This window comes from Myxine glutinosa, chromosome 7 (assembly GCF_964187855.1).
Source record: "Myxine glutinosa chromosome 7, kmMyxGlut1.1, whole genome shotgun sequence".
NCBI classification, from domain to species: Eukaryota; Metazoa; Chordata; class Myxini; order Myxiniformes; family Myxinidae; genus Myxine; species Myxine glutinosa.
The window spans coordinates 77,123,456-77,411,813 of record NC_136267.1 but is presented as its reverse complement, the minus strand read 5'-3'; the positions used below and the strand labels follow the sequence as shown (position 1 = coordinate 77,411,813).

The 288,358-nt window shown below is 44.7% G+C and overlaps 3 protein-coding genes across 8 annotated transcripts in view; all 3 read right to left on the bottom strand.

Moving 5' to 3' along the window:
* UPF1 (UPF1 RNA helicase and ATPase) overlaps positions 1–12,956 on the bottom strand; it is an 86,950-nt gene extending 73,994 nt beyond the window's left edge. The window contains exons 1-4 of the mRNA XM_068122568.2: positions 12,619–12,956; positions 12,369–12,508; positions 8,979–9,068; positions 8,635–8,802 (exon numbers count right to left, since the gene is read on the bottom strand). Coding sequence (XP_067978669.1) covers positions 8,635–8,802; positions 8,979–9,068; positions 12,369–12,508; positions 12,619–12,810 — 590 coding nt within the window. The 5' untranslated portion in view covers positions 12,811–12,956. The remainder of the gene's footprint in view (positions 1–8,634; positions 8,803–8,978; positions 9,069–12,368; positions 12,509–12,618) is intronic.
* Positions 12,957–68,025: 55,069 nt separating this feature from the next.
* On the bottom strand, positions 68,026–185,597 carry SKIC3 (SKI3 subunit of superkiller complex). Its single transcript, XM_068122557.2, has 41 exons — positions 185,549–185,597; positions 177,237–177,378; positions 176,923–177,066; positions 176,725–176,819; positions 176,507–176,582; positions 176,218–176,361; positions 175,979–176,077; positions 174,575–174,683; positions 172,705–172,845; positions 171,876–171,983; positions 164,675–164,817; positions 164,206–164,295; positions 151,451–151,554; positions 151,173–151,299; positions 144,424–144,603; positions 141,698–141,822; positions 139,717–139,973; positions 139,397–139,499; positions 137,818–138,006; positions 137,359–137,530; positions 135,100–135,178; positions 134,680–134,741; positions 132,599–132,655; positions 127,079–127,147; positions 126,795–126,869; positions 122,866–123,007; positions 122,523–122,616; positions 93,679–93,759; positions 92,048–92,175; positions 87,930–88,053; positions 84,058–84,333; positions 83,308–83,380; positions 80,447–80,500; positions 78,370–78,466; positions 76,090–76,224; positions 75,850–75,974; positions 74,822–74,971; positions 74,448–74,600; positions 73,650–73,783; positions 73,419–73,539; positions 68,026–72,751 (listed from the first exon to the last, which is right to left on the bottom strand). Exons 2-41 carry the CDS (start codon positions 177,324–177,326, stop codon positions 72,674–72,676), a joined length of 4,803 nt encoding a protein of 1,600 aa, XP_067978658.2. The 5' UTR covers positions 177,327–177,378; positions 185,549–185,597; the 3' UTR covers positions 68,026–72,673.
* Positions 185,598–245,901: 60,304 nt separating this feature from the next.
* The window catches only part of LOC137431336 (uncharacterized), a 47,170-nt gene continuing 4,713 nt past the window's right edge, over positions 245,902–288,358 (bottom strand). Inside the window, exons 2-11 of one of the 6 annotated variants that reach the window (XM_068122558.2) lie at positions 271,373–271,664; positions 270,527–270,721; positions 266,035–266,321; positions 258,388–258,526; positions 256,507–256,590; positions 255,694–255,941; positions 255,298–255,537; positions 251,339–251,392; positions 248,883–249,008; positions 245,902–247,649 (exon numbers count right to left, since the gene is read on the bottom strand). In XM_068122558.2, the coding sequence (XP_067978659.1) occupies positions 247,341–247,649; positions 248,883–249,008; positions 251,339–251,392; positions 255,298–255,537; positions 255,694–255,941; positions 256,507–256,590; positions 258,388–258,526; positions 266,035–266,321; positions 270,527–270,721; positions 271,373–271,643 (1,953 nt within the window). In that variant the 5' untranslated portion in view covers positions 271,644–271,664 and the 3' untranslated portion in view covers positions 245,902–247,340. The remainder of the gene's footprint in view (positions 247,650–248,882; positions 249,009–251,338; positions 251,393–255,297; positions 255,538–255,693; positions 255,942–256,506; positions 256,591–258,387; positions 258,527–266,034; positions 266,322–270,526; positions 270,722–271,372; positions 271,665–288,358) is intronic. The other 5 variants (XM_078781884.1, XM_078781885.1, XM_078781887.1 and 2 more) reach the window with 5 other exon arrangements.

Genomic DNA, 288,358 nt, shown 5'->3' with positions numbered 1-288,358 from the left:
CAATTTTTGTAGGTTCGACTCGGGGACGAGTCTGATGAGGGACGAGTCTGATGAGTCAGTATAATAAAGGTTAAAATTTCGCCCTCATAGTTAGTCACACAAGCAACATGTAGCCTCGCGATAGTGTAGTTATCTCTTAGGATTTGTGAGCTTAGTCCTTTTCCTATGTTAGTTCTGCGTTGAGTAGAGTAAGGAGAATAGGTCCTACCTCTACTGACTATCCCACCTCCCTAGCCTCATGCTCCTTTGCGCTGACTTTGGTTCAGTTTGGGCGAATTAACACGAGGCAGGCCTAGGAGGGTCGGGGCGGTGCCGAATGAGCAGCGGCAGAGGAGCTGACTGTAAGCACGAGCCGCCAACCAGGGCTCAGAGGTTGTGGCGGCAGCACTGCGTCACAGGGCGTGGTTGGAAGGTTCGGAAAGGTTCAAGAAGGTTTGGGGCGTATCTATATAACCCGTCGCGCAAAGCCCCCGAGAGGACTGACGAGAGGACTGAGCACCAGTGGTTGAGAGTTGAGTTCCAGAAGCGCGGTGAGCCGAAGAGGACTTTGAGATATACGCGATCGCATTGAACCAGGATACGCGCTGATATATAAAGCGACGCTCGGTTGAGCTTAAAGCCGAGCTGCGTACAGTGCATTAAGTTACGCGAGGGACTACAGCTGTGTAACCGCCAGCCGCGCTGAGAGACGCGCATTTTCCATCCTACCTCATCGGCTGCCTTTTGTTCAGGAGACGCGCTACGAGGTTCCTTCCACCACCTGCTTGCCATCTTCGCGGGACGTGCTGGGACCGTGGAGAGCCGGACGGGGCCGTTCCGGGACGACCACGTCGACGCGGTTGGCCTGAACATCAACCTACCTGCAATTCCCTGTGAGTGTGACGGGCCCGAGTCTGGGGTTAAGACTAAGACTGACTACGTGCTGCTCTGTGTCTCTGCGTCCACCGATCATTGTATATACGTGTGGGAATAATAATTAAACCTGTGTTCTTCTTTTTTCCATTCGATTGTTCTCGTGATTTCCTCATTGACTAAGCGTGGTACGAGTAGAATCGCTCGAATCGGGTTCCACTATTAGAAAACTGCACGGACCACGTGGTACTCATTCCGCTCGGTGTACCCAAATCACACGTGGCTCCTGCGAGGCTTGCTTCCCCGCTTCCGTGGCGGCGCAGGGATTTAGGTACGAGCGAGACTTGGTCCTGAAACCCGACCTTGCGTTTTGCCCGGAAGAGGCGTTTCAAGTCTCTCGGTTCCGCCAAGCCCAGAAAGAACAAGGGGTTTAATCCCCCCTTGGCAAGGGTAAGAAGGGCGGCAGAGAACCGTAACAATATATATATTTAAATATATATATAAAAAAAACAAAAAAAAAAACACCTTTGGAGGCCATTTTTCCCCGCAAGCAGGGGTTGGCCTTTTTCGGGAACTGTGGTTGTTGTTGTTTTTCGGTCCCCTTTTTGAAGCAATGTTTTACGGCCGGACACCCTTCCTGACGCCAACCCTTTTTGCCGCCTTTAACGACAAGCAGGGAATTACCAGTGAACTGGTACTCAATTTGCCGACCTCGGAAGGATGACAGGCTGAGTCAACCCCCCTGGCGTTAATTCAGCGATTGACCGGGATTCGAACCCAGGATCCTAGGATCCTAAACCGGCACCCTAGCCGCCAGCCCAACACCAGGGAATTTTTAAATATATATATATAAAACAATATTTTAATATAGTAGGATACAACAATGTACAGACTTGGCATTTAATATGGAATATTTTTCTTGTGGGGGTGAACTTACTTTTCAACTTGACTTAGAACCAAAAGTTCATTGGAATTATGTTGAAATTATTCTAGATTTTGTTAATGTGACCTTTAAAAGAAACAAAAACCACATTTGACATTTCGAAGCAAATAAATTGATCCTTGAAAGTGATGCAAACTGATATTGAACTCAATTCACAGACAGTACTGTGTTAAACTTTTGTACGTTTTCCAGAAGTATTTCTTTATTTTGCACATTAGCCAAATTTTTTTTCAACAAAAACAAAAGTTAAATTACAACTGGGATTACAGACAGTAAAATTACAGTTCAGTACCGTGTAACCCCCACGAGCATTCAGGAGAGCACGTACACGTTGAGGCATGCTGTTCACGAGATTTGCCAAGGTTTGGACAGGAATCGCTTGCCATGCAGTGACAATAGCCTGCTGCAATTCACACACAGAGGTCGGCTGCTGGTCCAAGTGGTCGATTTGACGCGTTAATTCTGCCCACAAGTTCTCTATCGGATTCATATGCGGGGACATGGCAGGCCACTCCATATGCTCTACACCACGGTCAGCAAGAAAGTGTTGGATCATGCGAGCACGATGAGGCCATGCATTGTCATCTTGGAAGACAAAGTTTCCTCGAAAGGCTACATGAGCAAATGGAAGCAATGTTTATTCCAGAATGGCCCTGTACTTGAACTGGTTCAGGTTTCCATTCAGAACAACCAGGTTAGTTTTGCCCCCTGCATGAAAAGCAGCCCAAACGGTCCCCCCCCTCCACCTCCAGCTTGGACTCTTGGCACTATACAATCGTCGTTGTAGGCTTCATGCACTTGTCTGCGCACTCGGACATGGCCATCTTGACGATCGACCAGAAATCAAGACTCGTCACTGAAGAGCACGTGATTACAGTGTCCTGGCTGCCATTAACGGTCCTCTCTGGCCCACTGCAATCGGCGCTGGCAGTGTTGTCTTGTCAGGCGTGGCTTTCTCAGGGGACGCCTGGCACGATAGCCTGCTTGAACCAGTCGTTGGTTGACTAGCCTTCTGGATACAGGCACATTTGTCAGTTGCTGCCACTCAGCCCTAAGCCGATTAGCTGACTTGGTACGGCCATTGCGGACTAACCGGTGCAGCTGGCGATCATCCCTCCTTGTGGTTCTGTGGGGACGTCCTGGCCTCGATATTGGAGGAGGGACACCCCTCTGAGCATTTCGTTTCGGGATCTTTGACACCTGACCTTGAGTGATGCCATACTGCCGAGCAATAGCACACTGTTTCATGCCGGAATTTCGTAAAGCCACCACTCCATGACAAACAGCATTGTCGAGTTGACGGACCATCTCCAGAGGAAGAGGCAATAACTTTTGTAGACGTGCAGCAGTTGTTTTCCACTAATACAGAATGCAACAACCCTTATACACCCGATTGTGAAGCCAATCGTCAAATGTACCTGCCCGTACATTTTGTCATGCCACCTGTGATATAATCCTGTTATTGACTTCTTGCTGTGACAGACAATCAGTGACATGGTTCTTTTAACAAAGAAATCACCGAAGCATAAAAGAAACTCACCAGATTGATATTCTGAGTTCAGAAAGGAAACCCAAGTCAAGAAAATATATATATTCCATATTACATGCCAGATGTGTGTGTGTGTGTGTGTGTGTGTGTGTGTGTGTGTGTGTGTGTGTGTGTGTGTGTGTGTGTGTGTGTGTGTGTGTGTGTGTGTATGTATGTATATATATATATATATATATATATATATATATATATATATATATAAAAAATATATATATCTATCTATAATTCCAGTAATCTCTGTGTGTGTGTGTGTCTGTGTGTTTGTTTGTCTGTGACCGCTGTTTCTCGACAACCACGGGTCCGATATACTTGAAACTTGCCAGGTATATTGCTGGGGACCTGAGGATGTGCCTTTTCAAGGTTTCATATTAATCGGAGAAGTAGTTACCGAGCTATGGCGATTTATTTACCAACCGTTCGCTTTGGCTTTGCGAATGGACCAAACCATTTCATGTAAATAGAGGGGGGGGGGTTCTACCGTACTCGCAAGCCGTTCGCTTTGGCTTTGCGAATGGACCACACCATTTCATGTAAATAGAGGGGGGGGGTTCTGTGGTCGTTACTGCCACGTGGTTTCAAAGTTGTTTTTGTTGTTGTTGTTGTTTGCACGCATGTTTTTTTGCACCCACGTACGGGCACGCCCTAGTATATATAAATGTATATACGTATATATATATATATATATATGTATATATATATACATATATATATATATATATATATATATATATATATATATATATATATATTGTTGCGGATATGAGATTGGCCTCCATCCATATCCGCTTGTAAATATTCCCCTATTTCCCCAATACTTCCCAACTATCCCCAATCCCCCATTCCCTAGTCCCATTTTCTGTAAACAACACTCTGTAGACCCGACCTCCCCCTATTTCCCCCATTAAATGTCGCATCCAGGTCCACCGCATCTCACGTAGACAACTATAGGACATCTTGCTAGTTATTCTTAGTCTATGTCAGTTAAGGACTCGTTTCCATTAATTCTGACTCTTCGTTGCACCAGAATGTGATTGTATGGCACCGTTAGGAAGTTTAGGACCTCCCAATACCTCCCCGCAGCTCTTCCTCACGGTTCAACAACAACAACAACAACAACAGCGGCGGCGGCGCGGGGAGTGCGCGTCCTCACTCCGGCTTGGTTAGCCGCCATCGAACATGTGCTCGACGGGGTTACCACGTAGGGGCTCGCTGTCAGCTCCTCGTCAAGGGCGGAGCCCGGTAACCCCCCGCACCCAATAGAAGCGGCGGACCGATTCCATCTGGGGCGGAGCCAACGAGCCGAGGGCGTGTCACTCCCCGCTGAGCATGCGCAGGAAGAGGGAGGTGACGTCAGATACGCGCTGGACTTGAAGGAAGAGAGACGCCACCTCCGAGCGCTGCAATACCTCCCCGCATCTCTGGACCGGACCGTGTTTGATTCTGCCCCTGAGCCAAGGTGCACCTTGTGCTATCGACTGCCTGTCCTTCCCTGCCATCAATCCCTGTGTAAGTCAGTCTTGTTCCGTTTGTCTGTGGTCTGTCAGGGATAAGATAAGACTGTAACTAAGTGCCCATCTTTTCTGTGCTTTACCTCTTACCTTGTAATCTACCCCTTTTCTGCACCACCAATTATATCCTCCTCCGGAGGTCTTGAGAACTGTACCCCCTTGTGTCGTTTCATTCATCCCAGCCGTTGTGTCCTTTCCTTCATTGATTTAGCATAGCGCGATTTGGTCAACGCCGGGTGGAATCGGGTAAACTGTGCGAACACGGCGGCCATTCCGATCGGCCCATCATAACATCTAAGTCGTGTCCGTAACAATATATATATACACACACACATACATACATACATATACAGTGCATTCAGAAAGTATTCAGACCCCTTCACATTTTTCACATTTTGTTATGTTGCAGCCTTCTGCTGAAATCGTTTAAATTTTTTTTTTTTTTTTGTATACAAGATCGAGGCTCGTGAAAGAGCGAACATTAATCACACAGAAAGACAAACAGACACACAAAACAAATAACATCGGGAGCGGTAGACAAGATGGGGAGAGAGGGGGAAGGACACAAACACAACATTTGAGAGCAGGGACCGAGAGACATGGAGACATCGAGAGAACTGTGGGAGGGAGAGGGCTTTGGGGAGGAGGCATGGGAAGGGGGGGGGGGGGGGGGTGGGAGAGGTATAAAACATATGGACACTGCAAAGACTTCCAGGAAAGAAGTTGGAATTTCAAACAAGGTGGATCTGGGGTGAATTAGTGGGGGTAGAAAAGATCAAGGTTTTGGATGGGGGAAGATAAGAGATGGTGGTGAACAGCTGTTTTGAAGACCTGGAGGGAGGAGTGTGATTGAAGTGAGTGTGGGAGTTTGTTCCAGAGGCGGGAGAAAAGAGGAATGAAAGAGTGAAGGTGAGCAGAGAGCCGAGATTTCGGCAGTTTAACCATCAGAGGGTGGCTGGCAGATCTTGTGCGACCTGTAGGAATATTTGGGGGACAGAGCACAGAGAGAGCTGGGGGAGCAAGGCCGGAGAGGAGTCGGTAGAAGACAGAAAGACCACCTACCTGCCTGCGGTGAGTGAGTGAAAGGCCCTCAGAGATAGGCCCTCAGAGATAAATTCATTTTTTCCCTCATCAATCCACACTAGGGTGGTCCAAAAAACATCGATCTCTCTGATTTTGATGCTCTACTGGATTATTGTTAGAAATGGTCTAAAACATTCACCCACCAAATATTTTCGCTCAATTCCTTCTCGAAACTCATACACTCTTCAATTGAAATATGGCGTTTTTCACCAAATTTGGCTAAATGAGAACAATCCATTAGCAACCTAGGTGGAAAAAGTACATGCACTATTGTACTAAGCCATTTTGTGGTTCATGACTTTTTGCATGCGCTTACGCCTGTGAGTGTGAAATCATCATGGTCGAAACATGTTTGACAATGCTTGAAACATGTTTGAAACATGTTCATACATGTCTGACTCATGTTTCGACCATGAGGACTTCACAGGGGTATGTACCATCAATGACATTATTTAGGAAAAAAATATTTCTAAAGTCTTTGTAAGTCATTAAAATTGACCAAAATGACAAATTTATATGTTGAGTGTGTATGAGTTTATAGATGACTCAGATGCAAAATATTTTTTGGGTGAATGATTTAGACCATTTCTAACAATAATCCAATAGAGCACCAAAATCCAGATAAAAAAGTGGTTTTTTTGCATTTTTGGACCACCCTAATCCACACTCAATACCCCATAATGACAAAGAGAAAACAGGATTTTAGAAAGTTTTGCAAATTTTGCCTACAAAAAAATTTCTGCTGCATTGAAGGTTCCCAAGAGCACAGTGGCCTCCAAAATTCTTAAATGGAAGAAGTTTGGAACAACCAGGACTCTTCTGAGAGCTGGCCGCCTGGCCAAACTGAGCAATCGGGGGAGAAGGGCCTTGGCAAGATAGGTGACCAAGAACCCGATGGTCACTCTGGCTGAGCTCCAGAGATCCTGTGTGGAGATGGGAGAAACTTCCAGAAGGACAACCATCACTGCAACACTCCACCGATCTGGGCTTTATGGCAGAGTGGCCAGACGGAAGCCAAACAGTTAAATCTTGGTTTCATCAGACCACAGAATCTTGTTTCTCACAGTCTGAGAGTCCTTAGGTGCTTTTTTGCAAACTCCAAGCGGGCTTTCATGTGTCTTTCACCGAGGAGAGGCTTCCATTAGGGCCACTACTCGTACTCGAAGGGGGATATTTTTGATCGCTTTTCCCGTCACTTGGGACGGGTACGCTTCCTTGTTCCTCAAGTTCCTCAAGTTCCTCAGATCCAGAAGTGAACAAGATGACGATTCGCTGGTTTGACAATATCTTAACACAATCATGATTTAACATAATATTTTGTTATATTAATGCTATCGTATTAATTTTTGATTAAATTATGCTGTTTGGAATGAAAACATAGAGATTGAATTTAAAACAAAATGAGGATATGAATTGAGGGTTTCCACTCATGACATTCACGGATTCACCATTTGCACTTTCGCCATTGACTGGGAAGAGAAACATTCAAATTGGGTTCGTTTTTTGCCCACTCAATCACGAACCTGCAGTCTGCCTGATGTTCGACTGAAGATGGCACAGGAATGTGGAATTTATTGGTTCATGTTTTAGCATTGGCCGTTTCCGCATTGTTCGTTTGCTTTTGGTTTCCCACCCGTGCATAGCAGGGGTGCCTCGCAAGTAGCATACAATAAAAAGAATGGCCATTTCGATTTTTCGAACGTCTTCGCATCCCAAGCAAATATTTTTTTCCATATGGTATATGACTTGAATATCTTTATCAGAAGTTAGCTTCTTTTGTCGTTTGTTTCCTCAAAAGAATCCAGAAACTCGATTGACATATCACATAAAGCATGTGAGTACAAGAAAAAAAAGGGTTAATTTCAGGGAGACTTCAAGTTTCCTTTTAACTCATCGCAAATAAATGCAAGACTTCATTATTAGCAATTTAAAATCAATAATCACAATAGCCGACCTAGTACGACTAGTTTTTGCATTTTCTGTCTTCTTACAAGAAGACAGAGCCTGGTGTTGGCTTAGCGGTTAAGGTGCCGGCTTGGGATCCTAGGATCCTGGGTTCGAATCCCGGTGGATCGCTGAATTAACACCAGGGGGGTTGACTCAGCCTGTCATCCTTCCGAGGTCGGCAAATTGAGTACCAGTTCACTGGTAATTCCCTGTGTGTCGCAAGAGGCGACTAACAGGGTTGGTGGCAGGAAGGGCATCCGGCCATAAAACATTGCTTCGAAAAGGGGACCACAGTGCCCAAAAAAGGCCAACCCCTGCTCTGCGGGGAAAAATGGCCTCTAAAGGTGGTTCTGAAGGTGGTTCTTACAAGAATACCAGTTGTAAAAGCCAAAGCATTAAATATGACATCAAAGAATATGGATGAATGAGAATCGATCCCACCTGATCACATGACTAATCATGTTAGCATCCAAAGTTCAAATCGCAGGCTTCAATGTTTGTTTGTCCACCGTCTATCATCCTCATCGTACATATGTTAAATGTACAAGCTCCAGCATGAACACAAGTTGACATTTTAAATAGGTTGCACTGGACAATTGTCGACGAACACAGATACGACACGGGTCCACAATACACGCCTTCGAGGCAACAGACAATAAAAGGTCGCACCACCAACATCAAGGAAACGGAAAAAGTCGGACAACAATGTGAACAATAACAATAACAGCAATGCAAAAAATATCAGACCAGACCTGCAGAGCAGAACGACCACCGAGTCGGCCTTGGCTGGGATAAAGCCGAGGAGGAACACATTCCGGCTCCCGCAGTTGTAGCATTCGAGCACCGTCTCACCCAGATTCCCATCCTTGTGCAGCGTAACTTCCTTGCACTTGGCACGCACAAGGTGATTGACGATGTGACTGCACAGGTAACAGCAGGAAACATAAGGTTCGTCAAAATATATCGCAACCTCATAACGACTCACTAATTATCAGCAAATGTCCACCTTTTTGTATTTCACGAGATGGCAACAGAAGTGACATGTCACAAGATGCTGTTTAAAACGAATCTCAATGGCACCCAGCTTTTTTTTTACCTGCCAGAGGTATTCCCACGACCATTGCAAAACCACTTCTTGCTGGTGTTGCAGTACACCACACAATTGGGATCGTGAATACCACAGTAGCTGCAATGGAAAGTTGTTAAACATGTAGGCCCAGGTAATAAAAGTTTGAACAGCGCAGAAACCACAGCCAAGTAATATCTGTAATCAGTTATTTACACATTTCCATCCGAAGATTATAGTGTACACCGAGAGCAGAGTGAAGGGGGATACTTTAAGCCTCTGCCGCTACACCTGTGTTAAATTTAAATGGTTCAAGCCTGGTGTTGGCTTAGCGGTTAGGGTGCCGGCTTGAGATCCTAGGATCCTGGGTTCGAATCCCGGTCGATCGCTGAATTAACGCCAGGGGGGTTGACTCAGCCTGTCATCCTTCCGAGGTCGGCAAATTGAGTACCAGCTTGCTGGGATGAATGATCACGGTGTGTACCCCGATTTAGAATAGGTACACCGTATCCCTGCGCATCGTAAGAGGCGACCAAGGGTTGGCGTCAGGAAGGGCACCCGGCCATAAAACATTGCCTCAAACAGGGAACCATGATTGTCATGGGGCCCGCAAGGCTAACCCCCGCTCTAGCGGGGAAAATGGCCTTAAAACGATCATTCATTCATTCATTCATTTTTCTTCATCGCATGCAAGCTTCTCAATTATTAAACTAAACTATTCTGATAAATCTGTTGATAAGTCTGGCTTACGCAACTCAGTAAAGCTATCCTTTTCCAGTTTGCCGACGCAATCCTCCAAAAACAAAAGTTTATCTTTTGGAACATTTCCATGATTGTTCAGTGCGATTCACCCCATGGACTTCTCGCCATTGCTGGAGATGTTTTTTTCTGTCCAATGAACAAGAACTGCGCACAACCATATTCTACATTAGTGTCATCCTCAAAAGGAAACTTTCCATCCGAGGTATGTGTAGCTGTCATTGAGACCGATAGGAGTATTCGTCTTCAAAGTAGCCGCATGACGTTTTGTTTGAGAAAAATCAATCCACACCTTGCAAAACTAACAAACACGAATATGGATGCGGATGGATTGATGAACTCACTCTCTCTCTGTCTGTCACTCACTCACTCACTCACTCACTCACTCACTCACTCACTCACTCACTCACTCACTCACTCACACACACACACACACACACACACACACACACACACACACACACACACACACACACACACACACACACACACACACACACACACACACACACACACACACACACACACACACACACACACACACACACACACACACACACACACACACACACACACACACACACACACAATTAATTGTACAGTATTGGTTGGTTGTTCCTAAACTTAAATAATTTAAAGGATTGTTGTAAATTATGTTAATTTCACAACATCCCATATTCAACTTTATTTAAATTGTAAACCTCAAACATAGTTTCTCCACCTAAAGCAAGAACGTCAACCCGTAAGCAACTGACTAGTTTCCCGACTGCATGGATCATCAGCTGGGGGCGTGCACGCGCGCACACACGCACACACACACACACACACACACACACACACACACACACACACACACACACACACACACACACACACACACACACACACACACACACACACACACACACACACACACACACACACTTCATCAGCTGGGCACCGTTCTTCTTCGAGGTTTCGATCCTTTCAGCCCAGGACCTCTCCAAATGGCGGATCCACAACCTCGATCATGGATCCACATCAATAGATGGTACATCAGTAGATCCACAACCTCAGTTGCGTCCAGGCAGTCAGTCAACCCATCAATGCACCAACATATTGCATCGCACATTTGCTACAGGTCAATAGGTAAACTATATTTGAGGTTTTACATGTAATTAATTCTTTAGTTTCTTTTAACTTGTAACATCTAGCCGTTACTGTACAATTGATTATATTGTTTGTGGTTTTCATGCTTTGAAATGTAGTTGAACAAACATAAAATATCATATAAATGTAGTTCAACAAACACATTAAAATCACATCAACAAAGAATCAACATATAAATATATGAGAAACAGTATAGTGGATTTTCCACCAAAAGATAATGACAAATCAGCAGAAGTAGCCTCACCAAAAGAAATGTCAATCATCACACACACACGCACACGTAATACACACACACACACACGTAATACACACACACACACTCACACGTGAGGACACACACGTAATACACACACACACACACACACACATGTGAGGACACACACGTAATACACACACACACACACACACGTGAGGACACACACGTGAGGACACACACACGCAGACACGTGAGGGCACAGACACGTGAGGACACACAGACGCAGACACGTGAGGACACAGACACGTGAGGACACACACACACACACAGACACGTGATGACACACACACACACGCAGACACGTGAGGGCACAGACACGTGAGGACACACACACGCAGACACGTGAGGACACACACACGCAGACACGTGAGGACACACACACGCAGACACGTGAGGGCACAGACACGTGAGGGCACAGACACGTGAGGACACACACACACACAGACACGTGAGGACACACACACGCAGACACGTGAGGACACACACACGTAGACACAGACGCACACACGCAGACACGTGAGGACACACACACGCAGACACGTGAGGGGACACACACGCAGACACGTGAGGACACACACACGCAGACACGTGAGGACACACACACGCAGACACGTGAGGACACACACACGCAGACACGTGAGGGCACAGACACGCAGACACGTGAGGGCACAGACACGTGAGGACACACACACACACAGACACGTGAGGACACACACACGCAGACACGTGAGGACACACACACGTAGACACAGACGCACACACGCAGACACGTGAGGACACACACACGCAGACACGTGAGGACACACACACGCAGACACGTGAGGACACACACGCAGACACGTGAGGGGACACACACGCAGACACGTGAGGACACACACACGCAGACACGTGAGGACACACACACGCAGACACGTGAGGACACACACACGCAGACACGTGAGGACACACACACGTAGACACAGACGCACACACGCAGACACGTGACGACACACACGCACGCGGACGCAAGCACGCGCGAGGACAAACACTCATGCAGACAAACACGCACGTACACAGACACGCACACGGACACACGCGCACAGACACAGACAAGCACGCGGATAAACATGAAAGCAGACAAACGCACACGGACACAGACACGCGCACATACTGATACACGCACGCACGCGGATAAACACGAACGCAGACAAACACGCACACGGACACATGCACTACTCTGCTGGAAAAATATATAAAGTACGGCTGGATTCGAGTACCTGCAGGCGTGCGGGGGAAGATCCTTCGAATAATAAGCATCTTCTTCGTCCTCCTCGAAGTTCAGCTCAGCAAGGGACTGCGTCACTTTGGCAGCCGGGTCGTCCAAGCCATTGGGCAGAGATCCTTGCGAACCGTTTAACTGCAATGGAAACCCACGGGATAATTAGTCGAAGAGCAACAAGAGAAAGCACTCGGGACGAAGCACCGGCAGGTATCGGCAAATCGGGACAAAACGAGAGGAGAACGCACCTGGCTGTACGCGGGGGTCTCGACCTGACTTCCCTGACTCGGTAACTGGCTCTGACTCTGGCTTTGTGAGGGCAGAGTGAAGTCCGTGTAATCGAAGTCCGTCGCTTGCGTGTCCGCGCCTAACAGCTCGCCTTCTTCGCTGTCAAGGAAAGTCAGCGACTGCGAGCTGGGCCCGTACGCGTCCACACTCATGTCTGCGAGCGGCGGTGTAAACGAACGAAGGAAAGGACAAAGATAAAGACGACCAAACGACGATACTTTACAAGCCTCGGGGATTAGGCCTCAGTGAGCGCGCGCTCGACGGTTCGTTCTTCCTTCTCCGCCAAACCGGTGACGTCACACGAAAAACCTTCGGCGTCAGAAAAAAAAAAAAAAGGACGGAGTGAATTTTGAACATCGCGACAAATAATCCGGTTCACACGAGGAAGACGAATTTTTAATGAGGCAAATTAAACATCCTGAAAGAGCTACCCACCACCCAAAAAAAACCTGTATAACTAACTGGTTCGTTGGTTGGTCGGCTTGGCGGGCGGGCTGCTCGGAGTCGGTTAACGATGGCTTTGCTGGTTTTTTGGGAGAGGATTCATCGATATTTTATCAAATTTCCAATGTGAAATTATCGATACGTACTATTCTTGAAACATAAGTCATAATTATTAAATAATCGTGAAAGTGGTTTCCAGCCCAATTAGAGGGTTAAAAAAACCACGTCACTACCCGTAAAACTTGATCTTTTATCAGAAACTGGTTTAATTTTTCACCTTATATCACAACCAAACAATAATATGAAGATTTAAAACAAACTCCCATGAATATAAATTTGGGGAATAAAACAGCCATGTCGGTGATATTAAAATATTAAAATAAGAACGATCCCGAGAGGCGACTGTGATGCAGGACGTTGGAGACGGTGGTTACAGAAGCGGTGTGTGTGAGATGGTCGAAGTCACGCAGGAATGTGTTGTGTTTATTGCTGAACTAGTGGAGGCATTTTATAATGGTTCTTCAGAAAAAGGACGGTCGCTGAGGATAGAGAATCATAACTTCCGGGTGGTGGGGCATGGTCATGAGGGACGGGGTGGGTTGGTGTGGTTCGGTGTGGTTGCAAATTAGCAGAGTACCCACACCCCCCGGGGTGGGTTGGTGTGGTTCGGTGTGGTTGCAAATTAGCAGAGTACCCACACCCCCTGGGTGCATCGAGTTTGCGCATTACTTGCCGAAAAAGTATTGTCTGTGTTTTGCAAGAAGGCGATGGATGTTTCATGTTTGCTGTGTTGTGCGCTTAAAAGGTTGTAGATGGTCTAAAGTAAAAGTAAAAGGTACGTTCCAACAGCAGTTAGCCTGCGGTGTAAGGGGTTGAAAGGCTATAATCTCAAGCATGTAAAAAGGGTTTTAAAAAGGTCGAAGTGGTCTGAAGCTCAAAATGGTCCAGGGTCCAAGCTGTCTAACATGTCTGAAGGGTGTAAGGGGTCGAAATGGTGTCTAAAGGGGGCCAAGGCATTTAAAGGGGTCGGTGGGGTCTAAAGGCTGAAGGGGTCTAACGGTCAAGAAAGGGTCTTTAAAGTAAAGGGGTCTTAACGGCATTGAGGGTTCTCAAGGGTCTTAAGGGGTCTTGGACAATGAAAAAAATGTTAGAGGTGGACAATGAAAATGAAAAAACCTTTTCTGTAAGGTAATAAGGCAAAAAAGAGAGGAAAGTGAAGAAGTGAAAGTGGACAAGGGAGGGGGACTTGTAAAACAGCTGAGTGACTGCAGTAAAAATGCTGATGGTTTTTCAGTCATTTTGTGGACATTAACATGGCTCGTCTGATCAAGATGATCTTTGCTATTATGATCAAGATAATCTTGGCTATTATGATCAAGACAAAATTGGCTGATATGATAAGATAAACATGGCAAGCATGATAAAAATAAACACAGTTAGTATGATAAATATAAACACAGTTAGTATAATAAATATAAACACGGCTGGTATGATAAATACAAACACGGCTGGTATGATCAATATAAACACAGTTAGTATGATACATATAAACACGGCTGGTATAATAAATATAAACACGGCTGGTATGATAAATATAAACACGGCTGGTATGATAAATATAAACATGGCTGGTATGATAAATATAAACACGGCTGGTATGATAAATATAAACACGGCTGGTATGATAAATATAAACACAGTTAGTATGATAAATATAAACACGGCTGGTATGATAAATATAAACACGGCTGGTATGATAAATATAAACACGGCTGGTATGATAAATATAAACACGGCTGGTATGATAAATATAAACACGGCTGGTATGATAAATATAAACACGGCTGGTATGATAAACATAAACACGGCTGGTATGATAAATATAAACACGGCTGGTATGATAAATATAAACACGGCTGGTATGATAAATATAAACACGGCTGGTATGATAAATATAAACACGGCTGGTATGATAAATATAAACACGGCTGGTATGATAAATATAAACACAGTTAGTATAATAAATATAAACACGGCTGGTATGATAAATACAAACACGGCTGGTATGATAAATATAAACACAGTTAGTATGATACATATAAACACGGCTGGTATAATAAATATAAACACGGCTGGTATGATAAATATAAACACGGCTGGTATGATAAATATAAACACGGCTGGTATGATAAATATAAACACAGTTAGTATGATAAATATAAACACGGCTGGTATGATAAATATAAACACGGCTGGTATGATAAATATAAACACGGCTGGTATGATAAATATAAACACGGCTGGTATGATAAATATAAACACGGCTGGTATGATAAATATAAACACGGCTGGTATGATAAACATAAACACGGCTGGTATGATAAACATAAACACGGCTGGTATGATAAATATAAACACGGCTGGTATGATAAATATAAACACGGCTGGTATGATAAATATAAACACGGCTGGTATGATAAATATAAACACAGTTAGTATAACAAATATAAACACGGCTGGTATGATAAATACAAACACGGCTGGTATGATAAATATAAACACAGTTAGTATGATACATATAAACACGGCTGGTATAATAAATATAAACATGGCTGGTATGATAAATATAAACACGGCTGGTATGATAAATATAAACACGGCTGGTATGATAAATATAAACACGGCTGGTATGATAAATATAAACACAGTTAGTATGATAAATATAAACACGGCTGGTATGATCAATATAAACACGGCTGGTATGATAAATATAAACACGGCTGGTATGATAAATATAAACACGGCTGGTATGATAAATATAAACACGGCTGGTATGATAAATATAAACACGGCTGGTATGATAAACATAAACACGGCTGGTATGATAAATATAAACACGGCTGGTATGATAAATATAAACACAGTTAGTATGACACATATAAACACGGCTGGTATGATAAATATAAACACAGTTAGTATGATACATATAAACACGGCTGGTATGATAAATATAAACACGGCTGGTATGATAAATATAAACACGGCTGGTATGATAAATAAAAACACGGCTGGTATGATAAATATAAACACAGTTAGTATGATAAATATAAACACGGCTGGTATAATAAATACAAACACGGCTGGTATGATAAATATAAACACAGTTAGTATGATACATATAAACACGGCTGGTATGATAAATATAAACACGGCTGGTATGATAAATATAAACACGGCTGGTATGATAAATATAAACACGGCTGGTATGATAAATATAAACACAGTTAGTATGATAAATATAAACACGGCTGGTATGATAAATATAAACACGGCTGGTATGATAAATATAAACACGGCTGGTATGATAAATATAAACACGGCTGGTATGATAAATATAAACACGGCTGGTATGATAAATATAAACACGGCTGGTATGATAAATATAAACACGGCTGGTATGATAAATATAAACACGGCTGGTATGATAAAGTTAAACACAAGTAGTATGATAAATATAAACACAAGTAGTATGATAAATATAAACACAGTTAGTATGATGAATATAAACACGGCTGGTATGATAAATATAAACACGGCTGGTATGATAAATATAAACACGGCTGGTATGATAAATATAAACACGGCTGGTATGATAAATATAAACACGGCTGGTATGATAAATATAAACACGGCTGGTATGATAAATATAAACACGGCTGGTATGATAAATATAAACACGGCTGGTACGATAAATATAAACACGGCTGGTATGATAAAGTTAAACACAAGTAGTATGTAAATATAAACACAAGTAGTATGATAAATATAAACACAGTTAGTATGACAAATATAAACACAGTTAGTATGATAAATATAAACACGGCTGGTATGATAAATATAAACACGGCTGGTATGATAAATATAAACACAAGTAGTATGATAAATATAAACACAAGTAGTATGATAAATATAAACACAGTTAGTATGATACATATAAACACAGTTAGTATGATAAATATAAACATGGCTGGTATGATAAATATAAACACAAGTAGTATGATAAATATAAACACAGTTGGTATGATAAATATAAACACAGTTAGTATGATAAATATAAACACAGTTAGTATGATCAATATAAACACAGTTAGTATAATAAAGATAAACACAGTTAGTATGATAAATATAAACACGGTTGGTATGATAAATATAAACACAGTTAGTATGATAAATATAAACACGGCTGGTATGATAAATATAAACACAGTTAGTATGATAAATATAAACACGGCTGGTATGATCAATATAAACACGGCTGGTATGATAAATATAAACACAGTTGGTATGATAAATATAAACACAGTTCGTATGACAAATATAGCCTGGTGTTGGCTTATCGGTTTGGGTGCCGGCTTGGGATCCGAGGATCCTGGGTTCGAATCCCGGTCGATCGTTGAATTAACGTCAGGGGAGTTGACTCAGCCTGTCATCCTTCCGAGGTCGGCAAATTGAGGACCAGCTTGCTGGGATGAATGATCACGGTGTGTACCCCAATTTAGAATAGGTACACCGTATCCCCGCACATCATAAGAGCGTGACCAAGGGTTGGCATCAGGAAGGGCATCCAGCCAAAAAAACATTGCCTCAAACAGGGAACCATGATTGTTATGGGGCCCGCAAGGCTAACCCCCGCTTTAGCGAGGAAAAAATGGTCTTAAAACGATCATTCATATGACAAATATAAACACAGTTAGTATGGTAAATATAAACACAGTTAGTATGATAAATATAAACATGGCTGGTATGATAAATATAAACACAGTTAGTATGATAAATATAAACACAGTTAGTATGATAAATATAAACACAGTTAGTATGATAAATATAAACACAGTTAGTATGATAAATATAAACACAGTTAGTATGATAAATATAAACAGTTAGTATGATAAATATAAACAGTTAGTATGGTAAATATAAACACAGCTGGTATGATAAATATAAACACAGTTAGTATGATAAATATAAACACAGTTAGTATGATAAATATAAACACGGCTGGTGTGATCAATATAAACACAGTTAATATGATAAATATAAACACAGTTAGTATGATAAATATAAACACAGTTAGTATGATAAATATAAACACAGTTAGTATGATAAATATAAACACAGTTACTATGATAAATATAAACACAGTTAGTATGATAAATATAAACACAGTTAGTATGATAAATATAAACACGGCTGGTATGATAAATATAAACACAGTTAGTATGATAAATATAAACACAGTTAGTATGATAAATATAAACACGGCTGGTGTGATCAATATAAACACAGTTAGTATGATAAATATAAACACAGTTAGTATGATAAATATAAACACAGTTCGTATGATAAATATTGTTGCGGTTTTAGAACCCTCACTTGTGTAAATACTTGTAAATAATTCTCATCGTTAAAAGATCAAAGGTAGCACCCATAGTTAGGCCACAGCAACACGTAGGTCACCTGAGAAATCCCAGTTATTTCATTATTATGTGTTTCAGATAAGGCCGTGTTCCCAATGGTTGAATCTGCGTTGCATCAATTAAATAAGAATAGGACCCAATCCATTCCGGCCATTTTGCCAACCTCTCTCTCACCAATTCTGTTACGCGCCTTGGTTAGCGTTCGCCCAGGCGCCGCCATTAACCACGTGGTCAAGCTCGAGGAAGAAGGGGGCGGAGCGCCAAGGACAAGATGTGGCCCTGTCAACCAGCCATCAAAGGCGGAGCCGGTAAGCCCTTACCAGCCAACCAGGGCTGAGGTGAGCTCGCTGGCGGGCGTGGTTTCCAAGCGCGCAGATTGATCTGAAAGCGCGTTATATAAGCGCGAGCACCAAGCCCTTTCACGGACTGCGCTGGGTGACTCCTTTTTGCACGAACTGCGCGGAAACGTCTGATCGTGGCAAAGCCTTTTGATACGGACTGCGCCACGAACTGCCTTTTGCCTACGAACATTGATCGAGAGAGAGAGAGCGTTTGGCACGATATACGTTTATTAAGTACACCGCATCCCAGTCCCCCCGATATATGTAAGGTCCGCTCGCAGTCAACGACACGCGGCGCGCTGCCGGCCTGCTGCCTTTTTCCATCACCACCATGGCACGAGTCGGGACCGGACGAGGAGCCTGGACATCTACCTGGATCTTCCACCCTACCCGCTACAATCCCGTGTGAGTGTGTACGTTTGTCTGGGGTCGTTAAGTCAAGATTGTATAGTTAAGCCTGCCCTGTGTCCTGCTTCTTCTTCTTCTTCCATGTAAATTCCTTTCGTTTCCTCTTCTTCTTGATTGTAAATAAATCACCTTGTTATTTCTTGGTTTTTCCCTAATCCGATCGCCTCCGTCCTTTCTTTCCATTGAGTACCTGTGGCACGATTTCGGAACCGCTATAATCGGGTGTAGTCATTGTTAATGGCTCGGGCCGCGGATTGTTAACCGTTCCGCATTTTCCATCTTATCCGTGGTTCGAGCGGGAGTTATTTCCCTGCTCGCGGTCGGTGTTGGTAATTCGGTATTTGGGACCCAAGTTGACCAATCACCCTACCCAAGAGCGACCGGGAGGAGCGTTGTAGCTTCCAGGACTCGGGACGGCCAGCTCAAAAGGACGAGGGGATTACCCCACCCCCCTTGATAAGGGGAGAGCCGACCCCCGAATCTGTAACAATTGGTGTCAGGAGTGGGATTTGAAGCCCGATCCAAATTTTTTAACATCTGAAAAATTTGGTCAAAATTTCGAGCGGCCAAAATTTAGTATTAATAACCAAATTAAAATCGTGCCATGGATAATCAAGGCGATCGGATGCCAGTGGGGGTAAATGAGGAGGTAGAATAAGAGGGAGAATCAACCCAGGACCCCAGGGAGGAAGTGGGAGTAATGGAAGAGGGGATTGAAGAAGGTGCGGTAGCGGGGGTTGCAGGCGCACAAAATGGCGGCGCCTCGCACATGGCGACGAGGGCCGCACCCGCGGCGCAAGTGGGAGGGATGGATATGCAGGCCCTCATGGCGCATTCAGGCAGCCATACAAATGGCGGGGGACAGGACACAGGAACAAATTGGGGGATTAAGTAGGGAGATGGGAGAAATGAGGGCCGATAGTAAGCAATTGGGAAGCCAAATTGGCGGATTGAGGAATGAATTGGGAGATCAAATTGGGGGATTAGACTAAATTTGGGGGATTAGAAAATAAATTGGGAGTAGAAAACAAATTAGGAGGCCAATTGGAGGACATGGGTGGCCGGGCCCGAGAAATTAATAAGGGGTTGGCGAGGGACAAGGCCACATATGAGGTAAAAGCATTGGATAGGGAAAGAGACCGCGAGTTGCGCGGGAGGGGCACAATGGTACGCGACGAGGTAACGCGGCTTGAGAAGCGCGGGGAAAGCGAAGTTGAGCAAGGCAAAGTCACGTGGCCCGGGGTAGAGATCGCGACCAGGGGTATGGGGAAGCCGGCGACCGCCGCAGTAGAAGAGAAAATTTTATTAGCGCCAGTGGTCGTCAAAAATAAAGAAATTAAAATCAATTATAATGGAAATTGGGGCGGAAGAGACATCGGACTTAGAAAAGCACTCGTTGAAGGAAGAAATGGAATGCATGCAAAGTCCGTGCTCGCATCGTGATGTCGTGCTGCATAACCAAAATGAAAGTTTGCAGGTGGTGGAGCGAAGAAGAGGAAGCGCCAAGGTGAGTCGGGCAGTATATGGCGCGAAAAGATTTTGCGGGAAGGTGTTTGGCGCGAAAGGATCTTTCGCGCGCTTGGGATCCAGGCGTAACTCCGGCACTTGTGGAAGGTCCGTGGTGCGCTGTGCGAGTGGAAATGGCGCGCGTGTGCGAATGGCGCCGGAGCGTGAGTATGAAACCGAGTGCGAGAGCGAATGCACATCGGAGTGTATGTGTGATGAATGTGATACAGAGAGTGAGTTGGTTGTGGTGAGTGTGCGAGAATGCACACCTGAGTTGGTTGTGGCGAGTGTGCGGGACAGCACACCAGAGCACGTTATTGGGTGTGCAAAAGAGTGCACACCCGTGGGTAGGTGTGCGCTGAGTGGGTGGATGCAAAAGTGCACAACCGGGAGTGTTATGAAGTGTGTAACAGAGTGTGCGAATGGTAGAATGGATGCGCAAGAATGTGCGTGAGAGGAATGCATGGAGTGTGTGGAGACGCCTGGATGTGCGAGTGAGAAAAGGAATGCGTGGTGTGAGCATGTGAGGGGAGCATCGACGTTGACCGGGGCAGCGGTTAGGCCGACGTATAGCCGACGCGACCTCTCGGGGCGCGGTGTTCTTTGTGTGCTGCGGGTGCCGGCGGCGTCGGTGCCACGTCACTCCTGCACGGAGCGTCGTGCACGATTCGGGCCGGGCCCCGCCCTGCACGGTCGGTGCCGCGTTTTGCCAGGCAAGGCGACCGGCCCGGTTCGAGGGGAGGTAGGAGGGTTCGGAGCGCGCCCCCTTGTGGTGGCGGCGCTCCGGCCGGGCAAGGCTGGGCAATCACGCTTGGGAGCGCAAGGCCTTGCGTCAGGATGGTGCTTGGAGCCTTGGCCCGACAAAACCTCCTCCCCAGAATCGAAAATGCCGGATGGACCCAACCAACAGTAGACCAAACCACCCTAATTAATTGTTCGGCTTTGCGAAGCCGAGCTTTGATGATGTAATGACGCACCGAGAGGCTCAGAATAGTGGACTGATTGTAGTAGTAGTAGTGATAGTGATATTGATGGCGAATGGTATATGGTGTAGAGGGATGGTGGCTCTACCATCCCTCACATCCATTTTTTGGGCACATGAGCTATAGATTATGGTGTGGCAGTGCAAACTAGCCCGGGAGGGTTAGGATAATGGATAGGAATCTAGAAAGATGACCATAGGTGACTTGAGAGTTAAGTAGTGACTTTGTACATGTAGTGGGGACGTAGTCAGATTAGTTGGATGATAATGACGTGGGATGTGCATAGTTAAATGGGATGACTGGGAAGCACGAGTCTTAGAAGGGCAATAGTTCGTCAGATGATGCTGTGTGTATGAGCTTGAATTGTGTATGAGCTTGTGTATTGAGCAGAGTATTGAGGATGTGTGTGATTGTGCATTGAGTGATTGACTTGCAAGGTGTTCAAGTGAGGTACAGGTGTATGGAGAATGGTTGGATGGAATAGATGGTCCGGAGTAAATGGAGTATGGAATGAATGGTGTAGAGTGAGGAGTGTCGAATACGTGGAGTGGAGTGTATGGTGCGAAGGAGTGGATGGGGGAAGGATGGACCCCTTCACGAGTACCTGGGGAGGGCAGTTTAAAAGTAGGTAGAGGGAGTAGGTAAATTGTGGTTGGATATTGACATCTGTGGTGCGTGTAGAAGCAATGGAGTGTTTTGTTGGGTGCATGAGTGTATGAAATAGCTGGGCGTGTGGCCTGTTAGTGAGTGTGGTTGGTTTAGCACTCCGCCACTGGTAGTCTGTCGGCCAGGTGAGGTCGCAGGCAGGCTCTGGGAGCCAGTTAGAGTTCAATGGGGCCCGTGGATCCCGAGACAGGACCCGGGTAGCCCGATGCCAGAGGGGGCATTAGTGGGGTGAGGGAGCCAGATGGCCTTCCCAGGTTAGGGTGAGGAGCAGGTAAGCTCGGGTGGCGACGTTCAGTGGCGGAGGTGTGCAGGTGAGCGGACCTGCTGGTGAGCCACACGACCCAGCCCTGAAATTGTGCGAGGGCACAGGTTGAAAAATCAGGGGAGTGAGACCCCAAATTGGAGGCACCACAGTTTGGTCAATGGGAATTGGTTTTTAGAACCGCATCGAGTAAAGTGGCCAATGGATTTGCAGGGCAAGACCCTGGGTAGAGTAACTGAGTTAATGTCATGTAGGAAGATAGATAGGATGAAAGTCTCTTCGCACCATCCGCATCCATTCACCGAGGTGATAAGACTCCACACCAGTTTTGTGCAAATGTTTGGAAGGTAAAGACGCATCATGACGTGATGAGACATTGTTGGTTATTCCATCTCTTCCTCCTTAGGAGGGATTGATGATGAATTTGGCATTAGGGGAGATATGGGGGACAAGACGATAGCGACGTATTTGTAATTTGTAAATTGTGTAAATACGGGGTAGGGGCAAGGGTAGAGTAGGTGACATGGGGGGTGATGAACGGATAAGGACGAGCTTTCTTAGCTCGCTCTCCAGCGCCCTTCATGTCTGCAATGCCTGGTTTTGATGTGTACCCTTGCGCCCCTGCCCGCTGATCTGCTTGTCCTTCCTTCCCCACTCACGGACCATTGCTCTTTTGTGCCCGAGGGAAAGTGTGCAGGTGCTGCAGTTGTGCGCCCGCACCCTTGCTGCCTGCCTGCCTGCACTGGTACATCACTTATGGACCACACGTTCTGTGGCCTGGCACCACATATGGACCACACGTTCTGTGGCCTGGCCTTTGGCTGGAGCGGACCATTGTTGCCAGCAGCATCTTGTTTGCGGACCACGGTTTTAAGTGGCACCTATGTCCAGCGGTGGACCACCTGAGTTGGCCCTGCTGGCCATGAATAAAAGACGGACACGGTTGGTGCAATCCTTTTTATTAAATAGACAGCAAGCAAGAAGACAGCCAGAAACATCGGCCCAGCAGCCAGCCCAGCAGAAAAGAAGAAGACACCATTTATTATTTTTTGAAATGTGTTTTGTGCATTTTCATTTTTTGGTGCGTTTTCATGCTTGGTGCTTTTCCTGCATTTTTTGTATTGTGGTGTTTGTATGGTGCTTTTCGTGCCTTTTGTTTATTGGTGCATGTGGGTATGGTGTATCGGTGCAGTGCAGTGCAGTGATTTTCCTCTTTTGAAAAGTTCTGCTTGTTCCCGCAAAAGACAGGTCCTGGGTTGCAGTGTAAATAATTAGCAGTGTTTTTTGTAAATAATGCTCCCCACCGGTTTAAATGTGTAGTTTCAAAATAATCCCGAAATTCGGTTAGTCTGTGGGCATGAGTCAGTTAGGTAGGATGCAATGCAGCAGGTAGGACATATTTAGTGTTAAAACTGTCGCACTCAGGGTGAGGTTAAAAGTAGAGGGTAACCATACCTGCGTGCCACACTAATTGTTAAAAGATAATTCCCTTGTGTGTCGGCCCGGGACGGGCCTGGAAAAAGGGAGGGTGCAGTGTTGCGGTTTTAGAACCCTCACGTGTGTAAATACTTGTAAATAATTCTCATCGTTAAAAGGTCAAAGGTAGCACCCATAGTTAGGCCACAGCAACACGTAGGTCACCTTAGAAATCCCAGTTATTTCATTATTATGTGTTTCAGATAAGGCCGTGTTCCCAATAGTTGAATCTGCATTGCATCAATTAAATAAGAATAGGTCCCAATCCATTCCGGCCATTTTGCCAACCTCTCTCTCCCAATTCTGTTACGCGCCTTGGTTAGCGTTCGCTCAGGCGCCGCCATTAACCACGCTGTCAAGCTCGAGGAAGAAGGGGGCGGAGCGCCAAGGACAAGGTGTGGCCCTGTCAACCAGCTATCAAAGGCGGAGCCGGTAAGCCCTTACCAGCCAACCAGGGCTGAGGTGAGCTCGCTGGCGGGCGTGGTTTCCAAGCGTGCGGATTGATCTGAAAGCACGTTATATAAGCGCGAGCGCCAAGCCCTTTCACGGACTGCGCTGGGGGACTCCTTTTTGCACGGACTGTGCGGAAACGTCTGATCGTGGCAAAGCCTTTTGATACGGACTGCGCCACGAACTGCCTTTTGCCTACGAACATTGATCGAGAGAGAGAGAGCGTTTGGCACGATATACGTTTATTACGTACGCCACATCCCAGTCCCCCCGATATATGTAAGGTTCGCTCGCGGTCAACGACACGCGGCGCGCTGCCGGCCTGCTGCCTTTTTCTATCACCACCACGGCACGAGTCGGGACCGGACGAGGAGCCTGGACATCCACCTGGACCTTCCACCCTACCCGCTACAATCCCGTGAGTGTGTGCGTTTGGGGTCGTTAAGTTAAGACTGGAGAGTTAAGCCTGCCCTGTGTCCTGCTTCTTCTTCTTCTTCCTTGTATATTACTTTCATTTCCTCTTCTTATTGATTGTAAATAAATCACCTTGTTATTTCTTGGTTTTTCCCTAATCCGATCGCCTTCGTCCTTTCTTTCCATTGAGTACCTGTGGCACGATTTCGGAACCGCTATAATTGGGTGTAGTCATTGTTAATGGCTCGGGGCCGCGGATTGCTAACCGCTCGGCATTTTTCATCTTATCCGTGGTTCGATCGGGAGTTATTTCCCTGCTCGCGGTTGGTGTTGGTAATTAGGTATTTGGGACCCAAATTGACCAATCACCCTACCCAAGACCGACCGGGAGGAGCGTTGTAGCTTCCAGGACTCGGGACGGCCAGCTTAAAAGGACAAGGGGATTAACCCCCCCTTGATAAGGGGAGAGCCGACCCCCGAATCCGTAACAATATAAACACAGTTAGTATGATAAATATGAACACAGTTAGTATGATAAATATAAACACGGCTGGTATGACAAATTTAAACACAGTTAGTATGATAAATATTGTTGCGGTTTTGAGAACCCACACTCTTGTAAATATGACATCATTAAAGGTTAAAGGTAACACCCCATAGATAGGCCACAAGCAACACGTAGGTCACCATAGGACTTCAGTTATTTCATTAGTATGTGTATAGATAAGGCCATGTTTCCAATAGTTGAATCTGCGTTGTGTCAATCAAATAAGGAGTAGGCCCCATTCCGTCCATTTTGCCAGCCTCCCTCTCCAAGCGACGCCATTACGCGCCCTCCTGTCTGTGCTCCATGGCCCTTTCCAATTTGGTGCGCTCCTTGACCAGCAGCAGCAGCCTTAGCTGCCCGTAAGCTCGCTCAACGCCGCCATAAGCCACGAGGTGAAGCCCAAGAAAGGAGGCGGAGCACAAGAATGGAGGTGTGGCCACGTCAACCCACCATCAGGGCAGGGCCGGTAAGCGATGACCAGCCAACCAGGGCTGAAGTAAGATCGCCTGATAGGCGTGGCTTTTGGGCTGGCGGAGCGATCGCTGGTTGACTTATAAAAGCGCGAACGCAAAGCCCTTTAGGAGGACTGTGTCGTACGATTGGCATTGTAAAGGACTCTCGCGAAGCACTCGAGTGAAAGATTGGTGTGAACAGGACGTATTGGGAGAGCGCACATTACAACAAACTCGTGGGTGCATGCGCTTGATCAGAGAGCATTGGTGTTTGGTGTTTCGCTGGTTGGTTGGCATTGGTTGGCATTGGTTGGTTGGCATCGCTGGTTGGCATTGGTGTTTCAAAGGAGGACATTGGAGAGGGGGCATTTGGCACGAGTGTGCAACTATTACGAACGCCGCCAGGACACCAGCCTTCCCCCCCGTGATATAATTGTCCGTTCGCATTACACTACACGCGGAGCTGCCTGCCCGGTTTCGTCCGCTGGACCGGAGCCTGGACCGGAACCGGATTGGAGCCTGGACGCACTGGTGACCATCAACCCGTTCCACCCTACCATCTACAATCCCCGTGTGAGTGTCTGAGACGGGCCCGTTTGTCCAGGGAATAAGATAAGACTGTTTAAGGCTGCCCTGTATGCTTCTTCTTCCTCTTTCTATCCTGTACATTTCTTTCGTTTCCTCTTCTTTCTGTAAATTGTTAATAAATTGCTTTGTTCTTCCTATTTTCTTGGTTTCCTCTCCATCCGATCGCATCAGTCTTTTCTCCCATTGGGTAAGCGTGGCACGATCGCAACCGCTATAATCGGGTCTAGTCACCTGTTAACAGCTCGGATCGCGGATTGCTATCCGCTCGGCATATTCCATCATATCCGTGGTTCGAGCGGGAGTTATTCCCTCGTTTCCGGTCGGCGTTAGTAATTAGGTAGTAGTGAACCCCTAGGCCTAACAAACCCTACCTAACGCCGCGCCGGGAAGGACGTTATAACTTCCAGGACTCGCGTCGGCAAGATAAAAGGACAAGGGGATTAACCCCCCCTTGATAAGGGGAGAGCCCACGTCCGAGATCCACAACAATTGGAGTCGGGGAGTGGGATTTGGAACCCGAACCAAATTTTCTATCTTTTGGACAATTTGGTCAAAATTACGAGCGGCTGAAATTTGATTAGAAAACCAAATTAAATCGTGCCATGGATAGCCAAGGCGATCGGATGCCGGTGGGGGAAATAGAAGAAGAATTAGAGTTAACCCAGGACCCCTGGGAAGAAGTGGAACAATTGGTAGACATGGGAGAGGAAATTAATGGGGGTGCGGCAGTGGGGGTTGCAGGCGCACAAAATGGCGGCGCCTCGCACATGGCGACGAGGGCCGCGCCCGCTGCGCAACTGGGAGGGATGGATCTGCAGGACCTCATTGCACAGCTGCAGGCAGCCATACAATTGGGGGTGGACAAAACGCAGGAGCAAATTGGGGGATTGAGAAATGATATGGGAAACCAAATTGGGGGATTGAGTAAGGAGATGGGAGAAATGAGGGCCGATAGTAAGCAATTGGGAAGCCAAATTGGGGGATTGAGGAAGGAGATGGGAGAAATGAGGGCCGATAGTGAGGGAATGGAAAGCAGAATGGGGGAGCAATTGGGAAGTCAAATTGGGGGATTAGAAAGCAAATTGGGGGGATTAGAAAGCAAATTGGGGGGATTAGAAAACAAATTAGGGGGCCAATTGGAGGACATGGGTGGCCAAATGAAGGAAATGAAGGACGGGTTAACGGGATTGGAAAACAGAATGGCCGCCCAGGAGAACCAAATGGAAGGAGTGAAGAACGGGTTAACAGGGTTAGAAGACAAGATGGGGGGCCAGTTGAGGGAAATGGGGGATCAATCCACCCGGGAAATCAAACAAATGGGGGATCAGATAGAGGAGGTAAAGAACGGGCTGGAAGGCAAAATGGATGCCCAAAAGAATGAGTTGGAACAAATGAGGGCGGCATCTAAGAGATAAATGGGGGAGGATATAAGGTGCGGGGTGAGCGAAGAGGTCGGAGGGGTAGGCGACGAGGTAAAGCAGTGTGAGGAGCGCGTGGAGAAAGAGGTGAGAAAGAGTACAGCTAGGTTTCAGGGGGGTATAGAGGAGTTGACGCGGGAAGTAGAGAAGCTGATGGTGGGACAAAAGGAGTTAGGGGAGCAAGTAGGTAAGAACACAGCCGTGATAGGGGGGCTGAAATCAGCACAGAAAGAAATAAAAAAAGGAGCTTATAGCAACAAAAAAGGAATGTCAGATGGTACACGAGGGGCTGACGAAGAGGTTGGATGAGGTGGTAGAGACGTTAGGGGCGAAAGAACGAGAGATCAGAAACCATATAAAGACGACCAAGGTGGCCTTAGAAGAAGAACTTGTGGGGGCGCACCGGGAAATAGAGGGGGTAAAACAAAAGTTGGAGGAGGTGGAAGAAGGGGTGAGTGAAATTAAAAAGAGACGAAGGGAGACTAAGAATGAAATAAAGGAGGAGGTGATGGAATTGGTACAAGGTCTGTGCTCACATCGTGATGATGTACTTGCTAACCAAATAAAGAGTTTGCAGGTGGCGGAGGAGGAGCAAAGAAGAAGAGGCGCCGAGGTGAGTGGCGATATGGTCGGAAATGTATATGGTGTGAGGGGAGGTTCAGCGAGCTTGGGGGTTGGTATAGACCCGGGTGTTCATGAGAGGCCAATGGTAAGGTGTGCGACTGGTCCGGAGTGTGTGGAGAGGGAGTGTGCGCAGGGATGTCCGACCATGGGGAGTGTGAGGTGTTGGTGAGCCGGAGTTTGCGAGTATGGAGTGGGTAGCGGGTTGCGATGAGGCAACCCAAGCATCGACACCGACAGGGGTAGTCTTTAGAGGGACGGGGGACGCACGCGAGCCCCCCGGGAATAGTGTATTGTGGGGGCCCGAACGGTTCGTCCCTGCGCTAACTCCGCAAGGAGCGACGCACGGGGTCCGGCCTTCGGGCAGCCATAAGGTTCCACTCGCGCCGTATGACGGCAAGAGTGACTTGAGGGCGTACCTGGCGCAATTCGACCAAGTGTGTAGGGGGAATGGTTGGAATTTGGATGAAGGTGGAGTACACCTCTTGGGGGCACTGCGCGGCGTGGCGGCGGAGGTGCTGACAGCTTTACCACTGGGTGCTATCACCCTGCCAGCCCTCCGTGCGGCCTTAATTAATCATTTTGGAATTGAACAGCAGAGCGAGCTTGTTAAAGCTCAGCTCGCGGTGCAAAAGAGAAAGCCCCAGGAGACCATCAGGGAGCTGGCCTATGACATTCGCCGCGCGGTAGGGATCGCACACGCAGACATGGCGGCGGCCTCCCAGCAAAGCCTGGCGCTGGACCATTTCATCCAGGCCTTCCCGGCCCCCGAGCTTCGGCAACAACTCGCCATGTGGCGCCCGCGGACTTTGAGCCAGGCGGCCGACGCTGCGGCCCGTTGAAAAGCAGCGAGGCCCCTGGCCTGGGGAAGCAAGCGCCATGCAGTGGCGGTGTGCCAGGTAGGGCCCATGACAGGTGGCGGCCCCCTGAGGGGGCCCGCCCCCGAAAGGGGCCCTGACCTGGAGAGCATGGTCCGAAGGCTGGTGGACCAGCGCCTGGCGGGACCCGGACCATGGCAGGCGGCCCCGGAGGTGGCCCCCGGTAGACCATGGACAAGTGCCCCAACTCGGACTTTTAGGGGGGGAAATTTGGAATTTAGGAGGCAAGCACCTTACCAGGTGCGGTGCTTTAATTGTAGCCGGCTGGGTCATTGTGCATGGGAGTGTCGAGCTCCGCGCCGGGATGGACCCCGGCAGCCGAGACCATCAACTCCACCTCAAACGGGTCGGACTAGCCGACCCCAGACACCCCCCCACCAGGGCCCGGTAAACTAGAAGGTGCCGGACATACAGGGCCGTGTTCGGTAGTAGGGGATGGTGAAGCGCCCTCATCGACGTGACAGGTCATCTATTGTGGCCAAATTGGTACTGGTAGTTTGACAATTCGGTGCAAAATTGCCGGCGTGGGGGTAGACGCCGTAGTGGACACAGGAGCAAGCGCCACGATCATCAGCCCTGTGATCCTCAATTTGAGTGCAGACGGCTGGGATAAAATCCAGCGTCTGGAAAATCATAGTTTGCAGCTAGCTACCGGGGTAACGGCCCCGATCATAGGGCGTGGTTTTGTAACCCTCAAGTTAGGGTCGGTAAAGAGGGAGATAGAAGTTTGGGTGGCAGAGGTGTGCGACCCATGCTTAATAGGGTTGGATTTGTTGACTGCCAGCGGTTGTAAAATCGATTTGTGCCGGGGGACCCTGCAAGTGGGAGTAGAAGAGCTAGCATTGGAGGGGGTGAGCACGTCCGAGAGGACGGAGCTGGAGGCTTCTGAGGCCGTGACCATTCCTCCAAAGGCCGAGGCCATAGTGCCGGACCGATGGTTAGCTCGCCCAACATGGCAGGAGTCCTGCGGCCTGGTCGAACCGGTGGCAGCGCAGTCCATCCCGGGTTTAATCGTGGGCCGCACCCTCGTAAAAACGGACGGGCCGGTGGCGGCCGTCCGAGTAATTAATATTAGTGCAGAACCACGCACTATAGTAAGGGGCACGAAGATAGCTGGCTGCACCCCAGTTAACAAAGTCGCGCCAGTGAGGGACGAGAACGTCCAGCCGAGCCGGCCCCAGAGGGAGTCTTCAAAAAGTACGAGGAATTGCCCCGAGCCCATTTGTTAGATGGTAAATCGTAGTAGCATAGAGTTGGAGGGTACCTAGAGGGAGGCCTTACACAAATTGATTGAATCCCATTTGGATATCTTCTCCTTGTCCTCCGAGGATATTGGATGTACGGGCCTGGTGAAACATCAGATCCACACCGGTGAGGCCCGGCCTATTCGTCAGCCTGCCCGACGGTTCCCTTGGAGCAAGAGGGAGGAAGCTGACAAGCAGGTAGAAAAAATGCTCGATGCAGGTATCATCGAGCCCTCGGGAAGTCCTTGGATGTCACCTGTTGTGCTGGTCAAAAAGAAAGATGGGACCACGCGTTTCTGCGTGGACTATCGCCAGCTGAACAACGTGATGCTCAAAGACTCATATCCCCTGCCAAGAATTGATGACACCCTCGATGCCGTTGCGGGCTCAAATTGGTTCTCAACTTTGGACCTCAAGAGTGGGTATTGGCAGGTGGAGATGGATGGGGCAGGTGTAGAAGTAGGACTTCGACATGGATTAATGAATTAATACTATCTTTAATTAATTGTAGTTCTTGCAGGAAAATCACAGAACGTTTGTATAAAATGTCTGAACCATTTCATCTCTTTATACATATGGAAAATGTATTCCTTGAGCTGTATAATGAGTAATGCTGTATTGGGAATTGTGAGGTGGAAAGAACATGTGGTCGAACCGAATTCTTTTTTAGCAATGCTTGTATGAAATCAGATGTACATTCGTCAGGCTGACAGAGATCCAAAGGGAGTACTGCAGTGAGCATCATGTTAAGAAGTAATGTCTGCTCAGGGAGACCCGAAAGGAACTTTTTTCTACAATACATCTGTTTGCTTATTTCTCAAAGCATACCTACGAGTTCTCATGGTTTGCAGGAGCAAAGCCAGATGGAACCATAATGTGTGCAAACCCCCATCTTTCCCTTGAGAGGGACTTCCAAGGACTTTTACATGCATAAAAGGGAAGTTGGAAAGCTGGGAAGAGAAGGATAAGGACGACGGACGTGCTCTACCGTTATGCTGCGCAATTCTATGTTGTAACCAAGTGAACTCTGTGACATTTTGTATGTAATCTGTGTTGATTCAACCGAGATTTCTTCTTCCTAATGATACTTCATAAATTCTCCTAAAACCAACCGATTGGTGGACATTGATGAGGCCAGCACACCTTCTTCTTCCGCACTTCATCTCTCTCCAAATAATCCTTCTTTGACACAGGGAAGGAGAAAACGGCATTTTCCACAGGTAAGGAGCTGTATCAGTTCACTGTGATGCCGTTTGGTTTGTGTAACGCCCCTGCCACCTTTTAAAGATTGATGGAGCATGTAAGCAGGTGCATGGTACATGCTAAAACATTCCCCCAGGCCATAGCTAATTTGGACCAGGTGTTTGGGTGCCTCAGACAGGCAGGGTTGAAATTGAGTCCAAGCAAATGCACTTTGTTTGCTAGAGAGGTGGCCTATTTAGGTCACGTTATCGGTCGCGAGAGGGTAAAAACAGACCCAGGCAAAATTACAGCGGTAGAGGAGTGGCCCGCACCACGTACCGTCAAGGAGGTGCGGGGATTTTTGGGACTCTGCTCCTACTACCGGCGTTTTGTGGCAAAATTTGCGGAGTTGGCCCGGCCCCTTCACCGGCTTACGGAGAAGGGGACGAGATTTAATTGGACAAGGGAGTGCCAAGAGGCCTTCCTAGCATTGAAGGGGTGTTTGACATCCACACCCGTTCTAGCATACCCCACTAGTGACGGGACATTTGCCCTGGACACGGATGCAAGCCAGGAAGGATTGGGCGCAGTTTTGTCTCAGACACAGGAGGGCGTGGAGAGAGTGATCGCGTATTATAGTCGGGCCATGAGTAGGCCCGAGAGAAATTATTGCGTCACTCATAAAGTTATTGGCCATGCTGGCTGCCATGAGCCATTTCCACCCGTACTTGTACGGGCGGAAATTTCTGGTTCGAACTGACCATTCCTCCTTGCAATGGCTCCTTCGGTTCGAGGAACCGGAGGGCCAAATTGCAAGGTGGTTGGAAAAGTGGCAGCAGTACGATTTCAGTGTGACCCATAGGGCCGGGAAGGCCCATGGGAATGCCGATGCACTCTCTCGGCGTCCTTGTTTGGAGGAAAACTGTAAATTTTGTGCGAGACACGAGGAGAGGGAACAATTGGCCGATTCCACCCCTACCCTCGTACAATTGCAACCCGGGTGAGAGGGCCAATTTTGCCACTAACCACAGATAATAATAATAATAATAATACATTTATTTTATATAGCGCTTTTCAAGAAGCCCAAAGACGCTTTGACAGAGTACAAAAAGCAAGTGCAAAAAGACAAAAATCAATAGGTAAATAAACAAGATGAAGAATTTGGCACTTTGGCTTGGAGCACGGCCCAGCGGGAGGATCCCGTCCTGGGACCGGTGTACGAATGGGTTTGATTGGGACAAAGACCTAATGGGGAAGAGGTCACCCCCCTCGGGGTGCCAACAAAGGCATATTGGGCTCAGTGGCAAACCCTGGAATTGAAAGACAACATCTTATATCGCAAGTGGGTGGAGGTTCCCTCTGAGAGAACTTCCTGGCTGGTGATAGTCCCTGATAAATTTAAGAATATCATATTACAGCAGGTGCATGGTACCCGCTCCGGCGGCCATTTGGGCAGGACAAAGACAACATCTCGGGTCCGCCGGAGGTTCTATTGGGTAAATATTGAGCGCGACATACAGGACTGGTGTCGGAGATGCGACGCCTGTACTGCCAAAAAGGGACCAGCACGGAGATGAGGGCCCCCGTTCAATTACACCAGGTTGGGGCCCCCCTTGAGTGGGTGGCTATGGATATTCTAGGACCACTACCCTGCACCCGCCAAGGTAATAAGTACATCCTCGTTGTAATGGACTATTTCACCAAGTGGCTGGAGGCCTATGCCCTCCCCAACTAAGAAGCCGGGATGGTGGCACAGGCCTTCGTGGAGGGATTTGTATGTCGGCATGGGATTCCAGAGGAGCTGCACACCGATCAGGGCCGAAATTTTGAAAGCCAATTACTAAAAGATGTGTGCAGACTCCTGTCAATTCGAAAAACAAGACCAACGCCTTTAAGACCACATTCTGACGGGATGGTGGAACGGTTCAACCGAACATTGATCCAACAATTGGCATTGTTCACCACCACCCATCAGGATGACTGGAACGAACATCTCCCGTACTTGTTAATGGCCTACCGAACCAGCCAGCATGGAGCCACCGCATACAGTCTGGCGCTGCTTATGTACGGGTGGGAGTTGCGGGCTCCCGCCGACTTGCTATGGGGTCCCGTGCCAGACACCACCGATATCCCGCCGAGGGAGGGCTATGCACATCACCTGGAGGAAGGCATGGAGAGGGTCCATGCCTTCGCCCGCCGCCAGCTCTAGCTGGCGGGGGCCAAGATGAAGCGCAGGTACGACCACCGGAGCCGGGGGAGTCAGTACGCTCCGGGGATGAAGATTTGGTTCTTTAATCCCCGGAGGCGGAAGGGAAGGTGCCCAAAGCTCACCTCCCCCTGGCAAGGCCCAGGAGTCGTCCTGTCGCAAGTCCGTGACGTGGTCGTTAAGATCAAAATGGGGCCACGAGCCCTCCCTCGGATTGTCCACACCGACCGGTTAAGACCCGACACCGGCGAGCAGGCGCCCTCATGGATCGCCTCGGCTTTAGATGCCAAGGCAGGACCCAGTACCTCACAATGACGGGGGCTCATAGTGCAAGAGGACTGGGGTGGGGGGGTGATTGTGGGAGATAATGCCCGATGTAGAGGGATGGTGGCTCTACCATCCCTCACATCTTTTGGGGGCGAAGGAGCAATCGATTTATGGGGTTTGGCGGTATGAACTAGCCAGGGCGGGTTAGGATAATGTTAGGAATTTCAGAAAGATGACTCTCGGTGACTTGAGGTTTAAGTAGGGACATTGTACAAGTAGTGGGGACATAGTCAGATTAGATGGATGACAATGACGAGGGAGTGCTTAGTATAAGGGATGACAGGGGAGCACAAGTATTGGAGGGGCAGTAGTTAGTTAGATGATGCAGTGTGTTTGTGGTGTAGTTTATTAAATGTGGAATTGAATGAGAGTCTTGCTGGTGAGCATGTTGAAATGAGGAATTGGAGCGTGGGAAAATCTGAGCGAATGAGGCAATGGTTTGGAGAAGTTATGTATTGTGAAGGTATTGTGGATGAGTGTAATGATGTTGAGTGAATGACTTGCATAGGATGCAAGTGGAGATTTGGGGTGTATGGAAACAGGTGTGTGGAATAAATGGTGTGGAGTGAGTAGTGTGGAATGAGTAGTGTGGAGTGCATGGTGCGAAGGAGTGAATGGGGGAAGGATGGACCCCTTCACGAATACCCGGGGAGGGTAGTTTAAAAGTAGCTAGAGGGTATAGGTAAATTTGGTTGGATATTGGCATCTGTGGTGCGGATAGTAGCAGAGTACTGCTTAGAGGGGTGCATGAGACTGTGGAATGGCTGGGCGTGTGAGCCTGTTAGTGAGTATGGTTATTGAGCAGTGAGCACTCCGCCACTGGTAGTCTGTCGGCCAGGTGAGGCCGCATGTAGGCTCTGGGAGCCAGTTAGTGTTCAGTTCGGTAGTGTTCTGCGGGGCCCGAGGATCCTAAAGAGAGGACCCGGGTAGCCCAATGCCAGAGGGGGCATAGAGGGGTCCCCAGGTTAGGGTAGAGTGAAGGAGCTGGGCAAGCTCGGGTGGCGATGTTTAGTGGCGGAGATGCGCAGGTAAGTAGGACCTGCTAGGAGAGCCACACAACCCAGCCCCGAAATTGTGCGAGGGCACAGTATAGAAAAATCGGGGGAGTGAGACCCCAAATTGGTGAGCACCACAGGGATGGTCAATGGGAATTGGTTTCTAGAACCGCATAGTGTAAAGATGGCCAATGGATTGGCAGGGCAAGACCCCGGGTAGAGTTAAAGTGTTAATGTCATTTACTACTGTGTTCAAAAAGTATCCGACCTTTATTTTTCGTGCGTAAAAAAAAAGAAGCTAGGGAGGCGTTGATTGGTGCACGTATGTAGGCGATCCTAATGTGCACGCGTGAATTTTTTCCCACCTGCAGAAGCTGTCATTCGACGGCAGACCGCCGATGAGTGAGGATATGTAAGTGAGCGCCGTCGGATTTTCGTTTTTGACAAAATGACGGAAAATCTTGAACAACGCTACTGCATTGTTCAGTAGCGTTGTTCAGTAGCGTTCAGTAGCGCCAAGTTCAAAGCCCTTTAGAACTTGGCGATTCCCAAGTGGAAACGATCCGCAAGATTCAACACCGTTCATTCCATTATGAAGGAGGATTTGGGCTTCAGGAGAATCTCAGCGAAGTTCGTACCAAAGCTGCTAACGATTGAGCAGAAGCAACTCCGTTTGGAGATCGCACAGGACATGCTGGAGACTGTGAACAGCGATCCCAGCTTCCTCAACACAGTGATCACTGGTGATGAGTCCTGGGTTTATGGGTACGACCCAGAAACCAAGTTGCAGTCATCACAATGGAAGCATCCAACATCCCCGAGGCCAAAAAAAGCAAGGCAGGTCCGCAGCAATGTCAAAGTCATGCTGACCGTCTTCTTCGACTCCAGAGAAGACATCATGCGGAATGCGATGGACCAGCTGGGCGCCATCCCAAAAGAGGCGTTCCAGCGCTGCTTCCGACAGTGGCAGAACCGTTGGGAGAAGTGTGTGGCAGCCCAAGGGGACTACTTTGAACGAGGAAAATTTTTTTTTATCTGGATGCGAGTATCTTTTATGAACAACGGTCGGATACTTTTTGAACACACTACGTAGAAGGATAAAAATTAAAAAAACACCTTTAGAGGCCATTTTTCCCCGCAAAGCGGGGGTTGGCCATTTTCGGGCACCGTGGTTGTTGTTTTTTGGTCCCCTTTTTGAAGCAATGTTTTACGGCCGGATGCCCTTCCTGCCACCAACCCTGTTTGTCGCCTTTTACGACAAACAGGGAATTACCAGTGAACTGGTACTCAATTAGCCGACCTCGGAAGGATGACAGGCTGAGTCAACCCCCTGGCGTTAATTCAGCGATCGACCGGGATTCGAACCCAGGATCCTAGGATCCTAAGCCTGCACCCTCGCCGCTAGCCCAACACCAGGTGTTTAGAAGGATTTAGAAGGATAGTTAGGGGAAAATCTCTTTGCACCATCCGCATCCACTCACCGAGGTGATGGGACTCCACACCAGATTTTGCGAACTATTTGGAATGAAAGACGCATCTTGACGTGGGTGAGACATTGTGTGAGATTCCATCCCTTCCTTCTTGGGAGGGATTGGGAACGAATTTGGGTTAGGGGAGATATGGGGGACAAGACGGGTAGAGACGGATTTGTAAATTGGGTAAATATGGGGAAAGGCAAGGGTAGTGTAGATTTACATGGGGGGTGACGTACAAGTAGGGACGAGCTTTCTTAGCTCGCTCTCCCGCGCCCTTCATGTCGCATTGCCTTGTGATTACGTGTACCCTTGCCCCCGCTAACCTCTGCTTTGTCGTCCTTCCCCACTCATGGACCATTGCCTTTTGTCCGAGGGGAGTGTGCAGGTGTCCTGAATCTTGCTGCCTGCACCCTTGCTGCCTGCACGCCTGTCTGCACTGATACACCATATGGACCACACGTTCTGTGGCCTGGCACCTTTGGACCACACGTTCTGTGGCCTGGCACCTCTGCTGGGACAGACCATTGCTGCCAGCGGTGTCTTACTTGCGGACGACTGTTTTAAGTGGCATCAATGCCCAGCAGTCGGACCACCACCTGAGTTGGCCCTGCTGGCCATAAATAAAAAAGCGGACGCGGTGTGTGCCGTTTTTATTAATTAATTCACATCAAGCAAGAAGACAGCCAAGATAAATCGGCCCAGCAGAGAAGCACCAGAAGACATCATTTATTATTTTAAAATGTTTGTTTTGTGCATTTTTGGTGCTTTTCGTGCATTTTTTTTTTGGATTATGGTGCATTTATTTGGTGCATATGGGTGTATGGTGTATCGGTGCAGTGCATTGCAATGGCATTTCCTCTTTTCAAAAAGTCTGCTTTTTCCCACAAAAGACAGGTCCTGGGTTGCAGTGTAAATAATTATTAGTGTATTGTAAATAACATGCTCCCCACCAGCTTAAATGTTTAGTTTGGAAACCATTCCGTAATTCGGTTAATTGTGGGCGTGAGTCAGTTAGGTATGACGCAACGCAGCAGGGGGGACATATCTAGTGTTAAAACTGTCGCACTCAGCATAGTAGGTTAAATGTAGAGGGAAACTACACCTAAGTGTCACATGTAGAGGTAAAAGATAGTCCTGATGTTTCGGCTCGGGACGAGCCTGGCAAAAGGAGGGGTGCAGGGTTGCTGTTTTGAGAACCCACACTCTTGTAAATATGACATCATTAAAGGTTAAAGGTAGCACCCCATAGATAGGCCACAAGCAACACGTAGGTCACCATAGGACTTCAGTTATTTAATTAGTATGTGTATAGATAAGGCCATGTTTCCAATAGTTGAATCTGTGCTGTGTCAATCAAATAAGGAGTAGGCCCCATTCCGTCCATTTTGCCAGCCTCCCTCTCCAAGCGATGCCATTACACGCCCTCCTGTCTGTGCCCCATGGCCCTTTCCAATTTGGTGTGCTCCTTGGCCAGCAGCAGCAGCCTTAACTGCCCGTAAGCTCGCTCAACGCCGCCATAAGCCACGAGGTGAAGCCCGAGAAAGGAGGCGGAGCACAAGAATGGAGGTGTGGCCACGTCAACCCACTATCAGGGCGGGGCCGGTAAGCGATGACCAGCCAACCAGGGCTGAAGTAAGATCGCCTGATAGGCGTGGCTTTTGGGCTTGCGGAGCGATCGCTGGTTGACTTATAAAAGCACGAACGCAAAGCCCTTTAGGAGGACTGCGTCATACGATTGGCGTTGTAAAGGACTCTCGCGAAGCACTCGAGTGAAAGATTGGTGTGAACAGGACGTATTGGGAGAGCGCACATTACAACGAACTCGTGGGTGCATGCGCTTGATCAGAGAGGACTCGTTGGCATTGGCGTTTCAAAGGAGGACATTGGAGAGGGGGCATTTGGCACGAGTGTGCAACTATTATGAACGCCGCCAGGACACCAGCCTTCCCCCCCCCCCCCCCCCGTGATATAATTATCCTTTGCGTTACACTACACGCGGAGCTGCCTGCCGGGTTTCGTCCGCTGGACCGGAACCGGATTGGAGGCTGGACGCGCTGGTGACCATCAACCCGTTCCACCATACCATCTACAATCCCCGTGTGAGTGTCTGAGACGGGCCCGTTTGTCCAGAGAATAAGATAAGACTGTTTAAGTCTGCCCTGTATGCTTCTTCTTCCTCTTTCTATCCTGTACATTTCTTTCGTTTCCTCTTCTTTCTGTAAATTGTTAATAAATTGCTTTGTTCTTCCTATTTTCTTGGTTTCCTCTCCATCCGATCGCATCAGTCTTTTCTCCCATTGGGTAAGCGTGGCACGATCGCAACCGCTATAATCGGGTCGAGTCACCTGTTAACAGCTCGGATCGTGGATTGCTATCCGCTCGGCAAATTCCATCAGATCCGTGGTTCGAGCGGGAGTTATTCCCTCATTTCCGGTCGGCGTTAGTAATTAGGGAGTAGTGAACCCCTAGGCCGAACAAACCCTACCTAACGCCGCGCCGGGAAGGACGTTGTAACTTCCAGGACTCGCGTCGGCAAGATAAAAGGACAAGGGGATTAACCCCCCCTTGATAAGGGGAGAGCCGACATCCGAGATCCGCAACAATATAAACACAGTTAGTATGATAAATATAAACACAGTTAGTATGACAAATATAAACACAGTTAGTATGATAAATATAAACACAGTTAGTATGACAAATATAAACACAGTTAGTATGATAAATATAAACACAGTTAGTATAATAAATATAAACACAGTTAGTATGATAAATATAAACACGGCTGGTATGATAAATATAAACACAGTTAGTCTGATAAATATAAACACAGTTAGTATGATAAATATAAACACGGCTGGTATGATAAATATAAACACAGTTAGTATGATAAATATAAACATGGCTGGTATGACAAATATAAACACAGTTAGTATGACAAATATAAACACAGTTAGTATGATCAATATAAACACGGCTGGTATGACAAATATAAACACAGTTAGTATGATAAATATAAACACAGTTAGTATGATAAATATAAACACAGTTAGTATGATAAATATAAACACAGTTAGTATGATAAATATAAACAGTTAGTATGACAAATATAAACACAGTTAGTATGATAAATATAAACACAGTTAGTATGATAAATATCAACACAGTTAGTATGATAAATATAAACACGGCTGGTATGATAAATATAAACACAGTTAGTATAATAAATATAAACACAGTTACTATGATAAATATAAACACAGTTAGTATGATAAATATAAACACAGTTAGTATGATAAATATAAACACGGCTGGTATGATAAATATAAACACAGTTAGTATGATAAATATAAACACGGCCACAACCAGAGTTCGTATGATAAATATAAACACGGCCACAACCAGAGTTCGTATGATAAATATAAACACGGCTGGTATGATAAATATAAACACAGTTAGTATGTATGATTAATATAAACACAGTTAGTATGATAAATATAAACACAGTTAGTATTGTCGTGTGTAGCCTCCGGTTAATACCAGAGGCTCGCGGATGGACCTTAAACGGCTTTAATTGAGGCTACGGTCAAACACGGACTCAACTATGGACGCGGGAGGAAGAAGGAAAGTGGGAGCTGCGGTAAAGGCTTACCTGGAGCGCACCGACCTGCGGGGAATTGATGATCTCAAGTGAACACAGGTTTAACAGGGAATGGAAAATAATATAAGGGTTTATTACAAATAAAAGGCAGGGACAGGAAAAGCACGCGCCGATAACAAAATGTACTAAATCCTAGATTGGGATCCCATACACCGACTTCGAATACAGACGAGGGAAAAGTTTAACCAAATTAACACATCCGTTATGTAATTGTGAAATGTGGAGCTCGGTCTTATCTGATCTTGTCGTCTTCAATCTCCGCTGCACACCAGGAGGTCCCTCGGTCCAGCACCACAGCACCGCGAAGGCCCGGCCCAGCGCCCACTCCAGGCTCCTCGTCGACCCCCCCCCCCCCCCACACCCCATGAGGTCCGTGCACCGAAGGTCCAACGCAGGGTTGCACGAAGCAAACAAACTCCACTCGGGCTCGGACTCAACTTAACTCGGAATCGGACTCAACTCGGGGTCGGACTCAACTCGGGCTGCCGTCCGGGACTAAAGCTGCTGAAGCTGTAACTTTCCACTCGACCAGGGACAGGACTGCGAATAAAGCTCCTCACTCAACCAGGAACAGGACTTCGCTCAACTCAGGATCGCACTGGTACTGCCAGGGCCAGGAATCTGCGCGGAGTTCGGCGCACTCTTTTTATAACCTCTGGCGGTGACGTCAGCCTCGGCATGGCACCCAACCAGAGCCTCACAGCTTCCCGCCGTTTGCCCACCCTCCTCGCGCCTTCCGCACCAACCAATCACAGTCCTCCTGCACGTGGTTATAGCACGTCGCGTGTAGCATGGTCATAACTCGTGCGTGTAGCATGCCACGCGGGGCCCAGCAGAGATGAAGCTGGCCGCGGTCCACGCGGCGGCTCCCCGAGCGGGCCCCCCTTGCCTGTTCGTCTTCCAAAGTCGTGTCAGGGAAGGGAATTATTTAGTGTTGCAATAATGAGCATAACTAAGTGTTTAAATGGGTGCATTGCCAAAAGGGACAAAGGTTTGGCTACCAGGTGTGACATACAGGGGCTTTATCTTTTAATCCCTATACTACCTATCACTCGAACATCCTGGTATGTTCACAGGTATATATCTTAACCCGACAAACCGGACTAAACATGAAACTTATTACAGGTCAGATTCCTTACCGCGATAGACGAAACACGTTACCTATTCAGATCTATCTGGCTCTACATATTGCTACACTCCCAACATAACACAGCCCCCCCACCCCCCCCCCCCCCCCGGAAATATAGCTCCTGCAAGGTTCACTGCAGGGTGCAGGCACTACCATTCCAGTCTTAACACTTACTGTCACACACTTAATTAACCTATGAAATAAATCAGGAGGGCTGTGGGAAGTGTGTCGGACTTCCTACCTTTACTTCTTCCATGCTAATCCCCTTAACAATGATGCAATCAAATATTTACAATCATTTCGTTGTTCCTGCGGAGGGAGGAAACAAACAACACGCCAAAATCTAACTTAACCACAAAACTTAACTAACTTACAAAATTCACAACTCCACTAAACATTTGTACAACCCCGGTCTACAGACCGCGTCCCCCGGTGGATGCCACAAGACACAACCTTACCTGCGGGGCCATCCCCAATGCGCCCCTAAATTTCCACGGGCCCTGTCCAGATGTTACAGGTGAGTGACATGGCTCGGTGGATTTCGCCCTCATTCATGCAACACAAACCCCTTATACACTCATACTCATTCCATAAGTCATCACACACAAAAATCATTTCCAGCACGTATTTATCACACCTCCCTGCAGGACCATGGCATTGATGTCATTCGTGTGTGCATGTCATTTCTCAATTGGGCAGCGGGGAGGTACCGCACAACAAGATGGTGGGGGCGCTTCAGGCTGTGGTGCCCGCAGTCCCAAAACAAGTCAACCGACTTACAAGTTCATTCCCCCCCCCCCCCCCCCCCTTTACCTCTTGGCCCCGTGACAGCCCAACAGCCCCTTTCCGCCGTTACCTCGCCGGCAAGGGTCTCCACACACCAGGCTCCTCCGTGGCCTCCTGCTTCCGTGCAGCTACACGGGTCACCAGGGATCTCCATTACCCCACGACGCCCAACCAGACCCTCCACCGACGAGCTCCAATTTCCAGATACCACTGGCTGCCAGGGGTAATTGCCGCAGAGGGTGGTCGCAGGCATCGCTCCTCCGAGCTTGATCTGTACCTGCGGGCACACACACCTTCCCCACCCACAATATCCCAAAACACATTTCCTCCCCCGCTGCCATTCAATTCTCAACACAATTCAGCACAATTCCAAGCAGATGGTGTTACAAAAGATGTGCCATGGCCTGCCCTCATGTGAAATCCCATTCACAGTTAACCAATACATTTCCACAAGCACATTTCAAAACTCACAATAATCATCACTCATTCTCAGTTTCCACTCTCACGACCACATAGAAACACATCACCTCTACACCAAAACAAACGCCACCCACAAGACTCTGTGGCACACATTCCATCCCCCCTCACCGGCCATGTCATCACTCTCACCCGCCTCCCAACTCCAAATTACATGTCCCCAATTTACATAAGCAAGTCCTGAAGCCTGGGACAGTAACCATCAGTCCCCCTCACCCTTCCAATCCACCGCGGAGCCTCCCGACCCATGTAGGAGCTCAATCTATCCCCGTGAACTATCTGTGGAAGGGTATGCGTTGCCCATCTGAATTTTGAACACCACATCAGTCACCTGCCGAAGCACCACCCCGGGGCCCTTCCAGGGTGAGGTGAGTTTTGGGCACACCCCCTTCATTCTCCGGGGCCAGTAGAGCCAAATAAGGTCTCCGGGAAGGAACCGAGGTGTGTGTGCCCGAGCGTCGTACCACGTTTTCATATGCGAGGAAGCCAAGCCAATTTGCTTCCTCGCAAACTCGTGAGCCTTTTCTATGCTCATTTTCAAATTAGTTGCATAGCTTTCCACAGATGCTTCACCCGGTTCCTCTGGTGACGGTCCCATCAACAAATCTGTGGGGACTCGCATCTCCCTACCGAACATCAACAAGGCGGGGGTGCACCGAGTGGTCGCATGCTGTGCAGTCCGGTATGCCATCAATATAAAGGGGAGGTGCTCGTCCCAATCCTGTTGGTTTTCGGATGTAAAGAGGGCCAACTGGGTCAACAATGTGTGGTTGAACCTCTCTACCATCCCATCCGATTGAGGCCTAAGGGGGGTCGTCCTGGTCTTGTGAATTTGGAGGAGCTCGCACACCGACCGCAGGAAGGGGGATTCAAAGTTCCGGCCCTTGTCGGTGTGTAGCTCCCTTGGAACACCAAATCGGGAGAAGAATCCCTCAACTAAAACTTGAGCTACCAGCCGGGCTTCCTGGTTGGGCAATGGGTAGGCTTCTGGCTACTTGGTGAAGTAGTCCATTGCCACCATAATGTACCGGTTCCCTCGGCGGGTGGCTGGCAGGGGCCCCACCAGATCTACTGCCACCCACTCAAGTGGTGCTCCTACATTGTACACCTGGAGCGGAGCCTTCCGCGCACGTGGGGGTCCCTTCTTACCGCGGCAGAGGTCGCAGGATCTCACCAAATTTTGAATGTCCCTGCCCGAATTCACCCAGTAGAACCTCTGCTGCAATTTGGACAAAGTTTTGGCCACGCCCAAATGTCCCATTGTCCTAGTCCCATGCACGTGCCCCATAACCACTTCCTTCAATTTGTTGGGTCCAATTTATCAACCAGGAAGCTACATCGCCCGTTGGTGTTACCCATTTTCGAAACAAATAGCCATCTTTCAACGCCAACATCTGCCACTGTGCCCAATAGGCCTTTACCTGGGCCCGGTGTGGAGCAATCTCCTCCAAAGAAGGTCTTTTGTCCTCCTCTAGCCAATGAAAAAGGGGCCCCAAAACAGGATCCTCCTCCCTTTGACTTTCTCGCCACTTCACATCACCCAATTCTGGTGGGGGTTGTGGCAAAGTTCGCCTGGTCACTCTCGCTGCATATAGGCATGCATCAATTTGGTCCTGCCCAATTGGATCCTTGGCTTCTTGTCTATCACAAAATTTGCACTGTGCCTCCCAACAGGGGCGCCGAGAGAGAGCATTGCATTGGCATGCATTGCCAAAGCATTGCCAATGCCAATGCCAATGCATTGCCAATGCATTGCCAAGAGCACACATTGGCATGTGCTTTGCCGGGCTGATGTTGCACAGTGAAATTATACTGCTGCAGCCTCTCAAGCCACCTTGCAAATTGTCCCTCTGGCTCTTTGAACCGAATAAGCCATTGCAAGGAGGCATGATCCACTCGGATCACAAACTCCCTCCCATATAGGTAAGGGTGAAAGCGTCCAACTGCAGACAGTAGGGCCAATAGTTCTTTGCGGGTAACGCAATAATTTCGTTCGGGCCTCGAAAGTGCCCGACTGTAATACGCAATAACCCTCTCGACTCCCTGTTGCATTTGTGACAACACAGCTCCCAATCCTTCCTGGCTTGCATCTGTGTCCAGGATGTAATTGCCATCATCCGTCGGGTATGCCAAAACTGGGGCCTCCACCAGACGTTGTTTTAAGTGACTGAATGCCTCGATGCAGCTCTCTGACCATATAAATTTGGCTCCTTTCTCTGTCAATTTGTGCAAGGGTCTTGCAATTTCTGTGAAATTTGCTACAAATCTCCTGTAGTAAGAGCAGAGGCCCAAAAATCCTCTGACCTCCCTTACATTTTTGGGGGCGGGCCACTCTTTTACAGCCTTTAATTTTCCAGGGTCAGTGGCCACACCACTCTCACTAATCACGTGACCCAGGTAAGTCACCTCTCTCCTGAAAATTTCACACTTGCTCTGATTCAATTTCAACCCAGCACCCCTTAATCTCCCAAATACCTCTGACAAATTTTTAGCAGCCTGTTCAAATGTGGGAGCGTGGACAAATACGTCATCCAAATAGACAAGGCAAGTCTGCCATGGCAAACCAATTAAAACACGTTCCATCAGACGCTCAAACGTGGCAGGGGCATTGCACAATCCAAAAGGCATGACAATAAACTGCCAAAGACCTTTTCCTGTGGTGAACGCTGTTTTCTCTCTCGCCTCTTTATCCATCTCCACCTGCCAATAACCACTCTTTAAATCCAATGTAGAAAACCATTTTGAGCCTGAAACGGCATCGAGGGTGTCATCAATCCTTGGCAGGGGATACGAGTCTTTGAGTGTCACGTGATTGAGCTGGCAGTAGTCCACACAGAACCGAGTGGTCCCATCCTTCTTTTTCACCAGCACAATGGGTGACACCCAAGGACTCACCGAGGGCTCGATAAATCCGGCTCTTTCCATTTTGCTCACCTGTTCTTCTGCCTCCTCTTTCTTAGCGAAAGGGAGCTGCCTTGGCGGTTGGCGAACAGGCCGAGCCGAGCCAGTACTAATTTGGTGCCTGACGAGACTCATGTGTCCAACATCCTCAGGGGAGAGAGAAAAAACATCCAAGGTCTTACCAACTAAATTGTGCAATGTCTCTACCTGCTCCGATGTTAGGCCCTCTTCAGAGCGTGTCAGCATGTCCCATTGTCCCGCACTCCCTCCGGCCAATCACATTTCCCCAAATTTTCCCTTCTTTCTGGCTGTACTGGCAAGCATGTGGATCCACTTCCTCCGCTGACCTCTACTACACTACTGCATTTGGCTACGATGGCTCTGCCCCTTACAGTGCGGGGGCTATCGGACAAGTTGAGCAGCCTAACTGCCAACATAGGCCCACGGGTGTCCACGAGGGTGCGACCCACCATCAATCCCTCCGTCCCCTGCGAGGACCACGACTCCACTAGCCCCAGCTGGCCAATGGGTTGAGCACCTGCTGCTAACTCCGCCATCACCACTCTCTCAGACCTGGGAGGCACGGTCACAGTGCGTGGCACCTCCAGCCACGTCCCCTGCACCTCCTCGTCATCCCAAAGTCCCACCAACTACAGCCTCTCAGTGCCCAACCACATATGACCACGCCCAAAGTCTAGTTGGCAGTCATGTTCCACCAGGAAACTCAGTCCCAACAGACAATGATCGCACACCTCCACCACCCATGCAACCACGCTGACCTCCAGACCACCCAACTCCATCCTCACCACTCCGCATCCCAATATTGGCGCCATTGCCCCCGTAGCCAGTTGAAGGCTGTGTCCTTCTACCCTATCAATTTTGTCCCAGCCTCCAACACTCTGGTCTAGCACACTCAGATTGATAATGGTGTCACTGGCTCCAGTGTCCACCACAGCCTCACAAAATTCTCCCTAAATTTTGCATCTATCCCTTAGATTACCCGTGCCAATTTTTCCGCAATTTACTATCTTCACCAATTTACTATCTTAGCCTGGTGTTGGGCTAGCGGCTAGGGTGCCAGCTTAGGATCCGAGGATCCTGGGTTCGAATCCCGGTCGATCGCTGAATTAACGCCAGGGGGGTTAACTCAGCCTGTCATCCTTCCGAGGTCGGCTAATTGAGTACCAGTTCACTGGTAATTCCCTGCTTGTCGTAAAAGGCGACAAAAAGGGTTGGCGGCAGGAAGGGCATCCGGCCGTAAAACATTGTTTCAAAAAGGGGACCAACAAAAACAACAACCACGGTGCCCGAAAAAGGCCAACCCCCGCTTTGCAGGGAAAATGGCCTCTAAAAGGTGGGTTTTTTTTTTTTTTTTTTTTACTATTTTCACCAAAGGAGGGTGCTTCTCCACACACTTGCCAGCCGAGCATGGCCCCGTATGTTCGGCTCGTTCTAGTTTCCCGCACACTCTATTGCTACAGGCCCAGTCCGAGGTGGTGGTCCTCTATCTGGCGCCTGCGGACATACTGGGGGCCCCCTCCTTTCTGGACTGCGAAGCCTGTTAGGAGGTGGTGGCCCATATGGTTGCCGACAATTCCTCTGACTGTGCCCTCTTCTCCCACATCTAAAACAAGTCCCCATGAACGGACCCCTCTGATACCCAGGCGGAGCACCCCTTTCTCCTGGCCCAACCCGATGAAAATCAGGCCGTCCTGATGGCAAACCTGGACCAAACTGCCGTGACTCACTCCCTGCGAATTTGCCCCCAGTCAAATTTGTCAGCTGGCGACTGATTGCCCTTGACATTCGGCCTATGTCATCCTCTGGCTTCTCCTGATCCCGCACCTCTGCCTGCCGTACCGTCACAGGTGCCCTCGCTGATGCGCGGTTCGACCTCCTCAAAAAGGTCAGTCTCGCCGCACATTCCGCCACCCGGTGCACTGTGGGCGGGTCCTGCAACTCCACCAACGTCCGGACCTCGGGATCAGGAAGAGCAGCCATAAATTTTTCTATCGCCAGCTTGTCCCCCCACGCCTGTGCTGGTAGGTCTCTCTATGCTATCCTCACAGATTGGTAAATGTCCTGGGCCAGCTCCTGCAGTCTCATTAGGCTTTTGCCTGCGATGCAGCAGCTGTGCCCTGGCCAGGTCGCACCTTGCACCTGTCCCATACCTGTGATTCAAGGCCTCACAGATGGCCTTGCTGGTCAATATTCCCTCTGGGCCAACGTTTAACACATCTGCGGCTGACCCCCGCAGTGTCGCCACCAGATTCCCCATGCGCTCCCGCTCTCCCCCAACCATTGAGCTGAGACACGCACTCAAATTGTGTCAGGAAAGCCTCGAGGCTCCTTGATCCATCAAAATGCACTCGGGGGATTGTTTTTCCAGAGACTCTATTCCCCGATTCCTCTCTGTCCAAATCCAGCCCGGGGCAAAAACACCCCCCCCCCCCCACCCAAACTGGGTATTCAGTTTCGGAGCCTCTGGTGTCCAAAATGTGGCTCGTGGTGAGGGTCTCCTGGGTCACCTTAATCTGATCCTGGAGATGTTTAACAGACCGACTCACCTCTTCCCTAAGGCTTTCTTGGACCCAAACAACCTCCGCTTTGATGGTATTGTCCCAGGTCTCCAGTCACTCCTGCATCAAATCACTCACCCTTTCATTATCCAATTGCAGCCCCCACAGGCCTTTCTCAATTAACCCCCGCTCCTGCTCTGTTATGCGGGTTTCCAACCCTTTTACCTCCTCGGCCATTTCGCCCCCCTGTTGTTTGAGCAGTCCCCATTCCTCACTCTGTTGTCGCATTCTGGCATCCACCCGGCCCCGATAGCCTTCCAGGTCTCCGTTTGCTTTGTCAATTCGGGCATTTGTGGCCCCAATTCTATCTTCCAACTTTTCCCCCATTCGGACAGCCTGGGTCATGCCCTCTTCTATTTTTAACACTAATTCTTCCCGTTTGAGTTCAATTTCCACCCCCATGGATTTTTCCATCTCCCCCATTTTAGTTTCTACGTTAACCTCAAATTCCCCCACTCTGTCCGTAATTTGGTTTTGCACTCTCCCTTCTATGCCATCAATTCGTTCCCCCAGCTGCTGTGCCATCTCCCCAATTTGTACTTCCAATTGTTCATTCCTTTCCGTCATTTCATTCCCTTGTTCATTCATTTGCTCATTCATCACCTCCATTTTTCCCTCCAATCCATCTATTTTGCTGTCCATCCCTTCAATTTGTTCTTTCAATCCCTCCTTTAATCCTTCAATTTGCCTCTCCAATTCTTCCTTTAGTCCCTCAATTTTATCACTCTGGGCATTCAATTCCCCCTTTAACCCATCAATTTTATTTCCCATTCCTTCAATGTGTCCCTCCAATCGATCACTCATTCCCTTCATTCCTTCCCTAAATTCATTCCCCTGGGACTCCATTTTTCCCTCCAAATTTCTACTCATTCCCCTCATCTCTCCCTTCAATTCCGCACTGGTTCGCTCACTTTGCTCCCTCTGAGCATTCATTATGCTATCTCTCATTTCCCTCATCATTTGTATCCAGTCCTGGCCGGGTATCAGGGCCGTCCCTATGGCGGGGGAAGTTCCACCACTACTCTCTACCCCCACTACTTCCGACTCACTCCCAATGCTATCCCCATCTTCCATCCTTCCCTCCTCCATATCGCTCACCTTCTCCTCCGTCGAGAGAAGATCGCTACCCCGCGCGGATTCTATCTCAAAACCCGAATTAAAATTTCCCGAAGACGCGATATCGCGCTTCGTATGCCCAATCGACTATATCAAATTTTCGCATCGGACTAAAAAATTTTGCGTTCAAATTCTCCACACTCTGACACCAATTTTATTTTTTTTATTTTTAGGGTTCAATCCCACTACTGACTACCAGTTGTCGTGCGTAGCCTCCGGTTAATACCAGAGGCGCACGGATGGACCGAAAATGGCTTTAATTGAGGCGACGGCCAAACACGGACTCAACTATGGACGCGGGAGGCAGAAGGAAACTGGGAGCTGCGGTAAAAGCTTACCTGGAGTGCGCCGACCGCGGCTTCGATCCTGCGAGGATTTAATGATCTCAAGCGAACACAGGTTTAACAGGGAATGGAAAATAATATAAGGGTTTATTACAAATAAAAGACAGGGACAGGAAAAGCATGCGCCGATAACAAAATGTACTAAATCCTAGATTGGGATCCCACACACAGACTTTGAATACAGACGAGGGAAAAGTTTAACCAAAATAACACGTCCGTTATGTAATTGTGAAATGTAGAGCTCGGTCTTATCTGGTCTTGTCATCTTCATTCTCCGCTGCACACCAAGAGGCCCCTCGCTCCAGCACCACAGCACCGCGAAGGCCCGGCCCAGCGCCCACTCCAGGCTCCTGGTCGACCCCCTCCATGAGGTCCGTGCACAGAAGGTCCAACACAGGGTTGCACGAAGCAAGCGAACTCCACTCGGGCTCGGACTCAACTCAACTCGGGATCGGACTCAACTCGGGGTCGGACTCAACTCGGACTGCCGGCCGGGACTAAAGCTGCTGAAGCTGTAACTCTCCACTCGAACAGGGACAGGACTGCGAATAAAGCTCCTCACTCAACCAGGGACAGGACTTTGCTCAACTCGGGATCGCACCGGGACTGCCAGGGCCAGGAATCTGCGCGCAGAGTTCGGCGCGCTCTTTTTATAACCTCTGGCGGTGACGTCAGCCTCGGCGCGGCACCCAACCAGAGCCTCGCAGCTTCCCGCCGTTTGCCGACCCTCCTCGCGCCTTCCGCGTTGATTCGCGCCTTCCGCACCAACCAACCATAGTCCTCCTGCACGTGGTTATAGCACGTAGCGTGTAGCATGGTCATAACTCGTGCGTGTAGCATGCCACGCGGGGCCCAGCAGAGATGAAGCTGGCCGCGGTCCACGCGGCGGCACCCCGAGCGGGCCCCCCTTGCCTGTTCGTCTTCCAAAGTCATGTCAGGGAAGGGAATTATTTAGTGTTGCAATAAAGAGACGAACTAAGTGTCTAAATGGGTGCATTGCCAAAAGGGACAAAGGTTTGGCTACCAGGTGTGACATACAGGGGCTTTATCTTTTAATCCCTATACTACCTATCACTCGAACATCCTGGTATGTTCACAGGTATACATCTTAACCCGACAAACCGGACTAAACATGAAACTTATTACAGGTCAGATTCCTTACCGCGACAGACGAAGCACGTTACCTATTCAGATCTATCTGGCTCTATATATTGCTACCCTCCCGACATAACAGTATGATAAATATAAACACGGTTGGTATGATAAATATAAACACAGTTAGTATGATAAATATAAACACGGCTGGTATAATAAATATAAACACAGTTAGTATGATAAATATAAACACAGACAGTATGATAAATATAAACACGGCTGGTATGAATATGAATATGAATGATCGTTTTAAGGCCATTTTCCCCGCTGGAGCGGGGGATAGCCTTGCGGGCCCCATGACAATCATGGTTCCCTGTTTGAGGCAATGTTTTTATGTCCGGATGCCCTTCCCGACGCCAACCCTCAGTCGCCTCTTACGACATGCAGGGATACGGTGTAGCTATTCTAAATCGGGCTGGTATGATAAATATAAACAGTTAGTATGATAAATATAAACACAGTTAGTATGATAAATATAAACACAGTTAGTATGATAAATATAAACACGGCTGGTATGATAAATATAAACAGGGCTGGTATGATAAATATAAACACAGTTAGTATGATAAATATAAACACGGCTAAAATGACAGATAAACACAGTTAGTATGATAAAGATAAACACAGTTATTATGATAAAGACAACCACAGTTAGTATGATAAAGATAAACACAGTTAGTATAATAAAGATAAACACAGTTAGTATGATAAAGAAAAACACAGTTAGTATAATAAAGATAAACACAGTTAGTATGATAAAGATAAACACAGTTAGTATGATGAAGATAAACACAGTTAGTATGATAAAGATAAACACATTTAGTATAATAAAAATAAACACAGTTATTATGATAAAGATAAACACAGTTAGTATGATAAAGATACGGTAAACACAATTAGTATGATAAACATAAACACGGCTGGTATGATAAATATAAACACGGTTAGTATGATAAATATAAACACGGCTGGTATGATAAATATAAACACAATTAGTATGATAAATATAAACACGGCTGGTATGATAAATATAACCACGGCTGGTATGATAAATATTGTTGCGGATATGGGACTTGGCCTCAATATCCGCTTGTAAATACTCCCCTATTTCCCCAATACTCCCCAACTATCCCCAATCCCCCATTCCCTAGTCCCATTGCCTGTAAATAACACTCTGTAGAACCGACCTTCCCCTTTTTCCCCCATTAAATGTCGTGCCCAGGTTCACCGCATCTCACGTAGACAACTATAGGACATCTTGCTAGTTATTCTTAGTCTATGTCAGTTAAGGACTCGTTTCCATTAATTCTGACTCTTCGTTGCACCAGAATGTGATCGTATGGCACCAGTAGTGAGTTTAGGACCTCCCCTTACCTCCTCCCATCTTCCCCATGAAACAACAACAACAACAACTACAACTACAACGACAACAACAGAGGAGAATGGGGGCGGCGCGGCGCGGGGGAGTGTGCGTCCTCACACCGGCTCGGTTAGCCGCCATTGACCATGCGCTCCGACGGGGTTACCACGAAGGGGCTCCCTGTCAGCCCCTCGTCAAGGGCGGAGCCGGTAACCCCCCCGCACGCACCCAATGAGAAGCAACGGGCCGATTCCATCTGGGGCGGAGCTAACGAGCCGAGGGCGTGTCACTCCCCGCCGGATATACGCGGCGACTTACCGGACGTGACGAGAGATGCGCCCCCAGCTTGAAGAAGAGCCAGTCACCACCTCCGAGCGTTGAGTGAGACCTCCCGCATCTTTGGACTGGACCGGGTCGATTTTGCCCCTGAGCCAAGGTGCACCTTGAGCCATCGAAGACCTGCCCCTCCTTGCCATCAATCCCCGTGTGAGTCAGTTTTGTCCCGTTTATCTGTCGTCTGTCGGGGCTAATATAAGAGTGTGTCTAAGTGCCTGCCTTTCTATGCTGTCCCTCTCATTCCTGTAATCTGACCTTCCGCAATATTATAACCTCCTCCGGAGGTCTTGAGAACTGAACCCTTGGTGTCGTGTCATTTTAATCCCAGCCGTTGTGTCTTTTCCATCATTGATTTAGCATAGCGCGACTTAGTCAACGTTCGAGCATAATCGGGTAAACTGTGCAGACGCGGTCATACCAAACCGCTCGGTAAACTAACATCCACAACCGCGTCTGTAACATTTGGTGTCAGGAGTGTCGGATTCGGACCTGGGACTAAATTTATTAGGCCCAAATTTTGGAACACCAATTGTACCACTAGGGTAACAATTGGTGTTGGGAGGTAGAATTCGATCCGGAGCGCGTTTCCCGCGCTCGAAATTATAACGGCGAAATTTGATTGTGTTTTACAAAAAAAATAAAAACCCGAATTTTGAAAGTCGCGCTATGGCGGATCAAGACAGCTGGGGTCCGGTAGAGGAGAGTGAGGCAGGGTCGGTCCAGGACCAAATTGAGGGACGCGAGGAGAGCGAAGCAGCGAGGGTAGCAGACGCACAAAATAGCGTCGTTGCGCCCGACATTGCGGGTGCGCAAAATGGCGCCTCGCTGGTCGCGGCGCCCGCGACCGTGGCAGCGCCCCTGGTGGATTTGAACCTTTTTTTTCTACAAATGAAGGCCCTTATGGACAAGAATAGCGAAGAAATGGAAAGCAGAATGATGGGGGTAATGGGGAACCGGATGGATGCTCAGAGTGAGCGATTGGAGGGCCAAATGGGGGTAATGGGAAACCAATTGGGGGTAATGGGAAACCAAATGGGGGTAATGAGGGACGAAGCGAGGGGTACCGGTGAGGGATTAGACAAGAAATTAGAGGGGTTAGACAATGGGATAGAAGGGGTGAAACATGGGTTAGGAAGTAGAATAGAGGGATTAGACAATAGATTAGGGGAAATACAGGAGGGGTTAATGGGGGTAGAAAACAGAATGGCCGCTCAAGAGAATCAAATGGAAGGGATGCAAAAGGGGTTAGAGGGGTTAGAAAACAGTATGGAAGGCAAATTGAGGGACATGAGGGACCAAGCGGAAAGGGAAGTTAAACAAATGGGGCAGCAGATAGAGGGGGTCAGAATGGGGGTAGAAACCAAACTGGATGCTCACAGGGAGGAAATGGAGCAGATGAGGGTGGCATCTGGGCAGGAGATGCAAGTGATGGGAGAGGAGATCAGAAGAGGAGTGAGTGAGGAGGTCGGAGGAGTGCGCGAGGAGGTGAGGCACTGTAAGGAGCGCATGGAGAAGGAGGTGAGAAAGGGGACTGTAAAACTGCAAGGGGGTATAGAGGAGTTGACGCTGGGAGTAGAACAACTGACAGTGGGACAAAAGGAGTTGGGGGACCAGGTAAAGAAGAACACAGCGGTAATAGAGGGTTTAAAATCGACACAGAAGGAGATGAAAAAGGACGTAGGGGTAATTAAAAAAGAGTGTCAGACGGTACATGAGGACCTGACGAGGAAAATGGACAAGGTGGTAGAGGTGATGGAGGTTAAAGAACGGGAGGTGCGGGAGCACATAGAAAAAAATAAAGTGGAGTTAGAGGAAGAACTTAAAGGGGCGCACGAAGAGATGAAGGAGGTGAAGCAGAAATTAGAAGAAGTGGAAGAAGGGATGAGCGAAATTAAGAAGCGACGGAGAGAGGATAAGAAAGAGATAAAGGAGGAAGTAAAAGAATTGGTCCAAAGTCTGTGTTCGGATCGTGATGATGTGCTCATTAACCGGATGAGGGATTCGCAGGTGATGGAGGAGAAGCGAAGAGAAAGAGGACCCGGTGTAAGTGGTGACCAATATGGTCGTGCGTATGATGCGCCAGGTGATTTAATAAGCTTGGGGGTCGAGATAGACCCGGATGTTCGTGAGAGGCCACGAGTGAGGTGTATGGCTGGTCCGGAGGGTATGGAACGAGAGGTGCGAGGTGTGGGTGAGCAAGGTTGTGGTGGTATGGAATGGGTAGCGGGTTGCGGAGGTGTGACCCATGCATCGACACCAACAGGGGTAGTTGTTGGAGGGACCGGGGAGGCACGAGAGCCCCTTGGGGGTAATGTACTGTGGGGGCCCGGCCGGTTCGGCCCCGCGCTGACCCCGCAAGGGGTGACGCACGGGGTCCGGCAGGCGGGCAACGACTCGCATACGAGGTGGTCCCACAAGGTCCCACTCGCGCCGTATGACGGCAAGAGTGATCTACGCGCGTACCTGGCGCAGTTCGACTGTGTGTGTAAGGGCAACGGTTGGGGTGAGGACGAAGGTGGAGTACACCTGGTGGCCGCATTGCACGGCGCGGCGGCGGAGGTGCTGACGGCATTACCAGCGGGTGCTCTCACCCTGCCAGCCCTCCGCGACGCCCTAATTAATCGATTCGGCATAGAACAGCAGAGCGAGCTTGTTAAAGCTCAGCTCGCGCTGCGAAAGCGCAAGCCCCAGGAAGCCATCGGGGAACTTGCCCACGACATTCGCCGCACAGTGGGGATCGCACATGCTAGCATGGCAGCGGATTCCCGGGAAAGCCTGGCGCTGGACCATTTTATCCAGGCCCTCCCGGACATTGAGCTCCGGCAACAGCTCGCCATGTGGCGCCCGCAGACCCTGAGCCAGGCGGCTGACGCTGCGGCCCGTTGGGAAGCAGCGAGGCCCCTGGCCCGGGGGGGCGAGCGTCTCGCAATGGCGGTCCGCCAGGTGGGACCCCCGATGGAGGGCGGACCCCTTAGGGGGCCCGCCCCCGACGTGGGTCCTGACCTGGCGGGCATGGTCCGGAGGCTGGTGGACCAGCGCCTGGCGGGACCTGGACCATGGCAGGCGGCCCCGGAGGTGGCCCGCGGTGGACCACGAGCGGGTAATCCAATTCGGACCTACAGGGGGGGAAATTTGGAATTCCGGAGACAAGCACCTTACCAGGTGAGGTGCTACACTTGCAACCGTCTGGGTCACCTGGCGCGGCACTGTCGAGCCACGCGCCGGGATGATCCCCGGCGGTTGAGGTCCTCAACTCCGCCCAGGGGGGAGCGGGTTAGCCGACCCCAAACACCCCCCCGCCAGACCCCGGGAAACTAGAAGGTGTCGGGCACGTAGGGCGGTGTTCGGCAGAAGAGGATGGAGGAGAGCCCTCATTGACGCGACAGGTCATTTATTGTGGCCAAATTGGAACCGGTAGCCTGACAATTAGATGCAAAATTGCCGGCGTGGGGGTAGACGCCGTAGTGGACACAGGAGCTAGCGCCACGATCATCAGCCCTGTGGTCCTTGATTCGAGCGCAGGGGGCTGGGATAAGATCCAGCGCCTGCAAAATTATAGTTTGCAGCTTGCTACCGGGGTAACGGCCCCGATCATAGGGCATGGTTCTGTGACCCTCAAGTTAGGGTCGGTAAGGAGGGAGATAGATGTTTGGGTGGCGGAGGTGTGCGACCCATGTTTAATAGGGCTGGACCTGTTGACTGCCAGCGGCTGTAAAATCGACTTGTGCCGGGGGATCCTGCAGGTGGGAGTAGAAGAGCTGCCGTTAGGGGGAGTGAGCACGGCCGAGAGAGCGGAGCTGGAGGCTTCCGAGGCCGTGACCATCCCCCCAAGGGCCGAGGCGATAGTGCCGGCCTGGTGGGCAGCTCGCCCAACATGGCAGGAGTCCTGCGGCCTGGTCGAACCGGTGGCAGCGCAGTCCATACCGGGTTTAATCGTGGGCCGCACCCTTGTAAAAACGGACGGACCGGTAGTGGCCGTCCGAGTAATAAATATGAGTACAGAACCACGCACTATAGTAAGGGGCACGAGGGTAGCTGGCTGCACCCCAGTTGAGGAAGTCGCGACAGTGAGGGGCGAGAACGTCCAGCCGAGCCGACCCCGGGGGGAGCCTTCAATAACAAGTAGGAATTGGCCCGATCCCATTTGCGAGATGGTAAATCGTAGTAGCGTAGAGTTGGGAGGTACCCAGAGGGAGGCCTTACACAAACTGGTTGGGTCCCATTTGGACCTCTTCTCCCTGTCCACCGAGGATATTGGACGTACGGGCCTGGTGAAACATCAGATCCACACCGGTGAGGCCCGGCCTATTCGTCAGGCCGCCCGACGGCTCCCTTGGAGCAAGAGGGCGGAAGCTGACGAGCAGGTTGAAAAAATGCTCAACGCAGGCGTGATCGAGCCCTCGGGAAGTCCTTGGATGTCACCTGTTGTGCTGGTCAAAAAGAAGGATGGGACCACGCGGTTCTGCGTGGACTATCGCCAGCTAAACAACGTGACACTCAAGGACTCATATCCCCTGCCAAGGATTGATGACACCCTCGATGCCGTTGCGGGCTCAAATTGGTTCACAACTTTGGACCTCAAGAGTGGGTATTGGCAGGTGGAGATGGATAGGGCAGGGAAGGAGAAAACGGCATTTTCCACAGGTAAGGGACTGTATCAGTTTACTGTGATGCCGTTTGGTTTGTGTAACGCCCCCGCCACCTTTGAAAGATTGATGGAGCATGTACTAGGCGGCATGCCATGGCAATCATGCCTGGTGTACCTGGATGACGTCCTAGTACATGCCCAAACGTTCCCCCAGGCAGTAGCTAATTTGGACCAGGTGTTCGGGTGCCTCAGACAGGCAGGGTTGAAGCTGAACCCGAGTAAGTGCACTTTGTTTGCAAGAGAGGTGGCCTATCTAGGTCACGTGATCGGCCGCGAGGGGGTAAAAACGGACCCAGACAAAATTAAAGCGGTAGAGGAGTGGCCCGCACCACGTACCATCAAAGAGGTGCGGGGATTTTTGGGACTCTGCTCCTACTACCGGCGCTTTGTGGCGAAATTTGCGGAGTTGGCCCGTCCCCTCCACCGGCTTACGGAGAAGGGGACGCGATTTAATTGGACACGGGAGTGCCACGAGGCCTTCCAAAAATTGAAGGGGTGTCTAACATCCGCACCCCTTCTAGCGTACCCCACTAGCAACGGGGCATTTACCCTGGACACGGATGCGAGCCAGGAAGGATTGGGCGCAGTTTTGTCTCAGACACAGGAGGGCGTGGAGAGAGTGATTGGTTATTATAGTCGGGCCTTAAGTAGGCCCGAGTGAAATTATTGCGTCACTCGCAAAGAGTTATTGGCCATGCTGGCTGCCATGAACCATTTTCACCCGTACCTGTACGGGCGGAAATTTTTGGTTAGAACTGACCATTCCTCCTTGCAATGGCTCCTTCGGTTCAAGGAACCGGAGGGCCAAATTGCAAGGTGGTTGGAAAAGTTGCAGCAGTACGATTTTGATGCGGCCCATAGGGCCGGGAAGGCCCATGGTAATGCGGACGCACTCTCTCGGCGTCCTTGTCTGGGGGAAAACTGCAAATTTTGTGCGAGACACGAGGAGAGGGAACAATTGGGCGATTCGGACCCGACCCTCGTTGTCCGGGCAACCCGGGTGAGAGGGCCAATTCTGCCACTAACCGCAGATGAGGAATTCGGAACTTTGGCATGGAGCACGGCCCAGCAGGAGGATCCTGTCCTGGGGCCAGTGTTCAATTGGGTCAAATTGGGGCAAAGACCTAAGGGGGAAGAGGTCACCCCCCTCGGGGCGCAAACAAAGGCATATTGGGCTCAGTGGAAAACTCTGGAATTGAAGGATAACATCTTGTATCGCAAGTGGGTGGAGGTTCCCTCTGATAGAACTTCCTGGCTGGTGGTAGTCCCAAACAAATTTAAGACCGAAATATTGCAACAGGTGCACGGTACCCGCCCCGGCGGCCATTTGGGCAGGACAAAGACAACATCGCGGGTACGCCGGAGGTTTTATTGGGTGAATATGGGGCGCGACATACAGGACTGGTGTCGGAGATGCGACGCCTGTACTGCCAAAAAGGGACCAGCACGGAGGATGAGGGCCCCCCTTCAATTACACCAGGTGGGGGCCCCCCTAGAGCGGGTGGCCATGGATATACTAGGCCCACTACCCCGCACCCGCCTAGGTAATAAGTACATCCTCGTTGTGATGGACTACTTCACCAAGTGGCCAGAGGCCTACGCCCTCCCCAACCAAGAAGCAGGGGTGGTAGTGCAGGCCTTCGTGGAAGGATTTGTGTGCCGGCATGGGATTCCACAGGAGTTGCACACCGACCAGGGACGAAATTTTGAGAGCAAATTGCTAAAAGATGTGTGCAGTCTCCTGTCAATTCGGAAAACAAGAACCACGCCCTTGCGGCCACAATCTGACGGGATGGTGGAACGGTTCAACAGAACATTGATACAACAACTGGCACTGTTCACCGCCACCCGTCAGGATGACTGGGACGAACATCTCCCTTATTTGCTTATGGCCTACCGAACCAGCCAGCACGGGGCCACCGCATGCAGTCCAGCGTTGCTTATGTATGGGCGGGAGTTACGGGCTCCCGCCGACTTGCTATGCGGTCCCGTGCCAGACACAGTGGTTAACCCGCCGAGGGAGGGGTACGCACGTCACCTAGAGGAAGGCATGGAGCTAGTCCATGCCTTCGCCCGCCGCCAACTCCATCTGGCGGGGGAAAAGATGAAGCGCAGGTACGACGACCGGAGCCAGGGGAGTCAATACGCTCCGGGGATGAAGATTTGGTTCTTTAATCCCCGGAGGCGGAAGGGAAGGTGCCCAAAGCTCACCTCCCCCTGGCAAGGCCCAGGAGTCGTCCTGTCGCAAATCTGTGACGTGGTCATTAAGATCAAAATGGGGCCACGAGCCCTCCCTCGGATCGTCCACGCCGACCGGATAAGACCTTACACCGGCGAGCAGGCGCCCCCGTGGATTGCCTCGGCTTTAGATGCCGAGGCGGGACCCAGTACCTCTGAATAAGGGGGGCTTATTAGTGCCAGAGGACTGGGGGATTGAGGAGCGATAGGCCCGGTGGGTAAGGGTGGCATCCCTGCCACCCTTCCCATGTGGGGTGAAGGAGCAATAGTTTATGGGGTGTATGGCAGTGAAAACTAGCCCGGGTGGGTTAGGTTATATTGTAGGGATCTAGAAGAGATTGACATTAGGTGACGTTAAGTTTAGTTAGTGACTGATACCTGTAGTGGGGACGCAGGTAGTTTAGTGTGGATGATAATGACGTGGGAGCGCAATAGTTTAAAGGGACGACTGGGAAGCGCAAGTTTCAGAGGGGAGTAGTTAGATGAGATGATGCCGTGTGGTTGAGAATTGAACAGGTGTGATTGCACAGGTGTGCAACTGGACGGGTGTGTGGAGCAGTGTGTGAGTAATGAGTGTTGTGGATCAGCGCGAATGCGCTTGGGGAGAGAAGGGTGCAGGTGGCACCAGGTGTGAGAGCACAGGTGTGCAAGTACAGGTGTGTGGAGAGAGTTGGAGTAAGTGGTACGGAGTGGTGTGCATGGTGCGAAGGTGTGAATGGGGGAAGAGTGGACCCCCATCACGGATACCCGGGGCGGGTAGTGTAAGTGTTAGGTAGAGGGTATAGGTAAATTGTGGTTGGAAATTGGCATTTGTGGTGCGGTTGCAGAATGGTATTGTGGATGGGTGCATTAGTGTTGTGGAAATGGCTGGGTGTGTAGCCTGTTAGTGTGTGTAGTTGGTTGGGCACTCCACCACTGTGAGGATGTCGGCCAGGTGAGGCCGCAGGTGGGCTCTGGGAGCCGGTAGTTGTGAGTGGGTGCCTGAGGATCCCGGGTGTGGATCGGGCAGCCCAGTGCCAGAGAGGGCACCGAGTGGGGAGAGCGCCAGAGGGCCTTCCCCAGGTAGTTAGGTTAGGGTAAGGAGCAGGTAAGCTCGGAGGCAACTGCAGTGGTGGAGGTGTGCAGGTGGGTAGACCCGCTGGGAGAGGTACACGCCACAGCCCAGAAATTGTGCGAGGGCACCGGGAGATGAATCGGGGGAGTGAGACCCCAAATTGAAGAGCACCACAGTTTGGCCAATGGGAATTGGTTTTTAGAACCCATAGTGTAAGAGGGCCAATGGTTTGGCAGGAGAAAGACCCCGGGTAGTGTAAAGTTGTTAAAGTCATTTAGGAAATAGTTAGGATTGATGAACCTGTCGCACCATACGCAGCCACTTACCTGTGGTGATGATGATGACTCCACACCTGTGTTTTCTTTGTTTTGTTGCAGGAAATGAGATTGCTGTGGATTTGTGAGACGCATCACGACGTGGATGAGACATTGGGGTGATTCCATCTCTCCCTCCCTAGGAGGGACTGATGATGAATTGGAGATGGCAAATTTTGATGAGAGTTGAAAATGGCAAATTTGATTGGTTAGGAGGGAGAGAAGACGAATTTGGTATATGGGAGGAACGGGGAAGACAGTAGGGATGTTTGTTGATTTGTTAAGTAGATGTTTATGGGTAGTGTTGTGTTTTGTGGATACAGTAAGGGGTAAGGGAGGGGCCATGTAGGTTACCTGGTGGGGGGGGGGGGCGTACGGTAGGAACGTACCTGTCTCACCTGGTTCCCATGTGCCCCCAGTGTGCATCATCTTATATTGCGTGCACTTTTGCGCCCTTACCACCTTACTCACTTGTCTTCTTCTTTTGTCTCCCACCTCCGAGGATCTGGCTTTGGGGTAGAGAGAGAGGAGAGAGAGGTGCTGGCTACGCAGTTGTGGGCCTGCACTTTCGCTGCTTGCTGCCTGGATCGATACACCATATGGACCGCAATGTTGGTGGCCACCCACAATGGACCGCAGTTCTCTTGCGGCCAAGCACCACCCGTGGATGGACCTATGGGTCAACGTGGCACCTATGCCATACAGGTGAACCACTTTTAGTTGACACCACTGAAGGCCACAATACAGAAATGGACGCGGTTGGCGCCTTTCTTTATTTTTGAAAGAAGCCAGAAGGCCAAGTGCACCACACGAAGAGCAAGAGACACCTGCAGGGTTAGGGGTTGTTGAATTTATTTTTATTCATTGAACAATGGTGACTGCACCGGATGGTGCTGACTGTGTTATGGGGTGGTGCTTTTGATGCTTGGAAGGGGTGCTCTGCACATTATTAAAGGCCATAAGGCCACAGAGCACTCGTGGGTTGGTGTATCGATGCTGGCATGCGTGCTCTCTCTATGCATAACATCTGCATGTGTTCCTCCAAAAACAGGTCCTGGATCGTAGTGTAAATATCAGCGTAGTCTTGTAAATAATGCTCCCTACCGGCTGTATGTTTAGTTTGCGAATTCTTTCCGCAATTCGGTTATCCTGTGGGTGTGTTTCTGTGAGGAGAAGGGTGCAACGTCGCAGGGGGACATATTTACTCGTTTGTGAATATCTGTAAAACTGTCGCACTCAGGGTAGAGTTAATAGTAGAGGGAACTACATCTGAGTGCCACACTAAAATAGGTAAAAATTTATCGGGTCGGGACGCCCCGAGGGTAGAGAAGGGTGCAATGTTGCGGATATGCGACTTGGCCTCAATATCCGCTTGTAAATACTCCCCTATTTCCCCAATACTCCCCAACTATCCCCAATCCCCCATTCCCTAGTCCCATTGCCTGTAAATAACACTCTGTAGAACCGACCTTCCCCTTTTTCCCCCATTAAATGTCGTGCCCAGGTTCACCGCATCTCACGTAGACAACTATAGGACATCTTGCTAGTTATTCTTAGTCTATGTCAGTTAAGGACTCGTTTCCATTAATTCTGACTCTTCGTTGCACCAGAATGTGATCGTATGGCACCAGTAGTGAGTTTAGGACCTCCCCTTACCTCCTCCCATCTTCCCCATGAAACAACAACAACAACAACTACAACTACAACAACAGAGGAGAATGGGGGCGGCGCGGCGCGGGGGAGTGTGCGTCCTCACACCGGCTCGGTTAGCCGCCATTGACCATGCGCTCCGACGGGGTTACCACGAAGGGGCTCCCTGTCAGCCCCTCGTCAAGGGCGGAGCCGGTAACCCCCCCGCACGCACCCAATGAGAAGCAACGGGCCGATTCCATCTGGGGCGGAGCTAACGAGCCGAGGGCGTGTCACTCCCCGCCGGATATACGCGGCGACTTACTGGACGTGACGAGAGATGCGCCCCCAGCTTGAAGAAGAGCCAGTCACCACCTCCGAGCGTTGAGTGAGACCTCCCGCATCTTTGGACTGGACCGGGTCGATTTTGCCCCTGAGCCAAGGTGCACCTTGAGCCATCGAAGACCTGCCCCTCCTTGCCATCAATCCCCGTGTGAGTCCGTTTTGTCCCGTTTATCTGTCGTCTGTCGGGGCTAATATAAGAGTGTGTCTAAGTGCCTGCCTTTCTATGCTGTCCCTCTCATTCCTGTAATCTGACCTTCCGCAATATTATAACCTCCTCCGGAGGTCTTGAGAACTGAACCCTTGGTGTCGTGTCATTTTAATCCCAGCCGTTGTGTCTTTTCCATCATTGATTTAGCATCGCGCGACTTAGTCAACGTTCGAGCATAATCGGGTAAACTGTGCAGACGCGGTCATACCAAACCGCTCGGTAAACTAACATCCACAACCGCGTCTGTAACAATATAAACACAGTTAGTATGATAAATATAAGCACAGTTAGTATGATAAATATAAACACAGTTAGTATGATAAATATAAACACAGTTAGTATGATAAATATAAACACAGTTAGTAAGATAAATATAAACACAGTTAGTATGATAAATATAAACACAGTTAGTATGATAAATATAAACACAGTTAGTATGATAAAGATAAACACAGTTATTATGATAAAGACAACCACAGTTAGTATGATAAAGATAAACACAGTTAGTATAATAAAGATAAACACAGTTAGTATAATAAAGATAAACACAGTTAGTATAATAAAGATAAACACAGTTATTATGATAAAGATAAACACAGTTAGTATGATAAAGATAGACACAGTTATTATGATAAAGACAATCACAGTTAGTATGATAAAGATAAACACAGTTAGTATGATAAAGATAAACAGTTAGTATGATAAATATAAACACAGTTAGTATGATAAAGATAAACGCAGTTTTTTATTTTTTTTATTTTTTTTTGTATACAAGATCGAGGCTCGTGAAAGAGCGAACATTTATCACACAGAAAGACAAACCGACAAACCGACACATAACCGACAAACCGACACATAAAACAAATAACATCGGGAGCGGTAGACAAGATGGGGAGAGAGGGGGAAGGACACAAACACAACATTTGAGAGCAGGAACCGAGAGACATGGAGACATCGAGAGATCTGTGGGAGGGAGAGGGCTTTGGGGGGGAGGCATGGGAAAGGGGGTGGGAGAGGCATAAAACATATGGACACTGCCAGGACTACCAGGAAAGAAGTTGGAATTACAAACAAGGTGGATCTGGGGTGAATTAGTGGGGGTAGAAAAGATCAAGGTTTTGGATGGGGGAAGATAAGAGATGGTGGTGAACAGCTGTTTTAAAGACCTGGAGGGAGGAGTGGGATTTAAGGGAGTGTGGGAGTTTGTTCCAGAGGTGGGAGAAAAGAGGAATGAAGGAGTGAAGGTGAGCAGAGAGCCGAGATTTCGGCAGTTTAACCATCAGAGGGTTGCTGGCAGATCTTGTGCGACCTGTAGGAATATTTGGGGGACAGAGCACAGAGAGAGCTGGGGGAGCAAGGCCGGAGAGGAGTCGGTAGAAGACAGAAAGACCACCTACCTGCCTGCGGTGAGTGAGTGATAAACTCACTCAGTTAGTATCATAGTATGATAAAGATAAACGCAGTTAGTATAATAAATATAAACACAGTTATTATGATAGAGATAAACACAGTATAATAAAGATAAACACAGTTAGTATAATAAAGATAAACGCAGTTAGTATGATAAAGACAAACGCAGTTAGTAAAATAAATATAAACACAGTTATTATGATAAAGATAAACACAGTTAGTATAATAAAGATAAACACAGTTAGTATAATAAAGATAAACACAGTTATTATGATAAAGATAAACACAGTTAGTATGATAAAGATAAACACAGTTAGTATAATAAAGATAAACACAGTTATTATGATAAAGATAAACACAGTTAGTATAATAAAGATAAACACAGTTATAATGATAAAGAAAACCACAGTTAGTATGATAAAGATAAACACGGCGAGTATGATAGATATAAACACGGCTGGTATGATAAATATAAACACGGCTGGTATGATAAAGATAAACACATGGGTGTGTGCGTGGGGGAGGGGGGGGGGGGGGAGTTTGTGTGTGTGTGTGTGTGTGTGTGTGTCTGTGTGGGGGGAGTGTGTGTGTCTATGGGTGTGTGTTTGTGTGAGAGTGAGAGAGAAAAAATAAAGGTTTGTTGTATAAAATATAAATAAAGCGGGGTTGTATGAAAGCGGGAAGGTGGAGGAAACCGGTCATCACTGCCAGTAGTTGTAAAGTGGCAGTTCTATTTATGTTGTAAAAAATTGTCAAGAGAAAAAAAGAATGCACCTTGCCATTGCGGGGTTTTACATGTAGATTAGTGACGAAAAAAATCTCAATGTAAACCATTTTAAATTCAGGCTGTAACACAACAAAATGTGAAAAAGTCAAGGGGTGTGAATACTTTCTGAAGGCACTGTAGGTATCTCGGGATATGTTCTATTTGTGATGGACTTGCGATATGTTTTGTTCATGATTGATCCAGTGAAGATCTTGTGAATTACCTAGTTGTAAGGACACTCACCAATATTTTATGAAAAGAAGTGGGTGGAACTGTCGTTGTTAGGTTTGGTTGTGGAAAAGTTTGGTTCATTCTTTGGAAGGATTGAGAGGGATGGAGCAGTTTGGTAATATTTTCAATGTTTGCTGGTTGGAGCATGCTTTTTTGTTGGGGGGGGGAAAGGGTATTAAGTTGTGATGAAATGACACAAAGTTAGTGCTGGGTGCTCTTGCTGGGTTCCTGCTCTCTCTGATGCGCACGCTGGTCTCCTGCTATACTCTCCCTCGCTCGCTTGGCTCCTGCATACTGCACACGCTCCTCTGGTTCCTGCTACGTGCACGTCCTTGATCGTCGTCCCTGCCGCGATCATCTCCGGCTGTGGTGTCCTAGGTTGGAGCGATTATTGGGACTTCCGTCCAACGAGCCCATTCGCACGAGCTGCACGACCTAGCCCATTCGGGTGAGCTGCACGAAGCGGCCGCGCTTCTTGCGCATTCCCTTCTTCCTCTCCCTTCCCCGAACGAATGAGGGCCCTTGTCTGAGAACATAGGTAAGGCCGTTAAGATTATTTACTGTGTCTGTTTCTGTAAATATTGTGAATAAATCCTGTGTTTGGTTTCCAACCTGGCCGTCATTGTCCTTTCCCATATTGACCAAGCATCGTCCCGAATTAAAACCGCTCGATTGGGTTCGATAGTGTTAACGGCACGAGTTACGCGACGCACAACCACTCGGCGTCAAGAATCCGCGTGACTCGTGCGGGGTTCAGCCCCCGTTCTCACGGCTGCGTGTGTCCGAAGGTATTCGGGTTGTAACCGTTAACCCTTCCACGTGCAGCTGCGGGCTCGGCGGTTGGAGTTGCCTAGCAACCCGTCCACCACGAGTACAGTAGTTGTGGTTGGCGGCCTCGTGGACCCGGAGTTCGAGGGGGAGCAGGGCTTAAACCCCCCTTAGTACATCGACGAGTTACGGGACCTTCCACTTAATACCAGGGACCGCGGATGAGCAGAACGGATTTACTTGAGGCGATGACCAAACACGGATTCTACTTAGGCCTATGTAGCACGGGAAGAAGAAGGGAAGTGGAAGCTGTGGTAAAAGCGCTTACCTTCAGCGAACCAACGGCAGCTTCGATCCTGCAGGGAATTAATGACTCATGAACGCCGAATTAGAATGTACAAAAATAAAGATTTATTCACGGCACCCGATAACAAGGAATGTGACGGTAATCCAATAATGGGCCTAAATTGGGATCCCACACACCTCACTTCAGAAACGAGCCATAGGAATGGATGAAAGGAAAAGAATCGTCGTGTGGTGGAATGTGGTGCGTCTTAACTGTCCGTCGTCTTGTATTGTCTGCCGTCGAAACACGGCTCCGTTCGGCCACGCTCGCGCACCACCAGGCCTCGCTCCAGCTCCCTCTCCATTCGCACACGAGATCCCGCCCGTTCACAGCACTGAGCCCCGCTCCTGCACAAGCACCGAGCACCGCTCCAAGCACAAGCACCAAGCACCGCTCCAAGCAAACGCACCGCTCCAAGCACCACGCAGATGGCGAGCCAACGACCACCAGGACCTCTCAAGACCAAGAAGCCCAAGAGCTTCAAGCACGTCGAGACAGCCAGAGAGCACAAGGGCTAGAGTTTATTTATCAAATTTGATAGTTTATTAATTTTCCATCCTCTCATGTATAGGTCATCATTTCAGTACAGGAAACCCTTCCAAGCAAAGAGTCTGATCAACATGTCAATTTGGTAATCAATTACCCAAAGAGCAGTTAGAATATGGCTATATCAATTAAGAAGTTAATTAAATTGTAGAATTCCATAGTTCATGACCATGTTTGTCTTGACCTGTACACCAAGGCAGAGGAACCTCACTTTTGAGGACCCCTTGGAAACCTTTCAAGCTCATTATCAAAAGGCAGACTTTGATTTTTGAGGTTTGTGATCTTACACGTAAATGTAATTTACAGCACATTTTAAACGAATAAAAATTCAGTTTCTGATTACAGGCTAAAAATAAAAGAGGGTCAGTCACGATTGTTTTTTTGTTATCGTGATAGATACACAACATTTCGATGGCAATGTTGGACACGCTTCCAGCAGTCTTCATGAGGTAAAGCAGGGGAAGTTTTAAAATCCACCAAAGAAAGGTTATTGGCACCACTTAACAAAACAAGTGGCACCTACAGATACTAGAAAAAAACCCATTTCCACTCAACATGCCATGCTATGCGAGGGGTCTGAGGGGTACTTGGGTATACATATCAGGAGGGTGCAGCATGCAGACGTACTGTTCACAAAGCAAAGTGAATGCAAAAACACAGGGGTACATACTATTATATTTTATTGTACACAAATTCAACAAATTTTAAGGAGCAAAAAAAGATAATTGTTACATTTACTCTTGTAATTTACTCTTTCATTTACTGTAAAGTAAAACTCTCAAAGATCTATATCTTTGGCAGTTTAAAAGCTGTAGCAATGCGTCAATGTCCAGGTGAGCGGTCTATATGCAGGCAATGTACGAGCCTTGTATCGTCAGACATCGTATGAGCGGTGCATCGGCAGAAATGTAATTTGGATATATTTCCTTTGCCTCTCTTTCCAAACCACATTAGTGGTGGTCAAGTGATAAATATTAATCGGTAGCAAAAGCAATGGGAATCTTGTCTTTTGATACCTACTTACAGAAATGCAAAGTAAATACATAAAAAAGAACAAATATCACATTATATTGATTTGCATACCGTAGCATCAATTGTTGACCTTTGAGCTGCCTAGCCTGAGTTTGAATCGAGACCAAGATACAAACTGTTATCCCGGTATTTCGCATGTCGATCAATGAATTAAAGTGTGCACCGTCCATCGGTTGGATGTTAGGCCGGAGGATACATCTGCCAGCACTGTTTGGATATCTCAAAAAGTTATGGATTGATTCGGACGAAATTTGGTGGGCAGGTTGGGTGTGCGACATGAACGAATGGATTCGATTTTGGTGAAGATCCGGATGCAGATCTGGCCTGGCAGTGGGATACAAAACGTAAACTGTTCAGCCCGGTGGTGATATGTGCTCTAAAGAGTGCTGTTCTAGTTGAATTTGAATTAATCCCAGAGCTGCCATACCTCTCAGGATGGAGCTGAAAATGGTTTCTGGATGAGAACAAAACAAAGCTTATTCACAGAATTGCAAGCCTTAGCGTTTGTCAAATCCATGTTATGGCCCACAGCGGAGGTGAAAAGAGAAAATACAAACACCCTGTGAGATGAAGCAAAGCAATCTGTGGTAGAAAAATTGTGTATATTGGACTCGTTTATCATCCAAATGTTCACAGTGGTGGAACAGTCGCCAATGCCTGATAATCAACCAAAATGGGCTGGCATGATAGCCTAGAAGCTTCCGCACACTCGTCAGCTCTCTAACCTGTGTTCGAATTTTGACCCAGCTATAAACTCTCACCCTGGTGTTTCATAGACAGGGTGAGTCAACAATGTGGATGTTAAACTTGGTGCCCTGTCTGCCAGCATTAATTGATGGATTTTAAAGATACCACGGCCTTTGTGAAAAGTAGGCGAGCTATCGCCAGGCACCATGACCAAATTACAAATTCCTTAGACTTATAGAGTGCATTGCATCACTGGTACAACCTTCCTCCTCCCTCCGAACCCTCCAGCAAATGATGCCACCCAAAGGCTTGAATACCAAGCACGTTTTGAAGTGATGCTGAAGGAGACGGGATGCTATACATTATAGAAAGGAAGCGATTATGAGGGTATTTGACGGAGATGTGAAAATGAAGGGTCTATAATAAACAAAATAGGTGCAAGAGTTCTTATGTAGAATTAACAGTGATAGGACCAGAGGCCACAACTTGAGAGTAAAGAAGAGGAGAGTTCAGATGACATCAAGGCAGCAGTACTTCACTCTGGCTGAAGATCGCAAGGTCCTGAGTTCAAGCCCCTGTCATGCTGTTGAATTAACACCAGGTGGGATTGACTCAGCCTGTCATCCTTCTGAGGTTGGCAAAATGAGTGCCAGCTTTCTGGGATGAATGAGCCATTCGAGTATCCTGCGTTGGAGTGGCGGCCCATCCAAGATTGTGGTCAATAGCCAAGAAACTGCTTCGGCAGCCATATGTATCTGAAGATGCAAAAATGAGTGGTCATCATGGTCATTTCACTCCGAGTAGTTAATGCATGGTCTCCCTGGAAAGGTCGTAGCAGAAGAGACAGTGGTTGGGTTTAAACTAGAATTGGATAGGTACCTATAGGCAGTGAGGATAGAGAGGTACATACAGTCACGTGAAAAAGTAAGTACACCCCTTGTAAAGTTTTGACTTTTTCAACATATTTCAACATACAGCTATTTGATCTTCATTTCAACAATATTGATAGATAAAGGTGATATAACATAACAAATACCATGAAACATTTATATTTTGTAGTCCATTGTATAATTTAAATAAACATAAATGCAAATGTTGCATGTGGAAAAAGTAAGTACACCCTTGGCTCTAATAGGTGGTATTGCCCCCTTTGGCAGAAACAACCTCAAGTAGGCGTTTCTTATAACTGTCTACCAGTCTCTGACATTGACTGGGAGAAATTTTTGCCCACTGCTCCATGCAGAATTATATCAGCTGTGTGATGTTTGAGGGGTTTCTTGCATGCACAGCTCGTTTCAAATCCCCCCCACAACATCTCGATGAGATTTAGATCCGGGCTTTGACTTGGCCATTCCAGAACCCTCCATTTCTTTCTTTTCAGCCATTCCTTGGTGGATTTACTGGTATGTTTAGGGTCATTGTCATGTTGCAAGGTCCACCTTCGGTTGAGCTTCAACTTTCCGACAGATGGCCTCACATTATCCTCAAGCACCCTCTGGAACAATGAAGAATTCATAGTGGATTATATGATGGTGAGCTGCCCAGGCCCTGATGCAGCAAAGCTGCCCCAAACCATAATATTTCCACCACCATGCTTTACAGTTGGTATCAGGTTCTTGTGGTCAAATGCTGTCTTTGGTTTTCGCCAAACATGTCTTCTGGTACTGTGGCCAAATAGCTCTACATTTGACTCATCTGTCCAGAGCACATTGTTCCAGAAGTGCTGGTCTTTGCCGAGGTGTTCATTGGCAAACTTTAGTCTTGCCCTGATGTTCTTTCTGGACAGCAAAGGTTTCCTCCTGGCACACCTCCCATGTAGATCAAATTTGTGCAGCCTCTTTCTAATGGTAGACTCGTGCACTTTGACATCAACAGTGGCAAGAGCTACCTGTGAGTCCCGTGATGACATTCTGGGGTTCGTAGAGACTTCTTTCAGCATCTTGCGGTCTGCTCTCGGGCTGAACTTGCTGGGGTGGCCTGGCCTGAACAAGTTGGCAGTTGTTTGGAATCTTCTCCACTTGTAGATGATCTTCCAGACAGTCGAATGATTGATTTCAAATTGTTTGGATATCTTTTAAAATCCCTTCACAGACTCGTAGGCATCTATAACCTTCTTTCTGAAGGCCTCAGAGAGCTCTTTTGATCTAGGCATGGTGACGCCGCACACTTCAACAACAAAGAGCAAACCAAACGAAATGTCTGAGGTTTAAATAAGACAGGTTCCTCCAAGATCCTCTCTAACGATGTTCTAATCATTTGCACCTGAGCTGGTGCACCTGATTCTAATTTTAGGTATTTGAAGTAGTGATAAATGTCGGGGTGTACTTACTTTTTCCACATGCGAAATTTGCATTTATGTTTATTTAAATTATACGATGGACTACAAAATGGAAATACAACAACAACATACAACATGCATTTTAAAGGCCATTTTCCCTGCAAGAGCGGGGGTTAGCCTTGCAGTCCCCATGACAATCTTCTCCATTTTGCCCTATTTTCTGCATCTCTCCTTGTTAACCGCCTTGCCCGCATTTCTTCTTCCACCATCTTTAGCCAAGTCTTTCTCGGTCTTCCCCGTCCTCTACTTCCTTCTACATTCATTTCCATCACTCTTCTCAACCAGTCACTTTCGTCCTTCCTCAACACATGACCAAACCATCTCAACCTGTTCCTCTTCACAGCATCCATCACAGGCTTTATTCCCATCATCTTTCGCAATTCATCATTTGTCTTCCTCTCTCTCAACGATACTCCACACATCCACCGAACCATTCGCATTTCCACCCTTTCCAGCCTTCGTTGCTGCTCTACGTTCATTACCCATGTCTCGCTCCCATAAATCATAACACTTCTCACACATGCAGCATACACCTTTCCCTTCAGCTTCAACGACACTCCCCTCATCATCAGCACGCCACTCAGTTCCCGAAACTTCTTCCATGCACATGGAATGCACATCTTCATTCCAACTTCACTACAAAATGTAAATGTTTCATGATAGTTGTTATATTATATCACCTTTATCTATCAATATTGTTGAAATGAAGATCAAATAGCTGTATGTTGAAATATGTTGAAAAAGTCAAAACTTTACATGGGGTGTACTTTCTTTTTCACGTGACTGTAGATACTGGCAGGATTGCACAGGCAATTGATGGGCCAAATGGCCTCCTGTGTTGGAATTCCTTGTGTGATTCTTTGTATGACGTGCAACGTTTGAAATGAAATACACCTGGCAGATATACGTCTTCCATGATCACTATATTCAGCATTAAATCACAATTTGTAACATCTATTCGACAATCTCTGACCATTGTTAGGGAGCTGCTTTGCCTCGTTTAATTCTACCTCCACTAGCGCAGAACGTACTAAACTTCTGTTGATAAAAGTTTTCCATGAAAGGCTTTATATAACGTGTGTACTTGTCATAGCGGCTTTAATTCATATAGAAGTTTCCGAAAGCATGACGTAATCCTGGAAGGAAAATGTGTAAGATACAGATGTGGGTGGTGGCTTGGGTTCCACAATAATTGAAATAAAATAAGACTTGTTGATAAGTAAATCATACAATCTTGGCTGGATTGTGCTTTTATCAGATCTCAGGAACTAGTCGTCGATACAAATCTTCCATCCTCTCGTCTCCACTGTCACAAATATTCCGCCACAGTACCTGTCGGGAGATATATTCATTACTTGCAAAAAAAAAAGGAAAAGAAAAGATTGTACAAGAAATCCAAACATACATCGCTGAAGGAAAGGATCTGATATACACGTGGTCACAATAATTAACAACCTCCATATGGGAAAAAGATGGGATTGAGAGTTCGCAGTCTCAACACAAGGATCATTATATAGTATGTGTGGCCATTTCCAGAAGTTATGAGTTTGAAAGGAAAAGAACATTCCCAAAGACTAGAACGCCACTCAGTAGAGCGCATACTCCTGCCGTGGGTCAAGTTGGAATAATACGTTTTGTTTAACATCCCCTCTCCCCAAAAAAATAAATGAAAAAGAAAGTAGGCCCTAACTGTCAGAGAATTAATTTTGATATATCCCGGAATTAGAGGAGAAAAGCATCATTTAAGAATAAGAATAAAAGCTTTAATGCAGTAAAACGGAAAAAAACATTAACCAAAAAAATTCCTGGATCCGGAATAATATCCTGAACTTCACCAAAAACTAATCAATTCTTTCTTATCCCAAGGGCAATCATCCCACCAACTTTCATCCAAATCCGTTCAGAACCTTTCCAGATATCTTGTTCACAAACACACGAACATACGAACACACACACACACACGATCGAATGCATTACTCCCTAGTGGGAGTAATAATACCTTCAGGAGTTGTTCATCGTCTTTCAGAACCAGATGTCGAAGCAGGTAGCCTCGGCCTATAGAAGCCATTGTGCCTTTTGCGGAACGATAAACTACCCGCTCGAGTGCAACGCGGGTCTGCCTGTGGATTGAACATTCCATGACTTGATGACCTCGGTGGTGGAAGAGCACAAGAAGCTGGGAGGAATGAGAGGGGGGTACTACTATATGACAGCAGATTGCCGTTCCTACCTGGCACTTCTGTTTGTAGAAAATAGCAGCAGACTCTGGAGGAGGAGAGCAAGTGGGCATTCTGGGACAACACGCAGAGCTTCTGTTAAGGCCTCTCGAGCCAAGGGAGGCCAGCGTTTATCAGAATTATCTGCCTGCCAAGAGAAGGGAAAGTATTGACACAGCATATGTAATTTGGATACATTAATATTACGCATGTAAAAATGGTGTAGTGTTTAACCACTCCTCGATAAGGGAGAGGGAGGGGTCAAAATGTTTTTCCTCTAATCATGAAGGAATTGGCTTGCACCAACAACACTCATCACAGAAGTTTAAAACCTGTCATCATAATCTTTTCAGCCAATGTCACATTCAACCAATGAAATACCAGCATTATCCCCAGTGATGGTTTCTGATGCATTTGGAACAGAATTCGTGTTTTTTGTTCAAACTTTTTGAAAAGGGGCAATGATTTTTGGACTCTTCATACAAGAAAATACTTTGTACAAGATATGCATATGTCCCTATGTTCTCCTACTGTTTTATCTTACCAATCTGCTTTTCTTTGCCTCTTCCTCCTGATTCTACTTTCACAACCTTCTCTTTCCCCTTTTCTTCCATTTTTGCAAATTACATTTTCACAATTCAACCCCTCACCTCCACCCAACCTGGTCTGATGTGAGCAAAGGCAATGCTGCTAAGGCAAAGGCCCCAATGTGTTCCACAAATACAGGGTGGCCTGAAAGTCACTTTACCCCTGTAACATTTTTCACACCTCCCTCTCTGATGTTGTGTCGATGCATCGCGATGCCATTTAACCTGCAAGAGCGAAATAGCAAGGTGAGCAAGCCGAAGTAGGATGCCGATCTTGCTGTGTTTGTCTCCGTTTTGTGAGGCCTTCTGCAGGGCTTGCCTGTAGCAGAACTCTGTGGCAAGCACTTGGCCTTCACATCGATATATCTCTGCCAATGCCTGCACACAAAGTCAAAATGCGATAAAAGAGAACGAGCAATTTTATTCCACATTTCAGTGTATGATTTGCAGTTTGGACATTTACAACAGTGCGGATCGTCGGTGTTAAAAAAATGATTGAGCAGATTTTAGTGAAAAGTCTGAACACCTGAACTACATGTTGACAGAAACATTGGTTGTTATCGAATGAAGATAAAACTTTAACAATTTTCGGCTCCCACCTGCCAAGCATACACAAAGCCAGGTTCTTGGCTAAGAGCTTTCTTCATGCCAGTCAGTGACCCATGTGAGGCTGTGGCATCCTGCTTGGCAACCCAATATTTCGTCATTGCACCGAGAAAGGACGTCTCTGCTCCTCGGGAGATTGCCATCTGTCCCAAAGATAACGCAGCAACGATAGCAATATAGCATGGTCTGCAAGCTATAATAACAACAAAAATTTCCCAAAAGACAATAAAATGAATCAGCGAGAACAGCATTCAGTAGAGTGCATACCTATGCCAGGCTAAACAGTTTATGTTTTGCATCCCACTGATAGGTCGGATCTGGATCTGGACCTGAAACAAAATCTAATCGACTTTTTCTTGTCACCAAACCAATTCAACCACCTGGTTTTGTCACAACCTGTCCACAACTTTTTGAGATATTGTGCTGTGTATAGTTTTTGGCCCCCAACTCTCAATGGTGAAGAATCACTTTACAATTCTAGTATCCGGATCCGGATCTTCACCAATATCGAATCAATTTGTCATTGTCACATACCCAACTTCTCCACCAAATTTTGACTGAATCCACCCACAACTTTTTGAGATATCCTGTTCTCAAACAAACAAACAGAGAGAGGTGAAAACATAACCTCTGTCCACCTTCGGTGGCAGAGATAACGACAATAATATAATTTCATGGGGGATGCAACAAGTTATTGATGTAAGATATTCACAATAGTCCAATAAATGGCAACTTTTTGTCTCTACAAGTATATAGAATTAGTAAGCAAAAATATTTCCTTACTAACAATACGTACGTACATACTTGTACAGTATATTGAAGAAAAAAAAGGTTAGCGTTTTCCACCTCCACCCCCTTGAGTGAGGCTCATTGTTAAATTGACACGAGTAGTACGGCAACAATTTATTGGACTATTATGAGCACACCATTCCTGGAATATTTTGAACATCCCATGTAATATGGACTAGCTAGCTTGTAGTGAATGGAGCAAATTCATGACTGATTAAAGGCTTGGTGAGACCTCTTCCTTGCAAAGCTTCGCCGCACGACTGGTCTTGCACCTCTGCAACATGGTGGCCACAGCCTGTCCAAGGCCCCATTTCGGGAGAGCACTCAGCCATTGCGTCTTTCCATCTTGCTGAGTCACTATTTTGCAGGACAAGCAATAATAAACTATTACAAACATCACGACAAATGAAAAACAGATATAAATGAACTCAATATTATGTATAACAATCAGTTGTCCATATAGTTGACCCACCAGCTGTTTTCATGACCTTATACAGTGAAGCACTACAGTCATGCGTTGCCTTGCTCCCAATGCCACCTTCGGCCTGGTCCCAGATATCAGCACCGTGACAAGAGGCCAACAGACAGGCCCAAGATGCTGGGTCATCTGTGCAAAGAAAATAAAACATAAGATGAAAATAAACACAGGAAGTAACATAAAAAGCAGGTATGTTGGCATCATTGGCTGTTTCATTGAGGTCAATCTACTTCATCACACTTTTATTTTTATATTCCTTTCTGTTGTTTCTACTTGAGTACCTGTTTTTCAACAGGATTAAACACGATGGGCTGAATTTCCTAAAGGCATTCAGTGAGTGTCTTGCTAATACACGCCTAACCCTTAAATGCTGACAAAAACACTGTTTTGCACACACAGCTAATCGCCCGTCTAAATAGCAATTTACGAAGGGAGATAAACAGCCGTTTAGTTGTGTGCGTCTAAACAGCTGATTAGCCTGTGAAACACTGAACATATCTCCAACATCCAATTGAGATGCTGCACTTGCATAGAATCGCAGCGCCACAGACAATTGTTGGAGGGGATTCAGCACACTGCCCCTTATCGTAGGTTGATCCAGGCCATCTTGCAAACCGATATATAGCACGATATCTCAAAAAGTTATGGACAGATTTGGACGAAACTCGGTGGACAGGTTGTGCATGTAACAAGGACGATCGATTCGATTTTGGCGAAGATATGAATATGGATTCGGATAAGAGAATTATTTAATTTCAAGTGATTCTTCACCATTGAGAGATCGGGGGAAAAGTGATATATAACATGATGCTTAAAAAAGTTATGGACGAGTTATGACTAAACAAGGTGGATGAGTTTGTTTGGTGACAAGAACAAGCCGATTCGATTTTGGTTCAGGTCCGATTCCAGATCCGGCCTATCAGTGGGATACAAAACATAAATTGTTCAGCCTGGCGGAGGTATGCGCTCTACCGAGTGCTGTTCGAGTTGCTTCAGTTATGGCGATCCTTACTGCATTACATAAACCACAATATTGTAACATATAGTGATTCTAAAGTTAACTTAAACTGCTAAGAAGTATATCACAGTACAACTGTAGTTCTAGATATACCACTTTTGCCTAATTCTTGCTTCAAGGCCTCAAAAGCACTCTTAAACATTCCCACACCGATGTGTAAAAGTTTCTTTATTTTTTAAACATTTGCGATTCGGTTTTTATTGCGCATTATATAATCACTCTTCGGCGATTGGTGGTAACTTTGAACGGGTGATCATCGCACGATTCGCGATTCTACATGCATCTAACTCTGAGACGCCTTTCGTAAATTCGGCCCTATATATTTTGAGTCAACATCGAAAGGGTTCAATCAATTTTGGTTACAATGGTATCAAATACTGGATTAGCATCTAAATTAGCATCTACTGGATTAGCATATAAAATCCTGCACATTCAAATATGACCGAAAGCTGCAGTATTTAAGGTCTCAATACCAAACTTCCCTCTTCTTTCCTGAAAGTCCTTGTTGTGTCCATCTTTTTTATCCCGTGTACCCCGCCCCAGCCCTCCCCCTTCCACAGATCTCCCGATGTCCCTGTTCTCGACTGTTATTGTGCTTCCCTCTCTCTCCCACTTATGTCTCCCGCTCCCTTTATTCTATGTTCTTTATGTTAGCTCTTACACTAGACTCGACTTCGTATACATTTTAAAAAACACTAGATTAGCATCCAAAATCCTGCACGTTCAAATATGCACCGATAGCTGCAGTATTTAAGGTCTCGATTCCAAACTTCTGGAAGCTATGGCATTATCAGAATTATCAGGTCATGATCAGATTCAGAGTAGAAAACCCAACTGGCTCATTCATGACTTTCAGGAAGGAGGTAATCTGCCTGACCTACCTAGTACAATGCATGTGTCATGCCACATGCACACTTTGTGGTCGACTCTTAATGCCCCCAAGGAACCTTGTGATTGGTAATAAAATGCTCAACATAAAAAGGCATTTCCACTCAAAATCTCCATAGAAAAGATAAAAACGTAGAGAGATAAATAAATACAGTTATATAAAAGCTTCTGGAACGAATACCACATGGGTCAGTGGGCAACACTTACTTATCTATGCTTGCAGTGTACAGTATTAAACTCATTTCAACCTGTCCATAATCCAAGACAATTTTTACTTTCTTGAGGTCATGAGTCACAATTATCAGTACAGAAGATTTGGGTAAGGTGGTCCAGGTCGGCACAAATCAAACTAATAACAGCGGACATACCTGGGTATAAATGGACTGCTTGTTGTGATAGACGCAGCCAGCCGGCATTGCGCGTCCCTTGGGCTAGTGAGTTGACCGCGGCAAGCATGGGTGCAGCCTGTGAAGAGGAAGCACGTACTTTGTTTGTGACGAGCTAACATATGGAAATAGCAAATGTTAAATAGTACGACCTTTCATTTAAAAACATCTCACACCATTTTTTGGTAATCCATAAATATTAGTAATTAAAAAACAATGACCATCTATATATAAAAGAAACCATGTGTGCGAGTTCAAAGACCCCTCTATACCTTTAGACCCCTTGACACTCTTTGAGATCCCAAGACCATTTAGAACCTAATGACCTAATTTAATAAAGTCCATGAAGACCCCCAAGATCCTTAAGATCCCATGATACGTAAGGCCTCCAAAAACCTTAAGACCACCGACGACCCTCTAAAACCCCCAAGACCCCTAAGACCTTACAAGATCCTTAAGACCCTTTAAGACAGCTAGAACCCCAAAGGCCCTTTCGACCCCAAACACCCTTAAGACCACCAACCCCCCGAGACCCTTAATATCTCCAAGGCCCTTAAGACCACCAAAACGTTTAAGACCCCTAGACCCCCAAGACTGTAAGCAGCCCTCTCTCTTCAGGACTGGTCTCCCATATCTATTGCACATGATGTCAACTCAGCCTGGGAATTCCACAGAAACCTGTTCTCTCTCATGCACAGATTCATCCCATCTCGTCTTTAATGATCCTACCCTTCCTCCCGCCCATGGTACACTGAATCCTGTGGTAAGATAGTTGTTCTGAAAACAACTTGCCTTCTCTTCCTGGAAGGCAAATCCAACTGAAGGAAATCTCAGTGCATTCCAAAAAGTCTGAAACAAGTGTGTGTCCACTCTTAGCAAGCCAGGAAACAACATCTGTCCAACCTCAACAATGAATTTTCTAACTTGTCTTGTCTCCCTCCTCTAAAACTTGGCGCCTTGCGAAGTCTGTCTCTGGTGTATGCTCCCCTTCCATCCCTTCCCTCTCTTCAAATGGCATCACAACCAACTCCGATCGTGAAAAGGCCAAATATCTAAATTCTGTGTTTGCTTCCAAATATTGTGTCCCCATCCCCTCACTCTCATACCCACCCTTCCCTGTTATTCCTAACTGCTGCTGGACACTGTGTCTTTTGCACCTGAGAGAGAAGGTTCTTTCAACTCTCGACTCTGACTCTGCTACTGGACCAGATGGCATCAGCTCATGTGTCCTAAAAACCTGCTCTGCTGCTCTTGCACACCCTCTCTCTGCCCTTTTCACCCTATAATTTGCACTTGATCATCTTCCATCTGCTTGGAAATCCATCAACATCTGTATTACATAAAAGGTCCAAAACTGATCTGCTTAATAGACTGCAAAACTATCAGCTTACTTCGAATCATCAGCAAGGTCATGGAATTCATTATCACAGTAAATATTAAATCATTCCTTTTCTCCAACAACCTCATCTCACATCACCGATTTGGTTTCAGACCAGGTCATTCTACATTGGACATGGTCCTTCTACTCACCCAACAATGGATGTAAGTCCGCAATATCAGACATGAGATCTGGACCGTCTCTCTGGACATATCTCGAGGTTTGATACAGTCTGGCATCCTGCCTTGCTCTCCAAACTCTTTGCCTATGGAATCCAAGGCCAACTGCACACATGGCTTACTGACTACCTCTATTGAGTAGCCAAAGTGTGGCACTCAATGATACCCTCACAGATCTTTTGTGACAGACCTTTTGAGATGACCATCGTATGTGATTTTGATGACCATTGATCAGGTTGTAAATTTTGCATTTAAAATACTTATTCAAGATTATAAAAACGTGTTTTTAATAGCAGTGGCTTGTTGTGTCAAAAATGCCAAATACCCCGGAAAAGCTCTGCCTTGTTAAATGCTTCATCTTGTTCCGATTGGAACTTGATCTGACTCGAAAAAAAATACTGGTTCCGGCTTCATCTAGGGGCATTGCATTGTGGAGAAAGCTGTTCTTTGAAAAGGACACATTAAACTGATAAGATCAGATCATACAGCCACGAACCTTTACCTTTGCTCTGCCAGCATCGAGTGCCATCGCAACCTTTGCAGCCACAATTCCACCCTGCGGATACAACGGTCACGCTAATTCCAAATGTTTACTGAGGGCAACCTTAAATTACGTTTCCTCTTGTTTCAGACATGCAATAAATAACAAGGCAGTACGTAATCTCTACAACACATAACAGGTTCAGGTTCAATTCACAAGAAGGAAATAATCCGTGAGTAACGCATGCTTGAGACTGCATCTTGTACAGAATGTGCATTTTTCTAATTCTCAGTATATTGCATTCTTAAGTTCTCAAAACATTGCTGCAAATTAACAGACGTTTTGGTTACACAAGTTCTGACGTTTCGCCTGCCTGACATATCCTTTATGTGTTGAATGAAATAAATAAATAAACAATAAACAATAAGATGTCGTGCAAAGCATTGACCTCAAGATGACCTTTGACCTTTGACCTCAAAATCTATAGGCTTTTGTCCTTATGACCAACTCTACCATCTGGTGAAGCTTCATGAAGATCGGTTTTAAATTGTGACCTGTAGGCGATTGACAGACAGATAAACAAACAGACAGACAAATGAAAAATCACTCATAGAGCGACACTTGCCAAAAGAGAACAAAGTAGAACAGCACTCAGTAGAACATCCTTTTCACCCCAAAGATAATTGGTGGTTGAATTCAGTGACCTGATATGCAAACGTCTTCAAATTTTGAGTTACTAGGATGAGAATTGACAATTTTAGAAATCTGGCCTATGTTGACCTTTTGGCCTATGTTGACCTCAAAATAGTTGGTGGTTAGTTTCAGTAAGCTGATGTGAAAATCCTTTTCAAATTTCAAGTCAATCGGATGAAAATTGAGGATTTTAGAAATTTGATAATTGTGGTTGACCTTAGGCCAATGTTGACCTTTTGGTCTATGTTTATCTCAAAAATAGTAGGTGGTTGAATTCAGTTCACTGATATGTTAATCCTATTCAAATTTCAAGTCAATCGGATGAAAATTGAGGATTTTAGAAAATTTGAAAAAAGTGGTTGACCTTAGGCCTATGCTGACCTTTTGGTCTATGTTGATCTCAAAAATAGTTCGTGGTTGAATTCAGTTAGCCGATATGAAAATCCCATGCAAATTTCAAGTCAATCGGATGAAAATTGAGGATTTTAGAAATTTGAAAACAGTGGTTGACCTTTGGCCTATGCTGACATTGTCACATATGTTGATCTCAAAAATAGTTGGTGGTTGAATTGAGTTAGCTGATAGGTTAATCCGATTAAAATTTCAAGTCAATCGGATGGAAATTGAGGATTTTAGGACTTTATAAAAGTTTGTTGACCTTCTGGCCTATGTTGACCTTTTGGCCTATGTTGATCTCCAAAATAGTTGGTGGTTGAATTCAGTTAGCCGATATGTAAATCCTATTAAAATTTCAAGTCAGTCGGATGAAAACTGAGGATTTAAGAAATTTTTAAAAAGTGGTTGACCGTTGACCTATGTTGACCTTTTGACCTCAAAAAATATATAGGATTTTGTCGGACCACAAACTCTACCATTTGGTGAAGTTTCGTGAAGATCGGTTTAAAATAGTGACCTGTAGGCAAGTATAACTGAGCGGACAGACAGACAGACAAACACACACAAACAGGAGCGATCAACAACATACTTGTGAATTTTTTTTTTTTTTTTTGGCCAAGTAACAAAGAGACAGACAGACAGAGAATAATGCACAAGACCAACCAATATATTTGAAAAATCTTAGATTTTGCAAGTAATTAATAAAAACACAAAATAAACACCATTCATTCAATTTATGGCTCCACCCATTTTTTGTTAAACAAATAAAACGTAATTTTGGTGTGTCTACTAGGTGCTTCTGCAAGTTCCTTCAGTCAAGCTATAACTTTGTCATGATTAAAACGGCTAACAAGGCACAAGGAAAGGCCATTGGAAAGGCCATTGGAAATCCAAGATGAAAGATTTTGCGAAAAATGATCTGTTCCGTAATCTGAAGGAGCCCTTACAAAGCTGTTTGTAGCAACTCCTAGAATAGTGAGCAAACTCTGCTGCCTCCCGAGTTATGAAAGATGTCTCGGCAATTTAGAACAGGACAAGGCCTGCCTTTTGTTAACTGCAGTGCAGCCTCTCAGCTCAGCAACAACTAAATCTAACATAAACTGGTGGGTCGGTAGGCTTTAGGTACTTGTTGGGTCATTGTGTGCTTTTTGTAAAAATTGGTTTTACCAATTAAAACTGCCTCTGGTAGTGCAGCTGGGAGGCTGCGTTGCTGTCCAAAAGGCAGGTCTTGAACTGCTCCATACTTGTATCATGATCATGTACCATTGTACCATGCTCTCTACTCTATAGAGAACACTGCTTCTGCCGGAGCAGTTTCCTGGCTCGGGATACAACCTCGACTGGTTGTCACTCCAACACAGGAAATTAGGACAGGAATTTGGAATGTGACCGCAATGCTGGCGATAGCTCACCTCCTCTTCATGAAGGACAACATGGGATCTTTAAAATCCACCAACTAATGTCAGCAGATGGGATGCCGAGTTTGACTCGGCGTTGAATACTTATGTAAAATAGATATTTCTGTATTTCATTTTTAATTATTTAGCAAAAAGTTCTATTAAAAAAAAATCCCACTTTGTCATTATGGGGTATTATGTGTAGATCATAGATATAAGACATGAGAAAATGTAGATATAAGATATAATATGTGTAGATACAAGAAAATGTGCAAACAAGAACCATTTGGGACAGTATTTTGGCCAACGTGTAGATCTCAGCACATTGCCATTTTAAGTACAAGTACTTCATCAATCTCCTTAACCAATCAAATGACAATGTTTTATTTTTATTACCTGAGCTTTCGATGGTGAGAATATTGGAATGACTCTTGCAAGAAGCTCCCACAAGCTTGCTAATCCTGGATCTCTGTTACAAGAATGAAAGTAAAAAAACGTTGTGAGTATCATCCAGCCAAAAGCTGATGAGTAATAACAGATAATTTAAGAAGAAAAGAGATGGAGAAAAATAACTTGAAATGAAACCAAAATATAGTTTTGTAAAGACGATGGACTGTTGTCAAGATGGCTTTCCTGAAACCAAGCAGGAAATTTTTCCAAACTATTTTTCTGTGGAGTTGAATGATTTAATTGAAAAATAGAACGGCACTCGGTGGAGCGCATACCTCCACCAGGCTGAGCAGTTTTAAGTTTTGTATTTTGCCAATAGGTTGGATCTGTATCTGGACCATTCGTCCTTGTCACATGCCAAAATCTAATGGGCTTGTTCTTGTCACCGACCAAACTCATCTACCAAGTTTTGTCATAGTCCGCCCACAGCTTTTTGAAATATCCTGCTATCTATCGTTTTTGACCCTATTTCTGAATGCTGAAGAATCACTTGGAGTATTAAAAAATTCTCATATCCAGATCCAGATTTTTACCAAAAATCGAACAAATTCGTCCTCGTCACATATCTGGCCAACCTATCCACCAAGTTTCATCCGAATCCATCTCTAGCTTTTTGAGATATCCTGCTATATATCTCTCCATGGTGAAAAATCCCTTAAAAATTTAACCTTTTGAGTGCCTCAAAATAAAACCTACCTGTGAATGGATTTCACCACCTGGCGCAACGGATCCTTTCCTTGGTTGTCAAGTGCAGCGAGTGCCACTACCAGCAGAGCAATTGCTTCTGGAGCACCGCCTTTGCTGTCCACGTGACCTCCTTTAGGACGACTGCTTCCCCTAATGGACTGACTGCGACTCTGTAACTTCAGGAGCTCAGAAAGAGCGGCCGAGGCAAGTGTCAAGTCAGCCGTGGTGAGTCCAAGTGCACAAAGGGCATAAAGAGCATCGGCACATGGCTCTGTAAGCAGGGAACTAGAGTAGGCACATGGAAAAGATGAAGGGAAATTCATTTGTAAATTTGAGTTTTTTCAATGGGAAAGGGGATACAAATAAGAAGAAAACGAGAAGAGCACTCGGTAGAGCGCATACCTCCGCCAGGCTGAATAGTTTATAGTTTCTATCCCACCGATAGGCCGAATCTGGATTCGGATCTTAACCAAAATCGAATCGGCTTGTTTTTGTCACTGAACCAACTCATCCACCAAGTTTATTCATAACTCGTCCATAACTTCTTCAAATATGCTATGTATTACTTTTCACCCGATCTTTCAATAGTGAAGAATCACTTCAAAAATTAAATAATTCTCATATCCGAATCCATATTCATATCTTCACCAAATTCGAATCGATTCGGTCTTGTCTCACACCCAATCGGTCAACCAAGTTTCGTCCAAATCCGTCCACAACTTTTTGAGATATCGTGCTTTGTATCGGTTTTAGCCTTATCACTTAATGGTGAAGAATCACTTCTAAAATTAAATAATTCTCACATCCGAATCCATACTCAGATCTTCACCAAAATCGAAATGATTCGGTCTTTAACACACCCAACCTGTTCACAAAGTTTCGCACAAATCCGTTCACAACTTTTTGAGATATCCATATATATATAGTTTTTGGCCCTATCTCCCAATGGTGAAGAATCACTTTTAAAAATTCTACCAGCCAGATCCAAATCTGGATCTTCACCAAAATAGACTCTTTTCGTCCTTGTCATATACATACAGTCACGTGAAAAAGTAAGTACACCCCATGTAAAGTTTGGACTTTTTCAACAAATTTCAACATACAGCTATTTGATCTTCATTTCAACAATATTGATAGATAAAGGTGATAATATATAACAAATATCATGAAACATTTACATTTTGTAGTCCATTGTATAATTTAAATAAACATAAATGCAAATTTCGCATGTGGAAAAAGTAAGTACACCTTGACATTTATCACTACTTCAAATACCTAAAATTAGAATCAGGTGCACCAGCTCAGGTGCAAATGATTAGAACATCGTTAGAGAGGATCTTGGAGGAACCTGTCTTATTTGAACCTCAGACATTTAGTTTGGTTTGCTCTGTATTGTTGAAGTGTGCGGCGTCACCATGCCTAGATCAAAAGAGTTCTCTGAGGCCTTTAGAAAAAAGGTTATATATGCCTACGAGTCTGGGAAGGGATTTAAAAAGATCTCCAAACAATTTGAAATAAATCATTCGACTGTCCGGAAGATCATCTGCAAGTGGAGAAGATTCCAAACAACTGCCAACTTGTTCAGGCCAGGCCGCCCCAGCAAGTTCAGCCCGAGAGCAGACAGCAAGATGCTGGAAGAAGTCTCTAAGAACCCCAGAATGTCATCACAGGACCTACAGGTAGCTCTTGCCACTGTTGATGTCAAAGTGCACGAGTCTACCATGAAAAAGAGGCTGCACAAGTTTGATCTACATGGGAGGTGTGCCAGGAGGAAACCTTTGCTGTCCAGAAAGAACATCAGGGCAAGACTAAAGTTTGCCAATGAACACCTAGGCAAAGACCAGCACTTCTGGAACAATGTGCTCTGGACAGATGAGTCAAAGGTGGAGCTATTTGGCCACAGTACCAGAAGACATGTTTGGCGAAAACCAAAGACAGCATTTGACCACAATAACCTGATACCAAGTGAAAAGCATGGTGGTGGAAATATTATGGTTTGGGGCAGCTTTGCTGCATCAATGCCTGGGCAGCTCACCATCATATAATCCACTATGAATTCTTCATTGTACCAGACGGTGCTTGAGGATAATGTGAGGCCATCTGTCGGAAGTTGAAGCTCAACCGAGGGTGGACCTTGCAACATGACAATGACCCTAAACATACCAGTAAATCCACCAAGGAATGGCTGAAAAGAAAGAAATGGAGGGTTCTGCAATGGCCAAGTCAAAGCCCGGATCTAAATCCCATCGTGATGTTGTGAGGGGATTTGAAACGAGCTGTGCATGCAAGAAAAACCTCAAACATCGCACAGCTGAAATAATTCTGCATGGAGGAGTGGGCAAAAATTTCTCCCAGTCAATTTCAGAGACTGCTAGACAGTTATAAGAAACACCTACTTGAAGTTGTTTCTGCCAAAGGGGGAAATACCACCTATTAGAGCCAAGGGTGTACTTACTTTTTCCACATGCGAAATTTGCATTTATGTTTATTTAAATTATACAATGGACTACAACATGTAAATGTTTCATGATATTTGTTATATTATATCACATTTATCTATCAATATTGTTGAAATTAAGATCAAATAGCTGTATGTAGAAATATGTTGAAAAAGTCAAACACCTTTACATGGGGTGTACTTACTTTTTCCCGTGACTGTATATCAATTTCATCGGAATCTGTCCACAATTTTTTGAGATATCTTGTTCACAAACAAACAGACAAACAAACAAGAAGACATCATGCAGAGCACGATACTTGCAAAATCCACCCCCCCAACCCCCCTCCCAAAAAAGGTTGCCATTCATCCATCAAATTGTCCATTTCATAAAGATTCAAATTGACGATCCTGATCAAAGCTCGGGTCAATAGGATGAAATGTGACGATTTTTCAGATGAAAATTGATGATTTTAGAAGTTTGACCAAAGTAGACCTTTGACCTTTTTACCTCAAAAATAATTGGCTTCCCAATTCAGCGATGCGCTATGTAATTGCTGTTTAATTCTTCAAGTTAAGATGAAAAGTGATGATTTTTCAGATGAAAATGGATAATTTTGGAAGTTTGATCTCGAGTTGATCTTTGACCTTAAAAAATAGTTAGTTTACCAATTTAGTGGGGCACTATGCAAATGTAAAATTTTAAGTCAATCCGATGAAAATTGACGATTTTAGAAGTTTGGCCCTGAGATGGCCTTTGACCTTTTGATCTTAAAATAGTTGGTTTCCCAATTCAGTGAGGCACTGTACAATTGCTATATAATTTTCAAGTCAATCGGATGAAAAGTGATGGTTTTTTCAGATGAAAATAGATGATTTTGTAAATTTGACCTTGAGTTGACATTTTGACCTCAAAAATAGTTGGTTTCCCTATTTAGTGACTAATATACAAATGCTATTAAAATTTCAATTCATTCGGATGGAAAATTGCGATTTTAGAAATTTGACCTCCAGATCACCTTTGACCTTTGACCTTGGAATTGTGACCTGTAGGCGAGTGACAAACAAACAAACAGAATAACAAATGCAACCGACCAATACAGTATACTTGAAAATCTTCGATTTTGCAAGTAACAAACAGACAAACAGACAGACGAGGGTGAAAACATAACCTCCATCCACCTTTGGTGGTGGAGGTGATAAGGATGAGCAAGATTATAGTTGAAAGGGACAAATAATACAAAATAAATGAAACATCAAAGTTTTCTAGTATAATTGCATAGACATTTAAAGGGCACAGATAATGAATTCGACAAATTGGATTCCTTTGAAAGGTTCGGGCAATAATATTTTACAAATTTGAAAAATGATGTGAAAACAACAAATAAAAATCTGAGCAAATTGCAATAGAAATGTCTTAAAATATTTTGCAAGGCAATATTACCATTTGAAAAGCAGGGTTTTCGCATCGTCGTGATTTCCTCTGCGATACTCAACAAGGGCTAAAGCTATTAGCACAAGAGCCCGGTCTTGCTCTGTAGTTGCTAATGTGAGGGCACGTTCAAATGCTGCAGGGTACATGTCCAACAATCAACCAAACAAAAACAAAATAAGGTATACATTTCATGAAAAAGCTTCCAATCATTGTACAAAGACATATTACAATGTTAACAATTAAATTGTCGTGTCCCCGGGGTTTAGACCCCTGGCTGACGGATGGCCCACCATGCTTTAACTCCGAGACATCGAAGCCGAATTGCTGGCGGTGTTATCTCTTTAGCACACGCAGGGTGTAGGGTAGCAAGGGCTTACCTGCACCGAGTTCACTGGGCGTCCTCGAACCCACCATGGATAAACAAGACAGAACACAAGGGATTGAAAATGCAACAAATAATGAATTTAATGAAAATAATGCCAACAAAAATGAAAGGTAAGGTAAAATCTAATTCCTAATTGGGGCGCCCACACTCAAACACAATTACATGACACAGGGAGAAATAAACGAAATAAAGAAAAGGTTGTGTGAGTTGGCCGATATCAAGCTCTGAGTTCAATGCAGAAGCTTGGGGTGTTTGAATGGCTCCGGTCGGTTGGAAAAACGACCACGCGTTGGCGCGAACAAGATGGCGCCTCGTCGCCAAGCGAGCACAACGAGCCACGAAGCGGTGGCGAAACGTCCTTCTCTCTCAGCCTCCGACTGTTCCATGCTCCACAAAGGTCTGATACTTCTCAGGCGTACACGGCACGAAGCACCCCCGTCCTTTTTCCCAGCCGGAACAAGCGAGAGAGAGAGAATCAAAGTGTGGAATTATAAAGGATATACGAGGGAAGTTATTGCCAAAACAGTTCAATTATATTTCGATTTAAGACTTTATGTGTGCAGTCTGAGCAAGGGAATGAAGATGGAACCAAGACGGCAATTGACCATCTGTGGAATAACCTTGTGACCTCTAAGGATGTGAACAGAGGTAGAATGTTGACTTAGCTCGGGGTTGGTATGCAGCACTCAATTAGAGAGGCTGAACAGGTCAAAAAGGATTGACCTCAGATGGATAGAAACAATGGGTTTTCTCTCCATTCCATGTGATTGTCATCTTGGGCAAACTTCTGAGCCGTTTCATGATGACAAATAAATGCTCTTGGCACCAGGAATATTGACCGACCAAGCCTTTGTAAATGACCCTGAAATTCCAACTGAATACGATTAACGGAGACGGGGCTTATATAACGAACATCATGCCAAGCTTGAATCAGAGATTGCCTGCGAGTGAACAACGCGTCGTTTTCTGTCTGTATTTCTGTGTAAAGTATAAGTGTGTAATAGTGTTGGTTTCTCTCCATACAATGACTGAATAAATCTCAGTGGAACTGTCGTGACGTCTTCTTGATTCTCGTCTTGAGAAATCTCTTCATAAGAAGTTCACCCATTTTACAACAAAAGCCTGACCGCTCCAAGTGCAGCCGCCTCCGTCGAGGGCACAATGAGAGAGAGAGAGAGAGAGAGAGAGAGAGAGAGAGAGAGAGAGAGAGAGAGGCGTCTGCCTTCCAAAGACCCAGGACAGAGAGAGAGCAAAATGGCGGTCGCTTCACCTTTTTCCTCCAGCGCTAGAATGTTCGATGATGATGTCACACTCTAACCAATCGTGCAACACTGTCGCATCGCCCCATCGTTCCTCAACCAATCGTCCTTCGGGGCGTGGCCTGACGGCCATTCTTGACGCCCATCGAGAATATTCGGCTGGGCGAGGTTGTAGTGTTTGGGTACCGTCGGTGATTATGTTGTTTTAACTATGTGCCGAGGTCAAGGCTGGCTAAGTAAATGTTTTATAAGAACAAAGGGAAAAATCACAGAGGCAGTTGCACACTGGGAATTTATTCTTATGCCCTATGCCCTCTCCCCCCCCCCCCCCTTCCCACACCTCCTCCCCCCAAGCCCTCTCCATCCCACACATCTCCCTGCTCTCAAATGTTGTGGTCGTGTGCTTCCCCTTCTCTCCCCATCTTGTCTTCCGCTCCCTCTTTTTGTATATTTTGTTTGTCTGGTTGATTTGTTTGTGAAATAAATGTTAGCTCTTTCACGAGCCTCGATTCAGTATACAAAAACAAACAAACAAAAAAAAACTAATTAGCATAGCTCCACCCTTCGCATGGAGACACATATACGCTTACACGGACATCCAGCCCTAACTTAAATACATGAAGGTTTCTTCTTCACGACATTCAGAGCACGCTACTCTATACAATTATATCTGGACTAAGGTATTTCATCACCTACCCCCACACACGTAACAATATTATTAACAAGAGGGAGAATTGCTTTGCAATACATGTCCCCTCCCGGTCCCAATGAATGTTCTTGTTCCAAGCAAAAAGGGCATAACTCCGTGAAAAATTGGCTAAACGCCCCGAAACTCGAACCTGTTCTTTCTGTAACTTATTCAACTGAAACTTGGTGCAAGGATTTATTATGATATGTTAAAGGGTATGGAAAATGTTCAGAAAAACACACGTGGGACGGACAGATGGAGGGACGGACCGACAGATGGAGGGACGGACGGACAGATGGAGGGATGAATGGACAGACAGATGGAGAGCAAACCTATAGTCCCCTCCGGGTAGGGATCTAATAACGAGCAGGTACCCGTGGAAATAGCACGAAATGTAAAATGTAAATTCAACAATATTATGCAATGAGCAGTTCAATATCAAGGGAATTTAATATATTATCTACCTATGTGCTCTCTAAAGTTGTTGCTTGATTAAATCAACCCCCTTTCCACCCCCAAGTTCTCAACTCCACTCCCTAAACCCAAGTCCTCAACCCCCCTCCTATTCTCCCTTCTGCCTCCCACCCCCAAATCCCTGTCCTCCACTCCCCCTTTCTTCCTGTTCTTCCAAGCAAGAGGGGATTCTTACATCATTATACCATTAAAATGGTACCAGGTGTGAAGTGACAGTCGAAAGAACGTCCAATTCGCAATCTTGAGATCTCAATGAAGTTATTATGAGTAGTTTAATTGTGCTAACAAATGATCCTATATTAACTTTAGTCATCTCACATACACACACACACACACACACACACACACACACACACACACACACACACACACACACACACACACACACACACACACACATACACACACACACCAAATGTTTAAAATATTAAATAATGATGAACCATTTAATTAATGATGTCGCGAGACGGCAGAATCTCACGATATGTGACAGACAGATAGACAGACAAACAAACTGACAAACATTAACTAGATAACTGAAGAGTTCATGGAACACGATACCCCACACAGTTACTTCAATTTTGGTAAAAAAATAAATAATGATTTTAACAATCATTAAAGAAATCTGAAAGTTTAGTGCTATTGAAGTAGTCCAGAAGCATTCCCGACCAACACCCGTATGCACCACCCTGTTGAGCCTTTATTTGTTATATTGAACTACAGTACTGTAAAACTGGAGGTTCTTGGAAGCATTATGAAGGTGATTTGTGTTCTACAGTGTTCAAATATATAATTATATTTGAAAAAAGGTTGAAAGAAATTTAAAGGTGCAGAAACAAAACAAAATCCAGGTTTTACCGCCATTTTCCCAGCACCTTTTACACCACATTATTTAACACGTTACATTAGTTATTCGTGCCTGTCGTATTATGTGTCCATTATGACATTCTTCATGACTACGTTTTCTGTTTGGAGTGGTTTTCAATTTTGTTTAATTGCTTGACAGACAGAGAGTAAAATATTATCTCACTCCTAGCCTTCTGGACATGTACGATCGGGACAAATTTTGAGCCAAAGTACTGTAAAACGAAAGACTTGTCTTCCTATTCATGTTCCGATTTGTGTTCAAAATATAACGTCAAATTTAAATAAGTTATTCCTCTATCATAAACTAATAAAACAGACAGGCAAACACGAGCAGATTGCTTAACCCTGATGTTCGCTTCGCGTGTGTGGGGTCATAACTGCAACAGCACCACAAATTCTTCACAACATAAACTACCAAAATCCAAGAAACCAAGACCTAACACAATGTACTAACCTTCATAACCTTCCTGCTGGCGATCCAGAAGTGTTAGTGTTAAGGCAAGACCTGTGATTTCATCAAAACGCTCCAAAGGTAATATCAAGCGAAAAGCCTTCTCGGACTCTTCATATCGGCCAACAGCACTGGCAGAAAATAAATAATGCTGTGTTAAAATAGTTGAAGGCAAGGGATGAGGGAACATGAACTAATTGATAAAACAAGCTCACACATCCTATCTGAAAGTTTCCACAACTGAATTGTAACCACCTTCTCCAAAATGGTCTTTTCCGAAGGCTCTCTGTGCAAACTTTAGAACGTGTTTAATTTTGTTTGCCATTATGGGGAAATACTTTTGGTACAATTTTGCTTTTCAACCACACTGAAAGTATTTGTTTGTACAACAACAACAACAATAGGCATTTTAAGGCCATTTTCCCTGCAAGAGCGGGGGTTAGCCTTGCGGTCCACATGACAATCTTGTCCACTTTCCCTCACATGTTCCCTCACATATTCATATCTGTTTGTGAGGGAACAAAAACCACCTTACACAAGACAAGGACTGTCTTTTACAAAAGAATGCATTTCTGCAGAAATTGTCTCATCATTGTCTCATAAACCAATGGCGTGAATGGTTACAGTGGAGAACGTGAAAAAGGGTGTTTTGTCCCATTTCTGGGCTCATCATTTTGGAAGACGTAAAAGTCAGTGATCTGAGTGGGCAAGTTAATCAGGATAGAAAATCAGTGTTGGGTGCACAAATCTGAGAAAAGAAACATCAAATGATTGAGTCCTACCATCTCGCTGCAAAATTGACATGTAACATGCAACAAACAAATAAAAGGTTGTTGTTCTTATTATTCCTTCAGATGTTTGACCCATGTTAAGCAAGTTTAGATCAGATGCTTGAAAGCAATAAGTAAGTGGGAAAATAATTGCCAGGAGGGTCATTTACAGCAGTCTACCCGCAAATGATTAGTGGTAGGGTCTTCTCGCCCGAAATTTTAGATCCCACACTATCCATGTGTTTTAAGGCATCAATTTAACACGAGAAACATATCCTTCTTCGATAATTTTCGGAACAACTTCCCCGTTTGTTAGTATCTCCATTTTCGGGTTTCAGAAGATGGGAGGAAGTTCTCTCAGAACTCAACATCTCCACCTCCTTTTTCGGTAAAGGATCATTATTCATGAACCAGATTGTGAACATTCATTCTCACAGCTTCGGTCCAAGGGATCTTTTCAAATTCCTCACTGAATTTCTGACAGCCTCCACTTGCGGATCGTTTGTACTGATATTCCGCGGATTGCTTTATCATTCCTGTTGCTCCGACCATCACTGGTACAATTTCAGCTTTCTTGAATTTCCAAGTCCTCTTGACCTCATTTTTCAGATCCTGGTATTTGGTCATTTTCCTGATTTCTGCAGCATTTACTCCAAAGTCATTGGGAACTGAAACCTCAAACAATACTGATTTTTCCTTTTTTGAGGATCATCTTGTCATGCGTGAGCACTATGTGTTCATTATCACATATACTCCCCCCTTATGAGAACCCATATGCATGGCTATCGGATGAGATTTTACCAAAATATTTACAACGTGGTTCTTTGTGGAATATTTGTACTATCGCCACATGAATGTACCTACCGGAGTGTCCGTCCATGATGCTGTAAAGAGGCGTTGAGTTTTTTCCGATCAGTTCCAACTTGTTGAAAGATTTCCACCACCCTGCAGACATAATGGATGCATAGATCACTCACAAGTGATGACGATTTTTGTGTTCTGGAAATTTTCATTATGACTACCAATGTCAAACAATTCATAAAGTTGTATTCCTTTTCCGATAAAGTTACTTCTTGTTTTCTGAACCTCATATCTCACTTTGTTCAACCCTGTCCATACTTCTACGCTTTCAAGGTGCCTGTGAATCAGCGTCGACCTGTGACTTATTTTAAGTTACAAATTGTGCTTGCTTTACCGCATGGCTTGTTAGCACAAACCGGAAATGCTTATAAAATGAACTAAATTTGCAATTAAAATCACCGAAATCATTTTCCTTCTGTAACTAGAGATGGTAGTTAATCTAAAACTCAACTAAACGGTTTCTTCTTCAGTCCAACCCAACCGTTTCTTTTTTTCTGACGGTTTCAGAAAACGGTTTCTTCTTTCTGTTTCTCTTTTGTAATTGGATATCAGAGCTGGTGGGATAGCCGAGAACAGAGGTTCTCAACCAATTTACCACAGTGACCCACACTTTGAGCTCTCAATGTGTGATGTGGGTGGCACCCACACAACTTACTTCAGGTGTATGCACATACAGTCACGTGAAAAAGTAAGTACACCCCATGTAAAGTTTTGACTTTTTCAACATATTTCAACATACAGCTATTTGATCTTCATTTCAACAATATTGAGAGATAAAGGTGATATAATATAACAAATATCAAGAAACATTTACATTTTGTAGTCCATTGTATAATTTAAATAACCATAAATGCAAATTTCGCATGTGGAAAAAGTAAGTACACCCCTACATTTATCACTACTCCAAATACCTAAAATTAGAATCAGGTGCACCAGCTCAGGTGTCAATGATTAGAACATCATTAGAGAGGATCATGGAGGAACCTGTCTTACTTAAACCTCAGACATTTTGTTTGGTTTGCTCTTTGTTGTTGAAGTGTGCGGCGTCACCATGCCTAGATCAAAAGAGATCTCTGAGGCCTTCAGAAAGAAGGTTTTAGATGCCTACGAGTCTGGGAAGGGATTTACAAAAATCTCCAAACAATTTGAAATCAATCATTCGACTGTCCGGAAGATCATCTAAAAGTGGAGAAGATTCCAAACAACTGCCAACTTGTTCAGGCCAGGCCGCCCCAGCAAGTTCAGCCCGAGAGCAGACCGCAAGATGCTGAAAGAAGTCTCTAAGAACCCCAGAATGTCATCACGGGACCTACAGGTAGCTCTTGCCATTGTTGATGTCAAAGTGCACGAGTCTACCATTAGAAAGAGGCTGCACAAATTTGATCTACATGGGAGGTGTGCCAGGAGGAAACCTTTGCTGTCCAGAAAGAACATCAGGGCAAGACTAAAGTTTGCCAATGAACACCTAGGCAATGACCAGCACTTCTGGAACAATGTGCCCTGGACAGACGAGTCAACGGTCGAGCTATTTGGCCACAGAACCAGAAGACATGTTTGCCGAAAACCAAAGACAGCATTTGACCACAAGAACCTGATACCAACTGTAAAGCATGGTGGTGGAAATATTATGGTTTGGGGCAGCTTTGCTGCATCAGGGCCTGGGCAGCTCACCATCATAGAATCCACTATGAATTCTTCATTGTACCAGAGGGTGCTTGAGGATAATGTGAGGCCATCTGTCGGAAAGTTGAAGCTCAACCGAAGGTGGACCTTGCAACATGACAATGACCCTAAACATACCAGAGTAGTGTATATATGTTGCTTCTGGGACACTCTCATTTTCCCATTGACTTACATGTTAATTTTTCCCCTCCCTCATTGTCCCTAAACACCTCTATTTCTCTCACCCTGTTCTTTACGAACCTTCTAACCTTTTGACATGTTATCCTTATTCATTAGACCACTTAAACAATGGTCCTTCTGTGTGAACCTGTGATCCTTCTGACCTTATGGACCTTTTAACCTTTTACTCTTAATATCATCTGGTGAATAATCTTTGACCCACTCAAACAACGACCCTACAAATATTTGTTTATGCGTGGGAAATAATTTAATTCTCTTGCCACTCCCTTCACCATCTAATATATTAACAAAAAAGATGTTTGAGTTTGGTTCTTTATTAAGATATTTTAACTGAGCTAAGATAAAATGGTAAACCACCCTCAATGTTCTTGTTTGAGCGCCTCCAGTGCCACATACCATTTTTAAATTAAAGTATATATTTTCCTGGCAACCATCAAAGTTTTCCGTCCACTCAAAAATATTTCCATCTTTTTTACCCAATTCACCGGTATTTAAATTAATTCTCTTATTTGTTTTGTAAATTTTTTTACCAGTTGTCTTTTCAATTATACCTATTTGATATTTTTCACATTCGTTATGTTTACCATTTATATACCAAGATTGATTACACCTCCACTCTTTAGTCTGGTTGGTACTTGGTTCTATCATTTATATAACTAGGGCATGCCCGTACTATATATATATCTAAAATTATATCCCCCCCCTCTATTTACATGAAATGGTTTGGTCCAAAGCGAACGGCTTGCGGGTACGGTGACAATCCCCCCCCCCCCCCCCCCCTCTATTTACATGAAATGGTTTGGTCCAAAGCGAACGGCTTGCGGAGTTTGGTAAAGAAATCGCCATAGCGTGCACAAACGCGCAGGAAAGCGAAAGAATCGCAAATTAGTTTTAATTAGTTTTAAAACATAGTTTAACGCCAACATAGTTTGCCAACGTGAAATAAATGAATACGCTCTCAAATGTGCCGTCCGAGGCAGAGTCTGTTCGGCACGTTCGGCACACGTGATAGCTCGCTGCTCTCTGATTGGTTGAATCGTTTTTTGGACATAGCTCGGTAACTACTTGTCCGATTAATATGAAACCTTGAAAAGGCACATCCTCGGGTCCCCAGCAATATACCTGGCAAGTTTCAAGTATATCGGACCCGTGGTTGTCGAGAAACAGCGGTCACAGACATACAGACATACATACATACATACACACAGAGATTACTGGAATTATAGATAGATAGTAAAAAGGCGGCGGTAGCCCGTTAAAATCCCTAACCCCCTCCATAAGGGAGACTATCAATTCCATTTTCTAAAATAAACCTCTTATCATCAAAAGCCCCCAATGCTTTCTTATTCACCTCTTCTGAATATAATTTATGTTTATAACTTCTTATTCCATTAATCTTTCTAAACTCTTCTTTCTTTGTTGTTAAACAGTTATAATAATCCTTAAAGTTTATTGTTTCTTTAATGACATTTTTCTTTATGCCTTTTAACTTCTTATCAGTTTTTTCAACGTTATTCACAATGTATTTATAAGCACAAGCCTTAGACCTCAATCCCACAAATTCACTCATGACATTTCCTCCTAATTCATCCTTAAACTTTCCAATCACCTTTTTATTTTTAGAAGAGAACAACTCACTCTCTGGACTGTAATTACTAGTGTCATAGATATTAATGTCCTTTTTCATGTCTGAATAAACATCATCAGTATTAATTTGCAAAATAAAACTATCTGTATCCATATAAAGTAGATGAACATCATTTTGATATTTCTTCCTCAAGTTATTATAAAAGTAATCATACATTAATGACTTTGATAAATCAAGAATTGATGTTCCAATATAAATAGGTTTGTCCATTTCAATACTCTCTTTAATCAAATGGATCGCACAAAAGTTCTCAGTAAAGACCTCAGCTCTAGTAAAACTCGGTCTATTAATTAATTTTGATGCTTGTTTCCAAGATGTTGATAGTCTGATATTTTGTCTTTTTCTCACATTTTCCATGGTCTTACCAAAGACCGCATTATTCATCAATTTATAAAAGTCTTTCTCAAAATCTGTTTTTGACTCTGTTCTTCTTTGTGTATTAAAATCAATGTACCCCTTCAACCAATGACTTTGATTGAACTTTAGAACCCTATGGATCTTCTCTACTCTTAGACCTTTTGATAAATATTGTCGCAAATTTCTTTGGTGTAGAACATAATTTTTCTTGTTATATAATGTAGTAAGTAATTTTTCTGTTGATTCACCTATATTAAATGATTGTTGATAATCACTTAACCACTCCTTCTTTGGACTTTCCTTTTCACAAGCAAATGGGAGATCTTTGTGTAGGTTATGAAGTTCCTCTGGATATTTCAAATCGACCTCAAAATAATAACCAACCTTTGAATCATCCAATTCTTTTTGTGTAGAGATACATACATCTTGTAAAACCTTTTTGTAATCTTTTTCCTTTACCCATCTAAGTTTTCCATAAGGAAGAGCCTGAGACATTGCCCAGCCATACAGGTTGTTCGCATCATAATACATCAAGTAGGAGCTCTCTACCGATGGATCATAATTTGGAATGTACTTGTTATTTGCTTTAGCATATCTCTTTGAACAGACTTGTGAAATTCCTCCTCTCTTTGCCTTTTCAATCATCAAAAGCATATCAACATCGGTTATCAAATCCAAAGCTTGTTTTGTAATTTTTAACATCGCGCTCCAAGCCAATCCAGGAGCAGTGTAATAGTGAGCAGGATCCAATCCATATCCAGAATGACAGATTGTTCTGAAAGCCTCAAACACATCAGCCAACAAAAGCACATCAGTTTTGAGGTACAAATCGTGATACTCACCAAGATTCTTAATGTTATATTTTTTCCAAACATTTTGTGCGTGTACATAATCTTTATCAGATATATGACTATTATTTAATTTGTTATAGAAATTTTCTTTTAAAGGAAGTTGTGTTTCATTGAATCTCTCAAATGAGTCCATATAGTCATAGGGGTAAATTCCCTTTTGTGTTAGAAAATCTTTATCTAAAAAATACTCTGAAAGACATGGAAACTCTTTTAGATTTTGAACCAAGTTAGCCAATGGACTTGCCATGAATTTAAATGTATCAAGAAATCTGATATGAGTAATAGGAGATGTGTGAATTGTTTTTGTGAATGAAATGTATTTCTGATCCGTGTTTGGAATTGCTGAGATACTTCCAGAAGTCTTTGAGAGTTCCTTGATAAATAGATGTGTATCATAATGAGCGTTGTTATGAAGAAAGACAGGAATGAAAGAGGGGAGTTGATAATTAATATTACAACTTTGATGAGCCGGACCTCTATATTTACCAGTGAGATGACAATGGTCTCTAACCTTTAGACCTTTACCAATTTTCTCCTCACAAATATGACAGACATTGTTTTTTATAAATTCCCTTTTTTCTTTACTTGTTGAGGACATTGGTTTATTGGTTTCTCTCATTATCTTGGTTAATCGAACACAGTCTTTTTCTAGTCGTTTCACAAACTCCTCTGGGGGTATTTGAGCCTCTATACATCTCTAACTTGTTATAATTATCACCAACGGATGATTTGATATAATAACAAAAACCACAAGGAGTATGTTTTTGACATTTATTTGTGTATGATTCTTTTGGATCTGGAGAAGCAGTATCAATTTTTTCTAAAATACTTTCAAAATCAGCATATATAACAAATGGATGTTTTATTGTTTTCTTTTCATCTTTGAATGTGATCTTTGAGTCTTTTTTAGGCATGTTGATTACCGTTGATTTATGTTCACCACAATAATTTGAATGTTTATCTAATCTTTCTTGTGTATGGAAGAAGTTAAGACAACGCATACAAATATATATTTTATTTGTTCTTTTACATACTTGTGGTTTTATTAATTTTGTAATATCTTTGATGTATGTATAATGTGAATTTTCATCTGAATTAAAATATAGAAGATTAATATGAGTTTGTTTACAATTGTCAGAAAGCTTTAAAACCTGAATGTTGTTTGTTTCTGTTAGACCATAAACATTAACTGATAAATTATTCAACTTTTCAAATTTAGGAATATCATTTAAAGTCATCGGAAACTTTAGATCTTTCGTATTTAATGTATTCTCATATTTTTTATAATGAGATACTCTTTCATCATGAAAATGTGGAGGATGTAAGTGTGCTAGAATAGACCAGAGAAAACATTTATTGTCTTTATTTTTGATATTGATAACTGCTTTTCTATTTTTGATAACACTGGGTAAATCAATGTAAGAAGAAGCCTTTAGAGGATCTGATTTAAGAATATGAATGTCTATGTAAATAATTTTTCCTATATTGAATCCACTTCCTACGATTGAATTATCCACATCTTGCTCTTGTTTAATAAGTTCATCATAGACTCCTGATGTTTTAAAATCTTGATATGAAGATATAAAGTGTGGCTCAGTTCTCATGTATGGTATATCTATAACTCCTTCGTCCTTTGTCATTTCTAATTTTACTCCCATATAAAATTTAAGTGGTTTCATTTCTTTTAGTGTTTTTTCAATCAACGTTTGAACAGCAGGTTTAACTATTTCTACAGCATCAACTATAGACTCTGGTTCAGGAGGTTTGAAGTTAAAGACTCTTATTTTAATATGTCCTTTGAATGCACCATCAGAGTTTTTAATAGTAAACAATTTTGACAAGTGTTTGTTAGTTTTAAGATGGGCTTTAAACCCCTTCTTGAGGGTGGTTGTTTTACAGACCTTACAATGTTTTGTTTTAGGTGGAAGAGGGGAAAGTTTGTTAAGAATGTTGTATGTATGTTTTGCGGTGAGAATATGTTGTTTATAATATTTTACTTCCTTCTTGCAAGTATCACAATAAACCATATTTATAGCGTGAGAAAACGTGGTGTTTTATATATATCACTGTGCTTAAAATAAAACACTTTTGAGCTTTACAGCTCCGTTTTATATATATCGCTGTGCTTAAACTAAAACACTTTTTCACTCAGAATCATCTAAGTCATAACTATCACATGAATACTCAGAATCATACTCAGAGTCATCAATAAAGCTACTCTCATAACTATCATTTGAGCACAAACTATTAGTATCATAACTATCATCTGTGTTCAATGAAATACTATCATCACCATCGTCCGAGTTCAATGAAATACTATCATCACTATCGTCCGAGTTCAATGAAATAGTAAAATCTTCACTGCTGTAATGACTCATATTTAATTAGCAGAAAAAACCTTTCCATCTATACCAATATACTTTCTTTCATTAACGGATTCAATCTCTACATTTTTAATATCAAAAGTTATCTTTAAATAATCTCTAACTATCATAGAACGAAATGACATTTCACCAGAAATATTAACATCATTCATTTTACTTAGATCTACACCCTTTGGATTATTAAAGTAAATACAAATTTCTCCACGAGTATTGTTGATGGTCTTATCATTCTTTTTCAAAGTATCGTGGTCAATCACTTTTTCAAGCTTTGAATAAATTGCCAGGAGTAGAGGAGAAACTTTTGTTAGATTTACTTTAATGGATGTCTTTCCAGGTATAGTTAGAGCTCTTCCTTTAAATGAAATAGAGGGGCTCATGTTATTTTCCATAACTGGTTTTACCCAAAAATTTCCATATTTATCTTTGTTCAATTTAACATCTTTGACATATTTTTCTATATCTTTCACCGAAGTAGAGATTGATTGAAATTTGTCTTTTGTGCTTTGAAACATTGTATTTATTAATGAATAAACTTGCATTTAGTTTAAGTAAAAATTTACCACATAAATATGATAAGTTCTGAAGGATATTTAGAATTTCCAGACTCTCCATATGATAAATTAGAGAATTGTCCGGCTTGTGATAGAGTGGGGCTTAATGATGAGGATTCATATACACAATGTTTATTCTGTGATTATATTCTAATTAATGATAATAAGAAATTTAAAAAAACATATAACTCTTTTAAATTAGAACCAAAAATGAATTACTTTACAAGATTAATAAGAGAGATGAATGTTAAGCATTATGGTGATAATACACCATTTCTTACAAGGAAAGAGACTCTTTGTATTGAGGAAATGTATAAGGGTTTAATGATATTTATTATTCAAAATAATTTTAATGGAAATGTTAATACAAGATACTACATAAATAAAATAATGAATTATTTTGAAATTAAACCCAAACTCAGGATAAAATATAGAGTTTCTAAAATAGCTCAAAAAAAGTTGGATGACTTGTTTTCCAAATATATAAATGAATGATTTTTTACCCGTTTGGGAAAATAAGATAAAATTTAATAACCATAAAAACATTCCAAATTCATTGAGATGTCTAATAGTTGGTTCAAGCGGATGTGGAAAAACCTGTTTGCTTTTAAAGATGCTCCTTACCCCCAACTTTTTAGATTATGATAATTTAATAATTTTTACGAAGTCAAGTTTTCAACCCGAGTATCAACTACTCTCACAGGGTTTTAATGCAGGTCTTAAAAAGGAAGACATTATCGGTTTATTTAAACTTCAAAACAAACTAAATGATTATAACATTGAGGATATAATACAACTATTTTGTGATACACAGAAACCTAAACCAAAACCCATAACTTGTATTCTCAGTGATAATACGGATGATATACCTTCACCTCAAGATTTAGATAAATCAAAAAAGAACCTCGTCATCTTTGATGATTGTGTTAATGAGAGAAACCAAACAGTAATGGATAGCTACTATACAAGAGGGAGACATTCTTCTTGTAATTGTATTTATCTTAGTCAGTCATATTTTCAACTCCCTCGACGCTCAATAAGAAACAATGCTAATACTTTTATTTTATTGAAGTTAAATTCAATAGATGTAAATAATTTTTGGAGAGATAATTGCTCTACGTTATGTAGTAAAAAATAATTTGAAAATTATATGAAACACACGATTGGAAAATATAAATATATTGTTGTGAAACAAGATGAGATATTAAAGGATGTATTTTTATTTTAAACATAATTACATATAGTCAGGTTTGTTATGTAATTTCGTTCTTTTTTTGTGGAGATTAGCAAAACTATACATTTTTGGAAAGCTGATAGCACCAGGAATCCGAAAAACCATGTTTCCATTTGCGCAAATTTTTCTTTGGCGGCCATATTGGATTTTCAAAATGGCCACCATCGGAAACCTATTTTTCGCGATATCTCAACATCCGAACCACCTAGAGTGCTGATTCCAACACCTATACCCACATTTTTGGGGATGAGGAATCACATGAAGCCATCTAAAATAATCTACACCTACCCTGGGATACCAGGTGGCAGCCTACAGCGGATTTTCAAGATGGCCACTTTCAGGAAACGTGTTTTTTTCTGAATATGTATACCACATTGAGTGATGTTTCGCTACATTGTGGCACACGGATCATAATTATGAAACCACATCCCTCATATATCCTAAACAGGTGATTTATGTATTCAAGAGGTAAGTATATAGAGATGAGGCTATACAATCCATAATTATACATGTAATAATTACTTTTATTTGAACATAGAATATTTCCCATAGATGAAATTTTATCTTTGTCAACATTCATCAACATTTTGTCCTCATAGGTTTTCAAATGTCCTCATCACTGTCGTCAGAGCAGAGAACAGGTTGACAGTCATCGTCGTTTTCACATTCGGAGCTGCACAAACACAAGTCTGTGCATGCCAAGTCATTGGCACGGCACGAACACCGTCTCGATGAGCAGTCTCCTTTGCACTGACATCTGACCATCTCAAGTATTGCTTTCGGTACTGGTGGTACATCTGTCATTAGTGGTTTCAATTCCCCATCGTTGTCCTTGAAGTAGCCATGTTGCTGTGGATCCAGGAACACTTGATGTGCGATAGTAGCCTGAGCCCATACCCTTGCCTGAAGATGTACACGATCAACATGCTGATTTAGAGCCCCTAGCGTTGGAGGTAACTTGTGACTTTCAGTCATGTGTTTACAGAAGAGGTACCAGCGCAACTCCGGAATGCTGTCGATACATATTCCCTTTGGTACGTACACTGCACATACAAATCTTGCCAAGTTGGACATCTGATCTGCGGTCACATCTGCAGCATCACCGAGCATTCTCATGGCCTGTATCACGTCACTATCGGCTCTGACGAAAGCTTCAAACCATGTTGTTTTGCCTATTCGCGAAAACCGTCCAGTATTGTCTGCTCCTGTGAATGTGTGGAATGCTGGCAATGCCTTGGCCTTTTCGACGCCAAGATTGTTCCAGATTGGTTGTACTTGCACAAGGCCCGACACAAGGGAGACAGCAGTGTTTTTGAGCAGAACATCATAGTTAGCTATGACCAAGACCAGGACATCCGTATCAGGAGAGAAGAAGGTAAGCTGTTCTGCGTTGGGATTGCGGCGAGTTGCCAGCACTGCTTGGTGAATCATCAGAGTGTCTGCCTCCTCATGATTATTGTCTTCAAAATGCACGCCTTTGTTACTCTTGGCCTTTCCTGCTGCACATATAATTATCAGCTTGGAGGCATCTCTGTTGTACTCCAACGTTTTCTCAGCCAGATATTCTGCCAAATCTGACTTTGTCTGATCGTGTGACAAGAACCGCTTCATGGTGATGTGTTGGATCTTGGTATTGTCCTTCACTTGGTACTGGACTGGATTGTGCCCCCCTCGTCTTTTTTGTCTTGTGCTTTGCTTCAACGAATCGGCCTTGTAAGTATCAAACAAGATAACTTCGTCAAAATGTCTTGTCAGTGACATCAATCTGGTATTAAAGCTGACACTGAGATCTTCAACGGTTACTGTTGCAGCTGGTTTTGTCGACAATTTCTGTACAAGAACCATGGCGTCGACTACTGCTATTTTCATAGCTGCAGAGTTATGGACTTGAGCTTGAGGACTTGAGGTCGGAGCTAAGTCACCCGGAGCTAAGTCTCCATGTTTCACAAGGAGATGGATTAACTTTGACTTGTCAAGGCAAGGAAGCAGGTCACCGTTTGGTGCGAACAAGGCGTGAGGTGTAAGGGTGAATTCGTAGTTGCCTATTGCGTCTTTCTGGTCAACATCACGGCTTGATTTTGTCAATATCATCAGCCTTCCATACAAGTCTTTTGTTTCCTTCAAGTCGACTGACTTGTCCCTGAGCATGATCTTGGTCTTCTTCACACCAGACAAGTACATCGTGTTGTTTTCTTTTTTCACGGGTGCAAATAAGCTGACTGTTCCGTTGATTCTTTCGTCAACATACTCTTCGTACAAGTGTTGACCAATGTTGTCGATATTCAGGATTTGTGACGTGTGCTCCTCTGGGACATAGGCATGTGTGATCAAGTTGTATATGCTATTTCCTTCTGTGGTAAATGGATTGCCATGACTCATGATAGCAGCCTTGATCTTTTCAACCGCTGTATTGTTCAGATTCACTGCCCTCGGACTAAGTTTGTGGTGTTCTGTCACTTTGTCTGTTTTGGTGTCGAACTGATCTTTGAATTCTCTGGTCAGCCGTGACAATTCTGGAGAGGCCATAAAGAATCTCTGCCTTGCATTGGCATTATTGGAGATGCCTGGAAGTCCAGAATGAACCTTCATTGCTCTGTTTTCCTGTTCACAAGCGTGGTCTGCACCGATTGATACAAAGGGGATGCTAGATTTCGTTACTGAGATATTTCCATTCTCGAGTTCCCTGTATGTGGCCGGATGCGTCTTCCTCAGGTCATACATATCTGCTATGTATCGCGGCCAAAGACGTTTGTATTTGATACGATCCATGGAGAAAAATAGCTTGCTGAGTGCCTCACCAGATTCGAGGTGGAGTTTGAGATCTGTGTCCCGAGAAGCTTCCACAAAGAACAGAATTGTCTCCACTCGATGCAGGTAATTCATCAAGGACTTGAACATGGCTTTTTTGGATTGTTCTGTTTCCCAAGTCTTGAATATGTTCACAACATCAGCTGTAGTGATGACATTCAACAGTTTTGTGTTGGCTTCTTTCACACTTGTGGCTTTGGTGAACTTGTCCTTTTCTGAACATGCCTCGTCTATTTCTTCTGACATATCTGAGCAAACGGCTTTCAACTGTGGATAATCTTTGAAGAACAGGTCCAGCGCCATTTCATAAAGTGCTATATATGAATAAATATGAGCACGGAGAATGCGTTTGTAATGCGAACATCTCAGGATCTGCCTTGTTGTTGAAGGTCCGTAGAGGTCGGCCTCTATCCACGCGTCATCAATACCTGAGTTCTCAATGGAAGTACCCAGGGCTCTCAAAGCAGCCATGACCACATGCAGCTCGCCAAGCCGAGGTACAACGGTACCTTTCAGGTCTGGCCTTGCATCCAGCAGCCTTATCACCTTTTCATAGAGGGCCATATCCCAGGAAATGACTGTAGGGTGGCTTGTACCAACAACTAAGTTCTTTAGCTGAGTTGTCTGAGAGATGACGGTCAGAAGAGTCGACCACTCGTGTGCTACTTCAGGTAGAAGGGGTAAGACTCCGACTTGTGTCAAACTGTGACTACCCGACAGCAATGAGTGGTATCCTGCCCAACCAGGTATATATGTGCTGTTTGATTTCTGCATTCTGGTGATCATAGAAGCAACCAACCATCCTAGATGTGTAAGGTGATACGCTGGTGATATACCATCCTTGCTGATGTGGAATGTGTCTGTTCTCTTTATGGTTTTCGGCACCGGCTTGTCACAATGAAGCATAGGAACCTGGTACGGGGTCACTGACAAACTGGTAGTGTCAGCTATGCTCAGTTGTGGCGCCAATGTTTCTCCTTGAGTGTCACGTTTTTGATAAACAGCAATGATTGTTCCATGGGTTGTCCCTTTGCCATCCACGCTGTCTTCAGCAAAGTCTGTGTTATCAGCTGCAAAAAACACAAAAGTTCCCTTCTTCAAAAATGGAGGAACATAAAGTCCTTGGAACTTCAGGGTGTTTTCCACAATGGCATTTGCTAGGGCTGTTTCGAGGTGCATAACACGACTGTACGAGACACAGTAACCTTGAGAGCAGAGACTTTCCAGGAGTTTCTTGTTTCTTGTGTCATGGTGAACTGCCAAGGCTAATCCTAGAGACTGTGGAGTTTCTTGTGATTTGGTTGATCGGAAGGTCGCAGAATCAGTTTTGGGCCTATAGTTCACTTGCTTGTCAGATTTGAATCCACCCAATAGCATCTGACTAACAGTGAGTACTTCTCTGTTAACGTGAGTGGTTCGTTTTTCAGTTTCTAGTGTTTCTGTTGGCCCCACCATAACCCATCTGATCATTGCGTGGAGTGCTGCTGGAACATCATCTGTGCTGCTAGTGACCTGTATAGCATCGGATGAGTTTTCCTGTTGGTGGAAGTTCTTGATAATTCTGCGCAATGCCTTTGCTGCTTTATAGATAATATTCAGATCGTCTACTTCACTTTCTATCATGGCAGACTGAACCATATCGGATTCGCATGCATCTGGGGAGTAAAGAACAGAAGGTTTTCTCCTGTCCTTTTGCCTAACAGACGTTACGTGTGGTAGTTCTAGAAGAATTCTCTCCTTGAGCCAGTGTCTACTATATGCAGGGAAGTGGTGCGCCAATGCATCTGTGCCACCAAGCAAGTTGATGTATGTTGTTTCAATATGTGCCATGGATAAGTATTGTTTATTCTGAGTTTGACAGTCGACAAGGCTAATCAACTCAATCAAACATGATGTTTGAAACGGATGACCTCTCTCTGTTGTTCCCTTGTTATCCTTGGTACGTAACACATGGAATACATTTGTTGTCCAACATGACTTGTGGTATTGAACATCGATTGCATGTGCATCAGTGGGTGAGATGGATGTGTTTAACCTAGTTTGCAGGGTGAGATTTCCAGACAGCTCCACAGCATCGTGTAATGCTTTCCCACCGTTTTCTGTTCTCAATGTGTACAATTTTTGCTCGTTATCTTCCTGGCAGAAAAAGCAATGTTCCTTAATGAATGGAGCTGTTGCAGAACGTGTAAACGGACTGGTGGTGGAAGTTGATGGTTCGTCCAGTTCTGTGCTTTTTCGCTTTTGTCCACGTTTTTTCTCTGTGTAGGAGCCGGCTGAAATGTGATATTGATGGCGGTCTTTGGCACGTTGTACCTTCTCTTTGTTGGTTGCATTTGAATAACAGATACGATGCCAAACTGCATTATTGAATTGCAGACTTTCACTTGTTTCATCCTTTAAGCGACTGTGAATTTTAACATATTTTCCATCATGGTAGGCTGCTCTATCATTAAGGGTTTGTAGCAAGTGTTCAAACGAGTCCGGTTTGGGCTGCTGGACAAGCGTTCCATATTTTGCTGAAGCGGTTTGACAAATTATGCAGTGCTGCCACTGTGTGGGCTGAGTCGTAACTTCACTCATCTTCTCTCAAGACCTGCAAATATATAAAACGACAACAGGTAAGTAATTGTGAGCTTCATGAGGTTTATTTTAAATGAACTATTAGGTCTGATATAATGACTTTCCATGTACATGAACTGAACATGTTGAAATGATTATTTTCATGTACATGAATTATGAAATGAAATGAAATGAGTAGATTATTTTAGATGGCTTCATGTGATTCCTCATCCACAAAAATGTGGGTATAGGTGTTGGAATCAGCACTCTAGGTGGTTCGGATGTTGAGATATCGCGAAAAATAGGTTTCCGATGGTGGCCATTTTGAAAATCCAATATGGCCGCCAAAGAAAAATTTGCGCAAATGGAAACATGGTTTTTCGGATTCCTGGTGCTATAAGCTTTCCAAAAATGTATAGGTTTGCTAATCTCCACAAAAAAAGAACGAAATTATAAATCTGAACATAATGAACCTGACTAATATATAAATGACAACAATTATTATTAACCTTGTGGGTAAATCTGCTTCTGGAAAGAACTTTCATAAATCTAAACTCTTGAATAGTAAAAATGAAAAGATTGTAAGTTTTTTTTAAAAACACCCTCTGATTCGTTTTGTGAGTACTACAACCAGAGCAAAGCGACCAGGAGAAGTAGAAGGGAAAGATTATTACTACATTTCAATGGAGGAACATATGCGATTGAGGAACGAAGGTCAAATATTTGAGGAGGTCTCTCTTGGTTCTACAAAATATTCACATTGTAAGAGTGAGTTAAATAAAGTAAAATCTAATGGTCTTGGGATTTTAGAAACTAATCCTGAAGGAATGAGACAAATTATTAAACAATTGTGTGGTGATGGAGTTTAGATTTTATCATTCGGTTTTGATATCGATGAGGAGACTCAACGCAAACGTATGAAAAGCAGAGATACAAGTATTAGTGAAGAAGAAATAACAACTCGTATTAATACCAATAAAGAATTTGATGAAATATTTAAAGAAAAAGATTTATTTCAACACATTTACTATAATGATGAAGAAAAGGAAAATTTTCCCATTGACCTTTACAATTCATTAAATGATATTTTTCAATACTAAATGAATGCCGAAGAAAGAGCAAGAAAGTTTAAGGAACATCAAGAGTTGGTTTCAAAAGTTGTAAAGCAACAGGAAGAGATAAAGAAGAAACGGAGACAGAAACTAACTGGTGAAGAAGCCTTTGAAAGAAAACAAGAGAAATTTTTTAAACCGCTTTTAAAAACTCAACACCCTACAGTTCCCACGGTAGAATTTACTCCGAAAAAACTTCAAATGCTCAAAGATTTTAGTCAGATAACAAAACAAGAACTTGGAAAATTACAATATGATGATGAAGGATTATTTCGGAAACTTGAGGAGGTAAATCAACCACCTAATTATGTTGTGGAAGCTCTTCAAAACAATGAATATTTGGCGGGTTCAAAAACCAGAGCAGGTCTCATTCCAACAGAAGAACCAGCAGTGTTTCATCTTGTGGAAGAAAAGGTATTGATATTTAATGATGAATTGATGTTCTTGAGTTCTACTCAACCAAATGTTAAATTAACTCCAAGATTAATGTTTCTTCTAACAAACCCCGGATTCAGCGGTTCAAAATATTTTGAGGAACCACTTGATATGGAAAGAGAGGAAGATAGGGTATATATTGAGTTGCTAAATGCACTTGATTATGGAGTTTCTGTTGCTGGTAAAAGTAAGAAGAATGAGAAGGAGAAACATATTATTGATGCTTTAAGTAAGCTTGGTTCGGGTGTTAGTTTTCTTCCAAATGACCCATCACAATTAGTTAATAGGCTATTATTGTTGTTACGTAGTAAGAAGGCTGGAAACAACAATTGTTTTAATGAATCCTCAGCCATTTTAGATCAGTTGATGAACATGAAAATAATTAATAAATGTCAATACAAAGATATTTTATTAGATATTAAATAAGATGAGAAGCACAATTCTTAGTTTTAATTTCACAACGAGCGATTACACAGCTTCATTCCCTTACCCACTACAACTTGACACCCTTACCTCATATGAGGCATCTTTGTTGTCAATGGAAACTTACAATACCCTTTTTAATATCACAGAGAAAAACAACAAGTTTAGTTATAATCCAGGAAGTGGATATAAAACTATAACCGTTTCACCTGGAGCTTACGAGATTTCTCAAATATCTTCAGAAGTCTCTCGCCTTATGAAAGAAAAAGGTGATGAACCAAAAAATATTGTAATAGATATTCAAAAACACACTTCAAAATCAACGATTAAACTTAAAAATAATTATAAAGTTGATTTCACGATTGAAAATTCGTTTAGAGAGCTATTGGGTTTCTCTTCAAAAAAGATTGAAAATAACGGGACGTTTTACAGTGATAATGTTATCCAAATATCCTCCGGTATAAATTCAGTATTAATTCATTGTGATTTGATTGATGGTGCTTATAACGATGGAATAAGAACAAATACAATATTTTCATTCAGTGCATACTCAACCCCGATTGGTTATAAATTTAATATGGAACCAAAAAATCTTGTCTATTTACCTGTGTCAGGAAAAACCATATACAGAGTAAATTTTAGGATAACCGACCAAGATAATCGTATGATATCCTTTAATGATGAAATTATATCCATCAGAATTCACCTACGTGAAGTTTTTCAATAAATAAATAATGGTTATTGTGAGAAAACATGAGTTGGGAAAATATAAAATAATAACAGGGAAGGGCATGTACCTTTCACCATACTATACAAGGTATGTGGGTAAAGGATACTATAAACCTAAGAGACAACGAGGTGTAGGTCATCAATTTCGAAATAAAGGAGATGGGATAATTGATACTCTAATGGGTATTGGTTCAACCATCCTTAAACATAAAGACCTAATTGGTTCAACTGCTTCTGCCGTGGGCTCCGTTGCGGGTGCTATAAAGAGTATAAAAGATGCTCAAAAGGAGTCTCATAAATTACAAGCAATCAAAGAAATAAAAAAAGGTAAAACTCAACTATCTTCACAAGAACGACAAAAAATCATTAAAATACTTGGGTCAGGGTTTCAACGATTTTAATACTATATAAATACAAGTATGGAAGCGATTGATAGTATCTATGATTTGGATGATACAATTATCATTTCAAACTCCACAAAAAAGGAAGACTATTTTAAGGTAAATGCTATAACAGGAACAGACTGGAATTCAAACGGAACAAAAAGTTTTGAAATAAATAATCAACAAACTTACTTGAATATAGCTGATAGTTTCTTGCTGTGTAAATTTAAATTCACTAAGGCTGCGAATAATACTAATGCTACACTCGTAAATGATTTCTTCTGGAAAATGTTTGATAGTGTTCGCCTGTATATTGGAACACAAGAGGTTGAAGCGGTTGATTATGTCTCTGCTGCATCTGAAATGATGAAATTTACACTATATTCGTTTGGTGATAGAATGGGTAAGGGAGCTGTTGAAGGTTTTATTCCTGATATGTCAACGGGTACAAACACAGACCCTGGTTATAGTCAAAGGAAGGCAATGTATAATGATGACACAAAACCAGAGAATAGTTTTACCGTAGCAGTACCTCTGAAAGGTATATTTGGATTTTGTGATTATGACAAAGTTTTGTATGGTCTTAAAATTAGATTTCAACTACAAAGGAATGATAATGTAAATAGGTTGCTTTTTGGGGTTGAAAATGCTTTTGGAGACAACAATAAATTTGTTCTTAATGATTTGTGTTGGTATATCAGTGAATATACTCCTAATCTTAAAACGGAAGAGATGTTAAATAGAAGACTTAACCCAAAGAAACCGCTAAATGTATCATACCTTAAAAGAAGATGTCAACACGTTAAACTGGAACACACTACCTACACTTGGAATTTGGGTGTTCTTCAAGGAAAGCCACGATACCTCTGGCTCATTTTTAAAAAACCAGATGGAGAGGACGGTACTAATAAGAATAATGCGCTGAGTGATAATGCTAAGGTGAAACAACTTCGGGTTTCTCTTGATGGCACATTTTATCCGCGAGATAGATTGAAAATTGATTGGGAAAAAAATGATTATGCGGAAGCCTACAAGTCCTACCAAAAGGTGTGTGAAAGTAATGGTAATAATGATCCTATTTTGGATATGGTTGCGTTTCAAAAACTTTATACAATCTACGCAATTGACCTGAGTTCTCAAAAGGAAACTATAAAGTCTAATCGAGTGGATACTTCTCTATACATTGAAAGAGGGGAGAGTGAAGAGGTTAATGCATATTGTTTGCTTTTGGAGGAAACAGAATTACAGATTAATACAGATAATGGTGTTATGATTAATATCACATAGGTTTTTTCTCATAAATAAATGGTTGGGGTATATGTTAATCAAATCAATCTTAATAAATTAACATCTTGTATTCAAAATCAAAAGCCTTGTATTATTAATGTTAATACAATTCAAAGAAAAGGAGCTGTAAGAATTGATGTTTTACTCACACACACACACAAGTAAAAACACTAAATGATACTGGTTCACTTAAAATTAAAATGACGAAACCTATGTTAAAGAAATATTCAATAGACGAGTCAAGAGGAGGATTTCTCCCGTTTCTAATTCCTTTATTTGCTGGTTTAAGTGCGGCGGGAGCATTGACTGGTGGTATTTCAGCAGCGGTAAAAACTGCTAACGAAAGGAAGGCACAACTAAAAGCTCAAAAAGAATTGGAAAGACATAACAAGGAGTTGGAGAAACAAATTAGTGGAAGTGGTGTAATTGTAGATTTTGCTCAAAAACTTGAAAGTCTACCTGATAAAGCTAGATTGTTGGTTAGAGATATGCTTTCCTCTATCGCTCAAGCGGGTGTTAAACTAACTAAACGGGGTAATGGATTGTATCTTTCTCATAAATAAATGGATAAATGGTTTAAACAATTTGGAAAGAATACAACATCAAATATAGAACTTACTAAGTATTGTAAAACACTAAAAATTGATAATGTGGTTATTTGTATGAGAGATGAATTAATACATATAAATAAGAATACAAAGAATATTATTATGAATTTAGACACACAGAATGGTTCTCATTGGGTTTGTATTCATAATAGTCAGGATAAATATTATTTTGATAGTTATGGTATGCCACCACCTGTTGAAGTAATACAATTCTTACAGAATGGTGTTTATCAAACATTTCAAGTTCAAGAAATTAATTCTAAATGTTGTGGTCAATTATGTTTATATGTATTATTTCAACTCAACAATAATGAAAATTTTTATGATATCATTTTTAATCTAATATAAATGACTTATGTTGGAAAAGATGGTTCTATCTTTGGAAAATCCTCTCAGGATATTGATTTATCAAATTATTATACAAAGGCACAGGCTGAACGACAAAAATATAGTGTAAGTAAAAATATTAATATGAAGAATACTTATAAATTAATCAATTATCCAAACCCTACAGATGCAAATGACTTAATTAGATTTAGTGATTTATCACAATATATATTTTTAAAGAAAACAGCACGTTTTGTTAAACAAGTAAAATTTACAACCACAACACCTGGTTATACTGACCATACACCTTTCCTCATTTAATTTAACTACCTGCTTACAATTGAATTTTATAAAGAAGGACATATAGTTAATATGCGAATTAATAAATGGGGGTACGATATGCCTGATTTAGGGTATAATTGGTCTTTTTCAATAAACATAGAAGACCTACATGATTTGAATCAGTCTCGTAAAGAAGAATATTATCCACTTGGTGAGGATATGGATTTATGTGGAAGTACAATTAATAAACAACAAATACATGGTTTTAAGAAAAGAAAAATATATGATAGTATAGCGATGGTTAGCATGACAAAGAAGGAAGGTCATGAGATAAGGATAGAAAGCCGAGGAATACAAACCGATTTGGTAGTGGGAAGATGGGGTGGTATTACCTGTCATAATATTAATCTCACATATATTTCTGATACATAAATGGCAGGAAGAAGACTACAAGAGAATTATAATTTTTGTATTCAAGGATACCTACAAGAAAAGGGTGCTCGGTATTACATACCTTATGATTTGGAGCATATACATGGGAATTTTGTCATTAAAAACTGGCCTTATACTGATATTGTTAAACCCACAAATAGAGACTTGTTTAAAATATTAAATAAAAATGAACTTCTCAAAGTTATGAAATATAAAACTCTTTTAGAAATCGTCAACAAATCTTATTGGTATCCTATTATGAGAAAAATAATTATAGATACAAGAATATCTCAAAATCCAGATGAGTATATGTATAATATTCTTTGGGGTTCAAACTCAAGGGTAGCAAGGGATGAGGAAGGAGTTGAAGAAGAGAAGGAGGAAAGAGAGAAAAAGGAGAAGGAGGAAAGGGAGAGGGAGGAGAAGGAGGAGAGGGAGAAAAAGGAGAAGGAGGAGAGGGAGGAAAGGGAGCAAAGAGAGAGGGAGGAAAAATATAAAAAGATGGAAATCAGTGAGATTCGTAAAAGATTGAGTGTATTACAGCAAATAAATCAATCTCAACGCACCGAAGAGGAAATTAAAGAATTAACAACTCTTATGAAGATAATGGTTTCAAAAATAACAACGTCAATGTCTTCAATTTCAGGGAGGAGATTTAAACGTGAAAGTGGTGAAGAAGAAGAAGAAGAAGAAGGAAAAGATTATGTGATTGATGATGTTGGTGTCATTGACTTTAGTTAGTTTTTATTTGTAAATAAATGGAGGAGAGAGTGAAGGCATTCCTTAGGATTCTTTATGTTTTAAAAATTAAGATAGAAATGTATATGTTAAAAACCAAAAAGGTTTTGATACTCTGTCGGAATTTTTCTGATAAATAAATATGAGTTATTGTCTCAAATGTAAAAAGAAAACTAAATCTAAAAATATCTCTTATGTTAAAGCTAAAAATAATAGAGTTTATCAAAAAGGATTATGTCAAGTGTGTGGCTCTAAAAAGTGCCAATTCATCTCACCTAAAAGAGGAGGAGATATACAAAAGTTTCTGTCAGGAAGTAAATTTACAACAACTGGAATTCCAGGGGAATTACACCTTCCAGGGTATTCTTTCTGTGGTCCAGGAACAAACCTGGATAAAAGATTAGATGAGGCTGACAATCCTAAACCTTGGTCTAAACCTACAAATAGGGTTGACGAAGTGTGTATGAAGCATGATATTGCTTATGGGAAAACCACTACGTTGACTGAAAAACATAAAGCCGACAGCGAAATGTTGTATAATTTGTCTTTGATACAAAATCCAACGTTGAGAGAGAAAGTTGATAGGTTTATTGTGAGAAATTTGATAAATGCTAAATTGAAACTTGGTCTTGGTTATTCCTCAAAAAACTATTAGGCTCTAATGATGTCATCAAGACTGAGGAGCTTTTGGCTGAAGAATTACACAAACCTATAATCACAAAGTTTAAAAGAAGGAAGGTTTATTCTAAATACACCGACCACATATGGTCCGCTGATTTAATTGAATTGAATAATGACAGGGGATACAGGTATGCTTTAACCGTTATTGATTTGAGGAGTAGATTTGCCTGGGTTGTCCCTTTAAAAAATAAAAGGGGTGATACTTTAATGTTAGCCTTTAAGCTAATATTTGATCGGGATAAAAGGAAACCAAAGAAGTTATGGACTGATGAGGGAACAGAGTTCTATAACAAAATATTCATGAAATTTCTTAAGGGGAAGGGTATTAAATTATACAGCACCTTTAATGAAGGAAAGGCAGTTGTTATTGAGCGTTTTAATCGTACTTTAAAAGAGAAATTATATAAAAAATTCACACAACTCGGTTCTCAAAAATGGGTGTATTTAATTCAGGATATTGTAGATAATTACAATAATACAGTTCATTCATCAACAAAATCAAAACCATTGGAAACATTTACAAAATTAGAATATGAAAAGGAGATTAATTTGAGAAAGCCCAAGTTTAAAGTTGGTGATATAGTAAGAATATACAAATGGAAAAGTCATTTTGAGAAAGGTTATACACAAAAATGGACTTGTGAATTATTTAAAATCATTGATGTAATGGATACAGTCCCTTGGACCTACAAATTATATGATTTAAATGGAGAAGAAATCTTGGGTTCATTTTACTCGCAAGAATTACAAAAAACACAAGTAAGCAGATAATACCCTTGAAAATAATAAATAAATAAATAAAATGTAATGGGGATACGTTTTTAAATCTGTGAACCCCAAACACAGAATCCCACAACTTTTTAGTTGGGGCTTAACTTTTGTGTGTGTATAATGGGGATACGTTTTTAAATCTGTGAACCCCAAACACAGAATCCCACAACTTTTCAGATGGGGATTAACTTTTGTGTGTGTGTGTATGTGTGAGTGAGTCATAATAATATACAAACCCTAACCCAACCCCATCCCTAACCCAAACCCATCCCTAACCCAAACCCATCCCTAACCCAACTCCATCCCTAACCCAACCCATCCCTAACCCAACCCCATCCCTAACCCAACCCCATCCCTAACCCAACCCCATCCCTAACCCAATCCCATCCCTAACCCAACCCCATCCCTAACCCAACCCTAACCCAACCCCATCCCTAACCCTAACCCAACCCATCCCTAACCCTCACATTCAAAATCCCAACCCTAACCCAATCCCATCCCTAACCCAACCCCAACCCTAACCCTCACATTCAAAATCCCAACCCTAACCCAACCCCATCCCTAACGCAACCCCATCCCTAACCCTCACATTCAAAATCCCACCCAAACCCTAACATAATGTTTCTTTTCTTCTTTTTTTAAATACGTATTTCTTTCTTTTTTTTCCCCTCTTCCTCCAATTCTGTCTTTCAAGGCTTTCAAGTTTGAAGAAGTAGAAATGGGAAGAAAGAATTTTCCAGCATTTTCTTCCTCGAACTTTCTTGATATTGCTTAAATCAAGTGTCATTAAATAAAGAACATTGTTCATTGCTTTAGAATCCAAAGAGTCTCCAAGAGGAACCCCACAGGTAGAGTCTCCAAAATAAAACCAACTTTCCAAGTTCCCAAGGTATAACCACATTCCTGTTGAGCCTCCAAGATAGGTATCACATTCCGAGTCATCAAAACAAAACCCCCATTCCGAGTCTCCAAAAATATAACCATCTTTCCAAGTCCCCAAGGTAGAACCACAATTTTCAGAAATATTGGGGGTTTCCGTGATAAGTCTCACATAGTATAACTGCGGACCATCAGGGAAAACTTCCCTTTCCCAATTTTTTAGGGTTTCTATGATGTGTCTCACATAGTATAACTGCGGACCATCAGGGAGAATTCCCATTTCACAATTTTTTAGGGTTTCTATGATGTGTCTCACATAGTATAACTGCGGACCATCAGGGAGAACTCTCCTTGCCCAATTTTTTAGGGTTTCTATGATGTGTCTCACATAGTATAACTGCGGACCATCAGGGAGAATTCCCGTTTCCCAATTTTTTAGGGTTTCTATGATGTGTCTCACATAGTATAACTGCGGACCATCAGGGAGAACTCCCCTTTCCCAATTTTCAGAAATTTGTGGGTCTCCAATGTATGACTTGTATTCTGGCTCATCAAGGTAGAACTTGTTCAGTGGGTTTTGTTTTGATAACTCACAACAAGTATCATCATGGTAAAACTCTTTTTCAGGATTTTGTGGATCTACAAGGTATAACTCTTTGGCTGGATCATCAAGGTAGAACTCGTTCTGGGGGTCTTGGTTGTTCAAAATGTCTTCAAACAAAAAAATAACTTCATCCCAACTTGTGTTAAAAGCAGAATTTTCATTTCGTATCTCAGATGCAATTTCCTGTGAAAGAAAATAACAATGTATTAATTTAATACAATATTTTTATTTGTATAAATCAAGCTCTATGAATATTAAAATAAACTTTGTTAACTCTTACACGAGTCTCATCTAAAAAAAAAAAAAATTAAAATAAATAATTAAATAAATAATTAATTAAATAAATAAATAAATAAATAAATAAACAAACTTACCTCCATTGATAAGAGGTTCGAGTCCAGTTCATCAATCTGAAGGTTGAGTTCTACACAGGTAGTAGGACTCCAAGGAATAGCAAAGTTATCCCATTCCATTTCGGCATAGTAGTCCATTCTCAAGTGAAGCAGAAAGCGTGTTTGAAAAAGCCTGTGTGGTCGGTGCCTTTTATAAGGACTGGGTGTGTCATTTCCTGTGGAAATTCCCTGGGCGTGTCTTAACTGGAAATGATGTGATGGAAATTCCCTGAAAATGATGTAATGTATTACCTGGAAATGATACAATGCTGAAGAGTTTATAAAGTGGGTGGGACTTAACAAAGTGGGTGGGGCTTAGCAGAAGTGGGCGGGGCTTAGTAAAAAGTGGGCGGGGCTTAGTAAAAAGGTGGGCGTGGCTTACCAAAAAGTGGATGGAGCTTAACAAAAAGTGGGCAGAGCCTACCAAAAAGTATGTGGCACTGGAGGCGCTCAAACAAGAACATTGAGGGTGGTTTACCATTTTATCTTAGCTCAGTTAAAATATCTTAATAAAGAACCAAACTCAAACATCTTTTTTGTTAATATATTAGATGGTGAAGGGAGTGGCAAGAGAATTAAATTATTTCCCACGCATAAACAAATATTTGTAGGGTCGTTGTTTGAGTGGGTCAAAGATGATTCACCAGATGATATTAAGAGTAAAAGGTTAAAAGGTCCATAAGGTCAGAAGGATCACAGGTTCACACAGAAGGACCATTGTTTAAGTGGTCTAATGAATAAGGATAACATGTCAAAAGGTTAGAAGGTTCGTAAAGAACAGGGTGAGAGAAATAGAGGTGTTTAGGGACAATGAGGGAGGGGAAAAATTAACATGTAAGTCAATGGGAAAATGAGAGTGTCCCAGAAGCAACATATATACACTACTTACCAGTAAATCCACCAAGGAATGGCTGAAAAGAAAGAAATGGAGGGTTCTGGAATGTCCAAGTGAAAGCCCGGATCTAAATCCCATCGAGATGTTGTGGGGGGATTTGAAATGAGCTGTGCATGCAAGAAACCCCTCAAACATCACAGAGCTGAAAGAATTCTGCATGGAGGAGTGCGCAAAAATTTCTCCCAGTCGATGTCAGAGACTGGTAGACAGTTATAAGAAACGCCTACTCGAGGTTGTTTCTGCCAAAGGGGGCAATACCACCTATTAGAGCCTATTATAAGGGTGTACTTACTTTTTCCACATGCAAAATTTGCATTTATGTTTATTTGAATTATACAATGGACTACAAAATGTAAATGTTTCATGATATTTGTTATATTATATCACCTTTATCTATCAATATTGTTGAAATGAAGATCAAATAGCTGTATGTTGAAATATGTTGAAAAAGTCAAAACTTTACATGGGGTGTACTTACTTTTTCACGTGACTGTAAAGATGTTTGGTATCTATTATTTGACAGTAATGCAATACAAATCAATATTCTGTCATACCTCTAACCCTGCAAATAACCAATTGAAGACAATTTGAAAATTAACAATACATTTTGAGTTTTGATTTGTGAGGCACTTGTACCAAAGACACATGATTTTTTAGAGTACGCTCATTCGTTACTGCATTTTCTGGTTAAGGGAAAGAAAAAAAAACAGTCGCAGCATCTTTACTTCTTTTTGCTTTTACAGCGTAGCACATAGGGCAAAGCCGTCTATAACAGTGTTTGTCCATATGCATGTATGTATGTATGTATGTGTGTCCCCTCAAATGTATACCAATCAGAGCTGAGGATCTGGTGACATGACAGAGTGATGCGATTACGTCCGACGTCATTACGGCGGTACGGCGGTTGACTCTCCACACTCCGGCATTTTGATTCCAATTTCGTTCATGCCGAACATATCGTCGAACCTGTCATATATCACAATCGCCATGCTCTACGTTTACGTTTTTCATTCAGTGTGAAACACAAACAAACCGATTGTTAAAATGATCATCAACTATCAAAAGCATAGACATTAAGGGTCTTCCAACGACACAGTACGTACAGGCCTTAGGCTTCATGCCTCACCTTCAGGCCACTTTGGACAAATTAAGCCCAGGTTTCTTAATACAGTAGTATCGTTTCAGTAGTATCGTTTTCGTAATAATAATAATATAGTAAATATGGCCATAACACTATAATCCCAATGTCGTGAATTCAAAGTTAATGGATTGAATTGGTGTATGGTCCATGAATCAATGATACGCGGTGTACGGTACCAACAACCGCGGAAGAAAGGAATTTGCCTCGGTTTTTTGATAGTGATATCATTTTCGAAATAAGGACAACCTAACATTAATATAATAGTAAATCTAATCGTAACACCAAGCAGAAAGGGTCATTCCTCTTTGAGTGGCAGATCTATGGTCGGGTCTCAAGAACATTGGGTGTGTTCATTTACCAAGTTTCTTGTGGAGAAATCGCCTAGTGGTTTTCACATTCGAACAAGCATTCCATGCAAAACCGTTAAAGAACGGCTAGCTTTTCAAGCGCTAGCTAGCTGCTTGGTAAATGAGCACAACCAGGTCTTCCACCCTTTCAGTTTCATGTTAAACAGCAGGAAAAGTGGGTTTCATTGGTGTGTTTCAAAGGGCCGCTACGAAAAACGCTACTTTAGCTGCAGGGTCATGTTATTGACCCAACCCTTGTGGGGTATATAGATTACGGTAGATCTTTGCTCAGTCCTGTAAGTAAAACTTACCTCACGGATGTCGGGATTCCTCAAGTTTTCTTTGTTTAATGTTATAAACAGCATTAGCAACCGTTTAAAAAGCTCATCATATCTTTGTGCTTTATAATATTTTACGAGCCCGGCTATGCCGCTGTTGGACTTTCTGTCTTGTTCTAACAGGATATCCCATGGGTCCGCAGCTGATTTAGCTGTGGGTTGAGAACCACTGCCCTAGAGGTATGCATACTAGCCTGAGACCTACTGGCGTGAGCTGTCCAGCCTAGGTTCAAATCTCGACACAGCTATAAACCGTCATATTTGTGTTTCACATGTAGACCAAGACCAATACATCAATGTGTGTGCAGTCCCTCGAATGGACATTAAAGTGGGTGTCCCATCTGCCAACATTAGTTGGTGGATATTAAAGATCCCATGGTGTCCTTTGCCAAGAGTAGGTGAGCTATTGCCAGCACCCTGGCTAATTCATGCCCTGCCTACCACTGGGAAAGCCAATGCGAATCACCCAGAGTAATATTTGCTGTGAGGCTACGATGGCAGTACTAAGCCTACCTTTGGACAGAAAAACAGAAAGAAGAATTTGGATACCACCTTTTTATTTAATGCGCAAGAATCGATATATTTTAAAGTAGCCGGATTTCTCCATCTGTCTGTCCTTCCCTCTGTCTGTCACCCTCTTTTCGCTGTGACGTCATTACAGCATTATGTCTGGGATGTCATTACAGCATTACGTCTAGCGCTAAGCTAGGTCTATATGAACGTGCATGTCATCTGGGCGTACAGCACTCAACTCATCATGTCGCTTCTCTGACAGCAGTCGAATATAACCCATGTATCCGACTCAATCTGACATTCATAGGTGAGGGGCTGACATCGTCACTTTTGTTCACCATCAGAAAGCATAAGTGAGAACAAACCTGAATGCATATCGCAACGTGATAAAAAGAACGACGTAACGTTTGATCCCTGGGAACGTAAAACGTATTCATAATCTTGTTTTTTGGTGAACAGGTGTATGTATTATTAAAATTAACACTGGCTTGTTAGTAGTAAAGATGTTTCTGGAATAATTTTTTTGCAAATACTGACCGTGAATAAACTATCGCTGTAATACAACATATAAAGTCATGTTGTTCAACCACCGTCAACAAAGCGATGGGTTCAATGCAAGTATAATATAAACTGCTTATGTTATCACAACAATAGCTGTAGGCCTTGGACACAATTTTGCACCACATTCAATGCTGCACAGATCACCTTTGCAAACTTTTACAACTACGCACCAATGTGACCTCAAACTCACACAAAACTCAAACACAGGCCTAGGTCATGGAATTCAGCACTATAAAAGTTGCATACCCTTTACTAGGAACAATCTCTCTCTCACAATCTTAAACACACTGAATTCTCAGGAAGAATAGACAAAGGGTACACTGCAGGGATAGCTCACGTACCAGCGTCCAAGTTGTCTTGTCCAGGTTTGACATTGGACAATTAAAATAATTATGAAATCCAACGACAATATTCATTATAACGTTTGTGTTTCACAGGCAGCATGTGTTAAGGAGTTCCTCAGAGGGGTTCAGTTACATGTCCTTCATACTTATCCCATCATACCTTTTGAAAAAGAATGGCCTTTTGGCCTGTTGCCTGGGGAAAACTTTAAATTCCCATCTTTTGATTTACAATATTGCGAGTTGCCTCTTGTTAAGGCACTCTCAACGCCATCAAGCAAAAGTGAAAAAGACGTCAACATATCGAGAGTCTGGCTTAACAGGAACAAGATAACTGAGCGGGATAAAGAATCTTGAAAAACACAAGTCATACCTGCCGTAGGCCTTGGCAGCCTGGCGGTTCAATGACAAGTGCTCGCTCAGGTAACCCAGCATTGTAAGACTGACTGGGTCATCAGGAAGTCGAACTAATGACAGGCAAAAATCACTTTTGTAAATAGTTGTATTCATGATTTCTCTGAGATTCGTAGTTGCTGTAAAGATGATCGGTACAATTGGACACAAATAGAGTCAATGAAAGTGCCGGACATTGGAAGAACAGGGAAATTGGGAAAGGAATGGAAGATGTGCAGGATATTAAAGAGCTAAATTGGGGTTTGTATTTTGGGGCTATGCAGTATACACACAATCGGTGCCAACTCGCGTACACAACTCACCAGTACACCCACTGATTGCCAGGTGAGCAGCCGACACCGCATTCATGCGCACTATGTTAAAGCGATACAGCTCAGAGCTGCGGTTACTCTTGTCCTGCAGCGTGGTGCACACCCAATGTGCATAACCCTTTGCACCTTCGATCTGTGCATGGAATCAGAACACATATTCATCATCATCTCTAACAATACTTTGTTTGCAGAGTGTCACATCAACGACGACAAATTGTGAATGTCTCTGTGGCTGAGAATCAACCCGAGACAAGTCAACAATCCAATGCAGACAACACATGTTGCTCATACAATTTCTTTAAAAACAAATACATAAACAAGAAAAAGAGCAATCAGAGATTGCAAACCCTCGCCAGGATGTATTTTCAGTGGTTTTTTAAGGCTTTTGTGTTAAAACAAATATGGCGGCCGAACCACGTGACCGATGACGTCATCATTATTATTTTTTCTCCACCAGTTTATGCCGACTTGGCGCTCAAGAAATTTCATCTTTATCGGATGAAGTTTTGCACTTGTCGAATTATGACGTCATAATGGAGGCACCTATGACAGTATGACATCATCATTAACATATTTTATTCCCCATGGAGAGTTCTTTACTAGTACCCTACTGCAAAGCCGCAATGAGCCGGTGAAGCCAAAGCCTCTTGCCACTATTTTACCCATCACTGTGGCATCAGTAGGGTAGGTAGTTGGTAGTCGGTAGGTGTAGTAGGTACCGTACCGAGTTAAAAATGACACCATTTGCATTCTGGATGAGATTAAAATTTATAAAATTTCCTTCTTGATTAATTCCGTGAATTCCGTCTCAACTTCGGATATTTCCGGCCGTGAAAAACTACCCCCTACGGGCGCGAGATTTCTAAAAAATAATTCTTCGTCAATTTTAGAATATTTGATGCCGTTTTCAGCCTCCGAAACGCGGTAATAAGCTTTTTTGAAATATTTTTTCCAATGCTCGAATCTCATTGGTTTCGGTGTTTGGTGACGATTTTCGTTGAAGATAACCAGGGCCCGTGCGGGTCCGGGGAATGAGGTTGGTCTTAAAGTATTTTAATTACAAATTAGAGGTGCATGCCATTGTGAATCAAACAAAGACGGGTGAAACAAACTCCTATTGAACTTTTTCGCAATTTTTTTATGCATACTTCTGCATCCGCAAGATGGCGGCCTCCATGGAGCGATTTGGTGCGTCAAAGCTTCGAAATTCTCAAAAGATCCAGCAAAATCTGGTTTTTCAGCATAATACGTACGCGTTCATTCACAACACCGGCTTCGCCGGCTACAATGAGCCATGTCTCAATTTTTTCTCTTCAGCGCTTTCCGAGATATAGAGGTGCAAAGTTTTTCGATTTTTCCAAGATGGCGGCCGAACCACGTGACCTATGATGTCATAATTATCATTAAAGAAATTATACAGGTGGAGGAGCACCTATGGTGAAAATTTCTTGTCAATCGGACCAACGGTTTTAGAGAAAATCATATTTATTCTGTGCGGACAAACAAACAGACAGACAACATACTCAAATGCAATACCCTCTCCTCTGGCGAGGTTAATAAATAAATAAATCATCATCCGCATAGAAAATTCAAGTGTGCACTGATTTTTTCTTTTAAACAAGCATGATAGCTTAAGTAACGGTACATTTTATGACTATAACAACATTTCTTTCTCTGCTCTTTTCCAGGCCTATCTTCTGAGTGTCACCTGCCTGTATCAGGGAAAACTGCCAACGTTACCCAATATATTCAAAATCTTGATGTCACGACTGATCCTCTTACAATAGATAAGTCAGCTTTCTCTCCATCATGAGCAAATTGAGGCATGGAATTTGAAATTACAGCAGACCCCAAGACATCTTTTCTCCAGGATTAACTCTTCTGATCTCCAACTATCAGTTTGGTGCCGGTCAAGTCATTCCACCTGGCACATGATACTTCATCTGCACCAGAAAGTGCTGTCAAACAAGAAGTTAAGGCTATTTCACTGGACATCTATGCATTTGATTGTCTGGAACCTCATCCTGATTTCCAAATGTCAGTGTATAGCATCAGTTGTTGCCTCCTAGTTTTGCCATTGGATTTCATGTGCATTTGAAAGCGACGGATTGCTTTGGGAGGAATTCTATCACGTGCTGAACCTCTTGAGGCCAGTGTTACAAGTGCCTTGAGGCCTTCGCAAAGAGTAGGTGAGCTATCGCCGGTACCCTGGACATATTACAAATTATTGCCCAAACTACTGCTGGTAAGGCATTGGCAAATCACCACCCAGTCGGAACCTGGCCAAAAATCTGTTTGGTAGGACCGACGTTCTGTAACAGAGCATGGTACATCAGAATCAGAAACGGAATTGTTCTTGACACCTGTGACTGCACTGCTGTTCATGCATTTGTGAGCTATCTTTTGTGGCTTGGCTTGCATGCCTGTTTTCTCCTCTCCACCCCCAACAACCTCAAATCTAATTTGCAGTAATCTCGATAATACAGCTAATTGCGAGGCAAACTTCATGGAAATCCACCAAGTCAAGGAAATCTGGGTTTCCTTTTTATAGAGAGCAGACCACAATGTATCAACAGCACAGCCAAATAAATATTTTCACCTGTCACATGCTGTAGGTCTACAAGAGCTTTGCGTTGCTGTTGTTGTTGTTGTTGCTGTTTGGAATCGATTTTTTAAAATGTGCACCCATTGGCTGGACTGCTGCTGGACAAAACCCACATCTGTCGCTTTACTCCACCCACCATAGCATTGAGACAAAATGATATGGCCACCGCACCATTGAAGGAGCTGCGCTCCAACGCGAGTCGAAAGAAGTGACGCGACCAAAGACGGAATTCGTCCGAGTTGCTTTATTGAAACAAAACAGCTCAGGTATTCTGACAAAAGCCCGTTCATCGGGCAGCAATATATATACACATTTATGTCGGGAAGTTTGCCCGGCAAAAGCTATACCGGGCATGCCCGGGTGTCAAGGGCGAGCCTTGGAAAGGCGAGTCTGGACCTGCCCGGGCGTGTTTGGCTGCGGCCTGGCAAGTCGAGGCTGGGCGTGCCCGGGCGCTCTGGACGAGCACTGGAAAGGCGAGAGCGGGCATGCCCGGACGCTCTGGGCGAGCCCTGGAAAGGCGATAGCGGGCATGCCCGGACGCTCTGGGCGAGCCCTGGAAAGGCGATAGCGGGCATGCCCGGACGCTCTGGGCGAGCCCTGGAAAGGCGATAGCGGGCATGTCCGGACGCTCTGGGCGAGCCCTGGAAAGGCGAGAGCGGGCATGCCCGGGAAAGACGAGACCGGGCGTGCCCGGGAGGTTCGGGCGTGCCCGGGAACAGTGAGTCCGGGCATGCCCGGGAGAGGCGCGTCTGGCCGTGTTCTGGCCGGTGCAAGGCGATTGTGTGCATCCAGCGGTAACCGCTACACCATCTTGATTTTCTGGTGGGCCTAACACTGGCCTAACACATTAGGCCTGCAGGCCACTGGGTCGAGTGTTGATCACGATGAGGGACCCCGAAATATCTAAACGTATGTTAAATAATAGTAAGGTGCAATCAAGTCTGTCAGAATACACAATATGAGAGAATGCATGGTAATTAAATATTATGTTACGTAGTCAAGCGTTATGTTACACAAATTATTTTTAAAAATAGCGTTACGTAATTTTTGTACAGCGTCATATTGGGGTTAAGCAATCTGTGACTGTGTGATGAATCAGCTCGTTCTGATATAACCATGGCAGAGGCTGTCATAGAGAATAGGTGTCGTTATTTTTTTTAATTGTGCATAAAATGCGTGTTTCCCAATCGGCCCATTGTGACCACAGTATGGCCATTCTTGTTCAAATAAATTGTTTTTATCATTCTTGAGGAAACAAAACACCACGACCATGGAGTACAACGCTTGTATGAAGGAATGTATGGTATGCACTTACATGAAGCGCCAACTCAGTGGTGTGACGAAACAGATCCATTGCTTCTTCACTGCCAACATTCTCTGCAATTAAAGCCTGACACACAAACGTCAAAATGGGTTAGGATTTTCACAAAGCTGTCCTGAAAATGATATTGAACCTTTGCAGGTGCTTAATGAATACAAGAACCACAGCAGCAAAGGTATCTTTGCCTTTGATCCAGTGTGGATTTCTTATTTATCAGGAGGCAAGACAGGTTGAGGCCAAGCAGATGCGTCCAGTGCCCGTGGAATTCTTAGACTTACCTGCCCAATCCAGCAAGCAACATATGAAGGCTCTGCAGACTGCGCAACCTTGAAGGTTTCATGGGCAAGCTGAAAAAAAATGGATAAAACAGCATGTTATGAGACTCGCATATATTTCCATCAATAACAGAATCCCTCGGCCTTCCCTCACCTCTGTCTACTACTCTTATTTATGTGCAAATGACATCATACATTTTGCTTCATTGTATTACCGGATACGGGAGGAACTGCTTACAGGCAGCATTTTCAGGTCCATTGTAGTTATCCTGAAATGGTGATGGTGGACCCTGTCTTGAACAATTGAATTGAGTTTTTTTTTTTTTTTTTTTTTTTTTTTTTTTTTTAATACAAGATCGAGGCTCGTGAAAGAGCGAACATTAATCACACAGAAAGACAAACCGACACATAAAACATATAACATCGGGAGCGGTAGACAAGATGGGGAGAAAGGGGGAAGGACACAAACACAACATTTGAGAGCAGGGACCGAGAGACATGGAGACATCGAGAGATCTGAGAGAGGGCGAGGGCTTTGGGGGGGGGGGGGGGGCATGGGAAGGGAGCGGTGGGAGAGGTATAAAACATATGGACACTGCCAGGACTTCCAGGAAAGAAGTTGGAATTTCAAACAAGGTGGATCTGGGGTGAATTAGCGGGGGTAGAAAAGATCAAGGTTTTGGATGGGGGAAGATAAGAGATGGTGGTGAACAGCTGTTTTAAAGACCTGGAGGGAGGAGTGGGATTGAAGGGAGTGAGGGAGTTTGTTCCAGAGGCGGGAGAAAAGAGGAATGAAAGAGTGAAGGTGAGCAGAGAGCCGAGATTTCGGCAGTTTAACCATCAGAGGGTTGCTGGCAGATCTTGTGCGACCTGTAGGAATATTTGGGGGACAGAGCACAGAGAGAGCTGGGGGTGCAAGGCCGGAGAGGAGTCGGTAGAAGACAGAAAGACCACCTACCTGCCTGCGGTGAGTGAGTGAAAGGCCCTCAGAGATAGCTTCATCGCGGGAGATTCCAATAATTCTGAAAGCTTTGGTTTCAACAGCGTGAAGCCGAGCTAGGTGTGAGGCAGGAGCACCGGCCCATAGGGGAGAACAGTATTCCATTGAGCTGCGGATGAAAGCCTTGTATGTGGTGAGGAGCTCAGGTGTGCCGAGGAAGGACTTCGCACGACGGAGGATGCCCAGTCGGCGACTGGCTTTGGAGGCCAGCTTGGAAATGTGGTTTTCCCAAGAAAGATCATGGCAGATAGTGAGACCCAAAATCTTGAGCGACAGAACTTCTTGGAGAGGATTGTTGAGAAAGTAGATGGGAGGGTTGTCCAGTCGATCTTTTCGGAGAGACATAGTAAGAGTGTGAGATTTGTCAGGATTGAAAGACATGTTCCACTTGTTTGACCAGTCTGTGATTTTGTCCAGGTCTTCAGAGAGTGAGGAGGCAGCAGACTGCCGATCTGAGGGAAGAGGAATGGAGCGGCAGAGAGTGGAGTCATCAGCAAAGAGATAGAGAGGATTTTCGAGAGAGTCAGAGAGATCATTGATGAAGACCAGAAAAAGCACGGGGCCCAGAACACTGCCTTGGGGAACTCCAGCCTGAACAGGAAGAGGAGATGAGAGAAACCCATTCAGGGCCACACGTTGACGACGACTAGAGAGGAAGTCCGCCAGCCATGCGTGGAGATTTCCATGGATACCAAAGGAGGAGAGTTTGGTGAGCAGAGCGGGGTGCCAGACCGTGTCGAAGGCACGTGATATGTCGAGGGAGACAGCTCTAATTTCCTGTTTGGCATTGAGGACCTCCATCCATTGTTGAGACAGCAGAAGCAGCATGTCCAGAGTAGAGTGACCTGGTCTGAAACCAAATTGATGATCAGAGATCAAGCCATTGGAGAAGAGGAAAGATTTCATATCCGAAGCAATGATGGATTCCATGACTTTGCTGATAATTGGGAGAAGGCTGATTGGTCTGTAGTTGCTAGGATCTGTTTTTGCACCTTTTTTGTGCAAAGCGGTGATGTTGGCTGATTTCCAAGCAGATGGCAGTTGACCTTGAGCAAAAGAGAGGGTGAAGAGAACAGAGAGAGGGTGAGATAGAGCAGCAGAGCAGGATTTTAGGACCCGTGGGCTGATGCCGTCGGGTCCAGTTGCAGAATCAGAGTCGAGGGTTGACAGAAACTTTTCCACCTTGTCAGGAGGAAAGGACACGGAGTCCAGGAGCAGCAGGGTACGACTGGGTATGGTGGGTACAGAGAGGGATGGGTTTGGGACACAAGATTTAGAGGCAAACACAGAGTTGAGGCATTCAGCTTTTTCACGTGCGGAGTCAGCTGTGTAGCCGTTTGAGGTAAGGGAGGGGATGGAGGGGGAACAAACACCAGAAACGGATTTGACCAGACGCCAAATAGCAATATAGCAATTTTGATAAAGATAGCAACCCCGCCTCCAGGACGAGGCTCAGGTCTATCATACCGGAGGAGGGAGTAGCCTGGGAGAGATACTATGGAATCAGAGACATCATAAAGGAGGAAAGTTTCTGTTAAGCAGATCACGTCTGGTTTGACAGAAGCAACCTGTATGGAGAGATCAGTTAAGTTTGAACGAAGGCCCCGGATGTTTGAGGTCCATACCGTTAATGAAGAGGAAGGGGGAGCATCAGATACAGAACAGGCGGGAGGAGGGGTAGGGTAAGATGTGGAAGAGGTGGAAGAGATAGGGAGAGCTGTTGAAGGTGTGTCAGAGATTTCAGAATAGCTCGGAGAAAGGGAAGGATGGGGCGGACAAAAGGTTTGATGGTGATTGGGTGAGCCACAATGAGGTGTTATTTGAGGAGGGGGAAGAGCGAGGCAGAAGGTTGGGGGAGATGGAGGTGAGAGTTTGAAGGGGGAAGAAGCGGGGAGGACGCTTTGAGGAGGGGGAGTGAGAGGGGGGAAATTGAGAAGCAATGAGGGTGGGGAGATTTGAAGGGGAGGGGTGAGGGGGGAGTTTGGGAGGGAAGGGACAAGGGGAGGGATTTGAAAGGGATGGGATATGGGGGAGATTTGGAGGGGAGGGGTGAGGCAGGAGTCTAGGAGGGGAGGGGCGAGGGGGCGTCTTGGCGGGGAGGGGTGAGGGTGAGGATTTGGTGATTTTAAAATCCTTATTCTCCAAAATTAAACAAAAAACCCTCAATTCACTGACATTGAATCATTCTGAAATAGGAAACCTATTGATTCGCCTTTCTGACCCTGAATGGAGGCAGATCTAAAAAATAAAGATTAAAAACTCTCTGGTGTCTAACCTTTCACGTCTACCTTTACAGTGAGCTTGCGCTCATGCAGTAGATTATACATATCATGGTTGTCCTTTGTTGCTGAAGACAGTCATTCATATGTAACATGCGAACAATGGAAAAATGTGAATTTATTTCGTGTTGGAGCTGCTGTTCAGACAACAAGCACACTCTAAGATAGCAAGTCGTGTAACCTGGTATCAAGTAGAGTTCACGAAGACCAGACCTCTTGCTACCCTACCTGCAATTTCAGCCAGATTTTGTAATTGGTTCAGGGTGCTGGCAAAAACTCGCCTACTCCACACAAAAGACCTTCAACGCCCACTTACGTCCTACGACTTGTAACGCCCATCTGGTGGATGGCACGCGCATTGATGCATGGCCCTTCATGCGAAACACCAGAATGACAGTTTACAGCTGGGTCAAAATAAAAAAGCTGGTGAGACAGCTCAAAGGTGAGTGTGCATACCTCTAAGCTATGCACACTCACCTATATTAGAGTCCCTGTATAAAGAGAGTTGCGCCATGCGCTGACCCGAGATTTCTGGTCACGTGATTTCGTGGCGCCATTTTGTGTCTAACTTCACCGTGCGTGAACGTCAGCTTGGTACGGGAATGTTGTTTATTGCCAAACAAAATGACTGGTTGTTCTGCTTTTGGTTGTTCAAACCAATCTGGGAAATATAAGATGTATAGATTTCCAAGTGATAAAGTCAGAAGACAAATTTGGGAAGCGAAAGTCAGACGAAAGAGCTGGAAAGCGATCGACTCCTCGAGACTCTGCCAGGTAGGCCCACGCCGCTTGATGATCGATGTTCAAAAGCAATTCTATCTGCTCGGTTTTTTTTTGGTTGCCTGTCCGTTGAAAACCCTTTTAAAGGGAAGTGATTTGTGTTTGTTTATAATCTTCAAGGAGCTGACCAAAAATGCATTTCCGTGGGAAGAACCCAGCTCAATTCTTTTCGGGTAGTCCTAGCGGACCGCATATTGTCATTGATTGATTAAATGTCCCGGTACAGTGACATTGCCTGGTCTGCGGTTGGGTAGTCTGCGGGCAATGTCACTGTACTTTTTCAGAGGGAATTAATTTGATTTTATAGGGGTGGGAAACCCATGGTCCGTTTTGTTTTCAGTTGTCTGTCCGTCCATTCAAAACTTATTCCGAGGCAAGTTATTTTTTTGGTTTAAAATCTTTAGCCTAATCGGCAATCATAAAAGCAATTTTAGGGGGGGACCTGCTCAATTTTTTTGTGGGTTGTGCAGCCATCCATACGTCCAAAATTTGACGAGTTATTGTTTGCTTTGTACAGTGCTCATGCGTCTTGTGGCATATTAAGTGTTAATTAAGTCGCCAGCTATGAAACATATTTATCGATCAGGCAATATCCATCAGAGTTCTGGGCAAGGGTGTAGTAATAAATGAACGTTTCAATCTTACTAGATGCCGATGACGTTTTCCTTATGTCAGAGACAGAAGCTGACTTGCAGCTTGTTAAATCATTACAATGGAAATTGAATATAAATGTCGATAAAACTAAAGTTGTACACTATAGAAATATGGCAATACCATGTACAGAATTTGTTTTAAGTGTGTTAGACTATATGTCGGCTGGAAGTCCTACACCGGAATTGCTCTCGGCACCCTTTAAAAAATATTGGATATGCCCACACTCCTTTCTAAAAGTTATTAAAATTCAGAGAACGACAGCATTGGTTTGTCTTACTTATAATGTTAGCTCTTATATGCAGTGTTGGCTTGTAATATGCATTGCCATACCACTTTTAATATCACCACACAGCTCTTTTTCACGGCAATAGCTGAGTTTTTGACAAAACAAATATCACCTGTATGTAATAATAAGACTAAATATGTGTAGTAAATTTTTTTATAGCAGGTTTAGAATATATCACCCCATATCGCAAATGTACATGTATATCTAATCCGACACACTTAGACACAAAATGGCGTCCAAATTTGAGTTGACACAACTCTCTATATACAGGGACTCTAACCTATATCATGTACAGTCCAGCCAGCACGTAGCTTGTTCATATACACTCGTACTCGATTACGTCGGACAAGGACATTAGGAGACATCAACGGAGGTGTTTTACATGAATTACATGAACAATTGAACATTAGTTGAGAATGAACAAATCAACAATATATAGGATTTGAACTTCGTACTGCAGCACAACAACATGCACAGCACAACACTAGCCCACATGCTGTCATTCTGTTACAAAACTGACTCACCTCAATATTCCGTTTCTTCAGGTACAAAGCACCAAGGTTTGTCCAAGCAACTACATTCTGTGGAAAAAAGGGAACATTGCAAATTACTTTACAAAACTCATGTTGCTAGGAGCTCACAGTACACTTAGTTCAAGACCTTCAACCAGAGATATCAATATCATGAGCTACGTGCTCAGACGGAAACACCAAACAGGCCAGTCTTCTTCTTCAGAATAAGCTATTCCATTCATGAATGTGTCCACTGCTTTGCATGATTTTTCTTATTTTTGTATACAGAGTCGAGGCTCGTGTAAGAGCAAACATATTAAACACGACAACATGCACGGAAACAAAACATACAATAAAGGGAGCGGGAGACAAGAGGGGGAGAGAGAGGAAAGCACACAAGCACAACAGTAGTGAACAGGGACATCGGGAGATCTGTGGAAGGGAGAGGGCTGGGGAGGAGGTGGGGTGGGGTACACAGTATAAAACAAATGAACACTACTAGGAATTTCAGGAATGAAATCGGAGATTGAAAGAGGTGGATTTGGGGTGTTTTAACGGGGGTAGAAAAGATCAAGGTTTTGGGATGGGGGAAGATAAGAGATGGTGGTGAACAGCTGTTTTAAAGACCTGGAGGGAGGAGTGGGATTGAAGAGAGTGAGGGAGTTTGTTCCAGAGGCGGGAGAAAAGAGGAATGAAGGTGTGAAGGTGAGCAGAAAGTCTTGATTTTGGCAGTTTAACCATAAGAGGGTTGCAGGCAGATCTTGTGCGACCTGTAGGAATATTTGGGGGACAGAGCCCAGACAGAGCTGGGGAAACTAGGCCGGAGAGGAGTTGGTAGAAGACAGAAAGACCACCAACATGCCTGTGATGAGCGAGTGCAAGGCCCTCACGAACAGCTTCATCGCGGGAGATTCCAATGATTCTGAAAGCTTTGGTTTCTACAGCGTGAAGACGAGCTAGGTGTGAGGCAGGATCCCCAGCCCAGAGGGGAGAGCAGTGTTCCATTGAGCTGCGAATTAAAGCCTTGTATGTGGTGAGGAGCTTAGAATGGGCCAAGGAAGGACTTTGCATGCCCAGTTCCATTCCCTTATGTACAGCATACAGCTTGAGCTTGTTAAATTGTATCTCTCAATGGTGAAGAATCACTTTAAAAAACATTTTAAAATTCCAGTAGCTGGATCCGGATCTTCACCAAAATCGAATCAATTCGTCCTTATCACACACCCAATGTGTTCATCAAATTTCATCCGAATCCGTCCACGTTTATCTCACAGACAAACATATCCTGCTTTGAGATATCCTGCTCACAGACAAACAAACAGACAGACAGGGGTGAAAACATAACCTCTGTCCACCTTCGGTGGCAGAAGTAATTAATTTCTTATGTCATTGGATATCTGGGATAAGGGTCATCTATATATTATGTATTCAATAAATTGGGTGGGAATAAATTATTTGATAAAGGAAATGCGAGACAAAGGATAGAAAGAGGAGGGGATGGTAGGGTAGTTGGAGAACCGAGTAAGGAGAGAAGGTAAAGAATATTGGGATGATAGAAGAGTAAAAAGAGGGAAGGGACATATTCAGGAAAATGGAGGAAGACGGTTTCAAAGTAATCAATGGAATGAATAGTCAAAGTTGAAAAATAAGTTCAAATTGATATACGTACTTACAGTATCATTGAAGATTATCACAATGAAAGAAAATGCCAGTCTTAAGAAAAAAGTAAGAAATGCTGGAATAAAATATTTTGTGAAACAGCCAATTGGCTATCCAGAAGATGTAATGCATTAAATATATAGCAGATGTATGCAGGCTGTTGCTGCTGGTTGCATCATGGCTGGGAGTGCGGCTGTGCCACTGATGCAGGGCCCCCTGTTACCAGTCAGCTAGAAACTCATTTTGCCGACTTCGGAAGGATGACAAGCCGAGTCAACCCACGTGGGGTTATTTCAACAGCACAATAGGGTCTCAAACTCAAAAACTTAAGATCTTAAGGCAGCCACCTTAACCATGAAACGAACACCAGGCTAACAAGATATAATGATTCAGTGTTTGTTCATAGAAACTGTAACCGCAGGAACACAGCTTACATTCTGCTCTGCTTGGATGGACTTGATGAAGGAATGCTGTGCCAGAGCATAATTCCCAACATCTGTAACGGTCAGAAAATAAAATGAGAAAATAATGTAAATTCTCCACTGGGGCCATTTACAAATGACGTATGCAAAAGTGTTGGAATTTTTGCCCCATTGCAACAACTGGTTTCATAATTCTTCTGCATTCCGATCCCCACCACTCATTCATAATGTAAAGCACTCTTCCCTTCCCTTATCACTTACTGAACATGTAAATATTCCATTATACATTGATAATTGTGATGGTGCAAAAGACAACTTGAAAATGCATCTGAAAATAGTCCAAACTTTTCTCCTCCATAAGTAAACAGGCCAGGGTTTTGGGAAAGTCAGTTAAATGGACCAGAGGTGTGCTACCGCAGGTGGACCACTTACCTGGGCAGGCCGCAACAATTCCAAGGGCATTCCAATGTTTATGATTATCGTTCGATATCATGACGGCTTTCTTTAGGCTCTGTAAGTACAAGCATGGATACATGCAAAAGCAGATTCTTACAGATTGTACAAGATAAATACTCTTTGACCGAAAGAACCCTCAGTCTGCCAAACTACGTCTACCTCTCAACCTTCATAACCAATCATATGGGTTTCTCAGATGAAAAATTGCTCCATGACCTACCTTCCACCTTCTAAATTATTAATGTCATAAGGATATGGGGTAGGGAAAATCTCAAATAAATTGTAAGAAAATACAAAGGGGTGGAATTAGGAAGAAAGGGGGTGATCAGACATCAAAGTACATATTGCAACAATATTGATATGAACAACAACAAACAACAGGCATTTTAAGGCCATTTTCCCTGCTAGAGCGGGGGTTAGCCTTGCGGTCCCCATGACAATCTTCTCCATTTTGCCCTATTTTCTGCATCTCCCCTTGTTAACCCCCTTGCCCGCATTTCTTCTTCCACCACCTTTAGCCAAGTCTTTCTCGATCTTCCCCATCTTCTACTTCCTTCTACATTCATTTCCATCACTCTTCTCAACCAGTCACTTTCATCCTTCCTCAACACATGACCAAACCATCTCAACCTGTTTCTCTTCACAGCATCAATCACAGGCTCTATTCCCATCATCTTTCGCAATTCATCATTTGTCTTCCTCTCTCTCAACGATACTCTGCACATCCACCGAACCATTCGCATTTCCACCCTTTCCAGCCTTCCTTGCTGCTCTACATTCATTACCCATGTCTCGCTCCCATAAATCATAACACTTCTCCACACATGCAGCATACACCTTTCCCTTCAGCTTCAGCGACACTCTCCTCCTCGTCAGCACGCCACTCAGTTACAGAAACTTCCTCCAAGCACATCTCACTCTCGCAACCGTTGCCGAGTCTGATCCACCTTCTCCATTCGACATCTCTCCCAGGAAGCAAAATGTTTTCACATCTTCCAGCTTCATGTCGTCTCTAAGATACAACTATGCACACCTTACACTGGAATGTAGCTGCCACATTGGGCAATGACCCTCTCAAACCACTACATTTTTGATGAACCCACTCAGCGCACATTGTACATTGAATGGAGTTCACTCCAACACCCTTCCTGCACACAGCACAGGGCCACTTCCCAGTTCTTTCCACCTCACCACATGCTTTACCACTTGCCATCACCTTCGCCTTTCCGATATTCACCTTCAGACCTTTTGCCTCCATACATTCCTTCCACTTCTTCATCTTCTTCTTCAGTCCATCTATACTCTCCGCAATCAACACCAGATCATCTGCATACAACTCCCACGGTAAACCTTCCTTTACGTTCTGAGCCAGCACCTCCATCACAGCTACAAATAGTAGTGGACTTCGTACCAACCCCTGATGCACTCCCACATTCACCTCAAATTCTCCACTGTTCCCGTCCTTCGTCCTTACAGCTGTGTGCGCTCTCTCGTACATTGCCATCACTACTCTGATTAACCATTCCTGCACTCCTAACTTCCTCAATGCCCATGTTACTACTTTGCGTGGAACCCTATCGAATGCTTTATCCAGATCAACAAACCCCAGAAACAACTTCTTCCTCTTCTCCATGTACTTCTCCTGCAACTGCCTTGCAATAAAAAGCATGTCTGTCGTTCCTCTTCCTGGCATAAATCCAAACTGCATTTCGTCGATCTTCACTTTCTTCCTTATCCTCCTCTCCAACACCCTTTCCAATACTTTCATTCCATGCTCCAATAACTTTATCGCTCGGTACGAGCCACACTCCAGAGGGTCACCTTTCCCCTTGTATAGAGGGACGAGGGTACTCAGTTCCCAATCCACTGGAATGCGGCCTTCTTTCACCACCAGATTACAAATTCTGTCAACTTCCTGCTGCCTTCAACATATCTCCCACAACTCTTATGTGTCCATTTATGTTTTTTGTGTTTTATGTGCTAATGTGTGTTTAATGTGCTAGCTCTTACACGAGCCTCGATCTTGTATCCCAAAAAAAACAATATGTATGTATGTATGTATGTATGTATATATATATATATATATATATATATGTATTAAAATATAAAAAGATATATAAAAGATTATTTTTTTACAGTTCTTAGAAGATCTTTAATGATGGTATTTTATGAATGCTCAAATCATGATCCAATTTTACAATTTTGCCACAAAAATTTTATGAATGAATTACATACCTGTAGTGCTCTGTCAAGTAGTTCTGAGATGTTGTTGCTGCTTGATGAGCCCGAATTTGTGTCAACCTGTTGAGAGCGCCGATGATGCTCAGCCTGTCGGTAATAGTTGAGACCCAGGTCGTGCCAGAGGCTGGAGCTATCAGGAAGAATCCGAAGAGCTTTTCCATAGCACCTGCAGTTAACACAAGTGTTACCGGAGAAAAATCATTTGGAAACATTTTAACTTTACCGTTTACTACCACCCCGATCCCATGTCACTTGGTAGTGCTAAATATTATCTTTCCCCTTTCCCCTTCTCATTTCCCCTTTTACCTCCAAGTTTAGTGAAACTAAATTAAGAACAACTTAAATACATAAATATTGGATTAAGCAAGAAACAAAGTCAATACTGTTATGCTCATTAGAAAAATGTTGATATTGATTCGTGACAGGAGATCCCAATCTTAAAGACCCTTTTACCTTGCTCCAAGAGCCAGCACCTCTTGCTTCTCCAAAATCTTTGTGTTGCTATTTTTCCCATCGCTCTGGGCCAGGAGGATTGTGGGTACAGCCAGTGTGCCAGTTCTTCCATGCACAACATGGATGGTGGAGCATACATCACCAGCGAGCTTCCACAGGCAACACAAGTCAGGTCGAATAGAGATGGCACTGGGATTGGATGATACAGGGTGTTCTTAAAATAAAAAAGCAGAGACTTCTTTCACATGACATTGACAGAAACAATCTTTGAAGTTGCAGAATAAAAGTTCTTCAAATTCACTTGCACTTCTTATATCTGATTGTAAACGAAGGATATTGCTTTCAGCTTTTGGAGTGCTCGTGGCAAGAAGTAAATATATAAACTAATAACAGGCTATCAGGTTAGTCCAGAGGTATGCCCGGTCATCCCGGTGTTTCACAAACGGTCATCCCGGTGTTTCACAGGCAGGGTGATTCATAAATGGGTGTGCTGCCCTTGGATGGACGTCGAACTGGGTCTCCCGTCTGCCGGCATTCGTCGGTGGACCTTAAAGATCCCACGGTGTTCGTCGCGAAGAGTGCGCGAGCTATTGCGAGCACCTTGGCCAAATTCAAAAAAAATCCTGCCCTAACTACTGCCGGGAATGCAATGGCAAACTACCCAGTATAACTGCTTCAGCAACACTGATGCTCTGCAACAGAGCATGATCACACACCAGAATCAGAAACTGATAACACAGGTGCACAAGGCAATCTGGGTAATTCCAACATGGTGGTGAACAGTGTCAGGTGCTGGGAGAGCATTATGCAGAAATTTTTCTTGTGAAAGAAAATGTCAAACCACGTGAAATTTACACATCAACTGTACAGTTTGGTGATACGGATCTTTCATGCACGAGAGTAGAGTGCTGCAAAAGGTTAAATTTTTTGGAAATGAATCGGTAATGGATGATGAACATGCCGAAGTGCAGCAAAATGTTGGGACTTCCACAAATAGTATCCATGCTGAACAATTGTTTTTGGGCAATGACTACATCGCCGAGTGGTAATGCAGCAGAACTGTGCGGCAGAAACAGAATTGTGGAAACTATCATTCACTCACACCTGGAATCCATAATGTACAAGAGGAGTTTTAAAAGAACTCTCCTTTGATTAAAAAGCAGTTGGGATAGGAAGAGCTTAATTGCCCCTCCTCTCTTCCCCTACTCCACCCACCAATACCTCACTATTGCCCAGAGCTGTCTCGCATCAAGTCAGTGACATACCAACGAGACAAATACATGCATATATGAGAGGAATACTTTGAAAATATGCAATTTCACTTCAGTTGGCTTTCAAATTTTCTAGATTACAGAACAAAAAGGGCAGGTGAACCTTGAACCATCATCGCAATTATAGTTGTCGCATAAAGGTACAAATAAACAAAGAATGATACTATCACCAGTTTACAGGTGGAAGGAAAGGCTAAGCCAAGCTGTCCATCCTCACTAGCCACGTGACGTGAGTGTGATGGCCATGCTGATCCTTGCATTGCATACAAAGATGTCTGATGAGGCTCAAGTCCAAAGTCAATCCTAACCTGCCAAGAGCTAAAAGAGCCTTTTCTGCATGATCCCTTGCCCGCAAGTCCAGAAATGTCTTCAGGGATGCTTTCAGCAAAGCAAGATTGCATTCAGCAAGGCCTGCAGCCAGCACATTCATAATATAAGTTGGACAGATGATCATCTTCAACAAACAAGCAAAAGCAGGAATGCAATACTTGTGAGCTAAGAGTTTCAATTCCTGAAAATAATGACAGCCAATACTTAGTTTGTATATACCTTTGACAAACTTCAAATACCCTCCACTATTACACATCACAAAGATGCCAGGAGATAGGAACCACACATGCATCTGCACCTTTGAATGCAGGAACGTAGAGTGGGTGCTCTTTTGTCAATCCAAGGTAGCCTTCCTCTGCCTCCCTGAGCTGGCCAAGGGCTTGCCTGATGTAGGCAGCCTGCAGACGGCCATAGAGCGAGCCAGGTGGCTGAAGCTGGGATGCACGGGTAAATGCCTTACTGGCTGCCGTGTAGCTTCCACGGCTAAGATATGCCTCGCCAAGGCATTCCCATGCAATTGCATCTTGGGGGTCAGCACGCAGGGCTGCCTGCAAGCTGAGAATGATTGGATCAGATTGGGCACGAAAACAGCACAAAGGCCAATTTATCAATTACATTTGGAAATACGAATTTTTTTTGTCCTTCTTGCCCTAACCCCTTACTCATGGCCTTTCTTTCTAAACCGGGTCCACGTCTACATAATAAAAAACAGCTCCCTCATATAAGTAATTTTACTATAATTCACCAAATGTCTGTCCGTCTGTCTGTCTGTCCGTCTGTTCCCAGGTACCGCAAAAACGGCTGAATCGATCGCAACGAAATTTTGGGTGGGTAATCCAGTGACCCCCTGGAGTAAAATAGGCTATATTGTTTTCCCAATTTTCCAATTTTTCCAATTTTTTCAATTTTCCAATTTTCCAGTTTTTCCAAACACGATGGAATTATATTTACCGATATGAACAGTGATGTGGCTTTTATTGAAATTCTACAAATACTGTTTAGATTTTGATGATTTGCGTGTGATATGATTTAACGGATGTTTATATAAATCGTTTGAAATTAAAAAGCCTTCAATTTCTGATATTTTGCCTTTTCATTTGGGCCTCCCAATTGAAGGCCCGCCCTAGGGCCGTTGCTAGTTTATCAAATTTATCAAGTTAGAAAAAAAATGAGAAACCTGGCTTTTAAGGCTTGCAATATAATTATCCTTCCTCTCACGGGACGTCCCTGATTCCTTAGTGTCGCTCTCCAGCTATTGTCTCCTCCAATTGCACAGGCCTGAATCCCGCCCCGGCGGTGGAGTTGCACTTACATACAGTATCTGAGACAACATGGACCAACTTTTAACCACTTCAGATATCAGATATTTGAAATGGCATGAACTGCCCTTAAATAGACCGCTCATCCAATTTCAAATGGAACTGACCATTTGAAATGGGATGAACAGTCTATTAAGGAACAACACAAACATCATAAATATCAACATGAAAACGTCACTTTTTATAACATCTGATAATCTATAAATATCGGGACTAAAGTAAAATTCTATCCAAATACAGTATATCAAAAATGAACAATTTTTTGCTCATCTGGGACTTTTAAATAAACAATAAAATATCACAATTTAAGGTTAAAGTGTAGCAGGTGAACTCTGAACCCCCACAGCCCGTCGACTGCAAAGTAATTTCTGAGGAGCCATGAAGTGGGTAAATTGTGCGATTAAGTAATCTTGATACCTTGGCTGCGCACACTGAAAAATCACCACAAACTATCGAGTTTGGTCTCAAAACTTTCAAGCTTTTCAAAAACTTTTCAAAATCAATAAGGTGTTTAAAGTACAATTTCATCCCAAGATATTTCATGTTGACATCTTTTTTTCTCTCACCCATGACATCCCAAGGAACCCAAATGTACCAACTACGTTGAGTATTGGGAGGGGAGGGGGGAGGGTGGGAGAGATGCACTCTGGCCCTGTCCAGCCCACTGACGATAAGATAACTCTCATTCCTCCCCGAACCCTTTATCTGTCCAGGTCTCCCTCTATTTTGTCCTTCACCCCTGCTGTTGATGTTTCCCCCTCGACCTAACATTGCTTTTGTTCTTTTGCATCCTGATCCATTCAGTGTATGAGATTTGACCTCGTATACAATTTGTTTTAATCCCCAAAACACAAATATTGAATCAGTTATCTTTTCTTGGAAATGAATTGAAGAAAAAAATGCACCAAAAGGGTTATTTATGACATATTACAAAACAGATTGCATGCAAGAGATCAATACCACATCACAGCCTTGGTGTGAGAGCTTTGCCTCAGGTGGTATAGCCCCAGACGCAGCCACGCCCACTTTGCCGTGCCCGCTGCTACCTGACTGGTCACAGATGTCAGGATTTGCAGTGCAGTATCCTAGGATTAATGATACAGAAAGCAAAAGTAACCAATTGAAAAACACACTTGAGTTAGAAACGAATGTATTTATTTCAAAGCATTGGTAAATAATATAAGACCTCCAATTGTCATCCTACTATATTAAATAAGGCAAGGGTGAGTGTGTGTGTGTGTGTGTGTGTGTGTGTGCGTGTGTGTGTGTGCGTGTGTGTGTGTGCGCACGCGCGCACACACACAGGCTTCTGAAAAATCATCGGAAAAAACACGGCTGGCCCAATCTCCACCAAATTTTGCATACATGTTGGTAGTACCCAGGGAGAACTCCCCACCCCATTCCCCCTCCCCCACCCCCCTTGTGAGGCAGGTGGAGGCGACCTGCCAATGCTCCCGAACAGAGCAGGTGTTTCTAGTTACAGTGACTTCCATAAATATTGGAACGGTGAAGTCAAATTTGTTGTTATTGCTATATACTCAACAAATTTGGATTTGAGATCAAAAGATGAATATGAAGTCGGATTACAGAAGGTCAGCTTTTATGTTTTGGTATTTCCATCTATTTATATGTTTTACCATTGTAGAACAATAGCACTTTTTATATTCAGTCACCCAATTTTAGGTAAGCATGAGTAGTGACACAGTTCCAGAAGCAGCCATGCAAGCCCAAGCCATGACACTACCTCCACCATGCTTCACAGATGAGGTAGTTTGCTTTGGATCATATGCAGTTCCTTCCTTTCTCCACACTTTCACCTCTCCATCGCTTTGGTAAAGTTTTATCTTGGTCTCAACTGTCCATAAAATTTTGTTCCACAACTCTGCTTGCTCACCTCTGTACTGGGCAAATTCTATTCTGGACTTTCTCTTTTTGGTGCTGATGAGAGGCATCCATCTTGCGATGTAGCCTTTGTAATTCTGTTGTTGAAGTCTTCTATACAGGGTAGATTGTGATACTTTCACCCCTGCACTCTGGAGGTCGTTGGTGATGTCACTGTCAGTTGTTTTAGGGTTTTTCTTCACAGCTCTGATGATTTTTCTGTCATCAACTGCAGGTGTTTTCCTTGGCCGACCTGGCCGATGTCTATTGCTTTGTGCACTGGTGTTTTGTTTTGCTTTTCCAAGATATTCCACATTGTTGTATTTGTTATGCCCAATTTTTGTGCAATGGTTCTAATTTAATTATTCTGTTATTTCAGCTTTCAAATTGCTTGCTTTTCTTTAAGGCAGTTATTTGGTCTTCAGGTTGGTTTATGCCGACTGACTCCAAAGGCAGACTCTCAAGGCAAAGGCAAGGTTTAAAACCAAGACTAGACATCCACAGCTCTTTTATATGTAAACAATGCAACAAGAAACACCTGAGCAACAAATAAGACCCGTCAGTCACTTGCTCCAATACTTATGCTTACCTAAAAAGGGGGAACTCAACATAAAAAGTTATATTGTTCTTCAGTGGTAAAATATATGCGGAGAAGTACAATAAATAAGAGCTGACCTTCTGTACACTTGCCTCGTATTCATCTTTTGATCGCAAATCCAAATTGCTTGAGCATATAGCAATGATAACAAATTTGACTTCACTGTTCCAACACTTATGGAGAGCACTATATATTTAAATTTACTGAAAATGTTGGTCAGATACAATTAAAATGCAATTAAGACAAATAGTATGTGTTTATACAAATATCAGAAAGTCGTGAGACTTCCTATGGAGGGATGGCACAAAACTGCTTAGACGGTAATGAACCTGCCTTCGGGCAAACACCAAACACACACGCACATGCACACGCACACGCACACACAGACACACACACACACTACATTTGGAGGCTGTATGGGGATTAGTGACGATCAGCCCTTGGAACAAAACTCTGAGAACTAGAATGGCACTCAGTAGAGAGCAAACCTCCGCCTGGTTGGCCATATCTCCCAATGGTAAAGAATCACTTTAAAAATTCTGCTAGCCGGATCCATATTCAGATCTTTACCAAAATTGAACCGATTAGTCCTTGTCAGACACCCAACCTCTCCACCAAGTTTCGTCCAAATCCATCCACAACTTTTTGAGATATCCTGCTATGTATCGCTTTGGTCCTATCTCCCAATGGTGAAGAATCACTTTAAAAATTCTAGTAGCCGGATCCGAATCCGGATCTTCACCAAAATCTAATCATGTGGTCCTTGTCACATAAGCTACAACTCTGTCAAATTTAATCCGAATCCGTGCACAACTTTTTGAGATATCTTGTTCACAATCGGACAGACAAACAGACAGACAGGGGTAAAAACATAAGGTGGCGCAGGTAACAACACAACTTCACAACTTAGCCCATGAATCACAAGCCTTCACCAAAGCGGTGGTGGATACTTCCGACTTCTGGGAGGACTCCATTCCACCTTCTAAAACCCAAATTATGGAGATAACAACCAACGACACACACACACGACACACACACGACACACACACGACACACACACGACACACACACGACACACACACGACACACACACACACACACACACACACACACACACACACACACACACACACACACACACACACACACACACACACACACACAAATCAATCTCCAGCCAGATCTGCTTTCCAGCTTCCCGCCTTACATCATCTCCAAGAGCAACGCAGGCATCGACAGCATCAGCACCAGCAGTCTCATCCCAAGGGCAGAGCTCAAATGCCTTGCGGAAACACCCCCTTGCCCGCACTATTTCCTTTGCCACATCTCTGTAGTAGAGCCCCAGGTGTTTAAACGCTCCTCCATTACAGGGTTCCAAACGTGCCGCCTGTCGCACAACACAAGCAGATTAATTTGTAAGGCAAATAAAATTTATATCAATCAAATCTAGATATTAAATGTACATTTATCTGACAATCTTGTGAGTCAAACCAAAGGGAAAACTCCGTATGGATTGGGATTGCATGTGATGCTTGCACTTTCCCAAAAATAAAAATTGCTCAAAGTAATTGAGAAACAAAATGTTAAGGAAGATTCCTGTGGACAACATAATATGCAGAAAGACAAATGGAGAGTGACAAAACTGGTTGGCTGATGTTAAAGTCTGCAATTAGTGCAAGTAAACAGGTTGATCCAGTAAAAAGTGGAAAATAAAATTGCAGGTGAGTCGACAGCCTCGACCAAGGGAATGAATGAATCTCGCCAAAGAATTAACACAATTAATCACACCAGCTTCCCTCGCAGAGCTGTGTTTAAGGGAGAATTTGAAAACTACCATCTCAAAAGGGATAACTTCTGAAAACCCCAAAAATCCATCCATGCTCACTCCCTCTCACCCCCAAATAAAATTAACGTTTTAACAATCAGGTGATGTCACTGAGCCTGACACTTTTCTCATTTCTACTCCTCCCATCTCCACAATGAAATGAAGTCGTTAGCTTGACGGATTTATTTCATCTGGTGTTGGCGTAGCACAGGCATGATGGGCTGAATGGCCTCCTCCTGCATCCAATTTCCTTGTTTTTCCTTTGTTAAACAGGAGTTATCTGCCACATGCACTCTACCTGGTGGGGGTAGAATAGCAGAAAGCATCGGTGGGGTCAGGCCTTTGATGAGCTTGTTGTGATGAAGCAGTAAGTGGCTTCTTATCAGGAGATACAAAGGATCTCTGAAGCCTCTAACTCCACCACATGAAAAGAGATCCAGGAGGAAGGCTGGTGAATCAATCTATTGCGAAAAGGCTTGCTTTATAATTCTGCAGGTAAAGGTATGTACCATGAGCAAATGGGAAAAAGGACTGGTCACGACATTAAATGCAAAATCAATGCCAGTCTTTGGAGGTCAACCGAGAGTTGTGGTCCGCTCAGGAAAGATCATGGCACATGGTCATAGCAGGGATATGCTGGTCACATAATCTGACTTGTGGTTTTGTCTGGAAGTTATTTTGGAGAGAAAGGGTGATATCATGGGATTTGCTCAAATGAAACCTCTTTATATATTTTATATATCGTCGAGGCTCGTGGAAGAGCTAGAACACCGAACGGATCAGGACATAACAGCCAAAAACATGACACAAAACACGCATGTGAGGGGTGAACAAAATGGACACAGAAGGAAAATCCAAGGAGGGGAAATTGGAAAGAGGAGGTATTTTGGTGGGGTTAACAAGGGTAGAAAAGATGATGGCTTTGGATTGGGGACAATCTGAAATGGTGGTGAGCAGCTTTCTTGAAGACCTGGAGGGAAGAGTGAGATTGAAGAGGACATGGAAGTTGATTTCACAGGTGGGAAAAAAGAAACAAATGAATGGAGGTAAGCAGTGGTTCTGGATTTAGGAAGTTTCACTAGGAGGGGGTTGATGGTGGACTGCATGTGTCCTGCTCCTGCAGGTGGGACAAAGCATGGAGAGGGCAGAAGGCGCAAGACCAAAAAGGAGGCGGAAGAAGACATAGAGACCACCTGTCTACTATGGCAAATTGATAGACCCATAGACTCAGATTCATCGTGAGAGATTCCAATGATCTTGAAGGCAATGGTTTCCACAGCATCAACCTGGGGAAGATCTGAGGCAGGGGAGCCAGCCCAAAATACAGATCGGTACTCCATCAAGCTGTGGATGAAGGCCTTGTAGGTGGATAGGAGTTGAGGTGTGTCAAGGAAGGACTTAGTGCAACGGAGGATGCCCAGTCGGCAGCTGACTTTGGAAACCAACTAAGAAATATGGTTTGCCCAAGAACGATCATGGTTGATTAATGAGACCCAGGAGTTTGAGTGACAACTTCCTCAAGAGGACTGTGAATAAAGTAGATTGGAGCGTTTGCCAGACGGCCCTTTTCGGAGAGAGGTAGTGACAGTGCAAGATTTGTCAGGATTGAAAGACATATTCCAAGTGTTTGATCAGTTTGTGATTTTTTTTTAAGGTCTGAAGAAAGGGAAGAGGCTGCAGCCTACCTGTCTGAAAGATGAGGGATGTCACGGCAGATGGTGGAGTCATCGGCAAATAGCTAAAGATGAATTTCCAGAGAGAGAGAGATGAAATTCCAGAGACTTCCTTCATATTTCAGACAACTCAATGTTTTCCGCAACATTGGTCAAACAAGACCACAGTATGTTGTCTCTCCTAAAGACAATGAATTGAGTCATCAGCAAAGTGGTTGAAGTGGCTTTCCAGTAAAGTTGAGAAGCAATTCATAGACACAAGAAAGACAAAGAACAAAGACAATTGGACCAAGGATGATATCATTGGGTACGCCACCCTCAAGGAGGAGATAAAAGAGTGTTCTATCAATAACCACAGTGAACCAATAATGTAGGGGGGTAGTGAGGGCTTGAAACTAATTGCAGACAGCTTATCAAGAAAATCTGGAAGCTAAATGATGTACTATGTCCAAGAAACAATCAATTGAAACCAACCTCACTTCCTGCTTGAAATTCAGATCATCCATTCATTGATGAAACACCAGATCAACAGGAAGAGCATGTCCATGGTGAAGTAGCAACAAAGGATTCCAAATGAATGGCCAGAGATTCAAGAGTTTAAGAACAGCAAAGTTCAAAGTTATTTGGCTTTGATACTTTACATGATCTACAAACATTTCCTTGATATGCGAGTTAGATTTTGACCAAATACATTTGTGCTCACCTCTTGGCTGTAATGGTCTCAGTATGATTTCTGCATTCATTGAATCTGACAAAAAAATTGCTGCTCTGGTGAGGTGGCAGTTTGAGGCATCGATCATGGAACATGGCATCGTTTAAAAAACAAGTTATGTTAGCCATGCCAACTGCAATCACGGGTACAAAATTATCCCATGGCTTCTTAAATAGGAATACACCTTTTAGTCAGGTTCACTATGTTTTTTCGTTCAAAATCATGGTAGATTAGCAAACCTATACATTTTTGGAAACGTTATTACATGGAAAATCTGAAAATCAATGTTTACATTTGCCAATTCCGACCAAATCGATTCGACCAATTCGACCAATCGACCAATTCCATTCGACCAATTCGACCATTCGACCAATCGCTTCGATCGACCATTCGACCATTCCACCAATTCGATCGATTCGATTCGATTCGATTCATCGAATTCGATTCGATCGACCATTCGACCAATTCGATTTGCCAATCAATTTGACCGACCCTTGCTTGTGTGGAACGGACTGTGAAAACGATGCGGACTATATTGTCGGATACGACACACAGGACAGTGATGACGAACTCTAAATGGCATATTCTGTAATCGTGTATGTTTGATGCCATTGACTGCCTGTGTATATTTTGTCATTGACTGCCTGTGTAGATGTGAAGTTATACTGACTGCATGTGTATATATGATTTTGCTGACTGCCTGTGTATGTTTGGTGATATGAATTATTGTGACACATTTTGATGTTATTAACTGCCTGTACAAAATGATAACATGTATTTGATTATGCAACTTATCGCGAATATAAAGACAGTATTTTGCAATTCAAAACCTTTGATTCGTGTCTTACCATTCCCCATAGCACTAATTTGATACTTTCATTGGATTCCTTGTCCCTGAAAATATAGGTTTAGTATATGTTTAAAAGTTTTTAGGGTAATTAGAGGCAGAAATAGAACAAAATATGTATTTTACAGTGGCCATTTTGAAAATCCAAAATGGCCGCCATACAGGTATCTCTCCAAATGTAAACATTGATTTTTAGTTTCCTTATGCTATAACCTTTCCAAAAATGTATAGGTTTGCTAATCTACCATGATTTTGAACGAAATATAATTTATTGACATAGTGAACCTGACTATTTGGGCTGATACCATGGTTGTATAGATCAAAACAGTTTATGAAACAAGATATATATGTTAAGCATGGTACAAGTTAAGACCTCTAGTTTAATAGTACTAGGGCATGCCCGTACTATATATATATGTAAAATTATATCCCCCCCCCTCTATTTACATGAAATGGTTTGGTCCATTCGCAAAGCCAAAGCGAACGGCTTGCGAGTACGGTGACAATCCCCCCCCTCTATTTACATGAAATGGTTTGGTCCAAAGCGAACGGCTTGCGAGTACGGTGACAATCCCCCCCCTCTATTTACATGAAATGGTTTGGTCCAAAGCGAACGGCTTGCGAGTACGGTGACAATCCCCCCCCCCCCCCCCCTCTATTTACATGAAATGGTTTGGTCCAAAGCGAACGGCTTGCGGAGTTTGGTAAAGAAATCGCCATAGCGTGCACAAACGCGCAGGAAAGCGAAAGAATCGCAAATTAGTTTTAATTAGTTTTAAAACATAGTTTAACGCCAACATAGTTTGCCAACGTGAAATAAATGAATACGCTCTCAAATGTGCCGTCCGAGGCAGAGTCTGTTCGGCACGTTCGGCACACGTGATAGCTCGCTGCTCTCTGATTGGTTGAATCGTTTTTTGGACATAGCTCGGTAACTACTTGTCCGATTAATATGAAACCTTGAAAAGGCACATCCTTGGGTCCCCAGCAATATACCTGGCAAGTTTAAAGTATATCGGACCCGTGGTTGTCGAGAAACAGCGGTCACAGACATACAGACATACATACATACATACACACAGAGATTACTGGAATTATAGATAGATAGATAAAGTTAAATGTAAATTGCAATGAAATGTGGATACAACAAAGAATATGCAAATGAGCAACTTCTCCATCATCATTAACAAGAATGACAGCACTGTAGTCACAACCTGCGACAAAATCTGGTAACGGGAAACACATTTAAAACGATTGGGAAACACACATTTCAAACTGTCAAAAGATGAACAGCGTGATTGGGAAACACGTATTTAATGAACTATTAAAAAAATTAACACGGCACCTCTCATCCATGACAGCCTCCACCACGGTTATATCAGAACGAGCTGATTTGTCAAACAGTCATGGATTGTTTAACACCAATATGGGGCCATTCAAAAATTACATAACTTTTTTTGGGAGGCAGGCTGAATTAAACCTTCCCAATAATTTATATTCAACATTGATTGGACAAAGCCCTGGTGTTGGGCTAGCGGCTAGGGTGCCGGCTTAGGATCCTAGGATCCTGGGTTCGAATCCCGGTCGATCGCTGAATTAACGCCAGGGGGGTTGACTCAGCCTGTCATCCTTCCGAGGTCGGCGAATTGAGTACCAGCTCACTGGTAATTCCCTGTTTGTCGTTAAAGGCGGCAAAAAGGGTTGGCGTCAGGAAGGGCATCCGGCCGTAAAACATTGCTTCAAAAAGGGGACCGAAAAACAACAACAACCACGGTTCCCGAAAAAGGCCAACCCCCGCTTTGTGGGGAAAAATGGCCTCTAAAGGTGGTTTTTTTTTTTTTATTGATTGGATTTTTTTTTTTTCATAAGCCCGGTGTTGGCTTAGCGGCTAGGGTGCCAGCTTTGGATCCTAGGATCCTGGGTTCGAATCCCGGTCGATCGCTGAATTAACGCCAGGGGGGTTGACTCAGCCTGTCATCCTTCCGAGGTCGGCTAATTGAGTACCAGTTCACTGGTAATTCCCTGTTTGTCGTAAAAGGCGACAAACAGGGTTGGCGGCAGGAAGGGCATCTGGCCGTAAAACATTGCTTCAAAAAGGGAACCAACAAAAACAACAACCACGGTGCCCAATAAAGGCCAACCCCCGCTTTGCGGGGAAAAATGGCCTCTAAAAGGTGGGTTTTTTTTTTTTTTATTGATTAGATTTTTCGGGGCCCCTCATCGTGAGAAACACTTGACTTAACCATAGCCAATGGACAGATGCAACAAACCCTAGCAGAGTATAAATCAGAAGAGGCCTATAAGCCTAAGCCTGATGTCTTAGGCCCACCAAAAAGCCAAGATGGTGGCCATTTTATTTAGTATGGGTACCATGGTGGGTGGAGTTAAGCGACAAATGTGGGTGGGGTCCGGCAACTGTCCGGCTAATGGGTGCACATTTCAAAAATCGACCCCAACAAAACAACAACAACAACAGGCATTTTAAGGCCATTTTCCGGGGGTTAGCCTTGCTAGAGCGGGGGTTAGCCTTGTGGGCCACATGACAATCTTCTCCACTTTGCCCTCATTTCTACATCTCCCCTTGTTAACCCCCTTGCCCGCATTTCTTCTTCCACCATCTTTAGCCAAGTCTTTCTCGGTCTTCCCCATCCTCTACTTCTTTCTACATTCATTTCCATCACTCTTCTCAACCAGTTTACATTTTTACATCAACCATCATCATCATCAAGTTTACATCAACCATCTACATTCAAAAATTGACCCCAACAAGAACCACAAAAAAAAAACAACCATGCGGCACTCTTGTAGACCTGCTACATGTCACAGATAAAAAAAACGACAATTGTGTTACATTGACTCAATCAATTGTGAGCATTTGTGCACTTCGTAGATTACAGACCTTGAGAAAATGTGCAAAAGCCTTGTTCTTGTCACAGCGTCCAGCATCTCCCATAGCCCAATACACTCGACCCAACAAATCCAGGAAGTGACCATTCTCAGGAGCACCGGTTGTTGCCCGAATTAACCTGTCCCACAAACAATCATGTACGTCAGCATTTTCTGCCTGAGACAATTCCATCATGGCAAAACCATGAAAGGTCAAATATAATTATATCACTACGATTCACCATTGCAACCTCAAGTCATTACAAGCTACCTTTACCAATGAGCACACACCTTTGCTCTGCTTGTACAAAGTTCCCCTCAGTGAAGGAAAGCCATCCATCCAAGGCATAGATGGAAGGTGCTTCACTGCTGTGCTCACGGAGAGATAACAGCAACTGAAAAGCACAGTAGTCATGGACTGAGAAAAAGAAAAGAAGAATATATAATGGATTGTTTTATTATAACTCGCACACAAAAATAAGGAAGGATTCTTTAATACAATTTGCATTAATGTTTTGAACTCCAATTGGTCAAGCTTTTTATTACTCAGTAGCATCCTTATAATAAAGAATGATCAATAAGTGCCAATTATACTTATGAATTATATTTATTTTTCTGTCAAACTTTATATATTTATAGGACTTTATGTTTTCGTTTCTTTTTCAGATTAGCTGAATAAACATGGCAGACAGAGGCAATAGATCTCACTGATTGACCATTGAGAAGTAATACAAGTGGCAATGAGTTGATTGACAAATAAGAAAATTTGTCTGATGTGCATCACCAGTTCTCACAAACAATGGAATGAACCAAAAACAGAATCAATAAAGGAAACGTTTGAATCAACTGGGTCAACACATTATGCACGCATGCCACTGGTAGCCCAAGGACTGTAACGACCAATGAAAACAAAGACATTGCAGCAACAGCCATGGTAAAAGGTCCCAGGAAACCGATCTGATGTCTCTCATCAGAACACGGCTTTTCCTACTCCTCGGCTCACGGTCTCATGAAGAGTACAAATATTAAACTGTCGAGACTATGTTCGTTAAACAAATTGCCAGAAGGTTATCCCGACATCCGAAGGTTTTTTTTCTAAAATGTAGACTCATGGAATCACGAGATATCATTAACTCGGTGCAAGAACTGCGTATTCCTGATCACAATATATGGACAATTAAGGCGAAATTTCTGCTAAACTGCCCTTTTAAGTCACCACAAGTATATTGTTACAGACACGACTTTGATGTTATGGTGGGCCGAGCGGAATGGCCGCCGTGTCCGCACAAGTTACCCGATTATACTCGAACGTTGCCGAGTCGTGCTACGCTAAATCAATGAAGGAAAAGGACACAACGGCTGGGATTAAAATGACACGACACCAGGGATACGGTTCTCAAGACCTCCGGAGGAGGTTATATTAGGGCGGAAGGTCAGATTACAACGACAAGAGGGACAGCATAGAAAGATAGGCACTTAGACACACTTATCTTATTCCCGACAGACCACAGATAAACAGGACAAAACTGACTCACACGGGGATTGATGGCAAGGAAAGCGGGCAGTCGATGGCTCAAGGTGCACTCTTGGCTCAAGGACAGAATCGACCCGGTCCGGTCCAAAGATGCGGGGAGGTATCGTCGCGCTGGGGGTGGCGTCCTTTGCTCTCCGTGGTTCAGGCGCATCTGACCTCACGTCCGGTAAGTGGCTGCGTATATCCGGCGGGGAGTGACACGCCCTCGGCTCGTTAGCTCCGCCCCAGATGGAATCGGCCCGTTGCTTCTCATTGGGTGCGGGGGTTACCGGCTCCGCCCTTGACGAGGGGCCGACAGGCAGCCCCTTCGTGGTAACCCCGTCGGCGCACATGGGTAATGGCGGCTAACCGAGCCGGAGTGAGGACGCACACTCCCCGCGCGCGCCGTTGTTGTAGTTGTTGTTGTTGTAGTTGTTGTTTGGGGAAGAAGATGGGAGGAGGTATGGGAAGGTCCTAAACTCACTACTGGTGCCATATAATCACATTCTGGTGCAACGAAGAGTCAGAATTAATGGAAACGAGTCCTTAACTGACATAGACTAAGAATAACTAGCAAGATGTCCGAAAGTTGTCTACGTGAGATGCGGTGGACCTGGGCACGACATTTAATGGGGGAAAAAGGGGAAGGTCGGTTCTACAGAGTGTTATTTACAGGCAATGGGACTAGGGAATGGGGGATTGGGGATAGTTGGGGAGTATTGGGGAAATAGGGGAGTATTTACAAGCGGATATTGAGGCCAAGTCCCATATCCGCAACATTGCACCCTTCTCTACCCTCGGGGCGTCCCGACCCGATAAATTTTTACCTATTTTAGTGTGGCACTCAGATGTAGTTCCCTCTACTATTAACTCTACCCTGAGTGCGACAGTTTTACAGATATTCACAAGTGAGTAAATATGTCCCCCTGCGACGTTGCACCCTTCTCCTCACAGAAACACACCCACAGGATAACCGAATCCGGAAAGAATTCGCAAACTAAACATACAGCCGGTAGGGAGCATTATTTACAAGACTACGCTGATATTTACACTACGATCCAGGACCTGTTTTTGGAGGAACACATGCAGATGTTATGCATAGAGAGAGCACGCATGCCAGCATCGATACACCAACCCACGAGTGCTCTGTGGCCTTACGGCCTTTAATAATGTGCAGAGCCCCCTTCCAAGCACCAAAAGCACCACCCCATCATGTACAGTCAGCACCATCCGGTGCACCAATAAAGTGTCTATAAATCACCGGTGGTGTCGCAGCCGGCCGATGTTCTGCCGCTGGTCTTGCCTTCGTGTGGTGCACTTGGCCTTCTGGCTTCTTTAAAAATAAAGAAAGGCGCCAACCGCGTCCATTTCTTTATTGTGGCCGTCAGGGGGCCAACTATAAGTGGTTCACCTGTATGGCATAGGTGCCACGTTGACCCATAGGTCCATCCACGGGTGGTGCTTGGCCGCAAAAGGACTGCGGTCCATGGTGGGCGGCCACAAACATTGCGGTCCATATGGTGTATCGATCCAGGCAGCAAGCAGCGAAAGTGCAGGCCCACAACTGCGAAGCCAGCACCTCTCTCTCCTCTCTCTCTCTGCCCCAAAGCCAGATCCTCGGAGGTGGGAGACAAAAGAAGCAGACAAGTGAGTAAGGTGGTAAGGGCGCAAAAGTGCACGCAGCACAAGGTAATGCACACATGGGGCACATGGGAACCAGGTGAGACAGGTACGTTCCTACCGTACGCTCCCCCCCCCCCCCCCCCCCCCACCAGGTAACCTACATGGCCCCTCCCTTACCCCTTACTGTATCCACAAAACACAACACTACCCATAAACATCTACTTTACAAATCAACAAACATCCCTACTGTCTTCCCCGTTCCTCCCATATACCAAATTCGTCTTCTCTCCCTCCTAACCAATCAAATTTGCCATTTTCAACTCTCATCAAAATTTGCCATCTCCAACTCAACATCATAATTTGCTATCACCAATTCATCATCAGTCCCTCCTAGGGAGGGAGAGATGGAATCACCCCAATGTCTCATCCACGTCGTGATGCGTCTCACAAATCCTCACATCAATTCTCATTTCCTGCACCAAAACAAAGAAAACACAGGTGTGGAGTCATCATCATCACCACAGGTAAGTGGCTGCGTATGGTGCGACAGGTTCATCAATCCTAACTATTTCCTAAATGACTTTAACAACTGTACACTACCCGGGGTCTTTCTCCGGCCAAACCATTGGCCCTCTTACACTATGGGTTCTAAAAACCAATTCCCATTGGCCAAACTGTGGTGCTTTTCAATTTGGGGTCTCACTCCCCCGATTCATCTCCCGGTGCCCTCGCACAATTTCTGGGCTGTGGCGTGTACCTCTCCCAGCGGGTCTACCCACCTGCACACCTCCACCACTGCAGTTGCCTCCGAGCTTACCTGCTCCTTACCCTAACCTAACTACCTGGGGAAGGCCCTCTGGCGCTCTCCCCACTCGGTGCCCTCTCTGGCACTGGGCTGCCCGATCCACACCCGGGATCCTCAGGCACCCACTCACAACTATCGGCTCCCAGAGCCCACCTGCGGCCTCACCTGGCCGACATCCTCACAGTGGTGGAGTGCCCAACCAACTACACACACTAACAGGCTACACGCCCAGCCATTTCCACAACACTAATGCACCCATTCACAACACCATTCTGCAACCGCACCACAAATGCCAATATCCAACCACAATTTACCTGTACCCTCTACCTAACACTTACACTACCCGCCCCGGGTATCCGTGATGGGGGTCCACTCTTCCCCCATTCACACCTTCGCACCATGCACACCACTCCGTACCACTTACTCCAACTCTCTCCACACACCTGTACTTGCACACCTGTGCTCTCACACCTGGTGCCACCTGCACCCTTCTCTCCCCAAGCGCATTCGCGCTGATCCACAACACTCATTACTCATACACTGCTCCACACACCTGTCCAGTTGCACACCTGTGCAATCACACCTGTTCAATTCTCACACACACGGCATCATCTCAGCTAACTACTCCCTTCTTAAACTTGCGCTTCCCAGTCGTCCCTTTAAACTATTGCGCTCCCTCGTCATTATCAACCACACTAATCTACCTGCGTCCCCCCCTACAGGTATCAGTCACTAACTAACCTTAACGTTACCTAATGTCCATCTCTTCTAGATCCCTACCAATATAACCTAACCCACCCGGGCTAGTTTTCACTGCCATAAACTATTGCGCATTTGCCCCCACCATGGGAAGGGTGGCAGGGATGCCCCCCCTTACCCACCGGGCCCATCGCTCACTACCAATTTTGCACATCAAATTTCAACAAATCAAAAATTTGGCCAATCACTACCCATCATCTGCCAATCACTACTGCCAATCCCTTGCCAATCATCAAATTTTGTTTTTCTCTAATTTTGGGTCCAAAACACTAACCTCATCACCCAGTCTACTCAATAATGCCTCTCGGTGCGCCAATTCCTGTCCAAAGCCCGGCTTCGTAAAGCCAAGCAATGGATGCTGGTTGTTTTGTGCCGGCGGCTGGATGCGTCCGGCATTCGGGGCAGGGACGGGGGCTTACCCGGGCCGAGATCCCACGCACCATCTCGGCGTGGAGCCATCCAATGTCCCAATCTCGACCTGCCGGAATGCCTCAACAAAAAGTGGTCGCCATGACGACCCTTTCTATCGGGCTGCCCGCTCCGCCTAGTGGAGCACGGACGCGGCCGTTCAAAGCGAGGCCCAGCACGCACCGAGGGCCCGATTCGGCTAAAAGTCGACCTAACCTCTAAACCGGTTACCGTCGATGCTTCACCTGGACGCTTACACCCCGCAGCCCGTTCCTTGCTCACACATCCAGCCGTGCCCATGCTCCTCGTACCTTTCCTTACACACCTCGGTACACTCATTCCACTCACAGCCTTGGTCACACACCTGACCACCGAACACTTTGGCACACATTCGTTGGTCGCACACCTCACCAACACACCTCTTCGCGCCCCCTCCTCTGTCACCTCCTCTGTGACAATCACAGGTGTGCTCTCATTCGCACACCCAACCACGTGCCTCACCACCAACTCCAGCGTGCATTCCCACTCACGCTCTACCATTCTAGGTGTGCTTCCTTTCTCACCTGTCACCACCAACTCACGCTCCGTGTCACTCTCACTACTCTCACCTCCATTCTTGACAGCGCACTCACCCTTACTCTTGACAGCGCACTCTTTCCTCATGCACCTGTCCGTCACACACCTTTCTCACGCACACTCTCCCGTTACACCCTCTGTAACACTCACCACAGGTGTGCATTCTTCCTTGCCTTTGACAGCGCACTCTTTCCCCATGCACCTGTCCGTCACACACCTTTCTCACGCACACTCTCCCGTCACACCCTCTGTAACACTTACCACACCGCGCTTCCATGTGCCCCCTCGCACACGCGCTACGACCGACTCACTCTCGCCAGCACCCTCACTCCTTGGCACGCACTTTTTCCTCACACACCCCAGAGTCGGACTTTCTCGCTCACCTCCTTTTTCGCACACCAGACCTGTCGCACACTTCACCAACGGCCTCTCACGAACACCCGGGTCCATCTCGACCCCCATGCTTCTTAAATCACCTGGCGCATCATACGCACGACCATATTGGTCACCACTTACACCGGGTCCTCTTCCTCTTCGCTTCTCCTCCATCACCTGCGAATCCCTCATCCGGTTAATGAGCACATCATCACGATCCAAACACAGACTTTGGACCAATTCTTTTACTTCCTCTTTTATCTCTTTGTTATCCCCTCTCCGTCGCTTCTTAATTTCGCTCACCCCTTCTTCCACTTCTTCTAATTTCTGCTTCACCTCTTTTATTCCCTGGTACGTCTCCTCCAGCTCGTCCTCCAAGGCTACCTTGACCGTTTCCATGTGCGTCCTCACCTGCCGGTCCTTCGTCTCCATTACCTCTATCACCTCGTCCAGCCTCGTTGTCAGTCCCTCACGTACCATCTGACATTCCCTCTTCGTCGCTACCAAGTCATCTTTTAGTTCTTTCTGTGTCGCTTTTAAACCTCCTAATACCGCAGTGTTCCTTTGAACCTGCTCCACTAACTCCGTCTGTCCCACCGTCAGCTGCTCCACCTCCTGCGTCAGGTCCTCTATGCCCCCTTGTAACTTTACAGTCCCCTTTCTCACCTCCTTCTCCATGTGCTCCTTACAGTGCCTCACCTCCTCGCGCACTCCTCCGACCTCCTCACTCACCCCTCTTCTGATCTCCTCTCCCATCACTTGCATCTCCTGCCCAGATGCCACCCTCATCTGCTCCATTTCCTCCCTGTGAGCATCCAGTTTGGTTTCTACCCCCATTCTGACCCCCTCTATCTGCTGCCCCATTTGTTTAACTTCCCTTTCCGCTTGGTCCTTCATGTCCCTCAATTTGCCTTCTATACTGTTTTCTAACCCCTCTAACCCATTTTTCACTCCCTCTATCTGATTCTCCTGGGCAGCCATTCTATTTTCTACCCCCGTTAACCCATTTTTCACCTCTTTTATCCCGTTGTCTAACCCCTCAAATTTGTCGTCTAACTTCCCAAATTTCTTGTCTAATCCCTTAAAATTATTGTCTAATTCCTTAAAATTATTGTCTAATCCCTCACCGGTACCCATCGCTTCGTCCCTCATTACCCCCATTTGGCTTCCCATTACCCCCAATTGGTTTCCCATTACCCCCATTTGGCCCTCCAATCGCTCACTCTGAGCATCCATCCGGTTTTTCAAACCTCCAATTTGGTCTCCCATTTGTTCCATAAAGGCCCTCATTTGCAGGAGGAAAAGGTTCGAATCCACCAGGGGCGCTGCCACGGTCGCGGGCGCCGCGACCAGCGAGGCGCCATTTTGCGCACCCGCCATGTCGGGCGCAACGACGCTAATTTGTGCGTCTGCTACCCTCGCTGCTTCGCTCTCCTCGCGTCCCTCAATTTGGTCCTGGACCGACCCTGCCTCACTCTCCCCTACCGGACCCCAGCTGTCTTGATCCGCCATAGCGCGACTTTCAAAATTCGGGTTTTTATATTTTGTAAAACACAATCAAATTTCGCCTTTATAATTTCGAGCGCGTAAACGCGCTCCGGATCGAATTCTACTTCCCAAAATTTGGGCCTAACAAATTTAGTCCCAGGTCCGAATCCGACACTCCTGACACCAATTGTTACAGACACGACTTTGATGTTATGGTGGGCCGAGTGGAATGGCCGCCGTGTCCGCACAAGTTACCCGATTATACTCGAACGTTGCCGAGTCGCGCTACGCTAAATCAATGAAGGAAAAGGACACAACGGCTGGGATTAAAATGACACGACACCAGGGATACGGTTCTCAAGACCTCCGGAGGAGGTTATATTAGGGCGGAAGGTCAGATTACAACGACAAGAGGGACAGCATAGAAAGATAGGCACTTAGACACACTTATCTTATTCCCGACAGACCACAGATAAACAGGACAAAACTGACTCACACGGGGATTGATGGCAAGGAAAGCGGGCAGTCGATGGCTCAAGGTGCACTCTTGGCTCAAGGACAGAATCGACCCGGTCCGGTCCAAAGATGCGGGGAGGTATCGTCGCGCTGGGGGTGGCGTCCTTTGCTCTCCGTGGTTCAGGCGCATCTGACCTCACGTCCGGTAAGTGGCTGCGTATATCCGGCGGGGAGTGACACGCCCTCGGCTCGTTAGCTCCGCCCCAGATGGAATCGGCCCGTTGCTTCTCATTGGGTGCGGGGGTTACCGGCTCCGCCCTTGACGAGGGGCCGACAGGCAGCCCCTTCGTGGTAACCCCGTCGGCGCACATGGGTAATGGCGGCTAACCGAGCCGGAGTGAGGACGCACACTCCCCGCGCGCGCCGTTGTTGTAGTTGTTGTTGTTGTAGTTGTTGTTTGGGGAAGAAGATGGGAGGAGGTATGGGAAGGTCCTAAACTCACTACTGGTGCCATATAATCACATTCTGGTGCAACGAAGAGTCAGAATTAATGGAAACGAGTCCTTAACTGACATAGACTAAGAATAACTAGCAAGATGTCCGAAAGTTGTCTACGTGAGATGCGGTGGACCTGGGCACGACATTTAATGGGGGAAAAAGGGGAAGGTCGGTTCTACAGAGTGTTATTTACAGGCAATGGGACTAGGGAATGGGGGATTGGGGATAGTTGGGGAGTATTGGGGAAATAGGGGAGTATTTACAAGCGGATATTGAGGCCAAGTCCCATATCCGCAACAATATTATAAAGATACAAGTCTTACTTGATTGGCAGTGACCAATTAAACCCATCTTGTGTTATGGTATTGGTGGGTACTGGCATATTTATCCAAAAGTTTGTTTTTTCCCTTCTTTTTCAATTAGGCTACTGTCAGAGGTATCGTATCTTGATCTTCTGCAGATGTTCATGGTTTCCATGTCGAAACAAGAGAGTTCCTAGAACATGTTACCCCATGCAGTCTTGAGACAAAAGGACATGGGCGGGGTCTGCAAGCGGCAAATTTGATTGGTCGAGGTGATGTAAAATGCCGTAATATTTTGTCCAGGTACTACTAAATGAAAGGTTTTTTGAAAACGGCAATAATGTGATTTGTGTTCTACAGTGTTCAAGTATATAACTCAATTGAAATAAAATAAAGATTTTTCAGGTTGTAGAAAAAAAAACTTTTTGGAAGTTTGCTGCAGTTGATGCAGCATCTTTTACACCACCTTATGTAACATGTCACATTAGTTCTTTATGACATCCTTAAACCAGTAAGTTTCCTGTTTGGAATTATTTTAAATTTTGTTTGACTGTCAAGCAGGGAAGGACAGGCCAATTCATAAATAACGGAAGAGTCGACAGACAGCAGGGCATGGAAGGGAGGAAAAAAACATGATCTTATATAAAATGAAAACGAAATATCCCCATATAGTGCCAAAATACCAGACTCAAACAACAAAGGGGGGAAAAGGTGAGGATTTGAGGCAGGGACAAACTGGTTGTGGCTGCAGGATGAGTGCAGGCTGTTGTGGCACAAGGCAAAGTGCAGGTCGGGGAGCAACTGCGGAGTGGGAATGGCGTTGAGGGAGGCGGCCAAGCAGAGAGAGGGATGTCTTCTTCTCGGAAACCCAATGTGAACTGCTGTGTGCATAAGTGGACATGGCCGTTTCTTCCTCTGGGACCACCTTAATGAACAGTGGGACCCGTTATTGGCTGCCCGCGTTGTGTGGGTGGCGCCATCTTCCGGGCAATCCTGCTCTGTGGGTGGCCCCTTTAGAATTGTTCCACCCTCAGCCAGGGCTCTACAGATACCCTCACCACCATGGCTTTCAGTCCGCTGGCCAAACAGTTCATATAATTTCCTTTGGAAAGCAAACAGCACTTTCCATGTGCCTTTGTGTGAACGTCCTCACCTGGTCTTGCCTGTACAGGAAGTAACACTTGACACAACCATACCCTACTCTGCTCTATTGTGTCCCATCACTATCCACAACATGCACATGTTACTATATGACTTACCCCTGCAGATATCTAATACACTAGCTCCAACACATTACCCGTAGGATGATTGCATCACTCCCCTCCCTGCCCCACAGTGACACACACACACACACACACACACACACACACACACACACACACACACACACACACACACACACACACACACACACACACACACACACACATACACACACACACACACACACACACACTGGTATATCTGCAAAAATTTAAACATCCCAGTTACAGAAAACTCATGGAAACACGAACCAAGAGCAATCATTGAAAATGAGAGTGTCATGCTCACATAGTACCTGATGATTCCATCGAGCGTGAACATAGAAAACAAAGCATTGTGACTGGACATTGTACTCAGGAACAAAGAGGAAAAGACAGCGTTGATGATTGAGATATCAGTACCCAGCGATTTTGGCTTAAACAACGCAGAAATCAAGAAAATGACCAAATACCAGGACCTCAAAAATGACGTCAAGAGATCTTGGAAGCTGAAGAGCATCGAAATTGTACCAGTGATAATTGGAGCAACAGGAATGATGAAGAAGAATCTTACTACAACAGGCATTTTAAGGCCATTTTCCCTGCAAGAGCGGGGGTTACCCTTGCGCTCCCCATGACAATCTTCTCCATTTTGCCCTATTTTCTGCATCTCCCCTTGTTAACCCCCTTGCCCGCATTTCTTCTTCGACCATCTTTAGCCAAGTCTTTCTCGGTCTTCCCCGTCCTCTACTTCCTTCTACATTCATTTCCATCACTCTTCTCAACCAGTCACTTTCATCCTTCCTCAACACATGACCAAACCATCTCAAACTGTTTCTCTTCACAGCATCAATCACAGGCTCTATTCCCATCATCTTTCGCAATTCATCATTTGGCTTCATCTCTCTCAACGATACTCCACACATCCACCGAACCATTCGCATTAACACCCTTTCCTGCCTTCGTCGCTGCTCTACGTTCCTTACCCATGTCTCGCTCCCATAAATCATACCACTTCTCACACATGCAGCATACACCTTTCCCTTCAGCTTCAACGACACTCCCCTCATCAGCACGCCACTCAGTTCCCGAAACTTCTTCCATGCACATCTCACTCGAGCAACCGTTGCCGAGTCTGATCCACCTTCTCCATTCAGCATGTCTCTGAGGTAACAAAATGTTTTCACACCTTCCAGCTTCACGCCGTCTCCAAGATCCAACTCAACATTTCCTCCATCTGCAGCTCCCTCTGTGCACACCTTACACTTTAATGTAGCTGCCACACTGGTTAATGACCCTCTCAAACCACTACATTTTTGATGAACCCACTCGGCGCACATTGTACATTGAATGGAATTCACTCCGACACCCTTCCTGCACACAGCACACGGCCACTTCCCAGTTCTTTCCACCTCACCACATGCTTTACCACTTGCCATCACCTTTGTTTTTCCGATATTCACCTTCAGACCTTTTGTCTCCATACATTCCTTCCACTTGTTCATCTTCTCCTTCAGTCAATCCATACTTTCTGCAATCAACACCAGATCATCTGCATACAACAACTCCCACGGTAAACCCTCCTTTACATTCCAAGCCAGCACCTCCATCACAGCTACAAATAGTAGTGGACTTAATACCGACCCCTGATGCACTGCCACCTTCACCTCAAACTCGCCAGTGTTCCCGTCCTTCGTCCTTACAGCTGTGCGCGCTCTTTTGTACATTGCCATCACTACTCTGATCAACCATTCCTCCACTCCTAAGTTCCTCAATGCCCATGTCACTACTTCACGTGGAACCCTATTGAATGCTTTCTCCAATGAAGAAGAATGAAGAATGAATGAAGAAAGAAAGAAAGAAAGAAGAATGAAGGAGAATCTTACTGAGGTTAAAAAAACCATCACCGGGAATATTACCAGAAATGAACTACAATTGGAGACAATCTGGGATTCGGTAACGATCCTGAAAAGAGCACTTGGAACAAAACTCTGAAAAAGTTGTGAACAGCTTAGTCCATGAACCATGATCCCTTACCGAAGAGGGGGTGGATACTGTGGGTCCTGGGAGGACTCCGTTCCACCTCCTGAAACCCGCATTTGGAGATAACAACCAACAACAACAACAACACACACACACACACACACACACACACACACACACACACACACACACACACACACACACACACACACACACACACACACACACACACACTTTTACTGTGAGTAAACTCACACATACAATTCTGACAACTCCTCAACAAAAAAGCCTTAGCCTCTCCCTCCCAACTCTAATCCAATCTGTGCTCCGTCCCTCCCCCGAACCGCAAGTTCTCACCCTTCCCACCCCCAACCTAAAGACATCTATCACCTCCCTGCACTGAAGCCTTCAAAATACGCCCTCAACCGAAAGTCCTCAACCCTCCTACTCTCTCTTCCAAAGTTGTCCCATCTTTACTTTCACCCTCCTCCCGCTCATAAAAGCAAACGGGCATCCCACGTCAAAACAGCGGAATACTCAACGTTTTCTGCTTCCCTATCATGCTATCTCCGACCTCACAGAAACCCATCTCCACAGTTGCCTGTTCAACTGACAATTTGAGAAAATAGTCAGAAATAATAGCAAACCTGCATAACCTCCACAGTAAAAGTGCTGCTCGAGAGAAAAGGTAATTCTAAAGGGTTAGAAAGGATAATTCAAAAGGGTTCCCAAATTGGCGGCCGTAGTATAGAGGTTGCGGGTGGAGTCAGACGAACTATCCAACCAATGGGTGAAACTAGGACATACGGACACACGGAAGCACATACGGACACATGCACGGCTCCTTTTATAGCATGTGTAGAAGAGTAATTCTGACGTACTCGGACACACAATCCATACTATTCTTAACACAATGTGTCTATGGATCTCCTGCCCTTCTATGTAACAGTATTTTCATTGATTGTCCCTTCTTTTTTTTGCTACTGAGAATAATCAAAAACACAATAAAAGAGCCTCACCTCTCTAGCCTTATCCACCTGGCCATTGGCAAGATATGCAAAGCCCATGTCCACACTTAGCTCCAGGTCATCAGGAAAAATGTTCAGCAGCTGATGGAAGAACCATAGTACAGTGAGATAATGCAATAACACAGATGGTTGATAGAAGATCAGGGTCAGGTCAGATGTTGGAGCAAATGGATTGAGGGAGTGGAGGAGGAGGGGATGGAGCATTACAAGAAAATTATGATCAAAGGAAGTCAAGTGAAACGGGAGACCTGAAGGTCAGCTAGGGGTATGGGAAATAATGAATGAAAGACAGTGAATGAAGTTGGGTGGGAAAGGAAAAGGCTGACGTTTAATGGTAAACAAGAGCCGAAGGAAGCCATGGGCAAGGGAGGCTGAAGAGCGAGAGAGGCCTTGGTGAATAAGGGCTTGAAGGTAAAGGGAAGATAATTGATCAAGGCAAAGACGAGGAGCAGGCAAATACCTCTGTATAAACAGATATAGCATCTGTATGATAACTCTCATTTGGATGTCTCGTCAATGCTGTTGCTCTGTGTCGGAGAAGCTTGTTGCGAAATGTCGCATTGTCACAGCCACTTGTAATATCCTTGTTTAGCTGCAACAAACCTGAAAGAAAAATGTATACATACTTGGCAAGAGGTGACCCGAAAATTACGAAGCTCAGACGAATATTCAAGTTTGCGTTCCAAATGGACAGTTTCAGCTTTGAACAATGAAATTCGTGTTCTTTCGACAATGTTCGGCCCAAAAATTGTTTAGGGTTTTCTTCGAGCCAAAGTAGTTCAGTTTTTCCTGTGCTGAAAAGTTTTCCCCCCTTGGACTTGAACGCATTAACTCCAACTTTTTCTTTATCAAAGGCATTCATAAAAAAATTAACTCGGAGTTGACCTCAACCCCCTGTCACTAAGTATATAACCAGATTTAATCTATTTCTGAACAACAGCATAAATTCCTAAGTAGGTCTGTAGTGCTCTTCTCTTTCCCTTCTTCTTCCTCTATATTTGTTTTTTGGCCTTTACAAAAACCAATCAATAACAATGCAAGCCATCAATAATGAGGAATAAGTTTAATGATTTGTAATAACACTGCAACGGATCTGGCCTTGGGGTAAAATGGGGGATACATAAAAATAGATATTTCATAATGTATACACAAAACAACAACGTTTGTTGTTGATGAAATGTTCATTGTTGTTGATGAAATGTTTGTGTTCATAATGTATGTTAGAATAAATGTTGTAATTCCTGTGAATAATAAAAGGTGTCGTGCACGTGACAACAAAAATATATACCCTCTCTTACCCAACCCAAAGTGTCTGCATCTGTACGTGCCCTTCTCCAATCCATACGTTCTTGAACCTTCTCCTGGTGTTATTGAACCCATCTGTCCTTTCATGGCTTTTCTCATTAGGTTTACAGCCAATTGGTACAGTCCACGAGTACAATAATGGGGTCAGCGCGAGGACATGAGACACCAGCAGATACATGACCATATATGGACATTAGGCATGCTCAAGGCCAATGGACTGCCCGTAGTGTAGAATTTCCCCGGCTTGCCCTGCCAATCAGCACAGGCCATCGATCAATACCTGACAGGCAGCATAGGCCAATGGGCATGCAGTGAGGGTATTCAGTCTTTTTGAACTCGTGTTTGGACACGCAGTTCGAGGATCGTTGAAACTGGTGAAGGAACAGTGGCTACAGGAGGAGTCGCAGTCAACTGTGTTAGAGTATGTGACAACTGTTAGGCACAGATTGGCTAAGGCATGTGGAGTAGCGAGAGGAAACTTGAAAGTAGCACAGGACGAAATGAAAGTGAGACATGACAAGAAATCTCAGATAAGAAATTTCAGTCCTGAGGACCGAGTGCTAGTGTTGCTTCCAGTTCCAAGTCAGCCGCTACAGGCTAGATATTTTGGTCCCTATGCCATCGAAAGGAGGGTCAATGAAACGGATTATGTGGTGACAACTCCCGACCAACGGAAAAAGCGGCAGCTGTGTAACGTGAACCGACTTAAGAAATATTATGAGAGGATGCCTATGGAAAAAATGGCTCCTGTCTCACCTGTCGTACCTGTAGTCGGTGTGCAAGAGAATCCAGAGTTTTGAGGCCAGTGTGGAGTTCGATAGCATTGATGACCAGGCTTGCCCCAGATTGACCAATATTTTCTTAAGACCAATACCAATATTTCCTAGACCAGAAATTAGGTCATTGACGAGGGAACAACAAGGACAATTATCCAACCTAATTTTCGGAGTTTGCAGAATGGTTCACAGATGTACCTAGTCGTACCGACCTGGTATATCATGATATTGATGTGGAGGAGGCCACTCCCGTGAAACAACATCCCTACCGGATGAACCCTGTTAAGATGGAATATCTTCAGCAGAAGGTTCATCCAGATTGAATTAACCTTGAGAGTTCCTGCGCATTGTTTAGAATTTTTGTTGCTTACAGGACTTGATCAGCCATAGTTTTGATTTGTAGCTTTATGGGTGTGAGTATTACTTTTGGTTGTTAAAGATACTTTTCGTATGGAAAGAAAGTTTTCACAGTGTTCAAGTTTTCTTCCTTGAAGGCGGAGAGTGTTACGGATTCGTCACTTCTGCCTTTGTTGTTTTTATATACTTGTAGGATATTTAGTTTCAGGTAATATTGTTGTTTAGATTTTTGTGTGAAATGGAGATGACTTGAGTAGAAGGTAAAAAGAAATGTTTGTGGAGGAAAAGAAAAAAAGCGGCAAAGAAACCGGAAGAGGACTGAGGAGGAATCGGCGGGGGAAAGAGACAGCCGTGAGTCGCATCGAGGCTGCGAGCGGACTTCCTTGATATTGGTCGCGAATGAATTGAAGCTTCCTGTGAAAGGGATTGCCCGCGACATTGTCCCATATTGCGATTGTAATTAAGCCTGCGTCTCAGGTTTTGGTACCAAGCGTGAGCTATTGTTGGTGGGAAAGCAAGTGCCTCCATTACAGGCCGATCCGCAATTTTTCTTCGAGGAGGCCGTCCGCCTGGTGCTTCGTGTTTTGTCGTTGGGATTCCCATATCGACATCATCATGTGGATCGCCGTTGGTTTCCATATTGGCTCAATTCCCATATTGACATAATCGTGTGGATCGCCGTTGGTTTCCATATCGGCTCAATTCCCATATCGACATCATCGTGTGGATCGCCATTGGTTTCCATGTCGGCTTAATCGTTGGTGGACGTGGGGCGTGGATTGCACTCACGTTTTAGGGGATCATTACGATGCCACCATCTGCCCGACCTCTCACCTCGTAACTCCTCATCCACAGCCGCGCCGATACCTGCCTATTGTTCTTGCCGTTTTGCACGACTTCGACCTTCACCCAGCGTGTGGATTCGTGCACGGACTTTGGGATTGTTACATTCCACTCACGTTTGGCGTATCGTGAGTTTATTGATTGGAGAGTATTGGGGAATGATGGTACCATCCTATGTATTGTTCATGAGATGCAAATTATATTTTCATGATACTTTTGTTTAGAGTGTTATTATTGTGTATGTGAGAATTCTTAATACAATTACTTATTTTGTTCTACACAATTGCATTGGTGTGGTTTTACCATGGTTTATTAGAACACTCAAAATAACAAATCTTTCAGCCGCATTCTCTCTTGAGACTCTGAGGGGCACCGTAACCGGAGGTAGGGGAGGTAACACGTAATACTCAGTGAAAAATTGGTGAAATGCCCAAAAACTCAAACTTATTCCTTAACGTATCATATTAAAGCCATGTACCAACTTTCAGTTGAACATGTTAAAGGGTATGGGAAAAAATCCAGAAAACCACAGGTAGGATGGACAAATGGATGGACGGATACACAAACAAGGATACACAAACAGTCCTCTCCAGGTAGGGGACCAATAAAAAGGTGAGATTTCCAAAAACAGAAAAGAAGATCCATGTGCGCATGTTGAAACCTGCTTATTTAATCTGGTCATGTCGTTAATACCTCCTAGTAAACATGAGCTGATGAATCAAAAGAGGTGGAACATTTCAAGAAGACAGAATAAAACGTGACACGACACAACAAAGGGTAATTAAAGAATCACTGATTTTGGGAATAATATGTTGGTTTGCGGTTTTGGCGGCCTGAAACTGCAAGCAATGTGCATCGCTATTCAAATCAAAAACCATTAGCACAATTAGATTCTGTTAAAAACGAAAACGAATGTGACTCCACATGAAAAAGATAGGGTATTGTTACGTTTGTAGGGGGTAGGGATACCATAGACCAGGTAGAGTGTATAAATTAGTGTGCTCCGACTGTCACGAAGAAGAACAACCACCTCGATGTACTATAAGTTGGGATCCGGTAGACCGTGGGTTCGGATTAAGTGTATCTCCGTCTCCATTACAAGGAGTGGGGTATGTTAATCGGTGTGCGTTTTCCCGCGTAGGGACACGGGCCTGGACGACTTGTGACGGGGGTTCAAGCCGAGCAAAGAAAGCCAAGTGCCAACCACACACTTTTATGTTATATAACGTTATTTTTACCTTTGTCTGTGTTTGGGTCTGTTGTGGGAATGCTCCATTTAGGAATTTTGTTTTATTTTATCGTGCATTATTTGATTACCGGTATTTCTTTAATAAAGCCCGTATTTTCGTACAGTACATTTTCGTGTTGTTTGAGTTTATTTATTACAGGTTGAAGACTGCGTTGGGACCCGCAAAGGTAAGCTCTCTGGTTTCTACCTCTCAATTAATTAATTAGCTCAGGGATTATGGGTCATTTATCCCTTGTATGTCGTTACCTCTGTAATTTATTTCCTATGTCCCTTTTGGCACCACAGCATCCGACCATAAAACTTTACTTCAAAAAGGGGACCACGGTGCCCGAAAAAGGCCAACCTCTGCTCTGCGGGGAAAAATGGCCTCTAAAGGTGGTTCTTTTGTTTTTCTTTTGGCACCACACCATCGACACTAGCAGCAATCGCGCATTTAAACACCCTAATTAAAAACCTACCGGAAGCCAGGACATTGAGCGTCGAGCACAGGATGGGCGGGCCGAGGGCCACGCCCAGAAGGGCAGTGATTATTTAGAGGGAGTGTGAGGCGCTCGGGGATTGGTGGAAGGATGACGTCAGCGAGAACGTTCTGGAGCGGGCGAGTTGGCACGGACTGGTTGGAGGAGGATGAGGATGACGTCAGGTGATGGATTATAAAAGACCGGTGATCCTAACATTGCGTTCTCAGTTTGCTGGATCGTGGATGGCTCTCTCCTGGCTGGATGGTGGATTGACCGGCCATCTCCTCATCTTGGCATCGCTCGCTGGGCTTGGTTCATTGTCTTTCGGCCATGCCGTGGACTGATTCTCTCTTGTTCATGATTCATTCACTGGCTCCTGGGGGAACGAATCATTTGTGGATTCGTTCTTGGTTTCGTTCTTGGTTTCGTTCCTCGTTCCGTGCATCGGCACCTGCGGGATAGTTCATTCCCTCTGCAACATCGAACGGCCGGAGTTTCGAGCGCTCCGGTGAGGGAACATCGGGAGGTTGGACGGTCGGAAAAACAACACACAACTAGGAAAGCAGGGTTTGGCGAAGGCTGACTTTTTCAGCCACGAGTTGGTGCCAATCGGTGTGCGTTTTCCCGCGTAGGGACACGGGCCTGGACGACTTGTGACAGGGGTTCAAGCCGAGCAAAGAAAGCCAAGTGCCAACCACACACTTTTATGTTATATAACGTTATTTTTACCTTTGTCTGTGTTTGGGTCTGTTGTGGGAATGCTCCATTTAGGAATTTTGTTTTATTTTATCGTGCATTATTTGATTACCGGTATTTCTTTAATAAAGCCCGTATTTTCGTACAGTACATTTTCGTGTTGTTTGAGTTTATTTATTACAGGTTGAAGACTGCGTTGGGACCCGCAAAGGTAAGCTCTCTGGTTTCTACCTCTCCCTCTTGCTTCCCCACGTGTATTCTCTGCCATTTGAACTGAACGCCTCGGAGTAACAGCTCGTTTGGTCATCCGTGCTACCCTAAGGTGTTCACCAAGGGTAGTCACGTGACAGTATTATCCAGTGTTCTACATTTAGTGAAGGACTGCTGGTTGAAAGCGGACATGCTCATTGATGCAACACTCTGACTGCAAAGCCCCAGGATGACAAATATATACATACTGGGGTCAGGAATCAAACAAGACTGGAGAGCTCAAAGGCAAGTATATGACATCTCGGCTACCCTTTCAACATAAGTAGTTTGATATTGATAAGTAAACTAGAAGCTGATTGAACAATCTTACCCTGGCCCCTTTTGTGTTGGACAAATACAAAGCACAGGAAATGAATGATATTGTTACGGTTGTAGAGTAAGTGGAGGTGTAAATAGTTATCAATGCATGCATGACGATTCGTGTCGTTCAAGGTGTATTTCGTAAGAAATCCCAGGTCAGTTGTGGGATCAGAAATAGGACCTTTTCGTATTATTTTTCCTTTTTGTTAAAGTTTACCCCATATCCACTCCCTTCACATTTCATGTGATTTTGACTGATGGGAGTGGTGCACAAAAACAGCTTTGGGAAACATTCAACCCTTTTTCAAGCAAGAAAGGGGGGAGGGGGGCGGGGGGGGGGGGGGGGGGGGAGAGAGGAAGATGTAGAAGAAGGGTGCCTTTTGGCTTCGTAGTAAAAAACAATCCATGCTCATGGCATGAATGGCTTCAGCATGTTGGTGTGAGGGACTCGATCTCTGTGAACCATATGAAGGAGATTCGGTGTGCATGAAGGAGGTGGAGAAAAGGAAAAGAGTGTGTTCTGAGGAAAAAGGCGCTTCTTTGGGTCTCTGTGGAGGCGATCTGTGTGCTTCATGCTGTGACCGGCCTTGGCATGCTTTATATGAAGGACTCGACCTTGATGAACTTTCTGAAGGATCTGCTGTGTTGCATGAAGGAGGTGGAGGAAAGGAAAAGGTTCAAAGGAGAAAGGAATTGCAGAGCGTGATGACTGGTCCGTTCACGCTTGTTCCCTCCAAGTCCCACTCTGACGAGGGTCGATGAAACTGCTCTTTAAACAGGCCTGAATCCCATTCCATTCCCATCCTTGTCTCCCATTTTATTTGAATTCCCAGTGAATAGTGTTTTTTTTGCTTTGCTTCCCCTTTCCTTACCCTGGGTTAGAAGGTCCGTAATGTGTGTGATGTTGTGTCAGCCTTTCCTATCGGTTGTATGTGGCCTGTGTTATTAATTAATTGAGTCCATCATTATTTAATTAATTGAGTCCGTTGTCATACCTATATTATTTGCTTTTTGTATCGTTTTTGCCCTCTGTGATGTAAATTGGACTGTTTCTCTCTCCGTTGTCATGCCTATATTATTTGCTTTTTGTATCGTTTTTGCCCTCTGTGATGTAAATTAATTGTATTTCATTTTCTTTGACTGACATTTTTCAGATCGAGTTGCAAGCCCCCTTCGTTGCCAGCGTGGTGGTTTAGAGCCTCTCCTCTACTCCTTGTGCTCAACCACAAGTTCAAGCTTTCCAAATACCACTCGGCCAGCTTGCAGGAATCAGTCTGGTGGGTTGGGAATAGGACCTGAGTTCGCAAACAGTCACCTTGTAACACACGTAATCAGGAGTGACGTTTGGGACTCTGGTCCTCATTCCCATCACCTGTAACAATATGAACCGGTTTATGAATTTACCTTTCGCAGTGCATACAAGACAGCCTTCAAAATCATAAGAGCGCAGCAAGGCTTCCGCCAACAGGACACGTCCAGCCAGCGCAGGGGTTCCAGAAAGCTTCTCAACTCCTGCGGTTTGGACATCAGACCAATCATTTGTCTATTATTAAGTGTCAACCAGGGCAAATGCAAAAACAATAAATAGCACTGCAAAGCAGGCATAACCCCTCAGCCCATGCATGGTGGAATCCAATTTCAAGATGGCTGCCATGGCGGCCATATTGAAAATCGCAGCGTGCCCATTTTCGAAAGGAACCTTCCTCTACTCAACCCCAACACACATTGCAAAAATGGATTTAATCGGACAAGCCGTTCTGCTTGAAATTGACGGAAACCAATTTCAAGATGGCTGCCGTCGTGGCCATATTGAAAATCGCAGCACGCCCATGAACGCTCCTCTACTCAACCCCAACACACACTGCAAAAATGGATTTAATCGGACCAGCCGTTCTGCTCGAAATTGATGGAAACCAATTTCAAGATGGCTGCCGTGGCGGCCATATTGAAAATCGCAGCGCGCCCATTTTCGAAAGGAACCTTCCTCTACTCAACCCCAACAGACACTGCAAAAATGGATTTAATCGGACAAGCCGTTCTCCTTGAAATTGACGGAAACCAAAAGTTGACGGACGCCCGGACGAGGCCCGTGACGACAAAACCCCTTAGCCCAATTTGGGCTGAGGGGTGAAAAGGATCCTTTTGCCTTCAAACGTCATTCGCAATTAAACAAGCATCTGTGATCGTATGTGCTCTAAATTATTTACACAAACAAGGAAGCCTCGTTGCTCACCTTTGCTCAAAAAAGACTTGGCTTCGGCTGCAGCGCCGGCACAAAGCTTCACCATGCCAGAGCCAAGCAAAGCAAGGCTATGACCCGGAACCAACACATCCAATCGAGTAAAGCAGTTAACTGCCTCTTTTCCATCATCACCTGCATTGCAGTTCACAACACAACATACCATCTTACACTCTTTAATGCTCATTTTGTTACCGACCTGTTCTCCAAAATGATACACATTCATCCGACCCCAAAATTAGTTTAAAGGCTCAACTTCACAACAACTGAAGGCTCAACTTCTTGTTAACTCAACTTGGAGTCAGGTCAGTCTTTTGGGACTGCCACTGGTAACATGTACGACTACCTGCCGCGTGGTCGGGTTGTCAGTGACGAAACCAACACCACTTACTGGCTTTGCTATTGGGAAGGGAAACTGTGACACCCTGCCAGGACCAAAAACAACACCTGGCAAAGGGCGGATGAGCTCTGTTTGGGAACCAACGGCCATCCAGTATGGATATAGTATCTCCTAAAAAACACCGAATGGGGGTAGGAAAATCTATTTTTCTGCCGAGGCTAGTTACCCCCTCTCGCACTGTGGTTCTGTGAAGAGGTTTCCTTGTTTCAGGATCAGGTGAAGGTTTTGCCCGTTTTTCCTCTTCTTTTTCTTTGTAGCCTAAACCATTTAGTTCCTCTCAGGCTTGTTTAGGTTGAATTTCAATTTTTAACGAAAGGCTCAACTCCTCATCTTGTGTCCACAACCTCCCCCCGCCCCCTCCCCTCCCTCTCCCTCTCTTTCTCTGTACCCACCCTTCCCAGTACCTAACTGCTCCTGGTATCTGTGTCTTTTGCACATGAAAAAGTTGAAAAGTTTCTGCCACCCCTCAACTCTGATTCTGCAACTGGACCGAATGTCTTCAGCTCACGTGTACCAATAACTTGCTCTGCTGCTCTTGCACTTCCTCTCTCTGCCATTTTCACAGCATTTCCCCCAGGTTATTTTCCATCTGCTTGGAAATCACCAACATCACAGCATTACATTACAAAAGTGCAAAAAAGGATCTCCTTAACTACAGACCAATTATCTTACTTCCAATTATCAGCTACGTCATGGAATCCAACATCGCAGTTGATGTGAAATAATTCATTTTCTCCAACAACCTTATCTTAGATCATCAAGTTGGATTCAGACCAGGTCATTCCACGTCAGAGATGCTTCCACTACTCGCCAAACAATGGAAGAAGGCTCTCAATATAATACATGAGATCAGGGCCATCTCTTTGGACATATCTCAGGCTTTCAGTAGTCTGGCATCCTGCCTTGTTCTCCAAACTGCCTGCCTATGGAATCCAAGGCTAACTCAACTCTTGAGTTACTGACTTCCTCCACTCTCGTAACCAACATGTGGCTCTCAATGGCATCCATTCTTCTCTTCTCCCTGTCAAAGCTGGAGTTCCCCAAGGCAGTGCATCCTATTCCTAATCTTCATCAATGATCTCTCTAACTCTCTGGAAAATCCTCTTTATCTCTTTGCTGAGGAATCCACCTCTGCAGTGTCATGGTTCATCTTTCTGACAGACAGGCAGCAGCCTCTTCCCTCTCCTCAGACCTTGAAAAATTACAAGCTGGTCAAACACTTGGAATATGTCTTTCAATCCTGACAAACGTCACATTGTTACTCTCCATCCAAAAGGAAAGTTCTTACTTTCTATCTCCCCCCTTTTACTTTTTTTAACAACCCTCTCGAATATAAATATTTTTCTGCTAGAGTCTTTCAAAACGAAAATGATGTGCAACAGTTGTGGTTTGTTCCACACCTTGTAGACCTAACGGTCTCAAAATGAACTAACATTACAAAGAATGAAAAAAATCACGTTTTACCGGCCATAATGTGCAGTGTGCTCAGCGCTTCGAGAGGCGTTGGATTCTGAGGGAAGGTAGACGACATTGTGCTGCACACTTTTCTCAACTTCTCTTCGTTTCCCTTCATCTGAAAAAGATTGAATGTAAGCCAACGACAGATGTTAACCCATGCTTTCCAAGAAAGATAAAATTTTATAACATGGCCTTTGAGATGACGTCATAAATACAGGTTCACCAATAACTTTTGTAAAAAAAAATTGAGCTCCTAATTCTTCGTTTGTATGCAGCACAAGGCTGCGGGGTAGCATCATTGGCTGAAGACACGGCTCTGCAGCTGATGCAGTGCCCTCTACTGGTGAGGACAGGAAATTGGAATTTAGCAATGGTGCTGGCGATAGCATGCCTACTCTTGATGAAGGACACCGTCAGATATTTAATGTCCATCAACTAATGTCAGCAGATTGGACTCCCGCAGTTTAACTTGGAGCTACTGATGACGATGCGCTTCACAAAATAAAAATTGTCTGCTATTACAAATCATTCGACGCAATTAACCTGGCAGGTTTCCTGTAAAGGCCTTTGATTTTATCACAAATGTGTCTGACCTTTAATAAAACTGTTTGTTTTTGCCCTTTAGTAAGAAGCCTGCCTTGTGATGAATAAAATACATTCCAGATTGAACTGAATGATGAGCACAATTGTTTTCTACTGTTTTATACAAGAGTTGAGGGTAACGGACGACCAGAGATCGATTCAGAAAGTCAGAGATAACTCTTCATTAAACATAAACAAACATTCGATTGCAAAATAAACTATTCATACTTTTATGATTACATTTTAATTGACAACCGTGAATATTAATGGTATTACCTCCGCCACCGAAGATGGATGGAGGTTATGTTTTCACCCCTGTCTGTCTGTCTGTCTGTCTGTTTGTTTGTGAACAAGATATCTCAAAAAGTTGTTGACGGGTTCGGACGAAATTTGGCAGAGAGGTAGTGTATGTGACAAGGACGAAATGATTCGATTTTGGTTCAGGTCTGAATCCAGATCCGGCCTATCAGTGGGATGCAAAATATAAACCGTTCAGTCTGGCGGAGGGTATGCGCTCTTCCGAGTGCCGTTCTAGCTACATTTGAATAGATTGCGTTGTCTTGCATGAAATTATCGGAAAATGGAGAAAAAGAAAATCTAACCAATTAGAATTACAAGAAAAGTTTGAAATGAGAAATACAAATCTCCAAGTCATGTTCACTGCTTTTGTTTTAATCTTAGGATTTCATCATACGGTTGTGACAAGCCAGCTGGAGGAAGAACATGCTCCATTTCGATTGTGGTCTGAATTCTGGAGATGTGTGGAATGTTACATTTCTTAAAAAGCTAAACATCAAGGCTTGGTAAAATCAAACACAAACCACCCACTCTGGAGAGGAAGTGGATGTACTCCGTCAATGTTTTCTCATGCTTCTCTGTCCCGACTTTTGAACCGAGTTCAGCAAGCTCCTCATATACCTCTTCCAACTGCAGAAATGGTAAAAAGTAGAAGGAAGTATCAACTGTGTAATGAGCATGTTAAACCATACGATATACGCTTTATATTGAAGAGCCTGCTCAAAATACAGATCATCTTATTATCTGTTCCTAATTCCTGCCCTCTGTACCACAGCTTGGGTTTCAGAACTCGGATTTCCTTTCTCCGCTGACAGGCAGGCCACCACCTTCTGCATAAGTTCTATCAGCTCCTCTGGGCTCGTTTCAGCCTCCTCTCGCTTCCAAGTGATCAGACGCTGCCACATTTTTGCTGCCTGAAACCGGAAGTGCAGGTCATGTGACAAATGCATCCATATCACCAAACTTCATTCCCTCAGAGCAGTGTTTGCATTTACAATATCAGAACCTTGCCAAACTAATACGTAAAACATGCACTGACCCCAGCACTCGCTTTCCTACCTCATCATGTTTATTTTGCTTCTGATGATGCTCTGCCAGCTTTCGGCAAACTTCGGCCCATTTATGGTGGTCTCCACTGAAAACACATATTAGGTGCGTGTGCCTCACCCCAATTCTTTAAACATGAATGAATGGAATATAAACTCAAACTTCAAAAATTGATCATTACTCGACCTGATCATTATCAATTGCTTCAACCTTGTAACATACTACGGCACCTTTGTGATAGCAGAGACAACAACCTCTCGTAGATCTCTGGAAGCGCCTCATGAAAACTTGATTGATCTACCTTCTCGTAAAGGTTAGCCAATCCCTACAGGAGAGATAGCAAGTAGGAGTAAAAAAAAAGTAAACTTCGACATAACAAAAACTCTTAAGCCTATACATAGAAGGATGAAAAATGCAGTCATGGCTACCTGCCATGCCAATAGCTGGCCAGGTTCAATCTCAGATGCCTTCTTGTATGCTTCATGTGCTTTCTGCGGCTGTTCCGTTTCAGCTGCTGCCAACCCGACAAAAACCCAAGCTGTGTAGTTCGTTTTGTCGATCTGCAACACAGCCTGCCCGGAAGTAAGAGAATTGGGGGGAAAAAAAAAAAGGTACAAAGATTAAAATACCGTTATCAGCAATAATATTTTCCAATTAGTAGACAACCTTTGAATATACGAGTACATAAACCTTTTGATTGTTTCCGACAAAAACAATGTCAGCGTTCTCTTGCTGTTGGTACCTTGCAGTGTTTCAAGGTCTCCTTGAAATCCTTGTTCTTGATAGATTCTCGAGCTGCCTTCAGGGAACCTTTTATCTCCTTACTGCCCATTGTGCTCGATGAGCTCAGGTGATTGTGTCACAATCATGTGAGAATGAAAAAGCTGTTGAGGACATTCACACACAACAACATTTAGAAGTGGCGTTTCAAAATCAGACTTCCCAAATTGAAGCAGTTCCCCACAGCTGGATGTGTGGTCTAGCGACCCATGATAAGGAATGGTTTCTCAGAGGCGATGGTTCAAATCAAGGAACAATTTTTTTACACGCCGGGTCTATGCTCGTGAAAGAGCTATGACAGATCAGATCAGGACACTGCATAACAAAGGGAACAGCAAAAGAAAGGGTAAATACCAACAGCAGGGCGGAGGGAGAAGGTAGACTGAGACGGACAAACAAGGGATGCAGTTAACAATGTCGTGTAGAGGAGAATGCAATGGGTGGACACGGTGGATACATGAGAAAAATTTTGAGAGGGTTGGGGGTCGTTTAATAGTTAAAATATCATGGCTTTGGATGGGGTCAACAGCTTTGGATGGGGGTCAACAGCTTTGGATGGGGGTCAACAGCTTTGGATGGGGGTCAACAGCTTTGGATGGGGGTCAACAGCTTTGGATGGGGGTCAACAGCTTTGGATCGGGGTCAACAGCTTTGGATGGGGGTCAACAGCTTTGGATGGGGGTCAACAGCTTTGGATGGGGGTCAACAGCTTTGGATGGGGGTTGTGATGAAATAAAGATGAGGATCCAATGTAGTTCCCTCTCTGGTGGTGAGATAAGCAATGTGTCTGTAAGAGGGCTGGGCCTGAGAGTGAGGGAACTGTCTGTCTTTTGTGACCGAATTTGAACTGGTAAGTTTAAATGATGCTTCTTTACATGGCTTGCTTTACATAGGGCATATTATATGGCCACCTGCTAATATGTGATTATTCTTTTGTAGATGGTGTGGAGGATTGATTTCAATAAAGCTCAATATCTTGATGGAATTTGTAATTGAAATCATTACATTTATTATTGAAATCATCTCCTTCGCTCAAGTTCCATAGACAAGTTACTGAGACTCGAGAAGTTCTGCGGGGACCCCAGGCGACGGATGCTGCGAGCCAATGAGAACACTGTCTTCATGCCTTGATGAACTACAGTGCATTCAGAAAGTATTCAGACCCCTTCACTTTTTTCACATTTTGTTATGTTGCAGCCTAATGCTGAAATCGTTTAAATTCATTTTTTCCCTCATCAATCTACACTCAATACCCCATAATGACAAAGAAAAAACAGGATTTTAGAAAGTTTTGCAAATTTATTAAAAATAAAAAACTGGAAATATCACATTTACATAAGTATTCAGACCCTTTTCTATGACACTTGAAATTTAGCTCAGGTGCCTCCCATTTCTCTTGATCATCTTTGAGATGTTTCTACACCTTGATTGGAGTCCACCTATGGTAAATTCAATTGATTGGACATGATTTGGAAAGACACACACCTGTCTATATAAGGTCTCACAGCTGACTGCATATCAGAGCAAAAACAAAGCCATGAGGTCGAAGGAACTACCTGCAGAGCTCAGAGACAGGATTGTGTCGAGACACAGATCTGGGGAAGCCGACAAAAAAAGTTCTGCTGCATTGAAGGTTCCCAAGAGCACAGTGGCCTCCATAATTCTGAAATGGAAGAAGTTTGGAACAACCAGGACTCTTCCTAGAGCTGACCGCCCGGCCAAACTGAGCAATCGGGGGAGAAGGGCCTTGGTAATAGACGTGACCAAGAACCCGATGGTCACTCTGGCTGAGCTCCAGAGATCCTGTGTGGAGATGGGAGAAACTTCCAGAAGGACAACCATCACTGCAACACTCCACCGATCTGGGCTTTATGGCAGAGTGGCCAGACGGAAGCCTCTCCTCAGTGAAAGACACATGAAAGCCCACTTGGGGTTTGCAAAAAAGCACCTAAAGGACTCTCAGACTGTGAGAAACAAGATTCTGTCCTACAGCTACCCACAATTCTCACAAGAATACTCATGTGCAGCGTGTTCTGGGTCTGAATCGTTCTTCTCATCCTGCTCCTTTGACCTGTGTGTTTGCCCCTCACTCTGCTCATCGTTTGATTATGGTTCCCAAGCGCAAGACCAGTGCCGGAGATGCGTCGTCTGCCAAGAGGCAGAAGAAAGTGATGAGCCTGAGCCAGAAAGTGGAAGAGAGTGAAGAGCTGGACCGGCTTTCGAGAAGAGATAGTGCGGCCTGCATTTGAAAGCATTTTTAATGAAACTCAAACAATTTGCATTCACGGTTGAAAACACTTTAAACTTTAAAAAAAATTCCCTATGAATCAGGAACCGCTGGGAACCTATACGCTTGCCCCAATGTTCATAGTGTCGCCATTCGTAACTTTTTCATGAATCAGGAACTGCCAGGAACCTATCCAACTTTTCTCCATTAAAACAATACCCCGACATTTGTGGTGTCGACATTCACGGACTTTTCCAGGAACGTATCCCCCGCGAATGTCGAGGTCTGATCGTACCGCACTGTAAAGTGTAAAGGGTGGGACCTGTAATATCCTCTCCCACCTTGAGGGGGTGCCACAACATACACAATTACATAGAGAAATTGCACTCCTCCCCCTCCCTCTCCTCCTCCCACTCCCCCCCCCCCCCCCACATCCCCTCAGCCCCCTTCCTTCTTCGCCCCCTCCCCCTCCACCACAACATCCCTACGCAAAAATAACAACTGGGGTCATGCTGATCCTATGTAGCAAATCTGTCGTATGTAGCAAGGAGTAGCACGACAAATACACAAACATACATACAAACAAACACACACTGGCCTATGAATTAGAGGAAAGATTTTTGTATTCTCCATCAACTGCAGCATCGTTTATAATGTTGTTGTTTTTTTCTGTTGTTGCTTAGCCCATCCACCCATGCAGTGCGGGAAGGGGTTTTGCAATTGATTGTGTGTGTGTGTGTGTTGTTGGTTGTTATCTCCATTGCAGGTTTCGGAAGGTGGAGCGGAGTCCTCCTAGATCTCGAAGTATCCACTATCCATGTCAATTTCAGTAAGGAACCATGATTCATGGACCAATTTGTGAGGTTTTCTTGTTCTCAAAGTTTTGTCCTGAGGGGTATTTTAAAGATCATCACCGAGCCCCGGACAGCTTCCAACTTTAGCTCGTTTGTAGTAATATGCCCAGGTATGGGTTTGACATCTCCATAAGGATCTTGTCTGTCATTCCCGTTGCTCCAATAAACACTGGTACAATGCAGGAGCTCTTCATCTTCCAGGATCTTTTCACTTCATTCTTGAGGTCTTGGCATTTGGTCATTTTCTTGAGTTCTGCATTGTTTAGGCCAAAATCTCTGGGTACTGACACCTCATTACCCTCGCCAGAGCAGAGGGTATTGCATTTGAGTCTGTTTGTTTGTCTGTTTGTCACTTGCCGGAAAAGATTCCGGCAAGTACGTTGATCGGTTGGTTTGTCTGTCTGTCTGTTTGTTCGCAGTACGATGTCTACACCGTTGCACGTAGAATCGCCAAACTTTACACACATATTTGTCTTGCCCTGGAATAGACTGTGCCCAATTGATGCCGTCATTGGTCACGTGGTTCGGCCGCCATCTTGGAAAAATCGAAAAGCTTTGCACCTCTATATCTCCGAAAGTGCTGAATCGAAAAAATTGAGACCTGGCTCATTGTAAAGAACTCTCCATGGGGAATAAAATAATTTAATGATGATGTCATAGGTGCCTCCATTATGACGTCATAATTTGACGAGGAGAAAACTTAATCCGATCAAGATGAAATTTCTTGAGCGCCATGTCGGCATAAACTGGTGGAGAAAAAAAATTAATGATGAAGTCATCGGTCACGTGGTTCGGCCGCCATCTTGGAAAAACCGAAAAACTTTGCACCTCTATATCTCGCAAGCCCCCGGTGTGTACCCTGGTTAAAATAGGTACACCGTATCCCTGCGTGTCGTAAGAGGCGACTAAGAGGGTTGGCTTCAGGAAGGGCATCCGGCCATAAAAAACATTGCCTCAAAAAGAAAACCATGACAATTACAACTACATATGGGCAGGGTACAGCCCGAAGTGGAGATCGGTTTCTGAGGTTTGGGACATGGAATGTAGGGACAATGACAGGGAGATCAGGAGAAGTGGTGGAAGTATTGATCAGAAGAAAAGTGGACATATGTTGTGTGCAAGAGACGAGATGGAAGGGAAGTGGTGTGAGAATGGTGAAGGGTAAGCAGGGACAGAAATACAAGTTTGTGTGGCAAGGGTGCCCGGAGAGCGTGAATGGTGTTGGTGTACTGTTTTCTGAGGAGTTTGTAGACAGTGTGGTGAGTGTGACTAGAGTGAGTGATAGGTTGATGATGGTGAAAATGATGATTGGAAAGCTCTTGGTGAACATCATCTCGGGATATGCTCCGCAGGTTGGTCGGAGCGATGAAGAGAAGGACAAGTTCTGGTGTGTGATAGAGAAGCTGATGGAAAACGTGAAAGATGAGGAAGTTGTTGTGGTTGGAGGAGACCTAAATGGACATGTGGGAAGGAGTATGGACGGTTTTGAGGGAGTTCATGGGGGTTACGGATATGGTGTGAGAAATGGAGAAGGTGAAAGGATTTTGGAGTTTGCTGATGGAGCTGATTTGTTGATTTGTAATACTCAGTTCCAGAAAGAGGATAATAAGCTTGTTACATACACGTCAGGTGGGTCGACGACAACCGTTGACTACCTGATGGTGTGTAGGCGAGATAGGGGGCACCTCCGGGACACAAAGGTGATCCCGGGGGAGGAGGCTGTTTCACAGCTCCACTTGGTTGTCTGCGACATAAGGGTGAAAGGTGCGAGGAGAGCTCGGCGGGTGAAGTATGAAGTACCAACCGAGAATGAAGGTGTGGAGGTTGAAACCTTGAATGTGTGCATGGCATCATGAAATCAAGGACATTACCAAGGCATTTTGGAGTGCAATGTTCAACCCTGTGTCAGAAAGCTGGGTCTCCATCGAAGGTCATGGGTCTTGCAGCAGGACCATGACCCCCAACACACATTTAAAAGTACCCAGGAATGGTTCAAGACAAAATGCTGAACTGTTCTGAAGTGGCCAGCAATGAGTTGAGATCTGAATCCCATTGAACACCTGTGGGGAGATCTGAAAACAGCAGTTGGGAAAAGGCACCCTTCAAATCTGGGAGAAATGGAGTAGTTTGCACAAGAAGAGTGGGCCAAACTGCCAGTAGAGAGGTGCAGGAAGCTCATTCTTGGCTATAGGAAGCGCTTGACTGCAGTTATTTTGTCCAAAGATTGTGCTACCAAATATTAAGTCTCAGGTGTCAATAATTTTGTCAATGCCATTTATATTTATTTTTTGATTTAAAAGGATATATTAAGTTCTGAATCAAAAACAAACGTTCTGTAATATTAACAGTGACAAAGAATCGTGGAGATTTATTTTTTATTTGAAAATAGAGTTATTTGAAAAAAGTGCAAGGGTGCCAATAGTTTGGACCACTCCTTTTAAACCTCCAGATGCATATGACTGCCGAAGCAGTTTCCTCGATGAGTGGGCACAATCCTGGACGGGTCGCCACTCCAATGCAGGATATCGAATGTCTCATTCATCCCAGTATGCTGGTTCTCATTTTGCCAACTTTGGAAATATGACAGGCCGAGTCAACCCACCTGGTGTTAATTCAACGGTATGACAGGGGCTCTGAGGTCTTATGCCAGCCACCTTGACCGTTAACTGGTTAAGCCAACACCAGGGTTAATCGCTGTATAATTTAAAATCTTTCACTTTCACTTTCACTTTAAATTTAAAATCTTTCACTCCCTCTCTCTGTTCTTTTCACCCTCTCTTTTGCTCAAGGTCATCTGCCATCAGCTTGGAAATCAGCCAACATCACCGCTTTACACAAAAAAGGTGCAAAAACAGATCGTTGCAACCACAGACCAATCAGCCTTCTCCCAAATATCAGCAAAGTCATGGCATCCATCATTGCTTCGGATATCAAATATTTCCTCTTCTCAAATGGCTTGATCTCTGATCATCAATTTGGTTTCAGACCAGGTCACTCTACTCTGGACATGCTGCTTCTGCTGTCTCAACAATGGATGGAGGTACTCAATGCCAAACAGGAAATTAGAGCTGTCTCCCTTGACATATCACGTGCCTTCGATACGGTCTGGCACCCCGCTCTGCTCACCAAACTCTCCTCCTATGGTATCCATGGAAATCTCCTCGCATGGCTTGTGGACTTCCTCTCTAGTCGTAGTCAACGTGTGGCCCTGAATGGGTTTCTCTCACCTCCTCTTCCTGTTCAGGATGGAGTTCCCCAAGGCAGTGTTCTGGGCCCTGTGCTTTTTCTGGTCTTCATCAATGATCTCTCTGACTCTCTTGAAAATCCTCTCTATCTCTTTGCTGATGACTCCACTCTCTGTCGCTCCATTCCTCATCCCTCAGATCGGCAGTCTGCAGCCTCCTCACTCTCTGCAGACCTGGACAAAATCACAGACTGGTCAAACAAGTGGAACATGTCTTTCAATCCTGACAAATCTCACACTCTTACGATGTCTCTCCGAAAAGACCGACTGGACAACCCTCCCATCCATTTTCTGAATAATCCTCTCCAAGAAGTTCTGTCACTCAAGCTTTTGGGTCTCACTATCTGCCATGATCTTTCCTGGGAAAACCACATTTCAAATCTGGCCTCCAAAGCCAGTCGCCGACTGGGCATCCTCCGTCGTGCGAAGTCCTTCCTTGGCACACCTGAGCTCCTCACCACATACAAGGCTTTCATCAGCAGCTCAATGGAATACTGTTCTCCCCTATGGGCCGGTGCTCCTGCCTAACACCTAGCTCGGCTTCACGCGGTTGAAACCAAAGCTTTCAGAATCATTGGAATCTCCCACGATGAAGCTGATTCTGAGGGCCTTTCACTTACTCACCGCAGGCAGGTTGGTGGTCTTTCTGTCTTCTACCAACTCCTCTCTGGCCTCGCTCCCCCAGCTCTCTCTGGGCTCTGTCCCCCTAATATTCCTGCAGGTCGCACAAGATCTGCCTGCAACCCTCTTATGGTTAAACTGCCAAAATCAAAACTCTCTGCTCACCTTCACTCCTTCATTCCCCTTTTCTCCCGCCTCTGGAACAAACTCCCCCACCCCCTTCAATCCCACACCTCCCTCCAGGTCTTTAAAACAGCTGTTCACCACCATCTCTTACTCTTCCCCCGTCCAAAACCTTGATCTTTTCTACCCCCGCTAATTTCACCCCAGATTCTTTTTTTTTGAAATACCAACTTCCTTCCTGGAAGTCCTTGGTGTCCTTGTGTTTTATACTTCTCCCACCCTACCCCTCAACCCCTTCCCACGCCTCCTCCCCCCAAGCCCTCCCACAGATCTCCTGATGTCCCTGTTCTCAAATGTTTGTGTTTGTGTGCTTCCCCTCTCTCCCCATCTTGTCAACCGCTCCCCTTATTATATGTTTTGTGTGTCCGTTTGATTTTTTTGTGTGATAAATGTTAGCTCTTTGACGAGCCTCGATCCTGTATACAAAAAAAAAGAAAAAAGGAAAAAAAAGAAAAAAGGAAAAAAAAGAAAAAAACACATTTGGTGGATTAGAATAACATATTGAACAGACCAAGTGGGCCAAACATTATCCCACTCTTGCGGTCGTTAATGAGCCAGCTGGGTTTTTACAAGCCACCCATTTGTGACGTGTCGTGATATTTAAGCAGATTTGGTGGTGTAATGGTTCTGAGTCTGGGGCTCTGAATCTGGGAGGTTATACTTTTTTAAAATGGTGCGTGCTGCCTCCGTGATTGACGTTCAGCATTGAAAAGGTAGAGAACGGACAAACAGCCATAGGTTGGTAATAATAACGCAGGTTTTGATGGGCCTGATGACCTCATCCTGTTTGACGTTCCTTGTGAGGAAACGTTCATTAATGACGGGCAATCTACTCAAACTACGGCGACTACCTGCAGCTTGGACTCGGAATCCGAAAACCGACGCCTTCATCTGGATACCTGGATTTGCATCCACAACCTCAGGGATACTAATTATACTATCATATCATTGTAACTTGCACTATCACAGTTATACACGTGAACAATAACATAACAGTTAAACTTCAATAAACAGACAGTGGCAGGTCCGACATGAACGAAAAACAGATCTGAAATACTCGACTTCGTTTATTACTATCTCCACTCTTTAAACACAAGGTAAACCAATGCCAGGTGAATGAACGCGCCGCCGGAACTGCCACTCACCGGCCCCACCAGCACCTGAAGCTTTTGATTAATTCGTCACGAATTCCATGTTTTTGTATCGTTCCGTTTTACTCTGACTTTCACTAACTACTGCCAGGTAAATACAGCTCAAAGTTTCAATGCAACGTTTAAATTCGTTTATATAGATTACAAGTAAACGTGGAAGGACATGGAAGCCAGCCTCGCTGTATAGAACTAGGGCTATATACCACAACCACGTTTTTCGAAGTGGGCTTTCTGTATGTACTCCCTGCATGAGCATGCATCACTTCGTATTCAGCGCTTGCTATCGCTTGCCAAGCCAGGTGTTCCCTATCGACCGTTTCGTTGGAGTGCTTGCTTCAGTGCACCACTTGGCGAGCGCTCTCCAAACTGACAATTATGGAGTTCATATAACACGATACCCCGTGCAGTTGAAATATATACTTTAACTATTATAAAGTTCGTCAAAAAATGACTGCTTGCAACAGTTTATTTGATGGTGCCGCCTCGTGAGCGTGATAAAATCTGAAGCCTGGGCCTAGTGGCAGGTGTGTTTATATCTTTATTGATTAGACGTGCCACAGATGTAAATGAACACTCGTTTTACTCTGCGCGATTTGCACATCATGATTCATGTGCAGCGAAGTTTTCCTCCCTGCTCCTTGTATTTACTGTTATTATTTTAACGCTTCTGTACAACACCCTTGACGCTCCGTTTGCAAGCCAATCCGTCTACCGTCTACAATTCCAATGTAAGAGACTGAGGCACGCGGTACTACGCGCGTGACTTGCTACCAAGGAGGAAGCGGACAACGCGGTAAGTTTATAGTTCTTTATTCCAAAGAGGTCACTGTAGCACTGGCGCGCTCCCGCTCCGGGCTGCGCACCCGGTGTATATCCTGACTCCTGAGGCCACGCCTACCCCTCGGGCGTGGCCGCCGGCCACTTGGTGCTCGGAATGATGTCACCACGCCAGTGGGCTTTCGTGTACGCCACACGCGCCCCACCAAAATTCCCGCGCACCTGGAGGGCCAGTTTGCGGGGCAAACGGATGAGCCGGCTGAAGCGCCCTCTGGCGACCGGCGGCGTCCGGGGTGCAGGGATGCCAGGTGGGATGCCCCCGGCTGTACCCGGGATGGGTGCCGGACCGGGGGGCGGCATGCCTGCGGTGCTGGGCGGTGCCGGGGGTCCGCCCGCAGGGGGGCGGCCCCGACGCGGGGGCCGAGCCACCGGCGGTGGGTGGTCCACGTCGAGGTGGGCCAGCTTGAGGCGGTCTATGGAGACCCTGTCAGGAGTGCCGCCGATGTCCAGGGTGAAATGTTTCACCCCGGTCTCCAGCACACGGAAAGGCCCGACGTACGGGGGCCGCAGTGGTGTCCGGTGGGCGTCGTGCCGGACGAAGACGTACACCGCGGTGCGAAGCTCCGGGGCGACGTGTGTAGGAGGGTACCCGTGGTGCGCCGACGGCACCGGGGCGAACCTCCGGGCGGTCTCCTGCAGCGCAGAACGCTCCTGCGCCGCGGACGAAGGTGCCGTGGGGTCGGGGGAGGAACTCGCCCGGCACCCGCAGCGGTTGTCCAAAGACCAACTCCGCCGCGGATGCGCGCAGGTCCTCCTTGGGCGCCGTCCGGAGGCCCAGCAGGACCCATGGGAGCCTGTCGACCCAGCCGCCGTCGCGGAGGGTGGCCCGGAGCGCGGCCTTCAACGAGCGGTGGAATCGCTCGCACAGGCCGTTGGCCTGGGGGTGGTAGGCCGTGGTTCGGTGCAGCTGGACCCCGAGCCCCCGCGCGACCGCGGCCCAGAGCTCCGTGGTGAACTGGGGGCCGCGGTCGGACGAGATGTCCGAGGGGGCGCCGAACCGGGCGACCCAGGTGGCGATGAACGTCTGCCGCCGTCGTCGCCGCCAAAGGCACGGCCTCCGGCCACCGGGTGGTGCGGTCCACCATGGTAAGGACATGGGTGAAACCCCGCGAGGGGGGCAGAGGTCCCACTAGGTCCACGTACACGTACACGTGCACGTGGTCGAACCGACATTCCGGCACCGTAAATGGGGCCAAGGGGGCCTGGGTGTGCCGGTGCACCTTCGCGCGCTGGCACGCGAGGCACGTCCTGGTCCAGCCGCGGACGGCCTTCCGGAGGCCATGCCAGACAAACTTGTCGGCGACCAACCCCTGGGAGGCCTTCGTGCCCGGGTGGGACAGGCCGTGGATGGCGTCAAAAACCTGGCGCTGCCAGCCTGCGGGCACGATGGGGCGAGGCCGCCCGAGGGAGACGTTGCAAACGAGGGCCATGCCCGCGCCGTCGAAGGGCACCTCGGTGACGCGGAGGCCCGTGACGGTGGTCCGCAGGGCCTGGACCCCGGGGTCGGCGGCCTGGTCCGCCGCCATCCGGGCATAGTCGATTCCAAGGTGGACTGCGTGGGCGACGGCCCGGGAAAGGCAGTCGGCCACCGGGTTGTCCTTTCCTGCGACGTGTCAGATGTCCGTCATGTACTCGGACACGGCCGCAAAGTGACGCTGTTGCCGGGCCGACCACGGCTCGGCGACCTTGCCCATCGCGAAAACCAGGGCTTGTGGTCGACGAAGGCCGTGAACGCACGGCCCTCGAGCAGATGGCGGAAGTGCCTGACCGCCAGGTGAAGCCCAAGCAACTCGCGGTCGAAGGTACTGTAACGGCGTTCGGGCGGGCGAAGCTGCCGGCTGAAGAATGCCAGCGGTTGCCAAGCACCACGCACACATTGCTCGTGCACCGCGCCCACCGCGTAGTCCGAGGCGTCGGTGGTGAGGGCGATCGGTGCATCGGGCGCCGGGTGCGTTAGCATGGTGGCGTTGGCCAAGGCGAGCTTCGCGCCTGAGAACGCTGCGTCCATCTGCTCGGTCCAGGTAACGTCACCTTTGCCCGGCTTCCCCCGGAGGGCCTCGTGCAAGGGGCGCAGGAGCTGGGCGATGCGGGGCAGGAACCGATGGTAAAAGTTTACCATGCCAAGGAACTCCTGGAGCCCCTTTATCGTGCGGGGGCGCGGAAACCCCTTCACCGCCTCCACCTTGGCCGGTAGGGGAACGGCCCCGTGCCTGGTGACGCGGTACCCCAAAAAATCGATTTCAGCGACATCGAACCGGCACTTGGTGGGGTTCACGATCAGGCCGTGCTGGCCCAGACGTTCGAAGAGCGTGTGGAGGTGACGAAGGTGCTCTTCGCGGGACGCGCTGGCGACGAGGATGTCGTCCAGGTAGACGTACAAAAAATCCAAGCCACGCAAGACGCTGTCCATGAGGCGCTGCAACGCCTGAGCCGCATTTTTCAAACCGAAGGGCATCCGAAGAAATTCGAAAAGCCCGAACGGCGTGATGACAGCCGTCTTCGGGATGTCCTCTGGCCTGACAGGGACCTGATGGTAGCCGCGTACGAGGTCCACCTTTGAAAAGAAGGACATCCCCGCCAACCGGGCGGAGAAGTCCTGGATGTGGGGGACGGGGTAGCGGTCGGGGGTGGTGGCGTCGTTGAGGCGCCGGTAGTCCCCGCACGGTCGCCATCCCCCGCCGGGCTTGGGCACGATGTGGAGCGGGGATGCCCACGCGCTCTCGGAGCGCCGCATGATGCCGAGCCGCTCCAGCGTAGCGAACTCCGCTTTAGCTATGGCGAGCTTCGTCGGCTCGAGGCGGCGTGCCCGGGCGTAGACCGGTGGCCCGGCGGTGGGGATGTGATGTTCTACCCCGTGCTTGACGGTCCCCGCCGAGAAGGTGGACCACGTGAGGGCCGGGAAACCCGCGAGGAGGCGGGCGAATTCGTCCGCTGCCGGAAGCGTACAGATGAACCTGGCCGGAACGGAACCGCTCAGCAAGCCGCTCGGCGAGCCGCTCTGTGAGCTGCTCAACGAGGCGGGCAGCGTACACGCGAGCGAGCTGAACGTCTCAGCCTGGACAAGCCTTCTGCGCTTTACATCGACCAGTAATCCATTCACACATAAGAAGTCCGCGCCAAGCAGTGCCATGGGCACATCGGCCGTAACGAACGACCAACGGAAAACCTGCCCTCCGAACCGCAGAGAGAGACCGTTTTCCGTACGTGCGTATAGACGTACCATTGGCCGCAAGCAGCGCGGGACCTCGGCCCGCGGTGTGCTTGTCGGACGTACCGCCAGGAACGACACTCACCTGCGCTCCCGTATCGCACAGGTAAGGGCACCCGGACAAGGTGTCCGTTATGTACAAAAGGCTGTTTGAATTGCCGACGCTCACCGTTGCCACCGAGCGCCGGCTCGCCCGTTTCCCGACCTGCCGAATGAGCACGGCGGGCGACACTGCCGAGCCTCGTGGCCGAACTTGGCGTGGAAGAAACACCAGGCGGGCAGCTGCGGCGTCGGAGGCCGCGGTTTTCTTCGCGGCGGCGGCGGCGGTGGTGGTGGTGGGCGGGGCATGACGGCGGACACGAGGTGCGGTGCATCGGGGAAAGCCTCGGGAGCCTCGAGAGCAGCAACCGCGCCAAGACTCGCCTGCGCGTCCAAAGCCGCGTAGTATTTGTTGGCCTCAGCAGCGAGTGCACGGGGTTCCGTTAACGCGGAACCAGCCAAAGCGAGGCGGACTCGTGCTGGCAGCTGGCGTCGAAACAACGCCCGGAATAGAGCGTTCGGGGTTTCGTCGCTCATGAGCGCCAGCATATGGTCTATACGGACCGACGGTCGCGTGTCCCCGATCTCGGGGAGGTCCAAGAGGCGATCGGCCCGTGCGTCCACCGTAAGGCCGAACGTGGCGAGGAGGAGACGCTTGACCGCCTCGTACTTGCCGTCGGCAGGTGGATCCCTTAGGACCGATACGACGCGGGTGGCCATGCCGGGCCCGAGGGCGGCGACCACGTGGCAGTACATGGTCTCGTCCACCGTGATGCCTCGAAGTCGGAACTGGGCTTCCGCCTGCAGGAACCAAACTTCGGCTTGTGACTCCCAGAATTCGGGGAGCTTGATGGAGACCGCGTTGGTAGCCATTGTTGCGGTGGTTTCGGGTTGTCAGCGACGGCTGACTCGAATGTCGGAGGTCACCAATGAGGCATGCGGTGCTACGCGCGTGACTTGCTACCAAGGAGGAAGCGGACAACGCGGTAAGTTTATAGTTCTTTATTCCAAAGAGGTCACTGGCGCGCTCCGGGCTGCGCACCCGGTGTATATCCTGAGGCCACGCCTACCCCTCGGGCGTGGCCGCCGCCCACTTGGTGCGTGGAATGATGTCACCACGCCAGTGGGCTTTCGTGTATGCCACAAGACAGTAATTACTCTTCTTTTGGGTCTTCGGAGTCCGCGGGATCTTTTGGGTCATTTGGTTGCGAAGGGTCTTTTCCGTCTTCGGGATATTTTGTGTCCTCTGGGTCATTTTGTGTCCTCTGGGTCATTTTGTGTCCTCAGGGTGTTTTGGGTCATTTGAGACTTTTGGTTTCTCTGGATATTTGGGGTCCTTGGATCTTTTTTTCGGTCCTCTGGGTCATTCATGTATTTGTGTATTTGGGGGTATTTTGGGTCTTATGGGTAATGTAAGTCTTTGGAGTTCACTGGGCCTCAGGGTATTTAAGGGTCTTTTCGATTGTTTGGGTCTTTGAGGTATTTGGGGTCTTTTGGGTCTTCCGGGGATTTTGTATCTTTGGGGTCTTCTCGGTCCTCTGGGTCTTTGGGATTTTTTTGGGGTCTTTAGGGTATTTTGGATCCTCAGGGTCAGTTGGGGTGTTCTGGGTCCTTGGGGTATTTGGGTCCTCGGAGTCTTTTCGGTCTTTTAACCTGTGGACACATAGTCATGTTCAAATAATGCCCATTAAAACCCCACTCAAATCCCTCCTAAAACGTTACTTACAGGGTATTTCAAAAAGAGTTATACAACTTTAAACGTTTATTTACAAAGAAACAGAAACCTCAGGAATGTGAACCAAACATTTCTTGAAAGCTTATGACATGGTATTTTCTATCACTGTTTGCTATTGCAGTAAGTCACTGCTAGAGTTAGTGAGAGGCCAAGGTCTGAAATTGGCATTTACGCAAAATCCTTATAATTGACGTTCTCTGTGTTCTCCTCAGGTGGTTTTTCCCCCCCAGAAAATGTTGTGGTTGTTGATGGCACCGTTCATGTGGAAACGGGCTTCATCACTGACCCACATCAGGTTGATCCAGTTTGGGTACCGCTCCATCATGTCACTGAGCCAATTGCACATATCAAGTCTCCTTCTCATGTCATCTTGACTCAGTTTATGCCTAATAGAGATGATGTATGGGAAAAGCTTCAGTTCCTTAGTGAGGATATGGCAGACTGATGTTGGTTTGATGCCCAGCTCCTGTGAGCGCCGGCGGTGGGATTTCTTGGGACTGTCCACTGCAGAATCCCGCATGGCGTCGATGTTGGCTTGGCTCTTGGTTACTGATGCTGCTTGACACTGTTGCCCTTGCTCAGGTCGTGCACTGTACCGTTGTGCACTGTACCCTTGTGCTGAAAATGTTTCACAATATGTTGAATGGCACAATTTGTGGGTCCAACACATGTTCTGAGGTCGTATTCCCAGCTGAACCTCCGCCGGGTGTCTACATAAATGATTTAGTCTCATACCACAGAGCCACCATTTTTGTCTTCTGCTCCAGTCAATGGCATAGTTGAGCTACAGAGCTAGAAATCCCATGGAACAAATACCATGATAACACCACCAAACCCTGAAAAGGAAAACTTATAGGGCAAAAAGCAAAGAAATGGCAGGAAGTCAAAGTTGTATCAATCTTTTTGAAACACCCTGTACTCAAAGCCTTTAAAACCTACCCTTACGAAGGGGACAGATACACAAACACACATTGTGTTTTACATGGTATATTTTAATAAAATAATGATTTTAAATATCGTTAAAAATCCAGAAGTTTTGTGCTAATGAAACAGTCTTATACACCACCCTTAAAAGACGACGTCAAGTCTCAGTTTTTGAGATGGAGGCTTTATTGATTGATGACCTGGGTGTCCCAAATTAATGAAGATGGTACTAGCCCTGCCAAACGGGCAGCGGTTCAGAAGTGGTCAGGCTAGGTAGTTTGAATGTGGGATCAATGAGGGAGAGAGGCTTTTGGGTTCTCATTTACGTTCCCATAATCGAGGTGGTGGAAATGATGCAGAGAAGGAGGTTGGAAATGTTTAGAGTGCAGGAGACCAGATGGAAAGGAGACAGGGCGAGGAGGTTGGTATGATGATACAAGCTGTTGCACGTAGGTGGGGATGGAAGGGGGTAATGGCGTAGGAATAATAGTATCGGAAGAGATCAGCAAGTAGGTGGTCAGAGTGGAAAGATGGGATGGTAAGACCGTTATGGCATGGGTGGTGATACAGAGGCAAATGATGTGTGTTTTGTCGGTTTATGGGCCACAAACGGGAAGGACTGGTGCAGATAAGAAGGAATTTAGAGATGCACTGGAGAGGATGATGGGAATGGTTGAGATGGAGGTGATGCTGTGCATTGCAGAGGACTTTAACATGCATGTGGGAGTAGCGAAGCTGGGTGAAGAACAATGTGTTGGTAAATTTGGTTGCGGAACGAGGAATGAAGAGGGTCAAGAGCTGGTGGCGAGGAATGGTATGGCCATAGCTGGTTCATTCTTTCAAAAACGGGAGAGCCACAAGATTACCGATAGGAGTGCACGGCATAGAACGGAATTGGATTTTGTGGTGGTGAGGAAGTGACAGTTGTGGAGGGTTAAGGATTGCAAGGCAATGGCGGGAGAGCATGTTACCACCCAGCACAAGCCTATGTTGTTTGTGGTGAGGACGAATAAAGGGAGGGAGAGTAAGAGCAGGGGTCTGAAGGTTATTAGGTGGGGGAAGTGGAGGGGAAACGTCACCGTTGAATAGAAGGAGAGGGTGAGGGCCAGGTAGGACTATCTCAGTGAAGAAGTGAAAGCGGTTTAGAGAGGAGTGGAAGAAGTACTAGAGGCGTTTAGGGGAATTGCAGAAGTGTTGTTTGGAAGGACGGTGCATCGTTTAGGAATAGAAACCAGGTATGGTGGACAGAGGAAGTAGTGAAGTTGGTGAAAATAAGGAGGTTTCAAGAGGACGGAGAAGATCAAGGATATCGGGAGGCAGCCGGATGCCGTGTTGCTGAACCTATATTGGCGGAAGAAGAAAGCAGCAAGGGGAGCTGTGGATAAGGCGACGAATGATATGGAAGAGGAGATGTACAATGGGTTGGAAGAGGATGGTGGGAGATAGATGATCTATAAATTGGCTCCTAATAGGGACGAGGATAGCAAGGACCTGAAGGGTGGGGATGCGGTGATTGAGGATGGCGACGGAAGGCCAGTGACGTTATTGTTGGTTTGCTTGTTGTTCGTTTCAGCTGTCTACTAGACCTGGTTCAATATAATGTGATCGTTTTCAAGATTTATAGACCTGCTATCGGTGAGGATTTTGTTTCTATCAGGTCCCAGGTCCAGCAAGGTCTCCCGAAAGACACAAACTATGGGCTACCATCCTGAGGCACGATGGGGTTGTGCAAGCCCCCCAGGGGTTGTGTAAGTTTGCAATGAGACTGAGAAATGATTCCAGAGAATGCTGAAAGTGACAGTTGGTAAAACGACATCATGGTGATGGCATCAGCATTGCCATGGTTACAGCAGTCCTGGAGACATGGGTTGACAAAAGAGTCTTTGCTTCACTTGATAGTTGTATGTTTGAGCTTCACTTGATAGTTGTATGTTTGAACTTCACTTGATAGTTGTATGTTTGAGCTTCACTTGATAGTTGTATGTTTGAGCTTCACTTGATAGTTGTATGTTTGAGCTTCACTTGATAGTTGCATTTTTGAGCTTCACTTGATAGTTGCATGTTTGAGCTTCACTTGATAGTTGCATGTTTGAGCTTCACTTGATAGTTGTATGTTTGAGCTTCACTTGATAGTTGCATGTTTGAGCTTCACTTGATAGTTGCATGTTTGAGCTTCACTTGATAGTTGCATGTTTGAGCTTCACTTGATAGTTGCATGTTTGAGCTTCACTTGATAGTTGCATGTTTGAGCTTCACTTGATAGTTGCATATTTGAGCTTCACTTGATAGTTGCATGTTTGAGCTTCACTTGATAGTTGCATGTTTGAGCTTCACTTGATAGTTGCATGTTTGAGCTTCACTTGATAGTTGTATGTTTGAGCTTCACTTGATAGTTGTATTTTTGAGCTTCACTTGATAGTTGCATGTTTGAGCTTCACTTGATAGTTGTATGTTTGAGCTTCACTTGATAGTTGCATGTTTGAGCTTCACTTGATAGTTGCATGTTTGAGCTTCACTTGATAGTTGCATGTTTGAGCTTCACTTGATAGTTGCATGTTTGAGCTTCACTTGATAGTTGTATGTTTGAGCTTCACTTGATAGTTGCATGTTTGAGCTTCACTTGATAGTTGCATGTTTGAGCTTCACTTGATAGTTGCATGTTTGAGCTTCACTTGATAGTTGCATGTTTGAGCTTCACTTGATAGTTGCATGTTTGAGCTTCACTTGATAGTTGTCTGTTTGAGCTTCACTTGATAGTTGCATGTTTGAGCTTCACTTGATAGTTGCATGTTTGAGCTTCACTTGATAGTTGCATGTTTGAGCTTCACTTGATAGTTGCATGTTTGAGCTTCACTTGATAGTTGCATGTTTGAGCTTCACTTGATAGTTGCATGTTTGAGCTTCACTTGATAGTTGTATTTTTGAGCTTCACTTGATAGTTGTATGTTTGAGCTTCACTTGATAGTTGCATGTTTGAGCTTCACTTGATAGTTGCATGTTTGAGCTTCACTTGATAGTTGCATGTTTGAGCTTCACTTGATAGTTGCATGTTTGAGCTTCACTTGATAGTTGTATGTTTGAGCTTCACTTCATAGTTGTATTTTTGAGCTTCACTTGATAGTTGTATTTTTGAGCTTCACTTGATAGTTGTATGTTTGAGCTTCACTTGATAGTTGTATGTTTGAGCTTCACTTGATAGTTGTATGTTTGAGCTTCACTTGATAGTTGCATGTTTGAGCTTCACTTGATAGTTGCATGTTTGAGCTTCACTTGATAGTTGCATGTTTGAGCTTCACTTGATAGTTGTATTTTTGAGCTTCACTTGATAGTTGTATTTTTGAGCTTCACTTGATAGTTGTATGTTTGAGCTTCACTTGATAGTTGTATTTTTGAGCTTCACTTGATAGTTGTATGTTTGAGCTTCACTTGATAGTTGTATGTTTGAGCTTCACTTGATAGTTGTATGTTTGAGCTTCACTTGATAGTTGTATTTTTGAGCTTCACTTGATAGTTGTATGTTTGAGCTTCACTTGATAGTTGTATGTTTGAGCTTCACTTGATAGTTGCATGTTTGAGCTTCACTTGATAGTTGCATGTTTGAGCTTCACTTGATAGTTGCATGTTTGAGCTTCACTTGATAGTTGTATTTTTGAGCTTCACTTGATAGTTGTATTTTTGAGCTTCACTTGATAGTTGCATGTTTGAGCTTCACTTGATAGTTGCATGTTTGAGCTTCACTTGATAGTTGTATGTTTGAGCTTCACTTGATAGTTGTATGTTTGAGCTTCACTTGATAGTTGTATGTTTGAGCTTCACTTGATAGTTGCATGTTTGAGCTTCACTTGATAGTTGCATGTTTGAGCTTCACTTGATAGTTGCATGTTTGAGCTTCACTTGATAGTTGTATTTTTGAGCTTCACTTGAGTAGTGTAATAATGTTGCTTCTGGGACACCTCCGTTTAACATGGGAAATCCCTATCTAATGTCATTTACCCCCTTGTCTTTTTCAAAAATCATAAACACCTCTATTTCTCCCACCCTCATCTTTATGAACCTTTTGTCTGTAGTACCTATCCTTAATGTTGTTCATTAGACCACTCAAACACTACAAATATTTGTTTTCTCTTATAGACCTATCATCCTTCTTCTACATATCATCTGGCAGATTAATCTTTGACCCACTCAAACATTGACCCATTCACTTCCATATTAATTCTTTCCCTCCCTCATTGCCCCTAAACACCTATATTTCTCTCACCCTGTTCTTTACGAACCTTCTAACCTTTTGACATGTTATCCTTATTCATTAGACCACTTAAACACCTGTGATCCTTCTGACCTCATGGACCTTTTAACCTTTTACTCTTAATATCATCTGGTGAATATAACCCACTCAAACAACGACCCTACAAATATTTGTTTATGCGTGGGAAATAATTTAATTCTCCTACAACTCTCTTCACCATCTAATATATTAACAAAAAATATGTTTGAGTTTGGTTCTTTATTAAGATATTTTAACTGAGCTAAGATAAAATGGTAAACCTCCCTCAATGTTCTTGTTTGAGCGCCTCCAGTGCCACATACCATTTTTTGGTAAGCTCCGCCCACTTTTGGTAAACCACGCCCATTTTTACTAAGCCCCGCCCACTTTTTGTTAAGCCACGCCCACTTTTTACTAAGCCCCGCCCACTTTTGCTAAGCTCCTCCCACTTTTGCTAAGTCCCACCCGCTTTATAAACTCTTCAGCATTGTATCATTTCCAGGTAATACATTACATCATTTTCAGGGAATTTCCATCACATCATTTCCAGTTAAGACACGCCCAGGGAATTTCCACAGGAAGACACACCCAGTCCTTATAAAAGGCACCGACCACACAGGCTTTTTCAAACACGCTTTCTGCTTCACTTGAGAATGGACTACTATGCCGAAATGGAATGGGATAACTTTGCTATTCCATGGAGTCCTACTACCTGTGTAGAACTCAACCTTCAGATTGATGAACTGGACTCGAACCTCTTATCAATGGAGGTAAGTTTGTTTATTTATTTATTTATTTATTTAATTTTTTTTTTTTTTTTTTTTTTTTTTTTTTAAGATGAGACTCGTGTAAGAGTTAACAAAGTTTATTTTAATATTCATAGAGCTTGATTTATACAAATAAAAAATATTGTATTAAATTAATACATTGTTATTTTCTTTCACAGGAAATTGTATCTGAGATACGAAATGAAAATTCTGCTTTTAACACAACTTGGGATGAAGTTATTTTTTTGTTTGAAGACATTTTGAACAACCAAGACCCCCAGAACGAGTTCTACCTTGATGACCCAGCCAAAGAGTTATACCTTGGAGATCCACAAAATCCTGAAAAAGAGTTTTACCATGATGATACTTGTTGTGAGTTATCAAAACAAAACCCACTGAACAAGTTCTACCTTGATGAGCCAGAATACAAGTCATACATTGGAGACCCACAAATTTCTGAAAATTGGGAAAGGAGAGTTCTCCCTGATGGTCCGCAGTTATACTATGTGAGACACATCATAGAAACCCTAAAAAATTGGGCAAGGAGAGTTCTCCCTGATGGTCCGCAGTTATACTATGTGAGACACATCATAGAAACCCTAAAAAATTGGGCAAGGAGAGTTCTCCCTGATGGTCCGCAGTTATACTATGTGAGACACATCATAGAAACCCTAAAAAATTGGGCAAGGAGAGTTCTCCCTGATGGTCCGCAGTTATACTATGTGAGACACATCATAGAAACCCTAAAAAATTGGGCAAGGAGAGTTCTCCCTGATGGTCCGCAGTTATACTATGTGAGACACATCATAGAAACCCTAAAAAATTGTGAAATGGGAATTCTCCCTGATGGTCCGCAGTTATACTATGTGAGACACATCATAGAAACCCTAAAAAATTGGGAAAGGGAAGTTTTCCCTGATGGTCCGCAGTTATACTATGTGAGACTTATCACGGAAACCCCCAATATTTCTGAAAATTGTGGTTTTACCTTGGGGACTTGGAAAGATGGTTATATTTTTGGAGACTCGGAATGGGGGTTTTGTTTTGATGACTCGGAATGTGATACCTATCTTGGAGGCTCAACAGGAATGTGGTTATACCTTGGGAACTTGGAAAGTTGGTTTTATTTTGGAGACTCTACCTGTGGGGTTCCTCTTGGAGACTCTTTGGATTCTAAAGCAATGAACAATGTTCTTTATTTAATGACGCTTGATTTAAGCAATATCAAGAAAGTTCGAGGAAGAAAATGCTGGAAAATTCTTTCTTCCCATTTCTACTTCTTCAAACTTAAAAGCCTTGAAAGACAGAATTGGAGGAAGAGGAAAAAAAAAAAAAGAAATACGTATTTAAAAAAGAAGAAAAGAAAGATTATGTTAGGGTTTGGGTGGGATTTTGAATGTGAGGGTTAGGGATGGGGTTGGGTTAGGGTTGGGATTTTGAATGTGAGGGTTAGGGTTGGGGTTGGGTTAGGGATGTGGTTGGGTTAGGGATGGGGTTGGGTTAGGGATGGGTTGGGTTAGGGTTGGGATTTTGAATGTGAGGGTTAGGGTTGGGGTTGGGTTAGGGATGGGATTGGGTTAGGGTTGGGATTTTGAATGTGAGGGTTAGGGATGGGTTGGGTTAGGGATGGGGTTGGGTTAGGGATGGGGTTGGGTTAGGGTTGGGGTTGGGTTAGGGATGGGGTTGGGTTAGGGCTTGGGTTGGGTTAGGGTTTGTATATTATTATGACTCACTCGCACATACACACACACACAAAAGTTAAGCCCCAACTAAAAAGTTGTGGGATTCTGTGTTTGGGGTTCACAGATTTAAAAACGTATCCCCATTATACACACACAAAAGTTAAGCCCCAACTAAAAAGTTGTGGGATTCTGTGTTTGGGGTTCACAGATTTAAAAACGTATCCCCATTATACACACACAAAAGTTAAGCCCCAACTAAAAAGTTGTGGGATTCTGTGTTTGGGGTTCACAGATTTAAAAACGTATCCCCATTATACACACACAAAAGTTAAGCCCCAACTAAAAAGTTGTGGGATTCTGTGTTTGGGGTTCACAGATTTAAAAACGTATCCCCATTACATTTTATTTATTTATTTATTATTTTCAAGGGTATTAGCTGCTTACTTGTGTTTTTTGTAATTCTTGTGAGTAAAATGAACCCAAGATTTCTTCTCCATTTAAATCATATAATTTGTAGGTCCAAGGGACTGTATCCATTACATCAATGATTTTAAATAATTCACGAGTCCATTTTTGTGTATAACCTTTCTCAAAATGACTTTTCCATTTGTATATTCTTACAATATCACCAACTTTAAACTTGGGCTTTCTCAAATTAATCTCCTTTTCATATTCTAATTTTGTAAATGTTTCTGATGGTTTTGATTGTGTTGATGAATGAACTGTATTATTGTAATTATCTACAATATCCTGAATTAAATACACCCATTTTTGAGAACCGAGTTGTGTGAATTTTTTATATAATTTCTCTTTTAAAGTACGATTAAAACGCTCAATAACAACTGCCTTTCCTTCATTAAAGGTGCTGTATAATTTAATACCCTTCCCCTTAAGAAATTTCATGAATATTTTGTTATAGAACTCTGTTCCCTCATCAGTCCATAACTTCTTTGGTTTCCTTTTATCCCGATCAAATATTAGCTTAAAGGCTAACATTAAAGTATCACCCCTTTTATTTTTTAAAGGGACAACCCAGGCAAATCTACTCCTCAAATCAATAACGGTTAAAGCATACCTGTATCCCCTGTCATTATTCAATTCAATTAAATCAGCGGACCATATGTGGTCGGTGTATTTAGAATAAACCTTCCTTCTTTTAAACTTTGTGATTATAGGTTTGTGTAATTCTTCAGCCAAAAGCTCCTCAGTCTTGATGACATCATTAGAGCCTAATAGTTTTTTGAGGAATAACCAAGACCAAGTTTCAATTTAGCATTTATCAAATTTCTCACAATAAACCTATCAACTTTCTCTCTCAACGTTGGATTTTGTATCAAAGACAAATTATACAACATTTCGCTGTCGGCTTTATGTTTTTCAGTCAACGTAGTGGTATCCCCATAAGCAATATCATGCTTCATACACACTTCATCAACCCTATTTGTAGGTTTAGACCAAGGTTTAGGATTGTTAGCCTCATCTAATCTTTTATCCAAGTTTGTTCCTGGACCACAGAAAGAATACCCTGGAAGGTGTAATTCCCCTGGAATTCCAGTTGTTGTAAATTTACTTCCTGACAGAAACTTTTGTATGTCTCCTCCTCTTTTAGGAGAGATGAATTGGCACTTTTTAGAGCCACACACTTGACATATTCCTTTTTGACAAACTCTATTATTTTTAGCTTTAACATAAGAGATATTTTTAGATTTAGTTTTCTTTTTACATTTGAGACAATAACTCATATTTATTTATCAGAAAAATTCCGACAGAGTATCAAAACCTTTTTGGTTTTCAACATATACATTTCAATCTTGATTTTTAAAACATAAAGAATCCTAAGGAATGCCTTCACTCTCTCCTCCATTTATTTACAAATAAAACTAACTAAAGTCAATTACACCGACATCATCAACCACATAATCTTTTCCTTCTTCTTCTTCTTTATCCCCACTTTCTCATTTAAATCTCCTCCCTGAAACTGAAGACATTGACGTCGTTATTCTTGAAAATAATATTTTCATTAGACTTCTCATTTCTTTATTTTCCTCCTCAGTGCGTTGAGTTTGATTTATTTGCTGTAATACCTTCAATCTTTTATTAATCTCACTGATTTCCATCTTTTTATATTTTTCCTCCCTCTCTCTTTGCTCCCTCTCCTCCTTCTCTCTTTTCTCCCTTTCCTCCTTCTCTCTTTTCTCCCTTTCCTCCCTCTCCTCCTCCTTTTTCTCCCTTTCCTCCTTCTCCTTTTTCTCTCTTTTCTCCCTTTCCTCCCTCTCCTCCTCCTTTTTCTCCCTTTCCTCCTTCTCCTTTTTCTCTCTTTCCTCCTTCTCTTCTTTAACTCCTTCCTCATTTATCTTAGCAATTTTTGATATCAATATTTTCACAGCATTCATTCTTTCTTTATTTTCCTCTTCGGTGAGTTGAGATTTATCTTCTTGCTGTAATACATCCACTCTTTTTTGAATCGCTCTGATTTCCATCTCCCTCTCCCCCCTCTCTCTTTGTTCCCTCTCCTCCTTCTCTCTTTTCTCTCTTTTCTCCTTCTCTTCTTCAACTCCTTCCTCATCCCTTGCTACCCTTGAGTTTAAACCCCAAAGAATATTATACATATACTCATCTGGATTTTGAGATATTCTTGTATCTATAATTATTTTTCTCATAATAGGATACCAATAAGATTTGTTGACGATTTCTAAAAGAGTTTTATATTTCATAACTTTGAGAAGTTCATTTTTATTTAATATTTTAAACAAGTCTCTATTTGTGGGTTTAACAATATCAGTATAAGGCCAGTTTTTTATGACAAAATTCCCATGTATATGCTCCAAATCATAAGGTATGTAATACCGAGCACCCTTTTCTTGTAGGTATCCTTGAATACAAAAATTATAATTCTCTTGTAGTCTTCTTCCTGCCATTTATGTATCAGAAATATATGTGAGATTAATATTATGACAGGTAATACCACCCCATCTTCCCACTACCAAATCGGTTTGTATTCCTCGGCTTTCTATCCTTATCTCATTACCTTCCTTCTTTGTCATGCGAACCATCGCTATACTATCATATATTTTTATTTTCTTAAAATCACGTATTTGTTGTTTACTAATTGTACTTCCACATAAATCCTTATCTTCACCAAGTGGATAATATTCTTCTTTACGAGACTGATTTAAATCATGTAGGTCTTCTATGTTTATTGAAAAAGACCAATTATACCCTAAATCAGGCATATCATACCCCCATTTATTAATTCGCATATTAACTAAATGTCCTTCTTTATAAAATTTAATTGTAAGCAGGTAGTTAAATTCAATGAGGAAAGGTGTATGGTCAGTATAACCAGGTGTTGTGGTTGTAAATTTTACTTGTTTCACAAAACGTGCTGTTTTCTTTAAAGATATATATTGTGATAAATCACTGAATCTAATCAAGTCATTCGCATCTGTAGGGTTTGGATAATTGATTAATTTATAAGTATTCTTCATATTAATATTTTTACTTACACTATATTTTTGTCGTTCAGCCTGTGCCTTTGTATAATAATTTGATAAATCAATATCCTGAGAGGATTTTCCAAAGATAGAACCATCTTTTCCAACATAGGTCATTTATATTAGATAAAAAATGATATCATAAAAATTTTCATTATTGTTGAGTTGAAATAATACATATAAACATAATTGGCCACAACATTTAGAATTAATTTCTTGAACTTGGAATGTTTGATAAACACCATTCTGTAAGAATTGTATTACTTCAACAGGTGGTGGCATACCATAACTATCAAAATAATATTTATCCTGACTATTATGAATACAAACCCAATGAGAACCATTCTGTGTGTCTAAATTCATAATAATATTCTTTGTATTCTTATTTATATGTATTAATTCATCTCTCATACAAATAACCACATTATCAATTTTTAGTGTTTTACAATACTTAGCTAGTTCTATATTTGACGTTGTATTCTTTCCAAATTGTTTAAACCATTTATCCATTTATTTATGAGAAAGATACAATCCATTACCCCGTTTAGTTAGTTTAACACCCGCTTGAGCGATAGAGGAAAGCATATCTCCAACCAACAATCTAGCTTTATCAGGTAGACTTTCAAGTTTTTGAGCAAAATCTACAATTACACCACTTCCACTAATTTGTTTCTCCAACTCCTTGTTATGTCTTTCCAATTCTTTTTGAGCTTTTAGTTGTGCCTTCCTTTCGTTAGCAGTTTTTACCGCTGCTGAAATACCACCAGTCAATGCTCCCGCCGCACTTAAACCAGCAAATAAAGGAATTAGAAACGGGAGAAATCCTCCTCTTGACTCATCTATTGAATATTTCTTTAACATAGGTTTCGTCATTTTAATTTTAAGTGATCCAACATCATTTAGTGTTTTTACTTGTGTGTGTGTGAGTAAAACATCAATTCTTACAGCTCCTTTTCTTTGAATTGTATTAACATTAATAATACAAGGCTTTTGATTTTGAATACAAGATGTTAATTTATTAAGATTGATTTGATTAACATATACCCCAACCATTTATTTATGAGAAAAAACCTATGTGATATTAATCATAACACCATTATCTGTATTAATCTGTAATTCTGTTTCCTCCAAAAGCAAACAATATGCATTAACCTCTTCACTCTCCCCTCTTTCAATGTATAGAGAAGTATCCACTCGATTAGACTTTATAGTTTCCTTTTGAGAACTCAGGTCAATTGCGTAGATTGTATATAAACCTTTAAATGCAACCATATCCAAAATAGGATCATTATTACCATTACTTTCACACACTTTTTGGTAGGACTTGTAGGCTTCCGCATAATCATTTTTTTCCCAATCAATTTCCAATCTATCTCGCGGATAAAATGTGCCATCAAGAGAAACCCGAAGTTGTTTCACCTTAGCATTATCACTCAGCGCATTATTCTTATTAGTACCCTCCTCTCCATCTGGTTTTTTAAAAATGAGCCATAGGTATCGTGGCTTTCCTTCAAGAACACCCAAATTCCAAGTGTAGGTAGTGTGTTCCAGTTTAACGTGTTGACATCTTCTTTTAAGGTATGATACATTTAGCGGTTTCTTTGAGTTAAGTCTTCTATTTAACATCTCCTCCGTTTTAAGATTAGGAGTATATTCATTGATATACCAACACAAATCATTAATAACAAATTTATTATTGTCGCCAAAAGCATTTTCAGCCCCAAAAAGCAATCTATTTACATTATCATTCCTTTGTAGTTGAAATCTAATTTTAAGACCATACAAAACTTTATCATAATCACAAAATCCAAATATACCTTTAAGAGGTACTGCTACGGTAAAACTATTCTCAGCTTTTGCGTCATCATTATACATTGACTTCCTTTGACTATAACCAGGGTCTGTGTTTGTTCCCGTTGACATATCAGGAATAAAGCCTTCAACAGCTCCCTTACCCATTCTATCACCAAACGAATATAGTGTAAATTTCATCATTTCAGATGTAGCAGAGACATAATCAACCGCTTCAACCTCTTGTGTTCCAATATACAGGCGAACACTGTCAAACATTTTCCAGAAGAAATCATTTACGAGTGTAGCATTAGTATTATTCGCAGCCTTAGTGAATTTAAATTTACACAGCAAGAAACTATCAGCTATATTCAAGTAAGTTTGTTGATTATTTATTTCAAAACTTTTTGTTCCGTTTGAATTCCAGTCGGTTCCTGTAATAGCATTTACCTTAAAATAGTCTTCCTTTTTAGTAGAGTTTGAAATGATAATCGTATCATCCAAATCATAGATACTATCAATCGCTTCCATACTTGTATTTATATAGTATTAAAATTGTTGAAACCCTGACCCAAGTATTTTAATGATTTTTTGTCGTTCTTGTGAAGATAGTTGAGTTTTACCTTTTTTAATTTCTTTGATTGCTTGTAATTTATGGGACTCCTTTTGAGCATCTTTTATACTCTTTACAACACCTGCTACATTTCCCATGAGAGAAGCAGTTGAACCAATTAGGTCTTTATGTTTAAGAATGGTTGAACCAATACCCATTAGAGTATCAATTATCCCATCTCCTTTATTTCGAAATTGATGACCCACACCCCGTTGTCTCTTAGGTTTATAGTATCCTTTACCCACATACCTTGTATAGTCTGGTGAAAGGAACATGCCCTCCCCTGTAATTATTTTATATTTTCCCAACTCGTGTTTTCTTACAATAACCATTATTTATTTATTGAAAAACTTCACGTAGGTGAATTCTGATGGATATAATTTCATCATTAAAGGATATCATACGATTATCTTGGTCGGTTATCCTAAAATTTACTCTGTATATGGTTTTTCCTGACACAGGTAAATAGACAAGATTTTTTGGTTCCATATTAAATTTATAACCAATCGGGGTTGAGTATGCACTGAATGAAAATATTGTATTTGTTCTTATTCCATCGTTATAAGCACCATCAATCAAATCACAATGAATTAATACTGAATTTATACCGGAGGATATTTGGATAACATTATCACTGTAAAACGTCCCGTTATTTTCAATCTTTTTTGAAGAGAAACCCAATAGCTCTCTAAACGAATTTTCAATCGTGAAATCAACTTTATAATTATTTTTAAGTTTAATAGTTGATTTTGAAGTGTGTTTTTGAATATCTATTACAATATTTTTTGGTTCATCACCTTTTTCTTTCATAAGGCGAGAGACTTCTGAAGATATTTGAGAAATCTCGTAAGCTCCAGGTGAAACGGTTATAGTTTTATATCCACTTCCTGGATTATAACTAAACTTGTTGTTTTTCTCTGTGATATTAAACAAGGTATTATAAGTTTCCATTGACAATAAAGATGCCTCATATGAGGTAAGGGGGTCAAGTTGTAGTGGGTAAGGGAATGAAGCTGTGTAATCGCTCGTTGTGAAATTAAAACTAAGAATTGTGCTTCTCATCTTATTTAATATCTAATAAAATATCTTTGTATTGACATTTATTAATTATTTTCATATTCATCAACTGATCTAAAATGGCTGAGGATTCATTAAAACAATTGTTGTTTCCAGCCTTCTTACTACCTAACAACAATAATAGCCTATTAACTAATTGTGATGGGTCATTTGGAAGAAAACTAACACCCGAACCAAGCTTACTTAAAGCATCAATAATATGTTTCTCCTTCTCATTCTTCTTACTTTTACCAGCAACAGAAACTCCATAATCAAGTGCATTTAACAACTCAATATATACCCTATCTTCCTCTCTTTCCATATCAAGTGGTTCCTCAAAATATTTTGAACCGCTGAATCCGGGGTTTGTTAGAAGAAACATTAATCTTGGAGTTAATTTAACATTTGGTTGAGTAGAACTCAAGAACATCAATTCATCATTAAATATCAATACCTTTTCTTCCACAAGATGAAACACTGCTGGTTCTTCTGTTGGAATGAGACCTGCTCTGGTTTTTGAACCCGCCGAATATTCATTGTTTTGAAGAGCTTCCACAACATAATTAGGGGGTTGATTTACCTGCTCAAGTTTCCGAAATAATCCCTCGTCATCATATTCTAATTCACCAAGTTCTTGTTTTGTTATCTGACTAAAATCTTTGAGCATTTGAAGTTTTTTCGGAGTAAATTCTACCGTGGGAACTGTAGGTGATTGTTGAGTTTTCAAAAGTGGTTTAAAGAATTTCTCTTGTTTTCTTTCAAAGGCTTCTTCACCAGTTAGTTTCTGTCTCCGTTTCTTCTTTATCTCTTCCTGTTGTTTAACAACTTTTGAAACTAATTGTTGATGTTCCTTAAACTTTCTTTCTCTTTCTTCGGTATTCATTTTCTGTATTTATTTATTGAAAAATATCATTTAATGAATTGTAAAGGTCAATGGGAAAATTTTCCTTTTCTTCATCATTATAGTAAATGTGTTGAAATAAATCTTTTTCTTTAAATATTTCATCAAATTCTTTATTGGTATTAATACGAGTTGTTATTTCTTCTTCACTAATACTTGTATCTCTGCTTTTCATACGTTTGCGTTGAATCTCCTCATCGATATCAAAACCGAATGATAAAATCTTAACTCCATCACCACACAATTGTTTAATAATTTGTCTCATTCCTTCAGGATTAGTTTCTAAAATCCCAAGACCATTAGATTTTACTTTATTTAACTCACTCTTACAATGTGAATATTTTGTAGAACCAAGAGAGACCTCCTCAAATATTTGACCTTCGTTCCTCAATCGCATATGTTCCTCCATTGAAATGTAGTAATAATCTTTCCCTTCTACTTCTCCTGGTCGCTTTGCTCTGGTTGTAGTACTCACAAAACGAATCATAGGGTGTTTTTTAAAAAAACTTACAAGCTTTTCATTTTTACTATTCAAGAGTTTAGATTTATGAAAGTTCTTTCCAGAAGCAGATTTACCCACAAGGTTAATAATAATTGTTGTCATTTATATATGTAATTATGTTTAAAATAAAAATACATCCTTTAATATCTCATCTTGTTTCACAACAATATATTTATATTTTCCAATCGTGTGTTTCATATAATTTTCAAATTCTTTTTTACTACATAACGTAGAGCAATTATCTCTCCAAAAATTATTTACATCTATTGAATTTAACTTAAATAAAATAAAAGTATTGGCATTGTTTCTTATTGAGCGTCGAGGGAGTTGAAAATATGACTGACTAAGATAAATACAATTACAAGAAGAATGTCTCCCTCTTGTATAGTAGCTGTCCATTACTGTTTGGTTTCTCTCATTAACACAATCATCAAAGATGACGAGGTTCTTTTTTGATTTATCTAAATCTTGAGGTGAAGGTATATCATCCGTATTATCACTGAGAATACAAGTTATGGGTTTTGGTTTCGATTTTGATTTCTGTGTATCACAAAATAATTGTATTATATCTTCAATATTATAATCATTTAGTTTGTTTTGAAGTTTAAATAAACCGATAATGTCTTCCTTTTTAAGACCTGCATTAAAACCCTGTGAGAGTAGTTGATACTCGGGTTGAAAACTAGACTTTGTAAAAATTATTAAATTATCATAATCTAAAAAATTAGGACCAAGGAGCATCTTTAAAAGTAAACAGGTTTTTCCACATCCGCTTGAACCAACTATTAGACATCTCAATGAACTTGGAATGTTTTTATGGTTATTAAATTTTATCTTATTTTCCCAAACGGGTAAAAAATCATTCATTTATATATTTGGAAAACAAGTCATCTAACTTTTTTTGAGCTATTTTAGAAACTCTATATTTTATCCTGAGTTCGGGTTTAATTTCAAAATAATTCATTATTTTATTTATATAGTATCTTGTATTAACATTTCCATTAAAATTATTTTGAATAATAAATATCATTAAACCCTTATACATTTCCTCAATACAAATAGTCTCTTCCCTTGAAAGAAATGGTGTATTATCATCACAATACTTAACATTCATCTCTCTTATTAATCTTGTAAAGTAATTCATTTTTGGTTCTAATTTAAAAGAGTTATATATTTTTTATATTTTTTATTATCATTAATTAAAATTAAATCACAGAAAATACATTGTTTATATGAACCCTCATTATTAAGCCCTATTCTATCACAAGCCGGACAATTCTCTAATTTATCATATGGAGAGTCTGGAAATTCTAAATATCCTTCAGAACTTATCATATTTATGTGGTAAATTTTTGCTTAAACTAAACGCAAGTTTATTCATTAATAAATACAATGTTTCAAAGCACAAAAGACAAATTTCAATCAATCTCTACTTCGGTGGAAGATATAGAAAAATATGTCAAAGATGTTAAATTGAACAAAGATAAATATGGAAATTTTTGGGTAAAACCAGTTATGGAAAATAACATGAGCCCCTCTATTTCATTTAAAGGAAGAGCTCTAACTATACCTGGAAAGACATCCATTAAAGTAAATCTAACAAAAGTTTCTCCTCTACTCCTGGCAATTTATTCAAAGCTTGAAAAAGTGATTGACCACGATACTTTGAAAAAGAATGATAAGACCATTAATAATTCTAGAGGAGACATTTGTATTTTCTTTAATAATCCAAAGGGTGTAGATCTAAGTAAAATGAATGATGTTAATATTTCTGGTGAAATGTCATTTCGTTCTATGATAGTTAGAGATTATTTAAAGATAACTTTTGATATAAAAATTGTAGAGATTGAATCTGTTAATGAAAGAAAGTATATAGATATTGATGGGAATATTTTTCTTGCTAATTAAATATGAGTCAATACAGCAGTGAAGATTTTACTATTTCATTGAACTCAGACGATAGTGATGATAGTATTTCATTGAACTTGGACGATGGTGATGATAGTATTTCATTGAACACAGATGATAGTTATGATACTAATAGTTTGTGCTCAAATGATAGTTATGAGAGTAGCTTTATTGATGACTCTGAGTATGATTCTGAGTATTCATGTGATAGTTATGACTTTGATGATTCTGAGTGAAAAAGTGTTTTAGTTTAAGCACAGCGATATATATAAAACGGAGCTGTAAAGCTCAAAAGTGTTTTATTTTAAGCACAGTGATATATATAAAACACCACGTTTTCTCACGCTATAAATATGGTTTATTGTGATACTTGCGAGAAGGAAGTAAAATATTATAAACAACATATTCTCACCGCAAAACATACATACAACATTTTAAACAAACTTTCCCCTCTTCCACCTGAAACAAAACACTGTTCTACATGTAATAAAAATATCCTCAAGAAAGGCTTCAAAATACATCTTAAAACAAATCTACATTTATCAAATTTTATCACAACTAAAAACTCTGATGGAGCATTCAAAGGACATATTAAAATAAGAGTCTTTAACTTCAAACCTCCTGAACCAGAGTCTATAGTTGATGCTGTAGAAATAGTTAAACCTGCTGTTCAAACGTTGATTGAAAAAACACTAAAGGAAATGAAACCACTTAAATTTTATATGGGAGTAAAATTAGAAATGACAAAGGATGAAGGAGTTATAGATGCACCATACATGAGAACTGAGCCACACTTTATATCTTCATATCAAGATTTTAAAACATCAGGAGTCTATGATGAACTTATTAAACAAGAGCAAGATGTGGATAATTCAATCGTAGGAAGTGGATTCAATATAGGAAAAATTATTTACATAGACATTCATATTCTTAAATCAGATCCTCTAAAAGCTTCTTCTTACATTGATTTACCCAGTGTTATCAAAAATAGAAAAGCAGTTATCAATATCAAAAATAAAGACAATAAATGTTTTCTCTGGTCTATTTTAGCACACTTACATCCTCCACATTTTCATGATGAAAGAGTATCTCATTATAAAAAATATGAGAATACATTAAATACGAAAGATCTAAAGTTTCCGATGACTTTAAATGATATTCCTAAATTTGAAAAGATGAATAATTTATCAGTTAATGTTTATGGTCTAACAGAAACAAACAACATTCAGGTTTTAAAGCTTTCTGACAATTGTAAACAAACTCATATTAATCTTCTATATTTTAATTCAGACGAAAATTCACATTATACATACATCAAAGATATTGCTAAATTAATAAAACCACAAGTCTGTAAGAGAACAAATAAAATATATATTTGTTTGCGTTGTCTTAACTTCTTCAATTCACAAGAAAGATTAGATAAACATTCAAATTATTGTGGCGAACATAAATCAACGGTAATCAATATGCCTAAAGAAGGCTCAAAGATCACATTCAAAGATGAAAATAAAAAGATCAAACATCCATTTGTTATATATGCTGATTTTGAAAGTATTTTAGAAAAAATTGATACTGCTTCTCAAGATCCAAAAGAATCATACACAAATAAATATCAAAAACATACTCCTTGTGGTTTTTGTTATTATATCAAATCATCCGTTGGTGATAAATATAACAAGTTAGAGATGTATAGAGGCTCAAATACCCCAGAGGAGTTTGTGAAACGACTAGAAAAAGACTGTGTTCGATTAACCAAGATAATGAGAGAAACCAATAAACCAATGTCCTTAACAAGTAAAGAAAAAAGGGAATTTATAAAAAACAATGTCTGTCATATTTGTGAGGAGAAAATTGGTAAAGGTCTAAAGGTTAGAGACCATTGTCATCTCACTGGTAAATATAGAGGTCCGGCTCATCAAAGTTGTAATATTAATTATCAACTCCCCTCTTTCATTCCTGTCTTTCTTCATAACAACGCTCATTATGATACACATCTATTTATCAAGGAACTCTCAAAGACTTCTGGAAGTATCTCAGCAATTCCAAACACGGATCAGAAATACATTTCATTCACAAAAACAATTCACACATCTCCTATTACTCATATCAGATTTCTTGATACATTTAAATTCATGGCAAGTCCATTGGTTAACTTGGTTCAAAATCTAAAAGAGTTTCCATGTCTTTCAGAGTATTTTTTAGATAAAGATTTTCTAACACAAAAGGGAATTTACCCCTATGACTATATGGACTCATTTGAGAGATTCAATGAAACACAACTTCCTTCAAAAGAAAATTTCTATAACAAATTAAATAATAGTCATATATCTGATAAAGATTATGTACACGCACAAAATGTTTGGGAAAAATATAACATCAAGAATCTTGGCGAGTATCACGATTTGTATCTCAAAACTGATGTGCTTTTATTGGCCGATGTATTTGAAGCCTTTAGATCTGTTTGTCGCACTGGATATGGATTGGATCCTGCTCACTACTACACAGCACCTGGATTGGCCTGGAGTGCGATGTTGAAAATGACAAAACAAGATTTGGATTTGATAACCGATGTTGATATGCTTTTGATGATTGAAAAGGCAAAAAGAGGTGGAATTTCACAAGTCTGCTCGAGTAGATACGCAAAAGCAAATAACAAATATCTTCCAAATTATGATCCAACGAAAGAGAGTTCTTACTTGATGTACTATGACGCGAACAACCTGTATGGCTGGGCAATGTCTCAGGCTCTTCCTTATGGAAAACTTAGATGGGTAAAGGAAAAAGACTACAAAAACGTTTTACAAGATGTATGTATCTCTACACAAAAAGAATTGGATGAAGAAAAAGTTGGTTATTATTTTGAAATTGATTTAAAATATCCAGAGGAACTCCATAACCTACACAAAGATCTCCCATTTGCTTGTGAGAAAGCAAGTCCAAAGAAAGAATGGTTGAGTGATTATCAACGATCGTTTGATATAGGTGAATCAACAGAAAAATTACTTACTACATTATATAACAAGAAAAATTATGTTCTACACCAAAGAAATTTGCGACAATATTTATCAAAAGGTCTAAGAGTAGAGAAGATCCATAGGGTTCTAAAGTTCAATCAAAGTCATTGGTTAAAGGGGTACATTGATTTTAATACACAAAGAAGAACAGAGTCAAAAACAGATTTTGAGAAAGACTTTTATAAATTGATGAATAATGCGGTCTTTGGTAAGACTATGGAGAATGTGAGGAAAAGACAAAATATCAGACTATCAACATCTTGGGAACAAGCATCAAAATTAATTAATAGACCGAGTTTTACTCGAGCTGAGGTCTTTACTGAGAACTTTTGTGCGATCCATTTGATTAAAGAGAGTATTGAAATGAACAAACCTATTTATATTGGAACAACAATTCTTGATTTATCAAAGTCATTAATGTATGATTACTTTTATAATAACTTGAGGAAGAAATATCAAAATGATGTTAATCTACTTTATATGGATACAGATAGTTTTATTTTGAAAATTAATACCAACGATGTTTATTCAGACATGAAAAGAGACATTAATATCTATGACACGAGTAATTACAGTCCAGAGAGTGAGTTGTTCTCTTCTAAAAATAAAAAGGTGATTGGAAAGTTCAAGGATGAATTAGGAGGAAATGTTATGAGTGAATTTGTGGGATTGAGGTCAAAGGCTTATGCTTATAAATACATTGTGAATAACGTTGAAAAGACTGATAAGAAGTTAAAAGGTGTAAAGAAAAATGTTATTAAAGAAACAATAAACTTTAAGGATTATTATAACTGTTTAACAACAAAGAAAGAAGAGTTTAGAAAGATTAATGGAATAAGAAGTTATAAACATCAATTATATTCAGAAGAGATAAATAAGAAAGCATTGGGGGCTTTTGATGATAAGAGGTTTATTTTAGAAAATGGAATTGATAGTCTCCCTTATGGTTATATAAGTATATAAGTGATAAGATATATATATAAGTGATAAGATATATATAAGTGATAAGATATACATAAGTGATAAGATATATATAAGTGATAAGATATATATAAGTGATAAGTTAAAAAGGGGGGGGGGTTGGGGATTTTAACGGGCTACCGCCGCCTTTTTTACTATTATATAAATGATAGAACCAAGTATCAACCAGACTAAAGAGTGGAGGTGTAATCAACCTTGGTATATAAATGGAAAACATAATGAATGTGAAAAATATCAAATAGGTATAATTGAAAAGGCAACTGGTAAAAAAGTTCACAAAACAAATAAGAGAATTAATTTAAATACCGGTGAATTGGGTAAAAAAGATGGAAATATTTTTGAGTGGACGGAAAACTTTGATGGTTGTCAGGAAAATATATACTTTAATTTAAAAATGGTATGTGGCACTGGAGGCGCTCAAGCAAGAACATTGAGGGAGGTTTACCATTTTATCTTAGCTCAGTTAAAATATCTTAATAAAGAACCAAACTCAAACATATTTTTTGTTAATATATTAGATGGTGAAGAGAGTTGTAGGAGAATTAAATTATTTCCCACGCATAAACAAATATTTGTAGGGTCGTTGTTTGAGTGGGTTATATTCACCAGATGATATTAAGAGTAAAAGGTTAAAAGGTCCATGAGGTCAGAAGGATCACAGGTGTTTAAGTGGTCTAATGAATAAGGATAACATGTCAAAAGGTTAGAAGGTTCGTAAAGAACAGGGTGAGAGAAATATAGGTGTTTAGGGGCAATGAGGGAGGGAAAGAATTAATATGGAAGTGAATGGGTCAATGTTTGAGTGGGTCAAAGATTAATCTGCCAGATGATATGTAGAAGAAGGATGATAGGTCTATAAGAGAAAACAAATATTTGTAGTGTTTGAGTGGTCTAATGAACAACATTAAGGATAGGTACTACAGACAAAAGGTTCATAAAGATGAGGGTGGGAGAAATAGAGGTGTTTATGATTTTTGAAAAAGACAAGGGGGTAAATGACATTAGATAGGGATTTCCCATGTTAAACGGAGGTGTCCCAGAAGCAACATTATTACACTACTCACTTGATAGTTGTATTTTTGAGCTTCACTTGATAGTTGTATGTTTGAGCTTCACTTGATAGTTGTATGTTTGAGCTTCACTTGATAGTTGTATGTTTGAGCTTCACTTGATAGTTGTATTTTTGAGCTTCACTTGATAGTTGTATTTTTGAGCTTCACTTGATAGTTGTATGTTTGAGCTTCACTTGATAGTTGTATGTTTGAACTTCACTTGATAGTTGTATGTTTGATTACATTGAGATGAACAATCATTTGTTTGCTTTCATGAAGTGCTGCGCGCAAAGCTCCATCAAGGCCAGATTGCACCATTTGGGAAAACAGTTCACAGAAATGATCACAGGTGAAAGAAAATCCGAAAACAGTTTTAAAATCTGGTGCTTTTTCACCATCAGTAACTTTTTGTGCTCATTAAGATTTGGATTTTGAGTTTCATGCATTAATCTGTGCAAATCTTCTTCTTCTTTTTGGATACAATATCGAGGCTCGTGTAAGAGCTAACATTGATCACAAAAAACATAAACGGACACATAAAACGTACAATAAAGGGAGCGGGAGACAATATGGGGGGAGAGAGGGAAGCACACAAGTTCAACAACGGTAGAGAACAGGGACATCGGGAGATCTGTGGAAGGGGGAGGGCTTGGGGGGGTGGGGGCAGGGGAAAGGGGGGGGCGGGGGTGGGAGAGGTAAAAAAAAAAATGGACACTGCTCGGACTTCGAGGAAAGAAGTCGGTATTTCTAAAAAGTGGATCTGGGGCGAATTAGCGGGGGTAGAAAAGATCAAGGTTTTGGATGGGGGAAGATAAGAGATGGTGGTGAACAGCTGTTTTGAAGACCTAGAGGGAGGAGTGAGATTGAAGAGAGTGAGGGAGTTTGTTCCAATGATATTGTCTGTGGTGAGACCTGCCTGTGGTGAGAGAGAGAAAGGCCCTCAGAATCAGCTTCATCGTGGGAGATTCCAATGATTCTGAAAGCTTTGGTGTTGAAACAACGTGTTGAAAATCTTGAGTGGAGATTTACTGATGCGGGTTGATGTTTCAGTTACCAAGTATTGTAAAGTCTTCACAATTCTTTTAACAGGTGTATTTGTGTCTTCTTTCTTTCTTTATTATTACCCTCACTGGAGGAGAGGGCGGTATTGCATTTGATTCCGTTTGTTACTTGCAAAATCGAAAAAATTTCAAGTATATTGGTCGGTTGTGTTTGTGGTTCTGTCTGTCTGTCTGTTTGTTTGTTACTTGCAAAATCGAAGATTTTTCAAGTATATTGGTCGGTTGTGTTTGTGACTCTGTTTGTTAGTTTGTCACCGGCCTACAGGTCAAAATTTTCAACCGATCTTCACCAAACTTCACCAAGTGGTAAAGTTGGTCAAATGCCAGAAGCCTATTGTTTTTGGGGTCAATAGGTCAAAAGGTCAACATAGGCCAAAGGTCACCAACTTTGCTAAATTTCTAAAATCCTCAATTTTCATCCGATTGACTTGAAATTTGAAGACCACTTGCATATCTGGTCATTGAATTCAACCACCAATAATTTTTGAGATCAACATAGGCCAAATGGTCAACATAGGCCAAATTTCTAAAATCCTCAATTTTCATCCAATTGACTTGAAATTTGGAGAGGACTTGCACATCTGGTCACTGAATTCAACCACCAAGTATTCTTGAGGTCAACATAGGCCAAATGGTCAACATAGGCCAAATTTCTAAAATCCTCAAATTTTATCCAATTGACTTGAAATTTGAAAAGGCCTTGCATATCTCGTCACTGAATTCAACCACAAATTATATTTTAGGTGAACATAGGCCAAAAGGTCAACATAGGCCAAATTTCTAAAATCCTCAATTTTCATCCAATTGACTTGAAATTTGAAGAGGACTTGCATATCTGGTCACTGAATTCAACCACCAAGTATTCTTGAAGTCAACTTAGGCCAAAAGGTCAACATAGGCCAAATTTCTAAAATCCTCAATTTTCATCCAATTGACTTGAAATTTGAAGACCACTTGCATATCTGGTCACTGAATTCAACCACCAAGTATTTTTGAGGTCAACATAGGCCAAATGGTCAACATAGGCCAAATTTCTAAAATCCTCAATTTTCATCCAATTGACTTGAAATTTGAAGAGGACTTGCATATCTGGTCACTGACTTCAACCACCAAGTGTTCTTGAGGTCAACATAGGCCAAAAGGTCAACATGGGCCAAATTTCTAAAATCGTTACTTTTCATCCTGTTGACCCGAGCTTTGATCAAGATTGTAAATTTAAATCTTCATGAAATGGCCAATTTGCTGTATCAATGGTAAACCTTTGGGGGAGGGCGTATTTTGCAAGTATCGTGCTATGCATGACGTTTTCTTGTTTGTCTGTTTGTTTGTCACCGGCCTACAGGTCACAATTTTCAACCGATCTTCACCAAACTTCGCCAAATAGTAGAGTTGGTCAAATGCCAGAAGCCTATTGTTTTGGGGTCAATAGGTCAAAAGGTCAACATAGGCCAAAGGTCACCAACTTTGCTAAATTTCTAAAATCCTCAATTTTCATCCGATTGACTTGAAATTTGAAGACCACTTGCACATCTGGTCACTGAATTTAACCACCAAGTATTCTTGAGGTCAACAAAGGCCAAATGGTCAACATAGGCCAAATTTATAAAATCCTCAAATTTCATCCAATTGACTTGAAATTTGAAAAGGCCTTGCATATCTCGTCACTGAATTCAACTACAAATTATATTTTAGGTGAACATCGGCTAAAAGGTCAACATAGGCCGAATTTCTAAAATCCTCAATTTTCATCCAATTGACTTGAAATTTGAAGAGGACTTGCATATCTGGTCACTGAATTCAACCACCAAGTATTTTTGAGGTCAACATAGGCCAAAAGGTCAACATAGGCCAAAAGGTCAACATAGGCCAAATTTCTAAAATCCCCAATTTTCATCCAATTGACTTGAAATTTGAAGAGGACTTGCATATCTGGTCACTGAATTCAACCACCAAGTATATTTGAGGTCAACATCGGCCAAAAGGTCAACATAGGCCACATTTCTAAAATCCTAAATTTTCATCTAATTGATGTGAAATTTGAAGAGGACTTGCATATCTGGTTACTGAATTCAACCACCAAGTATTTTTGAGGTCACCATTGGCCAAAAGGTCAACATAGGCCATCATGTATCATTGGAAAACTTTTGGGGGAGGGCGGATTTTGCAAATATCGTGCTACGCATGACGTCTTCTTGTTACTTGCAAAATCGAAGATTTTTCAAGTATATTCGTCGGTTGTGTTTGTGACTGTTAGTTTATCACCGGCCTACAGGTCACAATTTTCAACCGATCTTCACCCAACTTCACCAAGTGGTAGAGTTGGTCAAATGCCAGAAGCCTATTGTTTTTGGGGTCAATAGGTCAAAATGTCAACATAGGCCAAAGGTCACCAACTTTGCTAAATTTCTAAAATCCTCAATTTTCATCCAATTGACTTGAAATTTGAAGACCACTTGCATATCTGGTCATTGAATTCAACCACCAATAATTTTTGAGGTCAACATAGGCCAAATGGTCAACATAGGCCAAATTTCTAAAATCCTCAATTTTCATCCAATTGACTTGAAATTTGGAGAGGACTTGCACATCTGGTCACTGAATTCAACCACCAAGTATTCTTGAGGTCAACGTAGGCCAAATGGTCAACATAGGCCAAATTTCTAAAATCCTCAAATTTCATCCAATTGACTTGAAATTTGAAAAGGACTTGCATATCTCGTCATTGAATTCAACCACAAATTATATTTTAGGTGAACATAGGCCAAAAGGTCAACATAGGTCAAATTTCTAAAATCCTCAATTTTCATCCAATTGACTTGTAATTTGAAGAGGACTTGCATATCTGGTTACTGAATTGAACCACCAAGTATTTTTGAGGTCACCATAGGCCAAAAGGTCAACATAGGCCATCATGTATCATTGGAAAACTTTTGGGGGAGGGTGGATTTTGCAAGTATCGTGCTACGCATGACGTTTTCTTGTTTATCTGTTTGTTTGTCACCGGCCTACAGGTCACAATTTTCAACCGATCTTCACCAAACTTCGCCAAATAGTAGAGTTGGTCAAATGCCAGAAGCCTATTGTTTTGGGGGTCAATAGGTCAAAAGGTCAACATAGGCCAAAGGTCACCAACTTTGCTAAATTTCTAAAATCCTCAATTTTCATCCGATTGACTTGAAATTTGAAGACCACTTGCATATCTGGTCATTGAATTCAACCACCAAGCATTTTTGAGGTCAACATAGGCCAAATGGTCAACATAGGCCAAATTTCTAAAATCCTCAATTTTCATCCAATTGACTTGAAATTTGGAGAGGACTTGCACATCTGGTGACTGAATTCAACCACCAAGTATTCTTGAGGTCAACATCGGCCAAATGGTCAACATAGGCCAAATTTCTAAAATCCTCAAATTTCATCCAATTGACTTCAAATTTGAAAAGGACTTGCATATCTCGTCACTGAATTCAACCACAAATTATATTTTAGGTGAACATAGGCCAAAAGGTCAACATAGGCCAAATTTCTAAAATCCTCAATTTTCATCCAATTGACTTGAAATTTGAAGAGGACTTGCATATCTGGTCACTGAATTCAACCACCAAGTACCTTTGAGGTCAACATAGGCCAAAAGGTCAACATAGGCCAAATTTCTAAAATCCTCAATTTTCATCCAATTGACTTGAAATTTGAAGAGGACTTGCATATCGGGTCACTGAATTCAACCACAAACTATAATTGATGTCAACATAGGCCAAAAGGTCAACATAGACCAAATGGTCAACATAGGCCAAATGGTCAACATAGGCCAAATTTTTAAAATCCTCAATTTTCATCCGATTGACTTGAAATTTGAAGAGGACTTGCATATCTCGTCACTGAATTCAACCACCAAGTATATTTGAGGTCAACATCGGCCAAAAGGTCAACATAGGCCACATTTCTAAAATCCTAAATTTTCATCTAATTGATGTGAAATTTGAAGAGGACTTGCATATCTGGTTACTGAATTCAACCACCAAGTATTTTTGAGGTCACCATAGGCCAAAAGGTCAACATAGGCCATCATGTATCATTGGAAAACTTTTGGGGGAGGGCGGATTTTGCAAGTATCGTGCTACGCATGACGTCCTCTTTACGATGACCGTGACGTGACGACGCATGACGTCACGTGACCTTTACGATGACCGTGACGGCATGACGGCAAGTATCATGCTACGCAAGTATCGTGCTACCATGACGTCTTTACGATCTTTACGAAACTTCACCAAATGGTAGAGTTGGTCAAAAGCAAGAAGCCTATTGTTTTGGGGGTCAAAAGGTCAACATAGGCCAAAGGTCACCAACTTTGCTAAAGTTCTAAAATCCTCAATTTTCATCCGATTGACTTGAAATTTGAAGAGGACTTGCATATCTAGTCACTGAATTCAACCACCAAGTATTTTTGAGGTCGACATAGGCCAAAAGGTCAACATAGGCCAAATTTCTAAAATCCTCAATTTTCATCCAATTGACTTGAAATTTGAAAAGGACATGCATATCTGGTCACTGAATTCAACCACCAAGTATTTTTGAGGTCGACATAGGCCAAAAGGTCAACATAGGCCAAATTTCTAAAATCCTCAATTTTAATCCGATTGACTTGAAATTTGAAGAGGACATGCATATCTGGTCACTGAATTCAACCACCAAGTATTTTTGAGGTCGACATAGGCCAAAAGGTCAACATAGGCCAAATTTCTAAAATCCTCAATTTTCATCCGATTGACTTAAAATTTGAAGACGACTTGCATATCTGGTCACTGAATTCAACCACCAAGTATATTTGAGGTCAACATAGGCCAAAAGGTCAACATAGGCCAAATTTCTAAAATCCTCATTTATCATCCAATTGACTTGAAATTTGAAGAGGACTTGCATATCTGGTCACTGAATTCGACCACCAAGTATTTTTGAGTTCAGCATAGGCCAAATTTCTAAAATCCTCAATTTTCATCCAATTGACTTGAAAATTGAACAGCATTTGCACATTGAGTCACTAAATAGGAAAACTAACTATTTTTTAGGTCAAAAGGTCAAAGGTCAACTCAAGGTCAACCTTCCAAAATCATCATTTTTCATCTGAAAAATCATCACTTTTCTTCCTATTGACCCGAGCTTTGATCAATTGTCAATTTGAATCTTGATGAAATGGACCATTTGCTGTATCAATGGAATTTTTTTTTCTTGGGGAGAGGTTGGGGGGTTGGCGGATTTTGCAAGTATCGTGCTCCGCATGACGTCTTCTTGTTATTCCATCTGTCTGTTTATCTATTTGTTTGTCACCGGCCTACAGGTCACAATTCTAAATCAATCGTCATGAAACTTCCCCAAGTTGTAGAGGTCGTCACAAGTGAGAAGCCTATTGATTTTGAGGTCAAAGGTCAAATGTCATCTGGAGGTCAAATTTCTAAAATCGCCATTTTTCATCCCATTGACTTGAAAGTTGAACAGCATTTGTATATTGATTCACTAAATTGGCAAAATTGCTTGAATTGAATTGCGTGAATATTTAAAAGTTTAAATTATAAAATACAATAAAATGAAAACTAATACAAAAAATTACAATAAAAGGTACACCAATGAGGGGTTGAAGGGAAGGGGAGGGGAGGGGAGGGGAGGTTCTGCTAATCTTTCGTGAGATTGCTTCCAAATTCCAAACTTCACCACTTGTTACCTGAAGACAGATCTCACAGTGGCTATTCGCTACGAAACTGAAAACAACTTGAAGTGCAGAACCACAAGATTGAAGAATAGCCCAATGGCATCCCTCATCCATATAATGAACAAATTGTATATAAATTGTTTGCGAAACTTTGATGCGATGTGAATCTCACATTACTGATAAATTGTTTTTTCTTGATGATGTTCCTTTTATTTATATTCTACATTGGTGTACCTTTTATTGTCATTTTTTGTGTTAGTTTTCATTTTATTGTATTTTATAATTTATTGCCACCTTATTGTCCCCCGTCGCACCGCGGAGCGAAAGGGGACTATGGTTTTCCCCTCCGTCCGTGCGTGTGTGCGTACGTCCGTAAGCGAAGGACCGAATTCTAATTTGGTGTGTGGGTGCAACTAGGCATAAGGAAGAACGCTATTGAAAATTGGGTCGCCACGTCAAAATCCAAGATGGCCGCCACCATATATATGTCTGAACCTTGTGAGCGGAATATCTTGAAAAATAAACGAACTACCAACTTCTAATCTGGTGTGTGGGTGTATCTACGCATAAGGGAGAACGCTATTGAAAATTGGGTCGCCAGGTGAAAATCCAAGATGGCCGCCTTGCGCCTTCCACTTTGTCAACTCACATCACTTCACCGACGGGGGACCAAGGCGTAACGCTTGCTGCATTATATTTTACTTGTTAAATTCATCAACTGTAAAACTCACCTCAATTCGGCCTTTGGCCGCGATGGAAGTGGAATTGAAATAAACCTTTATTATTATAACTAGGGCATGCCCGTACTATATATATGCCCGTACTATATATCTATCTAAAATTATATCCCCCCCCCTCTATTTACATGAAATGGTTTGGTCCATTCGCAACGCCAAAGCGAACGGCGAACGGCTTGCGAGTACAGTGACAATCCCCCCCCCCTCTATTTACATGAAATGGTTTCGTCCATTCGCAACGACCACAGAACCCCCCCCTCTATTTACATGGAATGGTTTGGTCCATTCGCAACGCCGGCACACGCGATCGTTCGCTGCTCTCTGATTGGTTGAATCGTTTTTTGGACATAGCTCGGTAAGTAATTGTCCGATTAATATGAAACCTTGAAAAGGCACATCCTCGGGTCCCCAGCAATATACCTGGCAAGTTAAAAGTATATCGGACCCGTGGTTGTCGAGAAACAGCGGTCACAGACAAACGTACAGACAGACAGAGATTACTGGAATTATAGATAGACTAGGGCATTGCCCGTACGTGGGTGCCCGTTCCTTGCCAATGCCCGTACTATATATATATCTAAAATTATATCCCCCCCCCCTCTATTTACATGAAATGGTTTGGTTCATTCGCAACGCCAAAGCGAACGGCGAACGGCTTGCGAGTACAGTGACAATCCCCCCCCTCTATTTACATGAATGGTTTGGTCCATTCGCAACGACCACAGAACCCCCCCCTCATGCAATGGTTTGGTCCAAAGCGAACGGCTTCCGGAGTTTGGTAAAGCAATCGCCATCGCGTGCACAAACGCGCAGGAAAGCGAATGAATCGCAAATTCGTTTTTATTAGTGATACGAATTGAATTGGGAGAAATTGGGAGATGAATGAATTGGGAGAAATAATGCGCATAAGAAATCGAATTACGTACCGTAATGGCGGTCAGCTCGTAACGCGCTCAGCTCCGCTCGTCTCACATCGGCCACGCCTACGCAACAAAGCGTTCTGTGATTGGATGCCGGAAAGCGTGCTGCCGGACAGTCGTCACTGTCCGGAAGTTCGCAAATCGCAGTTAGGATGAATCGTTTTAATTTAATCGCAGTTTGAATTCGTTTTAAAACATAGTTTAACGGCAACATAGTTTTCCAACGTGAAATAAATGAATACGCTGTCAAATGTGCCGTCCGAGGCAGAGTCTGATCGCCACGTTCGGCACACGTGATAGCTCGCTGCTCTCTGATTGGTTGAAGCGTTTTTTGGACATATCTCGGTAAGTAATTGTCCGATTAATATGAAACCTTGAAAAGGCACATCCTCGGGTCCCCAGCAATATACCTGGCAAGTTTCAAGTATATCGGACCCGTGGTTGTCGAGAAACAGCGGTCACAGACAAACACACAGACAGACACACACACAGAGATTACTGGAATTATAGATAGATAGATACAGGACTTGTCTCTTGTGAGAAGTGGGTCGTTGTGCAAATATGGAATAATGCAATCCAAAATGTCCCTACTGTGGCGGACACGAAAGCACTGACGTGGTGACATCACCCCGCACACCAAGTGGGGATGGGCCACGCCAGGGAGAGAGGCGTGGCCTCACGATATACACGGGGCGCGCAGCCCTGAGCAGCTAAGTGCTGCAGTTTGAGTACTTTGAATAAAGACTCTTTTATGAACCGCGTTGTCCGCTTGCTCCTTGTGTAAGCATTAGCGCGCAGCATCGCGCTTTATATGGTGACCTCGACGTTGGATCTGCCGTAGCGATCCTTCCAAACACGACGCCATTGCAATGGCAAACGACAAGGCAATGGCGATTAAACTTCCCGAATTTTGGGAGGCCCAGGCCGAAGTCTGGTTCGTTCAAGCCGAAGCCCAATTTCAGCTTCGGCGCCTCACCAACGACGACATGCGCTACTGCCACGTCGTCGCCTCCCTCGGGCCCGGCACGGCCGCTCGAGTTGTGTCCGTCCTTCGCCACCCACCGGATGGCCACAAGTACGAGGCACTCAAGCGGCTACTCCTAGCCACGTTCGGCCTCACGGACGACGCACGGGCCGACCGCCTCCTGGATCTCCCCGAGCTCGGCGACACGCGCCCGTCGGTCCGAATGGACCATATGCTGTCACTGTTGGGCGACGAAGCCCCCGGTTCTCTATTCCGGGCGCTTTTCCGTCGCCAACTTCCAGCGCAGGTTCGCCTCGCGTTGGCCGGGACCGGGCTAACGGAACCCCGAGCATTGGCAGCCGAGGCGGACAGGTACTTCGCGGCTTCGGATACGCGGGCGAGAGTCGGTGCGGCCGTCACGGACCTCGAGGCTGATGCTGCTGATGCTGCTGATGCTGCTGATGATGCTGATGATGCTGATCCACAGCATCAGCTTACACAGCATACGCAGCATGCTGATACGCCCCTCGTGACCGCCGCCACGCCCCGCCCACCGCCGCGGCGAAAACCGCCAACTCCACCGGCCTGGCGGAGCCAGCCACACTCCTCCAGCTCCACCACTTGGTGCTGGTTCCACGCCAAGTTTGGCCACGAGGCTCGGCAATGTCATCCGCCATGCTCCTTCAACAGGTCGGGAAACGCCCGGGCCGGCGCTCAATAGTGGCGATGAGCGCCGGCCGTTCGAGCAGCCTGCTGTTTATAACGGACACCTTATCCGGGCGCCGTTACCTGTGCGACACGGGAGCGCATGTGAGTGTCGTTCCCGCCGGCACGTCAGACAAGCACGCCGCGGGCGGGGGCCCCGCGCTGCTTGCCGCGAACGGGACGCCCTCCGTACGTACGGAAAACGCTGCCTCTCTCTGCGGTTCGGAGGGCAGGTTTTCCGATGGACGTTCGTCACCGCCGACGTGCCCATGGCACTGCTTGGCGCGGACTTCCTGTGCGCTAATGGGCTCCTGGTCGACGTAAAGCGCAGGCATCTTGTCCAGGCCGAGACGTTCAGCTCGCTCGCTTGTGCGCTGCCCAGCTCGTCGAGCAGCTCAACGAGCGGCTTGCCAAGCGGCTTGCCGAACGGTTCGGTTCCGGCCACGTTGATCTGTACGCTTCCGGCAGCGGACGCATTCACCCGCCTCCTCGCCGGCTTCCCGGCCCTCACGCGGCCCACCTTCTCGGCGGGGGCCGTCAAGCACGGGGTGGCTCATCACATCCCCACCGTCGGGCCACCGGTCTATGCCCGGGCACGCCGCCTCGAGCCGACAAAGCTGGCGGTGGCAAAAGCGGAGTTTGCTACCCTGGAGGGACTCGGCATCGTTCGGCGCTCAGAGAGCGCTTGGGCGTCGCCGCTGCACATCGTGCCGAAGCCCGGCGGGAGATGGCGACCGTGCGGGGACTATCGCCGTCTCAATGACGCCACCACTCCCGACCGCTACCCCGTCCCCCACATTCAGGACTTTTCCGCCCGTTTGGCGGGCATGTCCTTCTTCTCGAAGGTGGACCTCATACGCGGCGACCATCAGGTCCCCGTCAGGCCGGAGGACGTCCCAAAGATGGCGGTCATCACGCCATTCGGACTCTTCGAGTTTCTGCGGATGCCCTTCGGTCTGAAGAATGCGGCTCAGGCGTTCCAGCGACTGATTGACAGCGTCCTGCGCGACTTGAATTTTGTCTACGTCTACCTGGACGATATCCTCGTCGCCAGCGCCTCCCGCGAAGAGCACCTACGCCACCTCCGCACGCTCTTCGAACGCCTGGGCCAGCATGGCCTGATTGTGAACCCCGCAAAGTGCCGGTTCGGCGCCGCCGTAATCGATTTTCTGGGGCACCGTGTCACCAAGCACGGAGCCGTCCCCCTGCCGGCCAAGGTGGAGGCGGTGAAGGGGTTTCCGCGCCCCCGCACGATCAGAGGGCTGCAGGAGTTCCTGGGCATGGTGAACTTTTACCATCGGTTCCTGCCCCGTATCGCCTAGCTCCTGCACCCCCTGCACGAAGCTCTCCGAGGTAAGCCGGGCAAAGACGACGTTACCTGGACCGAGCAGATGGACACGGCGTTCACGGGCGCGAAGCTCCCCTTGGCTAACGCCACCATGCTCGCGCGCCCGATGCACCGATCGCCCTCACCACCGACGCCTCACCACCTACGCGGTGGGCGCGGTGCACGAGCAATGGGTGCGTGGAGCTTGGCAACCGCTGGCATTCTTTAGCCGGCAGCTTCGCCCGCCCGAACGCCGTTACAGTACCTTCGACCGCGAGTTGCTCGGGCTTCACTTGGCGGTCAGGCACTTCCGCCATCTGCTCGAGGGCCGTGCATTCACGGCCTTCGTCGACCACAAGGCGCTGATCTTCGCGATGGGCAAGGTCACCGAGCCGTGGTCGGCCCGGCAGCAGCGTCACCTCTCGGCCGTGTCCGAGTACACGACGGACATCTGGCACGTCACGGGGAAGGACAACCCGGTGGCGGATTGCTTATCCCGGGCCGTCACCCACGCAGTCCACCTCGGCATTGACTATGCCCGGATGGCAGCGGACCAGGCCGCTGACCCCGACGTCCAGGCCTTGCGGACCGCCGTCACGGGCCTCCGCGTCACTGAGGTGCCGTTCGACGGCGCGGGCGCGGCCCTCTTGTGCGACGTCTCCCTCGGGCGTCCTCGCCCCATCGTGCCCGCGGGCTGGCAGCGCCAGGTGTTTGACGCCATCCACGGCCTGTCCCACCCGGGCGCGAGGGCCTCCCAAAGGTTGATCGCCGACAAGTTCATCTGGCATGGCCTCCGGAAGGCCGTCCGCGGCTGGGCCAGGACGTGCCTTGCGTGCCAGCGCGCCAAGGTGCACCGGCACACCCAGGCCCCGTTGGCCCCGTTCACGGTGCCGGAACGCCGGTTTGACCACGTCCACGTGGACCTGGTGGGACCTCTGCCCCCCTCGCGGGGTTTCACCCACGTCCTCACCATGGTGGACCGCACCACCCGGTGGCCGGAGGCTGTGCCCTTGGCGTCGACGACGGCGGCGGATGTCGCACAGGCTTTCATCGCCACCTGGGTCGCCCGGTTCGGCGCCCCCTCAGACATCTCGTCCGACCGCGGCCCCCAGTTCACCTCGGAGCTCTGGGGGGCGGTCGCGCAGGGGCTCGGGGTCCGGCTGCACCGAACCACGGCCTACCACCCCCAGGCTAACGGCCTGTGTGAGCGATTTCACCGCTCATTGAAGGCCGCGCTCCGGGCCACCCTCCGCGACGGCGGCTGGGTCGACAGGCTCCCCTGGGTCCTGCTGGGCCTCCGGACGGCGCCCAAGGAGGACCTGCGCGCATCCGCGGCGGAGTTGGTCTTCGGGCAACCACTGCGGGTGCCGGGCGAGTTCCTCCCCGACTCCACGGCACCATGGTCCGCGGCACAGCAGCGCTCCGCTCTGCAAGAGACCGCCCAGAGGTTCGCCCCGGTGCCAACGGCATGCCACGGGCACGCACCGACACACGTCGCCCCGGAGCTTCGCACGGCGGAGTACGTCTTTGTCCGCCACGATGCCCACCGGACACCACTGCGGCCCCCGTACGACGGGCCTTTCCGCGTGCTGGAGACCGGGGCGAAGCACTTCACCCTGGACATCGGCGATACTCCTGACCGCGTTTCTGTAGACCGCCTCAAGCCGGCCCACCTCGACGTGGACCATCCACCGCCAGTGGCCCGACCCCCGCGTCGGGGCCGCCCCCCTGCGGGCGGACCCCCGGCACCGCCCAGCCCCGCCGCCACGCCGCCCCCCGGTCCTGCAGCCGGAGGCATCCCAGATGACATCCCTGCATCCCAGACGCCGCCAGTCGCCAGGGGGCGCTTCGGCCGGGTCATCCGTTTGCCCCGCAAACTGACCCTTCAGGTGCGCGGGGATTCTGGGGGGGGCGCGTGTGGCGGACACGAAAGCACTGACGTGGTGACATCACCCCGCACACCAAGTGGGGATGGGCCACGCCAGAGAGAGAGGCGTGGCCTCACGATATACACGGGGCGCGCAGCCCTGAGCAGCTAAGTGCTGCAGTTCGAGTACTTTGAATAAAGACTCTTTTATGAACCGCGTTGGCCGCTTGCTCCTTGCGTAAGCATTAGCGTGCGCAGCATCGCGCTTTACTACCTTACTTGTCACCTGCCCGTTTATCCTGTACTGTGACAAGGTCAACTTTACAATCGTAACAGGTACCATATCATAATGAATACACCACCAAACCGAATGGATTCCATGATGTTCTTGTGTGTATCAGCTGTGATGGGTTGGCGCCACACCCAAGTTATCCTGCCCCATCAATCACTTGCAGGAAAATTGACTCCTTCAGACCTGACCAATGGGTCCTCCTCGGGGAAGCGAGATTCCAATGTTGACGTGGTCACGGTAGCATGCCAAGTGGACTACTTTTTGATCTGGGATGAGAAAAGAGGATCTCATCGGTCGACTGCCTTTATGATCTGCAGTACGAGGCCAGCTCCAGAATTCTTGTGGATAATCTCCAAGGGAGATTCCATTCATGCCACAAAAATATGGCTCAAGGAATGTCTGAAAAACTTGATCAGAGCTGCGTACCCTGGGTCGTCCAGATCTCAAAGCCTATCTCAACACATAATGGGTGTGTGAAGGTGCCTTGGTTTAGTGATGAATGGAAAATACAGTCTTGTGCAAGGAGAGTTCTTTCATTTACTCTTGAAAGAAAATTTGAATCGATACTTTATTCGCAAACACTACTGCAACGACTAGAATGCCATAAAGTAGAGCACATACCTCTGCCAGGCTGAACAGTTTACGTTTTGTATCCCACTGATAGGCCGGATCTGGATCCAGACCTAAACCAAAACCGAATCGGCTTGTTATTGTCACCTAACCATTTCATCAACCAAGTTTAATCCGAATCAATCCGTAACTTTGAGATATCCTGTTCACAGGCAAACAGACAGATAGCAGTGAAAACATTACCTGCGCACAGCTTCGGTGGTGGAGGTAAATATATAACTTCTAGTAAAGTGGTCCATTCCCCGCATTTTTACAAGAGCTTTGTGTTGTTGGGGATCGGTTCTTGAAATGTGCACCCATGAGTCAGACAGCTGCCGGACCACACCCACATATGTCACTTGACTCCACCCACCATAAAGTACCAGAACCAAATTATATGGGCGCCATCTTAGTTTTCTTGTGGGCCTAACACATTAGGCCTGCAGGCCTCTGCTGATTAAACACTGCCTAGGTTTGTTGTGTCAGATTCCATTGACTTTGCTTGGCTCGAATGTTATTCATGATGAGAGGTCCTGAAAAATGTAATATTTCAAAAATGGTGAGGTTTAATCAAGCCCGCCAGAACTCACGGTGATGAAGCGTTACGTTATGTAAGTTACAAAATGAATAGCATCAAGTAATTTTTTAACAGCCCATTTTTGGGGTTTAAACAATCCGTGACCGTGTGCCGAGTCAGCTCATTCTGATATAACTGTGGGGAGGTTGCCATGGATGAGAGATGTCGAGTTAATCTCTTAACCGCACATTAAACGTGTTTCCCAAACACGCTGCTCATCGTTTAAGAGTGCTCTAAATGTGTTTCCCAATCGGCCTGTTACCAGAGTTTGTCGCAGGTTGTGACCACAGCGCAGTCATTGTCGATTGCGTGTTATTTTATGATCAAGACAAGTACCTGCTTCCACCACGTGGCGCTATACAATACACGTTCACTGTACATATAATTGGTGTCCTCCTCCCACCATTATGTAGTTTACCCCATAAAACCTTCCAGTGCACCCCACATGCACAACCACAAATTTTAAACTCGTTAAGTTATCAATGTTTCCACTTCCAGAGGCTGTTTTGTTTTAGTCTGAAAACCTTCCAATATACACCCTGAATACAACTGCGTTTTCAAATCATTTATCCAGAGCAGTTTGAAAGTCCATAGAAGTCACCACACACACACACACTTCTGTAATTACAGGATTGTAGCGGCTACCGCTGGGTTTACACAATCGCCTTGCACCTACCAAGGACGCGGAGCGATCACCATGCCGGGCTCGTCCAGGACGCCCGGGCAGGCCCGCGCTCAACTTGCCAGGCCTCGGCCGGGACGCCCGGGCATGCCCGGGCACGCCCGGCCACGCCCGCTCTCGACTTGCCAGGCCGCGTCCGGAACGCCCGGGCATGCCCGGGCATGCCTGCCCTCGACTTGCCAGGCCAGGACGCCCGGCCACGCCCCCTCTCGCCTTTCCCGGGCAAACGCTCCGGGATAATGTGTGTATATATATTGCTGCCCGATAAACGGGCTTTTCAGAGTACCCAAGTTGTTTTGTGACAATAAAGAAACTCGGACAAATTCCAGCTTTTTGTCGCGTCCATTCTTCCGATTACGTGGGAGCACAGTTCCTACATTGGTGACCTACCGACATGGACACGGCAGTTGCCCTTAAACTGCCTACCTTCTGGGAGGCTCACGCGGCGGTTTGGTTCGCCCAGGCGGACTCCCTGTTCGCCCTGCGAGGCATCACGGCCGACGACACCCGCTTCCACCATGTGGTAGCAGCACTCGGTTCAGCCACCGCGGCCCGCACCCTGAGCCTCCTCGAGAGCCCGCCAGCCGCTGACAAATATGGCGCGATTAAAAAGCTCCTCCTCGACGCTTTCGCCATCCCATCGGCGGAACGCGCACGGCGCCTGCTCGACCTGCCCGAGCTCGGCGACACGCGCCCGTCCGAGTGAATGGACTACATGCTTTCGCTGCTCGGCGAGCACTCTCCGGCATTCCTGTTCCGGGAGCTGTTCCTCCGTCAGCTGCCTAGCCCGGTACGCCTTGCCCTGGCGAGCACGACGATCACGGATCCCCGCGCCCTCGCCAGGGAAGCCGACAAGATCTCCGCGGCAGGCCAACGCATTGCAGCAGCGACCTGGGGCCCACCGCCGTCCGACGCAACGCCCATGGCGCCCGAGCACCCGGCACGGTCGACGACCGAACTGCCGACGCAATTGGCGGCCGCAACGCCGAGCCGACCATCTCCAGCACGATGACCGGGGCCTCCACCTGACCAAGCGTGGTGTTACTATCATGCCAGGTTCGGACAGAAGGGCCGGACATGCCGACCCCCGTGCACCTTCGGCAGGCCGGGAAACGGCCGGGCCGGCGTTCATTACCAGCCATGAGCGCCGGCCACACGGGCAACTTACTTTTCATCACGGACAAAGCATCCGGACGGCGCTTCCTGTGCGACACCGGCGCCCAACTGAGCGTCATACCCGCCTCTGATCAGGACAGGCAGTCCGCGGTTTGCGGCCCCTCCTTGGTTGCGGCCAACGGATCGGCCATCCGCACCTTCGGCCCGTGCAACGTCACCCTCTGCTTCGGCGGCCAACGCTTTACTTGGACTTTTCTAACCGCCAGCGTGCCCATGGCTCTGCTAGGCGCCGACTTCCTCTGTGCACACGGACTGCTGGTGGACATCCAACGGCGTCGCCTCATCAACGCCGAGACCTTCAGCTCCCTGGTATGCACATTGAGCAGCTCCGCTCCGACCGAGCTGGCATGCGCCCTCCCGGCGGCGAACGAGTTTGCTCGCCTGCTCACGGAGTTCCCGGCCCTCACGCGGCCGACGTTTTCGGCCGTCGCAGTACGACATGGGATCGAGCACCACATACCAACCACGGGCCCGCCGGTCAACGCCAGAGCCCGCCGCCTCGACCCAGCCAAGCTCGCCGTGGCCAAAGCCGAGTTCGACGCTTTGGAACACCTCGGCATCGTCCGGCGCTCCGATAGCGCGTGGGCTTCGCCACTACACATCGTCCCAAAACCAGGGGGCGGCTGGCACCCATGTGGCGACTACCGCCGCCTTAACAACGCTACCACCCCCGACAGGTATCCGATCCCGCACATCCAAGACTTCTCCGCCCGTCTGGCAGGATGGGTCATTTTTTCAAAAATCGATCTCATACGGGGATATCACCAGGTACCTGTCAGGGTGGCCGACGTCCCTAAAACGGCCGTCATCACGCCGTTCGGCTTATTCGAATTCCTACGGATGCCGTTTGGCCTCAAGAACGCGGCTCAGGCGTTCCACGCTTGATGGACGGCGTGCTGCGTGACCTGCCATTCCTCTTCGTTTACCTGGACGACATCCTCGTCGCCAGCACGTCCCGGGCCGAGCACCTCCTCCACCTCCGAACACTGTTCGGGCACCTCAGCGAGCACGGCCTCATCGTCAACCCGGCCAAATGCCACTTCGGCACGACGGCCGTTGATTTTTTGGGCCACCACATCACCAAGAACGGGCCGTGCCGCTGCCAACCAAGGTCGAGGCCATCACCACGTTTCCGCGTCCCCGCTCCATAAAGGCCCTGCAGGAATTCCTGGGAATGGTGAATTTCTATCACCGCTTCGTGCCCCGCGCTGCTCAACTCATGCGGCCCCTCTACGAAGCCCTCCGGGGCAAGCCGGCCAAGCACGACATCGTCTGGTCCGCAGCAATGGATGCGGCCTTCCAAAGCTCAAAGCGGGCCCTCGCCGACGCAACACTGCTCGCTCACCCGGTGCTCAACGCTCCCATCGCCCTCACCACGGATGCCTCCGACTACGCGGTGGGCGCCGTACATGAGCAATGGGTGAACGGGGTTTGGCTGCCACTCGCTTTTTTCAGCCGGCAGCTCCGGCCGAACGAGCTCAAATATAGCACGTTTGACCGTGAGCTCCTCGGTCTACACCTGGCCGTTCGCCATTTCCGCCACCTCCTGGAGGGCCGACCCTTCACGGCGTTCGTCGACCACAAGCCGTTGGTTTACGCAATGGCCAAGGTCACGGAGCCGTGGTCGGCCCGCCAACAGCGCCACCTCTCCGCCGTGTCGGAGTTTACCACGGACATCCGGCACGTCGCCGGCAAAAACAACGCCGTGGCCGACTGTCTTTCTCGGGCCAGCGCGAACGCGGTCCACCTCGGCGTGGATTTCGCGCTTATGGCGGCGGACCAAACCACCGACACCACGGTGCAAGCCCTCCGGGCGGCGGACACGGGCCTCCGCCTGGCCAACATCCCCTTCGCGGACACTGTCCTGCTCTGCGACGTCTCCAAAGGCCAGCCTCGCCCCATCGTGCCCGTTACCTGGCAACGCCGCATCTTCGCCTCCCTCCACGGCCTTTCCCACCCGGGCCGGAAAGCTTCCCAGAAGCTGGTGTCGGCGCGATTCGTCTGGCACGGCCTTCGATGGGACGTCCGCGATTGGACCAGCACCTGCACAGCCTGCCAACAGGCCAAGGTCCACCGACACACCCAGGTCCCGCTGGCACCCTTCACCGTGCCCGAACGACGTTTCGACCACGTCAACGTGGATCTGGAGGGCCCCCTCCCCCCATCACGGGGGTTCACACACCTGCTCACCATGGTGGACAGGACCACCAGGTGGCCGGAGGCCGTTCCCCTCGTCTCCACCGCCACCGCCGACGTGGCGCAGGCTTTCATCGCCACCTGGGTCGCCCGCTTCGGCGCACCGGCGGATATCTCGTCGGACCGCGGACCGCAGTTCACCTCTGAGCTGTGGGGCGCGGTCGCCCGCAACCTCGGGGTCAAGCTCCACCGTACTACGGCCTACCACCCCCAAGCCAACGGGTTGTGCGAGCGATTCCACCGCTCCATGAAGGCCGCGCTCATGGCCGGCCTTCAAGACGGCGGTTGGGCCGACCGGCTGCCGTGGGTCCTTTTGGGCCTCCGCACGGCCCCCAAGGAGGACCTCCGGGCATCCACCGCCGAGCTTGTCTACGGCCAGGCGCTACGCGTCCCGGGCGAATTCGTGCCCGACGGTACCAGTCCCTGATCCGCAGCTCACCAGCGCTCGGACCTCCAGGAGGCCGCCCGACGGTTTGCCCCCGTGCCAACATCCCACCACGGTGACCCCCAGTCCTACGTCCCCCCAGCGCTTCGCACAGCGGAGTATGTTTTTGTGCGTCATGACGCACATCGGGGGCCACTCCGGCCGCCGTACGACGGGCCCTTCCGGGTCCTGCGACGGGACGACAAGTCGTTCGTCATCGACATCGGCGGCAGGTCGGACCGGATTGCGGTGGACCGCCTCAAGCCGGCGCACGTGGACATCGACCAACCGCCACGGTTGGCCCTTCCGCCGCGGCGAGGCCGCCCCCCGTCCACGGTGCCCCCCACTCGACCACCCACCACCACACCGGACCCCCCCCACCCCCCACGACCCGCCAGGGGTCGCTTCGGCCGGGTCATCAGGACCCCCCTCAAATTGACCCTGCCGGTGCAAGTCGATTCTGGGGGGACGTGTGTACCGCTGGGTTTACACAATCGCCTTGCACCTACCAAGGACGCGGAGCGATCACCATGCCGGGCTCGTCCAGGACGCCCGGGCAGGCCCGCGCTCAACTTTCCAGGCCTCGGCCGGGACGCCCGGGCATGCCCGGGCACGCCCGGCCACGCCCGCTCGACTTGCCAGGCCGCGTCTGGGACGCCCGGCCACGCCCCCTCTCGCCTTTCCCGGGCAAACGCTCCGGGATAATGTGTGTATATATACACAAAGAATTAAGTTAAGCACCCCCCCCCGTTTTTTTACAACCTCGCACATTACAAGTTTGTTGTCGTCAAAACAGTGTAATATACCCATGATATTGCTATATTTTCTGGAGAAGTGATATTATGGTCACATAAAAACATAACAATCATGCCGTTTTCAATATTTTATTCTGAATAATTTAAGGTGAAATTTTTTGGGAATTTTAGGCATATTTTCACCTCAATTTAAGTATGGAGCTATAGGTCCATCACGGACAGTGTGGATGACGTTTATGTTTTCTAACGTACAGTCATTGTTCTGAGAAGACCTCTAGCGATCTTTGCGTCAATAACGTGTGTAGGACCCACGTGATCGGATCACTGACTCAGCCCTACGCCTCATAGACCCTGTAAGCCGTCGTATGCGTTGCTGTGGCAGGTTGTTCCATTCCCGATGTAATGCACGTTCCAATTCATCCAGATTGGCTATTGGAGGGACCATCTTCGCAATTTGTCGTCCCAACATGTCCCAAACGTGCTCGAGGGGGTTCAACCTGCCACAGCAACGCATACGACGGCTTACAGGGTCTATGAGACGTAGGGTTGAGTCAGTGATCCGATCACGTGGGTCCTACACACGTTATTGACGCAAAGATCGCTAGAGGTCTTCTCAGAACAATGACTGTACGTTAGAAAACATAAACGTCATCCACACTGTCCGTGATGGACCTATAGCTCCATACTTAAATTGAGGTGAAAATATGCCTAAAATTCCCAAAAAATTTCACCTTAAATTATTCAGAATAAAATATTGAAAACGGCATGATTGTTATGTTTTTATGTGACCATAATATCACTTCTCCAGAAAATATAGCAATATCATGGGTATATTACACTGTTTTGACGACAACAAACTTGTAATGTGCGAGGTTGTAAAAAAACGGGGGGGGTGCTTAACTTAATTCTTTGTGTATATATTGCTGCCCGATAAACGGGCTTTTCAGAGTACCCGAGTTGTTTTGTGACAATAAAGAAACTCGGACGAATTCCAGCTTTTTGTCGCGTCCATTCTTCCGATTACGTGGGAGCACAGCTCCTACAGGATGATGATAAAGGAGGAAAGGGAAGGAAGAGGAAGAGGGGTGCATGGGGGTATGGTGGGAGGACATTCCACTATTTAATGTAGATGGCACTTTTGTTTTATGAATGCCTCCAGTGACATTTTCTGCAAGACTGGATGAATCGATTTTTCATCTACATGAGTAGAAGTCGCGCAATATATTGATGCAATGACACTCTCAAAGTTACATTTGGTTCTTAGTTCTGGTTAAGTACCATGTACCACGATACGTGAAGGTTTAAATTGATGCTGGTTAGCGATGGTCATAATTGGACTCAAACCAATAAAATGTAGCGGTTACCGGTAGCATGACATAATTATCTTGCACTGGCCGATGACGCGAGCGGTCACGTGTCCGGACTCGCCCGGGCGTGTTCAGACTTGCCTTTACTGGGCGAACGCTTGCCTTGCATACCACGCCCCGTTGAGAGGCGTGGCTTATCTATTTGCATACCACGCCCCGCCTGAGAGGCGTGGCTTTTGTGTGTTGAGTTTGCGTTATAAATTTCCGCCTGTTCGAGGGGCGGATTCAGTGTTCTTTTGAGTTCTTTGGTTTTGAGCGAAATAAATAGCTCGGTGAAACTTCGCTCCTGTGTCGTCCATTTTGTCTGGCTTTATCGTGTGAGCACAGCTCCCACAATTGGTGACCCCTTTCTAAGAACACGGCAATGGAGTCAGCTGCAGCTTTGAAGCTCCCGGGCTTCTGGGAATCGCACAGGGCCGTTTGGTTTGCTCAAGCCGATTCTCAATTCACCCTGCGGAAATTACGGAGGACACAACGCGCTACCATCATGTGGTTTCCGCGCTCACCGCCTCCTCCGCTGCCCGGGTCCTGAGCTTCCTCCAGCACCCGCCGAACGCCGAAAAATACGGCGCACACAAAGGCCTACTCCTCGGTGCGTTTGGACTCACGGAGACCGAACGCGCACGACAACTACTACACCTCCCGGAGCTGGGCGAGGCCCGTCCGTCCGAAAGCATGGACCACATGCTTGCTCTTCTTGGTGACCACAGCCCGGACTTCCTCTTCCGCGAGCTGTTCCTCCAGCGGCTACCCGGGCAGGTACGCTTAGCTTTGGCTAATTCGCCCATCACAGACCCTCGCGCCCTGGCCAAGGAGGCCGATAAATTTTTCTCGGCCAGGCGACATGTCGGAGCGGCCGCCTGGGACCCTGGGCCGACCGAGGCAACGCCCACGCCTCCACCGGCCAAGTCCGCGCCACTGACGGCTGCGGCCGCCGCGACGCCCCGTCAACCGAACCCGACGCGACCGCCGGAGCCTCCACCAGAGCGGACCATGTGCTATTACCACGCCAGGTTTGGGCAGAAGGCCAGAACATGCCGCCCACCGTGCACTTTCGGTGGGTCGGGAAACGACCAGGCCAGCACTCGCTGCCTGCCATGAGCGTCGGCCATTCAGGCAGCCTTCTGTTTATCACGGACATGGAGTCCGGGCAGCGTTTTTTGTGTGACACCGGCGCTCAGCTGAGCGTTATACCCGCCTCGGTGGAGGACAAACAGGCCGCGCTTTGCGGCCCCGCCTTGGTCGCTGCAAACGGTTCCTCCATCCGCACCTTCGGTTCGGGCAGCGTCGCATTCTGCTTCGGGGGCCAGCGCTTCAGGTAGGACTTCATCACGGCGAACGTGCCCATGGCCTTGCTGTGTGCAGATTTTCTTTGTGCGCATGGGCTTTTGGTCGACGTCAAGCGGCGTCGGCTCATCAACGCGAAGACCTTCAGCTCGCTCGCTTGCTCATTGAGCGGCTCCGCTCCGACCAAGCTAGCCTGCGCGCTCCTGGCCGTGGACGATTTCACCCGCCTACTCGCCGAGTTTCCCGCCCTCACGCAGCCGACGTTTTCGGCCATCGCCGTCAAGCACGGCGTCGAACACCACATCCCGACCACAGGTCCACCGGTCTACGCCAGGGCTCGCCGCCTCGACCCGGCCAAACTCGCCGTGGCGAAGGCGGAATTCGACGCGCTGGAGCGGTTGGTCATTGTGCAGCGCTCGAACAGCGCGTGGGCCTCACCCCTGCACATCGTGCCCAAACCGGGTGGCGGATGGCGACCATGCGGCGATTACCACCGCCTCAACGACGCCACCACCCCCAACCGGTACCCGATACCACACATACAGGACTTTTCCGCCCGTTTGGCGGGGCGGGTGATCTTCTCCAAGGTCGACCTTATTCGGGGCTACCACCAGGTGCCTGTCCGGCCGGCCGATGTTCCGAAGACGGCTGTAATTACACCTTTTGGCCTCTTCGAGTTCCTCCGAATGCCGTTCGGCCTTAAGAACGCGGCCCAGGCCTTCCAGCGGCTGATGGACAGTGTGCTGCGCAATCTCACCTTTCTGTTCGTCTACCTGGATGACATTCTCATCGCCAGCACTTCCCGGGCGGAACACCTTGTCCACCTGCGCATGCTTTTCGAGCGCCTCGGCCAGCACGGCTTCATCATCAACCCAGCGAAATGCCAGTTTGGCGTAACGGCCGTCGACTTCCTGGGGCACCGCATCACGAAGCGCGGGGCCGTCCCGCTGCCTACCAAGGTGGAGGCAGTCACAAGTTTCCCGCGCCCCCGCTCCATCAAGGCCCTACAGGAATTTTTGGGGATGTTAAATTTTTACCACCGGTTCGTGCCTCGCGCCGCCCAACTCATGCGCCCCCTGTACGAAGCCCTCCGGGGCAAGCCGGCCAAGCATGACGTCGCCTGGACCACAGAGATGGACGCGGCGTTCACCGGTGCTAAGCTGGCCCTCGCCAACGCGACCATGCTGGCGCACCCGGCGCTCGACGCACCCATCGCCCTCACCATGGACGCTTCCGACTACGCGGTGGGCGCCGTGCATAAACAGTGGGTGAACGGGGCTTGGCAACCGCTGGCCTTCTTCAGCCAGCAGCTTCGCCCTAACGAGTGCAAGTACAGCGCTTTCAACCGCAAGCTCCTCGGCCTTTACCTGGCCGTTCGCCACTTCCGCCATCTTTTAGAGGGCCGCCCGTTCACGGCGTTTGTGGACCACAAACCCCTGGTCTTCGCCATGGCCAAGGTTACGGAGCCGTGGTCGGCCCGCCAGCAGCCCCACCTCTCCACCGTGCCCGAATTTACGACGGACATCCGGCACGTCGCGGGCAAGAACAACGCTGTGGCCGATTGCGTCTACCGGTCCGGCGCGAACGCCGTCCACCTGGGTGTGGACTTCGCCCGCATGGCGGCCGACCAGACCGCCGACCCCACGGTGCAAGCCCTCCGGATAGCGGACACAGGCCTGCGGTTGGCCGACGTCCCCTTCGAGGACACAGGCACAGTTCTCCTGTGCGACGTTTCCCTGGGCCAACCTCGCCCCATCGTGCCCACCGGATGGCAGCAGCACATTTTTGACGCCCTCCACGGCCTTTCCCACCCGGGCCGGAAGGCGTCGCAGAAGCTCGTGGCAGCGAAATTCGTCTGGCACGGGCTCCGTAAGGACGTCCGCGACTGAGCCAATGCCTGTGTTGCCTGCCAGCACGCGAAGGTCTACCGGCACACCCAGGCCCCTTTGGCACCATTCGACGTGCCCGCGCGGCGCTTCGACCACGTCAATGTGGACCTTGTGGGACCCCTTCCCTCCTCGCGGGGCTTCACCCACCTCCTCACAATGGTGGACAGGACCACCAGGTGGCCGGAGGCAGTCCCGCTGGCATCAACAACATCCGCCGACATGGCGCAGGCCTTCATTGGCACCTGGATTGCCCATTTCGGCGCCCCCTCGGACATCTCCTCCGACAGAGGCCCGCAAATCACCTCCGAGCTTTGGGACGTGGTCGCCCAGGCCTTGGCGGTCAAGCTTCACCGCACCACGGCCTACCACCCCCAAGCCAACGGCTTGTGCGAGCGGTTCCACCGCTCGAAGGCCGCTCTCAGGGCCAGCCTCCAGGACGACGGTTGGGCCGACAGGCTCCCGTGGGTCCTATTGGGCCTCCGAACGGCCCCTAAAGAGGACCTCCAGGCTTCCACCGCTGAGCTGGTCTACGGCCAGCCACTGCGCGTGCCGGGCGAAACAATCCCTGACGCCACCGGCCCCTGGTCCGTGGCTCGCCAACGCTCGGTCCTCCAGGAGGCCGCCAGGAGATTTGCCCCCGTGCCCACGTCCCTCCACGGCTGCCCCCAACCCCACGTCCCCCCAGCACTTCGCACTGCGGAGTACGTTTTTATCCGGCACGACGCACACCGGGGACCGCTCCGGCCGCCGTACGGTGGACCTTTCTGGGTCCTGAAGAGGGACGACAAGTCTTCACCATCGACATCGGCGGCAAGCCGGACCGCATCTCCGTGGACCGCCTCAAGCCGGCCCATTTGGACCTCGACCAACCTCCACGGTTGGCCCTTCCTCCACGACGGGGCCGTCCCCCGTCAACCAGGCCCCCCGCCCGACCATCCACCGCCACGCCACCTACCACTCCCACACGAAACGCCAGGGGTCGTTTCAGCCGGGTCATCAAGACACCCTGACTCTGACTCTGACTCTCTTGAAAATCCTCTGTATCTCTTTGCTGATGACTCTACTCTCTGTCGCTCCATTCTTCATCCCTCAGATCGGCAGTCTGCAGCCTCCTCTCTCTGCAGACCTGGAAAAAATCACAGACTGGGCAAACAAGTGGAACATGTCTTTCAATCTTGACAAATCTCACACTCTTACAATGTCTCTCCGAAAAGACCGACTGGACAACCCTCCCATCCACTTTCTGAATAATCCTCTCCAAGAAGTTCTGTCACTCAAGCTTTTGGGTCTCACTATCTGCCATGATCTTTCCTGGGAAAACCACATTTCAAATCTGGCCTCCAAAGCCAGTCGCCGACTGGGCATCCTCCGTCGTGCGAAGTCCTTCCTTGGCACACCTGAGCTCCTCACCACATACGAGGCTTTCATCCGCAGCTCAATGGAATACTGCCCTCCCCTCTGGGCTGGTGCTCCTGCCTCACACCTAGCTCGTCTTCACGCTGTTGAAACCAAAGCATTCAGAATCATTGGAATATCCCGCGATGAAGCTAACTCCAAGGGCCTCTCACTCACTCACCGCAGGCAGGTTGGTGGTCTTTCCGTCTTCTACCGACTCCTCTCTGGCCTTGCCCCCCCAGCTCTCTCTGTGCTCTGTCCCGCAAATATTCCTACAGGTCGCACAAGATCTGCCTGCAACCCTCTTATGGTCAAACTGCCAAAATCAAGACTCTCTGCTCACCTTCACTCCTTCATTCCTCTTTTCTCCCACCTCTGGAACAAACTCCCTCACTCTTTTCAATCCCACTCCACCCTCCAGGTGTTTAAAACAGCTGTTCACCACCATCTCTTATCTTCCCCCATCCAAAACCTTGATCTTTTCTACCCCCGCTAATTTCACCACAATTCCACTTTTTTGAAATACCAACTTCTGTCCTGGAAGTCCTTGGTGTCCTTGTGTTTTATACTTCTCCCTCCCCCCCCCCCTTCCCTGCCTCCTCCCCCCAAGCCCTCTCCCTTCCACACATCTCCCTGCTCTCAAATGTTGTGTTTGTGTGCTTCCCCTTCTCTCCCCATCTTGTTTTCCGCTCCCTCTTTTTATATATTTTGTTTGTCTGGTTGATTTGTTTGTGAAGTAAATGTTAGCTCTTTCACGAGCCTCGATTCAGTATACAAAAAAAAAAAACCCTCAAACTGACTCTCCCGGTGCATGTTAATTCTGGGGGGGCACGTGTAGCGGTTACCGGTAGCATAACACTTACCTTGCACCGGCCAATGACGCAACCGGCGAGCGGTCACGTGTCCGGACTCGTCCGGGCGTGTTGACCTGCCTTTCCCGGGCGAACGCTTGCCTTGCATACCATGCCCCGTTGAGAGGCGTGGCTTATCTATTTGCATACCACGCCCCGCCTGAGAGGCGTGGCTTTTGTGTGTTGAGTTTGCGTTATAAATTACCGCCCGTTCGAGGGGCGGATTCAGTGTTCTTTTGAGTTCTTTCGTTTTGAGCTAAATAAATAGCTCAGTGAAACTTCGCTCCTGTGTCGTCCATTTTGTCTGGCTTTATCGTGCGAGCACAGCTCACACAAAAATACCTTTTATCTTATCAATATCACATTGGAAGTATGACAAAGGATCATGAGAATGGTGAACTACACAGATCGGCTTTCTACATTTAAAAAATGTCATAATTAACAAAAAGAGTCGACAGGCTTTCTATGGTAACCTATCAATGTATTGTGGTAAAACAAGACAATAATCACTGGAACGCTCGCTCTCTGAATACGATAATGATATCCATCTCGAACCTCGACTCGTATCTATCTCGTGAGAATAACAATCCAAAATGTCGATGCCTTACAGAACGAGTGTTCGTCTCAACCTTGTCCACTGTAAAAAGTTGAGGACTTTGAAGTTCCATAAGGAATCACATCCGAACATTTACATGTACATAACAAAGTACTTGGAGAAGAGGAAGAAGTTGTTTCTTGGGTTTGTTGATCTGGAGAAAACATTCAATAGGGTACCACGCAAAGTTGTGACATGGGCATTGAGGAAGTTAGGAGTGGAGGAATGGTTGATCAGAGTAGTGATGGCAATGTACAAAAGAGCGCACACAGCTGTAAGGACGAAGGACGGGAACAGTGGTGAGTTTGAGGTGAAGGTGGGAGTGCATCAGGGGTCGGTACTAAGTCCACTACTGTTTGTAGCTGTGATGGAGGTGCTGGCTCAGAACGTAAAGGAGGGTTTACCGTGGGAGTTGTATGCAGATGATCTGGTGTTGATTGCAGAAAGTACAGTCAGAGATGGGAGACCAGTCCAGATGATTGATGGCTGCTTGACGACCGTGCCAGTTGGCCTGAGTGAAATGCCAGACTCGTCGACGCTGAGGAGGCTCTCTGAGAATGGTCAAAGAGATGTCCACTTTAACAAGCACATGATCAGATGAGCCGATTTGAGCAGAAGAAGAGCAGCAGACATTTTGAGGGAAGTTAGTCAGAACCAAGTCCAGAAGAGAAGATGCTCCGTTGACTGAGATCCGGGTCGGGAAATTGACAGATTGCGTCAGTCCCAGTGAGTCGCAGAAGTCCTTTGCTGAAGAGCCATGGCTGGTGAGAGAGGTACCCACACCCAGCCAACTGGCATGGTGACAATTGAAATCACCACATATGAGGAAGAGAGAGATGGGTAGATAGAAGTTGGTCCATATTATCCGACAGCGAGATGTAGATGGAGTCATCACTGTTTGGTGGATGGTACAACACACATATGAACAAAAGGTGGGAGCGAAGGGGAAGCCGCAGCCAAAGGTATTCCTGGGGGTGAGGTGGAGAGAGGGCAGTGCAGGGCGAGTGAGGAAGAGTTTTTTTTTATAAAGATAGCAACCCCACCTCCAGGACGAGGCTCGGGTCTATCATACCGGAGGAGGGAGTAACCTGGGAGAGATACCAAGGAATCAGAGACATAATGAAGGAGGAAAGTTTCTGTTAAGCAGATCACGTCTGGTTTGTCAGAAGCAACCTGTATGGAGAGATCAGTCAAGTTTGAGGGAAGGCCCCGGATGTTTGAGGTCCATACCGTTAATGAAGAGGAAGGGGGAGCATCGGATACAGAACGGGGGGGGGGGGGGGAGGGGTAGGGTAAGATGTGGAAGAGGAGGAAGAGGTAGGGAGAGCTGTTGAAGGTGTGTCAGAGATTTCAGAATGGCTTGGAGAAAAGGAAGAATGGGGCGGACAAAAGGTTTGATGGTGATTGGGTGAGGCATAGTGAGGTGTTATTTGAGGCGGGGGCAGAGCGAGGCAGAAGGTTTGGGGAGATGAAGGTGAAAGTTGGAAGGGGGAAGAAGCGGGGAGGACGCTTTGAGGAGGAGGGGTGAGAGGGGAGTAAAGGAGGGGAGGAGCGACGGAGAGTCTCAGAGGGGAGGGGTGTGGGGGGAGTTTAGGAGGGAAGGGGCAAGGGGGTAGATTTGGAGGGGAGGGGTGATGGGGAAGTTTTGGAGGGGAGGGGTGATGGGGAAGTTTTGGAGGGAAGGGGGATGGGGAAGATTTGGAGGGGAGGGGCAAGGGGGAATATTTGAAAGGGATGGGTGATGGGGAAGATTTGGAGGGGAGGGGCAAGGGGGAATATTTGAAAGAGATGGGTGATGGGGAAGATTTGGAGGGGAGGGGCAAGGGGGTAGATTTGGAGGGGAGGGGTGATGGGGAAGTTTTGGAGGGAAGGGGTGATGGGGAGAATTGAAAGGGAGGGGTGAGGGGGAATATTTGAAAGGGATGGGTGATGCGGAAGATTTGGAGGGGAGGGGCAAGGGGGAATATTTGAAAGATGGGTGATGGGGAAGATTTGGAGGGGAGGGGCAAGGTGGTAGATTTGGAGGGGAGGGGTGATGGGGAAGTTTTGGAGGGGAGGGGTGATGGGAAAGTTTTGGAGGGAAGGGGTGATGGGGAAGATTTGGAGGGGAGGGGTGAGATTGGATTTTGAAAAGTGTACGATTAATGGGAAACGAACATTTATTGCAAAAAGAGTTCGAGACCTTCGAGTCAAAAATACGTTTGAGGAAGCTGAAGGAGGGGTGGAGTGCTGGAGAGTTTAGGGAATGTATGAAAGAGGCACTGTAAGAGATGGATTTTTTTTTGGAATGAATAGATTTGGTAAGTCGAAAGCATCCTTTTAGAGAGGAAGAAGAAAAAGGTGTTATAATATATGACAGAATACAGTTCTTCAGGGGAAAGTTTAAACATTTTTAACAACGTGATCACGAACAACGTGGTCAAAGAACGAACGAACAAATAAGAACAACGAATAAACGAATTAGAGCAGAGAAGGAAATATTTTTTTGGGGTTTTTTTTTTTTTCTGAGTTGAGATTTTAAACAAGGAAGTATGGGGTGAAAGACGGACAAAAAACAGGGAACGAAAGTAATTGCAGCGCAATCGACGAACCGCTGAGAGAAAAACAAGGCCCCAAGGTTGGACACACACAATACCACCTACAAGAGCCAAGGGTGAACTTACTTTTTCCACATGCGAAATTTGCATTTATGTTTATTTAAATTATATAATGGACTACAAAATGTCAATGTTTCATGATATTTGTTCTCTTATATCACCTTTATCTATCAATATTGTTGAAATGAAGATCAAATAGCTGTATGTTGAAATATGTTGAAAAAGTCAAAACTTTACATGGGGTGTACTTACTTTTTCATGTGACTGTATGGATGGACTGAAGGAGAAGATGAACAAGTGGAAGGAATGTATGGAGACAAAAGGTCTGAAGGTGAATATCGGAAAGACGAAGGTAATGGCAAGTGGTAAAGCATGTGGTGAGGTCGAAATAACTGGGAAGTGGCCGTGTGCTGTGTGCAGGAAGGGTGTCGGAATGAATTCCATTCAATGTACAATGTGCGCTGAGTGGGTTCATCAAAAACGTAGTGGTTTGAGAGGGTCATCAACCAGTGTGGCAGCTACATTCAAGTGTAAGGTGTGCACAGAGGGCGCTGCAGATGGAGGGAATGTTGAGTTGGATCTTGGAGACAGCGTGAAGCTGGAAGGTGTGAAAACATTTTGTTACCTAGGAGACTTGCTGAATGGAGAAGGTGAATCAGACTCGGCAACGGTTGCTGGAGTGAGATGTGCATGGAAGAAGTTTCGGGAACTGAGTGGCGTGCTGATGAGGAGGGGAGTGTCGTTGAAGCTGAAGGGAAAGGTGAATGCTGCATGTGTGAGAAGTGTTATGATTTATGGGAGCGAGACATGGGTAATGAACGTAGAGCAGCAAGGAAGGCTGGAAAGGGTGGAAATGCGAATGGTTCGGTGGATGTGCGGAGTATCGTTGAGAGAGAGGAAGACAAATGATGAATTGCGAAAGATGATGGGAATAGAGCCTGTGATGGATGCTGTGAAGAGAAACAGGTTGAGATGGTTTGGTCATGTGTTTTGAGGAAGGATGAAAGTGACGGGTTGAGAAGAGTGATGGAAATGAACGTAGAAGGAAGTAGAGGACGGGGAAGACCGAGAAAGACTTGGCTAAAGATGGTCGAAGAAGAAATGCGGGCAAGGGGGGTAAACAAGGGGAGATGCAGAAAATAGGGCAAAATGGAGAAAATTGTCATGGGGACCGCATGGCTAACCCCAGCTCTTGCAGGGAAAATGGCCTTAAAATGCCTGTTGTGTTGTTGTATCCTAACATTTAGAAGTTCAAAACATAATTCATCCTGTTCTAGCAAATATGCTCTATAAATCAGACAACTTAATCAAGTACCGTATTCTCATAACTCGTCCGTTACAAACTTAGCTACAAATATATATCAGTAGTAAAAAAAAAAAAGTAAAATAGGGAAAACAATGTCAACTATTCCCAAGTCCAAGACAGAGGAATAAAATCGTTATCATAAAGTATAAATTGAAAGGTTATCACAAGCGGTTGGAGTCCTCTGATGTACGGACAGGAGGAAGGCCTTCAAGCCAGGATAACATGTCGTTTCTTTCAGGCAAAGAAAATAAATATGCAGAACAATGCAAAAAGGACATCAAAAAGAACATCATAGGCAAAGTGGAACTTATATTTAATAAAGGTCATCACAGAAATGCCCAGGGGGCAGAGCAACAACAAAAAGAAAAAAAATTAAACTTCAAAATTGCAAGCATGATTTTGTCACGTTTGGTCAAAAATGTAGAATTTTATTATTACAGTATTATTGTTATTATTATCCCTTCACATGATTGTATTGTAAGGTGGTTTGGGCACTGTACTTTCAGTGTAAATTAGAATGCGCTATACTCCAAACCACTACGAATCGATTCATAGTTTAAATACTTGAAACGTATTTATTGAATTGGCAGCCAGTTTGATATGCCGAGGATGTAAGGTGTTGTTTCCCCACAGATTGAAGAAACCTAACCGATTGTCCAAACACACTCGGAGTCCCCCGCCCCCTCTCTTCCCTCCAAAATGTGCATTTCCTATTTCGTCGATAGATGTAATGACCTTAAAGTATTCCTTCATTTTGCAACACTTACAAGCCACAATGGCATCATTGCATTTGTGGTTTGTTTTGAGTGTCGCAACAGCATTCCAACTGCTGTCATCATGGCAGCTCGGCAACAATCAGCCATGGCATTGCAGCAAAGACTTTTTCTGTGAAATTGTGGGCCTGATGAAAAATGTGAATCTCCCAAACCGGATTTCCTTCCACAGTTCCTGGTGAAGATTAACTTTCCATCAAATTCCTCTTGGCTCCTCTGAACCAGGTGTTCTTTTCAAAGCCAACATCTCTCTACCTATTACAAGGGAGCAGCCTCAATGATACAGAATATGGCTGTTGCTTTGTTTCCTTCCCCCTCTTTGTTCATTCCTCCCCCACTGTGGGTTCATATACTCTGTCACCTTTCTCGTCCATGAGCTTTGATCTTAAGAAAAAATATACATAATTGAAGGACTGATTACGAAAGTTCTGAATCATTTGATAGTAAATGTAAAAATAGGGAGGTTGGGTTGAAACCCTAACGTGAAAGGAGAGAGGAGAGATAAATACAGAAGTATTACAAGGGAATACATTTACGAGCTGTTTGTAACAAACGATATGTTTTTACTAATAAATACCAACATTTGTATCATGTCAGGTTGCTTAACGTAATTATTAATTATTATGCAAGTAGTCTTCAAAATATTTATTTTTCCTTAAACATTACATCACGATGAATCGATTCCTTGATTTCTGCTGGAAAAAATAAAATATAGAAACGTGCATTTTCCTCTTCAGGGGATGAAGCTTTTCACACATACCAAAGAAAGAATAAACATGACAAGAATTTTGCATTTCATTCTTTGTTTGTTGCGCGAGAATAAAATCTGGCTGTTGCGTCATGGAGATGGCTGATATCCTAGGATTGTGGTTAGGGGTGAGGGAAAACGAGACACCTTGGTTCGCAGGTGGTCAGACCCTGCGGCTAAATTATTCCTTCAACCCCCTTCGCGAGGTTCCACATCAGCACCATTCTGATCTGTCAACACGTGAATGCAGCATCGCTTCTCCAGCTCGTTCGCCAACTTCATTGCTGCCTTCCTGTGCTTCGGCCTCTCCCAATGGCACCAGAATTTGCGAGAGTGCCGTCAAGCGGGCGGCAGTGGTTTGGCGAAAAGTCCCAAGCAGCTGTCGAGCCTCGGCAACCAACATTGCAGCCTCATCAGGCTGAGATTGGCTACAGTCAAACAAGGCGCTTTTTAGTAACAGCTCTTGTTGCCGGCTAAAATGAGCAAGGTCGTCTGATATTGCTGCCAAGTCTTCCAAAGCCATCTGTGATTGGGGAGAAAAATGGAAATGATTCAGAAAAAGCCATCTGACTGCCATGATGTAAACAAATGCTTTGCTAATTGGATTGTTAGCAGTGAAGAATTAGGGGAATATTTGTGACTCAAACGATGGCAAACGACAAGCAAACAAAGTCGCTTGAATCCCACCTCATCAGGATTGTTTGGAGTACAAAAAAAAAAAAAAAAAAAAAAAAAAAAAAAAAATGCACCAATGCTCATCTCAATCGTGTAAAAGCATAAAAATTTTTACACAAAACATGCTGCCCATCCCGTGCTCGGTCTCCTCCAGGCCTCCGCAGGGCGCATGCGGTCCACCATCAACCCCCTTCCCAAAATCCAGAATCACGGCTCACCTCCACTCATTTGTTCCTCTTTTCTCTCACCTGTGGAACCAACTTCCACATTCTCTTCAATTTTATTCTTTCCCCTGGGGCTCCAGCATCTCAAGTCATCCCCAATCCATACTCATGATCTTTTATATCCCCCACCAGCCCTCCCCAAGCCTACCACCTTCTGCTTCCAGATTATTACCTCAACCCCCCCTCAAGTTTGTGCCTGTATTCAGCTTGCTCACCCCCAGTATCCTCCTTCCACTCTCCTTGCTCTTTTCTCTTCTCCATTTCCTTTCTTCCTCCAAGTCCACATCTATTTTGTCCCTCTACCACGCTGTTGGTGTGTCCCCCCCGCCCCCCACCCCCCACCCCTTCCTCAATCTTTCCAATGCTCTTTTCATTCTGTTATGTCTTGGTTCGTTCAGTGTTGTAGCTCCTCCACTAGCCTCGACTCTGCAAACATACAAACTAAAAGCACTCTTACCTTAATGGTGAGAGTGTCTGTTTATACATAATGCAAAACGAACTTTAAAAAGGAACTTAAAGTACACTCTTTCCCATGCCTTTGTCTTGTATGTGATATGGTACGAGCTCTTCCCTCAGCCATAGACTAAATAAAATCTATTTTAAAATATTTGGCTAAATATTTAACGTCTGATAACCAACATAAGATGTTTTCATGTTCGAACATCACAACCTTCTCGGCTCAGGTCTTTTTCGTTCAACATCTTAGGGACAGAAGAAAATCCATTTTTTCTCAGATACTGGTAATTATTGGGAGAAACTACAAAAAAAAAAATCAAGGGATGGTAATTGATGCTTTATGGTATACCGGTAATTAAATGATAAAATTTAAGAAAATATCCAGATTTCCAAATACATACCCTGGCCTCTGCAGGACCTGTATCGCTTTGTCCATCCTTCTCAATTTTAACGGAACAGATGTTGAAGGCTTGCCGATAATCCTTCAGGTAATCACACTCCATGTCCTCAGGCTCTACAGCACCCACCTGCAAACACAAGATTGCATGAACATTTGGCAAAGCGCAAGACAAACAGTTTGCAGAACAACATTCTACACAATGATTTGTGGGAGGGGGGTGGGGGGAAGGGTTGGGGTGGAGGGAGTTGGGGGTTTAGCTTTTAAGTTTCAACTTGCAATGTGGGGTTTTGCCAATATCAATTCACAAAATGTGGCTGGAAAGGAAAGCATGTGTTGTCCCATTTGCAGATTTCTGTATGAAATTATGAATAGTGCTTATATCAGTTTCTTCAGTAATGGTAACATTCTGCTTTCAAATACCTTATTGGAGATACTTCCTAACGGTTGTCAGTGAGAATGGCAATAAACAGTTTAAATTTGTTTTTTAAAATCAGAGAGCGAGATAATTTATTTCAGGGAAGGCAATTGATATTAAACAGTTTTTGGTGCATTAAATCAATCAAAAACAAACTTGCATGTTTGGATAGGAATACATTTTTAACACGTTTCAAAATACAGTGCATTTAGAAAGTATTTAGACCCTGGTGTTGGGCTAGCGGCTAGGGTGCCGGCTTAGGATCCTAGGATCCTGGGTTCGAATCCCGGTCAATCGCTGAATTAACGCCAGGGGGGTTGACTCAGCCTGTCATCCTTCCAAGGTCGGCAAATTGAGTACCAGTTCACTGGTAATTCCCTGCTTGTCGTTAAAGGCGGCAAAAAGGGTTGGCGTCAGGAAGGGCATCCGGCCGTAAAACATTGCTTCAAAAAGGGGACCGAAAAACAACAACAACCACAGTTCCCGAAAAAGGCCAACCCCCGCTTGCGGGGAAAAAATGGCCTCTAAAGGTGGTTTTTAGACCCCTTCACTTTTTGCTATGTTGCTGCCTTATACATACAGTGCTGCCAAACTTCAATCTTGGTTTCATCAGACCACAGAATCTTGTTTCTCACAGTCTGAGAGTCCTTTAGGTGCTTTTTTGCAAACTCCAAGCGGGCTTTCATGTGTCTTTCACTGAGGAGAGGCTTCCATCTGGCCACTCTGCCATAAAGCCCAGATCGGTGGAGTGTTGCAGTGATGGTTGTCCTTCTGGAAGTTTCTCCCATCTCCACACAGGATCTCTGGAGCTCAGCCAGATTGACCATTGGGTTCTTGGTCACCTCTCTTACCAAGGCCCTTCTCCCCGGATTGCTCAGTTTGGCCGGTCGGCCAGCTCTAGGAAGAGTCCTGGTTGTTCCAAACTTCTTCCATTTAAGAATTGTTGAGGCCACTGTGCTCTTGGGAACCTTCAATGCAGCAGAAATTTTTTTGTAGGCTTCCCCAGATCTGTGCCTCGACACAATCCTGTCTCTGAGCTCTGTCGGCAGTTCCTTCGACCTCATGGCTTGGTTTTTGCTCTGATGTGCATTGTCAGCTGTGAGACCTTATATAGACAGGTGTGTGCCTTTACAAATCATGTTCAATCAATTGAATTTACCACAGGTGGACTCCAATCAAGGTGTAGAAACATCTCAAAGATGATCAAGATAAATGGGAGGCACCTGAGCTAAATTTCAAGTGTCATAGCAAAGGGTCTGAATACTTATGTCAATGTGATATTTCAGTTTTTTATTTTAAATAAATTTACAAAACTTTCTAAAATCCTGTTTTCTCTTTGTCATTATGGGGTATTGAGTGTAGATTGATGAGGGAAGAAATGAATTTAAACGATTTCAGCACAAGTCAGGAGACGACAATGGTTCATGAGCAAGCGGTATTCAATGACAAAGGACGGACTATAACCGAAACAGGCCCGGACAGGCCAGGCCCGGAAATGTCAAAACGAAGGTTACTGACCTTGAAATGAGATAGAAAATAATGTATAATCAGTTATGAGGTTAGTTAGCTACACAATACCGAAAATTCGGTGAAAAATGAAATGAAAAAAAAAAAAAACATGAAAAAAAAATCAAAAATTAAAAATCGAGCTCCGTGGGGCTAGACATGACATTGGCCCAACCAAATATCGAAACCCCTGTCAGATTCCACCAAATCCCTCGGAGAAGATGTAGCTTGAAATCGATTACCCCTTAAAAAGATCTTTTTCGGGCGTGGCTCCGCCCACAATGGGCGCAATACGCCCACTCGAGGCAGGACACAAGTAGATCATGATATCAACCTCCCACCCAAGTTTCATCAAGATCGGATGATATAATCGGGTAATTATGCTGCGGACAGACAGACAGACACAGACACACAGACGCACACACATGACGAATATAGTGGTCACTTGATAACTTGTGAACCAATAAGGCTGCAACATAACAAAATGTGAAAAAAAGTGAAGGGATCTGAATACTTTCTGAATGCAATGTATGTACCTTTGAGGGAAGGGCACTGGCAATGGAAATGTGCTTCATGGCATTCGCACACTGCTGTAACAAAGACAATGGCAAACCATTAAATTAGAGATACACACTCGTATATGTACCCAGACATATGCCACAGGGTGTTCAAAAGGTTACAAGAAAGATACTCAAATTGTCCAAAAAATGCCAACTTTTCAAATGTTCAAACAAGTACAAATATATTATTAACAAGAGGGAGAATTGCTTTGCAATACATGTCTCCGAATGGTCCCAATAAAAGTTCTTGTTACAAGCACTCAGTAATTGCTGCAGAATAAGTTGTACTTTCTGTAACTTATCATAATAAAGACATGTACCAAGTTTCAGTTGAATATGTTAAAGGGTAATGGAAAAAAGTCTGGAAAACCACAGGAGGGATGGACAGATGGACAGAAAATCTACAGTCCCTTCCGGTGCATCCAGTAAGGGACTAATAAATATATTTGCTTTTTACCTTGCTTCCCCCTTCAGGGGATTGTGTGGCCGGAAACAACAGCAAAGGTGTGTAAGAGTGAGTAAGAGTGAGAGTGAGTGTGAGTGTGAGAGTGAGTTACAAAAATTGTGATTGGTGGCAGAGGTAATTAAATGAAATTTTCCGAATGAAGTGGCCGCCCCCAACAATTAATCATTGCTCAATGAAGCAGCATCCACTCCTTACTCTGGGATATCATGCTCAGAAACAATGAGACTATTGCCAGACTCTTTATACTAACTCTCTTAATGTTCACAGTTAAACAAATCTGATGAATGCAAGGGTAATTCTCACAACTAGGATGTTTTTCCCCTTGAATTTCAAAATAGTGCATCCTAAAAAATAAAAAAAAATAAAAAAAATAAAGCAGACCAAGCAACATGGACAAGCATGTGATAATATAATCCAGTATATCTATCTATTCCAACCCTGGTGTTGGGCTAGCGGCTAGGGTGCCAGCTTAGGATCCAAGGATCCTGGGTTCGAATCCCGGTCGATCGCTGAATTAACGCCAGGGGGGTTGACTCAGCCTGTCATCCTTCCGAGGTCGGCAAATTGAGTACCAGTACACTGGTAATTCCCTGTTTATCTTAAAAAGGCGACAAACAGGGTTGGCGGCAGGAAGGGCATCCGGCCGTAAAACATTGCTTCAAAAAGGGGACCAAAAAAACAACAACAACCATGGTCCCCGAAAAGGCCAACCCCTGCTTTGCGGGGAAAAATGGCCTCTAAACGGTGGTTTTTATATCTATCTATACCATATGAACAAAGGTATTAGCATTGCCGGGTAACATTGCCTCCTCCCAGCTCTTTCCCTTCATCTGGATGGACGCCTACTCGACCAACGCCCCCCCCCCCCCCCCACTCCCACTCCACCACCCTCTCTCCAGACTCCCACAACACCCCACCACTCTCCTTTCAGACTCCCAACCCCCCTCCCTCCAGACTGACGGGAATACTAAGAGGGGGACAGAGAGAAAGAGAAAGAGGTGGGGGAGAGAGAGAGAGAGAGAGGGAGGGAGGGTGGTAAAGAGAGAGAGGGAGAGAGACGGGAGTATTCAGTTGGGGTCCAGAGGGAGAGTGAGGAGAGTAGAGAGATACGAGGGCATGGAGAGAGAGAGAGGATATATATATATATATATATATATATATATATATATATATATATATATATATATATATATATATTTGGGGGGGGGGGGGAGAGGGGGGGATCGAAGATCGAAGCTTGTAGAGCCCTCGCCAAGTGGCTCAAGCATTCAAGCAAGCACTCCAATAAAAAGGTCCAGCCATCGCTTTGATGAATATGGAGAACGAGGCATCTTCTTCTTCTTTTGAATTTTTATGGAATTTTCAAAGCCGCAAGGCTCTCAATATACACCACATGCCTAGGCATAAGAGTGGTGAACGATGGGGCCTTTATGAAATCCATAATACTACGTATATGGATTTCCCGCTCTTTTGAAAATCTCTGAACCACCTTGTCGATTTGAGAATGCTTTTGGTTTAAATGGCAGAATTTTTTCGGCAGATCTGACACGCCAATCTCCACCTACTTAATACTTTGAAATAGATGCAGTCTGGGTCCGTGATATAGAGGGAATTTTAAAAACAGATGGTTCAAATCTTCCAGTTTCCTACAAGTATCACAGGTCACAGTAGTGACACCCTATCCTATGGAGGTATGCAGTAAGACGACAGAGGGATGACAGCCTTCCTTAAATAAATACGCTTAGTTATAAGAATCGGTTGTTTCTCAAAATTCACTGATTTCCCTGCAGGTTTAGCAGGTGTATTTAGTCCATCAGCTACAATCCTCAAATCATAAGACAGTTCTTGATTATATATGTACTTTAATTAGTCCATGAGAGACCATCGTGGAAAATTGCATCATATAATGCATCAAATCATTCCAAGCTCCTACTTTGAAAACTACAGCACCTACAAAAGCCATGTATATTAAACAGCGATTTGTAGGTATGAAGATCATTAATTTGATGGTGTAAGTGAGGAAAGTGAAAAATAAATTGAGCGCTTAATCGTGCAGAAACCGTTGCGGCCTGTTCCAAGGCAAGGCATTTTTGAGCAGGTGGAAACAAAGCTCATCATCATCAGATCAGGAAATGGAAAGAATGTGGAATTACCCAGACTCTTTCTAGAGCTGGCCGTCCGACGAAACCAGGCAAGAAGGATCTTGGTAAGGGAGGTGGCCAATAACCCAATGACCACTGACAGAACTACTGAGTTCCTTCACAAATCTAGGGTTTATGGGAGAGGCCCGACGAAGCCACTTCTGCCAAAAAGGCACATGACAGCACGCCCAAAGTTTGCAAAAAGGCACGTGAAAGACTCAGATGATGAGGCAAAATATTCTGTGTACTGAGGAGACAACAATGGCTCATCTGATGAGATAAGCTAGGCCTGGCGGAAAATGAGCACAGCTCATCACCCAACCAACACCATCCCTACCGTGAAGCATGGTGGTGGCAGCATCATGATATGGGGATGCTTTGCAGTGGCAGGGACTGGGAGACTTGTACGGATAGAGGGAACAACGAATGGAGCCAAATACAGGTAAATCCTTGAGGATAACTTCCTTCAGCATGTAAAAGACCTTAGACTGCAAAGAATATTTACAATCCAACAGGACAATGAATCCAATCATCCATCCAAAGCAACACTGGAATGGCTTCAGAACAAAAACGTGAAAGTCCTTGAATCGTCCAGCCAAAACCAAAACTTGAATCCTATTGAGAATCTGTGGAAAGACCTGAATATTGCTGTTCACCGACGCTCCACATCCAATTTGACAGAGCTTGAGCAAATCTGCAAGAAGAATGGAAGAAACTCCCCAAATCCAAATGTGCAAAGCTGATACAGACATACCTAAGACGACTCAAAGCTGTAACCACTGGCAAAGGTGATTCAATGAAGTATTGACTCAGCGGGTTGAATAATTATGCAAGTTAGATATTTCTGTATTTCATTTTTAAGGATTTCGTAAAAAGAATTATATTAAAAAAAAGAAAAAGAATTACACTGACATTATGGGGTATCATGTGCAGATCAGTGACAAAAAAAACAACTCAATTTAACCCATTTTATTTTCAGGCTGTAATATAACGTGGAAAAAGTCAAGGGGTGTGAATACTTTCTGAAGGCACTGTATATGCTCATACCAAGATCAAAACAATACAAGCCATCCCATCTAGCAAGATGATAAAGCATTTCAAAATTATACCTTTCAAGCCAATCACACCAGGCACTATTTTGCCCTTGGTATATGACTTTCAAACAAAAACAAAGAAATAAAACGTCCAGGGAGCAATAACAGGTATTCTAAGCAGATTCCACAGAGTTATATTAGGTGTACTGGAAAGTAATGTCGTTTTTTAAGCTGTATACACATAAGCTGTGTACTTGATATTGGTGTGGCTAGTAAGTCTGAAGCAAGCCTTACTCTTTTGTTAGTAGTGGATGGTGTCTTTGACTGAGGCAATGAGGATTTTTTGTGGGTCGCACCATTGCCACCGCCAGACGGCCTTTCAAGAGGAGGCACCTCCTGCGTATGACGAGCAAGAACTCGAAGCGCCTCAGCAGCACGTAATGATGGCGGCTTGCTGCCTTCAGACCACCGCTCACTCAACGCTGAATCGGGTGATGAACGCTGCACCTCTTGGGAGGGTGGCTGTTGGATAGACTATCAAAAGAATCAGCAAAAAGACAAGATCTATTCAGCAAAATCACTCAGACAATGACTGATCATTTACAACTGCTTCTCTGCAAAATTCACACTAGCATCATCACACCAGTCTGCTTGGGACTGACTCTCTAATCCCAGGATCTGAAAACTTACAGCAGATGAAACTGAGGGTGAGGCACGATGCATTATGGGAGATGGCTCAGTTCGTACAGGATTGTGCGTTCCTGAAGATAACATTTCCACCAGAGTGCTCGGGAAAGGCTGTGCAGCGGGTGATGGCGTTGACATTACAAGTGATGCTGGAGATGACTTTGCAGAGCTCGTGGGAATGCTACGGTCAAGGTTCGAAGTCTGAGTGTCGGCCTGGCTTGGAGATGGGCAGGCTGCAGCAGCAACGGAATCTGCAGAGGTCCAAAAGCAAAGTGGAGTATCAAATCATATAACGATTTATAAAGCATATACAGAAAAACATACACGATGTCCAAAACGAGATTGTTGTGAGCACATTGCTGACGAGATGTTAAATCATACATCAAAAAGAACCCGTCATAAAAGACCCAATATTAAAAAAAACTGGTCGCGCATCAAGATGACCATTGTAAAAGATGAATATAAGGAAGGTGGGGTGGGAGAAAGGTTTGAGCATTTATTGTCTTGGCACGATTGACAAACAGCCACACCCCACGGGCCCCTTGAATTAAAGCTATCTGGTTGGCTGTAACCAAAAATGGCCATCAGTTCTTGTAAACCGGGTGGAGGTAGGGAGCCAGCACGTCCTTACAGGGGAGGAAGGTGGAGGTGGATTCTGAATCTTCAGGTGACTCCATCCACATTATGAAACTCACAAATGGAGATTACAACCAATGAGGGAAGTTACAAATATGAGAACAATGCTGAAAATAAAGAAGGCACAGACAGCAGCAAAGACAACACATGCAAATGTACAAGTACAAATTCTAGCCTCACCTGGAGCTTCATCTTCTGCACCCCAAGAGTTATAAGCAAGGGGATGTACTTTAGCTGCACGAGGTATGCGACCCCGTCTTGATGCTGCACAAAGGACGGGACAAGACAAAAAAAATGAAAAACAGAAATTAAGTTATCTGTCTGAACAAAACAATTGCCTGCTCAGAAAAATGGAAATCCCCAATCCTAGTTATAGGATAAAAACTTTTTTTCGTGTACAATGTCAAAGCTCATGTAAGAGCTAGAACACTGAAATGATCAGGACAACAGCACAAAAGGAACGGTGCTTTTGGCAGGTTTCAACAAAATGTTTGAGGGATAATAGTGATCATTGGTTAATGCGAGTTCAATAGATGTCTAAACTTTGAAAGGCTTTTTCATACAACTTGCATCACATTGGATAGCCCCATATGCTTCTCAGTGGCTCAAATTAGCACCCCTCCCCAAAACCCTTGTGGATACAACAGGCTGGTAGGAGGGGATGGTAGAAATTATCAAATTAATTAATGAACAATTAACTTTGTTGAAACAGCTATTTTGTAAATCGTTGGAATGTGGTTTGATTGTACTTGTAATTTGATTCAATAATTATAAATTACTTGAATTCCTCAAAAAAATTTTTTTTTTATTTTTTTAACATCAATAGCACATGAACGAATGAATGAATGAATGATCGTTTTAAGGCCATTTTCCCCGCTAGAGCAGGGGTTAGTCTTGCGGGCCCCATGACAATCATGGTTCCCTGTTTTGAGGCAATGTTTTTATGGCCGGATGCCCTTCCTGACGCCAACCCTTGGTCACGCTCTTACGATGCACAGGGATACGGTGTACCTATTCTAAATCGGGGTACACACCGGGATCATTCATCCCAGCAAGCTGGTACTCAAATTTGCCGACCTCGGAAGGATGACAGGCTGAGTCAACCCCCCCCTGGCGTTAATTCGGCGATCGACCGGGATTCGAACCCAGGATCCTAGGATCCCAAGCCGGCACCCTAACCGCTAAGCCAACACCATCAATGGCACATGATAGAATGTTTTCAATTCTTATTCGTAATACTGGAAATTAACCAAAATAACTCTTGCTGACATCGTTCTCAATATGGATGTGTTCATCTGCAATAGGTCTGATAACGTGCATGTTGAAGGACATTTCACAGACGTCATGTCAATCTGACCTGACAATCACAAACGGTGCTGCAAGGTCAAAAATAAATAAATACCGAAATAGAAAGTTCAGTGCATACAGGTTCTATAAGCCAAAAGTCAACTGCAGATCACTTGGGGTGCATTTGAAAAGAGGAGGTGGTTGGTTCCATGCAAAAATAACCATGGTTTATAACAGCAATGTTAAATTGGGGAAAAAAAATGCCAAAGGAATTGTTCCCAACAACATCCTCCATGTTTTTTTTCAATTCTATACGATGGAATAGTTCCAAAATTAAAGTACTCGGAAAATCATGTACACCCAAAATTTTAATTAATTTAATTTGTCATCCTGTCATTCAGCAAAACATCCTTTTTGAAAGCTTGTGTCTTTTTTTTTTTCGTTTTGAGCTCGATGAATATCACATCATTAAATTTAATTGGATATGTGTCAATCAGTCCATCTACTAGCATATTCATTGTATCTAGTAATCCAAACATTCATGAACAGCAACAACATTTAAATAACACACACGCACCAAGCAGAGGATAAGTAATTAAGTTTTGTGAATTGTGGTTACAAATGACTCACTTATGGCCCATCCCATCAAGTCACTACTCTCAACAATCTCAATTGGCCTGAGTGATGGAATGCCCATTGAATGTGCCCTTTACGCCATCCTTTCCAAAAACATCTTACAAAGCAAACAAATTATCTGAAGAAACATCAACCCACAACTTCGAGACATCCCAACAGCCAAGCATTTCTGGTAGCGACAAAACTGGCAGCGGTTGCGATTGCTTTTCTGGATGACACAGCGGAGGTGGCAGCGTTCATACTGGATCTGGGAGCGAAGTGTTCTACGAAAGAAGCCCTGGAAGGAATGGAGAGTAAAAAAAAACAAAAAATACAGTCACAACAAAATGTCAAATATCTGCATCGTTTTGAAATCTTCCATTGCATTTTGTATAGTTAGAGCTGCATGTAGCACTGCTTTTTAGTGGCCCTGATGCATCAAGTATCAACCAACACCTGTGAACTGACACATGTAGGCCAGCCACACGTTAGATTAACCCTCACTGAAGGTACTGGAAGACCCCAGTTTACGTCGGGGATGCGTTCCTGAATGGTGCGACGAATATCGAAAAGAAGAAAATCAAAGCATTTTTTCTCATAAGAATTAATGTAACATGGTGGGGTGGGTGGCATTTTTCACGTCGCCACTTAACCAATTATATTTCGCTTTTTACCTAAGATATTACCCTTTTTTGGTTAATGGCAGTTATATTCAAACACACATGTAAAAAAAGACTAAAAAAAAACAAAAACAATTTTCAGACATAAAAAACAACTCGAAAAAATAATGCCTCCGGCGACGAGCATAAAAAATTCCCCTTTTAAGGCCATTTTCCCTGCTTGAGCGGGGGTTAGCCTTATGGGCCCCATGACAATCATCATGGTTCCCTTTTAGAGGCAATGTTTTTTCTTTATGGCCGGATGCCCTTTCTGACGCCAACCCTTTAGTCGCCTCTTACGGTGTATCTTACGGTGCACCAATTCTAAATCGGGGTACACACCGGGATCATTCATCCCAGCAAGCTGGTACTCAATTTTCCAACCTCGGAAGGATGACAGGCTGATTCAACCCCCCTGGCATTAATTCAGCGATCAATCGGGATTCAAGCTCAGGATCCTAGGATCCCAAGCCAGAACCCTAACCACCAAGTCAACACCAGGCTATAATTACCAGACATATTTAAAAAGAAATAAATAACATATTTTAGAGTTTCAATTTTTCTTGCCTTAGGTACCACTTCCAGAGGCAGTCAAGCCGGCCATGACTTGCCATGAACGTCGGCATTTTTATGCCTCCGCACCCGAAGGTGGCCAGAGGCATTATGTTTCCGGGTTGTCAGTCCGCCTGTACGGGCTAAATCTCATTTTTATCAGCAAGTACATGTCCAATGGAGACAAAACTTTCAGGGTAAGAGTCACACATGCAGAACGTTATGATAATTGTGACGTCATAGGTCACGTGGTATGGCAGCCATCTTGGATAAAATGGAAATAAGAAAAAATTATTTATTGGAAACCACTGAATGGAATTTTTTTTTGAAACTTGGCACATTGTCAAGTACTCCCAATTGGGAACAAAAGCACGATAATGATGACATCATAGGTGAAGTGGTACACCAGCCAAATATGTTTTAATCAAATTCCTTATGCTAAAAATCTGAAATTGCATGCACATGATCTATGACCCATTTGTATTGAAATATAAAATTTATGACATCATAGGTCACATGGTTTGGCAGCCATATTGGTTTCAACCTAAAACCTTAAAAAAAAAAAATAAACATCTCCCAAACCACCAAATCGATTGACTCGAAACTTTGTGCATCATTAACTAGGCACAGTGATTAAAATATGATCACAAAAACACAATTGGTCACATGGTGTGGCAGTCATATTGAATTGAAGGAAAAATTAAATAATTACATCTCTAAAATCGCTTACCCTATCAATGCGAAATTTTACAAATATCATCTAACACCACTGTTGCATATAGTTGATGTTGCATATGAAAATGATGATGATGGAGGTCAAGTGGTTTGGCAGCCATCTTGCATAGAAAAACGAACCTTATCCGATCAACATGAAACTTCACAAACGTGATCCCCTACCCATATGCAGAGTATGCAGACATACATATGCAGAGTGTACATTTTTTAAGGTCATATGTCACGTGGTATTGCAGCCATATTAGCTTGAAAGCCGATATATATATACAAACAAAAACAAACAACAACAAAAAAAACCCTCTGAAACCGCTTCACCGATCGATGTGAAACCTGTCATGTCTGGTGAAAATGTGATACTTGAAAACAGCTGAAGGGATTTAAATCAAACTTCAGGACAGTTTCTTTTCAGGACAGTGAACGGGGCATCCACCCGTTGTGGAACAATGCGGAGGCATATTGGCGACACAGTCGCATTGCTCTAGTTATACATGGTACACATCATAGTAGGAGGCAAACATAACCCGGCAATATCAACCGCACGTTCACCAGCATCCATTTGACCAATAACTATTTAATTTTTTAAATATACTAAATCAAGGCTCATGTAAGAGCTAACACATAGAACATATAATAAAGGGAGCGGGAGACAAGAGGGGGAGAGAGAGTGGGAAGCACAACACCTGCCGAGAACAGGGACATCTAGAGATCTGTGGAAGGGAGAGAGCTGGGGCAGAGTACACGGGATAAACAAGATGGATACTACAATGATTGTAAAAGCTTTGGTTTCTACAGCGTTTAGTAGAGCTAGGTGTGAGACAGGAGAACCAGTCCAGAGGGGAGAGCAGTACTCTATCAAGCTGTGGATGAAAGCTTTGTATGTGGTGATTAGCTCAGTAGAGCCCAGAAAGGACTTCGCACGATGGAGAATGCCCAGTCAGCGACTAGCTTTGGAGGCCAGCATGAAGATGTAGTTTTCCCAAGAAAGATCATGGCAGATAGTGAGACCCAAAAGCTTTTTTGGGGCAGGAGGTAACACATTCAGAAGTGAAGAAAGGGAGATCAATGGCTGCTCTGCTGTAGCTCAAGGCGTAAGATCGGGAGCTTACGTAAGTAAGATCTGAGACCCACCACCAGACAAAAACTTTGCCCGCCTGACGTTGCGTGAGGTGTCTTCTCTCTCCAGGGTGGCCAGCGCCGATGCCAATCTCTCTGGAGACTTCACAGCAGCCAAACTCAGTGCGGCCATGCGCAAACTCAAGCCGGGTAAGGCACCAGGCCGTGATAACATCCATCCGGAGTTCGTCATCCACCAGAGCACAACAACATCTGGTTGGCTGTGTTCGTTCTTCTCATCGTGCCTCCGGAGGTCCAAGCTCCCGAAGACCTGGCGCGGTGCTTCCGTCATAGCCCTGCCAAAGCCGAACAAACCTGCGGAAGATCCCAAGTCCTACAGACCGATCTCGTTGCTCTGCGTCCCATTTAAGATTCTGGAGAGGATGATCCACAGCCGCATCGACCCAGTGGTGGACCCACAGCTCCTGCGGGAACAAGCCGGTTTCCGTCGTGGCAGGTCAACAGTGGACCAGGTAACATTACTCACACAAGATATCAAAGACAGCTTCCAGGACAATGAGAAAGCTGGCGTAGTGTTCCTGGACCTGACAGCTGCATACGACACCGTTTGGCACCGTGGACTTCACCTGAAGTTGCTGAGGGCAATCCCAGACCGGCATATGGTGAACTTCATCATGGAGATGCTGTCAAACCGCAGCTTCGTCCGACAGACCAGCGACGGCCAGCGCAGCAGGCTCAGAAGACTGAGGAATGGTATCCCGCAGGGTTCTGTTCTCTCGCCGATGCTGTTTAACATCTACATCTACGACCTGCCGGATATAACATCCAGAAAGTACGGTTACGCGGACGACCTGGCCATCATGCTGCGACGACCAACATGGAAGGCGATGGAAAACGGTATCAACCAAGACATGGGCACCTTGGTAGCCTACCTCCGGAGATGGCGTTTGCAGCTCAGCATTGGTAAGACAGTGTCAGCAGCATACCATCTTAACAACAGAGAAGCAAAAAGGGAACTGGACGTGTTCGTTGACAACAAACACCTGGAGTTCCAGCAAGCCCCAAAGTACCTCGGTGTACGCCTAGATCGGATACTGTCCTTCAAGCAACACCTAGAAGAAGTTAAGGCCAAGGTGACATCAAGGGTCTCGCTTATCCGACGTCTCGCTGGTACGACCTGGGGAGCCTCCGCCAAGACCCTACGAATATCCACGCAAGCCCTGGTCTTCTCTGCAGCCGAATACTGCGCCCCAGCCTGGAGCAGAAGCCCACACGTGAGAAAGGTTGATGTTGCCATTAACAACGCCCTCCGCATTGTAGCTGGTTGCTTGAAGCCCACCCTGGCATTCCACCTGCCAGTCCTAGCGGGAATCGCTCCGGCCAGCCTCCGACGGGAGGCTGCTACCCTCGCCCTGGCAAGGAATGCCCAGAAACACGACTGGCACATCCTGCACAACACCACAACGATAGTGGCACCTCCAAGCAGACAAGTCACGCCATCCCTACAACAAGGCGGCACAAGAGATGCTCAGTTCTATCCCTGAGGACCTGTCTAGAAGCGCATGGCTGGCGGCATCTTGGAAGCAGGTGTGGGAAACGGCCGGGCCCACCCGCATCCACCGCTACATCTGGGACCCAGGAGGTGGCGTCGTAGGAGAAGACCAACCACGCCTGCAATGGACCTTGCTGAACCGTCTACGTACGAGGGGTCGGCCGCTTCAAATCATCGCTGAAGATGTGGGGCCTGGCAGACAGCGCCGCGTGCGAGTGCGGCGAGCCTGAGCAGACTGCCGAACACATAATTACCACCTGCCCCCTATACAGACCACCTTCAGAAGCCGGCCTCTTCGACGTAGGACCAGAGACGAGGGCATGGCTGCACGACACTGAGCTGGCCATCTGATACACGAAAGAAGAAGACCCAAAAGCTTGGGTGACAGAACTTCTTCAAGAGGACTGTTGAGAAAGTAGATGGAAGAGGACATCGTGAGAGTGTGAGATTTGTCAGGATTGAAAGACATGTTCCACTTGTTTGACCAGTCTGATTTTGGCCACATCTGCAGAGAGTGAAGAGGCTGCTGCCTGAGGGTTGAGATATGGAGAGGCAGAGGGTGGACTCATCAGCAAAAAGAGAGGATTTTCCAGAGTTGGAGAGATCATTAATGAAGACCATAAAAAGCACAGGGCCCAGAACACTGCCTTGAGGAACTCCAGCGTGGACAGGAAGAGAGAATGAGAGAATTCCATTTAGAGCCACACGTTGACTAGGACAGGAGAGGAAGTCTGCGAGCCAAGCGTGGAGATTTCCATGGATTCCTTAAGAGGAGAGTTTGGAGAGCATGGCGGGGTGCCAGACCGTATCAAAGGCACGAGATATGTCAAGGGAGACGGCTCTGATTTCCTGTCTGGCATTGAGGACCTCCATACATTTTTGAGACAGCAGAAGCAGGATGTTCAGAGGTGAGTGGCAATATATTATAAGTGAAATTATTTTTGTAACACTTTTACACTGTCCTTCAGCCACTCTACAGTACAGTACATTTCTTTATGCACGACACTAAGTAGTTTCTGTACAGGGTCAGTGAAGGCGAAGGCCGAGGAGACGGATACTGTCAGCGATGCAAGTGTGGGTTGAGGTGAGGCAAATCAGGTAGTGGTATTAATAAAGTGACTACGTATTTGCGAAATGATGTAAAAGGGGGAAAGACATAAATCGGGGTATTACTGTAATTAATGGGCTAACTGGCTTTTATTGACATCTTGCAGTGACCAATGCTTCCAATCAAAATCCTTAAGACCAAGTTACTTTGAGTGAGATTTGAACCCAAGATTTCTGGTATACTAGAAATCCATACATCTATCTATTTACACTGCCACCAACAAGAGGTCAATGAGGATCTTGAGGCTCAACAACCCAATGACAATTTTCGAACAATATTTACAGGGTATCTAAGCAATGTGAAACCTGTCACACCCCCAAAAATAAATAAACGAATGCAGATAACAACACAAAAAGGTCACATGCAAGTGAGACAAACAGAATGTGTCATGGACACCACACTTTTTTTTCTTTTTTTTTGTACCAAATTTCTTTTTTATCCCAAACTTTTTATGTCTCAAACTGTTGCCTTTACTTGGTAACAATACTGGCTGGCTAATATCATTTTAAAACTGTGTGGAAATGGAAGTACAAATATGTACTTGAATTAGAAATCGGGTACTTGAATTAAAATCAATCAACTCTAAGGTGGCCAAGGAAGAGGAGAGTGGATAGGGGAGGGGTAGGGGGTGTTAAATTCTTTACCCGACTATAAACTGTCACCGTTGTGCTTTGCGGCCATGGCAATGAGTATACACAATCCCTCAATTGGACATTAAGCTAGGAACCTGTCTGTTAGCATTTGATGGTGGACGTTAAATATCCCATAGCATCTTTTGGTGAAAAGTAAGTGAGTTACCAACAGCACCCTATTTAAAAATTCCCACCCAAAACCCAAACAGGTCAGTCAGTTTATGAAAGATGTCAGGCCTAGAGTGACAGTTTATGAAAGCTGTCAGGCCTAGTGAGCCAGCTTGTGAAAGATGCCAGGCCTAGTGAGCCAGCTTGTGAAAGATTTCAGGCCGAGTGAGCCAGCTTGTGAAAGATGTCAGGCCGAGTGAGCCAGCTTGTGAAAGATGTCAGGCCGAGTGAGCCAGCTTGTGAAAGATTTCAGGCCGAGTGAGCCAGCTTGTGAAAGATGTCAGGCCGAGTGAGCCAGCTTGTGAAAGATGTCAGGCCGAGTGAGCCAGCTTGTGAAAGATGCCAGGCCTAGTGAGCCAGCTTGTGAAAGATGTCAGGCCGAGTGAGCCAGCTTGTGAAAGATGTCAGGCCGAGTGAGCCAGCTTGGCATATCCACATGCTTTTTGCACAATTTTCCCTTTGTCCTATTTTGCATATCTTCAGCATTGTCCAAGAGCTGCTTTTCCGAGCCTCAATAACTATAAGTAAAAGTGAAAGTGCAAGTGCAAAACTACTTCAATGACCACAAGTAGCACATCCTTCTTGTGGCATTAGCTACAGAAAAGTTTGACCCAAGTCTTTTCACGAACCAGCTGGCCAGGCCAGATGGTTGAATGGAGCAGATTTGTACAAGAATATGGTATTTATTCATGGTGGTGGCAATAACTCACCTATTCTTTGTGAAAGAAATCATGGGATCATTAACGTTCATCAAAGAACAACTACTGCTAGCACATGGGTCCTCAGTTCAACGTCCAACCGATGGACGACACATTTTATGATGCAACGCCCTCCCTATCTGCAAAACACCAATCAAACAGTTTATAGTCAGGCCAGGAATCAAACCCAGACCAAAATAATAAATCTAGAGTGGTATCCATTACACTGTGGAATCATAAAATCTGCCCAGAAGGGGACCTGGATAACTGCCTTGTTTTTTGTTTTTTTCAACATCTCCGAAGTTGTAGCTAATTGAATACCAAGTAAGATTATCAAGAATAGCATGAGAACATGCAAATGATGCAATTTGGCCTTAAAAATGAAGTTGAACTTCCTCAAGGAAATGCCACAAGCGAGAGGCCACAACAGTGCTTAAAACATTCCAAAATAGTCATTTATTTAACGAAATGGAACAAAATAAATTCTTCGACATATTTTTGTATCATAATTGAAAATTTTTCGAGAAACCTACAATTTAAACCTCAAAACCAAACAAACCATTCTTTCTCACTGCATATTAGAGCCCAGACTTTTGCACATTAAAATAGTGTAGGCATCAGTACACACCTTGCATCCCTCACATGCAGATACCCCATAGTGTATCCCAGATGCCAGATCTCCACACACTTCGCATAGTATCGCAGAACTTGAGGGGGAGTTCTGGCTTCCTCGGCCACTCCACTTGCCCAGAGTGGATAAGAGATGCTGTTGTGCATCGTCACGCGTTTGTGGAGTTGAGCACAATTGCGATGGAGACTGCCCCGTGTTGGATCCCGATCTCTGATCATGATTGTATCCAGCAGCAGAAGACATAACAGAGCTGGACATGGAAGGAGTTTGAAAAGTCTTCAGTTCTGTTGATAGAAACAAAAAATAGATTAGGCAAGTGAGGATGCAGGTGCAGATAGTAAAAATGTAAACACCCCAAAAAGCAACAAATCGCTGAATAAATATCAAATCCAAAAGTTACGTTTCAATCAGCTTCTCCACATTAAATAAAATCAAAACTAAAAAGCATCCCAAAATGCAAAGCCCATTCACATTCACTTTATACTCAAACTAAACTCGACAGAAACAAAACAATTATATATTTGTACGTTTTATTAATTTCTGGTCTCCATATGGCATATTCTCATAATAAAGGTTTGTTGAAGATTTCATGACAATTGGTTGGTAAAAATGGTACAATTGGTAAAAACGGTATGGCTTGGACAAGCACACTGAAGCTCAATGGTCAATAAATAAATAAAAACACGGAAGAGATTTTGGAGAAAAAATAACCACCATCTCACACTAATATGTACCATTGCCATTATTCGGTTACCAAAGAATCCCTGAACACTTGATCGTTGTCCCTGTCAATAACCAATTTACAAGGGTGTGGGGGGCAGGGAGGGCTTCCATGTAATCGGCTTTTCCCTTCGCAATCACATTACCAGAACTTGGCTCCAAAGTGAAATAAATCCGCGTGTCTTGTGTTTGACACGCTGTGTCAGAGCTGATAAGGGCGACTTATAGTTACTATGACTTTTGCCCTTTCACATTTTGGCCCAATTATTATATATTTTCTCCATATTCGCATAATAAAGGGTTCGGTGAAAATTTTACGACAAAAGCTCAAATGGTAAAGAAAGTTATGCTCTGGACAGACAGTGAGACAGATAGATAGAAGTGATTACAAAACCACATCCCCCACTGTGTGTGGGGATGGACAATGAACATTGGAACTACAGCATACTGGTAATGATCACTTCAAGTCGGGATAATGTTCTTGAAGAACACGACTTAAACTGATTAGCTATTTCCTGTAAGAATTAACTAAAAAACAGAAGATACACATTCCAGCACTCCAATAGTCCATATGTAAAGTCTTAATAAATCACATATTATACAATTTTATGAGGAAGTACAATGCTAAATAATAAGAGGAAATAAAGTACAACATACTAAACGTCGACTGGCTTCCTCGGCCACCCTTGGTAGTGGACAAAAAAAAATCGAAACAAAAATCGAATTTTTAACATTTTTTTATTTGTATACAAGATCGAGGCTCGTATTGAGCGAACATTAATCACATAAAAACAAACTGACACAAAAAACATATGATCAAGGGAGTGGGAGACAAGATAGGGAGAGAGAGGGAAGCACACAAGTACAACAGTAGAGAAAAGGGACATCGGGAAAACACCTAGGTAAATGAGGGACACCAAGTATATTGAAAGCAACGGCTTCCACTCAGGTGAGGCCCTTGTGTTAATTAAGCAAATAACACCCCCAGCATACTTAGGATCATGTATGAAAATGCTGCACAGGCCTGTTTACCTTCAGTGCCTTCGGAAAGTATTCACACCCTTTGACTTTTTTCACATTTTGTTGTGTTACAACCTGAATATAAAATTGATTAAATCGAGATATTTTTTTGTCACCGATCTACCCACAATACCCCAAAATATCAAAGTGGGAATTTTTATGTAATCTTTTCACAAAATAATTAAAAATGAAAAGCTGAAATGTCTTGAGTCAATAAGTATTCAACCCCTTTGCTATGACACTCCAAAATGAGCTGAGGTGCATCCAATTTCCTTTGATAATCCTTGAGATGTCTCAACAACTTGATTGGAGTCCACCTGTGGCAAATTAAATTGTTTGGACATGCGTTAGAAAGAAACACCTTTCTATACAAGGTCCCACAGTTGACAATGCATGTCAGAGCAGAAACACTACCATTAAATCCAAGGAACTGTCCGTAGACCTCCGAGATAGAATTGTGCGGAGGCATAGATCTGGGGAAGGGTATAAACAATTTCTAGAGTGTTGAAAGTTCCCAAGAGCACAGTGAGCTCCATCATTAGGGAATGGTAAGAATATGGAACCACCCAGACTCTTCCTAAATCTGGCCGTCCAACCAAACGGATCCGGAGGTGACCAAGAACCCAATGACCACTCTGACAGAACTACAGAGTTCCTTGGCTGAGATGGGAGAACCTGCTGGATAGCCAACAGTCTCTACAGCATTTCACAAATCTCAGGTTTATGGGAAAGTAGCCAGACGGAAGACACTGCTGAGAAAAAGGCACATGAAAGCATGCCTGGAGTTTGCAAAACGGCACGTGACAGACTCAGAGCATGAGGCAAAAGATTCTGTGGTCTGACGAGATGAAAATTGAAGTCTTTGGCCTGAATGCAAAGTGCTACGTCTGGCGGAAACTGAGCACAGCTAATCCCCCATCCAACACCATCCCTACCGTAAAGCATGGTGGTGGCAGCATCATGCTATGGGGATGCTTTCAGCAGCAAATACTGGGAGACTTGTATGGATAGATGGAACAATGAATGGAGCCAAATACAGGCAAATCCTTGAGGATAACCTGCTTCACTGCAAAAGACCTTACACTGCGGCGAAGATTTATGTTGCAAAAGGACAATGACCTCAAGCAAACAGGCTTCAGAACAAGAACGTGAAAGTTTGAGTGGCCCAGCCAAAGCCCAGACTTGAATCCCATTGAGAATCTGTGCAAAGATTAAAAAAACTGCTTTTGCCTGACACTCCCCATCTAACTTGACAGAGCTTGAGCAAGTCTGCAAGGAAGAATGTGAGAAACTCCCCAAATCCTGATGTGCAAAGCTGATAGACATACCCAAGAGGACTCAAAGCTGTCATCACTGCCAAAGGCGCGTCTTCGAAGTTTTGACTCGGGGTTGATTACTTTTGTAAATTAGATATTTATGCATTTCATTTTGAATTGTTTTGTAAAAATTTCTAAAAATAAATTGCACTTTGACAATATTAGAGTATTATGTGTAGATCAGTGCAAAAAAAAAGAAGGTCAATTTAATCCATTTTAAATTCAGGCTGTAACACAACCAAATGTGAAAAAAGTCAAGGGGTGTGAATACTTTGACGGCACTGTATAATTATGGCTAGCATGGCTACAAGAGGAGACTTCAGTGACTTTGAAAGAGGGATGATTGTTGGGGTGCATTTGGCAGGAGCTTCAGTGACAAAGCAAGCTCAACGTGCTGATGTTTCACGATCAACGGGGTCTAAGGTGATGTCAGAATGGAACTCCGAGGGAAAGACATCAGCAAGGGGAAACACGGGGCGGAAGCGCATACTGCAGGATCATGATATCCGTGTATTTGAAGTCCAGGGCAAAGCAGGCAAGCCACTGCAGATCAATTGACTAAATGTCAACCTGGGGCGTGAGCAACAATTTAATCAAAAAGGGCCCGCCAAGAACTCCACAGAGCGGAATGCCATAATCGGGTTGCAGTGCACAAACTGCTCATCATACCTGGCAATGCACATTTGCAAGTCTAGTGGTCCAAAAAGCACTGACAATGGACTACTTAGCAGTGGAGAAATGCGATATGGTTAGATGAAACATCCTTCATCATGTTCTCAACAAACAGACACGTGCACGAGTTGTGCCAATCGAAAGACCTCCACAACCCTGAGTACTTGGTTTCAACAGTGAAGGATGCTGGTGGTTCTATAATGTTGTGGCATGCATTTTGCTGGCATGGTTTGGGTGCAATCATTTCCGGATCCGGATCTCCAGCAAAATCGAATCATTTAGTCCTCGTCACACACCCGACATGTCCACCAAATTTCGTCAGAAGCCATGCACAACTTTTTGAGATATCCTGTTCACAGACAAACAGACAGGGGTGATAACCTCCGCCTAAGGGGTGAAAAAGGAGGTAATACGTTATGGTCGATCTGTTTCACATTTCCATCTGAACCAATGGATCATGATGAGGGATCTGATATTTAAATCCCATATACTGTACTGTTTTGATTTGTTAATCATCCTCTAATGTCCTTGTAAAAAATGAAAAAAGTACATTGATATCTCATAATGTCCTTGGCTAAGTTCCATTATGAGCCTTAAAATGCAATAGAAAACAAAAGTTATGCATTTCTGTACTTGCTCCAGATTTTGAATTAAAGGACACCCTTGTCTGTCTCTTTTATCTGATTTCACTGAAACCAGATTTCACTGAACCTCCTTTCACTGAAACCAGAAAATAATCAGGAGAATAAAGTACCACACACCATTTTTGACGAGCAAGTTCAACAGGCCTGACCATTTGCTCCGAGGGTCAGCTAAGAGATGGTCTGTGGAATTAGAAGAGGTTGGAGTAAAGGACAGTGACTGGTTGGAAGAGTCCTGCTCTTCAACAGACTGTCCAGCTTCAGCTGTTGACACCGAGTCAGTTTGTACCTCTACCTGATCCCAATCTTCAGGCTCTGTGGGCGAACAAAGACCCCACATTTGGTTAACACAAAACACACACCCTGCTACCCTTCCCTTGCAGTTTTCATTTCAGCTATCAGCCAAGTAATTTAGACGCAATTAAGAACCATTAAACACACATATTGTGACATATTTACACCTTTCTCCATCTACCCCTTGCATACACAGCACCTGGCTGCTGGTTGCGTCATCTCTTATGGTGCAACTATGCCGCAGATGTAATGCCCCATGTAGATTATGGCAATAATTCAGAATTGCAAGAAGCCAGCACACAGTCTGTTATTAACACAACACATATAATAAGAGGTTCTCCCAGAAATCAGGTGTGTACACTGCAAATGTTCAGAGGCTTCAGTCAATATACTGCTTGAGAAAGGAAGTGTGTGCAACCTAGTGATAATGAGTGGGCACTAACAATAAGGACTTTGCGTAAACTTTGTCATTGACAAAGAGAATAATGGGAAAGGGAGAAAGCTTGGTCAATAATACAAAGATTGATCTCTAATGTAGCAATGGTATCAATGCTTCAATAATGGCAGAATATCAAGGAAACAAGTGCTCCTGCAAAACTACAATGTTCATCAGAAAACATTACACTTTATACATCACCTTGCCACAAAGTCATACTTTCAGACGCAACATACCCGATTTAATGGTTCTGGTCACCACGATATTGCTCCATCCTTCAGGGGCCGCTGTCTCATTGGTATCATGTCCACCATTACTACAGTAAGTGCTTTCAGATATGGTTCTTTTCAGATATGGTTCTGCATCTGTCTGCCAATCCCATGTAGAAACAGCTGCAGTCTCATTTTCTCCTCTGTGAAAAGAGTTCTTTTCGTAACCTGTATCGACTGGCCCAGGAGGCTCACTGGTGTCTGGGCTAGGAGCAGGACTGCCTGCAGTCTGCTCCATAAGTGCCCAGTCTTGAGTGTTCTGGAGCATTAAACAATAAAGACAAGTGTTAACTTGTACAAACAGAACGACATTTGCAAACAGATACAGAGTGATCACAAAAGATTGCTAATGACTGCACATCGGATTTTTATGTGAAAAAATAAAAAATATTTTTTCACATAAAACGGGTTTTTTGCGCGCAAAAAAATTATTTTGCTATTTTCGGAGAAAAAAACAATTTCGCCCTTTTTCGGGAAAAATAAAATAAAATGCCCTTTTTGGTCGAAAATGTCTGGCAACGCTAAAAACAATTAGGGAATTTTTCGAAATTTTAAACTGCGATCGAAATTTTTAACTGCGATCGATCTCAAAAACAAAACGTTGCGTCCACTTGCGTGCGTTGCGTCCCCAGCGTGTACAGCAGTGAGGCGGTGTACTACAGTGAGAGAGTGTACACAAAGTGTGAACAAGTCTCCTATCAAGATGAGTGCTGCTCTTCGTGACAAGTGGCTGAAGGAATTCAACGCTGGCGGCGATGGGGCCACCTTCAAGTACGTGTCGAGTGACACGGCTTTCTGTCGAGCTTGTGAAAAGACTTTCCGGGCGAAGCAGAAGTCTGAGCTGGCCCAACATGTCCGAGGAGACCGCCACAAGAGCAACTTGGCCTTGAAGAAGAAGAGGACGGTCACACAAGCCACCATGGAGGACTTTGGTGGCGGAAAGAGGCACAAGTGCGACGTCGTGGCTCAGGAGCTGTGCCAGGCCATGCTGGCCGCTGGCATCCCATGGTCGAAATTGGAAAACCCTGCCCTCCGGTCATTCCTGGAGAAGCACTTCACTCTCCAGATCCCCGATGAAAGCTGGATTCGAAAGCACTACCTCGACAAGTGCTACGACGAGGCCTTGGCGGGCATCCGTGCCGACCTCGGACAGCAGCCCATCTGGCTGTCCGTCGACGAGACGACCGATTCGGCAGGTCGATATGTGGCCAACATCATCGCGGGACGCTTGTCCAAGGAGGGGTACTTTCGTCCCCACCTCGTCCAGTGCATGTTTCTGGAGAAGACCAACTCCGGGGAGATCGTGCATGCAGTCAATGACACGCTGCGCTACCTTTGGCCTGATTTCAAGCCGGAGTGCCTCAAGGTCCTCGTCAGCGACGCCGCGGCCTATATGATCAAGGCCGGCCATGCCCTGAAGGAACTCTTCCCGGATTTGCTGCATGTGACTTGCGTTGCCCACGCGCTCCACCGTGTCTGCGAGACAGTCCGAGAAATGTTCAAGGACGTCAACGACCTGATTGCCACGACGAAGAAGGTGTTCGTCAAAGCCCCGTCGCGTGTTGTCCATTGGAAGGAGCAGCAGCCCAATCTTTCTCTCCCCCCGGAGCCCATTTTGACTCGGTGGGGGACGTGGATCGACGCCGCGGTGTTTTACGCCGAGCACTTCGAGGCCGTCAAGGACATTGTGGACCAGCTGAACGATGATGACGCGATGGCAATCCAGAGTGCCAAGGACCTGTTCGGAAAGGCGGACATCAAGCTCAGTTTGGTCTTCTTAAATGCCCACGTGTCGTTCATCCCGAAGATCCTTAAGCAGCTGGAGGAGGCCGGCATGGAGCTGGCCAAGGCCTTCCAGCTCCTTGATCAGGCCAAGGAGGAGCTCGAAAAGATCCGAGGCTGCCGTAAGGAGATCCTGCTCACCAAGTTCAAGGCGGTGCTGCAGCGCAATCCCGACATTGGTGTGCTGAGGACAGTGGCTTTGATCCTGGATGGAGATCAGCACGGATCTGAGGTTGGTGTGCCGGCTGGAGTCAAGCTTGCCGACATCCCCCTCTTGAGGTACTGCCCCATCGTCAGCGTCGACGTGGAAAGGTCCTTCTCCGTCTACAGAAACGTCCTCACCGACCGCCGACACCGCCTCACCAAGGAGAACATTACCAAGATAATGATTTCAAACACCTACTTTAACCGTTCCTAAAAGGGTCTTATCAATTTCTTCTAGTCCTCTACTTATCAAACAATGCGGTTGCAATAAAGGTACCTGAACATCATTTTTTACCTGTTTACTAGCCCAGAGTGCTTAATGTTGTGCAGGAAAAAGCTTACCATTTTTTGTTCTTTTTTTGACTGATTTCTGAAAAACTTGGTAATAATAAAAAATGAATAAAACGGGGGAAAAAAATATTTCGGGATTTTTTCACATAAAAAAAAAAAATTCCGCTTTTCAAAACATAAAAGGCCTATTTTCTTAACATAAAAATCCGTAGTCTACTAATGACCCTACCTTTAATAACTTCCTCCATACTAATTATATCCTCTTACCTTCTGCAGGTGCACAAAGTGGAGTTTATGTATAGTCAGCAGATTTAGATTGTCAAGACAACCCCATTTTTTCCAACATACCATGGACAACTAAAGAAAAATAGTTTTCAATCAAAATCTACCTGAGAATGAAATCTTCAAAAAGACTTGACCCAAGTTCAGGGTTAGATGCTCAAGGACAACATCTACCGAGGAAGGCCACAATATATAGATCTCAAAACAGCAATAGCTAACAAAATCTGTTCATCAATAACTGCAGCTGAATGTGTGAGAGGAATAAACAATTTTTCCTGTCGAATCCAAGTGTGCTTGCACCACAGAAGCCAACATCCGAAGCATGTGCACCAAGCACAATCAAATCAATGGCATTAAATATACCTACCTGAAACTTTTCATTGTGATCACTAGCAACGGTACCCGCCCTTTGGGTGGGCATTCAATTGGGAGGCCCAAATGAAAAGGCAAAATATCAGAAATTGAAGGCTTTTTATTTTATTTTAAACGATTCATACAAACATCCATTGAATCACATCACACGCAAATCATCAAAATCTAAACAGTACATGGCGCCAATTTTGAAAAAAGATTGAATTCTGCAAAACGGAAGCGGCTGCTCCACGTCCTTCTCAGTCGCATGTTTATGCATGAAGAGTGCGTGCCGAATCTAACACGGAAGCGGCCGCTACACCTGTTTCTCAGTCGCTTTGCACACGCTGCCGTGTTACTTCGGAGCCGCACGTTTATAGAGGAAGAGTTCATCAGGAGTCGATCTACTCTCTCCTGGTACGTAAAATAAACAGTATTTGTAGAATTTCAACAAAAGCCACATCACTGTTCATATCGGTAAATATTATTCCATCGCGTTTGGAAAAATTGGAAAACTTGGAAAAACAATATAGCCTACTCTTACTCCCAGGGGTCCCAGGAATACCCACCCAAAATATCGTTGCGATCGGTTGAGCCGTTTTTGCGGTACCTTCGAACGAACGGACAGACATTTGGTGAATTATAGTAAGATGCATCATGTCAAGCAAATGTCTACCAAGGAACATGCCATCTATAATGATAAAAGAGAAAGTGTGTGTATGTGCACGTCAGTGTGTCTTCCTCCCAAACTCAACGATGAAACCTAGGGGCCCAAAACTTCGCATGCACTCCTTTTTGAAGGTAATTAAGAATCAAGGGGTGCTAATCATCAAAAACCAAAAAAAAGCCTTACCAAGATGGCAATGGGCCATCTTGGTCAGCCAGCAGTCACCTCACAGGGGTCTTCAGCCGCCATTTTGTTTCAGCCTACAACACAATGCCTTGACTTTGAACAGGCCGCAACGGTTTCTGTATGATAAAGCACTCAAAATCGATTTCTTCACCGTCTTCACTCATATCAACAAACGAATGATCTTCATACCTATGAAACGTTGTATACATCACTTTTGAAGGTGCTATAGTTTTCAAATTAGTACATTGAAACGATGCAATTATCCCTACTACTCCACATTTTTTGATGAGATTTTCCCTATTCCTCGGAGCTTCCAAGGTTAATCGCAACTAAACTTTATGGGATCACATTTTTACCACAATGCACCTTACGTGGAGGTTTTAAAGACAGTTTTTCACAATTCATCTATCTATAATTCCAGTAATCTCTCTGTGTGTGTGTGTGTGTGTGTGTGTGTGTGTGTGTGTGTGTGTGTGTGTGTGTGTGTGTGTGTGTGTGTCTGTGTGTCTGTGTGTGTGTTTGTTTGTCTGTAACCGCTGTTTCTCGACAACCACGGGTCCGATATACTTGCAACTTGCCAGGTATATTGCTGGGGACCCGAGGATGTGCCTTTTCAAGGTTTGAAATTAATCGGACAAGTAGTTACCGAGCTATGTCCAAAAAACGATTCAACCAATCAGAGAGCAGCGAGCTATCACGTGTGCCGAACGTGGCGAACAGACTCTGCCTCGGACGGCACATTTGAGAGCGTATTCATTTATTTCACAACTATGTTGGCGCTATGTTGGCGTTAAACTATGTTTTAAAACTAATAAAAACTAATTTGCGATTCTTTCGCTTTCCTGCGCGTTTGTGCACGCTATGGCGATTTCTTTACCAAACTCCGCAAGCCGTTCGCTTTGGACCAAACCATTTCATGTAAATAGAGGGGGGGGATTGTCACCGTACTCGCAAGCCGTTCGCTTTGGACCAAACCATTTCATGTAAATAGAGGGGGGGGATATAATTTTAGATATAGATATAGTACGGGCATGCCCTAGTAACTTGAAAACACAAGCCGCAACCTGTCGCCATCTCCAAGGGTCAATCCAAAAATATACAATGCTTCATAAAAAAAACAACCCCAAATTCTTTCAGATTTCAACCCAGATACCTATATAATTGGTGAAATGGTGAGCTGGATTGTCAAATATGGTATCAGATGTGAAAACAAACTGTTATCGGCAAAAAAGTTAAAGGTTATAGGGGTGCAGTTAATACACAGATAAAGCAGGAAGTTCTTACCAGCGGACAAAGGACGGGCAACGGTGCTCATGGATAGTCTTGTATACAAGAAACAAAATGCAGGATATGTTGGCGGACCAAAGTACTTATGAACGGTTAACCGCAAATCCAACTAAGAAGGAGGAACGAAGGTTAAACTCAATGCTTGCCAGAATAAAAGCGACTGGAAGATTATCAGCTGCGGCATACAAACGTCTATACAGCAGTAAGGGAGTGGGTCCCAGGGCCTACGGGCTACCGAAAGTTCACAAAGAGGGATTTCCGCTACGGTTAATCGCTTCCTGTATTAATGGTCCATCATATGCTCTATCCAAGTTTTTGGCAAAAATTTTGAAGCATTTGGTGGGGACAACAGAGCGAACCGTGCACAATAGCACAGCATTTGCTGAAAGAGTGAAACAGCTCACCATCGAAGCACATGAGACCATGGTTTCGTTTGATGTTGTGTCTTTATTTACCAACGTGCCCATAGCCCTGGCGATTGAGGTGGCTAACCGGCGTTTGATGGAAGATGATCGATGGAAAGAGACTGCGGGAGCTTTAAGCCCGATGGACGTCTGTGACATGCTTTCTACTTGCCTCTCTTCCACCTACTTTGTATTTAATGAGGTATATCACAAGCAGGTTTATGGCACCACCATGGGTTCCCCGGTATCGGCTGTGATTGCTAACATGGTGATGGAGGATTTGGAGGAACGCATCATTCCAGCCCTGTTAGTGCAACCACGTGTTTGGTTCCGGTACATGGATGACACATTTGTCATCTGTCACTTTGATGAGGTGGGCATCATACATGAGGCCATAAATAAAACTTTTTCCTCCATTAATTTCACCATTGAAGAGGAGAAAAATGGAGCCCTTCCCTTCCTGGATACACTCATAACAAGGGATCCCAAAGGAGCCTTAAAGGTAACAGTGTACAGAAAACCAACACACACTGATCGCTACCTTGATTTCAATTCTTGCCATCCAATGGAACACAAAAGATCGGTTGTGCACACCCTCTCAAAAAGAGCACGTGAGTTACCATCTACCTTTGAAGACAAGATGAGTGAGGTGGACCCTCTTCAAAATGTGTTGAGGGCAAATGGTTATCCTGATAGCTTGTTACCCAACAGGAAAACGATAAGGGCTTCCCCACACAACAGGCTGAGACCGAGAGAACAACCAAAGGGTTTGTGTGTTCTGCCTTTTGTACCGGGGGTTTCACAAAGGGTCGGCAGAATTTTGAAATCGGCAGGAGTGAGGGTTAGTTTCACACCGGTTTTCACCCTTCGCCAAGCTCTTATGAGGGTCAAGGACAAGCTTCCGAGGAAGGATAGGTCAGGGATGGTATACGTAGTGCCCTGTGGTTGTGGAGCTGAATATGTGGGTGAAACCGGGAGAACCTTAGGTCAACGTATTGCTGAACACCAAAAAGCATTTGAATGTAATTATCCCAGCAGATCTGCTATTGCCAAACACGGCCTTAAGGAAGGCCACACACCTTTAAGGGATAGGGTTAATATTTTGGGTTCTACACGTAACAGAAACAGAAGACGTGTTTTGGAGGCTTGGCACACAGAAGAAACTGTTACCTCGATCACACAAGAGGTGGTTGACTTACCGGTAGCGTTTGATCCACTCTTGTGTAAACGAAGCAGGCATTCCATACTTTGAACAATGAGTCCACATAATATGTCACACAAGGTTTTTATTCGGACAATTTGCCCCCTCCCCCTCCCCCAAACCACGCCTCTCCCAAACCACGCCTCTCCAAAACCCCCCCTCCGCTTCCCCCCCCCCAATTTTTACCCCCCCGAAACCTCCCCTTCCCGCATTCCCCTTGACCGCACAGGGCCACATGTGATGATCTTGATATTATGGCAATTTTATTTTATCTTAAAATTTTTTGCTTCAATATATTGTTGCGGTTTTGAGAACCCTTCACATGTAAATATTTGTAATAATTCCCTTATAAATAATCCCCTGTAAATATCCCCATTATTTGGCTTATATATTAAAGATCGCACCCTAGTTAGTCCATGTACAACACGTAGAACACCATAGGACCTCTCTGTAGTAATCTCATTATTATGTGTTTTAGTTAAGGATCTGTTCCCAATAGTTGAATCTACGTTGCATTAATCAAATAACCTAGGCCCCTTGCAACCACATTCATTTTGCGGCAATAGCCGCCCTCCAACTAAGTGCGCGCCTCTGCCAGCCGCAGCCGCCTTAGCGCTCGCCCACAAGGTGCCATTGAACACGCGGTAATCTGGAGGAAAAAAGGGGAGGAGTGGGTTCGAGCGCCAGGAACGAGGCGTGGCCTGTCAATGTCTCCTCAAGAGGTGGAGCCAGCGTGCCCTCGCCGGCCAACCAGGGCCGAGGTGAGCCGACCGGTAGGCGCGTCCTAGGAGCCGGCGGCTGGATACAGGAACGCCCAATAAAAGCGGCTGGGAGGGACTGCTTCACCAGATGAGTGCGAAGGTCCGAGATACGAGGTACCAGATGAGCATACAGCTGAATCGTACAGCAGAAGAGTGGGTCCGCGACGGCGACAAAATACGGCCGTTGATTAACATTGTCTGACCGTGTGCGAACGGGACGCGGAGCTGCCGCTGGCTGTTCGTCGCAAGCCCGGAGCGTGGACCGAGCGTGGACTGGAGCGGACCTCGACGCTGTGCATCGGCCCGGGCCTTCCTCCCTGCTACCTACCTGAACCTGCTCATTCTTCCAGCCATTCCTTCCTGCCATACCCTATTCGTGTAAGTCTGTTTGTTCTGTCTGGGTGTATGATAATATAAGACTGTTTTTAAGGCTGCCCTGTGTATCTGCTTCTTCCTACTTGTATATTTTTGCCTTTCGTTTCCTCTTGTAGATAGTGAATAAACCTGTGTTCTTTCTTACCCTTTTGGTTTCTTCTTCCCCCGATCGCTTTAGTCCGTTCCCAATTGAGTACCTGTGGCACGATTCGGCCAACGCTCGGAATCGGGTTTCGTCTTTTGTTAACGGCCCGAGTCGCAGCTCGCTTCGCTCGGCGCATCCATTCACGCTGCGGCCCGGGTGGGAGTATTTCCTCGCTTACGGCCGGTGGTAGTAATTAGGTAGTAAGACGGATTGGGCTTACAACCCTACTTACCACCGACCAGAAGTGACGTCATACTTCCAGTACCGGCGGACGGCCAGCTTAACAGGACAAGGGGATTAACCCCCCCTTGCTAACGGGAGTTCCGTCCCCCGGATCCGTAACAATATTTACAGTTTTAATTTAATTTACAATTTAATTATTTACAAGTTTAACCTCTAATTAAATGTAATGATTGTTCCGGATTTTCGAAACACTTGAGTTATAATCCAGCATTGCTTACAGGATTATTTTGAGCCGTTAATATGCGGTTGATTTTTAAATTTGGTCAGTAACGTTCTCAGTTCACGACAGCGGTGTGATACGGTTTAATTGGCTGTCCAGTTTTGCCCACCCCACTTTGCATATACCCCGCCCACTTTGCATAGAAGGGGATGTTGAGATGATTTTATCACACTTGGGGAAGATTAACGGAGGCGTGTGGCTTTGTCACATGTTGTTAATCGAAACGTTGAGTCATTGTTTGTTCAATTAAAGGTTGGAGATCTTACCATGGAGTCATATATATATACATATATATATATATATATATATATATATATATATATATACATATACTGTATATTATATATACATACACACAGTATATATATTTTTGTATACTAAGTCGAAGCTCATGTAAGAGTTAACACATAGAACATGTAATAAAAATGGAGTGGAAGAGAAGAGGAGGAGAGAGAAAGAAGCACAACAACAGGAGAGAACATGGACATCGGGAGATCTGTGGAAGGGAGTGGGTTGGGGCGGGCACACAGGATAAAGAAGATGGACACTACAAGGACTTTCAGGAAGGAAAACGGAATTTGAAGGAGGTGGCACTGGGGTGGATTAACGTGGGTAGAAAAGATAGAGGTTTTGAATGGGGGAACATAAAAGATGGTGGTGAACAGCTGTTTTGAAGACCTGGAGGAAGGAGTGGGATCAAAGATTGTAGGCGTTTGTTCCATAGGCAGGAAAAAAAGAGGAATGAAAGAGTGAAGGTCTTAAAAACAATCAATGTTGAATTTCAATTATATTCCAATTGTCATACATGCACCAGTAGATCTATATTCTACATAGCAGGTAACGTTTAGAACTTTCAAAATTAGATAAAACTGTGCAAGTACACCCAATCTCAGTTGCACGTTTTTACCCATTGAGTCATACACGGTAACCCCGACATGCCATCGCGTTCCTGTCAATTCTGATTGATTGACAAACAGGAGTGTGGAATGCTTGACGGGAATACCCACCTTGTCTCCAGGGCCGGATTAACAATGGCTCCAATGGCACCTCAGCACCAGGCCCACAATCAGAAGGCGCCAGGCCCATAATGACCAATGTAGATTTTTTTTGAAGTGTACACATAGCGATACATTTAAATAAAGATATGTATTGAATTTAATGCTACTTAACAAAAAAAAAAAAAAATTGAAATTGAAAAAAAAAACATACCATCATTTCCTGGCATGTGACCTGACCACACTGTTAATGGCATACATTGCAGCTCCAGTACGGTAATCTTGTGTTTATGAGTATTGTGTTTGTGCATTTTTGGAGTAGTGAGCACCTGCCATTTATCTACATATATAAAAGAAAGTTTTTGTTTGTTTGTTTGTTTGTTTGTTTGTCTGCACATGCTAATCTCCTGAACGGTGAAAGACAGGAGGAAACCTCGAAAACAAAAAATGTCGGGACGGGCCCCGGGAAGGTTATAGGCTAGGTGGTGAGGCCGGTCGAGGCCCACTTCGCAATTAAAAGCTGAGCTGAATTATAGTAGTCAATCTTCTACGGCCACGAGTAAAAGCTGAATTATAGTAGTAAATTCATTCAAAAAGAACTAAAAATGTCAGGACGGGCCCCGGGAAGGTTATAGGCTCGGTGGCAAGGCCGGTCGAGACTCACCTCGGCCGGGCTGGGCGAATTTCGCAATTAAAAGCTGAGCTGAATTATAGTAGTGAATCTTCTATGGCCGCAAGTAAAAGCTGAATTATAGTAGTAAATTCATTCAAAAAGAACCCAGGCAAGGCCGGGTGCATTCGGCTAGTAAACCATATTTTAGAATTACGCGACTCGAGTGCGTGAGTAATGCTGCCATTAAATATTTCCACTGAACAACATGAAAACGTGTTTGCAATAACACCTGAATTCCGGCTAGATTGCCTTCCCTCTCTCTCGCTTCCCCTCCCTCCATGTTAGCATCGTACATGTAGCGATGTTTCCCATTTTGCACATGAATTGTGCCACTGTAATAAGCATAACCCTTGTATTCATGACTGGAAAGCGTCCGTGGAGTAGCAAGGTTGGTAGTGCGAGCAAAAGACAGAGGAAGGCCATCACTATGTAAGTAAAAATGGATGTTTTAGAACGGTATGAAAGAGATGATCGTACAGGTGATATGAGGACCAGGGGGTGACTGCTACATTCAAGGTGAATTATCTCCAAAGAACATTTGCAAATAATACAACAAACACAACAACAGGCATTTTAAGGCCATTTTCCCTGCTGGAGTGGGGGTTAGCCTGGCAGGCCCCATGACCCCAACATTTGCAAATAATGATTTAATGATTTGCAGATGAAATCAACCGATAATGATCAGATGACTGTAAAGGAATTCTGGAATGACTTTACAATAAGGGATGTTCTATGTAATGTTGAGGAGTGTTGGAGGGAAGTCATCCGTTCCTGTATGAATGGTGTATGGGGGAAACTTTGCCCTCAATTTTGTTTACAGCTTTAAGGGATTCAACGAGAATAATGACGTGTTGAAAGCACGACATAACATCGTCGAAATGGCCAAGACAGACCGGCAGCTTTGATGAGGTGGATGAGGTGGAGGAGGGTGATGTAGATTGTAGAAGAGTTGCTGGGACCTTCTACTGCAGCTCTCAAATGAGGGCCTTCTACTGCTAGACAAAGAACACCAGGTGAATCTTTAACATTATAATTTAAATAAAATAAACCACTGTAAGAGTAAAAATAGGCCAATAAGATGAGAATTGAGGCAGCACTCACTAACCTCTGCCTCTTATAATTGGAAACTAGTTTTAATTTACACGTTTTTCATTTACAACACTGGCTCTCAGGTTGAAAGCGAGGAGCTTGGCAAAGGAGAATGACATTGGGGACTTCCCAACCAGCCTGTCGTGGACCTGCAGGTTCATTGCACGCCATGATCTGCCAGTTTGACACCAAGCACACATCTTCCAACATGTACCCAATGACACGGCTGATAAGACTACGCAATTCCAGTCCGACATCAAGCTTCGCCAGGAGCACGATATATATATATATTTTTGAGTGAAAAACAGGGGTGCGGTTAATACACGGTCAGGATTAACACACCGGAAAATATGGTAATCATCTTCAAAAATGGTGTTTTACACAGTTTTCATTCGATGCACTCTCGGAGGTCAAGAAGTATGCACGCAAAGTTTGGTGCCACTAGGTTTCATGGTTTTGGAGGTATGGACGGACACACACACACACACACACACACACACACACACACACACACACACACACACACACACACACACACACACACACACACACACACACACACACACACACACACACACACACACACACACACACACACACACACACACACACACACTCTCAATTCCTCTTAAATTTCAAGTGAAGCACTTTCACCTGCTTGGGTGAATTTGAATCAAAAATACAATGTCTCATCCTGAATAAAACTTTGAATCTGCAAACGTAGACAAAAAAGAATTTTTTTTTTTTTTTAATTTCAGGAGACGAGTAGTCGAGCATGCATGTGCAGTTTCACAAAACGTATTTTATGAGGCAATCACGATTATGTTTAAAAAGGGAAGATAATGATACTCCCATGACAATCTACATAGTTCGAGAATTTGTACCAAATGATTTTGAAGGTGGTCTTGCAATTTGTCTATTGCTTTGTAAGGTCTTAGCGTTTACTAGATTTACTTCCTTAATCTGTCACCTTAACCAAAACAGATAGCATTGGGCTGGAAGGATAGCATAGAGGTATGCACTCTCACCTTTGAGCTGTCAAGCCTGGGTTTGAATTTTGACCGAGTTATAAACTATCACCCTGGCATTCCGCACGTGGGGGTGATGCAATGTGTGTGCTGTCTAACAGAATAACCTCAAGCGGGAGGACCCATCCACCAGCACCGGTCGTTTGTAGATGTAAAATATCTCGCTGTGTCTTTCGTGTAGTAGGCAAGCTAACACCGGCACCACAAACAACTTACAATTCCTGAAACTTTCTGACAAACGTGAGGCCTCACTAGCCAGTTCGTGAAAGACTTCTCCAGCTGAAGTCACAGGAATGTGGACTTAATTGGGCCCATTGAAGTAGTATTTGTAGTGGAAAGAGAATGCCAATGACAATTCATATCTAAAGTAAATTCGCAACAAAAAAAACCCATTAATATCTTAAGAAACAAAAAGCAGCCTTGTCTGTAGAAGTATATTTTGAGTTGAAGAATGGCTATATTGGAAAAACTGAACACCAACAATACCTGTTAAGAGTGAACAGTATGTTCAAATCTCACATTTAACCAATTATTTAAGAGATCATCAATTATGCTCTTCAAATTGTGTTGAACCAACGAGTTCCCCAATGTCATCGAGTTCCCCAATGTCATCGGCCCATATTTATCAATGTTTTCCAGCCAATCAGGTTTACAAACTAGATTTTCTTCCAACATTTCTTCAAAAGTTGAAACAAGTCAAGACAACAACAACAACAACAACAACAACAACATGCATTTTAAGGCCATTTTCCCTGCTAGAGCGGGGGTTAGCCTTGCGGTCCCCATGACAATCTTCTCCATTTTGCCCTATTTTCTGCATCTCCCCTTGTTAACCCCCTTGCCCGCATTTCTTCTGCCACCATCTTTACCCAAGTCTTTCTCGGTCTTCCCCGTCCTCTACTTCCTTCTACAGTCATTTCCATCACTCTTCTCAACCAGTCACTTTCATCCTTCCTCAACACATGACCAAACCATCTCAACCTGTTTCTCTTCACAGCATCCATCACAGACTCTATTCCCATCATCTTTCACAATTCATCATTTGTCTTCCTCTCTCTCTCAACGATACTCCACACATCCACCGAACCATTCGCATTTCCACCCTTTCCAGCCTTCGTTGCTGCTCTACGTTCATTACCCATGTCTCGCTCCCATAAATCATAACACTTCTCACACATGCAGCACACACTGCCCTTTCCCTTCAGCTTCAACGACACTCCCCTCCTCATCAGCACGGCACTCAGTTCCCGAAACTTCTTCCATGCACATCTCACTCTAGCAACCGTTGCCGAGTCTGATCCACCTTCTCCATTCAGCACGTCTCCAAGGTAGCAAAATGTTTTCACACCTTCCAGCTTCATGCCGTCTCCAAGATCCAACTCAACATTTCCTCCATCTGCAGCTCCCTCTGTGCACACCTTACATTTGAATGTAGTTGCCACACTGGTTAATGACCCTCTCAGACCACTGCATTTTTGATGAACCCACTCAGAGCACATTGTACGGAGTTCACTCCGACACCCTTCCTGCACACAGCACATGGCCACTTCCCAGTTCTTTCCACCTCACCACATGCTTTACCACTTGCCATCACCTTCGTCTTTCCAATATTCACCTTTACAGACCTTTTGTCTCCATACATTCCTTCCACTTGTTCATCTTTTCCTTTAGCCCATCCATACTTTTCGCAATTAACACCAGATCATCTGCACACAACAACTCCCACGCTAAACCTTCCTTTACGTTCGAGCCAGCACCTCCATCACAGCTACAAATAGTAGTGGACTTCGTACCAACCCCTGATGCACTCCCACCTTCACCTCAAACTCACCACTGTTCCCGTCCTTCGTACTTACAGCTGTGCGCGCTCTTTTGTACATTGCCATCACGACTCTGATCAACCATTCCTCCACTCCTATCTTCCTCAATGCCCATGTCAATACTTCGCGTGGAACCCTATCGAATGCTTTCTCCAGATCAACAAACCCAAGAAACAACTTCTTCCTCTTCTCCATGTACTTCTCCTGCCACAGCCTCACAATAAAGAGCGCGTGTGTCATTCCTCTTCCTGGCATAAATCAAAACTGCATTTCGTCGATCTTCACCTTCTTCCTTATCCTCCTCTCCAACACCCTTTCCAATACCTTCATTCCATGCTCCAATAACATTATCGCTCGGTACGAGCCACACTCCAGAGGGTCACCTTTCCCCTTGTATAGAGGGACGAGGGTACTCAGTTCCCAATCCACTGGAATGCAGCCTTCTTTCACCACCAGATTACACATCTGTCATTCTCTTCACACCCCAACTTCCTGCTGCCTTCAACATATCTCCCACAACTCCCGTCGGCCCTCCCGCTTTTCTACTCTTCATTGCTTTCTACCCCGGTGTGTACCCTGTATAAGAATAGGTACACCGTATCCCTGCGTGTCGTAAGAGACGACTAAGAGGGTTGGCGTCAGGAAGGGCATCCGGCCATAAAAAACATTGCCTCAAAAAGGGAACCATGACAATTACAAGTACATATGGGCAGGGTACAGCCCGAAGTGGAGATCGGTTTCTGAGGTTTGGGACATGGAATGTAGGGACAATGACAGGGAGATCAGGAGAAGTGGTGGAAGTATTGGTCAGAAGAAGAGTGGACATATGTTGTGTGCAAGAGACGAGATGGAAGGGAAGTGGTGTGAGAATGGTGAAGGGTAGGCAGGGACAGAAATACAAGTTTGTGTGGCAAGGGTGCCTGGAGGGCGTGAATGGTGTTGGTGTCCTGTTTTCTGAGGAGTTTGTAGACAGTGTGGTGAGTGTGACGAGAGTGAGTGATAAGTTGATGATGGTGAAAATGATGATTGGAAAGCTCTTGGTGAACGTCATCTCGGGATATGCTTCGCACGTTGGTCGAAGCGATGAAGAAAAGGACAAGTTCTGGTGTGCGATAGAGAAGCTGATGGAAAACGTGAAAAATGAGGAAGTTGTTGTGGTAGGAGGAGACCTAAATGGACACGTGGGAAGGAGTATGGATGGTTTTGACAGAGTTCATGGAGGTTACGGATATGGTGTGAGAAATGGAGAAGGTGAAAGGATTTTGGAGTTTGCTGATGGAGCTGATTTGTTGATTTGTAATACTCAGTTCCAGAAAGAGGATAATAAGCTTGTTACATACACGTCAGGTGGGTCGACGACAACCGTTGACTACCTGATGGTGCGTAGGCGAGATAGGGGGCACCTCCGGGACACAAAGGTGATCCCGGGGGAGGAGGCTGTTTCACAGCACCACTTGGTTGTCTGCGACGTAAGGGTGAAAGGTACGAGGAGAGCTCGGCGGGTGAAGTACCAACCGAGAATGAAGGTGTGGAGGTTGAAAGAGGTGACAGTAAGGGAGGCATTAAAAGAGAGCCTGAGTAGGGTCGAGGATGATGTGGTTGAGCTTGAAAGTGGTTGGATGTCGATGAAAGCTAGTCTGTTTGGAGCCGTTGGTGAGGTATGTGGATGGACAAAAGGACCACCGAGGCACTCGGAAACATGGTGGTGGGATGATGAAGTTGGAAAGAGGATTGACGAGAAGAGGAAAAAGTTCAAGGAGTGGCAGAATGCGAAGGGTACGGGAGCAGAAACGGGCAGAGCATGAAAGTTATAAGGCAGCCAGGAAGGCTGCAAAGAAAGAGGTAGCAAAGGCGCAGGAGGCATGTAGGAAAATGTTCGGAGAACGCTTGGATTCGGAAGAGGGTCAGAAAGCAGTATTCAGGATTGCAAAGCAGATAGCGAAAGAGAGGTGTGATGTGATGGGGGTGAGTTGCTTGAAGGATGAAGTGGGACAAATCGTTGTCGACCCAGATGGAATTAAAGGAAGATGGAAAAGATATATGGAAATGCTGTTGAATACAGAGAATGAATTGGATGGCAACATAGAGAGTAACCCAGTTTTAGGACCGGCAGAGAAGATAACTGAGAAGGAAGTTGAGGAAGCGATAAAAGCAATGAAGGGTAGAAATGTGGGAGGGCCGACGGGAGTTGTGGGAGATATGTTGAAGGCAGCAGGAAGTTGGGGTGTGAAGAGAATGACAGAGATCTGTAATCTGGTGGTGAAAGAAGGCCGCATTCCAGTGGATTGGGAACTGAGTACCCTCGTCCCTCTATACAAGGGGAAAGGTGACCCTCTGGAGTGTGGCTCGTACCGAGCGATAAAGTTATTGGAGCATGGAATGAAGGTATTGGAAAGGGTGTTGGAGAGGAGGATAAGGAAGAAAGTGAAGATCGACGAAATGCAGTTTGGATTCATGCCAGGAAGAGGAACGACAGACACGCTTTTCATTGTGAGGCAGTTGCAGGAGAAGTACATGGAGAAGAGGAAGAAGTTGTTTCTTGGGTTTGTTGATCTGGAGAAAGCATTCGATAGGGTACCACGCAAAGTATTGACATGGGCATTGAGGAAGTTAGGAGTGGAGGAATGGTTGATCAGAGTAGTGATGGCAATGTACAAAAGAGCGTGCACAGCTGTAAGGACGAAGGACGGGAACAGTGGTGAGTTTGAGGTGAAGGTGGGAGTGCATCAGGGGTCGGTACTAAGTCCACTACTATTTGTAGCTGTGATGGAGGTGCTGGCTCAGAACGTAAAGGAGGGTTTACCGTGGGAGTTGTTGTATGCAGATGATCTGGTGTTGATTGCGGAAAGTATGGATGGACTGAAGGAAAAGATGAACACGTGGAAGGAATGTATGGAGACAAAAGGTCTGAAGGTGAATATCGGAAAGACGAAGGTGATGGCATGTGGT

Excerpts from the sequence above, each read along its gene's own strand:
- SKIC3 (XM_068122557.2), bottom strand. The coding sequence starts at position 177,326 with ATGGGCAGTAAGGAGATAAAAGGTTCCCTGAAGGCAGCTCGAGAATCT. Across the intron at positions 176,078-176,217 it reads GTTCTGAAACCCAAGCTGTG|TTGGAAGAGGTATATGAGGA; the intron begins GTACAGAGGGCA and ends CCATTTCTGCAG. Across the intron at positions 171,984-172,704 it reads CAAGTCTTTTTTGAGCAAAG|GAGTTGAGAAGCTTTCTGGA; the intron begins GTGAGCAACGAG and ends TCCAAACCGCAG.